This window comes from Micropterus salmoides, unplaced genomic scaffold (genome assembly GCF_014851395.1).
Source record: "Micropterus salmoides isolate LMB-PRFRI ecotype aquatic unplaced genomic scaffold, ASM1485139v1 Ms_hic_scaffold_17, whole genome shotgun sequence".
Lineage (NCBI taxonomy): Eukaryota > Metazoa > Chordata > Actinopteri > Centrarchiformes > Centrarchidae > Micropterus > Micropterus salmoides.
The window spans coordinates 12,654,416-12,884,771 of NW_024040817.1; the positions used below are offsets into that span (position 1 = coordinate 12,654,416).

The 230,356-nt window shown below is 40.4% G+C and overlaps 3 protein-coding genes and 1 long non-coding RNA gene across 7 annotated transcripts; 3 read left to right on the forward strand and 1 right to left on the reverse strand.

Moving 5' to 3' along the window:
• The first annotated feature begins 24,941 nt into the window (after positions 1-24,941).
• On the forward strand, positions 24,942-84,694 carry angpt1 (angiopoietin 1). The gene is made up of 9 exons (XM_038725152.1): positions 24,942-25,779; positions 46,776-46,931; positions 47,590-47,711; positions 48,943-49,175; positions 55,986-56,110; positions 59,067-59,168; positions 62,667-62,833; positions 76,703-76,833; positions 82,699-84,694. Exons 1-9 carry the CDS (start codon positions 25,357-25,359, stop codon positions 82,860-82,862), a joined length of 1,623 nt encoding a protein of 540 aa, XP_038581080.1. The 5' UTR covers positions 24,942-25,356; the 3' UTR covers positions 82,863-84,694.
• Positions 84,695-86,653: 1,959 nt separating this feature from the next.
• Positions 86,654-87,710, reverse strand: LOC119907393. Its single transcript, XR_005445097.1, has 2 exons — positions 87,621-87,710; positions 86,654-86,992 (listed from the first exon to the last, which is right to left on the reverse strand). It is a non-coding gene; the product is annotated as an uncharacterized LOC119907393 (long non-coding RNA).
• Positions 87,711-95,299: 7,589 nt separating this feature from the next.
• On the forward strand, positions 95,300-100,270 carry abrab (actin binding Rho activating protein b). The gene is made up of 2 exons (XM_038725318.1): positions 95,300-96,212; positions 97,624-100,270. The coding sequence occupies exons 1-2, from the start codon at positions 95,428-95,430 to the stop codon at positions 98,105-98,107; spliced, it is 1,269 nt and encodes a 422-aa protein (XP_038581246.1). The 5' UTR covers positions 95,300-95,427; the 3' UTR covers positions 98,108-100,270.
• Positions 100,271-104,777: 4,507 nt separating this feature from the next.
• samd12 (sterile alpha motif domain containing 12) lies at positions 104,778-230,073 on the forward strand. Of its 4 annotated transcripts, none has more exons than XM_038725411.1 (5): positions 104,778-104,929; positions 125,829-126,037; positions 133,380-133,509; positions 150,274-150,414; positions 157,674-157,787. In XM_038725411.1, the coding sequence occupies exons 1-5, from the start codon at positions 104,917-104,919 to the stop codon at positions 157,736-157,738; spliced, it is 558 nt and encodes a 185-aa protein (XP_038581339.1). In that variant the 5' UTR covers positions 104,778-104,916; the 3' UTR covers positions 157,739-157,787. The 4 variants fall into 4 exon arrangements, with proteins under 4 accessions (XP_038581339.1, XP_038581335.1, XP_038581338.1 ...); XM_038725407.1 differs by lacking the exon at positions 104,778-104,929 and adding an exon at positions 105,285-105,720 and having other exon boundaries at positions 157,674-157,793; XM_038725410.1 differs by lacking the exons at positions 104,778-104,929; positions 157,674-157,787 and adding exons at positions 105,288-105,720; positions 226,005-230,073.
• Positions 230,074-230,356: the final 283 nt, after the last annotated feature.

A 230,356-nucleotide genomic window follows, 5' to 3' on the forward strand; every position in this document is an offset into this window, starting at 1 on the left:
ATCAGTTGTCTGGTGCGTTTACTAAACCATCCCATGCACACACGCATGCAGAGACACCCCTCTGACCTCCTCTGCCTCATGCCTGGTAACTGATGAATTTGAGGTCCTGGACACGGCTTGAGTTACCTCTGACGTTCACTCTGGTTTTGGTGTCTGCATCCATTGCTACTAATGCACACCCACCAACCACACCAATGCACACAAATACACACAATGTAGTGGAGATATGGTTTGGCCCTGCAACCACTACGTCATTTGAAAAAGAGAATCCTCTCTCTGTGTTTCTCTGATACTCTAATCAGTCATCTCTGGATATAGGGAACAGTGTCTCTAATCAGACTCAGGTTCGTTCAAGCTATAGATCTGACCTGCTGTAGCTGACTGACAGCAGCGGTTGAAGTATTGTCCTCCTCAAGTCACACAGCTGCAGTGTTTCCCATTGAAAAGCATTAGTTTTGAGTAAATGAGTTTTTTTAAAAGAAAGACTGTGTGAACAAATTGGGCGTGCTAACTTGACTACAGAGACATGAACTGGTGAGCTGTTAAGCTTTTATTATCACTGACAAATTAGGAAGGCATTACGACAAGGTAAGTTTAAAGAGAATATGCTAAGTAATCCCCCGCGACCCTGTATGCAGGATAAGCGGTTGACGATGGATGGATGGATGCTAAGTAATCATAAATCGTTTTCAAACTACACTAAAATAATATTTACGCTTTGGGAAATGTGATCACTTTAATGCAGAGACAAGGTTGGTCATTTCAATGTCACCGTTGGTGGTGGCAATAAAAACACCTCCCAGCTGGATCAAAAATTATTGCTCAGGACATTCAGTAGTTGCTGGATATTGACATTGACATGTCCCTACTGCCCCTACTAAATTCTATGCCGTTGTGCAGAGAGTTAGATGAGAAGATCAATACCACCATCCTATATGTATTCTCAATATAAAGCTAGAGCCAAATGATGTTAGTTTAGCTTAGCATGAAGACCGAGCAGGGGGAAACAGCTAGCATGGCTCCGTCCAAGGGTAAAAACATCTGCATATATTATGCGTTATATCTCATTTGTTTCACCATGGTAGACTTCTGTTGTCTTTTTTTGTTTTACCTTTGCACAGAGCCAGGCTAGCTGTTTCTCCCCTTTTTGTTTACAGTCTTAATACTAAGCTAAGCTACTGATAGCTGGCTGTAGCTCCATATTTAGCTTACACAACATGAGAGTAGTATCAATCTTCTCATTTAACTCTCTGCAAGAAAGCAAATAAGCGTATTTCCCAAAATGTTGAACAATTCCTTTAAATAGTCAATTAAATAATGCTTTATTACTACCAAAGACACATTTCCTTCCCTATTTTTTTTTAGCATACACATTGCATAATAAGCAAACATAGTATTAAGCTAAGTTAAAAGACTGCATTTTCAGTATCTTTACCCTTGAAAACACCTTAAGAATATATATTTTCATTTCTTTATAATGGATCTATCAGCTATGTATGTTTAACATGTACACTCGATCTCCAGAGTTGAAGTTGGTGTGGTTCACTGATATTTTTGGATGCAGTATTTTATAGCCGCTATGTTTCCATCAGTGATGACAGATATGGAGTCAGTGATTGAATGAGCATGAAACCCCTTGTTTCTCTCTCTCTCTCTCTCTCTCTCTCTCTCTCTCAAACACACACAGACACACAACCAAATTGTCAATGTTAAAAGTGTTAAAAATCAGCAGTCCGCCAGTGTTTCTGTTAGTCCACACCCATTAGAGATGATTTAACATGGTTGTTAGTTTCGAACTGCTCTGGAAGTGGACAAACAATCCTCCAATCAGCACTTGAAGAAATAATTGTCACTAAAAATCAACACTTATTAAGAGTAGAAAATTTGCCATGTACAGACCGCCTTACACATACTTGCACTGCACATCACAAATCATTATCAGCTGATTATGAGCTGTTGAAATTATTCAGTAATATATTCCAAGACACTTGTAAATTGTTCAAAGAAGCTTTTATCATAGACAGCAATTCTCTTGGCCCTTTTAAGTTATGCTGTTCAGTAAAAAGGTATTCTTTAGAGGAAAAACAAAATGTTGTTCTGTCCATCCTGTCCTTAGCACAACTCTTGGTGGCATTTTTTACAGGTGCTGCTGTGTACAGTAGATAGAGCTATAGTCCAAAGTGGTGGCAGAGCTCCTGTAAAACAGCCTGTTGATCTATTGATCTGCCTCGGTATTCATGTGTTTGCTACTTCCTTCAGTAGTGAACTGGGTTGTGTGTGTGTGCCCTTGTATTTTCCAAGCTAAATTGCAATCTCAAAGTTTTCAAACTATAACAGTGTCAGTAGCATTTTCAAAAGTCTCCATTTTAGTAGAGTAGTGTGGACGCTAGGCACAAACGTAGCCAACATCATCTGGGAAGCCTTATCTGGACTAGCAACAAATTTACTCCACATTCAAGGTATTAGTTCATCTTCTACCAAGTCAACAAGTAATGAATGGATAGTATAGTGTATAGAAAGAGTGTTATAAGTTTATTAACTGCCAGAGAAAGAGTCCTCATCACTTACATCAACAGAGGTGGATGATCTCATAGTGTAGACTCTCCCAATGGAAGTATAGTTCAATTATTAATAAGAGTTTTGTGTAAATAATTCTGTCAAGACTGAAGCCCTTAGCTGATCTGACCTCATTTCAAGATTTAGCCGCACACTTTATAAGGCCCTTTCAGTACTAACTATATGTGCTTATTCTTCGGAGGCTTGAATGCAAGTTCAGAGGTGAAAATAGGGGCGAAGTTGCTGTTGCTTCAGTTTTGCTGCCAGTACTGAAAGGAAGGATTAGAAATTATTATGCCTTGATGAAAGCTGAAGTTTTCGGTCTAAAACAAAGCTGAATTCCAGCGACAAAGTAATTCAGTGAATTATAATGTTGAATATTATGTTTACTTAAGAAAGAGTGACTCGCTCCACCACCTCTGAATTACAGAAAACATTGCTTACAGTTCTATCATCGCAAGCCATCTGATTTTAAACCAAACCAACCCTAATGAAAATGTAATTTGCTGCGTTCTTCAGTGTTAACAGTGTGAGTCACAATGACAATATTTTAAAACACGATGCCAACGTTTAGAAGTGGCCTTCAAAGGGATGACAAATCACCTACAAGATCTAAGATAGCACACTTTTTCCTCTTTTCCCCACTGAATGTCCTGCAGAAGTCTGGAACTCATTTCTGTCCGTTTTCAGATAAGGACATGAGTTGCACTTTTCGTGACACTCTGCAGAACACAGGTTTGAGCCGGTCACACAAAGAGCTCATTCAACTACCCGGGCAGAAATATCCTTTCAACGCAGATGCCATCTCTCCAGCCATGTGCAGGACACTAAAGAGAGACGTGGCAATAATAAGTTTGGAAACTTTTTGGCAGCTCACAGCCAGACATAGCTCAGGTATGTGTGGTCAAGAGAAGAGGGAATAAAACACAACACTGAAATTAAATGAAGCAGCTCTCTGAACAAACCGCTAAATTGAGGTCAGATTTATTAAGGGCCACTCAAGGGAACACGTTGGTTTTCAGATTAATCACATTTACTCAGGGTTACATGCGCAGACACACACCATGTTGGCAGAGTCAAGGGACTGCTCCGCAATTAGGGTGAAAAACTTTTGCTAGGGACTGCCCCGCAATTAGGGTAAAAATCTTTTGCTAGGGACTGCTCCGCAATTAGGGTGAAAATCTTTTGCTAAACCTCTTTTCATTGATCACACTGAATGAGCTTATCGGCGTGTGTTCGGCTTTTCTTGTCACATTAGAGATGTCAAGTAGACAGTTGTGTGCATCCCGATGCCAAATCAAATACATCTATGCATAGGTGGAGTGTGGCATAGTGCAGTGGGCTCATATCAAGGCTTGTGCAACAAATTGACCATAATACCAAGCAGCTGTGAAAGCGATTGTATAATTACAGATAAACACAGACATCTCTGGATCTCCCAAAGCAACGCACACAGAAGGGTGGTCTGTTAACACAACGAGACTTCCTAGATAAATTAGGATAAATTGGTCATTGAAGTCTATTATTTGGGAAATAAAAAGGAAGCCTGTCTTAATGAAACATGATGGCTGATAGTGTGTTTTATTTACTTTATTTTTATTGTAACCACTGAGAAATTAGTTCCTGTGTCCCCACAGGTGCAATTCAAACTGATGAGGATGTAGTGGAGGAGGCCCACTGGGCTCAGTATTACATGAAGCATAAAAGCAGGTCTATATCAATATTTGAGAATCAATTAATCTGCAAAGTTGGGATCAGAGTGGACAGGGATCTGGCATCCGGTTGTTTCCAACCTGTCGGAATGAGTTCCATGTGCTGCCCAGATTCTCTGCACCATACAGCTGTCAGTGGTTGGTAAAAATAGAGGGTGTAAGAGAATGAAAAGACAGTCATGCTACTCTATCCTGACACCTTTTAGCAGATATGGAACACAATTAATAGAGTGGTTCTTCCATACACTTGGCAGTGTGTGGGTATAATCTCCTGTCACTTCAGTGACACCAGGCCTTGTAGTGTCCAGGAGGGGGGCTTTACAGTGGAATATACCAAACCCCGTACACTTATTTTGACTGTGAGCCCAAATACATGCACAGACACACACAGACCACATGGATATCACAAATGATCAGAATAAAATAGTATAGAATGGAAAATAATAGGATGCAGTGGTGGATAGCAGTGTTGGGCAGTAACTTTCTTTGTAACATGTTACATTTATGTGATTTAGTAACAAGTAGAGTAAGGGATTACAACTTGAAATTCAGTAACTACATTATATTTACTAATCCCAGTAGCACTACATTATTTTGACAATTTGGAGATCCACTTGTCTTACTGGAAGTGTTAAGAAAGCGTTTGGTCTTCCTCTATTCAGTGGACAGACTGGTCCTGTATCTGTTATCTTATAAAAAGCGACTCTTAATTACAAGTTGTGCATTCTTAGCTGGCTAGCTAAAGTAAGCCACTGCTAAGGCAACATTCACAATCACAGATATGGAGTCAGTGATTGTGAATGGCTGCTGGCTGCTTGTTAAACCACAAGGTTTTCTTTTTCTACACGTTGTAACACGTGGGTGTCGATGCTTAGAAGTTGTTTGAAAGGCACCTTCAACAGACCTAGGCTGAGTGACGAAAGCAACATAATGATTAATGTTGCTATTTATTTAAAGTAATGAAATTACTTTTTAACTTATATAAATATAAAATATGTAATGTGTAAGGGATTGACACTGAAAGAATTTAAGTAACCAAGTATTGTGTTTAAGTATGCGTTTGTTAGCTTGTAAACTTGCACTTATATCACTAAAAAACATTTATTTTGCTTTTGAGATAAAGTCTATAATCACACGGTTTGCCCACAGCGCCATTGAGGCTGCACATTATCACCACCGCAAAGACCAAATAGCTTGGCTGCAGTGCATGCGCTGGATCACGGTTCTCAATTTCCAGGCAGAAGCTGGATTGCATCTGGCTGTTTACCCAGCTCCAAGGTGACAGCGAGGCTGTGGTGATATCACAAGAGGGTGCTAGTCACCACACAGCACATCGGTTAAACACTGCTTGCACTTTCAGCTTAGTTACAACTACACACTCAAACATGATAATCATCCTGAATAACTGTAGAATACATGTTAGAGAGGGCTTCTAGTAACCACAGCAAATGCCTCTGTAATGATGTTGTGTTGTACGGTCATTTGTTAAGCACACCACAATAACTGTGACTTTGCTAACGTTAGCTTGATTGTTTTCATGAGTCGCAAAGTTTCATAAGAAATCTCTGTGGTGTAGCTTGCTAGCCAGAAGTTCTCTAAATAATTTCTTGGCTGTTGGCCAAGTTGGCTGTCGATGATCTAATTTCATTCTGTTGTTACCATGTACTGCCATTTTGTTTTGTTCGCTCAGTCCTCTCCCTGAAGCTCATTACCACAAAGTCGGCCGCGGGAGACCTAAAAATTATTACCAGAATAAATGGCTGGTTGCAGCAAAAAGTGCAGATTTCTGCCTCATTCATCACAAAAAACGAGAGAGAGAGTACAAAACTACTACGTTATCACAAACTTTACAAAAGTCATTTTCCTCTTGAAAACATTCGGACATTGTTGGACATATTATTTTTCTACAAAATTCAGTAGCAACACAGAAATGTGTAACCCATTTTATTATTTGACCTTCTGCCTTTGTAAGTGACACTTCAGCACTGACCCCCAGGTTAAACTGTCCTTGACATGATGAATAGTTGTGTACTTGCTATTGTTAATCACTGTTTCTCTAACTATTTTCTGCTGGAACCCAAACCACTGGGTTAGAGTGCAGCAGACTGATTTAACAAAGATAAAGATCTAGTCCAGGTTCTTAATGTCAGCCGACATTAGCTTCCATTAGGCTTTGTCTTTGCCAGCAACCTTGTCACGTTAACATCTGCATTGGCTTGATACCTGTTTAGCCATCAAGCCAAATTATTCTTCTGAATAATTTGAGGACTTTGGTTGTTGCTGAGAATGTGTCACTCTGTCTTACTCACAAACATACTTTGATCAAAACATGATATTAATATGCTGGCATTACACAACATTTGAGTCTGCTGTAGTAAACTAGCTCTGTAATGGCTTTCTGAAGTGTATAGGTGATGTTTTTACATGTGCAGAATGGGAGCACTGGAGCTAACTGAATTTCACCTCTTTATTTTAGACTTCTTTCCTCTCTCTCATAAGACACCATTGGGGGCCTAATCTTGGACTTGGAAATTCCAGCCTCAGAGCCCATCCTCATGTCGCCAGCCTCCTGCTGCTGTGCCAAATATGCATGCGTACGTGTGGGACCGATATATAAAAAAGTAACACACACATTAACATAATCCCCTTCCCACTCCATCTTGCTCATTTTGGGCTCTGGGGCAGAGCTACTGAGACAACTCTTATTCCTCATCCTATTTTATAATCTTGGGGGGCGGGGGGGCTTAGAGAAACAATCACAACTTCATGGAAAGTCTTGTTTGCATTTGCTTAGGCAGTTATAAACCAACAGGCCTTGCAAGCGTAACAGATTTGCCTGGCTGATGCTTTCTGTAGATTTAAATGTTGGTCGTCATTATTAAAGAAACTCCAGGCTACCCTTGTCACACAAATATTCTCAGTGGTTAACAGGGTTAGTGGTGAAACTACATGAGACTAATGGGAATATGATTAGCATTTAGTCACAAACCAAAGTTTTAGACAAATTGAAACTTTGACTTGATGATTGCACCATATAAAAGATTATGGGAGTGCCAAAGGGATTAAAATTTATCCTGAAGGGGACATCAATGTGTTTAATTTCTCCAATAGTTACAGAAACATGTCACCCGAAACCACAAATGTCAATCATATGGTGGCACTAGAGGAAACGTCAGGGGATCACAAGAGTTATTAAGATTTATTCTCTAGTGAACATGAAAATTTCATGGAAATCCATGCAATAATTGTAGAGATATTTCAGTGATGACCAAGGCGTACTGACCGACTGACCAATAGACCAACCAGGGTACCCGCGGGGTCTTAAAAGTTAAATTTCATATTCTAAAAATAAGGCCTTAAAAGTATTAAATTTCATTTACAAAGTATTAAATTTCATTTATCAAGGTCTTAAATTTTTTCTTGTCCTTTTGTAGGATTAAATAAATGCCGTAACATCATAAACGTCACACCTTAAGAGTTCTTAGTGCACAAATATTGTAGTCATTTCATATGTGTCATTTACACAGGAAGCTGCTTTATTCTATGTGCACGGGTTAACCCATGGCTGCAGTCTTATGTTAATGGGTCCAACATGGGTTTGAAAACATGTAAATGAAACCAGCTTCACATATGACAACGGTATTACACTTACCTCACATTACCTCAAGTACAGTTTAACATTCAATGAAGTACCAATTAGAGGAGTAGGAGGAAAACATTATGTACTTCTCAACATTTTTTTGTGTGTAGTATGTATTCATGGCACGAACCAATGCTTTTCCATTTAAGAAAAATAATTTATAATGAGTAAAATGCTATAAAATCTGATAGGGAATAATGTCAAGCCACAAAAAATATGACAGATTTACTTTCTCACAAGAAATGACACTGAACAGAAACAGTAAAATTTGATTAAAGAGGATTTAAGGTTGGACCCAAGTAGCAGTCACAGGGAAAGGTGAGCAGTCATTGTTGGTTATGGCTACAATTATAAAATATAACAACCTATGAGTACCAAGAAGCAGCACTACATTTGCACAAAAAATCCTATATGCAGAATATCCATGGCATATACTGGAAGACAAAAATACTAATTCCAAGTGTGATCTAACAAAGCTTTACACAATATCCTTAGCTTTTCACCTCTTTCTGTGAAGTGAACGTTTAGCCTTTAGACATTTTAGATGTTTTTGTAACTTGCACAATACTAACTAAAGTATGCCAAATTCCCAGAAACTGAGTATTGACAGAAAAGCTGCATTCTGAGCTTGATTAGGTGGTAGGATTTGTCAGGCTTTTGTGTTTTGATTTTCTGCTAGTTTATGGTTTTGCTCTTTTTAAATCACAGTTACGACACAATTCTTAAGAGATCAGGAGCTCCATTGTAACCGTATCTCTGTCCATTCTTTCCTCTGGACTGGTCAAAATCATGCAAAGGGATACACTCACAAATCAATAAATCCTTCATTAAAGTCATGTTTCATGTTCTAATCCCCAGAAGAACATTATATTACTGAAATCAAAAGCATATTCTGAATCAAAGGTAGAAATGACAGGTGATTTATGATTTTAAGAGAAGTTCCTGGTGTGGTTTTGCCAAGGACCTCGGTCATCACCCTCTCAGGCTGGCCCACCCTGCTTCAGCATCTGTACAGTATAATAGCCACCACTAGTAAACTTGGGGATTTACACCTATCTTCCTCCTCCTCTTCTGTTTGAGCATTCAGCAGAGGATGGTGCTTGTCAGTGCTGAAAAGTGGCATTGACAGGCCAACTCTGGACTTTTTAATACAACCTAGAGGCCATCATTCTGGGCCAATCTCCATGCATGGAGAGCTTTTCTGGCAACCAGAGCACGGCATATTGAAGGTGTTTAGCATGAAACGTCTTCTTCTCTATGGCAGGGGAAGCAGTGGGGAGGAAGACAGGGGGAAAAAAAGAGCTAGCATGTTAAAAGTTGCAGGGTTTTGATGTAGTGTTGAAAGTCTGGCAGGTTTCCAGTGTCCTGTGTGGTGTTGTGTGATAGACAAGCTACGGATCATATAAAAGGTTCTGCCTCACACATTCGTTGTTAATTATTTGTTTGGAGGGTAGACCACAGAAATTGTGGAATCTGGCATTATTAAGATGACTTACGACAAATGTTGTGTGGCCAAATAACGTGATTATGCTAAGTTTCAGAATATTTATCTGTTAGACAATGTTTTATCAAAAAACTGTACCACAACAGATTGTGACAGACTCTCCAATTCCCTGTGTAACTGATGTCTATGATAGAAATATGTGAAAAGGTACAGCTTTTTTTGCTATAGACAAGAAAAATGTCATCTCTTTGATTTTTCATCATATAAAACTTTTTGCTGCCAATAGAATTGAGAACAAACTCGTGAGAAAGGACCTTTTGAACATTTTATTATATTTTTGTTTTGGAAAGAAACCTATAAAACCTTTGACCTTGCAGGCAACAGTTCATTCGGACAACAACTTCCAACTTTATGCATCAATGTCAGTCAAGACATATTTTTCCCCCAAAAGGTGATCCCCATCATTACTGACTCCTGCCGTAGGTAAAACTCTACATTATAAAAGAGACAACTGTGGAATTTCCTCAAAGAGAAACACTTTCCCCTCCACATGGGTGTGCTAAGTCAAAGGCTTCAGATAAAAGACATTCAAAACCACATTTTCACTGCTGCATAATAAATCTTCTGTGAGCTCAACCATTATCTTTCTACGGAAACATGCTTTTCTTCAATCTGTTGGCCTCCGACCATCAGCCGTCGCCCAACAGATTTCTGAAAATTTATCCCAGATTAAAATAGAGGTCAGAAGATTATTATGTATCACTGATTCTGATTGGCTGGAAGATGTGGATAAATTTTTTGCAAAAGGACAGTATAATCGGATATCTATGTCTAACTAGTCATCTCAAAACCTATTTATTTACGGCATTTTATTGATTTGTTCTTATTATTTAACAATTTGTGCTTGTTTTTTGTTGTAAATACTGACACTGTTTACGTCTTCTTTTGGAATTGTGAAGAATTTTGTATCCCTGATTTTTAAAAGAGCCATCCAAACAAAGTTTTATTTTACTTATACTATTACTTACTATGACATAGATGTTTAGCTTAGATTGGAGCTAGCTATTAAAATAAAACAGATAAATAGCTTGTCAGTCAGAACCACTTTCAAATGTGTCTGATATTTATTTGTCGCGAGAGTTATCTTAGTTAGTTTTAATAATATCGTGTAGTAGAATGCAGTGCTTTTTCAAGATTTAAAAGCATAAATCACATTTCTTTCTCTACCAATTAAATTCCCGAAAACACTAGCCACAGTGACATTCTGAGGTACAGTAATTATTTTTTATTATAATCAATATAATAATGACACGTTTAAATAATAATTGACACACCCTATGTAGCTTGGAAATAAAGGAATGGTTAGTTGGAATCCAAGTTTTAGAAGACCTTTCAAAAGTGCAGAGCTACGGACTTATAACTAGTATTTCACTCAGCATAGAGCATGGCGTGGCTAGCAGGGAATAAGCCACATCTGTCTGCCAATCTGAGAAAAGTGGGAAGCGCTGTGCACCTCCAGGCCCCAGTTCTGTCAACTGTTAGACCACTAGGAGCAACAAACAGAACCAGAGAAGTTCGTCAAGTTGGTCAAACCCCAGTGTCACAGGGGTCATGTACCATGTGGTGGTGCTTTTGCTCCCTATTTGCTAAATTAGTGTCCATTTATTTTTACTTGGCAATAGCAGCTTTAGTGCGTGACAAGTTCATAGACACAAACTCAAATAAGCGCTAAGGACCCTCACTGGTGTGTCCTGGAGGCGAAGCGAGAGGGCCAGTCATTGATTGTGTTTAGTGTTGGCCTGTTGACCCATACAACAAAGTGACGTGATGTAAACGACTGGTGCACTTCTGGCTTTATTTAATGTGACAGACTTGTGGTAAACATATATATACCATAGCCATGTTTATACCACTTCTCCACCTTGTAACTCATTTCCTGACATGAAATTGATCAGGTCAAATTATCAGCCGTGTGAGCACAAATTACTCTGATCCAAAGGAATCAATTCATCAATCGTGACAGTTTAATGAGACATTTATTTCTGATCAGCAGCTGAGGAATTTACCTCCAAGAAGCAACACAAGTGTTTTGCAGCGTAAAGTGTGTAGGGGGATGTGAAGGTCTGGTTTGTAGCACAGTCAGTGTTTCTGACAGATCACTGAAACTTACCCGCCCAAATCACCAGGTGAATAACTGCCAGTTTGCAATGAGACATGTTAGACACGCTCTCTTGCTATTTGAGTTTTAATAGGCAGCTAATAGCCCTGCTTTCTGTGAGGTGTTTAAGGTCCACGCTACACTCTGTCACTCACTCCCTTGACCTCATTGTGTTTCTAATGATTGAGGCAAGAGTCGCCAGACACTGACGCAATGATGCCTCACAGGCCGTTTCAGAGAACCTGTTGACAAAGCTTCTCTGCCTCCCTAGGTAGAAATTCTCAGTTTACTTTCTTCTGTTTTTTTGTCTCCCCCTGTCTTCATGATTTAAGTCTATAAATGTCTCCAGTTATCAGAAGGTCTTGTCAGGCAAAGTAAGAGGTGCTATCAACATTAGTGATATGTGTTATTTATTTATTCATATCACTTTGACGTTACACACGATCCCATGCACTTGCTAAATCTGAGCAAAGTACTGCATGAGATCAACTCTGTAGCATGAGACAAAAATTAATTGCTTTGGCTCAGTGACATTTAACTTTATGAGTGTGCATAGGGATGTGGTCATATCTGTTGGGTGCCGTTTTCCATATGGTTGTCATAAAAATATGATCTTATAAGCTCAAAACATATCCTTTCAGAATGTTATAAATCAAGTTTTGGCACAGTAGCAAGTTTGGCACCAGTCAGCAGAAAATCACTGCAGGTCTATCGCGGCTCAACTGTGTGGTCACCAGCTGATATTTCTGCAAAAAGAAGATAATCACCCTAAATGGTAAAAGCATGTAATATGCAATATTTCACTATCTTTTGAGTTTAGTGTTTTGGCGTTAAATCTCAATCAAGGGCTACAGAAAATGTCCTTTTTGAGGCAGATCAGCTTGTGGATATCTACATGTCCCATGTTCAGTTGAGACAGAAGATGTGGATCGCTATATATTTTTTTCATTTAGTTTTGCCGCAGTGAACTCGTGTCATAGTCACAACACAGCCTGGAGACAAAAAAAGGGACAGACTTTGAAAAAAATGTGATACACTGAGGGGTCATCAATGTGGTGAAAGGCAATCCGCAAACAAAAGCAAAACAACCTTCAAATTACTGCAGGAATGCATGACTTGATGTGAAAATGAGCAAAAGGTCAAAACAAGCAATAACTCCACTGACAACATACTGTTTTTTAACCCAGTTTATTTTTGCTCCAGTCTCCTTTTGCTTGGTGACATTTCTTCATTATGTAAACCAATACAAACACAGAAACTTGATGAGACTTTCACATATGAGAATATGGAAATACATATTTCATACGCAAATATTTTCATAGAGCATTTGCATTCATCAAAGTGTAACCTAAGGTAAGTCAATGAGTCTGAGGTGGTGACAGTAACATTGTGCAGCAGCTCACCTGGCCAGGTGATGACAAATATGCTTTACTTTTGATGGACTTTCATTTTGTCATCTTAAACACACACCACTGATGGCAGATTTCTAACATGAACTACTACTATGAAATAAAAATTAACAAAAATAGAAAATGCAGGCCAAATTACTATAACATTTAACAAAAGAATAAGTTAACAAAACCTCACTATATATTTGTTGGCAGCAAAGACAAAAATGAATTTGAAGTTTGAAACTTTACTACAACCCATGCATATTTGATCAAGTAAACTGAACCAACTAGATGACAGACTTGGCAACCCAACAGTGTGTGGCATCACTTTCTACCATCAACAAGGAACAAGCAGCGGATTAATGTCAGGGCTGCAGAGAATGAAAATATGATTCGCTTTGTGTTGTGATCAGGTGATTCTAATACAGTAGACATGCGGAGAGTAAAATTAAAAAGAGACCATTTTTGTTGTCTGTAGAAGAAAAAGGGAGAAGGCGGGAGAGAGAGACAAAATAGGATCAATTTCAAAGGATGTTTTTTTTTTCAGACTAACAAAACCAACATTGCAAAGTGATTTACCATACATAAAACTGAAAACCACAATACCGGAATTGAATCAACAAAGTAGAATATCATATCAGTAAAACGGCCACAATATATTTTCTAATATGTACAGTGGAAAACACAATGAAACTGTGCAATTATTGATAGGCAATTTGGGGAAAAAATGTTTCAGGAGGCAATTTACAGCAAGCTTTAGCTTTTCATGTAGGTCATTCCCGAGTCAACCTGTAGAGAAAATATGATTGGTCCCAGAATTGAGCCCTGGGGCACTCCGTGTGTAATAGGGGCTAGCCCATCTCAGTATTACTTGACCAAAAACAGATGAGGGGAGATGGTAAACAGATGCAGATGCTTCTGTTTGTGTAAAAGTTAACTAACTTTAACATGATTGGTCCCATGGGGCATGGTGGCCATGTGCAGTTGATTTCTTTTATTTTCAATGCAAATATTTACGTCTAGAGCACACGAAACATGACAACTGCAAAAGTTTAGGAGTTTATGTATGACTTTTTCCCACAATTCAAATCAACCTATTTATTCCTTATTGCCCTGCCATGCATACTGGCTGTTTAAAACATAACAACAAATGAGGAGGCAAAAAAGACAAGCATTTTTGATGCTGTGTCTTAAATACTAATGTTAAAAAAAAAGTAAAAAAAATCCATAGTAAATGTTCTGATGGCTGAAGGCATGCTTGCACCTTTGTGACTTACTGTAGCATGCTGGCCAACATAAATTATCCACCATGCATGTTTCTTTGTGAACATTCTTTAAACAATTAGTGATTGATTTCACAGACCTTCAACAGCATTCAGTCAGTTAACCCATTTTTCTGGAATGTAATAAATCAAACCGGTGTTCTCCGCTGTGTTTTGTGCAAGTAAGCTGCATTAAGTTTTTATCGCTTTATCACTCCGAGATAACACAGGTTTAAAGATGGATGTTGCATCAAGAACAGTATGGTAACGATCCATCTTCTCTCAAGAGTCTCTATATTATGCATTCTTTGGCTCTCAGCAAACTAGCCTTCTGTCCATTAAAGGATTACCACTGTGACCGAATCAACAAAACCCAGCAACGTCTGGTGTCGGCTGTAACATACATCATAATATTCACAAACATATCTGTGAGAAGGTGTAGGTGGGGTGGACAGTGAAGCACACAGATCAACAGTTCATCACCAGACCTCTTATCAGATTACTTACCCTCCATCCCTCATACAGTACGTTAGGAGTTCACTGAGGGGAGTGGGCTCTGAGGTTAAGCTGAAGGTTTAAGCAACCCCTCCCCCATTCATCCTGGCTTGATAGATGCCATGCATCATCCCAAAAGAAAGATGACAAAGACGCAGAGGACTAAGGAACAGGAAGTGTATGTGCGGCAAATTGTGTGTTACAGCCACTTTCAGGACTGTGTGTGTGTGTGTGAGTCATCAAATGTGATAGGCAACATACAATTGAATAGACCAAAGGCAGGCAGTCTTAGGTGGACATATTTATTACTCTCACATGTGTGAGCTCATACAACACACACCTACACATTGACTCAGTATGTGTTGTTGATTCCACAGGCAGGTTAAGTCAAGAAAAATAACCACACGCTGATGTCATGCTCTTTTCCCATGTCAGGAGGACCTGCTGGCCCCATTACCACAGAGGAAAATACAACATGACAAATGGCAGCAAGGTGACTGCATATTAAGATGAAGAGAGCAAACAATACTTGCCAGTGGTGAAATTAGCAGAGTAAGTAAGAACATATAGCTCAGCTTGCTCCATCATGATGTATGACACTGGAAAATTTAGCCTGTCTGAGGCCAACAAATATGGTCTCCATCAGCGACATCATGATTAATGTCAAACAGTGGTCCAAGTAGCCAGGCTAAATTAGTTATCACTTATTAAAGCTGTGCTGCCGCCTCATACTGGCAGCAGGTCAGGTTCCATTGTTGATATTGTTGTGGAGTGCTGACAAAACATCAAGACGAGAGTGCCATGTGATAGTCACCAATATGGCCAATATCTGATTGTGTAACCCTACACATATAGGGAAGGAAACATAGTGATACCTGCTTGTATCAGGTGTTGGCTGTTGTCTACAATGTTAAACTTCACTTTATCTGATGTGGCAGAAGAAGATGGAGAATGTACATAAAGGATCTTAGCTAAAGGCTGAGGAATGTGCTTACTGACCAAAGCTGGGAACAGAACTTGAGATTATTAAAACATACAAAGACAAGACACCACATACAAAAGAACAGATTTATACAAACATACACAGACAGTCTGAAAAGGAGCACATATTGAACAATGAGTAAATACATAAGACACCATCCAGGGTGACAGGTAGACTATGATTAGAGTTGCCTTGCTAGGCGACGATGAAGGGAAAACTCTAGTGTATTCAACTTGGTGTTTTTCCAATAAATGTGGCAATTGTGACTCCATGAGTAATGCTAACTTTCTACTTGTCAGCTTCATTGTAGAGAGTCAGGGAAATGAGGTCTGGCAGTTTGAAGTATATGTGAATTGTCCTTACAAATCCCATAAGGACACAAAATCTTGTTTGTGTTACATTTTAATGAGATGGTGGAGGTATCAACTGTAAACTTTGCAGAGAGAGCTATAGGCGATGGAGGTGAACTAGTAGTGAATAGTGATGCGCAAATTGATACTAAAGTATTTCTGATTCCAACATTTCCTGCTCTTGGATCAATTCTCATGGATTGATATCTAAATTCAGTAATTTGGACTACTAGTAACTTGCTGTCACTGGCATTGTCTAATTACCCAGTGGATAGGAACTACTTTTCCCTCCGCCTGCAAAGTCATGCTCTGTGATGTCGCTTATTTGAAGTGAGTCACTGCAGCCCTACATTTCCCGGGAAAACTGGCTGACCATAAAAGGAGCCATGTCTGGCTATATTTTAACTGTGAAGATAATAATGACGCTGTGTGTGATGTGTGTGTAAACACTATGAAATACTGTGGCAACACCACAAACCTCGCAAAACATCTGAGATTAGGTGACAAGAGCGAGTATGTAGATGTTATTAAAAATGTGATACTGTTGTTGTGATGAAGTATTGGTAATTGTGTCGGTAACGGCAATACTAAAGAGGTAAGTGGTGACTTCATAAATAAGCATAAGAAAATCTTAATTCAACATCCACTTGTACCAACTTAAAAAGACCTGGTTCATATGCTTTATAATGTGTGTGAATAGAACAGTTGGAAGTTATTGTGTGTATTCTCGTCAGCGTGTCTGTGAGTATTGGTCTGAGATTATACATTGCATGTGTATGACTGTATGTTGTTTCTGCATGTCTCAGTGTTTTTGTGTTCCGTAGACCTACATTGTTCATTGTTTACTCAGCTCTCTAGATTAGTGGCAGGACAAAGTTGCATACCCAGAGTACCATTGCAGATACCCTGAGTCTAGCCAAGCCCGCTCCTGACCTTTGCAACAACCACACATTGCAGCAGCAAAGGTCAATTTTGTTTGTGCATTTGTTTTCACATGGGGTTGCTTTTGATTGCGAATTGAAGCAGGGTTAAAGTGACATCATATAAACTTGATTGTGACAAATTTGATCTCAGTGATTTGCAGAGATAATTCCACTGGACACAATAGAGACAAACTAAACTAAAATACACAACGTGTGGCAGTTCATGTTGAGGCTTTGGAAGCATGAGGGTGAGAAGTTGCAAAAGGGCAAATCAGATGGGATCAGTACAATGCAGTACACAATAATATACAAAACGTCTTAAGAAATATACACATCAACTTGAATTGATTTTGCTATAATGATAAATTGGTGAGACACAGACAGACATGGGATCTAAACCGCAAATGATGTTGGAGGCCTAAACTTAAAATTGGACCCAAAGCACTCATCTTTCATTTTATTTCTTTTAGATTTTGGCTGTTTCTATTGTTTGCTGATGTTTTGGCTTTGTAGTGCAACTATGGTGCCATAACACTAACTAGAGCAGTTACCTTGATTATGGAGGCTCCCCTTTTCTTAACTTCCTGTTCCCTTTCTCTTTTTCTTATTGTTACATTTACATTACATATAATTTATTCATTTAGCTGACGTTTTTATCCAAAGCAACTTACAATTGCTGAATACGTCAGAGGTCGCACGCCTCTGGAGAAACTAGGGGTTAAGTGTCTTGCTCAGGGACACAATGGTGTCTCACACCAAAGGCATGTCTTATCCACTGCTCCATCACCACCCCTTGTTGAATACTTGTTGAACAATTAAGAAGTGGAATCAAAGATTTAATATACTGACAGAGAGAAACCTCCTTACTTTTCATTCACCTCGGCCTGAACTTTGCCTCATGAGTCGAGGATGGGAGGGATTGAGGTGGCTACTTTGACAGGAGATAGAGGCCATGCCTGTGGTGAGCACAGACTTGGGAGCCCGGGGGGATAACAAAGAATGACAGCCAACTTGTGCTAATGGCTTTGCGGTGTCACTCTTCCAGTGGTCTCACCCTGATGACATCATTGCTCCAGGCAGGCACCTGTCACAATGGGTTGTTTAGGAAATCCATCACATCATCTGCTGCTGCAGCAGGAATTATCATACCTTACATCTCTAAGCACTGAGTGTTTCTGTCTGTATTGAGAGTGACCTTCTGAGCTAACAGAGGATAGCAAGACTAGAAGTATATAGCCATGTTAGCTGCATTATATAGATTACCTTGGTACAGCATTGCTTTGAGCTGAATGCCTAAGCATGCTAATATGCACACAAAGAATGCTAACATGCTGATGGTAAGCAGATGCAAGGTTTACAATGTTCACCACGTTAGCATCCTTACATTAGCTAATTAGCACACTAAAAATAAGAAGCTGATAAGAATTAGTTTTGCAAGTATTTTAACATAAACAAAAGTGCTGGACAAATAAAAAAACTACCTCATCATTGCACTAAATAAAAAGTTATGGGATCACCAGATTTCATGGCAATAGTTGATGAGATATTTCAGTCTGGACCCAAGTCTGGACTGGCCGAGAGACTGACATTGCCATTCCAAGACCCACGCCACTAGCACTGAACCAAAGAATGCTATTACAGTGAAATGTTGTGTTTTCTTCACTGGAGAAAGGTCTGTGATAAAAAAAAAAAGGATTTAACATTTAATGCCATTCTTCAGGAGGCATAGCAAAGCGCAATCTTCTGTTTTGCTGGGTCGCTGTTTAACTCCATACTCTGCTGAGTGTCTACTTTTCCTCTTAATCCTTTTATGTTTGTCTCTACAAGGAAAACTGCTGGAGGTTGAACCTCATTTTCCAAAAGGATTTATGTAAGCAGGCTTAAAGACTTGAGCTTATTATTACTCTATAGACTTTTTGTTGTTGTATTACGAAGTGGCTTCAGAGCGTAAGCCACCAGTGTAACTCTTTACTTCCAACACATGTAGTTAAGCATATCCACTTGGACAGTCCTTCATAAAACTGAAATCCACTCAAAGCACACACAAATGTATAATTCTTTAACTTTCACCTTTGAGCCATTGAGTGTGTAAAGTGAAGTCATCATAAGGCTATTGTATATGAGATTACCTTTACCTTGAGGCCCCAGCAGATTAGACTGAGGATCTTTCAGAAGGAACTCTGAATAGAAGAGGTCCACCCTTAACTCAAAACAGGGGAATAATACACAAGAGGGATCCGCATTAGCACTTGCAAATAGCTCGCTTTGCTGATGACTCAATGGTATAGATGCTGGAACTGATTCAGTATTACCATGACACTGTGTTTGAGTGTGTGTGTGTACACTTTAATCACCATCACCATGACAAACGGTTAAGCCTAGGCCTGAAAGAAGAGGTGCCATCTGTGTTTTGGCTGCGTTATGCAACCGTTTAATCAAATTCAAATTTTCCAAGTTAAAAGAAACGGGCAAACACAGAGTACTGAAGCTATTCAAGCAAGTCTGAATTAGTTGCTGAGGTTTGTCTTTGGTGTCAAACGGAACGCTTTTGCCTTGTACATCCAGTCACAACTGCATTTATAACCCACCCTGTGTTTCTTTGTCATGGCCAGGTATAGAAGATTGAAGATACAAATGTATTAATGGGAAGTGTCCCACATTTCTGATATGTCAAATAGTGTATAAAATATTTGAGATGAATTTTTGGTTGTTGTTTTTTGTGTAAAAATAAGTTTCCATTGGTATCACAGTAACTTAATTCAGGGGCATATGTATGGTTTCAGAAGTCTGAGGTTCTTTAACCAAAAACAAAACCCAAATATGTTTGTTTTGTTTCAAAATATGGTGTCTATATAAATATAGGTCTTCTTTTAGATGGCTAAAATGTGTTTTCTGCTGACCCTTTCCACAGCAGTACATTGCTTAGCTTCCATGCTCTCTACCTGTATTACTGCAGGTAAAACACTGACTATGAAGACGTGCCTCATAAAACTTCAGCTATTCTTTTAATAATTGCACACTCACAAAAGAACTATTATTTATGCACTTACCCTACCTAATACATAGTTACAAAAATACTTGCATCATTAGTGAAAAGAGCACTCTCCTTTACTGATTTGCAATACATTTGATTGATGTTAAATCAAAATATAGATTTAATTATTATTTTAAAGAAAAAGCAATAGCTCTGAGTCAAGCTCCACTAGTTAGAGGAATGCAAGTAGCCTTACAGGTGAAACCCAGGGCAACAAAGAGTTCAAAGCACTTGCTGTTACTGTAAAACTCCCTGCTGTGAGTGCATGACAGCGCATGATGGTAAAATGCTGCATATTACTACCTGAGTATATTAACATTTCAATCACCTCAGAGTTTCTCCAATTTAGATTATGGTAACTAGAAAGTAAGAGGACACTGTTTAAACAGATTTTAGTCACTAAGTCAAGCTGAAACTATGAGCAGACAAAAGAATAAAAATTTTTTGTCCCTATTCCCCAGAGTATATTTCGTCCTTGACTTTATAACCTGTAGGCCTAAGCAGCCGCCACGACGAAATTAGAAAAAATACATGAGAGACTGGAAAAAGATGTTAACTGATCTTCTGTGTTCCCACATAATATATTCAATTTTAGATTACATGCGGAAGGCGGTGTCACTCAGATTGATGTTGATTTATACAAAATGTCCTCCCAAACCATTCACAAGAAAAACACAAGCCAGATTCCCATGAAGACCAGCTGCCTCGAGGCCTCTCACAACTGACGTGAGCCGCTCTGTACTTGACTGTCATCAGCAAAATGATTATTGCATTTTACCAAACTGGGTGTACATTGGATATATATGTGGGACGGGACGGACAACATGGGACCTAAAGCAAATGATTGTACTCTTGTTGCTTTGAAAAGTAGTATGTTTTTGTAATAAGTTTACATTCAAGTAAGAATTCAGATCTGACAAAATGTTCACTTGCTGCCTAATATCTCCCACCCACTGACAGGTGCCATGAAAATGAGATAATCAGTGTTTTTTACTTCCTCTGTCAGAGGTCATAAAGTTATGACTGATTGGCTTATGAGAATGTTGATTGATGATGCAAAATAGGGGCAAAAGCGAAATTGTATTTATGTTGTTACATGTATGTAAAACAACATACAATGCAAAACCTTCCTTGTCTCTCTCTCTGCTGCTCGTATCATTCTGCTAAGCCCTGCCCACCAAATTCACAAAAAGGTGCCAGTTTTCCTGCGAAATCATCCTGCATAGGACTCTCTCTCCACGGTAAGAGTCTTGCCAAGACCCTGTCCCCTCTCGATTGTCTTCTCAAAGACGGGACTCCAACGCTTTTTGGCCCAGGGCAGAGTGTGGTTTCAGCGGCAGCTGCGACAACGGCGGAACTTGATTTTTTTTCACAGATTATGTGTCCCATGTACTGAGTGTGACAGTACATGAGACAATTTGACAGTTGTTATAATAATTAGTCTTTAATTTTTTTAAGCAGATTTAATGAATTATAGCAGCCTAGCTAACATTAGCTCCGTGGGTTGGTCGAAAACTTTTGTTTCCAGGTGACTCATTTTTAAACAAGAATCTTGTAATTTTACAATTTCATTACAAATGACAGCTAGTTACAGTCTTAGAGTTAAGTGGGTTAAGTATAATAAGTACTGTTATTCCAGTATATCATAGCCATGTTTGGCTGCTTTACTTACATACATGTTCGTATTTTCCCAGTTTCACTGTAAATGCTGCAAGAGGCTTTGAGAATGAGGTCTTACTGATGAGTTTGAGAAATGTAAGGCTATCTTGGATCATGTTGGCGTGGGTTGCTGGAATTTAAACAAATCCAATACAGAACAAGACAGCTATGCTAGCATTAGCTTATACTCTGCTAGCATCCAAGTCTTCCACACAGTGGGACACGGTGGATGTGACTCGTAATGGGGGCTTTTTAATCCATTTCTCTCTTTTTCTTGTGTTTTTGGTTTTGGAAAGTCTTACCCAAATCAAATAAAGAGCATGTTGACTTCATGAACAAAAATAATTATTTTAGCATTGACTTTCACGTGGAGTGGCTGCACACTGAAAACTCCTGGGTTATTTCTTCAACCCATTTTCTGGGTTAGTTGTGTTGGGTTAAAATTATGGGTTATTTTTTCAGAGAGTAACCATTTTCTGAGTTATAGGGCTAATATTTTGACCCAGTTCCTGGGTTGTTTGGGTTTCTGGGTTCTTTTTCGAAGAGGGTTAGCTTTCTGTCTCTCAAATTCAAATTCAAATTAACTTTATTGGCATGAATGTATAGCAACCACCCCGCAGTTGTTCTGGAATTTTCTCACAACAGTCGTTTGAAATAACCGTTGCTTCGTGCTCTTGGCCTGTGCTTCTTCGGTGCAACTTCGTCATGTATTCAAGGTAAGCGAGTATTTTCAGTGTTGATGTAATGTAAACTTTTCTGTGTCCATGTGCCCGTTGCTAGTTTAGCACCATTTGTAAAAAAAAATAAATCACCATGGCTTAGTTGCTACGTTGAGACTAGAGTTAGCCGTGGAAAACTATTTTAAAGTCCGTGTAAAGTCACACATGACATGACACAACCAATGTTTGAAGACTTTAAGCCTTAAGTTCAATCCAGTTATTGAATGTTGTCGAATGTTTGAGAGAGAATGTTTGAGAGTTATTTATTTTTCTATTTTTAAATAGGGTTTAATTTAATTTAATGCAATAAAAATGTAAAAGTGCTTGACGTGTGTAATATTGTCACAGTCACCCCTAGTGTGTCTTCCTTTGTTCTGTTTTCCAGCCTCTCATCTGTTTCCATGGTTTCTGTCATTTAGTTCATCTGCTTCATCTGTGTTTTAACCCAGGTCGCCAAAAATAACCTAACTTGGGTTACTATGCCAGTATGCCTTATTTCAGAAAATAAAACTTTGTTTTACATTATATCTGTCACGGTGTGGTGCAGGCAGAAGAAGAGGAGGAGAGTTAGCTTTTCAAGCTAACCACAGCAGCACAGAGCAGATAAACACAACATTTAATCCACTCTTTACACATTTACTTGTATTGTTGCTTGTATTTTGGGTTTTGGAAAGCCTGAAAAGTTAAGACGTGAAGAAATCCAAAGCTTTACAGGTTTAAGATGGCTAATTATGATTGCTTACTATGATTAAATAATTGCTGTTCAGGGAAGGGTGCAAATGAGTCAGTTTATTGTTCCCAGAAAACTAGACACAACACCTCACCTTCTAATTTCTACTTTGTATTTGTCTACATCAAGGCTTGTTTTTTTGTGTAGCTGTTCATAGAAGTGATGTGTAGGTTTAATTTTGCACACACAAGATTGCCCAGAGGTGGTGATTATCTCCCACTTAGTTTCCTTTGGACACAGTAACTGGCGCCCAAATTTTAGGACACCAGCAAAGTACGTCAACCAAAGACAAGCACTCCAAGAGATATTTGCACATGCTTTATGTCTTGGTCAGTCTGGGTTATTCAAGGAGTTTGTTATCTTGGGTCTCCTTCATGCATTCGTTCACACTGCCCCTCTGCTCCCACACAGAGGGTCCAACTTTTAGTAGCCCCCTGCTATCACTCGATACATGCCCTGTATCAAACACACACACACACACACACACACATGCAGGAGCATGCACATGGGAATGCGTGTGCATGATGCCGCTCATGCAGATACATCACATAGAAATATAAGCGAGGCAAAGATTTGGATGTTTTGGACTAAAGAGGAATGTTGAAGTGCAGCCAAATTCAGACAGCTGTGTCTCCCCAAATCAGAGATTTTAAAATGGACTGTCCATAACAAGGACTTGACCTTTGACCCAGAGCCTTTCAGCGCTGTATTTCCTCACTCTGTCTCTTCTTCTGGCCTAAGGATGAAGAAACATTCCTTCTTTCCCTGCTCATTGTTGGATGTCACTTTTTTTTTTCTTGACAACAGAAGGTGTGTGTGAAAGAAACATACGGTATTGTACATAAAATGAATGAAGATAGGGACAGCGCATGTAATGGAGATATAGTGGAAGGATCAAAGACGGAAAATAAATCTCACCGGCGGAGATTTTTGCTATCGTTTTAATCTCACATTCAGTTGGGTTCTGCTTTTCCTGAGTAACAATGATGGAACATTACTATTAATGTCAGTCAGTCAGTGGAAGCCTCAGAATGAAAAATAGTTCATCATTACACTAAAGTTATAATCCTCAAACTCCAAAAAGTCTCAAAAATTGTATGAATCCTTTAGATAAGCTGAAATTTGGTGATGTGGAATGACAAAGAAGTGAGTTTGCCAGACTCCCGGGCTTCCAACATCCGTTCAGTATGTGTACGCAATTAATTCTTGCAAATTAAATACCATTTGAATCCAGTGGATGAATGGCAGACTCCGCCACTGACAAAACCCACTACTGCATAGAGAGGTATCTGATAAATGTAAATACATGAAATAACTATAACAGAAAAGCCAGCCATAAATAATAACCAATATTAGGGACGATATAATGAAAATATTAAGGATTAAAACTTTAAGGTTCTTGGAAGACCTCCACCTCCATTGAAAAGAGGATAAAAACAAAAAGATCTTACTTGTCATGATGGTTTTCTGTTGTCGGGGAGAGACAAAAGAAGTTAGACTATAAAAACACCTAGAAATATACCTCCCTGGTGTCTATTTGTAATTTAGCACCTGTCATTATACAGTATAGAAGGGAGTAGATTAGTTTCTCAGGAGTAGATAAATTAAATACACGTTTAAGTATTTTGTATCAACACAGGCAAAAAGGCAGGTCAAACACATGAGCCTCCAGTCAGAGTGCCTGTAAACCGATCCTCATAGTCTAAGCACATCCTCTGTGCTGGGGTCCCTTTTTTGCCAGGCACACACACACACACACACACACACACACACACACACACACACACACACACATGTACACACTCATCCATGCACACATACTTGCATTCCTCTAAAGGCTCTGCAAGGGGCAGGCACAGAGTGTGCTGGAAGCTTGGAACTGTTCCTCAGAGTGAGCGTCTCTCTCACTCTTCCCAGTTGTTAAGTCAGAGAGCAGAGGAGGAAGGGAAGGCAGAGAGACCAGGGGAGGTCTGACGACACCATCCCAGCATGCCCGGCACCTATTTTAAATGCACAGATTGATAAATGCAAGCGCACAGTTTGGCTTTGAATTACTGGAGGAACGTCAAGATTCATAACAAGGCTATCACACTGCAAGACATGCGTGCATCTTTTCCTGCCAGGACAAAAACTTAGAGGAGCTTTGGAAACATTTCAATGCTGGAGGTCCAGTGTAAGGATGGATGATGCATGTTCCAGGCTAACGGTGTTCTTCACCGTATTCTGATCCAGCTAAACCAAAAAGGAGCAGCATAAAGATCCAAGAACTTAATTCACCTGCAACTTTTATCCCAGGCTGATATGATGCTGTGGTACAACTTTGGCCACCACTTGCTCTCTCTGGCAGCACTTCTGGTGATTGTGAGCTGCGGAGGAGGAGAGCAGAGGAGAGGGACGGATAGCAGCAGCACCAGCAGCACAGGTGGTGGCAGCAGCGGCAGCAGCAGTAGCAGTAGCAGCAGTAGTGCAGGAAGTAGTAGTAATAATTACAACAACAGACGTTTTCATAAGATCCAGCATGGCCAGTGCACCTATACGTTCATCCTACCTGAGGAAGAGGGAGCCAGAGGGGGCTCCTGCAGGGAGGGGAAAGCTGGTAGCCCAACTACACACAGTAGCAACTCTCTCCAAAGAGACGCTCCGCCACCTGAGCCAGACATTCCCAGCCAGAAGATCCAGCAGCTCGAGCACATTATGGAGAATTACACTCAGTGGCTACAGAAGGTAAGGAGGGTGGTGTGCAGTTTAAATGCAGCGCTAACAAAGCTGACCAACAGAGTGGAACAAGAGTCCTTTTGCACCGAGCATCGACTGTTGGTTTGCTGTTTGACAGATTGAAAAAAGTATGCAGTTAAATTGTCCTGTTTTAATTAGATCCATGTTGGGTATTGGAGTGCATAACAACCCTGCATAAGACTGGATCTGTTTCTATTGAAGTGGTCATGCTGTAGTATATTTTTGTATCCGTGGGTGTGTGTGGTCTCTTCAGAGTGTCTGTTTGTGGCTTCACAAGATAACTTGTTTTTGTTTGTGGATGAGGCTCTCAGACTAAAACAGTGCCGTGTTTGCTTTTTTGTCATAGTTGATGCATTGTTTGTAAAAAGTGTTTGTCAGTAGGAGAGCTTATGTGCTTTCAGAGTTTCTGAATGATGCTACGTGACCAGTTTGAAACTGAAATGTCACAGAGACGCTCACATGTCAGTGGCAACATGAAAAACGTGCACAAAGAAAGGGGGTTTACTGGAAGCAGTATCTCCTCTATTAGTTGACAGCATTAGTACAGCATACTTGATCTCATGAAAACCTCTAAAATGATTGGATAAACTTGAAAATACATTGTAGCCAATTTGCAAAATGGCTGTATTTCTTCAAACAAAGATTTTATCAGACAACAAAAAAATGTGTATTTAAATTGTAGAAGCCAGAATAAGCAACACAATTTATATTAACCCCAATATGCTGTTTTGTAACTGTATATTATCTGAGTTGAACTTTTTGTTCTGGATGTCACACAGCTGTCTGATTTTAAAGCCACAGACATCTTGGACCATTGAATCTCGCCGCTTTGTATCCGTCCAGCAAACCTTTTTTCCCTGAGTAAACTACCCTTTGAATAATTTCCACAGATGTCCAGTTGAGTTGCGCAGAGCGTCGGTCATAGAGCAGAGGTAGTTATATGTCAGTCACCCATTGTTCTCCAGTGGGCTGTCTCTTTAATGGCAGGAAGTCAGAGAGAGCCCCAGAGACACTCAAAGGAGGAAGAGACAGGGAAAGAGAAGGCTCCCTTTATTTATGCAAGTCAAGGATGTGTGAGTATAACTTCAAATCCAGACTTGTGTAAAACAAAAAACATCTATGAACTTTTTGATCTTTCTATAGAATAAAATAAACACAATCCTCATTTGTATTGAGCTGATATGATATTAAATAACTCCTGTTTAAGTAGTCTTGAACAACTAAATTACCATTTATTTATAGAACCACTGAGGTGTTTACACAATTTAAACAAGGTTCTACTGTAATGTTAATGAGCTGCAAATTCTGAGGCCATCACTGATATGGCTTGGCAGGCACTCTGCTTTTCTAAGCTTTGAGACTTTGTGTCTCCAAAGAGACCGAAACTATCTCTCAGAATTGAATATCTGAGTCATAAAAAACAAACTTCCAAATTAAGCATAAGCGGGCCTCCTGCTCATCGACTTTCCACAATATTGTTATTCTGAAATAAGATTAGCAGGTCCAATCTGTGATTAATTGCTTAAAGCTAATGTTTTAATTTTTGTCCAGAAAACAGTCTGGTGTAGCACAAAGCAAAGGCATGCAAGTACAACACCTGATGGATTTGATGGATTGCAGTTGAACCCAGAGTCTATTCATTAGCAATCAGCGTGTCCTCCCAAAACCGTCTGGGCTACTCTGCTGTGTGCCTGCTTTTCATTTACAGTCAGAAAGTATACTTTTCACTCCTCAGGTTGGAGGAAATAGTCATTCCTCATCAATTTTCCAGGCGTTGGTCACAGTATGTTACAGCGAGATGTTGATTGAGTCTGTAATTAGGGAGGTATAGTGTTGGAGGCTACTCCCCCTCCTTCTCTTTCTAAACCACAGGGCAGATATAAATATGTCAGAATCCAAAAGAAATATTATATGAGAGGGATTTTGAGCTTACGGGTTAGAATCTGTGAAATATCATCTTATCGTTGGACTGTCTATCAGTGATTTTATCTCAATTTAAGAGGAATTTACTGTATATCGTGTATGTCAAGGTTAAAAACATGGTGTACTGCAAATTTTACAAAGCTGCATGTGTAGATTCACCTTAAGATTTTATTTTTTATTTATCTTATGAAGAAAAAATAGCAAGATAATAAAAAAACAAAAAACTTCACAGTTTAGATGGCTGAACACCAATATGCACTCAATTAATTAACATAATATAACCCTGCACCTTTTATTGATGAGTTTCTACAACCATTCTTATTTGGGTCTGAAGACCTGTGTGTGTTTCTGTAGGGCTCCCAAAAGCAATCCATGTGTCAAGAAAGGCCAGGGGTGAAATAACACTGGCTTTATCTTTGCTCAGTGGACCTCATCCGTCTGTGATAGTACAAGTGATACTATAAAAACATAGCGGCAGTGTTGGTAGACTGAAGGTTTGACTAATGAGACGACTAAAGTAACTTTCTCCTCAGATGCAAAAAGGGGAGCATGTGAAAATGTTTGCCATCGCCACTAATACTATCATGCTTTATTTGACATTTGTCATTTCAAATAAAAGTTATTGGCATGGTTATATTATGTAATAATTTGTGGATTATATTTTAAAATGTGTGACCAGCAAAATTAAAATAAATTCCCCGGATGTATGTCATTGTAAAAATAAGTGAAAGATCAGCACGAGAAAGGAACTGCAGTAAGCATTTCAGAAGGGACACTTAAACACACAGTGGTAATTCAGCCTAATTACACTGCATGGGGGGGACATGGGGATGCAGTTAACATTTTTCATTGGACAGAAGATTAAGTGTCCCGGCCAGTCTATCTATCTCAATCACACCGGCGTTTTTTCCTGCTTGTCTAAGCGAAAGCTCACCCTGATGTTGCTCCAGCCAGCCTTGATGAAAGAGACGGACCGAGAGACCATTCCAGATAGCACTCCTGTGCCTGCGTTCTCAGTCCAGTGTGGGGGGGTGGACAAAGAGAGTGATGCAGCAAACAGCTGCTGGGGAAGCATTTTAAGTCTGAGATCTTTCCTTCCTCAACCCAGGGTATATGGACCCTGATAACATTCCTGACCAGTCAAAGGTGGCGTGTGTTTGTCCAAGGTTTACTTCCTTGGCCTGCCTGGAAAGGCAAGGAGTCTCGGACAAGCTTGGCTCTGATCTCAGAGAGAAAACGCAACAGGAAAAGCTACTTAACACAATATTAATTTTTGTTGTGTAGCACCTTTCTTAACAGAACATGGTGCTTTGCAAAATGTCTGAAAACCAAAGAACTTGCAGCAGAAAAATAATCGATTAATGCTGTGCGATTTTGGGCTGTCCCAGACAAAAGTTGTCAATCATCAGAGAAATCAATCAAAAATAGTGGTCTTAGATTGTACTGGGAGACAGCTTTGTCAACCAAAGACAGGCTACATCACAATTCTGACTGAAGGTCAGACATTTAGTACCAAAAGCCAAAAATCCACAATGGTATTGCTGCTACGACCCATGTTTACAAACCCGCCAATCAAAATACCACATGAAATACACTGGTAGGCTAGCAAAATGCTAATGCAATTTTTTTAAATCAAACTCAGTTAGTAAAAATCTGCGTTACATTGTTGATGTATAGAAGAGCCATCCTTATGTTTGTTGAGAGGAAATTGAGAAGATCAGTACCACACGTACTATGGAGCTGGAGCCAAGAGACTGTGAGCTTAGCAGGAGCAATGAGTCCTGAAGAGACCGCAACTTGTTCTTCAACTTCGTTTTTTGTATGGATTGAATAAATTAACTATAAAGTGCTTTGTCCTTTGTGAGCTTTAAATGTGCTGGCAAAATGTTTTACCTTTGTAGCTAGCTTTTTTTCCCTTCTCTGACTTTTTTATGCTAAGCTAAGCTAACTGCCTCCTGGCTGCGGCTTTATATTTATAGACAGATATGAGAGTGGTATCAAACTTCTCATCTAACTCTTGGCAATAAAGCAAATAATGTAATTCCTGTTAAAATAATTTATTAAAATCATCAGATGGATTCTGAAACTCACATTGGTAGTTTTTGTTAGAATTTTTTCAATACTAGTACAGTTTCCACGCCTGAGTTTCACTCTCAATACCACTTTCCATACCTGTTAAATTAATATCTTACTTTAAGAAATTAAAATTTTTTCCCCCACAAAACCCTTTTTTATTAGACAGGAAGTCACACTTCTTATGTTCTGAAGTACAAACCAGAGCAATTTAGAATTTAAAACCAAATTTCGGTATTATACACATTTCAGTCAGAACCAAAAGAGTATTGAGTTTGAAACAAAGCTTTACTCAGAGGTAGCAAAGGGACTAATGAACAGATTGGTGTGTTATAGGTCATCCATTATAGTGCCAGTTAATTTAGTTGGTGGGATTTTGGTGGGCTGAAGGGCAATGAGGATCAGTCTATTGCTGGAAATATGAAAAATAATGGGTTAATCTAAGATAAAGAAAAGGCTGTAAAAAGTAGATGAAGCACACATCTCACAGAACATTTGAGAATATCCTTTGTACTTCTACTCCAGTATTTCAAGGGGCGACGAAAATTTGGCACTGATAGAAGTTTAGCAAGCCAAATTTAGTTTCTCCTCTTGGGAGTGAAAGTAATAGATCTTCTCATTTCCCTCCTGGTGGAGACAGTAGAAAGTGGTTGAAAGCAGTGTTTCTTGAGAAGGATGCACTGTGCCAAACTAAGCTGTTGAATAAACGGAGGGGGGAAATTATTGACTGTGTTTTATCCCTGTGAAATTCCCATCATTCTGCCTCTCGACGAACATCACTGTGCTGCATAAACAGTGGTTTAAAAGGATATACCGACATGTGGGCAGCAGCTTGTATTCCATACTGGGAGTTCATACGAGAAAGGGTGTATATGTTTCTCTACTTAGTGCTATCAGAGGGCCACACAGCATGCCTGGGGATCCAAGCAGAAACCTAGCTATTTTAGGGGTGACTGCCTCTATGAGAGTTTATTTTCATTGATAATATGGGCCAAAATTAACAATCGAATGATGCAGAAAGACTAGGAAATGCTCAGAGGAATAAAAAGCTCTTCCTTCCTGACCCCAACACTTGTAAAAAGGAAACCATAGAAGTTGCTGAAATACACTGCAATAACAGCTTCCAAAAGTTAGATTTGTTGTCTCCACCGCACATACACTATGACTGGAGTAAAAAGGAAACAGAGCTTTCTGCTTTGCATGTCATGGGAATGGGGGAAAAACATTACGGCCATGCCGCAGTATTTCCACATGGACGTGAAAACGGAGCCCAACACTGTAAATGTTCCTGATTTTCAGGAAAGGGGGCATTTAGTAGTTTTGTCACGCTCAATATGGCAAGCCACTTTGTTTTGAGACCCCCTTTTCCCAGAAATCAAATTTCAGTGCAGCTGCCGGTGGCCCCAAACATGCTGGAAGTTTTGAAATTGGGCAGACAGGTATTGTACGTCCATTTAAAGATCAATGAATGAAGCAGTAAATTTCTTGGTCATTTCTCTGTGTCTTAAATCTGTCTAGTTTACGTTACTGTAGGTATGTGGTTCCTTTTATATCACTCATTTGAGTGAATGGCTCTCTTGTGGGTACTTTATATGGGATTTATTTTGTTTTAATTACAAAGTTATACATTTGGCTAAATGCATTCAGGATTTATGATATCCCCTTCATCGTAGCTAGCTTGTAGCTTGGCACCCACTGGTGCATCTGTAGAATAAATTGAGCGCTTCCTCTGATAGTTTGTGTTTCCATGTGCCCTCGAGTATATTCTCCCCGTAATGGCGCCAATCTTTCTTCATTTGGTTTCGTTATTGTGAGTGCTCTGCAGTGTGTCACTCCAGCATGGATCTGTGATCTGTTTAAACCGGCATAAATAGGTTTTTCGGCCACTTGGAGACATCGCTAAATACAAAATTACATACATATTACATTACTATACATTTTATCACCTTATAACAGACATGGAGCAACGTTAGCATTCACTTTTGAGTCTTGTCTCGGGCTCGCTGATGAATGTGTTGAATTTGCTCTCTTTTTAGCTGTAGTCTGGTCTCAACCAACACCAACTTAAAAGTTAACAAGGATAGTTTATCAGAGTGAGGCTGAACCACAGCAGCTGCAAGACACTAAAACGCTTGGTAGAGCTGTTACCTTATAATTATCTGTGGGTTCGTCATTACAAGCTGCCTTCTTCACACACATGAGGTGATTTGATCCATTATTACACTAATATAAAAATATTGATTTTAGCAGCTTTAACGCATTTATGAATGAGAGTGCTACTAAGGAATGGACTTGATATTAGCATATTTTATTTAACAGTGGCATTTAAATATTTTCCTCTAAAATGGCTGAAACAAGAGCAAAAGCTTTTTCAAAAGAATGAGTATAAATAATATTATTTTGGGCAGGCAAGTGGAAGTCATTAGTTCTGAGAGTGTAAGTTATGGTCAGAAGAGTTGCCAAAAGGCACAAGGTTCATGGCTGTATCTCTGCCACAGCTAAGGCTGAGTGATTATGAACCAAATATGAGATAGTAATAGCTTAGATAGAGCGAAGCATTGGGCATTATAGTCAATCTGAGTGCGCAGTTAGCGGGCAAGCAATGTGGCGTTATCACAGCCTGCAGCAAATCACAACTGTGTTTGAACTTATTTCAGTCGTTGAACCGACTGTTATCTTTGTTGTATTTTGGTTTTATAATGACTCTTGATAAACAGAGCAGATGATAATATTACTCACCCGTATCTGCTGCTATTTATTTTCCTCCAGACTTCAGGTTCATTTGGGTTGTGCGCTGTAAATCAAGGCTTGATGAAGGTCAAGGGAACTGAAACGGCATTGAAAAACAAAACTCCGTTGGAGAATTTGAGCTGCTCGCAATGCATACCGCAGGATGTCTACACAGTGTGAATTTACGATAATGTGTCAGTCACTTTTTTTTTAAAGCTGCTTTATTTCCAGGAAAAGATAACCCTGACAAAACATGCATGTCTTGTATTGCTGATTCTGGCAGGGAACAGGAGAATAAAAAATTACAATACACTGCATGTGCTCTCTCTACACGCCTCATTTTATGTTGATCCAATTTTAAAGTTTAGCTGTTTGATCCTCTTGTATGTGACAATTGCTAATCCCAAAGTTAATTCTATAAAGTCTGTGAAGTGAGGAGAAAAATTCCTGAAGCCTCCCCACATGCTGCCTCTGAGGCCGACTCTCCCCGCAGCGTGTCTTTGACTCTCCCCGACAGATGTTGCTTTTTGAGAGGATATCTTTGTCTGTCAGCGCCGGGGAGCCTTCCAGAGGTTCCAGAGGACAGAACTGTTTCACCTTTCTTGGAGTTCAGCCCCGTGTTGCTATGGTTCCAAATTGAGGAAACAAAAGAATCACAATCAGATGGTTGAAAGAGATGCTAGAGTGTAAAAAAGAAAAAGGGCTGTGGAATCAGTCACACTTGTGGAAAACTGATGACAGGAAGCAAGTAAAGGTGAAAAGACAGAAAGAAGGAGATAAGGACAGAGCGTAAGATACTGGGTGAATGATAAACAGTTTCATTCCCTCGCAGTGTGTGCCAAATAGATCTTCAAATGACTAATAGTTGGTTCCATTGTTTTTGTTTTGTCCTTGTGGATTGGAGCCACTTGTTCTTAAAGCCTCCATGTCACATCCAGGAATAATTTATTTATTTAATCTTTTTTTGTTGTCCTTTGGGAGCAGAGCTGGTTGGTGAATATTGTGTGTTTTTTTGTGATTTATTAACTTACAATTTGAGACCCACACATCTCGATAGTACACGGTCTGGAGCTATTCAGAATGGCAGGCTGATTACAACACGTCTCTGTTTTCTGTGGAGGGTTTGGACAATTGAACTGGTCTGGTCTAAATTTTTCTGTGAAGCGCTGTGATTGGTGTAACAACTCGTACAGCCTGCGCATGGACACAAATTCACACTTAAAAACACAATATATATATACGCACATGCAGACACCATATACACCCTCGAATCTGTGTTTGTGTTTTGAAAACACGCTCCTAACCGTGTCCAGAGCTGTGTTTGCCTCGTCTGGGACCAGAGCCAGGCTTCTCACATTCCGCACAATACCAGGGCCGGTTACCAGTTGGCACAGAGACTACAGACATGTAGGGGAGAAACAATAAAGTGGGATACCCCTTGACATTTCGTATTCCCACTGTCCGAAAATAACACCCTCAAAACATAGTAGGCCCTACAGTACAAGTCAAAAGTCCTCATAAAATCAGTTACATTGTTGACCTTTGACCACATTTCTTTAACTTTGTCTTGTTGCCCTAATTAGCTGATGGAAAACACCTGCCGCACACCATATGTGTGGCATGCTTTGATAAAGATTCAGACTAGGGATGCACCAATCCCACTTTCTCCTGGCTGGCACTGATTTCAATACCTACACTCAGGGTATCAGCTGATAGTGGTAATGTATTTACTTTTTCGATTTAAAATCAGTATACCTCATTGTGTGGAAACTGGCGTGAGGTCATTCTTCAGTGAGTAAGATAACACGAGGTGGTAACACGTTACTTATGTAAGCATGCTGTGTGACGGAATTTCACACACCAACAGTCTTTTTAGGCAGATTTTAGAACAAAATTTAAACGCCCTATTTGCAGGTTTGCGACTCAAATCAAAAGATACTACCACCAAGAGAATGCACACCGATACAATTTTCAGTATTCATAAAACATAACGTTTCCAGAATCTATTACTACCTAGTTATCAGGACATTAACAGGAGGGAATTCGCATGGCAGATGATGCACGTAAAACTAGATAAAGCCTATCTGGTAAAGTTATGTAGCCTATGATTTTAACTTAAGTTAAAAAGACTACAGCTGTGTAGCGCACAGAAGCCGTTGCCATGGTTACTCTCCATAGAGCGCCTGCCGTTTACTCGCCGAGAGCGTGTCTCCCTGTCTGATCACCGGAGGGAAGAGCAACCCCGCGGGGCCAAGCGACTGCGTTGTTATTTTAAGAACGTTCCTAAGACCGACATCTTCCCCAGTACTAATCAGCATGCAGTGTGTAGCTATCCACTTTGTTATAGCATTTGTTCACCTGGCTTGCTTTTGTAAATTCTGTTGCAACTTTATAATAAACCTGGCTAGTAACTTCTCTGTTTAAGCCTGAATAAATTGATTTTGGCCACTTGGGGTCAGCAAAACAACATTGACAAATTATCACCTTATAAAGTTGATATGGGAAAGTTCCTTATTTACAAATTCAGCAGGTGCGACATTAGCTTACATTTGTTCAACAGTCACTGTGCTTTCAGTTCTGTTTTGGAGTCAAAAACTCGGTTTTCACTGAAAACACCCTGCTGCTAAATGAAAACAACACTAAATCAAAATAGCAAAGTTGCTGATTGTTAAACCATAACAATAAGCCAAAAGATAATTTTTGATTGAATCATTTAAGTAGTTTTAAAGCAAAACATGTACTTGTTGTACTGGTTCCAGTTCCTCAGATGTGAATGTTTAAATGTCTTTGTCTTCTATGACTGTAACACTGAATATCTTTGGGTTTGTGGCTGTTAGACTGATCAATCGATAATGAAAATCACTGCTTGTGTAATTACAGGACAACAACGCTAATGGTATGAACCTTAGTTTCCTTGATTAAGCTTCAGGTAACACTGCTACATTTACCATTTAGTTACAAGGATAAACATTTTATAGCAATAGTCTCAATATTCATATTGTTGCGTTTGACATTGCATCAAACTGTTTCCTGCAGGGCACACTGACAGAACCAGTTAAACATGATCGGTGCTGATCATTATTAGCTAGAAATTACAGTATGTGATCTTTAGTAAAGGAAGCTGGTTAACCCCAAATGGTGTCATGAAAGGTGCTTTCAGGAGAGGGGATGCAAGCATTCTGCCTGACTTAAAACTAATGTGACAACCGCATAACATTAAAAAGAGTAATATGAGTGTGCACCCTCCAAGGAGTCATGAAAGAAATACTCAACTCAAGCTGTTAAGTTTCTTTGTAAGGTGAGTAAATTACTGTAGGTTCGAAAGGTGGCTGTTAAATTTAATTGTTTTATGGTCTAATCTTTAGTTTGTTCACAATTGATTTTAACAGTGACACGTGTTTTATTTTATGTTATATTTTGAGTGAAGTATTACATTCTTGGAGTTATCTGTTCCCCAAACTACAAGTGTATCACAGTAGCTGACACATTAGTTCTAAAATGTGCTGCTGTACAGTGACCTAACAGGAACTCGCTCAAAAAACTGTCGTTGATTGAACAGATGGACGTGCTTCTCGGTCTAGGTTTACAACCAAAATACAAATGCTTAGAAATGGCTCTTAATGTTTATTTAAATTGACATGTTTGCAGTGGTTCCGAGATAGACTGGTTAATCCTCCAGAGGCCTGTGTGCGTGTATTTCAACGCGTGTGTGTACAGATGATTCTGTGTCACACTGTGTCCATTTCTGCATATGTGAGTGTGTCTCTGTTTGGATGAAATGACCTTCATCTTAACGGATAGCCTGTAAAGGATCAAACGAGATGTTACTACTCTGGACCCAGGCAGTCATAAGGTGAAGCTCAGACAGAAAAGAGGCTCTCACATTTTCTCAGGAACTGTCAAACAATACTCCCATTATGAACGTAAATGTATACATCTTACTGAAGCATGATGTCTAGAACAGCACAACACATATCATTAACACTTATCCCTTTCTGAACAATATCCGGATGAAACAGATTTCCTGTCTTCAGTTATGTATTCATTCAATAGCTAATGTACTTACACATTTTTGCTCACCTACAGTAATTTCCATTATGTATAATAGTATTCAGCTGAAGAATAGTTGACAAAACAATCTCACCCCAAGGCCCATTAAGTGGCTGTTCTGGGGCTTTTGATCATATCACATGATGTAGTTTACTAAGTTCTCGTTTCCATTTTTCACTACGGCTATACACTATAGCCAGGTTTAGATCCAAATGTAGCACACATTTTAACAGATTTTGCAGAAAATCTGCAACCAAAAAATAGTAATGTATTTGTATTCCCATCAACTACTACTAATGCTAATATTAGGAGATGGTTCATCGAGGTAAGCAATGGCACAACGAGATGACACTCAAATGGTGGAAAGAACTTTTCCACCTCACCCAAGCATGGAAATGTTTTGCTAAATTTAAATGTTTTAATTTATCTTTTTGGCTTTTCCGCTAATGGTTCCTTTTTTCTTTTGATATGTATATGGAAACACACTTTTTAAAGGAACTCATTTGAGTTTTACTTTGTTCTTGACCTTAGGAACCTTAGTAACTGAAACCTTTAAGCCAAAATGGCCGAGAAGTCCTCAAATTGCTCTGAAAAATTCTGAACACCTACAATTCCATGACAACAGACCAAACTTGTTCTGCTGATGTAGAGAGATTGTAGAGACTGTGATACAATCAAAAGGGTCCACTAAACTGACTGACTGAGGTACAATTGGAAAGTTAAGGAAAATTACCACAATATCTGTGCACATATTTATAATAATCCCATACTAGCAGTATTTGCACCATGTCTCACCTCCTGAGGTACATGGGACTACCAGATGAGAGTCAGATGAGGAGACTGTTTTTGTTTGGTAGAGATATGACTTTGTTCTGAAGTTTGGTTGATGTTGTGGAGGTCTGTGGAAATTCCTGCCTGATGTGCTAGGATGTTTTGCATTGTTGTCTGAACATAATGATCCCTAGTTTCACTGGTTTTAATTATTGAATCCATCCCCTGCTTTTGTCTGTGTTTATATGCACATCTTTTGCAATTCAACCTAAGAAATGCAAAAACAAACAGAAACCTGGGTACATGAAAGGATGGAGATTGTACCTACAGTGCACTGTGTGTGTGTCCCCCATGCTTCTCTAAATCCTGCTCCTCTTTCCTCTTATTTAGTACATATGCTGTAAATGATCCAAAAATTTATGTCTAAAAAACTGTACAGTCAGGCTGCTAAACTTGTTTCTACTTATTTTAGAGGCTTGACTCACAAGTATATTAATCCTGCAGCTTTTCTAGAAAGAGCTGTAGCACAGCCACCAACAGACACAAAAACATGCACATTATTAACATTTTCATCCATCATTGTATGGGTCAGGCTGCAGCAAATGTTTCCAATGTTGCAGCATGGATGTGATACTAAAGTGGCTGTGAGCTTCACATTATCATTAACACCAACATCTATGTCCCCCCTTTCCACCAGCTGCAGTGAACCACAGGTCAGACTGAAGCAGTTCCATGTGGAGATGTTAGTCGGGCTACCGCACCTCGTCTTCCTGCTCATCTCTTTTGTTTAGATTCAGTGTCGGTGCAGAATCACTTAGGGGAAATTTAGGCCCACATGCATACACACACATACTCCATACTGCCTTAATGTATTACCATCAGTACTTAAAAGTGCCTCATGCAGCCACTGCTATGATATATAGTCCAGAGTGTGTTAGCCACTAGTAAAAGCAACAGTGAGAGAGTAGAAAATACTCGTAAGTAACATAATCTGGACCTGATGCGATAGCGTCACTTCGTCTTTGGTGATAGAAGCAAAGAAAAGCAGAGATTGTAAGAAAAGGAGGGAGAGATAAACACAGGGAGATAGAGAGATATAAAGAGCATCAGAAAGTGAGAAAACTGTAAGGCTGTGTGGTGATTGTAACCCTGGACGACTACAGCGACGGTTTATAAACTCTGGAGTCCTGGCTTAATGGGATGTTAGGATGAAAGATAAACACGAATGTGACGTCAAAGAAAATAGCCCCTGTCATTAAATGCCCATTCATTTTGATTAGAAGAGACATCCAGTTTGATAGATAGTATTGCTGGCACATAAACCGGAGCACTGAAGCAGTTCTTCCATTAAGTTCTGCCCAGCTAGGAGGTTTTACACACAACAGTCTGTGTAGCAATGTTTCTGTCATGGCTTAGCTTGAAACAACACGTCCTTTTGAATCTATTTCTTCAGCTTTTGGCAAATAGATCCCCTGCTGTGATGTTTAGAGGGTACACTGGAACGCTGTCTCAAATATTTGGATGTAAATGCCTCCTCTGTGGGATGGTGGGTTTGTGGGATCCCTGTGTGCTTCAGTAAAAGGGGAAGACTGACATGGCCTGTAGCGTTGACACACAAAAAAAGCCATCATCAGGGACATTCCTGCTCAGATGTGTCCCAAAGGAAAGATTCCCATGTTTGACAACTTGCGTCACAATAACTACAGACTGCCCCTCTGCTGGTGCTCACTGTGTAAGACCTCAGGATGAACAAGCTAGTCCGAGTTTGTTTGGTTGTTTGGTTTTCATTACGCATTCCCATGTCTTGGGTGAATGCAAGTACTTCCTCTCCCATACGGCCAGATACACATAATTAATTGGAGTCATTTTTGGGCCCATTTTGACATTAGACAGCAAGGTTGTAATTGGAGGATTTTTGAAAATATACATTCATGTGTAAGTTGTACTGTATTTATTTTTATTTAACATGGAAAGAAACCACATGATGTGATTGTTGCATCTGCTTGAGGTACGGGTCAAACAAGAAAGAAATATATAAGTTATTACAATGTTTGAGCTGGGATTGTGTTATGTGTGAAATTAGTATTTTTTGAGGGGGTTACGCCGGGGACACATAGAATGGACAGAAAAGCATCAGTTCTCACTTAAGCAGTACAGGCTACTGCTGTACATTTTTACTATCAAAACAATACATGCATTTAACTCCACATAAATCTATATCTATCTGCTCAACTGATTTGCTGAGACATGTTTACAAGATAACAGTGAGGTGCTTCCACATGCAATGAGTGCCTCTAGTTAGTTGTGGAATTTAGCCAAATTGTCACATTTTATCTAGACCAACTCTAAAAATTAATTTCAGGAATGAAAATTGATCATAAAAACCACACCACTGTTGGATGTGCTCACACATGCTCCAGAGTACAGAATAACTTAGGTTCATACACTGTGTCACATAACACAATGTCAAATCTTAATTTGTATACCTCATTTGACTGATTTTAGATGAATTGGCTGAGGTGAAAAAGTAAACTTGCCCTATTCATGTTTTGAAATATGTCATTTATTTTCTCTAAAGAAACTTTTCTCATGGCTTTTATGTTTTTAGATATTAGACCTTAGATCTTGAATTCGACTCAACAGCCGCATATCTGCCAATATGCGTTTCAAAATCATGATGTAGCGCCACATTCTTCACATTTTACTCAAACTTTCTTGAAATCAAGCCTTGTTATTTCATTGTGGTTTTCTATTGTTGTAAGTAGGAGTAGATTGACCTTTTATGAAACTCATTAGTCATTTGAATAATTCAACACATCAAAATTTAACATCACATTTTCCACTCTGTTTTCACAATTTGTGGTTTATTTAAATTCTTAACACTGAGTAATGATTTACAAGGCCATGCAGGTCACACACATTTGACAAAATGAAAATGGAAAAACTATTTGGCATAAAACATTTGCCCTCAGGTTAGAATTTCTGGTTTGTTTTTCCTTAGCAACAACCAGCAAATCAACCAACCTTGAAAACTCGTCTTGGCTCAATATTCTCCCTTTCTTTTATTGTCTGCCCTGTTGACAAACCATTGTGACAGAAAGCCTTTGAAGAGTGGAAAATGGTGTGCCTCTGAATCTGCCAAACCATTTTGGGCACCTCCAAGCCAGCACAATGATTTACTCAGTGATTTATACGGAGGAACGGTTTGTTTGTTTTCAGGTTGTGTACATGGGGCTCATTATGTCTTTGGAAATGCACAACCGAAACGCAACTGACATCAACACAATAGACTCTTGACAGAATGACAAAGGGGAAGAAAAGAAACACAAATGCAAAGGGAGAGGGAAAAAATAGTCTAAGACTGACGGGTGCTGGCAGTAGCTGGTTTGTTTTTCAGATAGCAGCCAGTCTTTCTGGCTCAGGGAAGTTCTGGGATCAACTGTATTCAGACAGAGCAACAGAGGCAGGGGCTGGACCACCCACCTAACTGAAGACCCAAGTTTCTACCTGATTTGATGATCACTAAGATACACCCCCTCCTTTATCTACTGCTGCTACACCTGTTGGCTTTCCAGTCTTGCACAGCACATATGGCATCTACAATGGTGACAATGGAAGATTTATCCCTCAAAATATTAAAAAATAAAATAAAATCAGTCCCTGATTTCAGACAGAGGTAGACAAAAGCGGGACAACCATTGATTTTACCAAATGAAATAAAAAGGATGCTGGCAAACTTTTATTAGCTGTAGCCTTGCTAATTAAGCTAATGTTAGCTCCATAATTTGGTTAAAAACACTGTCTCTCTGTTTCCAGACTTGTTTTGAAGCACAAATCTTGTTATGTGGTTAAATAATATTGTACTAAAAGACTAAAGCTAAAGCTACATGCCTGAGGAAAAAAGTCAACATCCTCATGTTCCACGAAGAAGACATCGAAATAATCTTGTATTGTAGCGTAGTGCTACTTAATCCTTATAATAGGATGTAAATTCAAGCTGTTATTTCATTCCCTGTTTGGCTTAGCTTTCATGTTTGTTTTCTTACAGTATCCTATGTTTCATGTTTGTGTAATCCCACAAATCCAATAAAGCTACGATAACCAAACGTCTTTGATAGATTGCTTCAAGTTGGATATCCCATTTTTCAACATTCACAACCAAATTGTCCCAGTTTTCACCACAATTAAAATAATAATTTTGAAAGTATATTTGTTTTCAGTTTCGGTTTCACGTGTTTACCGAACCCAATTTACCTGACTTGTTATCAAGGTTAGTGCTAATAAATCACCAATCTAGGTCAATATACATGGACGGCAACTAACCACTTAATACTATATTACAAATTAGGCTACATGTGAGCAAAAAATATATATGCAATTTGTGAGTTCATAAAAACATTTACTTTCTCTGTCTAGAACAAATTTTTCAGTTTATTCCGAATAAACACACAGTTTAATCAATTATTTACACTTTTGCTCTAAAGCAGGGGTCGGCAAATAAGTCTGGCATCGTATGGCAGGCCAGAACAAAGTCAAAACGGATATTTTTTTCTCCCTTTTGCACATGCTCACATAAAGCATGTGCTGCAGCGTGTGTGCGTTCCGGCGTTTGATCATCATCACAAGTTTACTGAAGGCTTTTTCAAAGGTGTGTCAAGCAGGCCAGAGACTCTTTTGAATTGTCCTTCAGAACTCTTCAAAGTAAAACCTCTTAATAATCTCGACATGAAGCATTGCTGCAAAAGACGTTGTTGCGCATTTATTTTAGAGGCACAATCACTTAAGAGGAAGTGGTTATGTGAGTAACTGTTGCTGTCATAACTGAGATCTATTTCAGCACCAGCCCTTATCAGTTTTATTTATTTTTTATTGCTTATTTATTTTTATTGCTGCTATCAAATATTATTACTGGCGGGCCGGTTCTGGCCCGTGGGCAGCCTATTGCCGACCACTGCTCTAAAGCTTTTATTTTTGGAAAGGCTAAAATAAAGACACCACCCTTTTAAGGGTGAGAGACAGAAAGGCTCCATGCACACCGCTTCAACATGATGAGAAATCCAATATTTCTCAACATTCAGAGTCAAGTCTAAGCTGCTGTTTTGTCCATTAAGGCATGGGGGACATCTATTTGTTTCTTATATTTCCGTCTGTCTGTTAGCCATTTTCTTTCTCTTTCTACTGACATTCTATGAGAGGAAAAAATGTGGCAACAACTGATTTAACGCCTGGATGTTGGCCACCAGGGTGAAGGTCAAAGAGGTCAGCTGTGAGTTCAGCCTGAGTTGTTACTCACCTAATCTTGGCAGAGTTTAAGACAGAGAGGTTTCAAGGTGGATTTAAAAACAAACAAGCCAGTGACTGAGTAAGACAGCTCTCTAAAATACATACAGAGGTTGCCCATATCTATATTATATAATGCTGGAGAATGACGGGGCAGTGAGTCAGGGTAACACCTCCTAAAGCCCTAGTAGAGTGAATTATAGCCCAGGTTTCAAAAAGGAGTGTCGGCAGTGGGTGATAAGAAGGCTTAAGTGTATTTGCTGGCATTTGTCCCAAGGTGGCTAGTTATACACCAGAAGGTGCTGATGCTGGGGGGTAACAGCCCCCCATGCTCTAGTTCATTAAGGTGGACTGAAATGGATCCAGAGAGACATCCCAGAAAGCCAGAGTGCCCCAGTAAAACCATCACTATCACCTCCCCACACACACACACACACACACACACACACTCAGAGAGATAAGCAGAGATGTGACATAGCTCTAGCAGTAAGTGTTTTATACAGTCCAGGCTCACAGTGTCTCTCAGCATCACCACTGCTGCTGTTTAGAAAAAGATCAAGACCTCCTTTTGGAATGGATGAATGGGAAATGTCAGAAAAGTGGTAAACATTTGTAGTAATCTAAGAACAGGGAGGATCATCTTGAGGGATTATCTTGTTTTTGGCTCTCATGCAATGGCAATTTAGAAGCTCCACCATGATGATGTACAGAATATGTATGTTGGGGATCTCAGCTGATGGATTGTTGCCTTTTTGCCTATAATGCTTTAAATGAATTTGTGCACATGCAGTGACCTAAACACTTGTCCCGCTGTATGATGAACAGTCCCCTTGCTCTTAAAAATTGCATCCTGCATATACAGCTTGTCGTTTATGTTCTAGACAGCTTAAAGCAGCTTATTTACTATATAACAGCCAATTGTACCTCATAACTGTCTAAACGGACCAGTCTGTACATGCAGTGCATTGAGTTATTAATGACAGCAAAGTCACAGGCAGTCCACATGAAGCCAGACTGTGCCAAACACACCTCCTTAAAACCTTTATGCCTTGGTGTAAAGTAGCACTTAGGGAAACATAATGTGACTCTCACTTAGCAAACAGTTATTTTGTGAAACCATAGACTAGATTTAGTAGTTTCTGAAAGCAGATCCTAGTATTTTGGCACTTTCTGGAATGTCTCTAAAAAACAGATTTATTTTTATTTTGATGAAAGTGGAGTTTCATTGAAATTCCCATATCTTTTTAAAGTATGAAATGTTCACACAAAGGTAGGAATCTAGAAATCTTTTCAACTCAAAATTTAAAAGTGAGACTAAGTTTCCAAAGTAGAAATAACACATTATTTCTTTAACAAATGAAATGTTACATTTAGAAGCAATAAAACACACCGTTCCTCTCCTTAGTACACATGACAGTGCATGTGCAGTTAAGGGTGACCCCCATTTTTCTTTAACCCTGAGTTGGTGGGTTCCAGAGTGGAGTAGAAGCTTACCAAGGTTTACTGGTCTGAAACCTGTTTCTCGTCAAATTCCCATTCGTCAGAAGAATTCATGACTCTCAGACAAAATTACCACTTGGTTCTGTCATTTCATCTCTTGATGAAAATGCATAGAAAACAGCACCATGAATTGAATTAACTGGTTACACTTTAACTGAACTAAAAATGGTAAAGTTACAAAGTATTCTGGAGAAAATCAGTCGTTGATAGTTCCTCATGTCTTAGTAGAAAATAAAACACTACAAACTTTGCATTCCTTATGCACTATTTCTTTCACCATCCCAATCCCATCCCTAACTGACACAAATTTGCATTTTACTTCTGGCAATGAAAGCAAGTATTTGCTTTCATTGCTGACAATAGTTACAACTGGTAGTCACTGACTGGAAAAGCACAGCATTTAACTGGAGTCGAGGTTAGAAACCATCAAAATAACACAACACCCACATAGACCTATTTTACGGCTTCCTGAGTGGTGATTTTACATGATTGGGCGTGTTTGTGTAATCTTGTTTCTCCTTGGTACTTTCCATTTATGACCCCCACCAGATCCAGCCATGAGTCAGTCACATTCCCTAAGAGACCAACCATAAAGTGACGCCGGGCTTAAGTTTGCATCAGCCATCTGTCCCTTCAGTATCTTTTCTCTCAAGGTGACTTAGACTGTGCAAAGCCTGTCACCGTCCTCAAACAATGGATACAACCATCTTAGTGGATGAGTAAACAGAAATGCAAAGCTGTTGTACAGCAAATCAATGTACAAAGCATTGAGGTTTTAAGTAACAACCAAAATGGATGTAAAAACATCCACAGATTTTACATTTGTAGATGGACTGAAAACCATTTCCAAACACAGTCATATTCTATGGTTCATAATCAGACAGAGTAATCCATCATTACTTGAGCTTTGTGGATTCCAGACTCGCTGTTTTCTTTCCATTTCCTCAGGCCAGACCATTGGAGGTTATGTGGAAAGTGACACTTATATCAGACTTATGTAGTTTACAGTTAGGGAAAGCTGTATTATGCCTGAAATCCTGCCCGAAATGTTTTTACATTTGACTTTAAATTTGTTGCCAAGAAAGGATATTACATCAAAAAGCTAATTCGAATTGGCAGACCTGTGCAAATAGCTGAGAACTGGCTATGTCGATCGAAGAGCAAAGAGATCCATCTCAGTTCTGACTGTTTCATTATCTGTCAGCCTGGGATTGATTAAAATGTTGCAATTCATCTATTATTTATAAAAGCAGGGATACAGCGATCCTTTTTCTGCTAGAAATATCTATAGTATAAACAGTATCAAAATTTTATTGTGCCAACAGATACTGACAGATTGATTTTTCTGTTTTAGAAACTTTACGTTTCTATATATGTATTTACTGTACTATATAATTTGTCCTTAATTTGTCCTTTCAATTAAGTCACCAATCTAATCATTAGATCAAATGTAAATTGGATGCATTCCATCATACAATTGTCACAAAAACAAAAACTGTTGATCTTACTAGGCCTTTACTGACTAAATTCACCCCATTATGGTAAGGCAAGCTAGTCTTATGGCTAGTGGGGATTATTTTGTGCGATATTTGTCTGTTTGAACCAATGTACAGGCATGTGGCCCTCCACATGTGAGTCAAAAAGTTACAGTTCAAACCTGTTTTCATGAGAATACACATGTTGAGGTCCTTTTGCCTGAACTGCAAAACTCTTTTATTAGTTATGAATCTCCCCACTGGCCGATTATTGAATCATCTCAGTGCGAGCAACCAGATGAACAAGTGGACACTTAAAATCCAATCAAGTCTGATTTATTTATAAAAACAATAGCGTCTCTCCAATCATACACAGACAAGCCCTCCTATATCCAATAAGTCAACAATATTGGGAACAAAATGATGTAAAACCCTGTACAAATAAGACACAAGGACACAAAGTACAAGGACTAAATTAACCTTTTACTGGGAGGAAAAATGTATATAGAATCCAAGCATAAGACACAAGTAGCACATATTGTTAATCCGTGAGAGAAATCTCATCCAGCATACACCTCTATCTCTCTATCTTGTTGTTTGTTTGCGATAAGGATGAAAGAGTTCTTTCCAGTCAAGCCTCAGTGAATATCTGTTCATCTCTGCCTCTTCCATCCCAAGCTAACCACCTACATGTGGCTTCGCCTATATTGACTAAACCCATTCTTCACTTGAGTGCCACGCAAATGAAAATACAGTATGTTTGTGCATTTCTTCAGATGTACATCAGAAACCCTTTCCGGTGTGTGGCCTAAGGAATGTTGATTTGAAAAAGGTATTAAAGAAAATCAGTTTAATCTAGTGGAAGATTAACCAGGCCAGTGGGACTAGTTATATCATATGTTTATGTGCATCTGAGTTACAATGTTTTGACCCTGAATATTAATCAAATTGAGCAATTGTTTCAAAGGATTATGATATTCTGTTTTTGTGTCTACGTTCATACCTGAAACCTTAAAGTGTACTGTAGAACATGTGTTTTCTTTACCTCTGTGATCAAAACATGAGTGCAAACATCCAATATGCTGACAGGGAAATCTACAGGATCTGTCGATTCTGCAGCATTTAGAAATGCCCTTTTCCTTGTGAGTCTGATCTGTTTTCTTCAACCATTCTTTGGTGCAGATCGAGAACTACATAAAAGAGAGCATGAAGACAGAGATGGCTCAATTGCAGCAGAGCGCTGTACACAACCAGACAGCAGCCATGTTGGAAATGGGCACCAACCTTCTTTCTCAGACTGCTGAACAGACACGCAAGCTGACTGACGTTGAGACACAGGTAAGAGCTCAAAAAACACACTCACACTAATGCTCTCAAACACACTTGTCTCCATAAAAAACATCCCATTAAATGACCTTTTTATGTCTTTCTCTTTCATACACACACACAATAACACTGAGAGGATCCATCCTATGCTCCATAAACCCAACTATTCCACCTTTAGCTGCCTCAGAAAGGTTACAGATAACTGGCCAAAGACAATAGTGATGCTATATAAATTCCAATCCCTTCTTTGACTTATTTGGCTCAGGTTCGTTTGAGTGTTTATATGAAGGAGTTTGAGGAGGAGGTGATGGAAACTGGTGATGTTTTAGCGGTGGGTCATTTTTGCTAAAGCACTAGATAACTGTTTGCAAATTTACAAAAAGATAATCATAGCAGAGATGAATATCTCCTAAGTATTACCATGTGTTGGGTGAGCACTTGACAAAATGAAAACAAAGTTGATGGTTTATATGTGACTTGAAAGTGCAGTGTGTTTTTTCCTCCCGAGTCTAGAAGGCCTTAAATACAGCCTTGTGTGTTTCTCTTAAGGGATTGGTGCACATGTGCGTCACATTAACTAGTATTACTGCAGCTAACATAGTGTGTATAGAAGCATAATCTCTTTATTATTTCTGTATTCTGTATATCTGTGTACTTCTTATCATGTCAGGTTCTGAATCAGACATCCAGGCTCGAGATCCAGCTGCTGGAAAATTCTCTTTCTACAAACAAGTTGGAGAAAGAGTTAATGGTCCAAACCAATGAGATCAGCAAGCTGCATGACAAGAACAGGTAAACAGTCGACACTTCAACAAACAAAACCACACGCACTTGATACCATCCATATGGCAGGAAATTGGACAGCGATAGACTGCAGGAAATAAAGAAGATACATCGACAGACGAGGAGCCAGTTCTCTGCTGGGTTGCTTAAAATCAAAAGCTTGCTAACAGCTCTCACTGACTACCAACTAATGTCCTTTTTTCTAAAACAAGATTCAGTAAGCAGCTTGTATTTTATGTGATGTAAATCAGTCTCAAATGCATGAGGCTATGCTTTTCCCTGCTGAACCCTTGCACATTTGTTGCAAAATCAGCCACTTAAAATGTGGCTTTTGGATACATTTTCATGTCTCCAAATCTTTTTCTTTACAGTGATTGGTCCTGTGGGATTGCGTTAGATGATGTAGTGTTTAATAAGGGTTTGGCCCACATCTCTCATTGCAGTATCCATAGAGACTCCGTGCAATCACTTTGATAAAAGAACTTCATTTTAAAGCATAGTCCCTGGTGATTCTGACTTTTAAGTTATTGTTGAGGCTTATGGACATAAATTTCTGAGGGCTTTTTCCCTAAGCTTAAGCAATTTTGACATTATTCCTTCTTGTACGTGTCGTGGTTTCTTTTTCCTTTGCTAAATCTATAATAGAGGGAAACATATGATTAGTTAATGAATTTGATGTCAGCTTATATCATCTTTCAGGCATTAGATTGTACAGTGGTAATGGTTACATATGGAAAGGCTTTATCGTGTACCTCAGATGAGTCTTTTCCATTCATGATGATGCATATGATGTGTGCGGAACACATAGCAACCAAACCTACAGACAGATACATTTTTGTATTTCTGTCTTATGGAAACTTCTTGTATTGCGTTGCCATATTTCTCACTGGGAAATATTTGTGTGAGGGAAGTGAAGGGAGCTTCACCATGTTTTGATTGTAATAACTTGCATTGTCCATCACAAAGTAACAGTAAGTATAAAGGAATTTTATTAATTTAGAGTCAACCAGCTGATCCCTATTCATGATGCCTATATAAAAAATGAAAATGACACACATTACATAACCAGTAAATTATTGTTAAAATCATAACAAAAAATCTAAACATTTGTCAATCTATTATAATCTGTGAAAACAAATCTAATTCCAGCTAATCTGGGTGCTCTGAAGGATAATATAATAATTAACAACTTCTCCATCTTCCATAACAAACTTTTCTTGACCTTTTTCCTTTCCCTCAGCCTCCTGGAGCAGAAAATGTTAGAAATGGAGATGCGGCACCGTGAAGAGCTGGAGACGCTGAAGCAGGAGAAGGGAAGTCTCCAGGCCCTAGTGGGGAGGCAGAGCGGGGTTATCGGGGAGCTAGAAGCCCAACTGAGCCGGGCCACAGGAAACAGCACGGCCCTGCAGAGACAGCAGCAGGAGATGATGGATACTGTCCACAATCTGCTCCACCTCTGTTCCAAAGATGGAGGTAAGCTAACTGGAATTAAAATCTTACATGCTGAGAAGTTTGGAACTGTAAATGTAAATATGGTCTTTCACAATAGCTATCACGTAAGAACACATTCTGGATGTTGTATAGTGCTGAGGATTGAGATGAAGAAAGTCACAACCTATTAGAAGTGTAAGAAAATGTGTGACCATTTTGTGAAATCGGGTCGCCCTGCAAAATCATGGAGAAGTGATTGAGCGCAGCAGCTTAAAGCTGGACCAATCAGCGCAATACCATGAATGATTTAGATGATGGCAACAACAAGGCTGTGTTTTGAAGTTGAACAAAGTGCCAAGAAATCACAGACAATAAGGACAGGACATACAGCATGATTTACCAACTGGAAGACCTTATCTGTAGGTGTAGTTAAGTTGTAATTTCCCATTGCCATAATAGCCACTGTGTTTTTTGACTATGCTAGCGTGGCTCTACATAGGGGAATGTTGGTCAGTCTATTGAGTCTGTTGTTGGTACAAGAACTATTGGAACGATCGCCATAAAATTTTCATTTATTTCATTTATTCATGGTCCCCAGACGATGAAGCCTCCTGACTGTGGTGATCCTCTGAGTTTTCCTCTAGTGCCACCACAAGGTTGACATTTGTGGCTTTGAGTGAAACTATTGGTTGAGCTGCCATGAAGCTTTATGCACTTATTAATGTCCCCCTCAGGATGAATTTGAATAACTTTCGTGATCCCTGACTTTTCATTTATTAGGTAAAATATGCATGCTAACTTGCTAAAATAAGATGGTGAACAAGGTAAACATTTTACCCAGTAAACATTAGCATGTTAGCATCGTCACTGTGAGCATCTTAGCCAGCTGACTTTGTAATTTAGCTCACTGTTGTGTCGAAGTACAGCCTCAAAGAGCTGCTGACTCTCAATCTTGTTTCACTTTCAAACAAGTAAAATAGGGTGACCAGACGTCCCCGTTTTCCAGGGACAGTCCCCGGTTTTGGTGGCCTGTCCCCGTCCGGAGCTGTCCCCGGAAATATCCCCGTTTTTAACTGTGTGTTAATCATTGACTGTATAAGGTTTTGACAGACTTGATATCAGATTTTACATGTCCAGAAAGACTGGACAGCAGAGCATACAGGTGTCGTGCCGAAAAGTGATCGCCCGCCGAAAACTGATTTTTGGCTGGCTGCATCGCCCAGTCTCTTTATGTCTACAGCTGCTTTTATTTGGATCAAACAGACATAACGTGCAAATAAACATCACTTTATTCACAATTGTGGCATAATAGGCTAAGTGTTTGCAGTTTATTGACTGCAAACACTGATTGACATATTGACTGAAAGGTAGGTTCTGCCTCAAAATTATGATTGCTTTCATTCAGAAGAGTTATATTTGACAGATTATAAAACCAAAATTGTCCCCCTTTTTTATTTCATATATAATAATATTATTTTTAAATGACAAACTGACCACCAAACCAAAAATGTCCCCGGTTTTCATTTCAGAAATCTGGTCACCTTAAAGTAAAATCAACATCCGACGTGCACTCACTTGGTCCAACCAGGCAAAGAATGCCTACTGACCCTTGCCACAGGCGGTATGTGCAAAAGAAAGTTTGTGTATTGGCTGCACTCAGCTTGTTTTGGATTACTTACTTCCTCAGGTCAGGCGTTACAGCTACAACATCTTTGATTTTACAATCCTCATGAAATTATAATGACACCAGTTGTATAAACTCCATACTTAGAGACACAAGGATGCTGTTAGCTATTAAATTCTGCATCATTGAGAGCAGCATGAAGAAACAAACACGGTTGTTGTTACAACCTGGTTTGGTGCCTCTCACAAACCAGCATGGCGCTCTTTTTTTGCAACAATCGCTTTTACCGCTTTAACTTTATAAAGTCTGTGCACACAGCTTCACTGATACATCAAACATGACTGGTTATGTTTGACTCCTCTGAGTCTCTGCCTTCTGTTAATACGCGACCAGGGATTTCCCTTTTGGCCCTATATTTGACCTGACAGCAATGCAACCTTTCTTGTTCGGTGTGAACTCATTTACGCCCTTTCCCAGCCATTTAAACACCAATCCCACTTGATCCTTACATTGGCCTTAAATCCCATTGGTCACAGGAGATTTGACATGAATGTCCATGTTGGGGGATTTGTTGCAATCTCATTTACATTTGTGGATTTCCTGCGGAGACGCTTTTAGACCCTGTGGGGCTCCCCTGAGGTTTCCCAGCAGATAGGAAACAACAAGGGTATAAAGGGATGTAAGAGTCATGAGTGGATAAGCATTGCACATGATTAACACATGCTTTGTGTTTATCATGCTGTTCCCTTTTATTATTTTAATGTTCCGTGAACTAAAGGTCATGGGCGGCTTCTGCTAACTCTCCATCTGTTTAGTCTAGATTTGTATATGTTACATTTTATTACCAGGGGCCTATTGAGACCATTTGGGCATGACTGGTCATTATGTATGATCTTTACAGTCTTCATGTTGATTTAAATTTGTCCTGATTCCACACTTTTGGCCCTCTATTTTACTAGCTTTGCAATTCCACAAGTTTTATTAAATTCACTCTAGATTATACTTTTCTAACCTTTATTTTGCCACCATGCCTGGTATTTTCAGTGTCAGTTGGTGTCAATAAAGCAGGGTACCACAGCCTGTCCCGCTGTCTGTGATTAGTGGCTGTGTTAATGAGAGGTGATAGAAATGGAACGTGGTTGCTCTGTGGTTGGTCCTTTCCTCTTCCATGGCAGTACCGAAGGTTAAGGCGGGCATGCAGGTCAGAGGTCTCCCCTTTCTTCACCCTGGCCCAAATAAGTCAAACTGTAATAGCTCCTGGGGGAAGCCCCGTCCAAAGGAGGTGAAGAAGTAGATAGATCTCACTGATCATCTGACACACATGCCCTGTTTTTCCAAATTTAACAGCATTTAATACACAGAAGCAGCAGAGCTCAATTTTTTCCATATTCATGGGAGGGCTTTTGTTTGAGAAACGGATTTGTGTTTTCATTTGAGAAAAGGTTTAGCATTTCTTGCCATGAAGTGGCATCTACTTGCATTAGGCTCTATTTTGAAAACTGAGTCTGAGCATTTCCTTTAAAGAATGGACTCAAATCACTTTTGACTTTGCTTTGGGAAGAAAATAGTTTTAATATTAAATCTCCATGAACATATATGTTTTCATTTGTCCATGTATGGCTATTCCTAAAATTAAGGTTTACAGTGTTTTTTCAGCCATTGTAGTGCAAACTGAGGGACTGAAAGATATTTTTGATGTGGCCAGATGCAGCAGTGGAGCTCTTGTTTAGGTTGTAATCATTACCCAAACCTGATTAGTGTGCAATGAGCCACACACTGTTGTTAACAGTAATTGACCTCAGCTTTGGAACACTAAAATTTCTGGCTGCCAAATATGATTTTGTTTTACAATGTTCTATTATCCCACTAAATGAATGACATTCATCACTTTTACAGCTGCTTACTCACAGTCGAAGAGAGTGGAATTATTTCAGGTTGCATGCAAAGCCTAAAAAAATTTGGTTGGAATTTGCGGGTTATAATGCCCCAACATAACATTACGGTAAACCACTTCATTAGACATCACTTCACGATCCTGAATGAGTTTTTAAGTGCTGCATATGATTATTTTTATGCTTCACTGACCAGCAGAATGAGTTGACACCTATTGTTGCAAAGATCTTACAAAGTGTGCAGTTATTGCGAGTCACCTCAGTGACCTTCCTAAAAGTATGGGTTTCCTCTCACCTTTATTTTCGCAGAGGGAACAAGTCTATTTTAATGTATGTAGCATTTACACACATGTCTGTTTAAATGGAGCAATATGTTTTAGAGCCATTTAATAAGGCAGTACCAATTCCACATCACAGTTGGTAAGTAACCATGAAGGTTGGGACGTATGGTTGGGTGTACAAAGCACATGATTTTGACACCAGAGGCTAGGTATGACTTGTTTTAAGCTACTAAAACACTAAAAGTATAGGGGAAGATTGTGGTTTTGGCTAAATATCGGTTAGGTCTATGCACCCCTTCTCACGGGCTTCAACTCAGTTTTGACTTTTTTAATATTTACCCACGATCTTTTCCTAACCTTAAAGGTACAATGGTAAAGGTACAGATATGGCTATAATTTTAGTTTGAAACATGAACTAATCTTATCAACAGAATGTGAAGAAGTCATAGAGGTCAATGTATTATGTTGCAGAGATTACAAGGGTTTGAAAACAATTAAAATACACTGATAGTGAGAGTTTTATATATATTTGACATATAAATGTTATTGATATATTGATCAAAACTAAAGCAGGCATATGATTCCTACAAAATGTTTTGCAATGTGGTTAATAATAATATTAATAATAATAATAATAATAAAAGCTTTATTTGTTTAGCACTTTTCAGTACAGGTAACAAAGTGCTTTATAGCAATCAATGTAAAATATACAAGTCGAATAACAATCTGTATCACACAGTGGTGTGCAACGAATAAAACATAAAACAAGTCAATGTACAATGAAAGAAAAAATAAAAATAAATTACGCATTACATAGTAGTTTGCATTCAATAAATAAAATATAACCAAGTCAATATACATGTAATGGAGAAATAAATTACGCATTACACATTGAAAGCTATTTTGTATAATTGTAAAATTCTTAGTTAGCAGGGTTGCATCAAAACTGAGAAGGTGTCAGCAATCAGTATTTCTGTTATTGAACAAATGTAACTTGATTCACATGAGTATTGAGACATATTACCCAGAAGTTTTCACACAACCGCAATATTCTTCACTTTAAGCAAGGACTATACATCACTGTAGTGAATTTTACTGTGGGAATGAACTGGTATTATTTTATAGTACTGTGCATCCTTTATAAATTAATACACCACAGAAAATCATTGGATCATATATGGAATCACTTAAACTCTCAGCAGCATTTAAAGACTGATTATAGTTACATGGGAGCTTGGATGTCTATGGCAGTCCATTTAGCTCCATTACTCACTCTCTTTAGTTCTAGTATTTGGGCTCATTTGGCAAGGGTACTGATTTATACAAACACCCAAGCCCTGCTGATCTTTTCACATGAACCCCCTACTGAATACGAGTCCCCACTGAACCACAAAATATTTTTCTGTAAATAAATATTGGGACATAAATAATATTTGTAGAGCTGGGCAGCAAGCTGTTCAAGGGAGCTGCTCCTACACTGGAGCATCAAGTCCCTCGGCAGACAGTCTTCTTCCACCAGGGGAGTTCTCAAAGGCGATTGTGAAATAATTGTCTACACTTTTACAGATCGAACACCAAAAAGTTCCTCTCTGATCTCCTTGACCTCTACAATGTGCCCCACCGTCTGCCGGCTTGGGGTAAATTACCGCCTGACAGGGCTGCTCTTTGTTGTATTAGAGTCTGGAGTGCGAGGGCCCACTCTGTCAACCTGTCACAGCGGGAGATTCTTGTCACTGACACTCAATACTTTGTCAAAATGGTCAGATAGTATACCCAAATAAGCTGACTGCTTCCACCGGGATGTTCTGTGCTCTGGAGAGGGGATCAAAGTAAAGGCTAAAGACCGCTGACACATTTCACTTTTCCCTGACATCTTCTTTAACTCAACAATTCCAACAATAAAAACAATGGTATGAAAACCGAGATGAACCCCTCATATGGGAGGAGAAAGGAAGGAAGAAAGAGGAGAGAGGGGAAATCGGAAGGAATTTCCATCAATATACCAAGGGCTTGGGAGGTAAATATAAACCACTTGTTATAACAGGAACTTGAAATTTATAGCTTGTAGTATTTTGTCCTTAGCCCCTTGCTTGGTTTCAAAATAGTGCCGCCATAATTATCTACAGATGGAAATGGATGCAGCTGGTCTGTCAAAGTCGTAGGCCGTCTCTCGGAGTGGGAGATTATCCAGTCGATGAACTGCTTTTCTCTTGCTAATAAGTTAGTTGCCCTCTGATTTTTTCTGGCCGTTACAAGATACTCACAATGAGACCTCACCGATCAGCTTCTGCCTCGGACTGCTTTTATATTTTCTCCTCTGAGATGTATAGATCTGAAATATGATAAATTGGCCTTTTAAGGGATTTTTTGCCATTTGTGATTTCATAAAACATTGTTGAACTATGATTTCCTTACTTGTAACACAAGAGGTTGCATGAATGGTAACAGGTGGACCTTTTGTACAGTGCTATTCTTGTGTCTGTGTCTGGCATATCAAGTGTCAACTTTTATCACAAAATATTGTAGCAGTAACACTTGAGCTGTAGCACCATGTCAGTCAAAGTCCAAATTTGCTCCTCTTATGTTTCTGACAGACAGCTGGCATTTGTGGCAACTCAATTTAGTGTGGGTTGTACAAAAATGACAACATTAAATCCAAGTTGTTCTCCAAGAAATAATTATGGCCCGTAACTTCTAGATAAACCACAACTTTTTTCAAGTTTCTGTTTGTGTACAGACAACAAACAAGCTACAAAGTGTTAATTAGTGAGCTTTAGAGGTGCTCGTCGCTGAATTTTTAAACTTTGGAGAGCGCCAAGCTAGTAGTTTCACCCCCACTTTCAGTCTTTAAGATAAGCTAATCTCCTCGTGCGTGGCCCCAGCAGTAAACCTAACTCACAGACATGAGTGGTATCAATTTTCTTTTTTACTCTCAGTAAGAGTAAAATAAATGTGTAAGTGTATTTCTGAAAACAGTGATTTTCAATAGTTGCGCTTCAAGTAGGTGCTTGTGCTTGATTTTTTGTTGTAACAGTTTTTTCTATTATGTCAACAGTTGTGCCTAATAGTACAAAGGTGGAGGAAGAGAAGAAGTTCCGTGACTGTGCCGACCTGTACAAGGCTGGCGTCCATAAGAATGGAGTCTACACCATCCAGATCAACCCCCAGGAGACTAGAAAGGTGGGAAGTTACAATATCTTACAATTATTTGAAAAAATCTGCCAATATCTTTTTCACTTCGAGGCTGCTATTTCATAGTGGGTTTACGCTATAGAGTTTCAAAGAGAGACTCTCTTTAAGTGAGCTAAAAAGACCCTCAGCCACTGATGAGTGTGAATGATGGGTGCTAGCTGCTGTAGGAATATTGAAAGCTGAATATATACTAAAGCTCTTTGTGAGTGCTGGAGGTTAGCAGCGGGTAAGGTAGTAGGGTGAAACAGCACACTGACCTAATCAGGATGGTGACAATTGTGCAATTGTGCGTGTGGGTGCAAATGTTCTTAACCTCAACACTATACTCTTATCAATAGAGTGATGATTTCAAAAGTTGGCAGAAGGTGCATATTTTCTATTCTTAAGATAATGGGTCAGCTTTTGAACATATTTGTGAAAACATCATCTAAGCTTCAACCGGCAAGCGGCTGATTTCTGAGTGCTGTTGAATGGAAAATACCCTAGCTAAGAGAGCCTACGTATGTTGATACAAAACAGTATCTTCTAATTTTTCAACAAACCCACACATATTTGGTTAAGTAGGCCTACTATAAGCAATTTAAAAAGTGTCTCCTTTTACAACATTTAGGAGGACCCATTGTGCTGTTCCATACAGAAGGTAGAAGCTAGCTAGCTTAGCTAACTCGCTTTTGCTTTCTGAGTGGCAGCTAATCTAGTTTTATAACTTTAGTACTGATTCACACTAGACATTTATTTTACTTCATGTTATTTCAACACCTGCTGAGTCACTGGCATTCTCACACGCTCAGCTGCAAGAAGGGGCCGAGCTAGCTTTGTTTCTTTCATGGGTCATGGCATGTAGTTAGTGGCAAATGTGATGGCACTGTGAAATCTCTCAGCATCAGGTTACCTCAGCAATGAATGGGTTACCCTGTGATTTGAATCACAACCTGATCACAACACAGAGTAACATAGAGTAATATAGGTAGTGCTCAAATCAGAAATAGGACAAATCAAAAATTCATGCCAGCTGGAAAATACTAGTCCTAGTTGCAGAACAGTTTTGAGCAAAAACGTAGGCTACATGGGTACAAAAACAAGGATAGGGTATAGGGTGTCTGCGGGGTCTTAAAAAGTTTTAAAAGGTAATAATAAATCAATTTAGCGAAAATTAAGACCTTTAAAAATAATTGAAAAGTCTTAATCGCCATTTAATAAGGTATTTAATTTTGTAGATATTTTTGTGAAAATCCTTTTTGCCCAAAGAGTTTGTATGGTAAAAATGTGGGTGAACGTATTTATTTATATTGCATAGCCAAAAACACTTGATAGGCAGGACGTACCTTTAGTGGCTGTGTGATTCTTCTGTGAAACGTTAGGTGCAGGAATCTACCGTGCGAGCCTTTCACTCTCATCCGCCCCTAAAAGTAGATCCGTGCAAACCGGGAAACTGATTTACGAGTACAACCGACCCTAACCTTCCACCAGCCTGGACCCCAATGCTAATCGTTCAAAACATAGTCGGACTGAGCTCTGGGGTCCGCGTTTAAAAACAAGATATGTTGTCAGCAGGTGAAGCGGTAAGACAGAAGACAACAGGGAAAATATAAGCAGCGTTTGGGTTTATCAGTGCCTTTTATCGAAATATGTTCAAGTGTTCATAAAGCTGATGTGCTCGTCAATGTCACTTTTCGTGAACAGATCAATCGCAGCCTGAATGGAGCAGAATATTTAAAAAAGTCATCGTTCTGCATAAATAGATTATTGATGCGTTAGTAGACTACTTAAAATTAAGGTTAGAGACTAACTACTACCATGTAGAGCAGTTTTCTTGCACAAAGTTAATGAATAAAAAACAACTCCAAAATGAAACAGCTTATTATTATAATAGTGGTTAGGTATATACAGTACTATTATATGAAATTATAATGAATATAGTAACATCATATAAATAATATACAAATACAGTCATTTACACTGGCTCCTCCTCCAGGTTGTGGATGGATCCTCTGCAGCAGACAGATGTAGCCAGAGTCAGGATGTCACTGTGCTAATATGTGCTGCTTCTGCAACATGTTAATCTTGTTCTATTTAGATAACATTGTATGTTTTACTAAAGTTATTGTTATAAAAACTTACCAAAAACCCTTTTGAAGTTGTGTTTCTGACTCAACCGTTTACAGCTCAAAGTAGCGCGGCAGTCTTAAAATATGTTGAAAAGGTCTTGAAAAAGGTTTTAAAAAGTATTGAATTTTACTTCAGGATTCCTGTATATACCCTGTATATGGATGGATATATATATATATATATATATATATATATATATATATATATAAGGTTTGTGGGGTTTGTATACGCTCTTGGTGCATTTATGATTATGTTAGTTTTTGGGAAAATGATTCCGTGAAGGGCCTTAATTTTACCCAGGCTGTGTTCATGTGTGTTCAGCTGTGTGGACTGGCTAAGGTGAGAGACCTTCTCCACTCCACCCTGGGGTCTCTTCCTCAAAACAAAGAGTAACACTGCAGATAGAGCGCCAGCCCTGTGTTATCACCTTACACACACTGAGGTCCAAGGTTAAGGGCCACATTACACCCAGGACGGCCACTTTGATCCTGCAGAAACAAGGGCCTGTGATGAGGAACATCTCTGGGGAGTTGGTGAGGGATAAGGAGACACTGATTAACTTTGACGAGGACACAGATCCGTCACATTCCCAAAGATGATTCATCTTGAAAGCCTGGAAAAGGAGTGTCTGAAACCAAATAATTGTCCAAATGACCCTTCATTGTTTGTTAATGCCGCTGAGAGTGTTGAATGTTGGAATCATTGTCTTGCTAGTTCAATCACATCTTAAGAATCCTCCAAAAATGTAAAAAGACCTATGGGTGTTATCAGTGTTCCATTATCTTCAATCATGTGTTTTCCCATCTTCTTTTGCTCTCTCATTTCAATTGTGTAGGTGTATTGCAACATGGAAACAGCCGGTGGCGGATGGACGGTCATCCAGCGCAGAGAAGATGGCAGTGTGGACTTCCAGAGAACGTGGAAGGAGTACAAGATGGTGAGACAAGAAAATACTTGCACACAGATCCTTGCTCATCATGCAGAAATTATCCATATCCATTAAAGCCAAGATGATAATGGTGGTCCACAAGACAATGAGTCAACACACAGACAGAAAGGGAGAGAATTACGAAACAGTGTGATGACCAAAACATCCTCTTCTACAAGGGTTATGACAAATAGAGTGCGTTTTTTGGCCTTGATTGAACATACTGAAAACTAAGGGGTAGGACACACTGATCCAAGACCATTTGGACCACTTCGGCCAGATATTATTACTCCTAAGCGATAGCTCCCCTGTCGTTTTTGTACTAGCAATATTGTCTAGGGTCTCTGAGACTTGCTCCACTCCTCAGTCGAGGTTTAAGTGACATGCTGTTATTCTTCCTCTTATCCAACAGGAAATTATTACCTAAATGTTAAAACAACACATTTGTTTAGTCTCTATAGCACTGTGCCAGCTGTTTCATCTGTTTGTCATCAAGGAGTAATCTATGCATATTTGCATTGGGAGTGTTAACATTTTCAACCTAAGCTGTGTTTAGACAGTAGATTGGATTTATTATAGCTGGCAGTTGCATTGCTGGTGTTTTCTGCGTAAGGCGTAAGTCACCTGTGTAGAGCTTCCACTAGCTGTCAGTTTATTGTCAAACGAACTATGTTCACTCTATCCACTATAATCTGCTTTCTATTTCAAGTTTAATTACTTCCCCTCTCCACTGCTCTTGGTGTACAATGTACCAGTCAATGGAAAAGTATTTCAAAGATTTATAAACCAAATAACCCAAGTTAGATCAAATAAAATACGCTGGGACTCAACACTGGTGAAATGTTTGAATGGTAAAACAGGAACGTAAACCAAATAACCCAAGTTAGATCAAATAAAATGCGCTGGGACTCAACACTGGTGAAATGTTTGAATGGTAAAACAGAAACAGAGCGATGATAAAAGACAGCAAGAAGAACAAAGGAGAAGAAGAATATAAAGATAATGTGAGGCCTAAAAAGTGAGCACCAATCAGACAGCTGTGAAAATCCTCCAGCCTTGAACAGGTGTACAGATAGAGAGCATGGACTGCATTACAGTACACGAGAGCACACTAATGGACCTTGGCCAACATTTACAGTAATGATCAGATGAACAGTTTAATATTTATGTTCTTCTCCTTGAAACAACTGAGGGTGATGGTGTTTTATTGTGTTATTAATTTTTACATTCTTGGTCTCCTGAGACGTGCTCACAGATGTAATGTACTTGGAGGATTTGTAAATATTTCAGTCAAAGATGATGATGATGACAGAGATGCTGTTTCTTTGTGGGAGTATGGAGAAACTTTTGGCAAGACATAGTGCACACATTCAAATGAAAGTAATTACATTACCAGGAGACCAAACATCACAGGAGACCTTGCAAATTATATTCATAACTTTATCTTGTCAGCATGTGAAAATGGTGCTACCCCTGTAGGTACTTATAGTATGCAATTGCCAAGGAGGAAGTGGAAAGCTCAGTTACTTAAATAGTAAGTTTACAATAACCAGTGAGCTGTCCATCAACCTGAGTCAGTTGTAACACATGAAGATCACATTAACAAGTGAGCAGAAACTAGTTAGCATAAGGTAATGGATAAAGAACTAGTTAAATAACGGATAAACAGTTGAAATATAGCAGTAAGTAATATAAAAACAGTTGAAATAGTTAATGTTAGCTAAAGTAATGAATAAACCCTTAAAATAGTTTGCAAAAAGTAATGAAAAAACTGTTGAAATAGTTAACGTTAGTTAAAGTAATTAATAAACAGTTAAAATAAATTGCAAAATGTAATGAAAAACAGTTGAAATAGTTAATGTTAGCTAAAAGTAGTGTATAAGCAGTTAAAATTTAGCTAAAGGTATTAATAAACAGTTGAAATAGTTTGCTAAAAGTAACGGATAAACAGTTGAAATAATTTGGTAACGGATTAAAATAGTTAGCTAGTAGTAGCTTAAGTCGCCTAATGGATACACAGTAACTTCTGCCACTTGGAGCTGGACGTTTCAACTAACTGAATGCAAATTTGACCAAAGCAACTTAAACATTGGCAATTCAACTGTATTAAATAAAAATTGTAAAAAACAAAAACAAAAAAAACAGTCCACTTTTCATCCACTTTTATATAATGCTTATCTGATACAGCTGTGAGGGTACGTCATACAAAAAATATTAAGAACCACTGGTTTATCTTTGTATGTTCAACAGTTTCTGATATTTACACTGTTCAGCATTTACAATTACTTTTTCCCAGACAAAGTGATTTTAGCAAGTGTAACTGAAATGCAAACCAAGCGCTCAGTCCAACAATATGACTAACCATCTCCTCATCTTTTCTGAGCTGAGTGATGTAGATCAGGTTTGCGTGTGAAGGATCGCAAAGCACCGGAACTATACAAAGGAAAACTGTCAACAAAGCTTGACTCCAAGCATTTGCTCTTGCCAGGGTTCTTGAGATATACTGCGATCACAGTAAGAGACATTGGACCAAGCTGAAAGCCAGTCAGAATGGAACATCTCATCAGGAGTGAGATCAATTGTAGAGAAAGAGAGAGAAAAAGAGGAGAGAAAGCGGTAATGGGCCCCAGTCACTTTCTCTTCCACCCACTCGGCAGGACATGCCTAAGGCCCAAAGAATGCCCCATATTTACTTTCCCTCCTTCCCATTTCTCATCACTACACACACTCAGCACAGACACAGACTTCTCCCTGACTTTGCCTCCTTAGCCCACTTCACCCCCCTTTCCCTCAATCTTTAATGGAGCGGTCCAGCGTAGACTATCCTGTCAGAGCTGTAATGTCATCCTGCTTTGTGATATTCCCCTCTTCAATCCACTGCTCTTGCTGCTGTCAGAAGCACTTTGCCTGTGACCGGGAGTCACTCTGATCAAATACAGACTTTTGCAGTTATTTGAAGGTGTGTCCGTGCATGCAGTTTATATTTTGAGAAAAAAAGTACTTAAGTAATAATGAGTTTAACATGTGTGACGTGAGTGGAAGACAGAAATGGAAAAAGGTGTGTCGTTTTCAGCTGGTACCAATTTAGGCACGTTTATAGGTATGTAAGTCTATCCACGTGGAGGATCAGGTCCAAAGCATGCCTAAAAAACCTACATAAAATATTTTAATATACAATGTGAGTAATATGCGTGGCTTTTTCACTGAGGTCTGGAGAAATGAAACCCTGGGATGCTATGAATGAAAAAAATCTTCAGCTTCTGCTGATGCATAAACAACCACATTATTTATTATCAGAAACCATTTGCTCTGATCTTATTTCTGATTGACAAAAAATAAATTAGGAAATTCCATCACATCCATTCCACAATCCTCTAGTGTTGAGATTTTATCATTCTAAGGAAAAGAGAGAAGCTAGCAATGAATAATCTCAAGCCTGTGATTTACAAAAAGGATTTTCAGTGGTATGTCTACACCGATTATTGTGTTTCTCTTCCTTCATTGCAGGGTTTTGGGAGCGTGTCTGCAGAGCATTGGTTGGGAAACGAGTATGTTTACCAGTTTACAAGCCAGAGGCAGTATGCCCTTCGTGTGGAACTGACAGATTGGGACGGACACCAGGCCTTCTCACTGTATGACCGCTTCCAGATTGGCAGTGAGAAACAAAACTACAGGTAATACCGCTCATGTTGCTACTGGTAGACAAATAAGGGGATTATTGTTTTTATCTCAGCACTGGATCTGTTTTCGGTTTGAACAGCAGTTGCATATTTGCACCACATGTTAAAGTGATAAGCCCGGTTGAAACATGACATATTAATGAATCTGCAAATAACTGAAAAAAATATTTTTAGCAGTAGAAGTAGCATGACTCTATCCATGGCAATGTTGGTAAGTCTCTCCAACCACTTTGGTCCAGATTGTAATATTTTAACTACTGCTGGATGAATTTGCCATGACATGTAGTACATGGACGAGAGCTGGGATGAATGAAACATGGGAAGAAAGTAAGACAGCAGTTTTCTCTGAACTATGCCAAACTATGTCAGCACGTACAGTATGCAATTACTGAAGTCCAAAAAATCAGGTGGATATGTCACGTTGTGTTTATTGTTCAATGTGTCATTGTCATGATCAAATTGTTTCTTCTGTCCCATCCCTGTTGCACAGCTTCTATTCTAATTCAAAGTATATCAAAGATGTTCCACATTTTTACAAAAGCATCTGGTATTGATAGAACACACATGTGAGTTGTTGATCACAACAAATCATTTCTGACTGTAACATTATCTTTTAAAACAAAGTTTATCTGAAGGGGTTTCAATTGTCCTGGCTCTTCCCTATAATAACTTTAGTGATAACCTGGCATACTTGTTAGGTCAAAATTTTATGCTAACATTGATATTGTAACCACATTAGCATGACATCATTAGCATTGCTGTGACTTAATATAGCATCACCGACCAGCTAGCGTAACTCTTACACAATGTCTAACAGTGAAAGCAGCAGATGCTTGAGTCCTCTGGCTGTGTCTACATGGGATGCGTCCAGCCACAGTACTGAGTGTAGGTCATGTTTTGGCAGAAAAATAGGCAAAATATGCTGCATTACACAGGTTGACCTATAGGGCACAGCCGTTATATTTGTTCCATCAAGCCTCTAGTCTTCAGAAGACAGAATGAATAAAAAATTATAGGAAATAACACTTCACTGGAAAGACAAAATATTCAACAGTATTAAAATTATATTCATTTTTAGTAACTGAGTTTCCAGACACTTCAGTCATGTTTATCCTGTAAGGTAAGTCTGTGGCAAGATTTTTGTCATTGCAATACCTAATGTATCGCTTGTCATTGTCTCGTCATTACAAACTTTCCTTGATTGACGCTTTGTCCTTGTGTCCTTCGGGGGTGAAGGGGCGAAGCTTTCTGTTTCCTTTTGAGGGGGTTAATGATAACAGGACTCAAACTATGGCAGATGCTTGGCCCTCTCAGATGTGGAAAACTACTGCAAATTCCACAGAGTTCCAAGCAATTGCTGGCTTAAGAGGAGGTCTGACATCTCCAATTCAGCAGTTTTGCCTGGATGGCTGGTTCTCTCTGATAAGACGTCCCTTGCTGCGAAATGCCTTGTGTTTGGCTTTGAATGACGAAATAAGGGAGATTCTGAGGCTTAAAAGCCGTTACCTCATCCTTTCATTGCTTGCCCCCAAGTTCCACAAAACAATACATAAGTGTTTCCCAACAGTGGGGGGCTGTTAGGCTTGTTGCCATATCTAATTTTCAGAATTGTCTAGCGATGACAGGGGTATCACTTCGCAGGCTTTCAGCCTTGAGGAGCTTGTACCTGGACTCTGTGGTTTTCTCTGAGGACAGGAAAAATGGTTTTCAATCAAGCTGTTTTTTGGTTTGGTGTGACCGTAGTCTAACCATCTCCAGTTTTAGCACTTATTTAAATGCACAGGCTATCAACATAGCACCGCTTTTATCCAATTTCCAAATCCATTTTATACAGTTGCGATACATGTCAGAGGTCTGGGACAACAAGTGTCTTGCTCAGGGACACAATGGTGGATGGGTCACAGTGGGGGATTGAACCCAGGTCTTTCACACCAAAGGCAGGCATTTTATCCATTGCGCCATCACAGCCACACAAGTGCAGGCCCACCAAACCTCAATACTTACTTAACTTTATCTAAGAGAAAGCTAACACTTTGCTTTTATATCATCCCACACTCGACCTTTTGTATTTTTTTTTTATTTGAATTACGGAAACAATAATTGATTTTGTCCCACTGAGGCAGGCAAAGGGCATCCCTGGCCCTTCTAGCCTGTTTTGGATGCAGGCTCATACTGTTTCGGAGTCCAATCAACACGCTGATCTCTATAAATAGATTTGTTCTTGAAAAATATTTGTGGTATGATAATCACACATTGCTTCTCTGAAACACTGGCCAAAACAAACCAGATGGCTGGGCCCCAAATAAACCGACATTGCCATGTTCTCTATTTTTTCTGCTTTGGCAGGTCCTTGCTTTTAAATGTCAAACAATCTGGGGGCGAGTTCTCCAAATTGCATTTATTGCTCTGAAACATAAGAGATAGCTGTAAGTGATATGGTGTTTCTTTTAGTTGGCTTTTTTATTATTATGTGTCATCTGTGGTGGTTTACTGGAATACAGTCAGCAACAGTGTGAGTCACAACATTTATAAAGACCTCATATGGTAAAGTCAATCCACTTCACTCTCTCTGTCTCAAACACACACACTGTAAGAGCAAAAGCACATAAAGAAGGCCACAAACGGACCAGCACCACTTGGACACTAGGTAAAGTATTTGAATAGCTAGTGGCCAAAGATGTACTCGACTCACCATTTACCAGCCAGGAAATGTGTGTTTTGCTGCCAGCTTCTTCTTCTTTTTCAACAGAAATTACTCAACTTGCAGAAAGGAAGGGGGGGGGGGTTGGTGTATTTGTAATGCTTAATAAATTAAATCATGTACACGGAATAAATGTCATATTTATTACCAGCAATCTCAAGGTTTGGACCTGCCATTCATCTTTATTTAGTCATATAATTCTTGTTGGCTTTGTCACAATAAAGTTATATCAGTACATTATTAACAATCAGATGATTGATATTAATTGACTAACATTTTAAAAATAAGGCGTTGTTTCAGTACTTAGGTTCCATTTGGTAGAGATATTTTGACAGTTGTGATATAAGTGGGTGAACTTGATGTCCCAGGAAATCCATTTGAGCATCAATAATCAGTTTTTCCCCCAAATTTAATGGTACTGGGAGTTTTTGCTTGTGTTGAAGGCCTTTTTTCAGGAAGCCAATCCTGCCCTCAGAGAGTTTGTTTCTATGATAACTGATGGTGTGACAACCGATTAAAGCTTGTTAATACAGCAGATTTCATGCAGTCAAAAACTGTTAGGTACAAGGGCTTAAAGCTTCAAAGTTTTACCAAAAAAATTGATGATTGAAAACTAAAACAAGAAGCACATGTCTTTATTTCTGTATTTACTGTATGTGAATATAATATTATGTGGAGCCGATTAATCTATTATTCGATAAACAGCATGAACCTGCAACAATTCTGGGTAACACTTGATAATTGATTAATTGTTTAAGCATTTTTTATGGTTTCCTTAGTAATATATCAACTTGGGCTTTGCTGAATTGTGATGGCAAATTTTCACCATTTTATGACCTACAGTATTTATGCAACCTCTGGTTCCAAGACTCAGTGCAGACAACACAAAAAGATACCTTAACCATACCATAACCAACATCTGGATTTGAAAATAAGGGAAATAATAAGGGAAATTTTCAGGCAAACAGCAAGCACCAGGCAACTATATATCATGCGCAAAATCTACCATGCATTGGTAGATGCAGTACCAACCAAATAAAAGAAGAAATCAAATCTGGCACATCTGCACAGCATAAGCTGACATCAACAATGTTGTCTTCGGACAAATCATGTGGACAGCATTTTGCAGGGTTGACCAGAGCTACAAAGTTCCAACTGAACCACAATCTCATAATATTGTGAAATGAGGTCTTTGAGTTTTTTTATTCTTTGTGAATGGGGTCACCATAATTGCAGAGGTTAGTGTCTTTATAAACAGCAGGAAAAAGGTACCCTATGATCATATCTAATTTGGTTGCTGTTATACAGCATGGGGTGCAGAAAGGAAAATATAAAATCAAATATAATTTCATGACCTGCAAATATTGTTGTAACAACAGTCATCAGATGAGTCAGTACACATTCAGTTAATCACCCTCATTTATCAAAGTTTCTTTGCTGCAAAAATGTGCTTTGCGCTACATATCAATATGAATAGAAGGGGCAAGTCAACTTGTATGATACAGAAAGCAAAATAGCAAGGAGGCCGAGTCAAATTTTAGAAAATACAGATGGAGTGAAAAGAGTGAAATGGTGCTGAGTCAGAGGGGAAATTATGGCACAGAATGAAGAAAATTGCATGTTACGCAATGCTAAATTATGCAACTAGAAAAGACAGAGCCACAAACTGAAGTGAAATATACAAAATGCCAGCTTACATAAACAGTTTCAAGTAGATAAACAGTTAAAGTTACAGAGGAGTATATGCCTTTCGATTTATTGGTGGCTTTGTACATTTTTCCATGATGCAATTTTTAGACAAAGGCTTTGTAGATAAATAAATACCAAGGATTATTATGTTTCTAACAGTCCCAGTAAACCTGTCTTATACAGTGCAGCGCTGTATATTGTAATTATTTCCAGTAACAAACATAAAAGGTTCTCTGTAATTGTAATTTCTCTGTGACCAATTGAACAGAATTATAAAAGTATTAAACAGTATTGTCTGCATAAAGTTTTATTTGAAGACAATCACTAATATAAAAGCACAGAAAGCTGAAAATAACCAGGATACTCAAACTAAGTGCATGTAAACATACTGAATGTTGGCAAGCCTCCAGTGGTTTACTTACTGTAACTGGACTAGAGGCCCACTTAAGAGCTATATAATAAACGCGTAATCATGTTTTAATAGACCTGGTCATTGAGCGGTAGAAAAACTAAAGTGGAATTTAGTATAATTGCTCTCCTAAATAATGTTCCTAGTTGTTTCAAGAGTGGAGTTTGCCCTGAAATAAAATAAAAAAATGAATTAGCGTTGTTGCAGTATGGGGGTAATAAAACCCAAAGGTTTTGTATGTCTCATGAGAGAAGAAAAGAAAAAGAGACACAGTAAGTAAAACAGTTGTGAGCATAGACTGTGTAAAAGAGCACATAGCCGCAGTGATGTCACCTTTGGTTTGGGTTATGACCGTTTTGAAGCCTCGAGTTTGGCATTTGGCCGGCGCCATCTTGTTTTTTTTGGAATCAGAAGTAACCATATTTGGAGGGTGGAGCTAGCTTGCTTTGTTAGAAATATAATTCACACTGAACTGTGATATTAAGTGGACGCTAATTTTGACTGGTGAACAACAGGCTTAAAACAAAATGTACTTACCTGAAAAAATGAACAGCTGACTCCTTAGAGTGTCTTTTAGTAGAATTTGAAAGAATGCAGGTTACAGGTACTTGACAATTAGCTTTACTTTTCAAACCCAGAGGTTGAGATTATTTGATAAAGGAAGATATACTGGTTACATAGACTATATATAAGAAATGGACATAGTCATGGTGACGTCACCTGTTGGTTTGTGGACTGCCATTTTGAAGCCTCGAACAACAGTCTTAAAACCAAATGTACTCACCAGAGAAAGTGAACGGCCAACTCCTAATAAGCTTTTTCAATGCTGCTGGTTAAATTTTAGACAGTGCCGTAGGTACGAGTTGGCTCTGGCCTGATTGACAGGTCGCCATGGTAACGACTTGACAATCATAGATAATCCCGCCCTGAAACATACTCTGCTTTGTGGTCTATTTTAAAATAAATAGGACCATAATTTACTAAATGAACATCATGCTGTGTTGAAGAAGACTTGAAACTAGCGACAGAGACCATAAACTCATCAGGAAAGTGTTTACTAGGGTAATTATTCAGCTGAGAGGTAGGGTCATTTTCCCATTATTTCTAATGGAGCCGGACTTCTTTTTGCAATAGAATGCAGGTTTCAGGGACTTCCGCATCGGCTTCATATTGTAGACCGGAACCTTCCCGCTTGACTGGTTAGTACTAAATTCATTAACAATGTGACAGTTAGGGCCACATATAGAAGTCTTTGATCTGGCATGAAAATAAGTACATGGTGATACATTACTTTTTTTTTAGGATCTTAGTGAAATACTTAGAATTTCTTTGTGAACACCTTTTTGTGATGTGGGATGCCACATACAACCCATTTTTATATCATATTTTCCATTAACTTTCTATGAAATGTACATACAGTTTACATACAAAACTTCTCTGCTCAATGCTCAACTATAGAAACCCAAAGCTTGACCATATATGTATAGTTTACTGTTTTCCTAGAACTAAGAATTTAAAGTTTATACTGCTACAGAAATGTGGATCACTGTGGAGTATGTTTAATGCACCTTAAACACTAATGTGCTTGTGAAGATGTAGAGCTTATCAAGATGTCTGAGAACCAGAGAGTACCATAATTTCCAAAGTTGCCTGAGGTAAACATTTAAATTCACAGTAGTTAAAGATATGCACAGACACAAGTTGAGGTTTACATGGAAAAATATTCTTTCAACCCCTCCCTGCTCAAAGAAAAGACTTATGTTTATTTTTGAACGAGCCATTACATCTTTATTCAATATCCTTCCTTGTTTGGACAGCCAAGTTATTAAATCTAGTGATTTCTCCATATGGTAATGGCCCGATTTCCACGTGGAATCAGATAGATCTCATTTAGATGTTTTTCATGTGAGGATTTAGGAAAGAAATTGGCAGAGATTTGAGTTCCAAAACATGGAAACCTCTCTATTTTCCAAGACTCTCACTGCAATTATCTTGGATATCATACGTTGTATCTTAAACCTCATACCTGGAAGCGCCAGGTTCTACACTTTCCAATGATACGGAGATGAAGCATCAAAGCTATAGGCTGCAACACTTGTCTTAGAGAGCAAAAAAGGATCAGCATCAGTACTTGTTAGAAATGAACATTTTTCATACGACGTAAAGTTGATTGTGTCGGCTCTCTATTACTTTGTCGAATTAAACAACAGAAAACCCAAGAAATTAGATTTAAAGAACAGATGGAGAATAAAACAAAAAGAAATTACTGATCACATAAAAAACATTCCTAACTCAAGGTCCACAGATTGGCTTTGTCCAGAGCTCTCAACCAAACAGCATGGTGTTCATAAGTCTGTTGACTAAAAGCAATATGCATGCAACCATATCGGGATGGGTTCAGCGATGCTTTCTTGTCATTAGAACAAAAGGCAAATTTCCATTTTGTCATTGCAATATGAGCTTCAGCTCTTTTTCTGGTAGTAATTACAGTATGTTGTCCTTTTAATGGAAGTGAGACATAAAGAAGATGATCGGCTGTTCACATACATATTTTAGGTAGTAAGTTTACTGCAGAAAATATTAAGAATTAGCAAGCATGTTGTCACTTTTTATGCACTATATCTAACCTATAGCGTTTGCATCAGTGTATGTGTCTCAGTGGAGCTATATGAAACCCAAGAGAGCAGCCAAGCGGGTCTCAGGTTGGAGAACACCTGCAGCTTTGCAGTAGGAAGCAAACTATTGGTCAAGGTGATTAACCTCTACAATGGGCCAATCAGACTGCAGTTCAGGAGGCTAATGACTGCCAGGTGTGTAACAGCACACGCAGAACCCTCAGCTGACTGAGTTGTCGCCTTCATGTATGGAGATGAAAGAAAAGAAAATAAGCACGCTAAGCTTGGCTATGTCAGTCAAAAGATGAAAAGTGACCGATTTTAAACAACCACTTTTGTTAGAGCCTCAAGGATTTTGTGTACATTATAGTGATCATTTAATATTTCAATATTTTATTTCTGTCGTATTCTTCAAAGAATCACTTGACCCTTGCACAGGCTAACATCCATTCCATTGGACACATTTATTTATGTTTTTGGGGCTTTTCCCCAACCTCTCCTGAGAAAATCTTTCATAAAGTTATACATAAGCAATGTCTTCTGTTCAGAGTAACACAGTGCATTGTGAAACGGGAAGTGTCAGATAAAAGTAAGACTGCAAACAGGCAACCTGTTAGGAGATCTGTGACACCACACCAATCCCAGCCTATTCAGCTCTAATCCAGCAAAGGACACATTTTGTGGAGAAGCAGTTCCAAGGAGCCCTCTGTGATTCATTCTCTGCTTTAAATTAAGTGCATTTCTACAAATATGAAGGCTGATTAACATTTGCTGAGGGTTTTAAGGTGCTTTATAGACAGAACAGCTCTGGGGTGCTAAGCATGATGAGGCTAGTCTATCAGAACTCTTTTTAAATGTTTAAAGTCAAATTTTATTTTTGTAATAAACATGGTAAATAAGTTATATTATGGTTATAATTTTTTGAATATAATTCATGAAAATGACTAAAATTGTAAAGCCTTCATTGCCCTTAATGTCAATCATTGTAACCTAGTTTTACTTGGAAGTGCTCTCAGATAAACATATCAAATTCATCTGATTCCTCACCTGACCCTGCTACAACTTATTTCCCACGTACACAGTTTGCAGCTGTAATACTCCAGAGCATAGACTCATTATGACTGAAACTGAATCTGCATCAAAGTTACTTACCCTGAGTGGTATTTTCTCATGCAAATAGTTTTGTTTTATTTTCACAGGTTTTGATTCATCTCTATTGGAGACATTTAGAGCCTTTCCTAATACAATACGGGTGTGTGGAATTTCATTTGTGGTGCTTTTCTCCTTTTTGCAATGACCCATCAATTGCAATGACATTTGCAATGACCCATTATGCTGTTTACAGCAGGAAACTGGAAGCTAGGCTAACTCACTTCCACTCGGAAAGTGGAAGCGAGTTAGCCTAGCTTCCATTTGAACAGATTCCTACTTGATGTTACTCGTCAATCATATTATTCCAACACTTGTTGAGTGCCACAGTTAAACTCCTGCACACTACACACACAAACACACAAAAGTGTTTTGTTCACACCACATTATTCAGACGAGGGAGGTTAGCTAGGGTTAGCTATGTTTCTTTTATGACTACAAATACCACCCAAATTGAATTGGGTGATCTGTGTGATCAGCCCAAGTATCAGCTCAGATTTCTCAAACGATTTGGAAATAAAAGCAAAAACTGTGTCTGCATGACAAGATACCACCAGGGGTAAATGGGAAAATATGTGTTTTCATAATTTATGTGAACTGAACCCTTAATGATGACATGCACCATTGCGACTTTCTAAATATGTTGCAAGATCACAAACAAGCCGGCATCCCTGGTGGATATTAGAAGAATTAGATGGCGGGACATCAATCTCCCTCCCAAGAGGTGTCATTGAGTAAAATCTAATTATTCCTCTCACAGCTCAATATTTTGGTTACTAATGATCCTTGACCAATCACATTACTAAGTTACTTTAATGTGAACAATCAGATTAGCATGCTTTGCCTGTTAAGTTCCAGATCTGGCTGAGCAGATGTCTGTCCCCTGATACATTTCATTAACATCAATTACTAGACGCCATCTCTCTGTCAATCTTCTATGTCTCTCTTTTTTCCCCCACTCTCATTCTTAGAAACAGGCCTCAGGAAACGCATCTCTTCCTCTTGAGTTCATATACTTGGCTCATCTTTAGATTACTGCACTTATCATTTGAGTGTATAATGGATTCTGACAGGAAAAACTGCAGATGTCAGTTGAGTTTGGGGTTTGTTGGTCTGGTAAATATGCAGCACACCCCGTAAACACAGCCGCAGACTATTTAAAGCACCCTGTCAAAGTGCAACGCTGAAAATCCCCCTTGATGATGTGCCTTGGCCTGTCGTCAGCGCAACAGAGATCGTAAGAGCTTTGAAAAATGGAGAATAGATGTGCAGCAAAGTCTGGTCTTTATCAGAGCAGTAGCAGACCTCATCCTTGACACTGCATGTGTTATTACTCAGGAATTAGCTGATAGTAGTAATGCTACCCGTAAGTGAAGTGCATTGGGATATGAGTTAACTTTACTCTAAAGACATCTGTTGCCTTGTACGCAACTGTTAATAACTTGTGTCGCAGATGACGTACTGATTACAGCAACATGCACATTTATACACACATGCAAGGGCTTATAATATACTCACACACTCTTATTCAAAATTGCCATGTCCAGTGGTCATTTGATGCCATTGATTAGACACATGACTAACCCTTACATTGTAGGATTACACATATTGGTTTAGTGGCTAAATTCCCCACTGTGACTTGCACTCACACTGCAGGCATTTACACAGCTGTCCAAATACAGAAGTCCTTCACATCAAATGACTTTCTTTCCTGGGGAATCTACCAGTCTCCTTCTTTGAGGTATTCAACCTGATGCCTCCAAGCTACACATTTCACTAAAGTGGGAGGTACATATGGCGTGTTCAACAGCTCCTGAAAATATGAAACATTGTTTTTGTATTTGTTACTTTCTCATCGGAAAACCTAAACCGGGTGTAAGGTTCAGTACACGCCCATGGTCCCTTGTTGTCCAGAAATGAACTCAGGAAATTGCCTTCAGTGCAAGTGAACCATACTTAATAACAGAGACCTCATTGGCATGGTGCTGCAGTCCTGCTCTTTGAATGTGCAATCTATTGGGAGGAGGTGAAACTGAGAGAGCGTGAGAGTAATAAAAGATCAAGAGAAAAGGACAAGTGTGTGATGCAGCAGATTAAGGGAAGGTGTGTTCTGATGGTAATGCTAGAGGATGAAGGAATTGTCAGATCTGCATGCAGCAATTCTCATTTGCACTGTGAGTGAGTTCACAGTGGGACACACCCTCTGAATCTGCTTCCAAGCTGCATATTAGTTTTCCATTTGTGTGTTGAGCGCTGAGTGTGTGAAGGAATTCAGCTTGGGAGTGGCGGCTTATCAGTCCCATTGACATGCTGCTTGTAATAATCCTTAAAGTGAAAAGATGGCAAGTAAGTTTAATACTAACTATCTCATCACCTCTTACATTGAATGGATAATTGCCAGGTGATGCTTAGCAGCTGTTTAGTTGATTATAGTATCACTATTCAGTATATACAGACCTGCATAGCAGCATCCGTTATACATTAACAAGAGTGTGGGCTTTCTGTAGCACATATTTAATAGATGACATACATTTTCAGGGTAATAGTTTGAGTTTATAGTGAAAATAACATCTTCATGTGCACATTAAATGATGCACTTTACAGTACATGCACAGCAGTGAGGGAGAGGAAGTGGGTAGCATAACCAGCAACAGTATAGTCACCATGGCTGAACAGACAAACTTTATTGACAAAAAGTAAAACAAGAAACTGAGCTAAAACTTCAAAGTTTCTATGGATGAGTTTGCAACAATGATGTACCAATTTACTTCAGGGAGTTTTTTTGATATTCAATATAAAGAAATTATGAATTCCTGGTAATAGCTCAGGATGATGCACTATGGATGCACCACTTTATTTTAGGGGACAGAAAATTGTAACTAAAATGTACACATTAAGGAACAAGTGATTAGTTATTGGTTTTGTGCCATTGCATTGTAGGTATCCCAATGTAGATATCCCAAGTACTCCCAAGTAAACTTTAGTATCAGCCAACCAGTAGCATCATTATCAGTAGATTCACATCTACCCTGCAGTACTTCTGAGTGATTCAGGAACAACCACAGCAATGCTTTCTTTACATGTTTGCAATTTACAATTATTACTGATATACTTAATTACTGTAAACCAGAACAAATCACACTCTTTTGCACCAAGCTCCCTTCCATAATGTTAAAGTGAGTTGTCTCCTGTATGCTGATCCCCTTTCTCAGCTTCAGTCAATTCAGCTTTATTGGCATGAATGTAATAACAACATTGCCAAAGCATCATATATACAACATAAGAACAATCAGCCCCATACATGTGTTTAAAAAAAAAAGAAATATTAAAAATTAAAATAAAATAAATAAATAAAACAGTAAGCGTGTGTGTGTGTGTGTGTGTGTGTGTGTGTGTGTGTGTGTGTGTGTGTTTAAAAAATACAACAGTGAATGAAACAGTAACATGTGTGTGTATATTTTAATAGACAAAAAAAGTTTTTTTAAAGAATTAATTGATTAAAAAATAATAATAAAAAAAGAAAAAAGAAATCAGTATCAAATGTAAAAACAAAACAATTACTAAAATATCAAATGATCAAAATAATAATAATTTGAAAATCTGTACAATTATTTGTTAGTCTGTGGTTCCGAACACTGGTTGTCCTCACTTCATTGCATTTAGGCATTTCTCCCAGTAAATAGGGGAGTTTCTGTGTGTCTGATATGAATTCGAATTCGGGGTATATTTGGGAAATGTTTGCAAAGTGTTTTTGTCTTTGTGTTTTATATTTAGGGCATGAGGTTAGAAAGTGCAGCTCTGTCTCTACCTGTCCCCTGTCACACTGGGAGAAGAGTCTCTCCTCTTGTGGTAGCCAGCTCTGTCTGTGGCGACCCTTTTTCTATGTGTTCACTCAGTCTGTATGTTGTCAACATTTTTCTTAATTTGGGACATTTTATTGTACTCAGGTAATTTGCCACTGTGAATTCTCTTTTTAGGGTCAGATAACATTGTAATTTACTTTGTGTTTTGGTCGTTTCTTTCCAGTATTCAATATATTTTTCTTTCTGCTTGCTGATAATTTGGTTTGGTCTGCTTGAGTTGGTGTTGCTGTCCTGAGGCTGTTTGGGACTTGTTACTGCAGAGGACCAGCTGGCTGAGGGGACTCTTCTCTGGTTTCAGCTCCTGGTATGTTAGGGCTTTGTGATGATATGTCTGGGGGTTAACTGATTTTAAGCGATTGAAAAATTTAAGTGATCTTTTCTGTATTTTTTAGTAGGAGGGGGTATTGGCCGAGCTCTGCTCTGCACAGGTTATTTGGTGTTTTTCTCTGCACCTGCAGGATGCTCTTACAGAACTCAGTATGGAACGATTCTATGATTGTTTTGTCCCATTTGTCAAATACATTATTAAGTTTTGGCCCCCAGATTTCGCTACCATATAGAATTATTGGTTCTAGTACAAATTGGAAAATTTTCAGCCAGATTTCAATTGGATTATATATTGTAATGTTTCTTTTTATTTATTTATTTCTCTTCAGTCTCTGTCAAGCAACATGGATCTTCAGTGGGTGTTGTTATACATTGTTCAATGTAATTTGAGCAGCTCCTCAGAAGACATATTGTAGATTTTGCACTGTATGCACTTAATAGTTATTGCATACCTGCAGTATTCTGACTTGCTTTCCAAAGATAAAATCCTTTAAAATATATGTGGACTGGCAGCAGAAAGTGTGGATGGTTTCATGAAAGGAATGTAATATGAGTAAAAGCAGAAGAACAGTAGGAACTTAAACACAAGAAGACAAGGCGAAATGTTGCATACCTGTCCAGCTGTGGAAGAATTATGATAGTTAAATAGGTTGCTTATTGATGTTTACTGAGTATAGCTGTTACAGGTCAGTATTTAATAATTTAAAACAGTTGTTGTGGTGTAAATTAACTGTGTACTGTGGCCCTGCAGATGGAGATGTGAATACCAGACATTCCTTATACTACATGTTCTCCCTCCCTCCCTCTCCCTGCCTCTCCTTCTCCCTCTCACTTTCCATTTATAATTCCTTCATATGTTCTCACTTTCTTTGCTTCTTTATTTTATATTCTCTCGACCTTGTTAATGTTGTTCCAGGTGTTCTACATGTACTCAATCATAACAAAAAATAAATATCTCTCAGGAGACATTTCTTGCTGCTTGTCATGTCTTCTTGCTGTCTTTATTGCTTACACTGCCCCACTCCCCCATACTCCTCTCCGTCCCCTTCCTCCTCCTGATGTGTTTCCATGTCCTGACTCCCTCCTCTTCCTCCTCCTGATGTCTTTCAGGCTGTTCCTGAAAAGCCACAGTGGGACTGCAGGCAGACAGAGCAGTCTAGTAATCCATGGAGCAGACTTCAGCACCAAGGACATGGACAATGACAACTGCATGTGCAAGTGTGCCCTCATGCTCACTGGTGGTAAGTGCAGCCAAAGTGCATTACAGTGAGGATAATCATACATTCATGGCATGACAAGGAATCTATATCACCATTACCTCCTGGAGTAACAATTGCAACAAATGTGTTGTTTAATTCAACCTGACTATCAGTTTTGTAGTTTCAATTAATTTTTAGTTATGATATCGCTGCACTCATCTAAGTAGTTGTTAAGATCAGGTACCATGGCAAGATCGCTACATTGAGGTTCGACAGGACAAAAATCATGAGTGGTAAGACAATCAGACTAGTTGTGAACAAGCCAGCAGTTTAGCCAGATTGTCTAAACCAGCAAAACCACCATTTAGAGGGGAACCTAAAATATATCTTATAATCCCTCATTGCACAGGAGAACTGTGTGGGCACACTACGGCAGCCACAGTGATCAAAGTTGAATCAGGTTGTTGGAAGCACAACAATGACATATTATCACCTCATAAAGTTGGCAACATGTTAGCAAATAGTTGCATATTTACACATCAACGAAGTCACAGAGAAGCAATAGCATTGTTAGAGTAGTGTCTCTGTAAGTCCAATATTTATTGTACTTTTAGCTCTGTTTTTGGTCTCCACCAACTCCTGACGGAAATACCTTGCTCTTTAGCTGATAAATGTGCAACTATGTTTGCCAGCCAGTCACACACTTTGTCTGTTTGTCAACAATTGATGAGAGAACGGTTAAGTTGCAAGCTGTAAAACCAAAACTATGTGCTAAAAGACACAGGAAAAAGTTCCATAGAGCTGATCAAGTTTTTGTGTTTTGCCTCATTCTTTTCAGCAATGTCTTCCTGCTCTCTGCTTAACTTGGGAAGCACAATGTTATTATTACCAATAAAAAATAATTGGTAAATCTACAAAAAAAAGCCCAACATGTAATAAACCGGAATGATCCTTTAAGCATTTGCCTCGGTATGGCACCAGCAAGACAATACAGAATTGCTTTTATGAGAAAACAATGGCATGATATAACCATTCCAAAAGCTATTTTCTCTGATTGGTTTTATGACCAACCCCACAATGTTCATTACCCAGCCATCAGTTCAGGTTATTATGATCACAACCTGCTCTTGAAAGGCATGCAATGGGCTAACATGGCCACTTATACATCTATCTGCGCCTATTAGGCTATATACTGCATTCCCTCCCAGTTGCACTGTGGTTGGAAAGGAGCACATTATAAAAGTCCCTGGGCGCGGCACCAAATGTCAGAGAGATTTAAAATGACTCTGCTTCTCCTGCTGTGTAAGTGGAGCTCAGTGACCCTTGCTGTCACCTCATGGCAGCTCTATTGCTGCAGAGTCTTGACCTGGTACTAATCAAACATTTCTAAGTGCAGATTTAAAATCAGCATTACCTCTTAGGTCATTGTGAATGCAGTGGGTTCAAGGGAACTGGCATCTGATCACTGATCAACATCCCTACTCTGCTTGATTCATAGCCTGCCTGTGGGCAGCCACAAAGGACAGGCATGACAACAGCCTGAGTCAAGACTGGTCCGAACCCAGCACTGTGCTAGCTATAGTATATACACTATATCAGTTGATTTATTCCTTGCATTTATGGGCTGACATCAAATGATGTAAGTGTCTGGAATATAAGAGAGGAAAATACTTACTCTGTTACATTTATGAGGACAACTGCAGCATGCATGTTATGAATACAGAGGAGCATATAATAGGACACACACATACTGTAATATATATATTTACCCAGCACCATAACATACAATAGCGATAAAACACTGACAGTTGGAGGTAGGGGGATCCCTCTATCATGAGAACAAACTACACTAGCTGAGATTTTTTTGTGTTTTTTCAAAAGAAGACATCCCCACAGTTTTTATAAGTCAGTAAAAATCTCTGGGCAGGAAACAGAAAGTATGCTGATCATAAATCCCAAAGGGTTGCTGCCGTGCACGCTGAATGTTTATGTGTGTGTTGGCGGTTGTGTGGTCTGCAGTTTATCAACAAGTAAGGGATGGCGAGTAGGACATATGTGCTATATTCGGCTTCTTGGTTTAAGAGGAAAAACACTGTCTCAATAAAATAAAACTGCAGGTTGCATAACACACACACTTGTATGAGATGCTATTACCAACCCCCATCCCATCACAGTATCAAATACCAAATAACATCAGCTTTTCTACTGATACTTTCAACTGTATTTTCATTTGAAATTGTGGCTAGTGTTGTAAACCTTAATGTTTTTTGGCCACACAGCATTGACATGTCACCTTTTAAGTTGACATGGCAGACTTATTGCTTATTTACACATCCAGTAGATCCTGGCTGATGTTAATCCAGTATTCACTTTCCCCCTAGCTCTGTTTGGTTTCCACCATCTGCTGAAGGAAATATCTGGCTGCAGAATGCTCTTCTATGTTCACCAACTAGTCACTAATTTGTGCCAGGCAGGTAGAGTACAGGTGGTTTTTTTAGAGCTTACATGCTGAAAACAGCTGCCTGCTGTATCTGGACTGATGAAAGCGCTGGGAGTAAACCAGCACATTTTGTTGGCCTTAAAACCAAAACAATGAGCTACAAGATGCTAAAATGCCCCATGGGTGAGAATTTCCCTGTGGGTTTGTCACTCCAAGTGACCACTTTCATATTATACATAATCATTGAATCCATTGTTTATTGAGAAACATTGGCTATAGCAGCTTTAACCTTTCACAACTTTGGTCCTTGTACAACGATGTCAGGTGCAGTGCTTCTTCTCAATGATCTCCCCAGCTTGAGGACCATTTCTCGTTGAATTGCATGTGCAATTTCATATTCAATTCCCACTGGCAGCAGCATCCTGAAATTATATGCAGTTATGGAAATACAGTATAAGGAGGTCAGTTTCCGGGCTATGTTGTATACAGTGCCTTGCGAAAGGCAGACCCTATTGCCACATTTCAGGCTTCAAACATAAAGATATAAAACTGTAATTTTTTGTGAAGAATCAACAACAATTGGGACACAATTATGAAGTGAAACGAAATTTATTGAATATTTCAAACTTTTTTAACAAATAAAAACTGAAAAATTGTGCGTGCAAAATTATTCAGCCCCCTTAAGTTAATACTTTGTAGCGCCACCTTTTGCTGCGATTACAGCTGTAAGTCGCTTGGGGTACGTCTCTATCAGTTTTGCACATCGAGAGACTGAAATTTTTGCCCATTCCTCCTTGCAAAACAGCTCAAGCTCAGTGAGGTTGGATGGAGAGCGGTTGTGAACAGCAGTTTTCAGTTCTTTCCACAGATTCTCGATTGGATTCAGGTCTGGACTTTGACTTGGCCATTCTAACACCTGGATATGTTTGTGAACCATTCCAGTGTAGCTTTATGTTTTGGATCATTGTCTTGTTGGAAGACAAATCTCCGTCCCAGTCTCAGGTCTTTTGCAGACTCCATCAGGTTTTCTTCCAGAATGGTCCTGTATTTGGCTCCATCCATCTTCCCATCAATTTTAACCATCTTCCCTGTCCCTGCTGAAGAAAAGCAGGCCCAAACCATGATGCTGCCACCACCATGTTTGACAGTGGGGATGGTGAGTTCAGGGTGATGAGCTGTGTTGCTTTTACGCCAAACATAATGTTTTGCATTGTTGCCAAAAAGTTCGATTTTGGTTTCATCTGACCAGAGCACCTTCTTCCACATTTTTGGTGTGTCTCCCAGGTGGCTTGTGGCAAACTTTAAATGAGACTTTTTATGGATATCTTTAAGAAATGGCTTTCTTCTTGCCACTCTTCCATAAAGGCCAGATTTGTGCAGTATACGACTGATTGTTGTCCTATGGAGAGAGTCTCCCACCTCAGCTGTAGATCTCTGCAGTTCATCCAGAGTGATCATGGGCCTCTTGGCTGCATCTCTGATCAGTCTTCTCCTTGTATGAGCTGAAAGTTTAGAGGGACGGCCGGGTCTTCGTAGATTTGCAGTGGTCTGATACTCCTTCCATTTCAATATTATCGCTTGCACAGTGCTCCTTGGGATGTTTAAAGCTTGGGAAATCTTTTTGTATCCAAATCCGGCTTTAAACTTCTCCACAACAGTATCTCGGACCTGCCTGGTGTGTTCCTTGTTCTTCATGATGCTCTCTGCACTTTAAACGGACCTCTGAGACTATCACAGAGCAGGTGCATTTATACGGAGACATGATTTCACACAGGTGGATTCTATTTATCATCATTAGTCATTTAGGTCAACATTGGATCATTCAGAGATCCTCACTGAACTTCTGGAGAGAGTTTGCTGCACTGAAAGTAAAGGGGCTGAATAATTTTGCACGCCCAATTTTTCAGTTTTTTATTTGTTAAAAAGGTTTGAAATATCCAATAAATTTCGTTCCACTTCATAATTGTGTCCCACTTGTTGTTGATTCTTCACAAAAAATTACAGTTTTATATCTTTATGTTTGAAGCCTGAAATGTGGCAAAAGGTCGAAAAGTTCAAGGGGGCCGAATACTTTCGCAAGGCACTGTATGTGTCTTATGATGATGCAGCAATCAATGTGAAATTTATATGTGTGTGATCCATGCCAGCAACAAGGGCAGAACATTGCTCCTGATTACTGACAGGTCTTGTGAAATGTCATACTGCAGGCCCCAGTGGTATTTAGGTCTGAGAGGAGAAACGCTGCCATTTGTCACTGTGTGACTGACACATGCCATGCCACGCATAAGTCCTATATTTGACTGTATCAGTGAGGGTATGTTTACTAGTTCAGATATATAACTTGAATGACAGATTACTAGGAAGGAATAGGTGTTATGTTATACTATATATCTACTACGTGGAAGAGTGTGCACCACGTATCAAGGCAGAGTCCTTACCACGCAGGTTTCGGGTTCAAGTCCGGCACTTTGCTGCATTTCATCCTCTCTCTCTTCACTGCGCTTTATTGTCTCTCTCTATTGTTTTATTGTTTATTGTTTATTCTATTATCCCCCCTAAAATATATATATATATGAAAATGTCAAAGGTTTCAAGGAAAACATTAAAATACAATAAAACCAGCCACAACCTTTCAGATTTAAGAAAAGTAAGGACACAGACTGCTGAGTTTATGGAAGTTACATGGTGGATATTTATAGATAGGTTGTACCATAGTTTCGGTCTATAATAAGAAAGGACTGCCTCTCCATACTTCTGTCTTAACTGCTGGTACATTTAATGCTTTAGTTCTCAATGACCCAAAGCAACAGGTAAGAGTATAGAGGGAGAAACAGTTGAAAAAGTGTGGAGCTAAAACAGAATAAAATCAGAATCTTGTAAACTAGCAGTAACATTTTAAAGCCCATTCTAAAAGAGACAGGGAGCCAAAGTATGGCTTAAATTATCAAACTGTCCTCTAAATACAAGCACATTTACCTTTTGTCTAAATGCCAGATATACTTCGGGGAAATGTGTCATGTTGGTAGGAGAATAAAGGTTTCCCATGCTTTCCCCACACTGGAGCTCATGCACATGAACTCTTTGCTTTAAATAGAGGTACCGAAAGTGTTCAGCAACAGGTACTGGCATGCCAGTGAACCCAGTGACAGTAACACATTGAGCAGATAGCAGTGAAATGGTGTCTGAACCATTGCCATGGCCCTGTGGCAGAGGCCATGGGAAACTTTCAACCTTTACCTTTACCTTTAAGGACAAAACCTATGATTAAGGTGACTTTATCGCAATACCTTTACAAAACAGAAATACTTACTTAAAGCCTTATTTGTTCTGCTCTGCACTGATGCTTTGCACGTTATTTATATTTTTTTGATGATATCCAATAAAAGTGCTCAGCTGTTTGCACAGCTCAGCTTACTCTGTTTTTTATGTACAATATAATATTTTATGTGTCCTTATTTTCTGTTCAGGTTGGTGGTTTGATGCCTGTGGCCCGTCCAACCTTAACGGCATGTACTTCACCCAAGGACAACACATAGGGAAGTTGAATGGTATCAAGTGGCACTACTTCAAGGGTCCCAGCTACTCGCTACGAGCTACAGTCATGATGATCCGCCCCCTGGACTTCTCCTAGTCTTTTAAACTTCCGAACGTTAAACTTCCAAACAGCTATGTAGCACATTAGAGGGAACATGTCCTATTTTATCCTCTTGTCTCATCTCATTTCGCTGCCCATGGGCGTCGTCCAGTGAATCTTTTATTCAACCTGGTTCTTCCCCAGAGCAACTGATATTTCTGTGCTACTGTTGCCTCATAACCTTTCCCCTTAATGAACTGAAAAGCAACCATGGGGAGGAAGACAGAGCAAGACATGACTCACTTGAACTGATTTCTGTTCCACAAACATGACCTTATGTAAGGACAAATGCATTCAGGTGTGTCATGTCACACCTGGAATTTGTGCACATAAGAGCTTGATATAAGGTCAGCTTGTATGAGAATTCAAGCATGATGTCAAACCACAATTTTCCTGGGTACCTGTGTTGTAATGATATGGAGGACATGAACTCTTCTGTATGGAAAGCACCTATCACAGGGCAGCACTGACACTTAAACTGCAGGACAGAACTTATCTGGAACGCTCTAAGAAGAAGAATGAGAGATACAGCTTTTTTATTAAAATGTTGCTCACAGATCGCAGCCCATAAATATTACAAATGTATTATATATATTGTGTTTTTAGCATTATTTTTGTTATCCCAACTGTATACAATAGTCAAAGTGAGATGAAATTGTCTTTTGTACTGTACAGTGTATACTGATTTCTATCTGCATTATGTATCAAACACATGCCCAGTTTTACAGTGACTTTGAAATGCAAGTGATTGGTAATAGTTATGAGGGACGCTTGCAGTATTTTCTGGCAATTACACACTAACTGTCTTGACGGAGTGTGATTATTTTTAGAGTGCAAGATGTAAGGTTATTACTGGATTAGATTTTGAACTAACATCTACTTGCCTTTGTTATTGGCTGAGAAACTACGAATACCTGCCAAGTTTCAAATTGTGAGTGATCACCTTACCTCTACTGAGTATGAAAAACAAGGAAATTAATTCAGATAAAGCATATAATTAGTGATATATAACAATTAGAGCTTAGTATGTGTAGGGGGGAATGCACGTTCGCATTCACAACCAGTAATGCATATTTTCAAAAACACACAGAGGTATCCAACGTATTTCTGAAAGACATAAATGCTTATATTAAGCTGGTGTCCCAAATGTCCAAAACTCTCAAAGAATGAGGTTAAAGTTCAGCTTACTGAATCTTATTTCTATCTGGACATTATAAAACCCCTTTAAGACCAAATACCTTAAGACAAACCGCAGATCATTAAGACAAGTTACATCCAAACTATTTTTCACAGACATCAACATGACACAACTTCAGAATCCAGCCAGTTTCTGTTTCCCATCAATGCAGCTTTGGGGGAAAAAAGGAGCCGGAGTTGGATATGAAGCATGAAATTAATGATTTCACCAAGTGATCCGTGTGAACACATATTTCATAACCTCCAGCCTATAACAACAGAATCTACTTTGGAGTATTTACTAAAGGTACATGTGGCAAGAAGATATAGTGTATCTGGAACTTGTAAGACTACAATTGACATGTTTATTAGCATTCTAAAATTGTATAATTTCAATGTGTGTGTACGTAAAGCAGCTTTCCTGAGGAAAACTTTTTTTTTTCTGGTTTTGCTCCGTACAATGGTGTTTTGAAGTTGAGCATAAAACATAGAAGTTAAGATAATAACCCTGGTGAAATGTGCCTTTGATAACTTTGCTTTTACCTCATTCAATTCCAGATTTGCAGATTTTATTTAAACATCTTTTGTAACATGTGGTCAGTGTTGTGTTGCTAGATTAAATAAAAGAGCATGTGATGCACTGATGTTTTCAATCTGTGTTTAGGCTGCACTTTGTGTGCCAAATTGATGTGATGATAGACACAGGCTTAAAGTCAGTGTTCCAAAATATAGACCTCATGATGTCCTTCTTCAAGCAGATATGCTTTAACTTCAAAACGCTTCCTCATGATAATATCTTCAACATCAGTTTAAATCCTCCAATACAAATGCTATACTATATGTCACGCACAGCAAGTTTATTGCACAGAAAGACATGAGATAAATCCTATAGATCGACAGACCAGATGGTGCAATCATTAAACCTCCCTCTCTGCCCGGGCCGTGGAGTGGCTATTGTCTCGAGTGGTGACTCGCTTGCTTCTTTTCTACTGGCAATGACAGATTGCCAAAGTGTCAAACGATGCTGTCGGGACCTGTAGTGTCTCTTCATAGTTGACATTCCTGGGCCTAATCAGAGGTTAAACAAATTACTGCAGCCTGCAAACCACCGCTTGTCCTTCAGCGCTTGCACTGACCCGACACCCTCGCTGGAATGTGTTCTATAGAGAGTCTGGAGCAGTCGAGTGTGAAGAGAGTCCGCACAAGCTGGCAAACACCTATGTGGCTCTTAAGCTTTGTCCTTTGTTGGTGCGAGGACAGGAGGCAAGTTTTGTCTCCAGTGGACATTCAGGATGTCAAGCAAAGTGCTGTTTCACAATGTCATCTCCACACGTACACACACATACCAGCAACTCCTTACATCCGCAGCCAGGTTGCTCTGCTGAAAATGGATCCTTTCCTTTTAACTAAGGAAGAACTGAGGGCTGGCATGGCGATGGGACTCCCTGAGGGGAGGTAGGGCTCTGTGCTGCATGCAGACGGACAGTGTTGGACCCCAACCAAATCAGATATGACAGAGTACAGTACCTGCAGCATGAACACTCAGGGCCATTTAATCCCCTACAGAGACCACCTGCTCACATGGTAATGAGTAAAAACATTAAGGATAGAGTTAGAGAGGAGGATGGAAATGGAACATCTTTCTATAGCCCTTGCACATTCGCTTTATTTATTCAGATTTAATCATAAAATGCTTTTAGAATGGGCTCTAAATTCTAGTATTATTAATAAAGAGCTTTGCACCAGCACAAACCACTTCATCATATTATAGCTTAGAGTGTTTGACTTAAAGTAAGCAGAGAAGTCACAGAAAAAAGGAGTTCACCACAGGGGATATTTCATTCCAGGATGAAGAGAGAGAACAGAGTCAGACAAAGCAGCAAGCAAGAGTGATGGAGTGAACTTCAACAGCTAATGGTAATCCTCTTTCAGTGTGCAGCTCTGGTGTAGAAATAATGGATTAAAATGTGAAAGTAAGATGAAAGTAGTATAGTAGTATTTAGTTTTAGTGAAGTGAAGAACTCAGAGAGTGAATACTTTACTTTTAAATAATATTAGAAGCAAATGTTTAGCCTTCACTAATATAAAAACACAGAATTTAGTGTCAACCTGTTCTCGTGTTTATTTGCCGTTATTAGCGGTCAGCTAGTGACGGGCTACTATGACTGGTAGGTCACAGCAGCCTTACTTTCCCTACAGTAGGAAAGGTAAAGAAAAATAGATTTTTCTGAAATGCATGCCACTTAATCCTGATGTCTACGGTAAGTTAAACTTTATCTATATCAAATTTGTGAAAAAAATGTTTGCATAGAAACCTGGTCAGTCACGCCCAGAGGCAGTGGCACTTTTTTGTAAACTCATTTAGTCATGTTAGCTGATGAAATTCACTTGAACAGCTGTTGATGTATAAGTAAAAATACATTCTCATCTACACAACAAACTTAAAGGTGCAGTATTTTAACTTCAACATGTGCTGTCACATGGACTCTCGCTTTAAAAGCAAGAGAAAAACAGACATACAAATACATCTGAATGTAATTAAGTCCACAAATCTCAATCCTGTAGGTGGACAGGGAATGCTGTGAATGCTCCATTAATGAAAAACCCTGAAACCCCATCTGCTGCTTTAATTTAAGCAAAGTACAGTAGACTGCTCTCAAATCACAATGTAAATATACAATTTATGATATTCTTAAATATTGGTATTCCCTTGCTGCCTACTGTGTTGTCAAAATTTATGTCAGTCAGTTTGAAAGTGAAAACCTAAACCTGCCATCCGGAGTCGGTTTAGTCAAACCTTCTGTTGCTTGTAGCAATCACTGCTGACCATCACAGTTCTATCTGTTCTGTACCCACGACATCTACTTCATGTCTGTCCATCCTGGGAGAGGGGTCCCTGCTTTGTTGCTTTTCCTGGGGTTGGGGAGTTTTTCCTCATCCAAATCGAGGGTCTAAGGACAGAGACTGGGCTATATAAATAATATTTTTGCTTCGCACATGCATATAAGTTAGATCTTTGATCAATTTGAAGTAAATGAACTTCTCCAGTCCGAATGTTTTTTTTTCTAAGAGAATTTACTTCACCATGTCTCTTCTACATTGAATAGTTTCTCATCCCCACATGACTGTTAGTTAACTTACATTTTTGTAAACCTTAAATACTGACAATTAGCGTGACTTTGTGACATGCAAGGTCATTGTAAAATCTAGAGAAATGTTCAAGGTAGTCAGCAGGGTATATTTGAGACAAAATGTCTCAAATATACCCGCAATAGAATCGTATCCATTTTTTTATAGCTGTTTGCAATTGTTTAATGTTTTTGTTTTGTTGTTTAAACAAAAACATTTTTTTCTTAACTTTGTAATTTAACTAACTATAACTATATATGCTTTTATTTTTAATTGTTACTACTGAAATGATGAACTGAAAATAAATATTTTAGTTTATTACCATACAATTTTTTACAAATAAATTACTTTTAACTGAACAAATATTCAAATAAAAAACTTAATGGAAATAATTGTTGAATTCTCATTTATGCAACATCAGTTTAAATCAAATAAAGTATTATACTTTACAGCATTACGGCTCAACTGTACTCAGGTGTTGTGGTGGCAGCCCGGCTGACGGTGAGTGTCCTGGTTTTTTCTCCCTTTCATCAGTTATTGTGCTTTTTCTTTGGTTTTCTCTGTTCTCTGCCTGCCTCCCTGTGTCTCCTCCCCTGTATGTGCTCTCTCTCTCTCCCTCCGCTCCTGAGCCCAGCCAACGATCTGCACCTGCACCTCATCAGCCTGCCACACCTGCCGGTAATCTCATCCCTGCCTGTATTTCAACCCCAGTTCTTCACACTATCCTTGCTTGATTTTCGTTGTTCTTAACCTGGTGCTGTAAGTCCCTCAAGCTCTTGAAATCACTGATGATCCTCACATTTCTCCAGTTCTTGTTTCTTACCTCTGCTGTCACTAACCCTGTCTGTTTGTCTGCTTTCCTTCCAGGTTCACTCACCCTCGTCCTCCGTGCAGTCGGCTGGGCTCATCCTCCGGTCCTCTCCTCCTCGGACTTCCCCCCACGGTGTCCTCACTGTTCTCCCTCACCTCCTCACTTCCTCGGCCCCAGTGTTCCCCGGCCCTCTGGTCCCAGTCTCCTCGGTTCCCCGTGCCTGTGTTTCCCCGGCATCCACCTCTCCCTCGACTCCAGTCCCTCACCACCTTTTCCCAATAAAACCTGTCAAAACTGAATGTTGCATTTGGGTCCACTCTGTCCCCACACCACACCACCCATAACATCGGGTACTGTTTGAACTGGACTCATGGGTACATTTGGAACAAAAAGGCTTCTTGTGTTTATGAGCTTATTGTGGCAAAATATGAACTACTTATAAATGTTTTTGATTATTAATATTTTAGTAGACAAGTAAAGTAAATGTCATTTAAAAAATTACTTATTTTTAGTCCCTAGTTTTGGTGTTGTAATGGAAAAAGTGTACCAACTGTACCTGGTCTACCCCTATGTATTTTACTCTTTTTATCTTACTCTTGTGGACTCTAGGATGTTTAATAGATTCACTAGATTAGCATCTTTTGCGGGTGATACTTCCTTCATAGCATAATATAAAATGAGTGTACACCGTAACAAATCTGGTTCACTTGTAAAGAACTGCTCAAAATATTTAACGCAACCAAATAAGCTAATTTAAATGGTGTGTCTACAAGGCTAGAAGTCAGGGTAACTATATTGGAATAATACGAGAAGAGAATAACAGGAGGTTTTCTTTTTTTCCTATTCCACTCACAATGTGTGAATTTAGCATGCCTGTTTTTGTGAATCCAGCTTTCTTGTTATTGTGTTTCTTGTTTGTGGTATGTCATGTTTTTCTGATTTGTAATCACTTACCAATGAATTTATTGTGTTTTTGATACTCTTTCCACAATTTGCCTGCAGTGAAGACTTCAAAGCTTAACTGCTGTTTTCGACCATTATTGGAAGCGTGTTCAGCTCGCTGCATAGGTGTGAGTTGCACTGCATTTTGAGGTACGAAGAAAGCCCTGAGGTTTGGCTTTCTATGACAGAAACATTGTTTTGCCTTTGTTTAAATTAACGAATTGGTCTTACAATCATCATAAATCATCTGTTCAGCCGCGTAGCTGGCACAGAATCGACCACCACTAAAGTAAACATTTTAAAAACTGCTACAGTACAGAGGTTGCCAAAAGGGCACAAGGGAATGAACACATAAATTTATCAAATGTAAGTCAACCTAAAATCATTACAGTAAATGCTGACAACAATATGTGCAACTTTAAACCATTATCTCATTCACTGCAGTATTGTCCAGTGTAATCACAAACTAAATTTGTGTACAGTTGTACACTTCACTGTTTTTCTTCAAATGCGCACAGCACTACATCAAACTGAGACAATATCCATTTCCAATACAGATTTCCAAATCTACACCAACAAGTTATGTGATCTCTGATTTCTCAAGACTAATGTGTTATCTTCTTCACTTATAATAAAATCAGTTGCCATTGGTATATATCAGTTATCAAGCATTTGGAGGTGGTAATTATAAAGTGATTTTGGGTTGTGTAATGCTAGTTTCGAGTAGAAACTCCTGTGGTTTAGGAAAATAAATAGAGTAGAATATGAACATAAACCTGATTTGAGGTGAGGGACTCCTTCATCTAGAAAAACTCAAAAGAGCTTGATATGATTGATTGTCTGTGGGAGTGAGACTGACACTTGGTGTACACAGAGGGTGTGAAGCAAAGAAAGGCTGCAGGCCCCGGCAGGAGACATTCAAACTGATAAAGTAAAGACTGAATCAGCCAATATGGATCCCAGAGAGACTTTAAATCATGTTAAGACATCCTGGGAAATTCAAACTAAAGAACATTTACTTGTTTGCATAAATCATACAATTAAGTGTTATTTTATTTGTCTTTTCCTGTGACATGTTGGAAAACTAGCAAAAAACATGGGAAAACAGTATGGAGGTCAGAAAGTAGTAAGTTGGATAAAGCAACAGTGGAAGAAATAATGCGCTGGTCCTATTTCGGGTTTTTTATTTCAGAGCTCAGAGTGTTCCTAACATTATAAAAGTTGATATAACAAGTGAGAAGTGTGTGGCTAATTATTGCTCCAGAGGCTGCAGTGGTCAAAAGTAATGAAGTGTGATTGCTGACGGATGCGATGCAAGCCAAAAGCAACGTGGTTTTTTTTAAGAGCTCTGGTAACAAGAGTATGTCTCAAAACAAATAGCCCATATGTTTGACTAACACATTCAATATTACTGAAATACAGAGGATCCAGCTTGCAAATCATGAAGAATCCTCTCAAAATCCAGCCTAATTTGTCCTAATTTTATAAAAGTAAAAGTCTTCCTATCATAAATTCTGGGAAAACCCTTCTGTTCTCTGTAGTAAAGTGTTTTAGTAAAGGGAGAAGTACCTTGTTTATCGTGGGCTAATACTCTAACAGTGATCTTAATACCTGAAGAAAGCACATTCATATTCATATTAAATGGATGAACAGAGGCAAACTTCTTGACATCAAATAATTCAAACTTAAATATTTGGTAGCCTGTACTAGATTTTCCCCATGCACAAACACACTATAAAAGATCAGCAAGTTATTTTAGCACGACTGCTAGCTAGCTAATTTATCAATTTTTCATGTTATAGACGAATATTGCTGTAAAATGTATACATCCATTAGTAACATGCAGCATTTTAATTCAAGTCACAACACTAGCATGTTCACACAGAGAACATACTGATAATGCTAACAAGGTGGTTATTTCTTATATACAGTCTATGGTTATAACCCATGGTGCCTGTCGCGTGTCTCTGTCGCTAGCGCATCTCTTAAGGCGTCGGGGAGTGAGGTTTACTCACTGCACAGCCTAGCTGGGTACCATTACATGTGCTTAGTGCTAATTAGCAAATGTTAGCATTCTAACACAGTGAACTAACTAGCTAAAGATCAGCCTTTAAAGGTTTTGTTGTTGTGAGTATAGCATGTTAATGTTAGCATTTAGCTCAAATAACCACTGTGCCTAGACCTTCAGCCTTATCAGAGCTGCTAGCATGGCTATTGACTCTTAATGGTATTTAAAGCCATTAGCAGTTATCAGTGACACAGAAAACACATATTTAACATTAAACAGTACCATTTAAAGCCTCTAAAACTGTAAACACTTGCCACTCCAAAAGGCTCCGTTTTATCTTTTATCATATCATCCTCTTCTGCTTCCATCCTCTTCATCATGTAAGACATTGTCATGAAACCTGTCACATAAATCCAAACCAGGGGTCTTTAGTTCTCCCTCGGGCTCTAATGAGTTCATCTGGCCCCAGCAGTGCTCTCTGTCATCCTGTCGGTCCCTCTGCAGGGAATGAGGCTTCTTCGCAGATCTCCTGGCTAGCCCTCACTGACCCCTGTATTGAGCTAGCTTTAATTTACTGTCTTTCCTATCTTTATTTATCAGGGCCAAATGGCACGGCCAAACAATAACATACAGCCTCTTCGGAAGGAAGTATTAGTGGATTACATTTTTGTTTACTTTTCCTGGGCAAGATTTGTGCGCCTGGCTTGTTTGTTGAGGTCAGCATTATTGACTGTAGTTTAGCGCAGTTATTCAGATGATTTGTTAAAAGCCATATGTTTGACTGTTACGGATGTTATTGTTGATTTTGAAGAGACAGTAATCCATCAGACTCTGCAGGCGAAAATCAAAAAAACATCCTCTGAATCCTGGTTACAGCTGTTTCATTTAGTCATCTTAGTGGTCCTGCAAATAAACTCTGACCTCATTTAAGCTGCTTCTTCAAGATGACAGTTGTGAACATCTCTTACATGCCGGGTAGTTGATCTGATCACTGCAACAACAGGATTCCAATTATGTGTGCAAGAACACTCGAGCATAACACAAATCAGCATAACATACACAGGTCAGAGAAACAGCTTGAGAGAACTTCACAGATGCATTCCTACATAATTAATGCACAATAATAAGGATGGCCAAGTAAAACAATCTCAGAACAAGCGGTGAAAAGTAAACAAAGCAGCAGTAGCAGTGCAGATGTTGATAAGCACCAGGAAACGCAGGTGCATGCTCTCCAGATATGGACCTCCTTTGCCTTCAGTGGGGTCGACCACCCAGCCTATTTTGCCCAAATCACAAGAGCAGCCTTTAATTTAGACTTCCCACCTGCAGCATGTCTTTTTAGAGACAGAATAGAAATCATCTGAAGACATTATTCCATTGCTGTCATGATTGCTTTGCAAAGTCTATTTGAAATCAGCGGATGGCTAGCGGCATTTTAATGGACATAATCATCACTTTTTGCACCCATGTGTGATCCAGTGTTATTGTGTGCTGCTATTCAGAAAAGGCATCTGAGAGCCCCATAATCCATTTAATTTCTCTCTGTGAAGTTCAATTTTAAAGGCAGCCAAATATATTAAACAGGGTGAGATCACTTTAATTTCTTTCATATAACGTAATAAATTGTGGTACACAGTGTACATCACTGTGACCTTATTCATTAGTAGAAATGTTTACATGTTCTACTTGGGTTATTAATTAAAAACATTGATTAGTGAGCTGAAGAGACCTTTTTGTGTCTTTGTGGAGCATTACCGTGCTTCAACAATGAAATCATAGCATCCTCTACTGGTGGACTGCTATCCTCACAGTCACCCTAAACAGTTTACAACTAAAATGGACGTTTTGCCTTTTATTGGTTCCATTTGTCAAACAACAATTTAACAATGCACAAGGAAATCAAGTCTTACTATTCTTACTTCTTGATGAAAAAAACTCTCTAGCTGTGACACTATTGTGAGAAGGACGGATGAATGATTCCTTCTTTTGCCATAGTCTGAGGAAGAGACAGAGATTTAGTGCTTCAACTGTTATTAAAATTGTTCCAGGTACCTGCAGATATGGTGTAACATGAAAATACAAGCACCCTCAGAAGTAACATCCAGGTACACTTGGAAAAAGTAAATTAAGGAAAAGCTCCAGGTGGTTGTCTTGGATGTGACAGATGGACTGTGTGTCCTTAATGTGACTTGTGACCATTATTATTATAATATCCAAAACACTGTCTTTTTGTCTTGGTTGCTGCATAAACAAAGACTAAAATAGGTTTGTGGTGTCTCATGTGTCATTTAAAAATGAGGTAATCCTTTGGTGTGGTAGTGTGGAATTTTCTGTTGTTACAACATGTCAGCAGAAGTGTCTTTTATATACATTTCATTTGTAAGTAAAAATAACAAGGGAGACAATTCTATCATCATCTATATTAGAAATATATATTCTATTAGAGTCTTTTGTTTAAAACATTTTGACTTCACTCAATTACACTAGACAGCTGCAAAAAGCAGTTTCATCCATGGATCATATTTTCACCTTTAACCTGAAACCGTAATGAGCTCTTTTGTCCTTTTGGGGGAGCACTAACCTTCCTCTCAGACCGACCAGCATGTGGAAGGGTATATAATTTCAAACTGACTTGCCTTGAGAAGATGGCCTGTGCTCCTGCTCAGTGAGTCACTTCCGCTGTGTATGACAGACTTCCAACAGCTGCACTTCATATCTGTATGTGTGTTCCAAGTTCTATTTATAAATAACCCTCATCTGCAAACGCTAATATAAAAAAACACATAAAACAACATCATGTATTTTCACATAAAACTCAGCTCTTAAAACAGCAGTTAACACTCCTGTCAAAGCTCAGTTTAGAAAAGCATTGATGTTAACAGTGCTAATGCCAGAATGTATGCTGCCCTCTGCTCTCTCAAGGTAAGGTGCATTATGATATCACTGCCAGCTGCATTGCAAGACTAAACCCCTTCATGCGTAAGCAGGGGATCCTCGTCTCCTCCAGATATCACATTCTTCCCTGGTCAGAAGATCCCTGTTTCTTTTCTCACCTCAGATTAAGCATCTTTTGAATCTGTGATACTCTCCATTAAGTCTCAGCTGCATTTCCTTTAGGTTTTATAAAGTTTTGCTTCAGCGTCAAACTGTCAGTCATTTATTTCTTTTAACTCTTTTTGTCATCATTAGATCATTTAGAAATGACAGTGCGACTGCAGACGGCTTACATTCTCTTCAATACAGAACTTGTAATTTGTATTTTTACAATGTGGTATTGCTAATTTTACTTTTTAGCCAAACTGTGTAACTTTTGACAGCCACTTTGGTCACAAGTTACAATAAAAGGCAATGGTAGAAACTAACCAAATACATTTACTACAATACTACAATATTTTGGTATTTGTAATTTTCTTTTTACATTTAAGTATTACTGCTACTTTATATTTCTACTCCACTACATTTTAAAGGGAAATATTGCATTTTTACTCCACATACATTTATCTATTATCTATTAATTAAATTTATCAACTATATTTACTAATTACTTTTCAGATTAGGGTTTTACATATTAAACATAGGATAAATGTATAAAATATGATGCACTGATATTGATATCACTGCTCAATAGCATATAAAGTTGCTAAAATAATCTCGGCCGCAACAGTGGTAATGCATCAGTAATAATATTCTAAACCATGAGCACCAAAGTATAATTCATTCAGATTTAGTGGCTTTGTAAACAAGAGAAATGAAAAGGTTGTAACTCCCTACATTTGAAGCAGCCATAAAGTGAGAATATATTATATATACAGTATGTGTCCTTTTTGGTATGGCAAACAGGCTTGTCACTGACGGGCAGCAAAGAGAGGTGCATGTGGACAAAAGATCAGTCCATTATCTCCCAGTTGTCAACGTCATCTAAATTTGTGGGTATGTTTTTTTTTTTATAATGTCCAGAAAAGGGTAGGTAATTGTCAATAAATTCCCCATTACTAAAAGGTAGAGTGATTTTTTTTTACCATATATATTTGCATTTTGCTTGAAGATTTCTTTTTATCTGTTCAAGCTAGGAAGTTAATTTGGGATATTGTGAGTACATATCAAGTGGTGTGTCTTTGATGGCCTTTGCATCTGTGCACATGCTGATTAAACTTAGCACCCCCTGGTCTAGTGCCCTGTTTACGTCTAGTTACAAGCGCCACAATCTGTGATGAAACATGAGTCTCTAGGGGTGACCAGTGTCAGAGAAAGATGATCAGGACAGTAGCCTGGGATGACTCGAATAGTTTCCACCGTCATGTTAGGGGTTGCTCTCCCCATTTTAGAGCTGTAGCTGCAAGTGTGAGGGTAAGCTGTAACAGAGGGAGAAAAGGTTTCAAAAAACAAAGATTTGAGCAGAGAGGAGATGAATATGTTGAAGCTAATCTGACAGCTGGAAGAGGAAGATCACTTTGGGATTAATTTAGCCTAAATTGACACATTACATATGCATAATTATGTCTGACAAACAGACCAGCCAAGCTTCCCAAAGGAAGCCGTCCAGTAACAAGAACATCAAGAAGCTCCGCACTGTTAGCATGGTGTGCAACCTGACTAGCAGCTGGCAACAGTGGGTGACAGAGAACGAGATAAAGCAGGCTAGTGAACCCAGTGGCTGGTCTCCGTCTTCGCTTGGAGGACCAACAGAACCCAAAAAGACGTGGGTCTCAAAGAAGCCTGCTCCTGCTCAAACCCAACCAACAGAAGCTTCTCAAACTCATGTAATCACTTCTGCAGAGGCTCAGAAGACCTTAACTCCTCACAACGAGACCCTAGATGCATCCAATACTGGGGAGGTTAAGACCTCAGCTGAGCCACTGGTTGCATCTCGCATCAAGGTAAAGCAAGTGGTAAAGACGGTGACGAGCGGGGTTCAGGAGAAAAGTGTTGGCATTGGGCTCCTGACCGAAAAGATCAAGAAAGAGTCTCTGCCATCAGCTGAGGAGATTGACAGGCTTCTGAAGAAGAAAAGCTCACCTACACGTCGCAGAAAATGCTCCAACATGGTCTCATCTCTGACCAAAAGCTGGAAGCAGGTGGAGAAAGAGGTAGAAGGACCGGGAGAGGGACGCACCTTTGGAGGTGGTAAAGACGACAGTGGACACTCTAAGGCAGAGAAGCAGAGACTGGACATAGAGGATGCTCAAACCCACAGAACAAGCTCTTTGACAGAAGCAGAGCAAAAAGACTCGGAAGGAGATTCTGAGTCAGCAATGAAGATTAAAAGACCCTCAGTCCCAACGTGAGAATGATCAGTGTGCTTCATTTTGTATTTTCGGTAAAGGGAGTTAAGGCGAGGCATTTGACAGTCAGGTGTCAAACTTAAGCTAAGCATTAGCTGTGGAGAGAAAGGCATCTTGATTTGACAGGATGGGAAGAAAGCCAGAATCTTTGAAAAATTTGTGCTTCATTCATTGACTGTAATTAAACTCACTTGTGCACCATGAGGTCACAGATTAAGATGAGAAGTCTTCCTGGAAGATCAAGTGTCTATTCCATGACAACTTAAAAACACAGTATTTTAGTTTCAAAACACTTTCATTGCAGCACATGAAGAGGCAGGCGATGGCTGTCTAAAAATAAAGTATAGAATGTAAAATAGATCGTCTGTAAAATAGATGGGTTTTCCAGTTACAAGCAATCAAAGATGGATGTACAGCAGTGGGATAGAAAACACATTGCCACAATGTCCTATTACATATGAACATGTTCAGTATTTAGTAAAATTACTGTTTAGAGATCATTTTCACATGGCACTCATCCTTGCATTCCAATTTATTTATTTTTTTTACTATAAGAAAAGACATAGACACCTGTGGGCTTTAGCTAGCTAACATGATGCTGGATTCCAGTGAGACACAGCAGCTAGTAGTACTGAGAAGGCTGAAATCACTCCCTATTGACTATAAAGTGCACTATATTGACTGACCGCCATTTTTGTGTTTTATCAATGCAAAAATTAACAGTTGTGCAACTCAATAGCTTTCAGCGATAACACAAAATGATTATAAGTGTCTAAAATCTCAATTTAGCACAGAACCTCCCTCATTCTGTATTTTATATGAGAAACAGCAGCATGTATGAAAATCCTCCTGTTTTTTAGTAAACTAGATATGTGCCAGTTATCTTCAGTATATTCAGAATATTAGATTGTACTGTGTACCGGTTAAAAGTTACTCATAACAAACCTATGTCAAAACAGGATTTAATATTATTAGTATTATTTTTCAACCACATTGGATAATAAGAACAAGACTTCTTTCTTCCTCAGCAGTTTCTGTGTAAAACCTTCTACCATCTTATCGCAAGGTCTCCAAGGTAACAGATAATTCTGCTCTTTAAACAAAAAGTGAGGTTTCCTTTTATGAAAAATGAGCATTTACACCGATTACAATAGTTTTGTGATTCGTGCCGTTTAAAGTACAAAACAACTTTTCATGCTGATCCTCTGATAAGGTCCAAGTTATTATGGTTTGTTTTCTACCCCCCTTGTGGACATGCATCTCATGATTATGTCACACAAAAACTCCATCTATTAGGTCTGCATGACTGTTGAATATTTGTAACTCATCTTGCCCCTTGCAGAATCAAAACAGATACAGTGTATTGTATGTGTTTTATTTATTTGTGATATAATCTGACATCCCTCCCAGGTACAAAAAGGAAGCTGAAGATGCCAACAAGATAAACGCCCTCTCCAAGAAATACAGTGCTGTGGGAAACCTCAAGAGCCGCTGGCAGAACTGGGCCACAGAGCACACTGTGACCCAGAAACTAAACCCCTTCAGTGAATATTTTGACTACGATTACTCCATGTCGCTCCGCCTCCAAAAGGGCCAAGAGGGTTACGGACGCCCCAAGGAAGGAACCCAAACAGCAGAGAGAGCCAAACGCGCTGAGCAACACATCCACCGTGAGATAGACGACATGTGTTATGTGATCAGGACTATGGCTGATCCGGACCCAGACGGAAAGACCCGCATTACGTTTGGGCAGCTGTTTGACAGATATGTTCGGATCTCCGATAAGGTGGTGGGGATTCTGATGAGAGCCAGGAAACATGGGAAAGTGGCCTTTGAAGGGGAGATGCTGTGGCAAGGCCAGGATGATGGAGTGATCATTACTCTACTGGTGTGATGTTAACACTTGGGTCAAGTTGTAGCAGAAATCCTCTCACAGCTACTCGGCTGACACAATGGAGCTTGTGATATAGCTTCAGTCATTATCAAGCAGGGCTAAGAGGAGGATTTAAAATGCAATTTGACCTGGATCTTTTCAGTGGGCCCTTGCAGAACAATATCAAAGAATGTGGAGACTGCCAGCTTGGCAGACGAGTCAGTGGGGATTATCCAAGAATATTTTGCCGCTATTTATGCAGATCCTTGAACTGTTTCTGTCGGTATTGTGGATATTTGAGTTGTAGCTGTCATGCACATGTTTTGGAAAATCTTCTAAGATTTAAAAGTTTTGATTCAGGAGCTCAGAAGAGTTCAAGGCGATTCTAACTTTTGGCTGGTTAAGTTTCTTGCAGATTCGCATATGCATCTCTTTTGCACTTTCTTTATGGTTTATATTAATGACGACGAGATACTTGATTATGCTTTAATGTACCAAAAAAACAGCAGCACAGTAATTCAAACACAGATTGAGTTTCATTGCCTGAAGACCTGCAGCTCAGCATTCATTATACTGTACCATGCACAATGCAGAGGAACAGAGCAGACCACAGCACTTTTAAATCTCACGGCCTGTTGGACTAAGCCTGTTATGATTAATGGGTGACTATGACTTGTCTGGGGGGAAAGGAAAACTTTTCTTTTCACATCCAGTTATTGAGTCTCCGTAGAATTTCGGTGGGGTTGTAGAATCATAGAACCAATTTTACCGGTTCTTTTTGGTCTTTCACAAATAAGGCATTCACTAGCAAGGACCACGCCTCAACAATGTGTGATTTAGAGGTACATGCAAATATGGAATGCATGGATTAAGCAGGATGGATTAATGCATATAGAGGGGAAGGGTGATGGTGGAAGAAGGATGTCGTCTGATAGGCTGGTCTGAGAGGGTGTACAGAAGACCGGGCAGAGAGACTCAGTGTGGGGGTTCCGTCTCGGAAGTGTTTTCGCCCGAGAGCCCCTCAAGAGTCACAGCGAGAATATTTTCGAGGACTACTTTTGCGTTCCCTCACAATATGTTTTGCGCTCTTTCGTAATAAATTCTGCGTTCTCTTGCAATACTTTTCATCTTCCATTCCTTTTGAGTCATAGCTGTGTCTATTTCTGTCCAGTTGCTCCCAGCGCAACACTAGTATAGATCAGAGTATTGAATTTAACTTTGAACTGGGTATTACCTATGCGGATACAAGAGGTAATGCAAAAGTATTGTGGCAGAAGGCAAAATTTATAACAAGAGAATGCAAAACATATTGCAAGGGGGAGCAAAATATTGCAAGGTAATGCAAAACATATTGTGAGGTAACGCAAAAGTAGTCCTCAAAAATATTCTCGCCCTGACCCTTTGGGCTCCATATTTGCTGGATAGTGTATTGTTATGTTGCATAGGAAGTGATTTTTTTTTTAAATATTGAAGATAAATTACAAAAAACAATAGTGTTACTAAAGTGCACCAGCCAGTACGAAATGCATATTTGACTTTCTGTCCAAGAAGTCTCTGCTGTGTTCACATACAGCTTCAAAACATCTAATTAATATTTCTCTTTGGTCTTGCCATATTGGTATCCAGCAACGAGGAACCAGAGGTTGTAGTAGGTCTGGAAGCTGGTGCCAGATACTATCAACACAGTGAACAGTTAGTGATAGTGAATAATTAGCAATGAATGCAATTGATGACAGCTGTCTCTACATCCCACCATATTAAATATTCACCTTTGTTTGATATTCACCCTCAGATTTCACCATTGTACAACTCCAACACTTGTAAAGCTGTGATTCTACCTTCACCACTTAGGAAATAATGATCACTTCCTGTCACCACTGGCAGGGAAAACAAGTAGTATTCAGGCTGGTCTAGAGAGAAAAACCTGTCAAAGTCAGCAAAAACATCTCTGTAAGCTTGTTTATTCATGTACACCAGCAGTGGGTGACTGTCTGCTTCTAAACGGTACTTTTTAAAACAGAGTATTATATCTCTGATGGCTTATTCTCTGATTTAAATTAATTCCCATTTGACTGATAAGAAAAAATATGTAAATGTTACATGGGCACACAGTCAAAGTAGAGGCTGTGAACAAAGCATAGGAAATGAGATAAAGCATTCTGTTATGTAAATAGATGTCTGATTTATTGCTTGCTCTTGTGATCAACAGATGCCCGCAGCAAATGAGAGAAAAACGTATTCAATATTTTTAATAATAAGTAGAAAACAAAAAGTCAAAATAAAAAATAAAACCTGTTAAATGAAATGTAACTGTGTACATTTACTCAAGTAGACATTCAAGGTACTTGTACTTTATGCAACTTTATACTTCTGCCCCACTACACTCCAGAGGCAAAGTAGAAAAATTTACTTTTTACTCCATTACATTACATATTAGTTACTTTTTAAATTTAAATTTTCTGATAAACCGAAGAATTAAGCATTTTTGAGTTGACAAAATTCTCCTTAATTCTCTACTTAAGCTAACTCGAACAAACTGCCCCTTCAGTTAGCTGGAAAATGTATCGTCACAAAGCTGAACAGCTACGTTGCTGTAGATAAACCTCCCCAACAGTATATAAAGTCGTTCAAATCAGGACAACCTTAAACTACAGCTGTAACATGGAACATACACATTAATGCAGCATGCAGTAATTATTAATCTAAAATCATTATATGTAATAGTAAAACGCTTCACAGGTACAATTTTTCTGCTTAATTTTTATTTCAAAATTTCATTTTTATACCAGTTTCTAGTGTTAAATTAGTGTATTTATGCATTAACAGGTAACTTTCTATTTAAGACTCGAGTACAGGTCATATTTTATGTTGTATATTATTTTGTGGAATTTTAGAGAAGCTGAGTAAAATCTAGCAGAGGTAGTGTAATCATCAAAAACACCAGATTACACCATTCCTAACAAATACTGACACAGTTTTATTATTCCAGAAGCTTTTCATTAAATTAAGCAGGAATTGTTGTTGATAGCTTATTTGACAAATTGACTGCTGCACTACATTTGCCACTATAACATGTAGTGCTCTTCATTATGTGTCATTCATGTGTGGTTGTTTTACATTTTTCCTCAGTGAGGAAATATAATTTCCTTTTCATTTCTACCTTTTGTTTTGTTGATTTTTATTTTCTTACTCATCTATTTTTTAGTATGCCTGAGCTTATGACTCATATTTCCTGATTTCAAAACCTTATGATAAGCAGGAAGATGAAGCACTGCCACTTATACACGCACTCACACATTCTTAGCGTACGTACTGTTTATCATTTCTCAGAGATATTTGTCAGAGAAACTCCTCAGACAGGCTGAGCAGATCTTAAAACAAAAGAAGAAACCAGGAAGTAGGTAGAGAAAACACACCGACGTATTGACAGTCACACCTGTGTGAGCTGATGCATGTTAGGCACCACACAAGAAATAGCCTATCCTGAAACAACAGACAGACTTCCTCATGCTGTCGCATTAGGGATCTGTTTATCACTCCAGGATATTGAAATGTTTCAAATACCATGAAAGACACGTCACATGCATAGGCAGAAATCACGGGGGGGCAGGGGGGTCAGCTCCCCCCCTATCTGAGGGGTGTCCCCCCCTTAAAAACCATCAAATAATATAATGACATAAACTTGGAATAATTGTGTAAATAGTAAAACAATACAAACGCAAAAAGGGCAATTAAAGTGAACAGCAACAGTGAACACAGCATTCATACCAACGGTGGTCTCTATTGGTAATTAACAACAAGCCTCCTTCACACGCGGCTCATCTACTGCTGTGGAAATGGAATCGCGGGTGAAAAAACCACCAAACGTGAGTTCTTTTAAATAAAACTGCTGACAAATAAGGTCAGAGCTGACAGAGAGAAACAGAGTGTGCTTGTGTGTCTGACAGGAAAAGCAAGGTGAGCAGATTACTGTAGTTCGTGATTAAACACAAAAATAAGCTGGAGAATTAAGAGGAATTAAAATGGTGTGCAATTTATTTTCTAGCTCCTTCCAGTGAATATGCTAAAGTTATTTTATAATCAATGTTTCATTATGACCATAATATTTAGGATAATATGACCGCGTGATGAACCTATGAACTTAAGTCATATTTAAACAACTATTACTTTGTGTTGTTGCCCAGAAAAATAGTAGTAAGACTTCTCTCTGTGTCCACGTATCCTATACAAGTACAATTGTGGCTGTATTATTTGTGTCCCCCTCAAAAATATCTACTACTACTACTACTACAGTTAGATTAGATTTAAGCCCATGGTCACATGTGTAGCAGACAGGCAGGCACTTACTCTGAGAAGAGTGGGCCCTGTGTGACACTTGGTTTTGTTTATCTGTCACTTACTTGCAATACCTGTACTACATGTTCTTCCCATGAAGGTATCGTTAACTCATTTGCAGATGCCACAGCTGCTTCCTCCTTTGCTCACTTCCGCTTTCACTTGAATGCTATGATGCTATGAAAATTCCAATTAACACACTGAGTAAGTAATAACACACTGCATAAGCTACTGTATTTCTCCTTTCTTCAGAGACACATGTGTTGTGAAACTGCTCTGGCAAATTAGCATATCAAAGAGCTTCTACAAGTCTTTACAGTAGCTGTCAGTTTGAAGATCTGATAATTATGGTACGCACATTTAGATACAATCATTCTAAAAATAAGCTACTGTTGTATCAGCCTGGTATCACGAAATGGCGTATGAATAACATGTCAATATCTTAAGTCATGTCACATGTTATTACAACACAGCATAGACTGTACTGACTTATATTGTTCAGAGAGGTTTGTAAGTTAACCTACGTAACATACTTAAGTTACGTCACATACATAATGTAACTTAACTGATAACTTAAGTGATGTTAACTAATGTACTTATTTTAACCCATACCATGATCTTTTCCCAAATGTAAGCAAGTAGTTTTGGTTTAACATTCTCATTAAAGAGTTGGTATTATGCTAATTTTCAGGTTCAAAATCCTATTTAGGGGTTGTACCAGAACAGGTTTACATGGTTTACATAGTTACATGGTCAGCGAGAAGTTGGTAAACAGCTTCGATTCAACTGTAGGCTACATGTTGCAACATGGACTAGAGCAAGTGTTTCAGAGTGGTGAGTTATTAATCTGTAACAAACGTATCTTTCATCCACAAAGTTTTAACCGAGCTCTGTCTCTACATCACAGTTACAACTTCATGTCCATTGACTGCCTGGAGGGTGGCTAGTGTTTGGAAGGGAGAGGTGTGGTGTGTGCTGCAGCTCCACTTTTTCCACTGGTGATTTTGAGGGCATGTCGAAGTAGCCGCTTGGTGAGCGTTATATGACCCGCATTTAGCTTTCATCCCTGTGACGTCACATGGATGAAAGTGAAACGGCTGAACTACAAACAAGCTGTTTTCAGACACCACCTTTTTAAACGTTCTCTACCTGCTTTTGAAGCCTGCCCACTGAACTAGTCTTGGCTGTTTTTTCTCTTCTTTTCTTTTGTTATTGTTGCATTTTTTTGTAAGCTTCCGGTCTGATACGTGACAATACAGCCAACAGGGGGCGACTCTTCTAGTTGCAAAAAGAAGTCTGGTTCCAATAGAAATAATGGTAAAATGACCCTACTTCTCAGCTGATTTATTTCAGTTAACACTTTCCTAATGAGTTTATGGTCTCAATTTATTTATTGAAAAGATTCATTTGCACTTTAAAGATGTAGAAAACATGACATTAATACCTCTCAGTTTGCATAAAAGGCACACAAGATAGAGAGAAAAACTTATATTGTATTAAAAAAATAATAAGTAAATATAGAAAAAGGAAAGAGAAAAAAATAAAGATAGATAATAAAATAAATAAATAAAAGGATGCTAGGGGTCCTCAAACATCTTCAACTCCTTATAGGCATGGAGGAGATATCTTGCATGTTTCCGTTTCATTAGTTTTAAAGCACAAAGATTATTGGTGATAACGTCCTGCTTGAAAACAGAAAAAACAGGCTTTAGGCTAGAGTGACTACTACCCATGGCAGTGTGCAAATTTAACCAGCACCGTTGAAAAAGCATGTTCAGAGTTGGCTGTTCACTCTCTCTGGTGAGTACATTTAATTTTAAGACTGTTGTTCGCTAGACTAAATTGTCAGCCCTGTTAAAAAGCTGATTCAGATCTGGTGAGGGTGTTTTTGGTTCCTTTGGCCCTGTTACCTGGAAGAAACTGTTTGATGACCAAATCTATCACTACTGTGTTCATGTGCAAAAGTAAAATGAAAACTTTATTGATAGTCTCTGGTTATTTGCTGTGTGGGTGCTTTTGTTGCTTTTTTTGAAAAGTATAAATTTGACTTTGTACTGTTACGAGCTGCTGTATGCATTTTAAAGTATTTTCAGTTTAACTGTAATGAAATGTACTGAAAATAAAATGATTATAGGAATATTTAGGCCTATGTGCTTTGTCATGGTGATTTTCCACCAGGGCACGCGCAATTGTACCACACGCACACACACGGGCACACGCGCGCGCACACACACACACGCAAACAAAGACAGAGAGACGTTCACTTCCAAACTGCCTTCTCGGCAAAACTGATAAAACTTGCCCTTCCCTCGTATTCTAGAAAGCGCTGAGCCTACACTTCCCAGGATCCTTTGAGGCGCGGCAGCAGCTGTGCGCTCCGGCTTGCCCGCAGCAAAGTGATGATAACACGCCAAACAAGGTACAATGAGAGAGCGTTGAGTTTTACATTTCGCCTGCTCCCTTGCGAGTGATGCCCAAATCTGTGGAGTAGCACAATGGCTGTCGAAGGTAAGGTGCTTCACGCTGTGTTGTCCACGATGGCATTTCCGTTTTTGTCTCCTTTTTCAGACAATAGTTGTAGTTATCATGTTGATAGGAGCTGTACGGTGTGAATGGCTCAACCCAGACACAGTCGGGTCAACTATGAAAGCCTGTGATTGGGTGATGTTGCAGCCTCTGCTCTCTCCGCATCACGTACACTGTCCTGGTCATCTTCTACTATTACACTGTACAATTTAAGTGATAGACCGCTGTCTATTCACTGTCGCGGTCACACACACACACACACCCCATAAAGACTTGCGCGCAGCCGCTTTCTGTATAAAAATTGTTACCATCTGTGCGTGCGCTCTGTGATTGGAGACAACACTGGTTAACAGGTCTGCGACCGAGGAGCCGCCAGTTCTTTTGCATTATCATCTCCGGTGTGCCGTGCCCTCTGTGTTCTCATTAGGAAACCGGAGCCCCGCAGTGCTGAGATTGATATATCGGGGACTCTTTTCTGTGAGAATAATTTAGCCTCTATTCCCGGGCTGTTCTGTGGCGCAACAGAGCGCCGTGTCCGCGCCTCAGCCTGACCAGTCTGGTTGAGGCTGCTCATCTGGCAGCAGGTGGTGTGACATGTTGACCGGGGAAGTCACCCGCTTCTCCCCGTGATTGTCAAATAACAGTGAGTTAAGGTGCTCGCTCCGGACGTTAGAGGTGACAGAAAAGTGACAGCGACAGTCAGTCACTCGGAATGCTTGGCCAATCTCCTCACCTTATCGGAGGCATCTTGTGGATCCAGAATCCAATGAGAGGTATGTTGGGGAATGGGGTTTGTGGGTGTCACATGCATGCAGTGGTACTAGATGTCTACCTTAAAGGATTTTCCAGTCCAGTCCATTGTGTATTTGCTCATGCAGGTATGCTTAGAATGGGCACTCCTACAGATCAGGTTATTCTTCTCTGACAGTCATTACAGGACATTTTAAAAAACATTGTCCACATGACATGCTGTTGTGAACTGTCTTTCTTATTCCTTTTCTAAGATTTATAAAAGTGGACTTTTTATGGTGGACTGTGTCATGTTATGTTTGCCAGGATGCACTGACATTGATGGCACAGAATAAACAACAGGAAGCACTGAGTGCAGAATAGTTATTATTGTTCTGCAGCATGACTGCTCATATTTTCCCATGTGAAGGACCCGAAAATAGACACATGTGAAACAGCAAACTCCTGTTTTCGAAAATAGAATCAGGATTTTAGTGCAACATTTGTACTGTGGATTGGGACAAATCAGACCCTCTGATCACAGCAGTCATTCTTCTCTCACCAGGCTAACTCACAGTGAACTAAAATAGGAAATATCTTACTTGAGGACCACTTAAAAGCATTGCAAGCTCTCATGGAGATCTCTTAGCACTTTAACAACTGCTCTGTTTGTGCAAAATGTCTTGTACAAGTTGTGCCCTTCTTTCTCAGATGTTGTTGCTCATTTAAGGCTGACCTACAGGTGTAAAGATATTGCCATCTCTTTCAAAGCTTGAAATATGTCTCTAATTATATACAGTCAGCTCAGCAGCAGCTATAACACTTGCCATCCTTCCAGCATATCACCCTGTAAAGTTTCATTTATGCATCTCTTGAGATTCGTCTTTCAAAGCAGTAAAGAGGAAGACGGGTGCTGAAGCTGCCTGCAGATGCACAGAAATGAATCGTTTATCCAATTTAATCTATTTCTTGTCTTTTCTTATACAGGCTAACAGATGAATATTTTAACTATAATGATACCAGTTTTTGTCTAACAATTTCATATTCATATCTTACAGAATTATCTCCTCTCACTATTATTATTACTGTAAGATACCAGAGATAGTTTAATGCCCTTATGCCATTTTAGCAGTTGAATACAAGCTTAAGCTTAAAATGTAGTTTCTTTTGTCACTGATGCAGTAATGCAAACGCAAAGCGGGAAATACATTATCAATACAATTTGTGACTTGAGCAGTTCAAGCAGCTATAGGACAACTCAAAGCATTCAATCATGATCCACTGGCTTGTGTCACTAAGAGATATGAGTTGAGTCAAGTCCCAGTCTCATGAAGCTACTATAACTAATATGTCTGCCGGAATTTGGAAGGTCAGTTCAGATTTCGCAAGAGCAGCCAAAGCATCATATACAGCCGTATACTGTGGCTGAAATATAATAAATTGAAATACTTTCTCCCTGAAGACCATGATGATAGTGCACTTCTCTTTTCAGAGAGTGAAAAGTAGAATTATACTCAAGTAGAATTCAGTGGTAGAAAGTATATTACCTAAATACAATTTGAGGTACTTGTATTTGAGTGTTTCTATTTCCTGCTACTTTATACTCCACTACATTTCAGAGAGAAAACTACTCGTTACTTTTTAGATTTTACAAATAAAACGTACAATGAGCTAATAAAATACACAACATTAGCATGTTTGTGGCATGTGACCCTTCACATGTCAGAAGCTTATGAGTTAGCAGCTTCACAAAATAAACATATCCCCTCTAACTTCTCAAATGGTTTAATTTAAAGGTGGACTAAGTGACAAAAACCATGATATAGAGTGAGCAACAACAAAGCAAGTAGTGTAATTAACGCAAGCTAAGTTGTGTGTTCACAAATAGTCTTTACAATTGCTGCTGCAAAGCTAACATGCAGAAAAGGTGAGACAGTCCCGACTAGCTAACATTACAACAACATCTTGTCTTGCTCAATGTCTGTGTGCGAGAAATTTAAAGCTACCTGACACTAGAATTGGTTACCCCACCTTTAAATAACAACTAACATTTCACAAAAAATCAAAAATTCAGTCCAAAGTCCAGAACTTGTAGCATCGTCGCAGAACTTATTTTTTTCTTCCTTTGTACCCCATTAATCAGGTCATAACGGCTCAGATTTATCATGTGACCCTGAACAAGATCAACTGGGCTACACTTCTTATATAAAATTGTTCAAACTAGTTGCACTTCCACCTCCTGCAGCCACAACAAAACACTACTTATGGATGGATGCATCAGCATTAACAAATGTCATTTAAATAATATTTCAATCACAAGGGGCAATTTTTCATTTAAACAAGTATTTTGCCTTTTGACACTTTACGTTCATTTTTCTGCGAATGGTTCTGTACTTTTACATAACTAGGATTTTGACAGACTTTTAGTTGCAATAGAGTATCTTTAATTTGTTGTATTGCTACTTTTACTTAATTAAAGGTTGTGAATACTTCTTCCCAAACCAACTTTTAACATATAAATGTATAATTTAGCTGTTGTTCTGAAGTCGCGTAGTTAATTGGTAGGAAATTAGTAAGGATTTTCATCATAAAATCATATTATTTGGTTAAAGCTTCTCAAATGGCAGGTTATTATTATAAATTGAATACCCGAGGGGTTTAGCTCAAAAAAAGCTATACTTTTCATTACATTTTATATAGATTAAATGGAGAAACAACAGATTGATTGTAAATTAAATTAACTGCTACTTATGGATTGTTTTACATAGTGGATACTGAACTCCATTTCTAAATTTGCCACTGTTAGCTAAACAAAGTCCTGCATCTAATTAAAACTGGTTTTGTTTATTTCCCTGTGGTAAAAGCAAAGCTTCTACCTGTGGATTCACTTTCAATTTAAGATGTGATGTTTGAGAGTCACAATAACTCTGCAGTGTCACTGTTTACTGTTCCAGTGCTCTACCAACCCCTCTAAGACAGATAATAAAGGTCAAGTATTTAATAATATATAACGCATGAGAAGACAATAAGCTCTTTGAGAAACTAGCAGTTTGGAGAGTGCCTCTCCCCATTTGAGTGTTACTTAAAGGCACTTTCACTGAGCTGTGTTTGGCAAATTCAGTCTGTGCAAGGCAACAATGATCTGTACTGACAATACTTAAATCTAGCAAATGGTTTGATTTGCACTCCAGCGAAAGGTTTAAGCAGGTTCTATGAATGGAGTTAAAATGTATAACAGCTGCTGTGACCTATTCTGTTGTTTAGGTATGAGGACATGTTTGAAAAATGTGTGGCTTTCCCTGACACAAGTATTTCACCTGCAAGGGGTATAAGACAGGAGAATGGAGTTTAATAGTTGTCTCATTAGCATGTTGGAACATAAATCTGATGCCATCTTTAATACAGATTACATCATCACTTAGTAAAGGTATGTTTCTTGGTCAAACTCCTTAATAATACAGTAGTTGTGTACATGTATTTGTGCTCATGCTTGGAAGATGCAACTATTTACAGATTCAAAGTCAACTACATGGAGTATACTTCACAAAGGCTCCTGCTGACGAAGCTTTAAATCATCCTGCCTCAAGTGCTTTGCATAGTCATACGTCATAATCTCAAGTACTGCTGCCTCATAACAGCTGATATGACTTGATGACTGGTGTTATATTTAGCCCTAACCATATTGACTAAAGGCTGGGTTATACTAGAAAAGAACCGGTTTGTATGAAGTCAAAAGTGTTAATAGCTGATCTGAACGGTCACACTCGCCGCCAATCATGGCTGAGTAGGGACACATTTTCCCACAGTCCCTCCTGGAAGGCATTCATAGTGTTGTATACGTAAAAAGTGACAGAGATAGTTGTGTAAACAAAAGAGAAAAAAAAAGGTTGCCTCAAATGAGTATAAAATGTTGTGCAGTGTCTCGATATCTGATAAACCTTCAAACAGGACTTTCATATTGTATAGATCATACTGTATATTTCTTATCAGCACTTGTAGCAACACATCCACACTCACATATGTTTTTAATAACACAGTGCTTTTAGGATCACATGGTCCATGGTGGAATCAAACTAGTAAAGTCGTGTTTGTATGTTATGCATCTTAACCGCCCTGACACCAGCACTCAGTGTTATTTTCAGTCTGAACATTGTTTCATTAATTCTTATGTCATGTTAGACAAGCTATAAAAAGGTTTCTCAAAAGCATGAGACAGAAGCATGTGTATGTGCATGTAGATTCATATGCACACACATAGAACCCAGACCTCATGTCCAGCCACAGCAGTGTTTACCCCCGTGGCAGAGGTTGTTCATTTCACTCCTTCTCTCTTGCCTCTTTGCGTCAAGCCTCCTTGATCTGTCCTGCCCTGCTCTCCCCGCTTGTGCACCCATTCAGAAAACTAATTTCAAATCCATCCCCAGGATCAAGCCCAGGAATAGAATTAGTCCAATAAACATGTGTATATGAGTGGGTGGAATAGGATTACATCTTAGTCAGGTTAATAAGGAGTTACTACCGTGAAGGAGCATCTACCCAGCCTTACTCAGCAGGAATGGGATTAAGATGGCAGAAGATGTAGGGAATGCCATTGGAGAGCAGTGTTGTGTAATCATCCCTTGGGTGGACCTACAGCCATCTTTGATGCACCACAGTAAAGTGCTGCTGTGTGAAATTTTCGAATGAGAGATAAGCAGAAAATAAAAATAGAAAGTAATAGTGTGAACTGAGTTGCCCTTTAGCGATGTCAACAGTCACATATCAGACTTGCTTGTATCTTCTACCTTGTACCTGGTGAGAGTCTGTCTACCACATGTCTGGGGTTTAGTCATTACAATCCTGTTGGTTCTGTCTCTGGCCCGCATCACTGTGTCTGACTGTCAACTTGAGAGAAAAGATGCCAAGGGATGGTAAAGCCAATAGAGTCTTGTGCTCTGTTGGATGAACCTGACAGACTCTTTGTTTTTTTTGTTTTTAGTTTGTTTTCACTTAGTTTAACCAGAATATTTGAGAATGGACTCACTTGCACAAGTTAAAATACCAAGGAAGTTGAAACCAAGGCAACAAATCATAACCATAAAGCAGAAGGCTTAATAAATGTTGAGTGTATAATGTGAGTTTAGCTTTTGTCAGTTCTGTGTTATCTATGTTTGCCATGGTACTATTCAAATAAGTAGACCTGGCAGTACCAATAACAATAACGGTGGCTCTGTTCTATTCAAGTGTCCCAGTCGAAGCAGCTGAATGTCATTTTTAAAGTAAGGTTTTAGCTTTTCATATATGAATATATACTGGTTTCCCATGTCTTCTATGAAAACAAGATGGATCATCATCTCAAGTGGTTTATCCTACTTAATAAATGTCTTAGTGTTTGACTATGGGCATTTTTCACTATTTTTCGACATTTTATAGACCAAACGATGAGTTGCTTGATTGAGACTTTAGCACTTTGAGATCTTTTGATGAAAAGTGCGTTATAAATGAAATGTATTATTATTATTATTATTAAACGATGAGTTGCTTGATTGAGAAAGTAATCGTTATATTAATTATTAGAAGTAAGGTGTTATTAAATAAAGTGTTTTTTAGGTATTAAGAAAATTGGCTTGACTGAGGGTATTGCTAGGCAGTAGATTTAATTTCCCCCAAAGGAATAGAGCTATGCTTATTTACTATCTTTGAGAGTTAGATGACAAGACAATTTCTGTCCATTAAATAAGAAGCTACAGCTAGCAGCCAGTCAGCTTAGCTTAGCACCATACATTTACATTTATTCATTTAGCTGACACTTTTATCCAAAGCGACTTACAACTGCTATATATGTCAGAGGTCGCACGCCTCTGTAGCACCCAGGGGTTAAGTATCTTGCTCATGGACACATTGGTGGATGTGTCACAGGGGGATTGAACCCGGGTCTCTCACACCAAAGGCATGTGTTTTTGGCTGTAAGAAAGCATAGTTCCCAAAATGGTCATTCCAAAAAGATTCCTCATTCTTCAATGGAGAACAATAGTGGTACTTACAGTACATACTGTGTACCATAACTTACACAAGTGCCAGTCCAGTAAGTTTGACATAATTGGTACTGGTTCTGGTTAACCTTTTGTAATTTAGAGCAGAACTACATTCTCAAGCTTTTAAAAAATGTTAACTTAAAAAACCACAGCCCAGAATGAGTAGAGCCCAGCGGAGAAGATGAAGTCAATTTAAAAGCGGCAGTGTTGGGAATTGTTTCCCATTTCCATATTCATGTCACACCTGCAATAAGACTTCTCACTCATCATGTTAAAGTGTCACCTGTAGCCTCGGGATGCTTTGTGCTTTGGCTCAATTAAGTTGAATTGTAAGCCACTTGTCATTTGCACACTTGCTCATACTGAGGCAGAGTCACGGTGATGAGAGAGGAGCAAGGTACAGATTTTCCACATTTAGATCCGATGAATATGCAGATGTGAAGGTTAAATGGTGAGAGGAGTTTAGAGTTGTGTTGTCTTTGCTTCATGTAAATTCTCTGCAGCATCTGACCTCTAGTTGGGACTTTTTTTAATGCACTGCAACATTAACCTGGCTGACAGCCTGGGTCCTTGTCTGTGTCACCAAACAGGACAGAACAAAATCTACTGTACACATTATAGCGTTATCGACCTTCATGAAGATTCAGGCAGATAAACTCAGGGGAAGAGATAAATTTCACTCCAGTCATTCATCCACCATTTCGCCATTGTAAAGCACTTCCAGCCTTTTGTGCACTTCTCATCTCTCTCACAAACGACGACCTTTGTGCTTTTTGTGAATATTCTGCATCATTTGCCACCCTGTTGTGTGTTTCAGTGCAGAAAGTTGGCGCTGTGTCAGCTCCAGTCCCCAATGACCATGAAGTTCTCAGGCCTCTGTTCTGCTGACTGATTGAAGCTGCAGATCTGAGAGAGTTTGTGTGTCACTGAGTGAGCACAGATGGAGGGCGTCAATGTTAGGTGAAAACGATCATTATGTGGTATTGTGTAGCAGCTCCGCTGAGTTTATTCTTTTGACATCTTTTATGGTGGAACACATATAGTGTCTAATTTTAAACCAGAGAAAGGTATGTAGATTGGTCCTATGAGGAAAGGTATGTATATGCTCTATAAGAGGGTGTACAGTTGTGATTCAAGGCCATTCAAGCAGGACATCTACTACCATGTCATATGTCATGTTGGGATGCAGCAGTCTGATATCAAGTGTCAGAATCTGATGCACTTACAGCAGTGCTGCACATGGTATGGAAACAGCTGGATGTCTGTAATTACTGTAAAATGTAGACCAAAAACATTTATTGTAGTTGTTGCAGTGCGTCTGTTTTGAGGGGTTCATTACAGCGCAAATTAATCTGGGGCTTCAAGAAAAACAGTGTGAAGGGGTATGATGAACTCAAAACAGCTTTGATAAAATCTGTACCATATTATGTTTGTTTTAATAATTTGAAGTACAATGTGGGTGCAGTGATCACTATAGTGTCTTCATATTATTCATGCATTGAGTATAAAATCTGTGATACTTAAACACAGAGGAACTAACGCTGGCTCAGTAAAACCAAAATGCATGACTAGGAGGCAAATAGTTATAACTTATAAGCAGAGTTTACTGTGTCGAGGGGTCAAAACCAAAACAGGGCTCCGCAGCAGACTGGCAGTCAGCACAGGGAACGATAACAAAAAGGGCAAGGCAGACAGGCAAAAAGTCCACAAAGACACGCAAAAGGTCATAACAAGCCCAGCTGGCAGGAACAAGATGACTGGACTGCTATCGCTGAGCGTAATAGACGATCTGGCAGGGAAAGGAGCAGCTAAGTTTACTTTGAATATTACCCGTAGAGACCATGTACAATTATTTTTTTATAATAATATACCATATTTATTTTTTTTAAGAAATATGTTGTTTTCATGTTTTATTGTAAAGAGGTTTGATATCACACGTACAGAAAACGCATATAGTATAAGTTCCTTTTCATCCACCTACGATGTGACATTGTTTTATGTGAATGGAGGCCTAATATTAGCAGTGTTTAGCAGCTCTTTACAGCAGTCAATACTGTACCATTAACAACACTTTACTTAAGAATACTTTGAAAGGGGTTACGGGATGAGAAATTTAAATGAATATCCATGGGAACTGTTGAGGTCGGAAGTTCCATCTCAGCAGATTGCATCCCCTCGTGGCCCAGCGACTTGGTAGACTTGACTTTACAGTATGACGATGACGAACACATCATGACAGAAGTCTATAAGGCTTCAGTATGAAAGTCTGGAGGGTGTGGAGTTGGATTCGGCCATACTGTACTGGGAATTAGTAGAGGTATTTTGGGGCAGGCACGTAGGTGGATGTGGAGGTCAAAAGAACTGCCCATCACCGTGACATGGGATATTGTTTTATCCTTCCACAAAAACCATAAATGTGACATCTAGCTAGAAAAGAACATGAAGAATATTTGTGTAACGCAAGTGTGAAAAGAAGTCTGTAGTTGCAGTTAAAGTTGGTAATGCAAACTTTGCAGCATACTGTCTTACTGTGACCCTGAGAAATCCTTAATTTTCCACTTCATCTGCAGTAGCTCCCGTTGTTAGCTCACCAAAAAGAGGACGTTTGTGTCTCTTATCAAACATTTATAGATGTTACTCAGCTAAAAATTAAGACAGATCTATTTTTATCGTCCTTTTACTGTCTTCTTTTGAAGCAGAGCACGTTAACAGCTTTATGCCTGTGCTACATGCTTCACGGCGAGCCGAAGAGAACAGCAGATATATTTAGCTGAGATGTGTTTGTGCTGTAAAGTGGGTCATTTCACTCTGTCGTCTTCTTTCTGGCTGCGTCTCTCTGACTCATTTTGTCTGTCTTTGTCATTCTCACATTCTATCCCTCCCTACAACTTTCCTTCCCATCCTCTCTCACTTCATCTCTCTCTTTTGCCTTTTCTTTTTTTTTTCCCATTATCCTCCTTCGCTCTCCGCAGCTGAGAAATGTTCAAAGCTGAGCACATCTGCGCCTGCCTGACACAGGACCAACCAATCATAGCTGATCTAGCCGCGGGGTTGGAGAGGGCAGTCTGCGGAGTTTGAGCACAGTTAACTTTTGATAGGATGTCAGGGTGAATTAAGAGCCCCACTGAAAGTCTGGCTAGCTGGATAACTTGTTACATGACTTCACTTTGATAGTTAGATATGCAGTCAGTCCTCATTGTCTCAACAGCACCTGCTGTTTTATTGTATTTTTCTAATTGTGCCGTTTTTTCCTAAAACTCTATTCTCAGTCAGTTTATACTAGTAACATTCTTGCGTGGGCTTTGAATGTGTAAATGAATGAACGCCAGTAAGCCTAAAAGGACAAGAATTCCTCCGGACGTCGTGTCTTGTTATTAATGGATCATTACATATATATTACGCTTACACAACAGTCTTGAATTTAACCCTTGTAGGACCAACCTGCTAAGCTTGCAACCAAGATAAAGCTAACATTTACAGAAAATACTGAAAATGAGTGTAAGCTCATTAATTGGCATTTTACTTAGGGCTGTTTGAACTTTTAGTCTACTAATGAAGTGTGAAGTGGCAACAAATTCATTAAAATGTATACTTTAACAGACTTGACCCTCTGAATGCTGTGTTCAATGAACGTTAGCTGTGCCTTCTTGAGTCAGATTGCAGAGCCGGCTCATGAATTTTAATGTTGCAAGAAAAGTCATAAACGATAAGGTCTATTTATGACTCATGGATATGTCAGGGTAACAGATTGATGCCCTACTTATTTCAGTGCAGAAACACCTAAACATGTGCAGCTTGAAGTGGAATACGTTGTTTCCACTTAAATACCCATGTGCTCTCGTTCCTCTGAAAGCAGGAGCATTCTGTCTGAAACTTAAAATCGTCAATAAGTTAACTGTAGATTGTTGTTTAATTCTGCTGTTTGTGTCTGCTGCTTCTCTTAAGCTCAAGGACTTTTCTCCTCTTAAAGACTTTTGTTGAGGTGCCATTGAACAGCACAGTTAACTCCATATTTCTCCAATGAAGTGGCCCAATAGTCAATACAAGACCATTTAAATGGTCACTTTAAACAGTCCCGCCAGGATTTCGTGGGCCTTTGTTGTGATTGTTGCGGCCTAAATTGCCTTAATTTTGCAGCAGCTTTTCTAAAAAATTGCGATGAAAGTTGCAGTGTTTTTTTTTGTTTTTTTTTTGATGAAATTGTGGGAATAAGTGAAAACAAGGTAGATGTAATCATTAAATAGTTCCTCCAGGATTTTGCAGGCCTGACACTAACATTAACTGTGCATATTTAAACTAACTTACCTTGATTTTTTTCAACACTATTTATGTGACCCTTTACTGGTTTAGATAACATAATAAGCAAGTGACCGGAGGGCAGTGTGTTACAGTGGTTTGTCTCGACTGACGTCCTCCATGCATTTCTGCCATTCTCCGTGTATGTTTGGCACTGGCAATGTGTTTGTGAGTAGACCTATTATGTTCAACCACAATAAAGTTTACCCCCACTTTGATAAAGAAGAAGATCTGGATACGGTTTTTCACAGTCCTTTGCTATTATTTTTGTAAGCAAATGTGAGACGTTGGTATCGCACATGTCTGCTGCTAATTGTAAACAAGGAAGACAGCTGGCTGATGTATAACAACTTTTTGCGAGAAACAGCGACGATAGGTCAGATCTGCAGAAAAGTTGCGGTGAGTGGTCAAAATTGCAAGTCACTCTGAATTCTGGATTTGTTGAAGTTGTTTTAATAATTGGGATTGCGACACTGCAAAATCCTGGAGGGACTGTTTAAATAACCGCATCAATGCAGTAATGAAACTGTACCAAAAAGTACCTGGATCTGCTCAAAAAATCATGTATCTCCAATTGGCATTTGTCCTTATTATTGTTTAGAATGAGGCGTGGATTTTTTGAGGAATGAAAGATGTTTTTATACACAATCTTCCTATAAAAAAGTGGAAAGTTTGAAACCTTTTAAATTAGTAATTATCTGCTCTTAATAGTCATCTCAGATAGCCATCAATAGTCATCAAGAGTGCACTTTTTAGTAAATTAATCATTAGATTCAAACTAAGATCCCATGTTCTAAAGAGTTTTAAAAAGAATAAAGAGAAAAAGAGATCATCTATACACATTTCATCTTCCTCCTGAATTGAATGTCACTGAGCAGCAAGCTCTTCCTACAGGCTCCTGTTCAAAACATCCTACGCTGCAGGCGATGTGCTTCTCTCCCAGTTTCTTTCTACCCTTCAAAGCTGTTCTAATTAGGAATTTAGTAAGTGTGTAACAAGGATCGGACTCTTGTCTTCTGTCCCCCACTGATGGAGGTACTCTTTCCAAGGTCCTCAGGGTAGACAACTGAGCAGACACACTGTCCTCACACATTCACACACTCTTTTCACATGTTTCCTAATTTGGAGAGCAGAGGATGTCCTCATTTGACACCCCATGTAGATTTGCTAGGTCTGCTCACTTTCCCAGGGCAGACTGGGTGAGAATCAGCAATGCATGCACTGTTAGGAAGCCATTTTAGCAGTTTGTGTGTGCATCTTTGCTTGTGTACAAATGCATGTAAATGCATGAGTGTGTGAGTTGAGGAGAAAGACAATGACAGATGGAGGAAACTGACTAGCTCTGTTAAAAATATGTACCAGTCCACACATTCATTCCTAAACTGCTAAGTTATTTTCAGTGTTGGACTGATTTCTGATCCAGCTCCAAGCCACTGTTAACATATAAAAAGAATAACAGCTCCACGAATGACTGAAATGTCGTTTTGCTGCGATGCTGCCAGTTTTGGTGCCAGACCACCTCTTCAAATTCCCAAGAGCGTCTGTTGGCACAGTTGGTTTGGTTTGGAAATTAATGCACCCACGTCCTTCCTCTCCTGTGTACATGTCTATTAGCGGATCGTGATTAGCTTCAACGTTTTGTTAAATGTGCGGGAAGCAGGCAAAAGAACAAAGGTCTCATAGCTGCAGTGCAGAGTTGGCACAATCTCCACAGTCATCTGGCCTGGCTTACCCTGGCCTCTGTCTCCAGGTTTTGTTTCTGGGTCATACAGTTGATTCTCTTCGCAAACAATTCATTCTGCTCCACTTTGAGAGTCAGCCAAAGAGAAAGAGATCACTATAAGCCTGAGCGCCCACACAGAGCAAACTTCACTTTTGATTATGGACCCACTACTGGTTTCACTTTGAACCAGCTCGGGCTGTGAAAAACAGGCTCCGAAGTTTGCACAGAAAAACAGCATTTGGCTTCTCCCATCAAAAACATGCATTTTGTTTCAACTGGGTTTCTGCCATAGTCGCAATTTTATGGGGAAATAGGGAGACAAGTCAGCCCAAATGTTCGCATATAAATAATTTCCCTCCCTATATTATCCCATTAAGTGTTCTGTTACAATAATTCACTTGGCCATTCAGTGAGCTGACTCACTGAAACCGTGCAGTATAGCTAACATTTTCAAAGTAACAGAGCAAACGTAAATGTCAGGCTGCAACTGAGTTACACTAATGATATAGTGAGCAGGAAGTCTGCAGCTCCTAATGTAATCATATTAGACCATAAACCATTTAATGACTTAAATGTGAAGCAATGATATCCGACTATCAACATTTTCAAGCATTTGATCTGATGTATGTTCAATCAGTAATAAGTGATTTGCTTGCTGTTATGTGGTCAGTGGTAGAAAGTAACTAATTACATTAAAGTACAATTCTGAGGTACTTTATTTGAGTATTTCCATTTTATGTTATACAGTATATCTACTATTGTAAATATTGTACTTTTTACCTCATTATTTAACATCTACATTTACATTTCACCTTTTCAAAATCTTCAGAAATAATTGTTGCAGATTGCCAAAATTTACCTGAGGAAGCCAAAATACTTCTGGGAGAATTTTCTGTGAACAGATGAGACTAAAATAGAGCTTTTTGGTGAAGCACATCATTCTTCTGTTTTCAGATAATGAAATGAGGCCTTCAAAGATCCCTACAGTCAGACATGGTGGAGGTTCACTGTGTTCCAATGTTTTGGGTCTCTGTCAGAGGTCATGGGTCTCACAGCAGGACAATGACCCATAGCATACTTCAAAAAGCACCCATGGTTTAACACAAATTACTGGACAGTTCTGAAGTGGCGAGCAATGAGTCCAGATCTAAATTCCATAAAGCACCTGTGGAGATATCTTAAAACAACAGCTGGGAGAAGGAACCCATCAAATCTCAAAGACTTTGATCAGTTGGCAAAAGAAGAGTGGCCCAAACTTCCAGTACAGAGGTGTAAGAAACTCAGGGATGGTTACAGGAGGTGATTGATTTCAGTTAATTTTCCAAAGGGTGTGCTTAAAAAATATTAAGTTGAGTGTGCCAATAATTTTGTCCAGTCCATTTTTGGAGTTCTGTGTTGAATGTCTGAGATTTGGCTTTTCTCTATTTTTTGTTTTGTGTTGTTCCAATGCAAACAAAATAAATAAACATGGGAATACAAAAATATTTGTAATTGCAGTAGTAGTGCATTATGTAGCCGACATGCAGGGGTGCCCATATCTTTGGCCATGAGTGTATATTTCACAAAAAAAGCAACGATCCGGGAAAACAGAAAATGTGAAAACAGATATTCAGATTTTAGTTTTCTTCTTCTCTCTCTTGAATACTTTTTCCACCACTCTCTGTGGTTTATTTTACCTCTAGAGTATCTAGAGCTGAAAGGATTAGTAATCAATTAGTAAACTGACAGACATTAATTTGCAACTATTTTAATTAACATTAGAGGAATTTTCTGAGAAATTCTCTGGTTTTGGCTCCTCCAGTGTGAGGATTTGCTATTTTTCCCCGTTTAATATCACTGTAAACTGAAAATCTTTGGGTTTTGGACTGTTGATCATCTGGTCCAGAAGAATCCCAGTGTAATATTACGAGATGAAAAAGATTAAAGAAAAATAATTAAGCAGTATATCCTGATTCTGTGCTCCTCAACACACAGACATACACAGTGTTTTTGTCGGCTCGTATTTTTCAAATGCAGCTCTTTGTTGTGGCTCCATGTACAGCAATAAAGAGAGACAGACTTCTGTAAGACTAATCAAATTCTTTATTAATCTTCCTCTCAATAATAGAAACGCATTTGGCCATGCTGGCTAACCCTATTCTCACATGTCCACGTGTGCTCCATTAATTTTCTCCCCTCAGTTCCCCCTGTTTTACTGAATCTCACTGAGAGAGAAAAATGGAAATGGAGAAAGGAGGCAGACATCCTCCCTCATCTATCTCTCTTCCCTCACGATGCTTGTACAGCGCATGTCAGGAGAGAGGGAAGAATGTAATGGTGCTATTTATAGTAACCGTTGCCTTTTAAAGAGAAAAAAAAGCATTTCTCCATCTCCTAGCCCCCTATACACCCACCCATCCTCCCTTTTAAAGACTAGAGAGAAATGCAACTGTCCTCCCTCTGTGCGCTGTGTGCCTCCACTTTTCTTAACCCCTGTCGTCATCATCTTGTCACCCATCTATGCCTCTATACTTTCAGTCTGCTTGTACCATTGTTTAGATGCTTTTAGCAGTGGATGTATAATTCATTTCTCCTCCAGTCATTGCACACCGGTCGTGAATTGAGTCGAGGCGAGGGGGGAGAGGGGAAAGCTGGGAGAAGAGGAGAAAGGAATAAAGAGGCAGTGAGAGGGAGCAATGCTTCGTGCTACGCATCTCAAGTTGGCTTTGTTTGAAACATGGCCTACTCGTGTATATTCTCTATGTTTACCTCGGGTTCTTATCAGGGATCAAAACAGGTCTACAGCTGTGCAGTAATTATTATTACAGTATATTATTATTGATATTACTTTATAATCATGTTCTGTGATCCATCCATCCACAATTAAAACTGTTAGTCATGTTATCAATGTTATTTTGTTAAATACTCTCTTGACTTTTTGTACACTGGTAGGAGAATTATTCAGATCTTTTACTCAAGTAAGAGTTGTGTATTAAAGTTTTATTTAAGTAGACATTTACTTAATTTATTAAAGTAAAAGTATATTGATTAAAGTATACTATGATATTAGTATATATCACATTATTAGATTGTTAATTCTGATGCATCACTGCATAAGTAACATTTTACTGGGTGGTCGAGGTGAAGCTAGTTTTACAGTAATCACTTAATGTGCAGTTAAGAAGTTTAGTTCAGTTCTCCTCTAATAATGAGTCATAAGATAAAACTGAGGGGTCATGAGATGATCGGTGTTTTAGGAAAGAATAACCAGTTTCTGCTACACTTTATTCATTCCATTACTTGTCTTTTATTTATTGTATTTAGCTGTTCTTGTAAATTATTTGAGCCTCAAACTGAATTTAAGTGAAACAATCTGAGAAGTTCAGTTGGAAATCTTTCTTTGGTGGAACTGCTTCGCACTCACAGACATCTGAGACGTGACCCAATCAGACACTGCTTTTTTTGTAAAGGGTCACCAGAAAGATTGGAAACCACTGGTTTAATCTTTAAAAATCAATTGTGTTTTATAATATAACATTTTATTGTCTTAACACTAACACTACAACCAGTTCCCTCACTGTGGTTGTAGTTCAGTTCAGTGTGCTTTATTGCCAAAGGAGTTTGCAACAAAACCAAAAAATATGCGCAATGAATCATATCAAAACCATTCAATTTAGCAGTTATAAATTACAAAAAAACTAAAATAACAAATACAGATACAATGTAAACTACAAATAAAAGTGAAAAAGATAATCTGTAAAGTAATCTGCCATGCAGCGAGTTACTCGCTGTCCCTCAGGGTGTGACACAGGGACACATACTTGGCAGCAAGCTTCTGCTAGTATTATTCTTAATTTATTGTTATCTTCAAGTTCTTTAATAGCCGGTATTAATAGATGGAATTTCTCATAATATTGCTCTTATATGCTTCTATATTTATCACATTTCAGGAGAAAATCTCCTGGAGGTCTCCACCTCGCCTGTCGTACAGTGCTCACAGACTCTATATTCTCTTGGTAACCAGGACTTTTTATGTCTCCCTTTTTCTATTGCAAGGGTGTGGTCAATGAGTATGTACTTGGTAACAAGCTGCTCTGCTCGATATCTCTGACAGTGAGGAGATATTCAGCCATTTCATAATCTCTGTTTAGGGCCAGATAACATTCTAGTTTGTGTTGGTTTTTTGTCAATCTTCCTCCCAATGTTCCAAATAATTATTTTTGCTTTGAGTGATCATTTGGTTTACTCTAATTGGTGTTTGTAAAGCAGTGCTGGCTTCAGAAAGGAGTGTGTGTGACATGTTGCAGGATTTGTTAGTCTCAGGACTTAAGGGGCTGGCATAAGGGGCTCTTTTCCGGGTTCTGCTCTTGGGTTTTAAGAGCCTTGAATTGGAGGGAGTCTCGGGGACCTGATCTTAGAAAGATTTGGGCTGTTTTTTGGGTATCTATTATCAGTGGAGATTGCCCTAATTCTGCCCTACACATGTTTGTATGAGATTTTCTTTGAATGGATGTTTCTCTCTCTTTCTATCTGTCTCTATATCTGTATATCTGTGTATGTTTGTTTGTTTGTTTATGTTTTCTTTTTTTAGGCATTCTGACAGTGTGCGACTTGCAATAAATTCATTCCCACACCTCCAATTTGAGTCATCCAACAGAAACCTGTACATGGTTCAGTGCTCTCTGACAGTATACTGTAAAAAACAAATTGTGTCCCCAGAATAATCAATGAAAATGTAGAAGAAGTGATTTCTTTTAAATTGAGCCTGAAACAATTTCAATATAATTCTGAGAGGAGGCTGAGATTAAAGGTCAGGGGGGAAGAATGTCTCTCGGGGAGGTTTGCATTGGATAAATGTGGTTTGCAGTGCATTTGTTCACTGAATCACATTGAGTTTCTTCTTTGTTTCTGACAGCATCGCCATCCTCAGAGGAGGATGACAGGAGCATACAATAGCTTTCACACTCCTGCTCCTGTTTTATGAAATGACAGCACAGATGTTGGTGCTGTTGTTATTGTCTTTTCCCAAACATTCTGAACCGTGTCAGAGCTGTTGTAATTGCTTGGCGACAGTGGCCTGACATAAGTCCCTAATTGGCTGTTTTCCTGGGCTTGCTGGGCACTGCCAGCATACAGATTTCTTTTTTTGCTTGGTCGATAAATGGCTGTCATAGTTTTAAATCCTCGCCAACACCAATTTGTCCATTGGTGATACCAGGGACATTTAAACATTAATTGATTTTTTTTAAATTTATATTTGGCTTTTATACGATTCATTGCCTAAAGTGTTTTGTTATAGACTATAAATGTATGTGCTTTACTTCTATTCTGTTTTCAAGTCCGTTCTCGCTCTCTTTAGACCATTAAGCAACGCAGAATGTGCAGCCTTTGAAAAATGTTGCTCTGACCTTTAATCCTCAGCTGCAGCCGAAGCCGAAGCAGCCTTCAGGTGTGATGAAAGGGGTCTTTGGCTCCCATTCCACATAAATGAACCGCCTGTGTTTTTAGAACAAGTGGGCAGATTGCATGATGACAAATGGCCTATTTCAGTGACACCACACAATTCACCGCTAGCTGTCACTTCTGCGCCTGCATCACCGACTGATGAGACTAAAATATTGCCACAGCCTGACACTTCCTACAAAAACAAAAGCTAAAAATAATCACTTCATGGAGGAAATGGCAAAGTGGTACGATACAAGTTTATTAGAAGGGATTGAAGCATTCTGCTGATATGACTTAAAGCTCCAGTATAGTGTACAGCTTTACGTGGATAGGAATTGATTCAGTAAATTTAAGGCCTGTCTTTATTTTTAAGTCATCTGCCTAACATTTATACTTGACTGCAAATTTTTCATAACAAGTAAGCGTTATACTTGGATTTGCAGCTGTAAAAATGTTGATATCTCATCAAGGCCCACTTTATTTTCTGCATTTTCTTATTCTAACAAAACAAAACAGCAATCACTTTCACTGAATGGTTGGTTGCTTCTTTCTGGCTGAAGAAGAAACCTGCTGTTGTAGTGCTCAGTTATCAATCTTGGGTTACAGTGGTTATGCAAGTTAAACATCCACATCCAGTCAAAGTTAACATGCTCTATTTAATTTGTAGTTGTGTTTTCTGGATTTAAAGAGGTGGTATTATGCTCATTTTCAGGTTCAAAATCTTAATTAGGGGTTGTACCAGAACAGGTTTACATGGTTTAATTTTCAAAAAACACCATATTTTTCTCATACTGCACATTGCTGCAGCTCCTCTTTTCACACTTTGTTGTACGCTCCGCTCTTGAGCTACAGAGTGATGCATCTTACTTGTACAAAATCTTTGTTGGGAGTTGCACATGCGCAGTTCCCAGGTAAGGACTGCTAGCCAATCAGAAGCAGAGAAGGGCGGGTCGCAAGAAACAAGGTAGTGTGATCCAAATTAAAGCCGCTTCAGACTGCGACCTTAACCTAGCAGATGGTATAAGTTACTCACAAGTCCACAACATCATTGTTCCACATCTTAATATTAGGACGAAACGTTGAACTGTTGCCGGTGTTCTGACGATCTATGCTGCCTTGCCAAAAAAAGCTACCATAGCGCAAATCGATCGACTCGATTCTACTCGTCCCCTGTTTTCCATTGCAGGTAGTACCCAGAGATAGTGCGTAGCTTGTCGTCATAGCGACGCCACACACAACTGCCACGACGTAATGTTCGATGCGACACTTCCAGCTGTGTTTTCCTCTGCCATTGTTGCTGCAGCGGTCTGTGTGACGGCGGGAGCAGAGGGCTCTGTGAGCGGGCGGCTGGCCGGCCTCACACGCTCCTCCCACGGGTTGGCGCAGGCTTCCCCCACAGCCACTTGTGGAGCTCCTCAACTCCGAAAATATTCAAACACATTTTTGTTCCGCCATCACTTCTAAAACTGTCAATATTCTACAATAAATCTACACAGCTGATTTCTCACTTCAAAACTTCCCAGAAGTGGATTTAGTGATGAAATTCCATACGAAAAGTGTAAAATATAAAACTTTCTGTTGCTGGCCTCTGTCTGGTGCAGCAATGATGATGCAGTGAATAGAGAATATTCTCTCTGACCAATCAGCAGTCTGTCATGTTTTCACGTTACATTTTAGTATCCCTCAGCTGCCTTGGAACCTGGAGGGAGGTGAGATGATACGAAAAAAAGCACCTGGAAGCAGGTACAGGTGCAACATTTCTACAATGGAATCCCAAACAAAGGCGAGTGGAGCCAAAGGGCCTCCGCTCAGACTAGCTTGGTTTGAGGGCGTGCCTGACCCGGCAAGCTGCTTGGCAAGCTTTATGACGCGTTTTCATTGTGACGTCACAAGTAAAGGAAGTGAAGGGCTGGACTACAAACGAGCTGTTTTCAAGCGGTTCAGAGCAGAGCTTTCTGTGGGAGATGGGAACTCCCTTTGGGCTGGACTTTGGGCTTTTTCACTTTGCAAACCTGTTACATGCACATAAAAGATATATAACTCAATAAAGGAGAGGGGGAAAGCATAATACCACCTCTTGAATATATATATGCATGTCTGTTGTGAAGTCAAGATGGGTGTGGAAGTGCAGTACTGCATGCTAATTCTGGGTTTACAAATTTAATGTAATAATAAATGAGTTCTCAGGACACATCTTGTATCTTTATTAATATTTGATGGTTTCATTTGATGGTTAAATACATTGTACTTGCATACTGTCTGCAAAAACAGGATATTTTAAAGACTGTATGTTAGTGTGACCAATAATGTATTATTATCTGCTGCCATCTAGTGGAATCTTTGTGGTATAGCATTCAGTGTGGGAAGACTTGAGTTGATTCAACATGCTCACAGATTAGACCTAGTAACATGAAATTACAAGTAGTTAGAAATCACCTTAGATAAGAGATCATTATAAAAACAATTTGGGATACTATTAAGCAAATCATAAATCTATTTTGGAAGCACTGCAAATAATTTATTTGCAAGCATTTATACAGAAAAGTACAACTTCAATACATTCAAGTAATTGCAACCTAAGTGATTAGAGTTAAAATACATCTAAGTTCTAATTTAGATCTACTTACAGAAAAACATACTTGAATGTACTTTTTTAACCTTACCCATCATTTTTCTTGCCTTCTTGCACATGCAGCTGTTCACTGCAACCTGAGCCAGAATGGCATCGACCACCAGATGTGCCCGGAAGACGTCACGTCACAGCTGGAGGAAGAGGAGGAGTCAGTGGACGTGGGGTCTGTGCTGCTGGACGACGATAGCCCGAGCTACCAGGACATCAGCCCCCCCATGTACCAGCGCCATGCGCCGCCACACCGCTCTGTCTCGGAGTCTGAGCTGTCACGGGTAAGAGTTGGTCCGAAAGCACCATTTGTAGAAAATGAAAGTTTAATCCAGAAAGCATGGGAATCAACTTCACGCCAGTGCAGTCAACTCTCATTACAAGTAGTTTAACATCTTTAGATTCCGTCCTTGACTTTGGAAAAAATAGCTGTCTAAGGTCATGATGTGTAATATTTAAATTTTATTATAGCATCTTTCAAATTGTAGAAAAATGTGATTATCCTAATGAATGTGTCTTGTGACCACTTGGGGGCAGCAAAGACAGAAATGTTCAAATTCCGATACAGAACAAGCAACAAATTGGGTTCTGGCCATCTGACAAATGTAAGTCTAATATTCAGTCAGTTTTTAGCTCTGTTTTGGTCTTCAACAAACTCCTGATGGAAATATCTGGTTCTTTAAATGCCAGCGTATGCTAGGTAGCATTCAAGGAGTTTATCAGTATTTAAGTGAATCAATATATAAGTGGTGAGACTGAACTGAAACAGTGAAGTTGCTTCTTCTTCAGTACAAACAAAGACTTTAACAGAGAATAAACAAGGACAGACAAGCTGTTGTTCCATTCTGAGTTTCAACTCTTCCTGTTTCTGATAATAGATCAAATGATCCTTCATCAGCAATGCAGAATAAATTCCTTACTTCCTTATCCAGAAATAGACTATGGTTGGGACAGTGGGACACACACACAGACACACATACACACTCTCATATTCTCTTTTCTCTGTAAAATCTGTGGTAATCAGCTGTCAATCAAAACAAGTGGAAGAACTTTGAGTCAGACACAGTCCTGTGTAAACCCTGGATGAGCTTTTGAAATGCCAGCCAGCCAGCCAGGCCTGGGTTCAATTAGTGCAAACACACACATACAACACTCACTCACTCACTCACACACTCACACACACAAACACACACACACACACACACACACTGTAATGTCTTGTTTCTGTAAGTTAATATGTCGTGATTCTGATACACAGTATCTGTAACATGCTATCTGTGCAGTGTGGTGGTTTGTGGGCATCATCATGTAATTTTATATCCTGGCATCATTCTGTTTGAAGCATCAGCTAAGTCTGAATTGCATTAGAGACCTGGAGGACGCTCTGTATTAGCTAAAACAATTTAACTGACTAAGCTTTCAGTCTCGGTGTTGTGTCTCTGGATTGCAGTTAAGAATAAATCAAGTGCATAAAGATTATAATTACATAGAATGGCAATCTATTCTTATCATGCAACACAGCCACGGGCCAGATAGTATTTATTAATGTTTATAGGGTAGCTTAATTAAGAGCTAGATGGGAGGTTTGCAGCATTGGATATATTAACCTTACTGTTAACAATTAAAGTCAATAGCGTAAGAGTGTCTACAGCTTCATGGGGGCCTGGTTTAATTTTGACACAGATTTAAATCAGACACACACCAGCTCTTGTGATGCACACTAGCTACCTTATATAAGGCTAGTGCTAACCCTATTACATTTGATTGAATACATTTACAGTATGTAGATCGATGTTCCCCAGAGTTCAAGTTGAACTCTTTGGCAATGATCTAAAAACACTTTTAAGCAGTATAAATAAACTACAGTCTAAAAGTGCCAAAATTTTGGCATGTTTTGTATTAGCAACTGAAAAGGTTGTAGTATAATAAAAAAGTGTTGTATGATGGCGCTGATGAAGGCACAAGCTGAAACACGTTTGTCTTTATACTGAAAGTGTTGCTTTTGAATTCCTCCGACCTTTTCCTGTCTCCTTGCGCGTTCGAAATAGGTGCAGAATCATGAACAATCGGTAACCAAAACATAAGTAACCTAGATATCCAGCCTTCAAAAAGACATTTGATGCCAGCTTTCAGTTCTTGAAAGCTTTTGACACTCATTCATACGGACACATTTTAGTCAAGACCAAAGAAGCATTCAGGTTTGATACCCTGCCCTATTCATAATGCACAGTGTTTGGTTTCGGCTTACTGGTGGGAAACTCAACATCTTGTCAGGACTGTTGACTATGATGTACTCAAAAATATGCTGAGGATTGTTTTGTTATAGGAAAATCAAAGACATTAAAGCTCATCCATCTGGTTTTCATGTAGAGCATAAGTACTTAATGATCCCTAAGTTAGCTCTGGAAAAAAAATGTGAAGACGTAATAAATCCAGACCTTAGAACTGTACGTACCTGTAGAAAAGTGAAGTATAGGTCATTTCAGTTAATCACATCAGCAGAATTCATTTTTAAATATTAGATTAAAGCAGAATCCTGCGCCTGGCTTGATTTGTAATCGAGCCAAGGCTGAGCCGTATATTGAGCATGAGGCACAAAACAGCCATTTAGACTTGGTGGATGGCTGTAAAATCCATAGCAAATCAGCTCATCTCAGTCATAATGAATATCAAGCTCAAGGTGAATATACTGTATCTTGTTTAGTGTTAACAATAACTGCAAAGCTCTATGGACCCTGCCGAATCCTAACTTCTGGGACTGTGAAGCGGTCTTGCGTGCTTTCTTTGATGTTTCTAAGTAAAGTTGGCACTGCCTGTAAACAGGGGCTCCTTCTGAAGGCTTATTAATCTATCCAGCATAGCGTGTTATTCTCTGTCAGCATGTTATTCTCTGTCAGCAGTCCACAGCTCTCTGGACACATACACACATGTGCGCACGCACACACCCACCTACATATCTTGGTTCCATCCCCATTCCTATATGTAACATATTAATTAATACAGGGAATTTTCATCTCCTGCCAGCTCTGGCCAAGAGAAATAGAGCGAAGCAGAGAGAAAGGAAAGCGAGAGAGAGCATGCCAGAGCTGTTAATTAGCAGTGCAGTGGAGATAGGGCAGGCGATGCAGGGCTCCGTGTCTCAAACTGCCATTCACTCTGTCAACATGACACTAATGGCAGTGCCCTCCTCGCAGCGCTTTTCTGTCTCATAAAGTGGTTGCTGTGTTTATTTGTGACACTAGAGGGTAGTATGTAGCAGCGCATCTCACTGTAAGAAAGTTCAATATAGATAGGGAAAGGATCACAGTCTAGTGCAACCTTGCACTTTCTCTATTATTCTTGACAATTGATAAGATAAACGGGAGGAAAAAGTAAACAGAGTCAGAATTGAATTTCTGTGTAGTACTTTAAATGTACCTACTGAAACGTCAGAGCAAAATGTATGAAGCACACAGATATACTGTATGGTAACATTTAATTTTAACCCCTACATTTAGCATTTATAAGCAATATATGAACATTTAATTAAGGATTTATAACACACAATAATGTAATTGTGAGCAGATAGAAGGTATTTTTTCGTTTTTATTGATGTAGTTTAAACAACTTAAACTAACCCTGTGAGGTATCCATAACCAGAGGCTGATATAAAGACAGATAATGAATAACAATTTAACAGTTAAGTAAAATATGTCTTCATAGGAAAAGTATGTATTATAACTGTTGAAAATACTGTACATGAATAAATAACCTTCTCCCCTCCCAGCTTATATTTAAGATAGTCTTTGAAATAAAACTTCCTATAGGTAGAGGTTTTAAGAACTTTGCAATATTGCTTTAGGCAAAAATGTCCATTAGAGATATGATATATAAAACTGCTCAAAAGTTCAGTTTCTCCCTTTTTTAATGAAAATAAAATATGAAATGAATAGACAGTGTAAAGAAAAATGACTGAAATGGCTTTGCAGTGTGACGTGTTATGCTGTCGTGTTTTTCAAAACCCAACTGGACAATGAATTGTGATTGCATTGTTTTGAACACGGCCATGTTTCATCCAACAAACAATATTGCTCCTGATGAAGGCTGCTAGACAACTGTAATGGTTCTGAACAATGTAACAGCTCTTGTGCTGTCAAAGAGCTATTGAATATTTGTTTTGCCCTTGTATGCATTTGCTCAATAAATGAACTCTGCCCACTTCTTTTGTCTGGGGAAATATCCAGGGTTGAGGTTCAATTTGAGTTATTTTTAGGAAGTACACAAAAATCTCTGACTGTGAAATCTTTTTGACACTGTAAGGTCTTTGTGGCCAGTTTAATACTAAATACAGTAAATGAATATCAAAAAAATGTCATTAAATACGCTAATTGCTGCTATAGTTAACATTTTTAATTGAGTGTAAAGCCATATGACCCTGCAATCAGCCTAACAATCTGCAAGCCAAAATGAAAATCACTACACAAAGAGGGGGTACTCCTTAGAAACAACTACTGCTATACACAACATGGCTACCATATTCACTCTTCCAGTCAAATGGTGTTTGTTTCTGGAACGCTTTTCAGCATTTTTCATTCCAAAATCTTTTTGTATTCCAATATTGTCTCCACAAAGGCGCCATATGATTGCCTCTTGATTAATTTAGCTGAGTACATTCATATTGGATCTTTAAATGCTTATCAGTGTTAGGGCGATTACATGCTTCATTATGTAAGTAATAGTTTTCCACTGTGGTCGTTAATGTGCGGATGTTTATTCCACACTCTGGTTCATGTGCAGGTTGTGCGTTTCCCCAAAGGCTTTATTCTTCATCTTTTAATTTTTGAGGTTGTCCTTGCTCTGTTGCTAAGGTAACGTGAAAAATACTGGGAGCTGTACAGGGTTTTCAGTTATCAATTAAAGCCAAGGACAAGCGCCACGGTGAATGCAAGTTGGCACACATGGGAATTGGATGGTTGTGTGTGTTTGTACATAGATGTACTGAATGTGTGTATACATTGTATTCATCAATTGTTTTTTCTTTCAGTGTGGGTGCACACATGGGGGGTGTGTGTGTGTGTGTGTGTGTGTGTGTGTGTGTGCGCGCACCTATTCCCAGACATATTGCAGTTAGGAATAAAGCGGGCTTCTCCTCACCCCTGCGCTGTCAGTCAAATCTCTAATTGGCCTGGAGTCTCTTGAACACAGCTCTTTGAGCATGAATGTACTCCTGTTTTCTTCTCTCTGCTGTTTTCTCTCCGCCCTTTAGCTCTGTTGGCTGGCTGGTAGGCACCGGCTCACCTATTGTACCAGCCCCGGGAACACAGCTATGGGCTAAATCAGTGCAGAATGTAAAACACAGATGGCCACTGACTCACAAATGGGTTCATGGAAAATAAGAGAGTCTCCTGTGTCAAATTCTGCAGAGTCCGCTCTGGAGCACTGGCTCCCCTTTTCTTCTGCCCTCCCACTTTATTCCTCTCCATTCTCGCCTGCTGGTTCTACTCTTCTTTCACACACTCCTCTCCCTCTTCCTTGCACTCTGTCCCTCACTCTTTCTCCATCCGGGCCTCCCTTTCTCTTTTGTAGCCTCGGGCTCCTAGTCAGGGTTAATTAGCATTGAGTTGAGCTGTGTTTAATGGTTAATGGTATCTTCCTGCGATACCGTTCCATCCCCTCCCTGCAGGTTCAGCATCTATCCACACAGGCAGATAAGCAAGTGAGTTGGCCTTGCCCGCCTACTTACCTGCCTGCTTTGGCTGTTTGTCACTTCGCCTACCTGCAGGGGATAGACACATGCCAAAGCCTGCATATACATCTCCCCTCAATTTCTCTTTCTCTCTGGGATGCAAGATATACAGACACAGAGAGAGTGAGGTAGTACCATGTAATATGAAATAGGTGAGAGAGAGGTAGATGGGAAAGATGAGAGCCATAGTATGTGGGGAGAGGAAGTGAGAAAGACAATGTGATAGAGCTGACAGGGACCGAGCGAGATTGAATATGGGGGAGAGATGAGAGCTTGGGGAAAGAGCGAGAGGGCAAAGCAGAGGAAGTGCAGCCAGTACCTGTTATTCTGCTTTCTCTGGGTGGAGAGGAGAAGGGCTTCCATTGCTATGCTACACCACACGGCAGCCAGAGAGCAGGCTGAAGTGGAGGGGAGTGGATGTGAAATTTTAATCACCTCTCTCTGTAATTTTAGTAGCCCCTCAATCAAAATCAAACGCATTGCCAGCACTTTCAAGAGTGATACTTTGGCAGGCTACTGTAATACCCAAGTATGTAGTATTTACCAGAGTACAGTGCAATGCAGATACGTGCATATGTGTATACTATTACATGCATTGTAATATCACCTATATTAAATGTCATACTTTTGTGCAGTTGGATGAAAGCTTCACTGCCGTGAGAGCAATATTTTGATTAGCTCTTTAATGTATTGTTTGTATCTAAAGCTCTGTCAAAACATGCGTGAGGACACACATAATTTATACATGTGTGCATGTGGTTGTGTGGTTGTGTGTGTGTGTGTGTGTGTGTGGGGGGGGGGGGGTTCAAAAGGCAGTGAGGCATAGCAACAGAAATTTGTGCCTTTATGTTTTTTGTTTTTTCCCCTTTTATTCTGCTTGTGTTTAAATCTATTTAATCATTGCAGTCAAAAACTCCAAACATTCTCTGGTTTTACCTTCTTGAATGTGAGGACTTGCTGCTTTTTGTTAACAGCTTCTTCTTGGTTTTCGGACTGTGTTGTTTTTGCACTAGTTAGAAAAAGACATTTGGTGGTGGTAATGTGCTGTTAAAGGTAGCAATCTGTCAATAAATACTATAAGTAATGCAGATTTCAAAGGGACTTTTTTCTGAAAAAGGAAATTTAATTCAACATGCTTGTCAGTGCAATTTGGGGAGAAAAACTAAACGTTAACAAAAACATATCTATAATTAAAGTTTCCCAGGGTACCTCAATGCTGGGATTGTACAAGTAACACTGCTTTTCTCTTCTTGTCCACATTTTGAGATCAGGGGTTCCGTAGTTACATTCAACAAGAGCAACAATGCTGCACCTGGTTGATCAAACTCTAAAGTGTGGCCACCAAAGTCGTTTTGACAGATAAGATGAATAAATAGTGTAGTGTGACTTAACACAACGTAAAATCGTACAGTCTCTGCCCAGCTTTAGATTGTATAAATATTGTGTTATATTATATGTATTGTCTTTATTGACTTTAAGTTATGTGTTTTTGTCTTTTCCTTTTAGTGTGTAAGATTGAACCTTGAGGGGAATTGTCACACAGCAGCCAGTAAATATTATATGACAAGTGGAAGGCCAAGGCATGTAAGGTGTCACATGACTGCATTAATATGGCGTGAAGTAGAAGACGACAACGGTGTGGAGTCCTGAAACCATAGGCTCTCACCAAAATGTGAAAGTGGTAGTCCACAAACGGTGCCCCTAGGCTTTACTAATACATGTACATACTGTACATATAGGGCCTCTAAACCAGAACAACAACCAAGCAACAGTCCATTGAGCTTGTAAAAAATTGGTACACTGCTTTAGGTGTTGTGACGTGTGTTGTTTCTAAAATGAAAATTTAAGCAGGGTAACAGATTGTGAAAGCATGCTGAATTAAAATTTGTGGTTTGTCTTAGCCAGGATATGTGAAGCTGTCCAAGCCAGTGGCCCTGTGGACCCAGCAGGACGTGTGCAAATGGCTGAAGAAACACTGTCCCAATCAGCACCAGATCTACAGCGACTCCTTCAAACAGCACGACATCACAGGTACAATGTTGCACTTGCACTGACCTGCACAGTGGCTGTCATGGAAGATGGACTCCCGACATCCATTTATTCTGCAGTTCAAGTGTTGTTATGTCAAGCAGTAAAAAAAACAACGCGGGATTTGTACTGGAGCTGTTGCTGAGTGATTAGTGGTTGATGTGGTTGGAAGTTACTTGACAATCCACTCCACAACCATTAATGGCTATGCAAAGTGAGTCATAATCACTCTGTTTATTAGGTGCAGTAATTTGCTTTGTCAAGTGTTTGTCTAGTCACATTCATATCCGTGAACCACATTGCATTTCTGTAGACAAAACAATGTTGTCAGATCAAGTTTGCGGTAAAAACTTGGAGCGACACAGCTCATCTCTTTCTTAGAGCTCTGCTGTCTGTGTCATTTCTCATCTTGATGAAGCCAGATCTCATTCATAACATCCCAGGTGCATTCTACACCCACTGTCTACCACCTGCAGCCCTGCCACCCGGCCTACCCGTCTGTCCATCCCTCCCTTACCACTGTCAGCGTTACCACTGACAACAGTTGCCATGTCAATCATTTCCCTAACGAGGCTCCTCAAGGTCACCCTGGCACTAACGACACTCCGGTCCGCATAGTAACAGACGACCGTTAATTGCACGCTACCTCTCGGAGCACGACTGATCACATTAATATGTTTATTTGTTGCTGTTGAGGACCTCCTCGACTCAGTGACTGGCTGGCAGGATAAATCGCTCAGCGGTCATGATGGGTGGCATAATGATTCACGCTCCCGTTTTACCCTTTGAGGCGTTTTGACTGTTTGTATGTTTGCATGGAGGGTTTTGAGATGTAGCATCCTCTGTTTAATGGTCTGAAAATATGAATTCTGCTGCTTTGCAGTTCAAGCTACACATGTGTATCTCATCAGCAGCATAGAGGTCCAGGAGATAACCCACTGTTCATTGCATGCTTGCTGAATTGCTGCTACATCTTTGGATCCATCTTCAAGTGTGGAAGCATTTTCTAAAATTTTGTTTTCTTTTCATTCAAGGTAAAGTACAAGCACTGCGGAAACGACTGATTTTTGGGTCTGTGCAAAATAAATTATTTGCAGGAATAATTCAGATTATGCAAGGTACATACCCAAAATGGATGTACAGGGGCTACCACTGAAGATACTCCTGTGCAGTGTTTTTATTTGTATTATTTAAAAGAGAAATCATGTCAAGTGCAGTCATCCAGTAATTCATTTGTTTGGAATTTCTCATGAGGTCCATTTCTAATTAAAGAAAATGTATCTAACTTTAAGATTAAACACCTCAGTATTCCTGACAAGCCTAATGCATTCACTTATAGCCTGTAAATAAATTATATTTTCTCTTATTAGTCTTTCAGTGATTAAAACATTAGAACGTAGCTTCCTAATGGTGCATTAACTTAATGACCCTTGTTTGTTATTAAGGTGTGGTGCAAGATGCAGGATCATGCAAGTGAAAAAAAGCGTTCACCAAATATGCGTACACACTCATGCACATGGAGTGCACACACACACTTTCCTACTGGCACAATTAGGAGATAATGACATGCGCAAAACCTGCAAGTAATTCAGTTTGTCTTCACATTGAGCATTAATTAACAGAACCCAATTAAAACAGGCCAAGCCACACCAATTGGGCTCATGAGGCAATTTGCATCCCAATCAATCTTTGAAATATTATGCAGATATTTTTTTTGTTCCTACAGCCTATTAGAATAAACAAGAGGGAAACAAATGATGAATGGAATATTGTTGTGGAAAACAATCATGCATAGACAAACAAACAGCGAGTATGAATACATTTATAAATCCATGCAGGCTTGCATCGGAGAATATCTATTTGTTCAGTGTGCTCGTCATACACTATAGATCTGACCCTTAAAAATTGGGAGTGTGTGCATTTGTGTACGTATCTGCATAAATATAGGCCTGATTTTTGGTTTTCAGAACATTGGATTCTCCAGACCATAGCATGTCTTAACTGTATTTTCTGTCCAATCCATCCATAATTAAATACTCAACCCTATTTTCGGCTGCCAGCAGTACTCAATCTCACTTGTCTTGGCGATGTAGTCATCCCTTCATAAAGTAGCAAATCAATAAACAGTCTCTATTCCAGATCATAATTCAAACAGGCATTTGTGCCCTCCCTCCTTTGACATAAAACAGCGGCGAGGGAAATGCATTTTACTGCATATCAGGGCTGGTGCAACATTTTTAACGTGGAATGACTTCAGTATGCAGCAGCTGCCTCCCTGCTAGGCTCCTGTAACCTCAGCCAAAGAAATCAATGTTTCCCATCCTCCCTCCAGCCTCTACTGCCAAGAAACCCTTTCCCTCCCTCAGTCTTCACCTCCCACCCCCAACAGAGACGGCACCGAATTCGGCTTTAACACCCAGCTGCCATTAAAAATGCATTAAAGCATATTAAGGCAAAATTAGATATTAGTCCCTAATCCATTGTAATTACAAGGATGAAGCTCTTTTGGTGAGAGAATAGCTTGGCAAGATAAATTAGTTAAACACACAATTTCCGATACCTTAGATTTAATCGGCACAAAAGGTGTGATGACATAGGTAATCAAAAGCAAGAGGGTGGAAACGGAAAAAAGGGGTGAGACACTATTATATATTTTCTGTCAGAGAAGTCCATGACATCACATTGTGGAAATTCAGAGGCTCTCTAAAGGCATACAAAGAGAGAATCAGATGCAGCTGTAGAGGCTGGCTGCTGGAGTGGGCTAAATGTGTTAAGACGCATTTAAAGCCCTGGTTCTTGGCAATGACAGTTATTAATAGTTATATGTTCATTCAATATTGAGTGTAATAAATGAAAACCAAATTAACAACTTTAAATATTTCTTCTAATGAAATGATATCAATAAATGGCTTCTATTTGTAACTCAAAATAGCCACGGATAGATTCTGAGACAACGGATCCCTGGACACAGACATATAAAAGACTGAAAGAATTTCACAGATTCTGTAGGTTTAATAAAAACAGAGACAGGAGTGCAGTGTGAATTGGGACCTGAGCATGCAGAGACCTACTACTACCATCTCTCAATTAGACTATTTTCCCTCACACAGGAATACTCAGATAAATTAATAACCAGCCTCATCATATCCATTGATGTATGGTGTCATAAGACCTTACTCTGAATAATTAATAGCCTGTAATATTAGTGGTTTAATGAAGGGTGGCCTGTATCCAGTAGCTCGCCCCTTACCACTTCAGTTCTTCCAGAGGTCTGTGTTAAACGCCCTCCGCTTGGCGGATCCATCATCTCTCCACTTTGAAAATAATAGCAGCCCGTGTAGCTCCGGCCATGATCTCCCCGTCCAATGAAACGTCTCACACTGGTAACAAAATACGTATTTGCCTCAGAAAAGGATGAAAGGTGACGAACGCTATCTTAAATCCGCACGAGGACAACAGGCCTAAGCAGCACTTGAATGATGAGACAAGGCATTCTAAAGTCACCACAGATTGCCGTCATAAAAGTGCCGCTGTGTAATAGAGGAACAGGCGTACGGTAGTTAAGGTTACTAATATGGCTGCATATCAGCTCACGAGCCACAAAACCGCTCCACTGGTGGCCATTGTTTTGTGTAATTTCCAAAAGGGAAATTCGAACAGCTCGCTGCTGATGAGCTGTTTGGGGGACAATTTGATCCACAGACAGAAGGAATCGTGGTTAATGATGCCATTGGCAAGATGATTATATAGCAATGTGTAATATAAAATGAATTACTGTTCTCCCAATTGTTTTTTGAAAATGTCGTCCTTGCTTTTCCATATGGAGAGTTTGGACATTAATTTTCAGAGCCTGTTGATGACATGCAGTAGAGCAATTATGTAAAGAAAGTGTAGATCATTATACAGTATTTATGTTATGCCCCTTTTTCTCAACTACTGTTTGACTGTAATCACAATAAAAAGAAAAGCCTTGCAAAAAGGCGAAAAAGAGACTCTTGATATTCAAGTCATTACAGCATGCCTGTTGTAATGATCATAGCAAGAAAATTTGAGATTTACTTAAAGCCTCCCTATATAATTCTGCTGATTGATAGATACAACTGAATAATCTCACAGCCATATTCCTTATTTCACTAGTGAGGCGCATGTGATGTGATGTGTCAGCCGACAGTGAACATAATTCAAGGCTTGCATGACAGGATCAGGGCTCCAATCACAACCCGAGTCATCAGAAAGTCTGTGGTGCACAACAAGCATGCAGATTAATTCTTTGATCTCCTTCACCTATGCGGGATGTTAGCTCTCTGAAATCACAGCCATCAGTCCTTTTGTAATGACCACAGACATTTGGAGTGGTTTATTTAACTCAGGACAGCTAGTTAGCTCCAAAGTAACCCTTACAGTGATTTCAGTCATTTATACTGATTCCACAGCGTTAGGAGTCCCAGTGTACTGTCTACAGGTTGTTAGCTGTGGCTAACCAGCAGAGGTGCAGTATAATGATCAGCAATCTGAAATAGATCAGTAGTGGTGAAATCAGCATGAGGCTACTGCTGCTGTGACAAGTGGAGGATTGAGGCAGCTTATTATCTGTGTGTAGGTGTGCATTTGTGTGTGTCTCTCTCCCGCTCTGCCTGGCTGCAGTAGTTTCATTACTTTGAGGGAACCCTGTTCTCTCCAGGATCATAACTGGCCTCCGTTCCTACAGTCAGGAGTAGCATTAGCATTGGATCACAGGTGCTTAGTGGCTGCAATGGCCTTTTAGCTGCAGGGCTACAAGCAACTCTTTGACTGAGACAATCAGTCACCATTTACTTTAAGGAGTTCAAGCTGCGCCAGATCACAGTGAATACCAGTGAACAATATGTCCAGTGCTACTACAGTCTATGTTTTTTCACCGGCAGCTAGTTGAATCCAAAGCTGTTATACCACTTTTATTCTTAAGGAGGATCCTATTGCACAAGGCAGCAAAAAGTATACTTACTACCCAGCACTCAACACTCACATTACTTGTTATTCTGTGCTTGGCAGAGTGTAGTGCAGGTATTGAGTGTAGTTTGCCAGATGCAGCTCAGTGACATTCATCCCCAGAGGACACACATATGGGCACACAGCTGCGCGGGAGATTTGAGAAATATGTGTGACTGGTGTGGAAGATTTACCTGAGGAGACGTGGTCATAGAATACATTCTTGTGCCTTATCACCCAGCTTTCAACACAGCTGCCAAAACATGTCAGGGCTTAAAAGTGTGACTTTTGAAGTTAGAAGGTATATTACAAAGGAGAAGAGGGTTCATTTGCTGCCTCTGTGCTCCTGTCCTTACCCATGGCTGTTTGTGTATATGTGACCAGTAGGGAAATATTTTACATTGCACATGCTTTTATATCTGATGTGTGTGTGTGTGTGTGTGTGTGTGTGTGTGTGTGTGTGTGCAGACACTAACCTCCCATTCATCAAAGCCGTGGTTGATGTGCCAGGCTCTAGCTGTAGATTAATCTGCTTCAGCACAACACTGCTGCTCGCCCACCACTCATTAATCTAATTCCCAGGGAAAATGTGTTTGTGTGTGTAGTGTACGCACATCAATGTGTTTTTGTAAAGAACGTGTGCATACATTTTTTTTTTTTTTTTTTGCGTAAATACAACTGGTCATTCATTTATTAGTACAGTTTCAAAATAGCTCGTCTAATAAAATATAGATCCTTGGATATGAATGAGAGAGTTGCGCAACTAGCAGAATCAAGGAAATAGTTGAGGGAGATACATTTTAAGGATGAAGTTCATCTTCCTGGGAGTTTGGAACCTTGTTATAGAAAGAGGGGAAGAAATTATTTACCTCATTCTAGGGGGGCAGAAGGCATGGTAGTCAAGAAGCTGTCTGAATAAGTAAGAGACAGTGGAGAAGCAGTGAGATAGGAGATGACGAGGGAAGCTGGGAAGGCTTGAGAAAAGGAAGGAGGGTGGCTAGACACAATCTTTTTGTATGTAAGCATATGGACAGGAATTTAGATTGGTTGGTTGGTAGGGCCGTAGTTTTCCACCCACTTGTCTTAATAAAAAAGAAATGTCAGAAGTTCCAAGGTTTTTATGTTTTCCCGCAATGGAGAAGAACAGACAGATTTTCCTCATGCACTTTCACATTGAGCTACCTGATTCTGCTGCTTCAACTGTAGAAAAGCATGCAGTCACACAGAGTTCCCCTTCGAGGGAACTCGAACTGCGTCGGTTACGACACTATGGGAACGCCTCTAGGCGTAGCAGGTCTGAACGTGAATGAAATCACTCCAATCCTATTGGTTTGTTGCTAGAATGGTAAGGTGTGACGGAATAACCGGAGGAGTATAAAGCACACCTGTACACACTCATCATTAGCTTTTTTCTATTCAGCAGGCGCTCTGTATGTTGTTTGAAGAAAGCTCCAGTCCTACAAGCAGTGTGTCTTGTCTGAAGAAGAAGTCTACCAGCATGTCCGGCAACCAGAAGTACAGAAGGTGTGTTTTTCCTTGCCCTCGGTACATCACGGATGGAGATTCTCATGAGACGCGTGTCTCATGTTTGGGGATGGAGCACGCCCGGGCAGCTCTCGAGGGGGCTACCTGCGGCCATTGCAAAGCCCTTTCCATGCGGGTACTGAGGTCCCGCATGGCTCTCTTTTCCGAGGATGGCCGGATGTGTTCTCTCCGTGGCATGGGCCCTGCGGCCGCTGAGGCAGCCCGGGGCTTCACTCATGGGGTTCACAGCGTGATCTGTCGGAGGATTTCGGGACGGCTGAGGCTTTTTCCCGACCTTCATCCGCTGGCTCCGACGCTTCCTTTCCTCGTTCGGGAGCCCATATCTCGGCTTCTCCTGCTCGTGGTTTGGATCCGGAGACACTGCAGCAATCCGACTCCGAGGAGGTGGACGTGCTCAGCATAGTGGACGATGACTTCCGGGTGTCGGGGCAGCGTCATCAGGTGGCTATGACGAGCTGCTGGAGGTGGTGACTAGAGCCGTGGCTAAGCTCAACATCAGCTGGCCACAGGAGGAGCAGACACCACAGGCTAGTGGTAAGCTTGATGAAAGGTTTCTTAAGCACCACGCGCCACCTCCACGCCGGTCTTTGCCATTCTTTCCTGATTTACATGATAACTGAGTAAATCATGGGGCAGACCCTTCTCTACACGGCTTTCCACACCCCGATCACTGAACTACAGTAATGTGATGGGGGTTAGGGACCGTGGTTATGGGAGGATGCCTCGGGTGGAGGATGCGCTTGCGAGCTATCTCTCCCCTCGATTTGCGTCCTCTCTGGAGAAGCCAGCGTTACCCTCCAAGCCATGTCGCACCACATCTACGCTCGTGGGGAAGGCGTACATGGCAGCGGGCCAGGCACGTGCGAGCTTGCACACCATGGCGGTGCTTCAAGCCTACCAAGCCGACCTGCTACAGGAGATGGTTCAGAGGGGGGGTCCCTCTGAGGAAGATCTGGTGGAGCTTAGCAGAACCACGGACCTGTCTCTCCGGGCCACCAAAGAAACAGCCCGCTCCATTGGCCGTCCATGACGGTTCTGGTGGCCACAGAGCGTCACCTATGGCTCAACCTCGCGGGCATATCTGAGAAGGATAAGAGCTTCCTCCTCGATGCACCGGTGAGCACGGCGGGCCTCTTCGGTGATGCGGTGGACTCGGTGGTGGATCGGTTCCAGCACGTTCAGACGCAGGGCGAAGCGTTCCGCCAGTACCTCCCTCGCCGGTCTGGACCCAAGGCAGCTGAGGCTGCCAGGCGTAGGTCCCTTCCCTCTACGAGGTCCTACCGAGGGGAGAGGAAGCAGAGTGTCGCTTCTTGGCCCCCCCGAGGAGCTGGGGCAGCGAGGCGGCGCTCTCAGCCTTCTGAGAGATGCGATCTGAGGACCGTCATCCAGTCCCGACGGAGCTCAGGGAAGAGGTCCTGAAGACCGGGGTAGGGGAGTCTTTTCTCCCCTCCAGCACCCCTCCCCCCCCGGAGGCCGACCGAGGTGCCCTCCGCCGTGGCAACGGGTGATGTTATCCCGCCGTTTACACGTTCGGGACGCACCTGCCACCATCAAGTCCGCGCCGTACTGCCTGCCCCGATGGTCTGCAGTCAGGCGGCATCCAGACTCACTCACCGTGGATCTTCGGCGGCTCTCCCCTGCCGTTCTGGGGCTTCAGGGGTCCACCAGAAGATCACACGAGACACCGACCACCAGCCCCGTGGGGCTGGTTCCGTTGGCAGACTTTGCAGAGGCTTGGCGGAGCCTGACGAACATTTCTCCGTGGGTCCTGCACACTGCCATAGATGGGTATCGACTACAGTTCAAAACCCGCCCTCCAAAATTCAACGGGTTGGTTTGGACTGTGGTCCTCCCGGAGCAAGGTCCGGTGTTGGGACAGGAAGTTCTTACTCTGCTGAGGAAAGGGGCCGTGGAACGTGTCTCCCCTCCAGACAGAGACGCCGGGTTCTACAGCCGGTACTTCATAGTCCAAGTATATGGATGCAGCACTGAGGCTCCAGGGCATCCGGATTTTCAACCACGTCGACGACTGGCTCATCCTAGCCCAGTCTCGAGAGTTGGCGGTTCGGCATCAAGATGTCGTTCTGGCTCATCTGCTGCATTTAGGGCTGAGGCTCAACGCAAAGAAGAGTGTGCTGGCGCCCACCGAACGGACTACGTTCCTAGGGGTAGTATGGGATTCGACAACGATGCGGGCACAATTGTCTCCGGCACGTGTCAACACCATATTGGCTGCCGTGAAAGGGGTGAAGTTAGGCCACGCCATCACTATAAAACACTTTCAACGAGTGTTGGGTCTCCTGGCGGCTGCGTCCAGCGTAATACCATCTGGACTGCTGCACATGAGACCCCTGCAGTGGTGGCTAAGGACCAAGGGTTTTTTCCCCGAGGGGAAATCCCTTCCGTCTGATTTGGGTTACGCGCAAGTGTCTTCGTTCCCTATCAGTTTGGAAGGAAACTTGGTTCCTGTCCCAGGGGCCCGTGCTGGGAGGGTCTTGTCGTTGTTGCAGGTGCATCAGTCCGAGTGACATATCAACTGTCTCAAGATGTTGGCGGTGTTCCAGGCTCTAAGGAGTTTCCTGCCCGATCTCCAAGGCCACCACGTCCTGGTTCATTCCGACAACACAGCGGTGGTGGCCTATCTGAATCACCAGGGTGGTCTGCGCTCGCGCCCTCTGTACAGACTGGCGCGTCAGATCCTCCTGTGGTCCCAGCAGAGGTTACTATCGCTCAGGGCGATGTATCTCCCGGGGACGCAGAATCAGGGAGCAGACCTGCTGTCGAGGCGGGGGCTGAGGCCCAGAAATGGAGACTTCACCCCGAAGTGGTGGAGCTCTTGTGCGGAGAGTTCAGCCCCATAGACGTGGATCTGTTTGCGTCTCCAGAGACTACGCACTGCCTGCTATACTTTTCTCTCGTTCCTGCATCCCCGTTGGGTCTGGACGCCATGGTACATTCGTGGCCGAGGCTACGTCTGTACGCTTTTCCCCCAGTCACTCTGCTCCCGGGGGTTCTGGAGTGGGTCCGCCAGGACAATGTCGGCCTACTGCTCGTAGCCCCGTTCTGGCCAACCCGGGTGTGGTTCTCGGACATCATGTTGCTCCTGGACGGCCCGCCTCTGAGGAGGGACCTGCTGTCCCAGGCGCAGGGCCGGGTTCTTCACCCTTGCCCCGCCGTATGGCGACTGTGGGTCTGGCCCCTGAGGGGGCACAGTACCTAGAGGCGGGTCTAACAGCCGGAGCAGTCGAGACCCTCCTCAGCTCCAGGGCCCCTTCCACACGGAGGATGTACAGCCTGAAGTGGAGTGTTTTCTCCACTTGGTGTAGGGAGCGGTCGGTGGACCCTGTTACCTGCCCGGTGGTTCAGGTACTTGAGTTCCTCCAGGACCGGTTCTCCGCTGGTCTTTCCCCTTCCACCCTTAAGGTGTACGTGGCTTTCCACGCCCCTCTGAGGGAGGGGTCTTTGGGGAAACTTCCCTTGGTTGTACGTTTCCTCCGTGGTGCCTGGAGGATGAGACCTGCGACTCGGTCCAAGGTTCCCACTTGGGATCTGGCGGTGGTTCTCGGGGTGTTGGCTGAGGCCCCCTTCGAACCCCTGGAGTTAGGGATCTCCAGGTGCTTTCGGTTTCCCCGCAAAGCCTGGAGTTTGCCCCGGGGAATATTAGGGCTGTCCTGCACCCTCGTCCAGGATACATCCCTAAAGTGCCTTCTTGTGCAGCAGGGTCCACAGTGCTGCAGGCATTTCATCCTCCACCTCATCTGACGGCGGAGGACGGGAGACTTCATCTGCTCTGCCCTGTCAGAGCACTGAGTATTTACACTCTGAGGTCCTCCCGTTGGAGGAAGGCTGACCAGCTGCTAGTGTGTTTTGGGTCCCCCAGGGCTGGGCTCCCTGCATCCAAACATACTATTAGCGACTGGATTGTTCAGACTATTTCCCTGGCCTATCAGGTACGCGGTTTGCCTTCACCTGTGGCTGTGAGGGCTCATTCTACCAGAGGCATGGCGGCCTCTCGAGCCCTCATTTCCGGGGCCTCTTTGCAGGATGTTTGTGTAGCGGCTGGCAGGGCCACTCCGCACACATTCATTCGGTTTTACAGTCTTGACCTTCCTTCGGCACCTGGCACTCGTGCGCTCTCCTCTTAGTCGTGCCACTTCATTGCACACTGGGGCAGGCGGGGTTTTCGGCGCGGTTTAGTGGGTATGTCGTTCCCATAGTGTCGTAACCGACGCAGTTTGAGTTCCCTCGAAGGGGAACGTCTCAGGTTACGTATGTAACCCTGGTTCCCAGAGAAGGGGAATGAGACACTGCGTCGGCCCGCCGCACCTCTCTCCCCGCCTGAAGCGCCTGCTTCATAGTTTAAGCTAATGATGAGTGTGTACAGGTGTGCTTTATACTCCTCCGGTTATTCCGTCACACCTTACCGTTCTAGCAACAAACCAATAGGATTGGAGTGATTTCATTCACGTTGAGACCTGCTACGCCTAGAGGCGTTCCCATAGTGTCGTAACCGACGCAGTGTTACCACCACACCACGAGAAAACAAAGTCAAAAGAGAAGGGTTTTCAGGACGTACACCACTGGTCAAATGTTTTAGAACACTCACATTTTTGTAGTTTGTATTGAAATATAAGTAGTTGAAGTCCAGTGAAAAACGTAAATTGTACAAAAGTAAGCAGCAAACTGCCAAAGTTAAAAACAATGTTTACGTCACCCAAACCGAGACATTTTCAGATCTAAAATTAACAATTAAATTAAGGAGTTTTGTTCATTATTTCACTGTAGGATCAATAATAATAACAATAACGCTTCTAAAGGTGTATTAACACATGCTGTTCCAAGGTGTTTTTTCAAATTGGGACAGTAGATTTATTTTTTGCAACTTTCAAGGCTTCATTTACTTCCATTGCTGCAAAATAACCAAAGCAGGTAATGACAGAATTTAGGTCAGCAAAATTAAGAAATAATGTACATTCAGAGATACAATTTCCAGAGATCAAGTAATGAGTTAACAACTTCAAGTTATTCTGCAGTAATGGAAGTAAATGAAGCTTTATAGTGCATATAATTGCAGTATCCCCAATTTGAGTCCAGATGACAGACCTTGGTTCATCTCACCCCCTCTTTATTGCTATAGTGCCTGATTAGAAATGCTGCAGGGTATACGTTGATCGGAGGCTACGAATTAATTAATTTTTAAAAAAGTGGCAATGAAACGCTGTAATGATCAGAGTTACTGGTGCTTAATGATATAAGTACAGTAGAAGAGGGCAAAGCTTCAACAGAGACATGTCAACCTTGAAGCTTCCTTAAAAAAAGCATTGATTTGCCTCTTTATAAATAAAATCAGTGTTATATTTATACTGCAGTCACAAGCTCCCCTTTAATGATGGTAGGAGCAAGAGAATTATGTAATCTTGTTACATATTCATGAACTTGTATATAGGTTGTTGATGATAACAGGTGCTAATTCACATTTTATGTAGCTTTTTATTTGGAACATTTGCTCAAAACGTGCAAAGCATTTCAATGGAAAAAGTGGGAGAGAGGGATTGAAAAGAAGACAAGAGAAAAGGTTCTGTCAGGTGTCAGAGAAGTGAAATTTGAATCCAATCAATACTCATAAGCTGTAGTGACAGGACCACAGATGAAGTGAATGGAAGGAGTAAAAGAAAAAAAGTCTTCCTTGCCTTCAAAAAGGCAAAAGTGATTATACACATTACACATGCTCAGAACTTAACTCCCCCCCTGCTGTTGTTACTATGTTAGTGTGTAAAATATGTTTTGGGTCAAGAGTTAATGATTTTCTGCCTTGTCTTCTTTTTACCGTTGTCTTCTGTTGACCTGCGATGACCTGAGGCCATGATCTGTCATAATGCTGTAATCATGCAAATTTACCCTGTAGCACAACACCAAGCCAACATATTTCGTTTGCACCACCACATAGCCCATCTTTTTTTGTGTGTGTAATTGTGATGCCTTTAACAGCTGATTCACTAATCACTTTCAGAAAATCTACTTTTCTTCAAGCACCCCCCCCACCACCACCACCTCATTTTTCCCTTTTGACCAATTTCCTCTTCTGTCCTCGTCCTTGTACTACTCCTCCTCTTCTCATGGCCATGCTACACTGCTCAGAGTATTAATTGTGGTTTGAAAAATTCCCAGCTGAGGCTTGGTGTGATTTTTGAAGCCAATGGCTCAGAACTGCAGGGCAAGAAAGTGAAAGCCTGGACTCCTTTCAGAAGCTGTTCCACCCTGCTGATACTGCTTCGCCGACCGGAAGGAGCGGCACGTTGGCACCCACCGCAGAGAACTGGCAGTTTGCTCACAGTCGTTGGCGAGCTTCTCATTTTCCAGCCATCCACAGTACTCCACCTGGTCACATTAATACACTTCTTGTTTAAAGCTGTTAGAGGATATCAGGCCTGGTGTATTAAAACCTCAACAGGAAAACGTATTTGGTAATTTAAGCATTCATGCTTAGAGGTGTCAGAATTTTGATTCTAAATTGATTGAAATGAGCTTTCATTTTTAACCTTCAAAATCAAAAGCATGATCTCCCAGCATTTATTTTTTCTCTCCACACCCACCTACTTGCATGTGTCTGGCGCGTTTGAAGAAAAAAAAAAAACACAAAACAGAATAGTTTACCGCGCCACTGACTGAAAAAACTACAAAGTTATGCTACATGCAGGTACCATACACCACCTCAGACAAATACGGCAGAATATCAAAATATTTACATATTCGCACGCCTCTGGAGAAACTAGGGGTTAAGTGTCTTGCTCAGGGACACAATGGTGGCTATTTCACAGTGGGAATTGAACCCGGGTCTCCCACATCGAAGGCAAACATCGTATCTATGCGCCATCACCACCCCAAAATATGGGGGTTTACAATTTATGCCATATAGCCTATCTCTTTAAAGAAGAATTTGAAACTCGGAGCCATGAAAACCTCCTCCACCCGACGGTCCAAAGGTCCTGTGCTAACATTCCCCTGTTGCGCGAGCTCCCAGTGAGGGCAGGGTCAGCCAGGCTAACAGGGCCACTAGCTGCATGGCTAACTGAGCTAGCGGCAGCTAACGTTACAATTAGCAGCAGTTAGCGGTTATTTTAAAGCTGTCCATGTAGAGGCTCCAGTTTCACTAAAATCAGTGAATAAGTAGTTGTCTTTGTAGAGTAATCAATGAGGCCCCACGCAGAATTGCCAGGCCCACAAGTATTTGAGTATTTGAGTAATGAGTATAGAAACACTCATTCTAGCAGTGTCTACCAATTCATCAAATTCATTGTCCCATATCGCTATTTGCCAAGATAAGTTAAAGCTGTCATATGCCATCGACCACACCGGCAAGAGGATGAGGTGTGTATATAGAGATCTTAGGTTACAGCGGCTCACAAGCCCCTAGGCCGGCTTCCAGGAAGTTGGCCAATCATATGAAAGTGGGCTTTTTGGGTAGAGGGGCTTAAAGAGACAGGAGCTCAAACTGCTTGTTTCAGAGAGAGGATGGGCTGAGGGTCTGCAAAATTTTTTTGAACTGTGAATCAAGATAAGCCAAAATGGCAACCGCCTTGTCACTTCACTTGTGTATTTCCCAAAAACTTCTCCTTTAAATACAATGTATTTCCAAACAATCTGTACCTGTGATCAGTGTCGACAGTAACCTTTTCACACACTTTATTTTTTACACAAACAGTTAGGGAGTCAAGCCAATGTCAACAAAACACCACAATTAACGGAAACACTCTCTCCATGTTAACATGTGAATGCCTCAATAAATAATCCCAAAAGCTTTTTTTTTGGCAATACAAAGATAAGCAAAGATGCTGTGTGAACCATCTGCTTATCTCTTGGTCAGAGAGCTGTATTGCATTTACATTTTGTCATTTAGCTGATGCTTTTATCCAAAGCAACTTACAATTGCTTTACATGTCAGAAGTCGCACGCCTCTGGAGCAACTAGGGGTTAAGTGTAGTGATGGCAGTGCGACACTGAAGCTTCGATACACGCTTCAAACCCCTGACTACAATCCAACAATTGAACCACTGCTTCAAAGCTTGCTTTGGTGCGAAAAAAATCACGTGACATGTGACGTCCGAAGCAGCAACTGCTTCACTTACTGAATGAATCACCGACTGGTTCGCGGTCCAGTCACGTGATTCACTGGCACTGCCTCGATCGTCTCGAAAGTGAGTGTTGTGCACCCCATCTAACACAAGCACATCCAACCTGTGCCATATTTCCCAGCACTCTCTCCTCAATAACAAAATACATTCATTCATCAATCTTTATTTGAACATGATGTTCAGTCTTAATGTGTGTGCATCAAAGAATTTTCAAAGTAAATATACTTTAAATCCAAGGGTGATTCAAGCAAAGCTTTATAACTAATGGTATTTTCTACAAAAGTAAAGTAGTTTCTCCAGCACTGCTCATCGAGGGGCGTGCGTGTATGTAATTAAAAGCCTCCTGTCCACCAACTAGCCTGTCTAATTTGCCTGCAGCCTTGAGCTTCGCCAGGAGAGGTCACTGTAACTGAAGCTTCGAGTAATGAACCCATTTTCGAAACAATTGGTTCAGTGCTTCACAAAAGCTTCATTTGCCCATCACTAGTTAAGTGTCTTGCTCAGGGACACAGTGGTGTATGGGTCACAATGGCAGATTGAACCCAGGTCTCTCACACCAAAGGCAGGCATTTTATCCATTGCGCCATCACCACCCTGCATCTCTTGTATTGGCCGTTACTTAAGATTAACATTTCTGAGGCAGAGAAGAAGTGAAAAACCTCTGTTGCCATGCCGATCTATCTTTGGTTACAGGATGAGGTGCTGAGTGATGGTTGGTCAATATTTATAGACTCATAACAGCATGTTTTATATGTACATTGGTTTTCTTCTGTTAATTTGTACATCTCCCTCTTCTCCCCAACTTTCCGCCCATTTCCACGGCTTTGATTCATCAGTCTACTTTGTCTTTCCACCTCACTAATCTTTGTCTTTCCATCTTCCCATTTAATATGCTCCTCTCACTTCTGGGCCTTTATGACTCTACTTAGCTCCTCAGTGTTTATGTGATGGGTACTTTCTGCGCCATTTTGCTATGAAGCATCTTAACTATGTTTGGCATTTTACCCCCATCTGGCCGTAGCGCCGAGCAAAGAGCTTCTTTTGTCGAGGCAGGAGAAAATTGCCCTAGCACAGTCAATGTTATACCACTTACACTTAAAGGTACTTAGATTTCCCAACTACCCCCTTCTGTTTCGTGGTAGCAAATTGGTAGCTGGGGCTGCAGCATGCCCTAAAAATCTACAAGACTAGATTGTCAAAACAAATCAAGAGACATAAAATCATAAAGTTCTTCTCTGTGTTGTTTTTAAAAGGGGGCATTGAATAAGAACAATTATTTAAAAGTGTAAATTCCGTATCAGTCTTGCCTCAGTAATGAATGGAACTTCACATTTTTGAGCTTCAGTTATCTGTGTACAGAAATAGAGGGGACGAAAAGAGGAGAAATAAGACAGGGGAGCAGAATGTGACAGAATTACTTCCATGAGCCTATCAGGACTGATCTTTATCCTGGCTGTCAACCAATCAGTGCCAGTTTCTTGCCAAGGCAGTCAATCGGGCAAAGAAGCAAAGGGGGCTCTCAGGGTCCAACCTAATGCCTAGTAATTACCCTGAATTATCATTCTATCTGCTTACCACCCCACATGTTACAAAGGCACTCATAACAACCGTTAATAATTACATCATACTCTACTCGCATTTTACCAGCAGCCTAAATCCCTCTCATAGAAACTGATTGGATGATTAAATTATGGATTTTATACAAGGATTTGCAATTAAGGAAGGAGCTGTGAGGGATTCGTGCTCAAGGGATGTACAGTGCTGGTATTTATGGAGAATGTGTACTGTGTTTTAGAAGAATATGCTTCACACTGAGTTATGCTGGGCTTAATTTCTGACTGATTTACATTCACATAATCGGCAAAGTCTCTCAAAAACTTTTTTTTTGTCAGTCACAGTGTTGCAACCTTGAAAAGCTCTCTCATAAAATCATACAGTGCATGATTTGTGGGGCTGTAATAATCTGACCATATTTGTTTGAGTTTCCTCACTCTGTTCTTTACTGACATGTTCTATATATGTACCCTTTTAGAGTGCCTCCAGCAGTGCATATTGCATTCCCCCAGGCCTCCTGCTCCTTCTGGCCCTTAACCTTCAGCTTTTTTTTATTTTTTCTGTTTAGGGCGGGCTTTGATGAGATTGACAGACAGAAAACTGGAAAGAATGGGTATCATGCAGGATGCCCAAAGGCAGCACATCCTGCAGCAGGTCCTGCAGCTTCGCGTCCGGGAGGAAGTCAGGACCCTTCAACTTCTCACACAAGGTACACTTTTCAGCACCCATTTTCACCCTTTGAAAACTCAGTCCACCATAAATATATAAAACGCACTGTACACATTTTATCATAATACTGCATATCTCATTTAGCATGTAATTTGCTCATACAAGCTTCAAAACACTCTGCATCTCTCGCGGGTAAGGATTATTCACAAGGACATCTCACGTTCTCATAATTATTCAAATAATTTACTGTGCAGTATTTATGTGCATGCCATCTGTAGTCATGGCAATCACTGCATGTTTTAAAGCTGGCAGGAAATGATGAATCAAAAATTATTATGTAACTGCAAGAGTCATGCATACATTTTCTCCATTGGTATCTTTTGGTGTAAAGTGATCAGAGACACTGGACTCGCCGGGATTTAAGAGGCTGAAATTTTGCAGTGAAATCAATTCATTACAATGGAATCACCGCGATCAGAGGATCCGCTCGAGAAAATTCATGTGCACAAATGTTACTCGTAGAGTAACAGCTTTGATGAACTTGGACACCCGAATTTATGCTGTTAACCAATAGTAAGCCATCTTGACAGTGCTGACCTTTGACAGCCAGATTAGAGGGAGCCTTCATAGTTTAACTGTGTTGCGACTTTTATTTAACCTCTGTTGGAGTAGAAAATGTTCCACAAAAGAGCAGTGGTTTGCAGACAGTTATGAGAGCAGATATAATGATACAAATAGGTCTTTTGAATAAATTGTGTGAAATTATTGTCCAATTAGCTACTGAGCTAAGCTAACAAGCTGATGAGTTTGCTAACTGACTAACCTGTTCTCAATCCCCGAGTCGTCACATATGGACGCATGGTCAAGACCCATCGGCGTCAGTTTGTAACACACTGGGGATACCTATAGCGTCATAGTTCAACGCATTGGGGGAAGCCCTGTAGCGTCAGTTTTTGACGGTAAAGGCAGGTATATGATATTTAACAGAAAAGACTGAGTAAGGAGATGGTTGGGGTGGATGGAGGGCCAGAACCCGTACTTTGAACTAGGAGGCAGGGGTTTGTGTCCCATGTGAAACAAAAAGTCATCATTAATCATTTTTATTTAAGTTACGCGAGTTACATTTAACTTACCTTGTTAACTGACCTACGTAGTTATTTTAAACCAAACCATGATCTTTTTCTAACCTCAACCAAGTAGTTTTGTTGCCTAAACCTAACCAAGTACTTTTTGTGCCTAAACCTAACCAAACTGTAACGTTTCACAACCAGGACGTTAAAAAGAGATGCCAAAGGGCCCTGTCCAAGCGTCAATATGTATAATATATGAGTCGGAAGTGAGAATGTGTTGAACTGACCATTAGAAGAGCTTTATTTTCCCTTTTCTATTATGTTTTATTGAATGAAATGGTGTGCAATTGTGAACAAAATGCCAGGAGGAAGTAAACAGAACAGTCAAGAGGATATAGAGAGAAGCTCCAGGAGCTATTATGACTGACAAGCACTAACTTCAGAAGTTAGTGCCTAGGTTTTGGCACTAACTTCTGTGACGGTTAAGGTTAGGGTAAGTTGCCTCGGGAGACTGTCAACGCCTTAAACACAAACATCTAACATCATAGCGTTTCCAGTCACCTCAGGGCGTCATATACAGATGCGCCTGGATGCATCTTATATACACACGCCTGGGGGCGTCTCCTAAACACGCAAAATTGACGTTCTGCGTGAAATAAATAGGCTTGGCAAGCGTGTGCATATGACGCCTGGCATGAGAATAGGCTGGACAAGCTCTGGCCCGGCTAAGCCGGCAAACTTTAGCCTATTTACCGACAGCAGCTCACCATCTAGCTCTGCGACAAGTCATGTGACCAAGCTTCTGGCCCCATCTATTTTGCTTGTGAATGTCACTTTGTGGTGTGCCTGCTGCTTTAAAGAGGTGGTATTATGCGCATTTTCAGGTTCAAAATCTTAATTAGGGGTTGTACCAGAACAGATTTACATGGTTTAATTTTCAAAAAACACCATATTTTTCTCATACTGCACATTGCTGCAGCTCCTCTTTTCACCCTGTGTTGTACGCTCCGCTCTTGAGCTACAGAGTGATGCATCTTACTTGTTCAAAATCTTCAGTTCCCAGGTAAGGACTGCTAGCCAATCAGAAGCAGAGAAGGACGGGTCGTAAGAAATAAAGTAGTATGATCCAAATCAAAGCCGCTTCAGACCGCGACCGTAACCTAGCAGATGTCCACAACCACACAACATCATTGTTTCACATCTTACCATTAGGACTAAACGTTGAACTGCTGCCGGTGTTCTGACGATCTATGCTGCCTTGCCGAAAAATGCTACCATAACGCAAATCGATAGACTCGACTCTACTCGGCTGTGTTTTCCTCTGCCGTTGTTGCTGCAGCGGTCTGTGTGACGGCGATGCAGAGGGCTCTGTGAGCGGGCGGCTGGCCGGCCTCACACGCTCCTTCCGCGGGTTGGCACAGCCTTCCCCCGCAGCCACTTGCGGAGCTCCTCAACTCCACCTCAGAACTTCCCAGAAGTGGATTTAGTGATGAAATTCCATATGAAAACTGTAAAATATAAAACTTTCTGTTGCTGGCTTCTGTCTGGTGCAGCAATGATGATGCAGTGAATAGTGAATATTCTCACTTACCAATCAGCAATCTGTCCTGTTTTCACGTTACATTTTAGTATCCCTCAGCTGCCTTGGAACCTGGAAGGAGGGGAGGTGATATGAAATAAAGTACCTGGAAGCAGGTACAGGTGCAACATTTCTACAATGGAATCCCAAACAAAGGCGAGTCAAGCCAAAGGGCTTCCGCTCAGACTAGCTTGGTTTGAGGGCGTGCCTGACCCCCGCAAGCTGCTTGGCAAGCTTTATGACGCGTTTTCATTGTGACGTCACAAGTAAAGGAAGTGAAGGGCTGGACTACAACGAGCTGTTCAGAGCAGTGCTTTCTGTGGGAGATGGGAACTCCCTTTGGCTGGACTTTGGGGTTTTTCACTTTGCAAACCTGTTGTTACATGCACAAAAAAGATAATAAATAAATAAAGGAGAGGGAAAGAGCCAAAAAGCATAATACCACCTCTTTAAAGGTAGTGGAGTTTTTTCATAAACAAACAAATGTTTACAATCACTTTTTCTCACCAAACTGCACTGTTTGTTCTTGAGGCTGAATGTAGCCTATAGTCTGACTGCATTTCTGTCCTCTCCTTCAAAATGTGAAACTTACATAATTTACATAGTTTTTTTCATCTGTGTGTATGTGCATCTGCGTGCAAAACAATCTATGAATATACCGCACGGATTGCAAAATTTTTTGTACCCACTAGTCATTTCTGCACAAAATATGTGAAATTGGGGCCCAGGTGTAAAAATACCGAAATTATCCTTTAAGCAGTAAAGCTGTTTGCAAGACACTCAACAATATGTGTAGGTGCTATTTCACTCCACTGCAAGCATGAGGATAATCAGTGCTGGCGGGCTGACAGAAAAACAAATACCTTCACAATGTTGCAAGTCAAGCTTTGAGACAATTAGTACTACACAGTAATATTAATTGTAAGCAGAGATCAAGAGTTTATCAAGTTTGGGGAAAGATCTGTTCTGAAATAGCGTAGAGTTCTCTGAATTCAAAACGCATTCATTAGAAATAACCTTCCAGCAAAAAATGAGCTTAGAAAATATTTTACTGTTGAAACCACATCTCTTACACTAACAATGTTGGTCTGGTAACAGAGGTGATCTCCAAGACAGTCTTCATAATTCACTCAGGTCAGCTTCCTCGATACATAGGTCACACTTGTGACAGTAATCAATAAAAAAAATTCAGAGGGCATTAGATAATGAAGACTTAGCTATTCGTAGCTCACAGATATTTTATTAGAAACCCACTATAAACAACTATAATGTAACAAATAAAATTATAATATAACATTTCTAGAATATGAAGAATCTGTCTAACCCATCATGAAAGTTATACTTAATAATTTGACTATAATTTAGAAATGTATCATTTCCAATTGAATCTAACAATAAATAAATATGTTCATTACAATAAAGTAAACTACAGTTAGCAGTGGGGGAAGAAGTTTTCAGATCCTTTACTTATTGAAAAAGTAGAAATACCACTATGTAGAAATACTCCATTATAATTCAAACATTCAAACTTGAATTTATTAGCAACAAAATGTATTTAATGTATAAAAAATAAAAGCACTAATACTGCAGAATGGTGCCTCTGTGTTATATTATTGTATTTCTGGGTCATTATTATTAATACATGTACACGTAAGCAGTATTTTAATTGAGTTGTACTACTTTTTTTAACTGCTTGTTAATATTGTTGGGTCATATTTAAAAAACTGACCATGTGTTGAGTATGTAAAATCTTAATTTGAAAAGTAACTAGTAACTATACCAGATAGATAGATAGATAGATAGATAGATAGATAAATACATGTAGTGAAATAAAAAGTACAATATTTCCCTCTTATGCTGTATATTTCCACAAGGCACAGTATACTCATAGAAGTGATTTACAACATCGCCTCGATTAAATTTTACCTTTCACCAAAGACATAACAATAGGCTCCAGCAACATTCACCTTTCCACTATTAACTTAGCTGCATATCATTGACAGAATTTGCATTTAATTATAACACATATATTTTCTGTTACAAAAGACACCACCATCATACTGATCATGTTTATGGACACTGTGGCACACTGCAGTTTCTCACTTTAACCTAATTTCCTCGCTTTCTACACAATTCACTTTTCACTTTTGCACAGTGCATCGGTAGTATGTCTTACAACAACAGCCAGTGCTGTTGCTTCCCCATCCTCTCCTCACTTTATCCTTCTAACCCTGTGATTTTTTAACTTCCCTTGTCTGTACTTCAGCAATTTTAGCAGCGGCCCCCCCTCCATCACCGCTACCAGCAGCACTCCACATCACCACCACCACCACTTCCATCAGCACCCGTCTGCCCACAGACTCGCAAACAGGGCTTTGCCGCAGGGGCCGAGAAACAAATTCTAGGCATCTTTGTCACTTCGCGAAATTCTTGGAAAACATTTGGAGTGTAATAAAGCAGCTTCTATCCCCAGCCGCTGTTTTGGTCCCCTAGCAAGTGGAAAATAGCTAAACTCTTCCTTGCACTCCCTGTTTCTCTTTCTGAGTGATGATACTTTGCTAAGGGCTACTCTCTGCCTCTCATCTCTTTCTCGTTCTTCTTCTCCCCTCTCCTCCCATCTTTTCTCCTCTCTTCACCTCTGTATTGATGATGTGGGAAACGATAGCTCACCAGGTTCAGTAGCGACTGTCCGCTGGCCGGCTATCTGGGCCTCGGGAGAAAGAATAGAGGGACAGGAAAGACTGAAATTTGGTGGATGTAAGGAATGTGAAAATGGAAGAGAGAAGATATGGAGGAGAACATAAAGCATTCCTTGTTTTATGGTGTTATTTGAGACAATTGGGTGTTGTTTGCATAACATTAAAAATGTATAAACGCATAAGAATCATCACAAGTAATAACAAATTGAGTCATTTATTTTGATATTGGTTGTTTTTTGCTTTATCATAACCACTGTTTGGAGTTTCCTGTATTTAGCAACTGTATATAATGGAATGGTGAGAAAAGGAATAGAAAGAAATAAAAGTATTTTAGTAGAGCAGTGAGAAAAGGAGGAGAAGGAAACAGAAGTATTTTAAGTCTCCTAAGCTGTCGCTCCTGGAGATGCTTTTGGCATGGAGGGAGAAATTGGAAGGAGAAGAGATGGTGGAGTATTTCTAGGCCCCAGGCGTACTTCCTCGAGCTGTTGCTAGAGGGAAATACAGCTGTAGCCAGTAAGAAGCCAAGCCAGAGAGAGAGAGAAAGAGATGAAGTGAGAAGGTGGCGGGGAGGGGTGATGAGATGATGATGAGAAATAAGGGGGAGGAATGGTGGGAAGAGTGGGGAGAGAGGAGACAATAAGTGACAAGAAGGTAGGATGAGAAAGAAAAGCAAAGAGAAAGGTGATGTGAAGATAGAGAAAAGGGAGAGTCGAGAATGTGAGAAAGAGAAGAGGTGAGAAAAGAAAACCCTCCTTCCTCTGAGACCTCGTGGAAGACAAACACATCTCGGTATCTATGAAATATCTATATATAAAGTATGTATCTATGTGGGAATATCCACATATTGCTGTTAACTATTTGAGTGTATGCAGTAATATATATAATATATTTAATGGCAAATTATTAAAAGTTAAAAGTAAAAATGGAGGGCCACACATATTATTTAGCACAAGAGCCAAGCCGAGCACAAGAGTGTGTCGGCAACCATATCTTCTCCTAAGCTCTTGGAAAGGGAGGGTGAGCGGAGCCGTTGGTTGCTATTCACAACCCTCACCACTAAATGCCACTAAAACTTACAAACTAAATCTTTTAACACAGCACTCCCTGCAGACGTTTCACATTAAAAAGGCTACCAGTCTTTAGTTTGGTTCCAGACCTATGAATTGCCCCTCACATCACCGATTTATGGGGTATACTGTAGGGTTGAGCAAACTGGTTATTTGCAAACATTCAATCAGCGCTATATAGACAGGATTAAGGATGATGTTGTTGACTTGCTTCATAGCTACATCCAAAAAATATAGCCTTGCTTGCATCAGAGCCTTTTTTTCGTTCAACATCCTTGCCCCCCCTTGCAGTTACAATCACCGGGTTAGGGCAAAACGAAACAAAATGGCCCCTCCTGTCCAACAGAAAATCCACGTGGAAGAAGTGGCAGTTCAACAAGTTAGGTAATCTATCAGACAAAACCATCAACAGCAAATTACAGTGGTAGGAGACTTGAAAACCGGGAGATGTCAAAGAGATGATTTTAAAAAAAAAATACACATGTAAAAAACTGTATGATTAAAGGATCTGTGCTTTCTGCAGTCAAGGTAAATCCCCCAGGCACTGTTCAAAATTTACAGCATATAAGTCTATGTTAGAGAGAGAAAAGCAGAGTGAGAGGTGCACCATCTCTAAAGAAAGACGAACATGATAGAGCAAGAGAGACAGAGAGAGACACATCCACTATCTATAAAAAGGGTTGGTGCAGAAGAGAGCACTGGAGCGAGAAAGGTACACAATAGAGAAAAAGGCGAGAGAGCAAGCGAGAGAGCGAGGTGTTGTAATTACTGCAGTGTACCCAGACAGAATTAGCTAGACGGACAGTGATTAACCTTTAAGGCTTGCTGGGCCATGGGAGGGAAATAATTAGATTTCCCCTCCTCTCTCTCTCTCCGTCTCACAGGGAGGCTCATCGCTTATTGCTTACAGTCAACAGAGACGGGCCGAGGCACTCCAAATAGAAATTGATACCCAAACAACAACGGCCTCAGAGTCTTGAGTGGATGGCCACGTAGTGGCACTTTGGAGTTAGTGCAGGGTGCAGAGCAAGGGTACTTCGTTCCACCATTACTATTACACCCCTGCTTGTTTGTGCAAACAAAATGTGACAAAGGTACTTCTTGATAAAGAAGTTCAGATCTTGCTTACATTCTGAACTCTGCACACTTTGCCCAATCGCTGCATAAAACATAACACAACCCCCCACCTCCCCCGCCAATCCAACATTGGAAAGGTGTCGGGGGGAAAACAATACAAAAAGCACTTTGTTTGAAGCATACTGACCTGCTAAGGACAGTAATTGTACATGATATCAACAGTGCTGTAAACGTCAGTTCCACATAGGATCCTGACATGGTAATGGCACATAGGGAATGAGCTTTATAAGTGTGTCAAGCAAACAGTCAAAACTGAAGTAAAGAATCATGACAAGGCTGACTATGACTTTAGTAAAGTTTAACTTACTTTATTTTACTATTACTATTATTTTTTTACAACAACAACTGAAATAATGGCAAAATGTTCTTGATAATGTTATTGACATAAATCACATTTGGCTAGTTTGGTTACAAACTTCTAGTTATTGTATGTTACTATTTCATTAACTGAAACGTGACACATATTCATATTGCAAACACACACACACACACACACACACTCATCCAATTAAGGCTTTTTTATTCACTCTGCTGTGTTCACACATATGTAAATTTCATTGATGTCAGGTGAAATATTTTTTTGTCCTAGATGAAATTACGTAAAATGAAAATTAAATGAAGTCTAAATGTGTTCTCAGTGTTGAAATGTGTTTTTCTCATCCTTAACTTTCCAGTTTCCGAGGAAATTCAGAGGAAGCAGCATGTCCGTCTTCAGCTGTTAAGTTAAATGTGAGAAGTACGGTTTTCATTCTTAAACGGTGCATCACTTCATGTAAAATAAAACCTTGTTTTTGACAGTTAATGGTAAGAATGTTTTATTGAAGAGCTCTTGCCAAGAACAGCTGTGCTTCGAAAGGGAGGAAATGAAAACCCAAGATAAAATCAACAGAAAACAGCTTTTATAAAATATCAACATATAAAAAAACAAGTTAAATATGAAAAGGAAGGACATTTAATAAAATGTCAATACACAGAAGAAAACCAATAAAAGTTTTGCAAAGAGTTTTATAAGGTGATTTATTACATGATACAGTCTAGTCAAGTGTTCTTTTCTTGTAAATGTCTGCTTGTGAGACAGACATGCTCCTTATGCAGTTATATTTAGCCTTAATATGTGTATCCATAGAAACAAATGAAGCTATTTCTGCACCTGAGACAAAATGTAGAGGGCAGGGTGTTAAACAGACGCATCTGTGTCTCTTCTGGTGAATTAAAGTGAGTTATGGCTTCATATTAACCCTTCTGACAGCTTAAAAAGTCAAACTCTGAGACAATGGAAGAGTGGGAATGAGAATGTTATGATTAATTAGGTTGTTTTCTTGATAATGGCATTTGAATGTTCAAATAGTTGTGTGTAAAAACCTCTAGTGACTGCACTGAATCTCTGAATTAACTCTAATACAAAGATTGGAAGCCGTTAAGCCGTCGCATTTCTCCCATTCTCAAAAAAAATAAAATTTTAATCTTCTGTATTCAATTTCATGCTTATAACTATTTCAGATTTTTCAATAAGAGCCATATGCCAGTAAATATGCTATTATTGGCTTGTGAAATCATCACTCTTAAAAGAAACTTGAATTACACAGCTGACAGAGCTCTATGAAAGTGTTTTTTCTGAGTACATAGTGCTAATCTGTGAATGTAGACACAGGCTTGCTGTTTATGCTTCATTTACTGTAACAGAGTCTCATTAAGAAGAGAATACAAAGACAACTTTGAAAGAAATGAGACATAGATGCTTTACAGTTTCACTTTCCTTAACACTGTGCATTTGTGCCTGTTACTGTCCACCAGAATTAGAACATTTGTTGTAAGTTAATGAGAAGTTTGTTTGCTTGAATCCATGATTTACATTTCCTGGTGCTTTGTAAGTGTTAAAGAGGTGCTTTTCATGTAAATGTCTGTAGTGCTGTCGTCAAGCAAGCCCAGACAATATAAAAGCAAGCATTAAAAAATGAAGTAAATGCTTAAAAATTCCTTCTTAGTCTTCTTTCAGTGCCTAGTTTTTTTTGACAAAGAGTAGGTGTTTTTGTGAGTAAAATATGCTTCCATATAACAAGAGCAGCAACCACTTTTCTAAGCCTGAATCTCAGACAAAATAGTCTAGCTTTTTTATTCAGGTCCCAGGGTGAAAAAGTTCAAAACAGCTTTTGTGGCCCCAGGGCACTAAATGAGGAAGCTTTCCTGTTGTGCTTTAGTAGACTGGGTTCCTTTGCTCCAGGCACCTTAATGAATTATCTCTCTCCGCTTCATGGCTTCATAAAGGAAATCTCTTCAGTCAAAGAGCTTCACTGAACAGGATGTCCTCCTTTGTCTTTTTTCTATGGTTTTTAACTAGTTCAACATGTAAAGTTTGCTGACATGAAGATCTTGACTGACTAGAGAATCTTTATTGAGCTAAGCACAAATAAAGGCAAGAGTTACCCCTGGTGGGCTCTACGTTTTCCACAGCTAGTAGATTAACACTTTATTTTACAATCTGGTGACTGTGGGATAACAAGCAACCAAATCAATAACTTTTAACAGGCTTGAAGAGAGAACATTGTTAGCTTGCCTCAGAAATAGCAAGGCACCCTGTGAGCATGGGCAGGTTTTGTCTCACCATGTTTGCTAAAAGATTCTTTGGATCTTGAGCTTTTTTACTCCCAAGCTATACTCAAAATATACTTAATAAATATGTATCGAAAACAGTATTTACTTTGCAGATATCCAACACTATGGTGTCAGGTCTTTTATTTTGGTTGCCTAGCTGCATCGAGAAGTAACTTAAAAACCAGGCTGAAAAGGTTCAAACTTTTGAGTCAGTTACACCTCTGACCACAGTCAAAAAGTGATGTCACGGTGTACTGAAACACCATGAAGTACATTTCTACAGCAAGCAGAAGTCAAATCAGCTGCCTCAATCAGTTTGTTCACGTTGTTGTGTGAATTTGTTATCCAAACTAACCATTTAAAATAACAAAGTCACACAATCGAGGCAGCAGTAAACCAGCAACTTCTGTGTTCTGTGAGGTAAAATTACTGTCTGGTAGCTTTGAAAGAGCATAGTGGGATATACAGCTTCAGTAGCCTGTTGGAAAGGGTTGTGTAATAGCAAAGTAAAGCAGTGTAAATATTCTAAATATAGTGTACACTTAAACTTATATTGATTTTTTTTTTTTTTTTAAGCGGGCCATGTTTTAGGTGGCTATAATATGTTTTTGCCTCATACACAGCAGTACATTGCTTAGCTTCTGTGCCAGTACTCCTGTCTGCTTCTCTGAACTTCAAAAAAATCCAAACTAATACTTAACACTTTGGCTCAACCTGCAAACTGCCATATCAGCGTCTGAAAGTTTCTAGGTTGGGATAAGGGCTTGGAGACCAAGTTTTGGGCTTGACAGTTGGCAGGGGCAGTGGCATTGGCAGATACCTGGTTCCTGTCCAACCTATCCAATTAATTTGAACCTCTGACAGTGATCCCATTTGCCTTTAACTCTTACAGTCCCAGGCCAGAAACTGCTTTTTTTGTGCTTCTTGATGACTGAAGTATTTTGTTAACTTCAAATGTAAATGCATTGCACATTTTCTTTTTCATGATGACCGGGGCTGTGTGAAAATGTAGAAAAATCTGAAATTGTGACAACTTATAAATGTACTTAGACTTCAGGTTCGCCTTGAAAATGTCTTATACAAAATGCAAGTTCTATCTCACACAGGCTCCGCCCTCTACTGGACTCTATGGGGTACTACCCCTCCTCCTATCACACGCACGTACTCGCCCACTGAAATTTTGCATACTGTAAGTAGCCGACCAATTGGACATCGCTATTGTACGTGCGTACCGTATAAATAGCGGTGTCCTCACTGCTCAGCATCCTTTTTTCTTCAGACAGACGGCAAACCGCCCACTGACTTTCACCTCCACGGATGGAGTCGCCACTCCTTGAAGCTCGCCTTTTCCCGTCGTGCCCCGGTCTGATCGCCGGGGTAGACACTCATCGCTTCTGCTTTGAACGCCAACCGCCACCGTGTGTTGACTGCCGAGCCATTCCTCTCATCTGGCGACAGCAGCGCTGGAAGCATTTCTGGCAGTGTGAGCTCTCCCTCATCTGCGAGGAGAGTGAGGAAGATGCCGGCCCGGATCCCCTCCCTGCCGAGGAGGATGCTCCGGCCCCCGATCTACCGCCTCAGTCGGCTTCACGCTCCCTGCCGTCCCTGCCGCCTCCGCTGATCGACGATGATGCTGACAGCCTGTCATCTGCGTCAGCCACCTCTACCGCGGCCATCTCGGCCATGTCTAAAGAGCAAATTAATTCCTCTTCAGTCCGTCACGACTTCCCCCCATCCCGCCTAAGCCAGTGAGTCGGCTCCGAGAGGGGTTCTATGGGCCGACTCGCCGTGCTCAGCCCGCCTTCGTCTCCCCAGCTCTCCCAGATTTTTGGCAGTGCGCCGAGGCATCCTGGGCAGAGCCGCAGCGGACGAGGGCACCCGTTGCGGGTTTGATTGATTTCCTGCGCGTGCAGGGCCACTGGAAGAGGCCCTCGCTGCCCACCTTCTTCCTCATTCTGCTGGCTGGTCAGCGGGAAGGAGGCCCCACCTGCCGCTGGCACAGGATAAGGGGACGTTGGAGTATTTTGAAAAAATATTCCAACTGGGCGCGCAGCTGGCCGCAGCGGCCAACAATCTGGGTGTGCTGGGCGTCGCGGCGGCATCAGAGTCCCCAATCGCCCCCCCCTCCTCATCGGACCAGGTGGATTTCCTGCCCCGAGCCATCGGTCAGATGAACAACCTGGTCCAGGGTGTGGCCACCACTGGTGGGTGCGTCATGTCTCTGGCCACAGTAGATTCTCGCCACGTGTGTTTGGGACTTACCGCTCTCCATGGGAAGGACTGGGAGGAGCTATTGGGTGCCCCCATCTCATCCGACAGCCTCTTTGGCTCCATTTCCTCCGCTACTCAGCGCTTCAGAAGGTTGGAGGAGGAGAAGGCGCAGCTCAGTCGCCACCTGCCACTGGCTCACGGCAAGGGCAGCGAGCCTCGCCGTCGTAATGCCACCCTCAGACGACGTGCTCGCCACCATGCCAGATCGCCGCTGTCTTCATCACCGGCTACTCAGGGCGGATCCACGGATGCACCGCACCCTCCCCGAGACACCGGGCCGCCCAGGGATCCCACACAGGCGAGGGGATCTACATCGCGGCCAGAGGAGCAGCCTAGACCCCCCCACCAGCCTACCTGCGGCTGGGGGAAGAAGCGGCCGCTGAAATGACTGGCTGAGGAAGGAGAGCAGCCGGCCGATGTGGCCGAGCCCCTCCCCTCCGTCTCTTGTCCAAGCCACTATGTTTATAAGTTGTGTGTTGCTTGTGACAAGGGTGTAAATGTACCAAATGTTTTGATTAAAACAACCTAAATTCCTTAAAGAGCTAATTCCTCCCCACCAACCCCTTCCCAGCAAAGTGTGCTGAACACGCCACTTCAACACGGCGCGTTCACCGACGCTAAGCTAACGGCCCCGTGGCCCACACAGCTCTCCCGGCTAAGGCTGAACGAGACGGTGGTGCGGCCCGGGCATCCACAGTGCTTGCTACGCCGCCTGAGCTGCGACACACTCCGCTTCCGCGGCATGACGGCCGAGAAACAAGCCGCTCTTGCCGTAGAAGCGGCACAATGCAGCTATCTGATCCTAGCTTGCATTCCCAGCGCGCCTACGTGAACCCGCTCGGGCGCGCTGCTAGCTCACCGGCAGTGTTTTTGTGCCACACAGACATACACGCTAAGCTGCCGAAAACTGCTCCAACGAGAAGTCGCAGCGCATCACGGAGTATCCGTGGTAGCAGCAGCCTAGCCCGCTATTGCCGGAGAGATGCTGTCACTAGCCACGTCTCTCCCGTTATAGCAAAGCAGGGAAGATTGCTCGTTGCCTCTGCGAGCCGAACAGTGGCCAACAGCTGTGGAGAGGAGAGCTCCCCGGCTCGTCACTGCTCCTCTCGACAGTTCTGCTGATAGTGAACGCGTCACCTTAGACGCTACTACAACACTGTTGCAGGCAATGACGTCAACGGAGTGTCCGGCCGTGGTTTGGCCGGTTTGGCCCTTTCGATTGCGGCCCCCCTTGGGCCAAACTCCCATTTATGGAGGATTTGGCGGCAATTTTGCCGTATCCCACTGTCTTTCCAGGGCATCAAGGAAGCCAACCTGTCCTCTCAGGAGGAGGTGGACTTCCTGGCCACAGAGATTCAACAGCACCTGCAGAAACAGGCTATCTCTGTCGTTCCAACCCACGACACGTACAAGGGTCTTTACTCCACGTATTTCCTGGTCCCCAAGAAGACTGGAGGCTTCAGACCCATCCTGGATCTCCGCTACCTGTACCAGCATATTGCACGGAAACCGTTCCACATGCTGACACTCAGGAAACTGCTAGAGCTAGTGCAGCCCGGCGATTGGTTGACGACCATAGACCTGAAAGACGCCTACTTTCATGTCGAGGTGGCCCGGAAACACAGGAAGTTTCTGCGTTTTGCCTTCCAGGGGGTGGCGTACGAATACACCAGACTCCCCTTCGGCTATTCACTGGCCCCATGCACATTCAGCAAGTGCGTAGACGCCGCACTGCTACCATTGCGCGATCAGGGCATGAGAGTCTTTTTCTACTTAGACGACCTCATTGTCATGGCCAGGTCAAAACAATGGGCAATTTTCCACACAGCTCAGTTGATTTTGCATCTGAACAACCTGGGCTTTGCAATCAACTGAGAGAAGAGCTCCCCCTATCCCCGCCAGGAGGTGGAGTATTTGGGGGTTGTGCTCAACTCAGCCAGCCTGAGAGCTCATCTGTCGGAACTCAGACAGACGACCCTTCTTCAAGTGGTCCGCAAGCTCCAGCTGAGAACTGCTGTGACGGCGCTGTCAGTAATGCAGCTGCTGGGGCTCATGGCAGCAGCCCATCCAGTAGTTACCCTGGGCCTGCTACACATGCGGCGGCTACAATGCTGGTTTACCAGCCTGCATCTAAACCTCAAGAGGCACAAGCGATGCATGGTGACGCCCCCCCAGTCAGTACAGAGGGACCTGCGGTTCTGGGGGTCCTCCTGGGGAGAGCCGACACATCAACCAACTGGAGCTCCAGACGGTGTTTCTGGTCCTCCAGCACCACAAAGCCCTAGTCCAGGGCAGGCACGTGCTGGTGAGGACAGACAACCACACGACAGTCGCCTACATCAACAGACAGGGCGGAGTCCGATCCGCAGCTCTGTTGACGTTAGCAGAGGACCTATGGACATATAATACAGCATATCTGGTCTCGCTTCGGGACGGCACAGGTGGACCTGTTTGCCAGACGGCACAACACCCACTGCCCGCTGTGGTTCTCGATCCTACCACAGGACAGCCCGCCCTTGGGCGTGGACGCGTTTGCACACGCGCCATGGCCAAAAGGGCTGCTGTATGCTTTCCCCCCACTCCATCTCATCCCCCCCCTGCTGGAGAGGGTGAGACAGGAAGGGTTGTCAGTCATCCTGGTAGCCCCCAGCCGCAGATTGGCGGGGTGATACGCAGAGGTGACGCAGCTGGCAGTGACGGAGCCCTGGCCTGTGCCTCAGGTCTGGGGGGCTCTGTCACAGGAGTCAGGCGCCATAGGCACACTGCCCCTACGAGCCCCTGGAACAGTCCTCCTTGAAGATGCTATCTCTCAAGACAGCCTTGTTACTGGCTCTCACCTCTGCCAAGAGGGTGAGTGAGCTGTGCGCCCTGTCGGTTCATCCCAGCTGCATGCTGCTTCGTGGTGACCACAGTGCAGCAGTGTTAAGACCGAACCCCTCCTTTGTTCCTAAGAACATAAGAAGCTCGTTCAGGTCGAGGACCATACATTTTGATGCCTTCCACCCTCCGCCCCACCCTCGGCCTAGGGAGGCGAGGCTGCATCTATTGTGTCCTGTGCGTGCCCTAACACATTATATGAAGCGCACGGCCCCCATTCGACGCACTGATCAACTGCTTGTTTGCTTTGGTGATGGTGCGATCGGTAAAGCTCTAGCGCCTAGCCGGATGGCTTTATGACTGTATCTCACAGGCCTACGTGCAGGCGGGGAAAGACCCACACGAGGTGTGGCTGTGTCAACGGCCCTCTTCAACGGGGTGAGCGTCGAGGAGATTTGCACAACGGCATCGTGGTCTTCACCATGTCCATTTGTGCGTTTTTACCTCTTGGATGTGTAGGGCTCCTTCTCAGGATCTGTGCTCGCAGGTGCGACTCAGGATCTGTGAGGAAGGAGACTGGTGTCTACCATAGACTACCGATTGTCGGGGAAAACATTTTTACACTGACTGTGATGACCCCTGTAAGGGGTCAGGACAGTTCAGGTGTTGGATCTGGCTGGATCAGATCCATCTGGTCATGCCAAACCCCTAGCGGTCTAGTGAACTTTCTGAGGGGTGGCCCACTGCCCCATCACTTAGGATGGAGGCAGCTTAGGGCCTGTGGCTGGTGACCTGTGGCCGATCGTGTCAGTGAGGTGAGCTGTGGCTTGTCGCAGCTGGGCAGACAGTCATCGGGCTCCACCCACTGTACCCATAGAGTCCAGTAGAGGGCGGAGCCTGTGTGAGATAGAACGAAGGTTACGATATGGTAACCCTAGTTCTATTAGCACAGGCGGAGCCCTCTACGATGGAGCCCTGCCGCTCCACCACCGTCTGCTGAAGGGTTGGTTGGATGCTGAGCAGTGAGGACACCGCTATTTATACGGTACGCACGTACAGTAGCGACGTCCAATTGGTCGGCTACTTACAGTATGCAAAATTTCAGTGGGCGAGTACATGCATGTGATAGGAGGAGAGGTAGTACCCCATAGAGTCCATATCGTAACCTTCGTTTTTAGAATCTTGAAAGTGCTGAATATGATGGCTCATTATAGAACACTAATCCAATTAATCGGTGAAATCTGTGATGCCTACAATAGCATCACGAACACTAAAATAACAAAGGTAAAAATTTATTAAGTACAACAACAAACCTTTTCTCATAGTGTTTAACTACAATCAAACTCTGTCACTAACATTCCTGACTTCATAGAGGCTAGGGTCAAAACCTAGAATGTAAAAATCTTACAAAGGCACCATAACTGATAAAAAACAGAGGCAATCAGTGAACTCTTTCCAGCACCATTGGGAAGAATGAAAACTTGGTACGCAGTTATTGCTTGGACTTGGACTTAACATCTGTGGAGGTATCAAGAATGATTGCTCATTTTTCTGGTAAGGACCAGAGCTATTGATATGTAGCAAGACACACCAACAGTTCACGAGCAAGCCTCACTTTAACAGTGGGACCGCTAGGGTTAAACTGTTGAAACTTTTATAATACACACTGCGTCTGATATGTTGCTCAATTGAACAAAACAGTTTGAATTCAGTCACTTTGACTAGGCAGTGTCAACATAGCCGGGGTCTTTAGTGAGGGAAGGTCAACAGCACACATTTTCTGAGCAAACTATTAAAAGTGTGTACTGTTGGTCATCATGAGTGAATAGACTATCTTTATTCCAAAGTCTTTATTGAAACCATTCATTCTGAAGACTTGCGGGTACTCGGGGTGACTGCTGTCCCTCCTTTGGGCTTTGCAGCAAATCAGATGTCTTGCTCCAGTGTGTGTGGAGCTGAGAGCTCTCATTATCTGAGTTCTCTCCTCAGGATCCTGCCCTCTGTGGAGGCACTTCCTCCTTAAACCTCCCTTGACTCCATCTATCCACCCTCCCCTCTATCTCCTCTCTTTCCCGCTCCCCCTCTCTGTTTCTTGCTGCAAGCAAAGGTCAAATTAATTCTTTTTCATAATTTCCTGTCAGCAAGATTCCTCCCTCGGAGACTCCATCCATGGCTCAGTGCCTGAAAGATGTGATTAAGGTGAAGACAAAGTGAATACCTGTGTCTGACAAAGTGAATAATGCTCTTTTTTCTTCTTATCCATATAGATTATATAAAATGTATGGTAATATCACACATAATAAAATCTCCCACAGTTTCATTTTTACTCTTCTTTGAATATGGATGCCATGGGTGACCGTCCACATTAGGAGCTAATACGGGCTCACACTCACAAAGGAAATGTCATTTAGAAGCAAATAGCTTCACTGCTCAGACGCACAGTGTGCCCTAAACTTGCTCATTAACACTGTGTGTCTCTGATGGTCTCAAAGCCTAAACGTAGACATCCACAATATAGCTACACACCTCAGATGGTAATAATGTTATGAAATACAAAGAGTAATTGCATTCCCTGTTGTGAAAGCAAAGGCTCCTTTCATTAAGGCATGAATTGAAACTGGTCTCGGTAATGAAGGTAGAGCAGACACCCCATAGCTGGTATGGCATTCATTCAATCAGTAAATGGAGTCTGGTTGCATTTAGAAATGAGACAGGACAGAAGGAAAAAAAAAGAAAATGAGCGTAACTATTGCGCCATATTGGAAAGAATCCCCCCTCCCCAAAAAATACTTTTTCATAACCTCAAGCTGTAATTCTCCTTGACATGCACTGAAGACTCCCCGCTCAGGGCCCCCAATTACAGACTTTTCTCCTCACTCCAAACGCTTTACAATGGACTGCCGGTCAGCCATTTTCTTTTTTCTGCAGGAAAAAGAGCGAGAGAGGGAGTCGAGCAACGTCAAGGTTAGGCAAAACACATTTCATCTAGTTCTACCCCAGGAGAAGCAAGAGATGCATGAATGCAACAAACCCACTTACCTCCAACTCTGACTCGCAAGGACACACTAGCGCAGGATGCAGCCAGAGTATGAACATGTGCAGATCTCTTAATGAAGGTGAAGGAACAAGGGCACCGGCGGAATTTAAAACCATGTGACGAAACGAAAGAAGGAGAGAAAATGGTTTGGAATAAAGAGAGATAATCAAGAGAGAAAAAGAGAAAGGCAGAGGAACAAGAATGTGCACAGGTGGCATAGCTTGAGGCACAGTACCGGCACTCTAGGGGTGTATGTGTGTGTGTGTGTGTGTGTGTACACAAAACAGATTTGCTTTGACAGGTCTACTGATATCACATGAGATGTTGTGCTCTTTTGAGAGAGTCTCCAGAGAGTACTGTCCAATTGAGTTTGAGGCATTTCTGTAGCTTGTACCCTATGTGACTGCTATAACGGGAGATTTGTAGAGTGCTTAGTTGTCAGTATACAATTTGTATGTGATCTTGCGTCACAAAAGGCAAGTCTCAGCAGAGTCTGGATCTCGTCAGCCATGTAAACTTAATGAAGTTCATGCATCTTCCAGAACTGAACTGGTATGTTGGTGTGAACCTGAACTCTATGTAACAAAAGCAAACACCTCACGCCCCACCCCGCCCCGCCCCCGGTCGATGAAACCCAAATGCTCAATAGTTTGCTCTTTTATGCGTTGAGAAGTGGCGGATAAGGTTTCACTGCGCTGAGCCACATTCATTAGTTTATAGTGAAATGAGAAGCCATTAAGAAGTCATTGTATCGGTCGCCTGGCAGCACAGCTGGTTCCACAAAGTCTGCTGCCGTCTCCAGCCTCCCTGACCACCTCCGGACATCCAGGAGCCCAGACGGCATGGACAGACCAGACTCCTGAGCCCACGCCTTCAGCTTCCCAGCATTCGCTCATGATCTTACCAACCTGGATCAATAGCCATAGGACACTTACTGTACTCTGTGACTAGCTCTTACCCCATAAACATGCCTGAGCACTGGCTCCAGACTTACTCTACGTACATGTAATGGAGAAGAGAAAAATGGCACTTAAGAAGTTGTAATATGGGGGTGCGCTTATCAGTTAATATGAATTATCAGATCAGACACCATAATGTGTTTATGTTACTGTTACATTCCTGATGCTTTACTTGAGATAATAATAAGAGTATACCACACTTTTGAAATTTCCCAGCCTACTTTGTGCACACACTGGTTTTAGTTAATCTGTAGTATAAATGCATACTTTCAACTTCAATGTTCTGTCCTTTCATAAAATCGTCCCTTACTAGTTGTTGTATATTTATTTAAGCATAAAGTTGACATAGCCAGCTAAGCCAGGAGCAAGAGTGACAAACATATAAAGAATATTTATTAACTGAATCAATTTAGAACGCACAATACTATAGATGCATAAAGACAAGCATAAAAGAGAGCAAGAGAAAAGTGTTGAGTAAAAAGAGAGAGGGATATCAAGGACATTTTGAGGGAAATGGGGTGCGACGAGTAGGTACATAAAAGGAAATGATGTATATTATGCTAGTCCTGGATCATGGTTTGTGTATTGAGGATTTATGACAGTTTTACGTGTAACAGTGTAGCACCTCCCCTGATAATCCATTATTATTGTAAAATCTCTCACTTTGGGGCAAACATGATCGATGGGGAGCTGTTAATGACTTTGGCTTGAAATTATTATTACCACAAAAGTGACACAGTATTTAAAAAGGTGGTGTTTGCACAACGCGGGCATTTGTCACCTAATTACTGTAAAAAAAAAAAAAAAAAAAAGGGAACATGGACAATAATATTAGTATTTCACAATTGGAACATGTAAACTAATAAAAACTTGAATTTTGTGTGCAACATGAGCTTTCCCTTTTTACTGCATGTGTCTTCTTCAAAAATGTATTATTGCGTTCACTTTTACATTTGCTTTGAGACTGTACAGCACAATTTTTAGACAAAGCTTTTAACTGCTCAGTGCCTTAATTTGATTCTGTGTGGGCAAATTATAAGCAAAACTGCCCACTGCTGGTGCATCCATAGAGTGCTTCTATTCTAAATAATGTGATTGTACTCTTGTACACACTAATTGCCATCCCCTCTCGCAATCACTGAAAAGGCATACATGGCAGGGACTCACTGTAAAACACAATAATAATGAAAAAAAATCAAAAGCAAGCCTTGCATAAGAAACATAGATCAACCCACCCCACATCAGTTGTAATTGGTGGCATTAGTCTTTTTATGCTTGATTGTCTGCCAAAATGTCACCCTATCTATTTCCCTCTTGCCGCATTTTTCTTTTCTTTTTTCCCCTTCAACTGAAAGTAATTAAAAATTTTTGTCTTCTTGTCTCAGTGCCAAGTGTGAGACTTAGAAACAAAAACTTAAAACTGGTGGGGGGGAAGGTTGTTTTTTTAATCGTTTGTTTTTAAATAGTGTTGAATGTTCTTGGAAGCGGTGCTTGTTATTGTAAAGCACATCCTCGGCGCAGGTACTCATTCCTGCCCATTGCACAGTACTGTGCCTGCTGTGTGTTGGGTCATGATGGAAGCAATTAAACATGACAGAGAAATAACACACTGTCCTGGATGACTCATGCTCAACATTTTATTGACTGGTGGAAAAGTGGCCTCTCAGCAAAGCATACAGAGTGGTCCGAAACAAAATATACAGCAATATAGCCGACAAATTACAATAAACAAGTGAAGTGAGCAGAAATAAGTAAAAATGATATTATCTCTTATAGGTCAGCGGATTTTTGGTATATTTAAGTAGTAAGTTTGATGATTAGGCATAAAGTGTCTTTGCACATTGTCATCTCAAATAGAGAGCATATATTCATGGAGTATGCCATCAAACACCCTTTGGCTGTTCCTGGCAGTTTACAGTACCTAGCATGTATACAGAATGCCTGCTGTTATCGGTTTTAGCCATGCTGTCTGCGTGGCTGCAGGGATGGTAAAGTGAATCCATACATTTAGTAAGGAGAACTGGATACCTCTTTCAAAGATGGCGCCTCATTCATTCCATTAAAATGTGCTCACTTGATGCATAGAACGAAAAACACTTCTCTAGCTTCCTCGCGCTTTTAGACCCATATAGTTTTAGCACTGCAGTCCTTTTCCAGCTGAGGCGGTTAAGAGCATGCGTGTATGAGATTTTGTCCAAGCTGGCCGTCTTCCTGCTTGCTTGAAATGAATGGGAACAAGTAATTTAATCATACAATTCCTCTAGATTTGCCAAATGTGTTTGAGCTGAGTCATTTCAGGATATTTGTGACGTCCCAAAAATGTTATAATTGTATTACAGCCACTAATACTCCAATGATTTTGACAGGATAAATGCTTTTTAGGCCAGTGACGTGATGCTGCCAGAAGTTGCAATACAAAGTGTGGCCACTACACCAAAATTGCCTCACAGTCCAGAACTGTTCCTGGGGTTTGTGTCGGTTGGTTGGTTCAATACTTTGGTCCAGAGTGAACTGACTGATATCTCCACAACTTTTCAAGAGATTGCTTTAGTGATCCCTTAACGTTCATGTTGCACCAGCATTAGTTCAAAAATTTTACTAGCTTATGACCAAATACTTGCTAAACTGACATTCCCACCATGCTCAGCTGTACTTTGTGTTTGGCGCTAGTAAGCAAATGTTAGCATGCTAACACGCTAAATTAAGATGGTAAACATGGTAGCAACATTGGCAGCATCAGCAGTTAGTAAGACATTCAATGGCTTCGTGATAGCTCATTTTAAGGAGAACTTTACTCCCCAGATGAATTTGAGACAGCGTTGGTTTGAGCTTTGGATATTAAACAGAATTAATTGTAACTGAACTGTGCTTTTTATCCACAATAACAACACAGGACCTCAAGCTTCAGAGTCTTTTTAACTTTTATTTTAATTACTTAATAAATATTTAGAGGCAACGGTTGCCAGAGGGACTGAATATAAATGAGGATTTTGCAATTAGCTCATGATATAATTCTCTGCACGTATCACGTTAATGATACTGAGTGAATGAGTGTCTACACATGTATATGTGTATACGTGTAGGTTTGAAGTATGTGCTATTGAAGTATGTGCTATAAATACAGGATAATATCTGAAATCACATGCAAACAATTGGCGTCTTCCCGCTAAGCTTTCTTCAGAACAGGTGTCATTTTCCTTTCATTTTCCCATGCCTCATAACCAGGCCTGTTATGTGCGTGCTACAGGAGAGAAGTTTTGGGCTGAACTTGCCCTCCATTAAAGATTTAGCATGTTCACAGAGGGGAGTTATTAGAGTCAGGGGCCCCTGCTCCTCAAGAAGTTTCACATCAAGACTAGTTTGTTGCATTGTCAGAAGATTAAAGCCAGTTTGTTGAAAGGTCTTTTTGCAATTCCACATGATTGAACCCCCCCTCTTCACCTCCCCCCCAAGCTCAAGTCAGTCTCCTTGTCACTCCTTCACTCTCTTAATATTCTTATTTTCTCTTCACAGCTACGTTATAGCTGTTGTATGTTTTCATCTGTCAGTGTCTCATTTATTTTTTTGTCTCTCCACTTTAGTCGTTCTATTCCTCCCACATTGCTAATTCATTATTGCAAGAGCAGGGCTTTTCTCTAGCAGCAGCTCAAGAATCTGTTTTTATTTTATTTATATTTTTTCAATTTTATGTTTATTCAATTTTTAAAACTTTATATTCCTTCTCTTTCTCATTGTCTCTATCTGTAAGTCTTGTTCTGTGTCTGATACTGGTCAGTGAGTACTGCCAGTCGCTGTGCTCGAGGGACATTCCTGATATAATTACAGCTTTTGATTATCCTCCAGACTGACCCCGGGATGGAATGGCTCTGATGCAGCACCAGTCTGCCAGCCGCTACTACTACTGCAGCTAATGAGGGACGCCTAGTGTTTCTCACTGCTGGCTGACTCCTTGATTTATTGTTTCATTCCGTTCATACCTGCGGCTGCATTCTTGTATATTAGGAAACAGTAAATAATAATAAGTTTACTCCACAACTGACCTATCCTGTAGTCTTTTGCAGACAAGCATGCCGATGCTAAATATCAGGACGTATCTAGCAGTGATGTAGCGGCATTCTGAAAATAAAAATGCAAAATGGTTACAGTGCATCAAAGTTAAGCTTAATGATGAGATGCAAAGATGGTAACATACACTTCGGAGGACTGTGGTAGGTTGGGAGGGACGAAGTACCGAACGCTAACATCCTCCTTACTGTAACCAAGGACTGTCACTAAGAGGGTTTTTTTGTTGATGAAAGATCTTCTGCATCATATTCTGTTAATCAGAATAAAAATGTTGATTCACCCTGTACTTACTTCAGATTTCTATTCTATAACTGTGGAATTATTTTTCTGGCATAGTGCTGTTTAAAGTAATACTGCGTTTGGTAAGTATAAAAAATGTCATTCCTAAAATGGTTTGGTTCAACCAACATTAATTGAAAGTAACTAAGTACATATATTTTGGTTAATTACATTTTCTGTTACTGCACTCTATTTTAAAGGCAAATATTGTACTTTTTACTCAATACAAACTATTATTAAAAAATAAATTATGATGTAGTAGTATAGGTTAAGATAAGATATACTTTATTGATCCATTGAAATGCAACATTGAAGTGATGCTTACATTTCACTTTAATGTCCCATAATATTAATGCATTATTCTGCAATGGGCGATTCTGCATAATGAGTTTTACTTTTGACACTTTATTATCATGAGACTGATATATCTTTCATCGCTGCCAACAAACCATCCAAAACCTAAAGATAGTCAATTTACAGTTATATAAAACAGATAAAAGGAGCAAATCCTCAGATTTACAAATGTTTGGCATCTTTCCTTGACTAAAACAATTATCAATTAATTTCCTTTTGATTGACAGTCAATTAATAAATAATTTTTCAGCTCTAATCTTAATGCTCAGTTCACAAGTTTGGACAAACCCAAAAGCACTGGTCATCCCTCAGTCTGTAGAGCCGACGGCCACCAGAAGCATTGGTCTATTAATGTCAAAACATTTTTCATTGGAATAATTGACTTTAGGTTTCAAACCAGCGGGCCATAGAGTTGTCTGTGCATCCACAAAAAATGTATGCTTCTACGATTGTAGAGTAGTATTGATATACAGTATACTCCTCATTTCCCTCCTGTCTAGAGCTCTTTCCACTTCTGTGGGCTCACCCTGCATACGCTGCAGCTTTGACTTGAATTGTGTGTGTGGTTTCTGTGTGTGTGTGTGTGTGTGTGTTTGCTTTCTTGACTATAGGATTATATGTGTACAGGCAGGCATGGCAAACTCTGTATGTGCGCATATTTTTTAACCTTTATTTAATCAGAAAAGGTTGACTGAACACACGTGTGTTCTTTATTCTTTGCATTCCCTACAGAAAACAGATGCATAAATCTCCAAGGTTATCTATGGCAGCCGTGTTTTATGCTTTTTGCATTGTATTCAGCTTCACAATATCACACATTTTAGCAAATGAGGATTTGCAGAAGTCATTATTTTGAACATCAACGCATATAGAGTCTCAGTGTAGTGTATTACCCTTTTAGAAATATAGGTGAGAGGTCAGGGAAAGATCAGAGGTGAATCTGACTGCTGAAACAAGAAAGAGCCTCATTCAACTTTGATTAAAATCATCACACCCACGAACAAACACTGCAGACATGCGCACACACGGCAATACAGAATCACATCCACATTCACATACATAGTCACTCTTCAATGAGCTACCATCTATGATAAAGCCACCTGACAGTGGCAGTTTTTGTAACTTGAATACGGTCACTGCTTTTAGTTCTGTGGCTCTGTATCTGTGTGTGTGTGGATGAACAAGTATAGAGTGCCTTGTGTAGATGTACCAGCTCCCCTCCTTTGCTCATCTGTCATGTACACAAGTTCTTTATGATTTAAACAGCTTGTTGTGTGTATGCTGATTATGGGGGGAAACATAGTTGGTGTTTATAACCTTGGCAAATCAAAGGAAACCTGTGCGACCTCTGATATTCGGTTGGATACACACACACACACACTCCCAGGACCATAAACACACACACGACTGCTTGGTGTCCTAACCGTAATTATGCAGATGGAGAGAAAATAAGTGGCTAGCGAGCAACACTTTAATTTGAATTCCTCCTTTCACCCTCCATGTTTCCCTAATAGTTCCATTTACAGTAATTTGTTCCGCCTCAGGCAATGACTCATAACAAAGCCATTTGGATGTAAAACAAATGTACAACACATGTGTGCACAGACACACACACTTTTTGTCTTTTCTTTGATTTTTTACATATTTTACCTCCCCTCTTTACACTTTTCTCAGCTCCGCCTGCACCTTTTCTAGACTATCACTGTTACAGCTTTTGGCTGCAGAAAGTGTAGAATTATGGGATGTCAGTGTTTTAAGTGCTGCTGCTATAAAATGGGCACAGAGAAGCCGTAGAAAGACGTAGAATGAGGCAGGCAGGCCATGCTCTGCTGTGCCAGCCATTTACTACCCTGGCACTACAATATCATGATGCAGTGCACACTTGGGGCACATGACACCAAATCTACCCAGCAGATATTTATGAGGGATATATTATTTTTCATTATGCACACATTAAATCACCAGTTGAAATATTAGGCAAGCACTTGCTCTCTTTTCCTCCATCTGTATGATTCCACCCTAGAGCCTGAAAACATTCACAAGAACTCCTGTTTTTGCTTTAGAGTTTTATTTGCCCATTACCACAGTGACTTGGAAGTAGTTCACTTTTGAGTGCCTTTAACTCTAACATTGTCTGTTTTGACTCTGACAGACACAGTACAGATTGCTACATAATCATTTCCCAGTGGAGGATATGATCTTTTATAGGACATTCTGGTTCTTGTGTTTGACCACAGCAGTAATACCTGATAGGGAAGTAGGAACAGGGACACGGTCAGCTTCCTCAAAGTGCTCATAAAGGAAGTCCAGATGGATATCACGACACTTACCACATCACACACGCTTCCTTGTTCACCATAAGAGATACCATAGATATGTTTTATGGGAATTAACAGCACAGGTTGAGTGTTTCTCTGCTCGACTGATTATATAAATATCTCCTGACAACAGTTTGACCTGTGCAAGTTTCATATTGATTGGGATATGAGATGCACTGCTAAATGTTCTACACAAACTTCACCGCTGCCCCTCATCTGTTTCACGCCCACACTATACTTGCTAACCCTCTTGGAGATAGAGGTTGTTCTACAGCAACAATGCCTTGCTTCCCTGTCACACATGAACTGCATAAACGTGTCGGAACGAAGGTAACTGACATGTAGGTGTAAGTGAGTCACTGTTTGCTCTGTTGAGCACACTGTTGATCCGTGCATACTCATTTGGACTGTGGACCCACAGGACTAGGAATTGAGTTTCCCAGAATAAGAATGTTTATCTTGGATCTCTGGCCTGGTCTCCTTCAGCATCTTCTTCATGCAGTGATTTGAAGCCTCTCGAAGGGGGAATATTGATTTACATTTTGTATAAAGTTAGATTTAGTTTAAAAGACCCCTTAACTATTTTTGACTAAGTACATTTCAGCTATATTCTACACCCATTGTGTGTGCTTCTCAACTGGAGCGTATCTATGTTCCCCAGCTCAATATCCTTTTAATATGACTCATTAAGGAGACCTGTCAAAGAGTTTTATGTTTGCAGCAATGCTTTTTCCCTATGTCAGATTTTCAATGTATGTTTCTATGTTTTTTATATGTTGAAATCAACCACCGACACCTACCTATCTATAAGCTTACCGATGTTATACTCCTTGAAACCCATACCCTCAAATTAGCAGGCAAGACAGTTTTCTTGACTTTAGACATTGATATATCCACAGTGGCTGAACAGATTTTTACCATTCAGACTGCATTAGAAACATTCATCTCCCTTTGTTATTTAAGAACTGTGAAGTTAGCCCTTACCACCTTACCTTAATCTTACAATGTTCCATTTTTATCATAGGACCAAGGGATTCCTTCTCCACCATAACTTATCATATAGGCCTGTTTTTAATTGTTTACAAACTATACTCTTACAGAAAACTTTAATAATTCTAATGTTATTTGATGACAGCCCTTCAATTAGAAGACCTGTCAGTCTGTGTGGGAGTGATAGGAGGTCCTAATCCAAACCTTGATATGGCTCGCATGGCTAGAGTGTTGGTAGCAGACATGGAGCAACATTAGCATTAAAAAAGATTGGTGTTTCTACTTTTTGTCTGTGAAACACAAAACTCATTTGGATGTAAAGGTCCAGAGAAATGTTGCATAGGTCTCCTTTTTCATGCATCTCTTGGAGATGTTTCAACATTTAAACCAGTACATTGCCTCTGGTTTGTGATGGTGCTGCTGCTTCTTCTGAGATGTCCTCTTGAATTTTATGTTCCTGACAGTAGGCTATGTATGTGAATACTTACATTTAATGACATTTACATCTGATAAACAAGGGCCCTACAATCCTCCATATCACTGCTGCTCAGTGCTTAATTTGTACATTATTAGGTGCTGGAGCGTGTGAAATGTGCTGCCCGCCAAAAATAATTAATTAATAATTTATGATCAAATAAATAATTAGGCTATTTAAAACGCATGGCATACCTGCACATTGTTTTAAAGGGCGAACAGAAACCATTATTAGCTACCAAATCAAATAGTAAATAAGGAAATCCATTAGACTTACCCTATTAGGCTAGATGAAATCTTGGATTTTATTTGTGTAGAAGGGCAGTGAAGTGACGGAGCGCACTTTAGAGGTGCCGGCACAAACTAAGCACTGCCGCTGCTATTCTTAGACACTTCAAACTCACCGGCTGAGTCCCGTCTAGTCATAGACTTCATTGTGCATCTTTTGTGTGTGTCCTCTGGGAGTTTCAAAGAGACGATGGAAAACTGGTTGGACCGAGGAGCTGGTTATGATTCTCTCATAATTTACCATGTTATTAAAAGATGAGACTTACAAGCCTGTTTGTTGTTATTTAAATGTGCAGCGTCGGTGCAGTTGCTTATCTAATGATGATAGCTGCATGAGATATTATCATCATTGCTCTGCTGTACACACCTTAGCTGGTCTACTAAGATACTGAAGCTGATGAAGGTGCATGAGAAAAGGATATGTGGATATTACAGGAAAACTCTTCTGCCTCTTTTGGCAAAAATGAGCATCACGACAACAAACACTGATCCTGACCAAAAAAATAATTTCACCTGCTTTTTATGAAAACAGATGAAAATAAAAAGTAACTTGGAAAAATTATCCAGGCAAAATATTTTTTCACCTGTTCTTAATAAGTCATAAACACAGGAGAGAAAACAATTTATATCAAACTCATCAGATTTTGTTTCTCACTTGCCTCTCAGGACTTCCATAGACACTTTGTTTCTTATTTAGTTTTTATATTTGTGAGTGAATGGCTGGTTTGTTAACGACACAAAACACAATTCTTGTTTTGATTGTGTCTTTAGATTATTTCTATAGTTGAATGAATATTTTTAATGAAGCTCTCAGTATTTAATTGTATCGCCTCAATTTCAATTTTGATATAGTGTCAGTGGAAGACAGTTTTTTGATGGTTTTCTCATTATTGATGAGTTAGATTGAACTCTTTTCAGTGCCCTTCCCAAGAAAAAAAAATACAATAGTTTGACAGATTACACAACAGAAAGACACATCTTTCGCACAACACCAAGAAAGATGATAGTCATCAGCTGTTATTATGTTCAGCTCTGGATGCTATCCATCCTTGTTTACCATCACATGGGAATGCTGGGCAAATGTCAGACAGATGCTTCAAAGTTCATCACAATGGACCATTTTATGACAGGAGGTCGTCATTTAAATGTGCATATACACACATCCCCCCATGTGCAAAGACCTCAAACTACAACCATCATCCACCACCTTTTATAGATGCCATAAAGATGCATTAGCTAGATTTTCCTTAGCCCTTTGTAAATTAGCCCTTTGTCAGTTGAAACTTGAGGTCCATCAACAAGTGACCTTTTCAAATATCCGGCCTCTGTCAAAATGGAAGTATGCAGCTGCATAGTTTAAATCTGACTAGCAGCCAAGAACGCTGACTTTTTCATCACCTCCATATTTACAGCCCAAACCGTATACAGAGAAGGCACTTAAAGCCAATCTGTCTGACTCTCCCATCTTTGCAAAACATTTTTCACCTTCTGCAAAAGAACATGAGATGACGTGTCAGACTCCTTCCCACACATTCCATCTCTTTTTCATAATCCCTCTTTCTGTGCTTTCTCCCTCTTGCTGTCACTCGCTGTCTTACTCCTCTCCTGTACTTCTGAACTTTTCCCTCCTTAATCCTATTCCCTAAAATGGCCCTGTGTGTCTAGCTAGCTGGCCCAGGCTGCAGTGGGAAAATTAAGGCCCAGCCGTTCGGTTTCCAGCCAAGTGTAAATGAACAGACAGGCAGAGAGAAAGGAGAGAAGTAGGAATGGAGACAGAGAGAAGGGGAAAGAACCACCAGCAAATGGACAAAGAAAATAAGATGGGATGGTGTGAGAAGGGATTGAAGGGACACTGTCTGCTTCATAACCTTCAAACACTGAACATCCCATCCTTTTCTTCTTTTGGCCGTGTTCTTTGTTGATCTCTGCCAATGCTGTCTCTCCTCCTCTAGCTATTTCATGTTGCCATGGGCTCTAATTCATTGGTTCAATCTGACAAGTCATTACAGGCCTGTAATAAGGGTGGCATTTATCTGATGCAGGACTGTCCTCATCAGAGAAAAAGACAGCATGGGTCAAACCTCTTGGCGACGAGGTCAGGTGAATGGTCAGGCTTTCAGTGTTTGACTTTGATAGCAAGGACAGTGGCTCACATGTCATCTCTTACCAGCAGTCAACATTGGTTTCTTTGAACAAAGACCACAGCCTATTCGGAAATATGCTTGTTCGCTTTCTTGTTGCAAGTTAGATGAGAAGAACAATACCACTCTCATCTCTGTGAGGTAACTATGAAACACAGCCGGCAAACGGTTAGCTTAGGTTAGCATAAAGACTGGAAACGGCACAAAGACAAACTTGACTGGACAAGTTTGGGTTTTACAGAGGGTTATGTGCTAGACTATTTAATTATGTTAACTTATCAATCTTCTGATTTAACTCTTGATAAGAATGAACTTTAGTACTGAACTAGTGTTTTTTAATATTTTTTTTAACCCTGGCCAAGGTTTTTCCGTAACCTTAACCAAGTAGTTTTAGTTGCCTAAACTTATAACCATATACTGTACTGTAGGTGGGAGATCAGAAAGTGCTCATGTAAATCATTGTTGTAATGGTCGTAGGTGTCTTTTGGAAGTCACTGGCAAACATCCTTTTTTGAGGACTTGTTGCATAATTACAAATTAGTAATAGTGTACCACATGTGCCCCTTCTATAGTGTGTGCATTTACAAATGTTCTTGTGTTAAAAATATTGCATCTGATTTGTGGGAGAGGGAGATGGTAAGACTGCAAGAGAGAAGCATAAGGAGGGGACAGGCAGTTGTGTGTGTGTGTGTGTGAGAGAGAGAGAGAGAGAGAGAGAGACCTAGAGAGACTACTTACACTGCATCAGGCTCAAGGGAAATCTAACCAGGCAATATCCAAACCAATGCGCTCTGCTCCTGCCACCTTAGCCCCACACAATTACAATACTATCTGACAAAGATATTGAGCGCAGATCCCTTGCTATTTCTGTGGATGTGTGTACCCGGCTGGAGCGTGATTTTATATAAAAGTACCAAAAATGGCATTAACACTGACTTATTGAAAAAGAGAGGCCATGGTGCCAGGCCGAGCGGGCAAACACAGTAAGAATATATTGACCCTCCAGAGTCCAGGAGAGACAACGCAGAACATGACTGGAGAGCTCATCTTCTCATCTGCTCATTGGTGACCTTATACAGGGAGGAGAAAAGCTTGAATAAGAAGAGCTCTTTCATAAAAAATACAATTTTAAAAAGTGTCCAGTGTCTTTCAGTTATTTGTATCTCTACCTGGGCATTTGTCAATGAGGACTGGATGTGGAAAAGACACTGAGAAGTTGTTGTCTTGTCTTTGCAATGACAAATAAAGGTTTTGCTGGAAACATTCAGGTTGACCCTTACGTCCAATTAAGTCCATTTATACATACATTTTTTTCTTTTGGTAGAAATATACACCCATAAACAGAATTACCATGCAAGCCTACTTGCCATACACTTAACACCAAAGTACTCATTGCTTGATTAAAGTTTTTGATTAACACATTTATATATAATTTATAACCAGAAACCAGGAGACCCATAAGAGTAAAATTACTTGGTTACTAACTTTATTCTTACACAGTTAAAGTTTGGAATAACGTGAATTTACATGACAAAACCTGGGATTGTTACCTTTTTTTTCCAAGCAGAGCGTGGTGTGGTACCAAGCAGCGTAAGAGGTTTTTTTGGCTATAGATACAACCCAGGTTTTTGTAGAAAAGAGCCTATTAGTTCCAAAAGAAATAGTCACTTTTTAACATTGTTTTGTTGGATCTTTCAGTGAAACTAACAGACTTACAGTATAGATGCAAAGTTCCTGCACAATGGTCAGTCAAAACTATTCTATGCAGCCACAATCATTTTCACCTGTGGTGTCTCACCTTGGCCCTCCTTTCTGTGATGACTGTGTTAGTCATGTCAGAGAGGAAGAGAGATATAGATTTTTGGACTTGACACATTTTTAAATGCACTACTTTAAGCTTTTTTCATAATATTTTGTTGGTTAGACCTTTTCGATTAACCTTTTTCTGAATATATATCTTCTCTTTAAGCCAACCTGACGCTTAGAAAACAACCTTTTCTGCCTGAGTCACGTCAATTACCTTGTTCGTTTGACATGGCTCTCAGTTTAATGACTATCTACAGTCCATGATATGTTAGTATTACTATTCTCATATTCTCCTGACAGCTCCTTGGAGGATGTGTAGTCTGTTATTGTCCTCACTTTGACTTTCCACGGTCATAGCAATCAAGCGCTAGTGAACATCAGCAGAGGGTAAATCCTGTTTCCTTATTTCAGGTTTACTCTTCTCTCACTATCTCCAAATGGGATTCACTTAAATTACAGAGAACAGTAATGCTCAAAAATAGTTTAAGGGGCACTGGTATAAAGACATTTTTAATCCTTAGTACACACTGCAGACCCCTATATGGCAAAGTGTAAGAAATACTATTAACAGTATTTGTATATATTCAACATCTCTTTGTCCCAGTCTCTCTTTTCTCTCCCTCACTTGCAGTCTCCTTGCGCTTCTCACACCAAAAGCAGTTAATTATAACAGAGGCGCATTTACCACTCGAAATTGCTAGTCATTTTTGGGTCCTTGATTTCAGACAGGGGTAAACAAAAGTAGGCATCTCATTTCTAGCCAGCGACTGTCAATTTTGCCATCTGAATTGACTGAAAATGATTAAACATTTCATTGAAAAATATAGAAATTACTTACATGAGATTTTTAATTGCTGTTATCTTGCCTTACTTTTAACAATTGCAATAAAAATTGAGCGGAGACATTTATTAACATGGAGAATTATATTTTACCACCCTCCTATCCTAACCACCTTAAAGAGCCTACAAGTAAATCGACTACACTGAAAACGGGAATGTTTCACATCTGTAAAATTAATATAAGATTTAGGGCGATGGCATCAGCAACAGCACTGGGACTACATGTTCTTTTAGAGGTAATATTGTCTTTATCGACATAATGGCTGTAGGGCAAGTGTGGGTCAAATCTTTTCCCACTCAATGAATTCTTAATGTAAAACCACTGCATGATCAGTAAATGGAGTGTGCAAATGTAAGACTAATGTATGATTTAGGGAGTTGATGTTATATACACTCAGAATCAATAGTTTAAAGATGTTGATGAACCAGTGCTTTGTTTGAATAAATCTTCGTTTTCTGTTTCTGGGAAAGTTTCCACAGTTTACAGATTACTGTATATATTAGAGAGAATAGTCCATCGTTGTATTAAATTATATAAGTATAAATGCAATGGATATGAATTGTCTACTCCTCTGCACATTTTGTCCACTGAGGTCCACAGTGTGATGCTCCTCTTGCCCAGTACATGATGGGATAAGTTCTACAGTATGTCCCTGCAGCTATGGACAGGGTAGGCCATATAACAAATGGATGGATGGATAGATAACTAATTGATGAATACCTCGCTGTGTGGATGAATAGGAGGGAAAACAACCAAGGAGCACATGTGAGCAGAGGTGTAAAGTAGTCACATCCTTTACTTGAGTAAAAGTAGCAATACCACACTGTAGAAATATTCTGTTATAAGTAAAAGTCCTGCATTCAAATGTTTGGCATTCAAAAGTGTCAAAAGGGCAGATCCCTATTATGGAGATTCCCTGTTTCAGTGTGTTATATTATGATATAATGTAATATTTTCATTATTATAAGCAGCATTTTAATCTTGTAGCCAGTGGAGGTGAAGCTCTTTTGAACTTTATTTATACTGCTGGGTAGTTTATGTGAAAAGTCCTCCAAATTAAATGACAAAATGCTTGATTTGTATTTGCCCATCATTATGACACAAATAAACGTGTTCTGATTTTACAACGCTGGTTAGATTTAGGCACAAAAAACAACTCGGTTATGGAAAGACAGCAGTCGTTGTTAAAAGAAACCCAAGTCCACTGTTGGAAGGAAACAGGAAATGAACAGCAGTCTCCAGTGTAAAAGTCTATCATTCTGCCTACTTTGTAGCTATATAATAGGGCTGAACGATTTTGGAAATAATCAAATTGCGATTTTTGGTAGCACTTTATAATAACTACACACTATAAAGCATTAGTTAAGCATTAGTAAATAAGGAATTCATCAGTTATAAAGCATTATTCATACATTAGTACACATTAGTAAGTCATTTAAAAACATAGTTATACATGTTGTATTCTTTATTAATAAGCTCATCTATAATGTGCTTAATAATTATATTTTCTTCATATATGATCGGTTCAAAGTATTATTTTAATGACAAACCATTTATGTATGAGTTGTTAATGGTTCATAAGATCATTTGGAAAGTTCAAGAAAATTATTACATAACTGCCTGTTTTTTGATACTTTCCCACAAAAGAATATAAACAATCTCAGCATAACTCGTAAATCTACCAGTGGCAAAGCCCAAAGGACGCTACTAAGACTCCCCGAAAGATGCCCCAGCTAACTTTACAGGGTAAAACCTCACCGTTACAGGCCTGATACCGTTTCTCTGAACTCCTCATCAAAACTCCAAGTTCCCCTTCGAGGGAACTCGAACTGCGTCGGTTACGACACTAAGGGAACGCCTCTAGGCGTAGCAGGTCTGAACGTGAATGAAATCACTCCAATCCTATTGGCTTGTTGCTAGAACGGTAAGGTGTGACGGAATAACCGGAGGAGTATAAAGCACATCTGTACACACTCATTATTAGCTTTTTTCTATTCAGCAGGCGCTCTGTATGTTGTTTGAAGAAAGCTCCAGTCCTACAAGCAGTGTGTCTTGCCTGAAGAAGAAGTCTACCAGCATGTCCAGCAACCAGAAGTACAGAAGGTGTGTTTTTCCTTGCCCTCGGTACATCACGGATGGAGATTCTCATGAGATGTGTGTCTCATGTTTGGGGATGGAGCACGCCCGGGCAGCTCTCGAGGGGGCTGCCTGCACCCGTTGCGAAGCCCTTTCCGTGCGGGTACTGAGGTACAGCAAGGCTCTCTTTTCCGAGGATGGCCGGATGTGTTCTCCCCGGGGTGTGGGCCCTGCGGCCGCTGAGGCGGCCCAGCGGCTTCACTCATGGGGCAGCGTGAACTGTCGGAGGATTTCGGGACGGCTGAGGCTTTTTTCCGACCTTCATCCGCTGACTCCGACGCTTCCTTTCCTCGTTCGGGAGCCCGTTCTCGGCTTCTCCCGCTCGCGGTTTGGATCCGGAGACACTGCAGCAATCCGACTCCAAGGAGGCGGACGTGCTCAGCGTAGTGGACGATGACTTCCGGGTGTCGGGGCGGCGTCATCTGCCGGTGCCCGACTATGACGTGCTGCTGGAGGTGGTGACTAGAGCCGTGGCTAAGCTCAACATCAACTGGCCACAGGAGGAGCAGACACCACAGGCTAGTGGTAAGCTTGATGAAAGGTTTCTTAAGCACCACGCGCCACCTCCACGCCGGTCTCTGCCATTCTTTCCTGATTTACATGATGAACTGAGTAATCATGGGGCAGACCCTTCTCTACACGGCTTTCCACACCCCTATCACTGAATTACAGTAATGTGATGGGGGTTAGGGACCGTGGTTATGGGAGGATGCCTCGGGTGGAGGATGCGCTTGCGAGCTATCTCTCCCCTCGACTTGCGTCCTCCCTGGAGAAGCCGGCGTTACCCTCCAAGCCATGTCGCACCACATCTACGCTCATGGGGAAGGCGTACATGGCAGCGGGCCAGGCAGGTGCGAGCTTGCACACCATGGTGGTGCTTCAAGCCTACCAAGCCAACCTGCTACAGGAGATGGTTCGGGGGGGGTCCCTCTGAGGAAGATCTGGCGGAGCTTCGCAGAACCATGGAGCGTTAGACGCAGGGCGAAGCGTTCCGCCAGTACCTCCCTCGCCGGTCTGGACCCAAGGCAGCTGAGGCTGCCAGGCGTAGGTCCCTTCCCTCTACGAGCTCCTACGGAGAGGAGAGGAAGCAGAGTGTCGCTTCTCGGGGGCCCCCCCGAGGAGCTGGGGCAGCGAGACGACGCTCTCACCCTCAGCCTTCTGAGAGACGCGATCTGAGGACCGTCATCCAGTCCCGACGGAGCTCGGTTACTATCGCTCAGGGCGTTGTATCTCCCGGGCACGCAGAATCAGGGAGCAGACCTGCTGTCGAGGCAGGGGCTGAGGCCCGGGGAATGGAGACTTCACCCCGAAGTGGTGGAGCTCTTGTGCGAAGAGTTCGGCCCCATAGACGTGGATCTGTTTGCGTCTCAAGAGACTACGCACTGCCCGCTATGGTTTTCTCTCGTTCCTCCAGCCCCGTTGGGTCTGGACGCCATGGTACATTCGTGGCCGAGGCTACGTCTGTACGCTTTTCCCCCAGTCGCTCTGCTCCCGGGGGTCCTGGAGCGGGTCGCCAGGACAATGTCGGCCTACTGCTCGTAGCCCCGTTCTGGCCAACCCGGGTGTGGTTCTCGGACATCATGATCGCTCCTGGACGGCCCGCCGTGGCGGGTCCCTCTGAGGAGAGACCTGCTGTCCCAGGCGCAGGGCCGGGTTCTTCACCCTTGCCCCGCCATATGGCGACTGTGGGTCTGGCCCCTGAGGGGGCACAGTACCTAGAGGCGGGTCTAACAGCCGGAGCAGTCGAGACCCTCCTCAGCTCCAGGGCCCCGTCCACACGGATCCTCCGTGGTGCCCGGAGGATGAGACCTGCGACTCGGTCCAAGTTTCCCACTTGGGATCTGGCGGTGGTTCTTGGGGCGTTGGCTGAGGCCCCCTTCGAACCCCTGGAGTCAGCTGAGGCTAAGCACGTGACCATCAAGATGGCCTTTCTCCTTGCTATCACCTCTCTGAGGAGGGTGGGGGATCTCCAAGCGCTTTCGGTTTCCCCGCAAGCCTGGAGTTTGCCCCGGAGAATATTAGGGCTATCCTGCACCCTCATCCAGGATACTTCCCTAAAGTGCCTTCTTGTGCGGCAGGGTCCGCAGTGCTGCAGGCATTCATCCTCCACCTCATGTGACGGCGGAGGACGGGAGACTTCATCTGCTCTGCTCTGTCAGAGCACTGAGTATTTACACTCTGAGGTCCTCTCGTTGGAGGAAGGCTGACCAGCTGGTAGTGTGTTTTGGGTCCCCCAGGGCTGGGCTCCCTGCATCCAAACATACTATTAGCGACTGGATTGTTCAGACTATTTCCCTGGCCTATCAGGTACGCGGTTTGCCTTCACCTGTGGCTGTGAGGGCTCATTCTACCAGAGGCATGGCGGCCTCTCGAGCCCTCCTTTCCGGGGCCTCTTTGCAGGATGTTTGTTTAGCGGCTGGCTGGGCCACTCCGCAAACATTCATTCGGTTTTACAGTCTTGACCTTCCTTCGGCACCTGGCACTCGTGCGCTCTCCTCTTAGTCGTGCCACTTTATTGCACACTGGGGCAGGCCGTGTTTCGGCACGGTTTAGTGGGTATCTCGTTCCCATAGTGTCGTAACTGACGCAGTTCGAGTTACCTCGAAGGGGAACGTCTCGGGTTACGTATGTAACCCTGGTTCCCCGAGAAGGGGAACGAGACACTGCGTCGGCCCGCGGCACCTCTCTCCCCGCCTGAAGCGCCTGCTTCATAGTTTAAGCTAATGATGAGTGTGTACAGGTGTGCTTTATACTCCTCCGGTTATTCCGTCACACCTTACCGTTCTAGCAACAAGCCAATAGGATTGGAGTGATTTCATTCACGTTCAGACCTGCTACGCCTAGAGCCCCCCCCCAGTGCTTTGATCAACCGCTAAATTGACATGACATGTAGTGTTTTAGAAATGGTATAATAGTGTGTGTTCATAGATGTTTTATGACACTTAATTATACTGCAATTCATGATTAATTCTGGTAGTTACTAATGGTTAGTAAAGTATTTTGCGTGAGCTCATCTAAAGTGAGGACTGTCTATGTCTCATTAACAATTTACAACTGAAATTTAAAGGCAATAGATATTCTTTAAACATTTGTTAATACAGTATTTCATGATTAATTCAGGTAGTTACAAAGCATTTACTAGTTGTTAATAAGTACTTTGTGTGAGCTCATCTAAAGTGAGCACTATCTATGCATCTAAAGCATTTACAAATGATATTGTAACACACAAGAATCAGTTATCTTCTGAACAGAAAAAGGAAACGGACACAACACAAAGGGATACAGAACATATTATTCATTCACAAAAAACCACAACAACAGAGACTATTGCTGCATAAACTGTACAACTGTTGATATAAAATAAACCATCTACAACCCAACCTATTCTCACTCCCAAGTCATCACATATGGACCGATGGTCAAGACCCCTTGTTGTCACTTTATAACACAGTTGGGAGCCCCTTAGCATCATAGTTCAATGTACTGGGGAAAGCCCTGTAGCACAGTTTTTGAATGCTAAAGACAGGTCTAGAATATTTAACACTAGTGTAGCACTTTAGCTAAGTTACCAACAGGTTCTGAGAAGTAGTGTTGGGGTAAGAAATAGACTGTGTGTGATTAAAGAACAGTGGGCAGGTTTATTACAATTCATTCAGTTCATTTGTGTGTCTTTGTACGTATGTAATGATGTGATGTAATTTTGCTGCCTATCTTGGCCAGGTCTCCCTTGCAAAAGAGATTTTTAATCTCAATGGGTTTTTTCCTGGTTAAATAAAGGATAAATAAATAAATAAAAATAAATTACAGCGCCTTTAACACTCTCATAGTACACCAACCATGTTTGAAACAATCCCCAGAATAAGAAGAGCTCTTTCATAAAAAATACAATTTTAAAAAGTGTCCAGTGTCTTTCAGTTATTTGTATCTCTACTTGGGCAGGATAATGAACCTGTGGTGGATCTTTCTTATCTGTCAGTGTCCGGTAATTTGATGTGTCAGTCCTGTTGAATGGGATCCGAAGCAGCGGACCACGGTCCGATCTCATCATACAGGGTGCATCATCTCTGGGACTCGCTCGCCATCTGCATCCAGCAAAGAGTTGACCTCTAAGCTACAATCCAGGGTCTCAAAAACCATGCTGCAAGTATAGTGCAGAATAAATCAGATAAATCATGTGTCATCCATCCATCCATCCATCCATCGTCAACCACTTATCCTGCGTACAGGGTCGCGGGGTCATCACACTCAATGTTCTTCAAATAAGTTGAAGAACATTGACTGGATGGATAAGCAACACATCACTACTATAAATTAATTAAATTTCTCCATCTCTTAACATTACATTACATTAAATTACAAGCAAAAAATACTGAACAGAGTTTACCCATTTTAGTCAAGGAAATTATCTTTAACAGGTATTATCATAAATACTGTAAATAAAATTACCTCTGAAGGTACTACATGCGCTTACACATCCAAAAGTACCTCCAGAGATTAGTTTGAAACCACGACATAACAAAATACTGTTGAACAGTTCACGACATTGATTCACAACATCCTCCTGCTTTTAACTTACAGTAATATGGTTTTAACCCAACCATTTAAGCTAGCATGACGCTGCACTTTTAGCTCTCTCCCATAGACTGTATATAAAAAGCTCTCTCCTAAAGGTTACAAACTTACTCACCGGCGTTTCCAGGGGGGAAAAAACTCCTTCGGCAAATGACGGCATTCAAAAATCCCGAGTGATGGTGTCTACACTTAAGACCCGCTTCTGGGCCCGAGTGATCTCGTTTTTCCTACTGCGTCTTATCCCGCTTCGCTCTGTTCTTCCTCTGTGCGGTCTGGCACTAAAGTGAGCGCACACGGCAGAGACTACTGGATGCGCCAAGGGTCAAAATAGCGCTGCTTTAAGGCCCATATTTTTTATGTGGGCTACAGTCTGTGGTAAGAAGGAGACATGGTTGAGAAGGGCGGCTTGTTTAATTCGGGGAATGTTAATGAACTCCACTCCTGTCACCCCTTCTCTCCCCGTACTTTTAGTTGGAGGCATTGTCTTTAATAAGGTTAAAATCCCTAACAAAACAGTTAGGAATTTGATTGATAACATCTCATACCCTACAATATCCTTTAGAAACTCAATTTCCCAATTTTTCTCAAAATGTACCATTCACTCGTTACGAACCAAATATTTAAAATTCCCTTTATTCCCCAAAGCCAAAGAAATCCATTTTAAAATTCTTAACGGTGTGTATCCATCCAGCGACTTGATACGACAGCGTTTTGGAATAGAAACCAATAATTGTGTATTTTGTGGCGACAATGAAACTACTGATCATTTATTCTTCCATTGTATGTATTCGGAAGCATTGTGGCTTGATATACATGACTGGCTTTACCCCACTTCCATCTCAAAAACTTTTCTCTGAAGGACATTATCTATGGTTGTGTCATGGACAACAACAAAGACGACTTTCTGATTAACAACAAGTATTTATTGTTGCTACCTTGACCGGAAGTTACATGTTTATTGTTGCTAACTTGAATGCCGAGACGTCCAAAAACGACACTAAAGGGGTGTTAACCCAGGCCGTAATAAAGCTGAGACTTAAGAAGCCTAACTGAGACTTTTTTCAATCTCATTTAATGTTTTGTATGGCCTAGATAGTCCTTACTTTACAGAGAAAATACTTAAATAATTTCCTTAAATGTTCTACATGATCGTATGAACCATAGGCGCATAAATATGTTTTTTTATTGGAATAACACTTTTTATCAAATACAACCATTAAGCACATCATTGATGAGCTGGTAGTGATAGATGATCTGTCTCAGAGAAACGGTACCAGGCCTGTAACGGTGAGGTTTTTACCCAGTAAAGTTAGCTGGAGCATCTTTCTGGTAGTCTCAGTAGCATCCTTTGGGCTTTGCCACTGGTAGATTTAGGCGTTATGCTGAGATTGCTTATATTCATTTGTGGGAAAGTATCAAGAAACAGGCAGTTAACCTACATCATAATTTTTTTTTAACTTTCCAAATGATCTTATGAACCATTAACAACTCATATATAAATGGTTTGTCATTAAAATAATACTTCATTTATAATTAGTGAACCGATCATGTATAAAGTATGAAAATACAATTATTAAGCACATTATAGATGAGCTTATTAATAAAGAATACAACGTTTATAACTGTGTTTATGAATGACTTACTAATGTGTATTAATGTATGAACAGTGCTTTAAAAATGATGAATTCTGTATTTACTAATACTTAACTAATGCTTTATAGTGTGTAGTTATTATAAAGTGCTACCCGATTTTCTTTAACCAATATTGCGACTGCGATTTAATATGCGATTAAATTTTAAGCTCTTTACCTTCTGTATTATTCAAAACGGACAAGCAGTAAATCAGTGTATAGTATGACTAACACAATTTTAGATAGATTAAACATACACTGTTCTTTCTTGTGGGTCAGGCCTGTGTTATGATGAAATTAGATGATGCATGAATTGCATGAATTGTTATTATGAGCAATGGTGGAGAAGAAATATCAAATTATAATAATATGAGAAAGATAATTTGAGAGTCAAGTCATGGCATTAAATATAATGATCTAATATCATCAGGTCAGCCTACCTACAGACCACAAGAAAATCTAAGGTCACCACAGTTGTTATACAGTAAGAGCTCAACACAAAACCCACAGTTCAACCACCAATTAATGAGTCCTTATCTCAGTTCTATCCTCCACAAGAGTCCATGTCTCATCAAAAACCTCCTTTTCTGTATCCCAGTAAGCAAACAAAAAAAAAGTTTCAGTCTGAGATTCAGTCACCACATTACACTTACCTTACCTGTCCGCCAAAGCGGAGGATGGCCACCACCTCGACCACCACCACCACAGAGTAACCCTCGTGTGGCGAGTGCTACTTTCATTCCCTGTGTGACACTAAAGTTTCTGTAGTGTCAGCTTCTGTCAAACTTAAGGCCATTGTACAACAAGTCAAGGTACAGCGTAACGTGCAAAGTTGATGCTTCTTCTGCAGACTGGTGTACTCTGGCATGTCATGTGACCAGAGCGTAATCGCAGCCTTTGCAATTAGAAAATTTTGTTTTATCATATCGCGATAATATTGCAAATGCAATTAATCGTTGAGCCCTACTATATAGCTATGTCACATTACATCCTGATGGACAAGAGTCATTCCTACAGAGGCTAGAGGGTTTCTCACTTGACTGTAAAAATATTTAGTTTTGAGGCATTTGCTGAAACATTCGATGGTGTCGTTTTTCTGGGGAAGACGGTCTCACTTAAGTATAGTACTTGCGTATCATTTCGTGGTACTTGTGGTAATGCAAGTCCACCACTGCAACTGAGTGAGAGAGAGAGAAAGAAGAGAGAGAGAGTGTGTGTGTGTGTGTGTGTGCTCTTGTGTCTTTTACAAAAGTGTCATGCACACAGTAATAATACAGTTATATAGCTCATCATGACCACATGTGCCCTTTCACCACCACTCCAAAGTCACGCACCACTCTCCCCTATCCACCACCTCCCCTGCCCACCCACCCCCACCTTCATAACCCCATCAGAGAGCAAAGGCAGTCTCGGGTGAGCAGGTCGATGGAGAGGTTTGTACCTGGAGGCGCACCTTCCTCTGGCCTCTAAGAAACTCACTGAGAGCAGGGAGCTCAGGGTGTGTTTAAGTGAAAGTCCTGTTAACCCCCATTACCCTCTGCAGCACTGTACTGGAGGATTAGGAGAATACAAATAGCCCCCTGTTGCTCCCCCTGTCCTCTTCGCCACAACTCTTGCACCATCCACTGTAAGAGTTGCTGACGACGAGAAAGAGTGAAATATGATTTGGGGCCAAGCAGGTGTTTACTGCATGCTAAATAGTGTCCTGCTGCTCATTATACAGGCCTTAATGGTGGGAATACATTAGTGAACGATGTGTAATTTTAAGTTGAGAGGGAGGGTGATGAAACACACAAATCGAACCGTTACTGCTGCTTTGTACCATGTGACCTTGACTTGCAGGAGCTCAGATCATGATGTGGAGCAAGGGAAATGCCAGAGGGTTTGGAGGCTAATTAATAATTAATAATTCAGTGCTTCTTTGTATTGCATTTGGTGGTGTGAAATCAAAAGGCATTTCAAATCAAGTGGAGCTGGTATACTATGAGCCAAAAACTGCCCACACTGAAACCTTCTGAAACATTTCTAGATATTGTTTATATCAGCGCATAACAAGGAAGCAGGCTCTGTTTTGTCAAACAAAGAAAACAATTCTGTTTATCAAAAGCTTTCATCAAATCATGGGACATGAACATGATATAGACTACAACTAACAATTATTTCTATTTTTTATGATTCATTTATTAATAATTTAGTCTAGATGTCAGACATTTGTTAAAAATGCTCATCACAATTTTCCAGTGTCCAGTGTGGCCTCGTCTGATTGCTTGTTTCCAGAGGCTAATGTGTTATGTGTGTTATTTTGCTGCATAACTGCGCAACTGCATCCATGTTGAAGATTGTCAAGATATTGTAAGATGATTGGGAAATAGGCTTTTCCGGACCTCCAATTTATGGAGTAAAAGTCCTGCCTAGACAGGAAATCACAGCTGTTGTTTAAGTTTCTTCCTGAGGGTAGGATGTTTTATTTATTCAATTATTAATACTGTGTGTGAAATCACCATGCCATGCTTTCATGGTTAACAGACTTAAACAATGATTAGCTCTTAACCTTCAGCCTTAACCCAGTTTGAACACGAAGGTAGAGTGAAAACCACAAAGAGGGAAACTATTCATTTTCTTCCCACACACCCGCCCTCTGCTCCTTTTCTCTTCATCTCTACCTTCCTCGACGTGCCTCTCCTTGTCTTCTCCCAAATGTTTTTTCTCTCCTCCATTTCTGCTCTCCTCTCCCATTCTCATCACTCACTCTCCTTCCATTGATCCTCCCATTTTCCATTGTCATCGTCTCTCACGCCTTCGCTGCCTTTCTCTCCTTCGCAGTAGCTCAGGCCAATAAAAAGCAGACCAATATGAGATTTCTTGGTTGATGGAGAGCAACAGCCACTCTATCACACTGCCTGTGTGTGTGTGTGTGTGTGTGTGTGTGTATGCGTGTGTGCGTGTGTGTGTGTGTGTGTGTGTGTGTGTGTGTGTGTGTGTGTGCGCGCTAGCACTCTTGTTTCTGCTACTGTGTATGCACTGTTTTTTTTGGGTGTATTTAATTGTTTGCAGCTCTGCAGGCCAGTGGCTGTCAGTCTAATTCCATTTCTATGGGCAGACGGAGATGCTGGAGATAACGGTGTTGTGTGAGCTACTGTACTGCCTGGACTTGTGTTTCAGTGGAGCTTCAATTAAAGTGAACTGGCCCCTGGGAGAGGAGTGGTGGCCATCCGCTATGCTGCAGACTCACACACTATTCCCTGTGACTGATTGAATGGTTCCACGCTATACAACACCGCTTGACAGCACACAGCCTGATGGAAAATAGTGAAGGAGGAAGGCAGGCAACATACACACTCATAGACCTGCCAGTAGAGGCACACACACACTTGTACAGAAGACTGAATTCACTCTGATTGCAGTGTTTTGGAAGGTTTGCATGATTACTGGGACTGTAGGAATATCTATATATAAATATATATACATTTTACAGGAAAATGGCTGGCCATTTCTAAACATTGTCGTTTGCTTCGCAACACCCATATTCTCAACACCTGAAGTCAGACGTGTGCATATATTTTTATGGTTATTAATCATAGTGGCATCTCATTTTTACTGGCTTATTCCTCAGAGTGTACACAATGTCGCTGTCATGCGACATCAGCTCACCACCTCCTGGGGAATAAATGTACTTAGGTTGAGAGCTTGTACGACTCTTACATGGCAGCAACACTGAGTCTGTTTCTCTCTCCTCCAGGTGATAAACTAAATCTAAATGCTTACAACCGTGCAGGAAGACATAAGTGGAATAAGTCTCAGATTGCTGCTGATGTGACCGTGGTTTAGAGGATTTTCTTTAAAGGGAATGTGATCATCAGCTGTTATTAGGGTTTATTAAAGTAATGATGTTAATTTATTTTGAATTATTATTATTAGTTTACAAAAAACAAAACACAGGAACGACATTGCAAGCGAACATATATTTACAGAATATTAAAGTGGCTATAATCTATGTTTTTATAGAAACGATGGATCAAATGTGTAACATGAAAGGGGTTGATCAAATTGATGAACACGTAGAATTATCACTCTGCCGGTGCCCTGAGCTCGAAGGAGCTTTCTTACAGATTATTATTTTGACTTTGGTCACAACTTTACTTTTTTGGTTCATTCTCATTGCTCTGTCTTTTTCTACAGCAAGCAGCTGTTTTCATTGAAATACACTGTTTGCAGTTATACAGGACATACTGAGAGGGATGAAAAGCATTGTTCAAGTGCATTTTAAAGAGGTGGTATTATGTTCATTTTCAGGTTCAAAATCCTATTTATGGGAGAACAGGTTTACATGGTTTCATTTTCAAAATATTTTTCTCATACTGCAAATTGCAGCAGCTCCAGCTCCATATGTGTTGTACACTCCGCTCTTGAGCTACAGAGTGATGCATCCTACTTGTACAAAATCTTTATTGGGAGTTGCACATGCGCAGTTCCCAGGTAAGGACTACTAGCCAATCAGAAGCAGAGAAGGGTGGGTCATAAGAAACAAGGTAGTGTGATCCAAATCTAAGCCGCTTCAGACTAGTGATGGGAAAAGTCACGCTTTTGAAAGACTCGAGTCACCAATTCTTGTTCATTAAAATGAACTAATCTTTTTTTGTGTCATTTCGTTCATTTTAACTAGGCTGGTTATTGCGGCGCTGCAGCCCTCTAGTGGGGGATTTTTAACAAAACAGCGCAGTTCTCAAACACAGAAGGCTGCCTGGCTTGCTCTAATTGACAAAGTATAATGCAATTTTTCAGTCTGGTTTTAAAGCTTTTCATAGTACTGAGACTGCACAAGAGTTTTTAATAATCTTTTACTAACTACAGACCGTGGTGACTCTGCTATTCTTGTGCTTTTAGACCTTACTGCTGCTTTTGATACAATTGATCACGCCATTCTCATCTCTGGCCTTGAGCACTGTGTGGGCATCCGAGATACTGCCCTGCAGTGGTTCAGATGGTATTTATCTGAGCGATGTTTTTCTGTAAAACTTGGTGACTTCACATCATCTACCGCTCCCCTTCTCTGTGGAGTTCCTCAGGGCTCAGTTCTTGGACCACTATTGTTCTCCTTATACCTTCTCCCTCTTGGAAACATTTTTTTAAAATATGGTATTTCCTACCACTTTTATGCGGACAACTCGCAAATCTACTTGCACCTGAGAAGAAATGCAAACAGTTCCCTGACTCCTCTACTTGAATGTCTCAAGAATATTAAGGCCTGGATGTCTTTTAATTTTTTTTATTTTAAACGAAGACAAAACTGAGGTCATTGTATTTGGACCCAGCCGGGTTTGTGACTCCACTCCCATAAACCTTGGTTCCCTGCAGCAATACATAAAGCCAGTATTCACCAATTTAGGCATCAAAATTGACAGTGATTTCTTGACAAGCAGATAAACACTGTGGTTAAATCCAGTTTTTATCATTTGAAGCTTTTATCTAAAATTAAACCTGTTTTATCTTTTGATCTTCTTGAGGATGTGATTCATGCTTTTATCTCGACCCATTTGGACTACTGTAATGCAACCTCCCTCTCACGCCTGCAGTTAGTCCAGAATGCAGCTGCTCATCTTTTAACAGGAACCCGGAAACACGAACACATTACCCCCATTCTGGCCTCGCTCCACTGGCTCCCTGTACATTTTAGAATATATTTTAAGACTTTAATGTTTGTTTTTAAGTCACTTAATGGGTTGGCACCTCAGTACATCTCTGAGCTCCTGCACACTTACACCCCGCCAAGGTCACTGAGGTCTGCTGATCAGCTGCGGCTGAACGTGTCCAGGACCAGGCTGAAGACCAGGGGCGATCACTCTTTCAGCAGTTGCCCCCAAACTGTGGAATGACATACCTCCTCACATTAAAGTGGCGCCCAACCTCCACACCTTTAAATCTCGTTTAAAAACATTTTTATTCCCTGGCTTTTAATTCACGATGAGAGCTACTGTGGTCTTCGTTGCCGCTGTCAGTGTTGGTGTTATTTGTTTTGTTTTGTTTTTATTTATCATGAGCATTTTTATATCATCTCTGTAAAGCACTTTGGTAACCTTGTTGTTTTTTAAATTGTGCTATATATATAAAGTGGATTGGACTGGATTGAAAGCCCCATGGAGCCACAACCAAATTCAAACCATGGAAACACCACAGAAATATGTTGTCAATATTCAATTAAGCCACTACTCCGGCTAAATCTGTCCATTTTCACAATCTTTCCTGAGTATACTACCAGACCAGCCATATAATTACTATCACTATATCTCCAAAGTTCTCATTCATACAGTAGCCTAACCATGAGTAAAATCTATATATTAACATCAGATTTACAGGGAATATATTGAAGTAATAAGCTTGACACACTAGATGAATAAAACACACTGTTATTAAAATTTAACAAATTTAATAATAATCTGAAACACTGCAGGTTGTTCACCATTCAGGAGCTGTGAAACAACAGCACGGCTCTGTTGATAAATAAAAAGTAAAAGTTACGTTGCATTCTCTGTTAGCTATAAACAAACAACAGGGCTAACGCTAACATTGCTATGTGGCTGTGTTTTAATGTTTTAATGACCGGGTCCGTTTGTTTTTGAGAGGAGACGACCTCTGTGGTAATTCAGCTCCCGGTAGAACCCTGTTAAGGCTCTGAAGTGGAGCGGAACCAGAACAACTCTCATCAGCTGTTGGCTGTAAACACTAGCAGGACTAAAGTTACAGTGCGGCTGTGTTAAAAATATAACTTAGTACAACATAACTGCGCTGTAATAACGGTATGCATTATTAAATGTCACAAAATTATCAAAATAGATATTAGATATATGTCAGTCCACTGACTGTTACCTGACAACAGACTTGCCTCTCATTCCCTGGTGCTGGCAGTAAGTCAGCCTGCCGAGTGAAGACAGACTCCGAGGAGGACCCATGTGAACGCTGAACGATTAGTTCATTCTTGCTCCACAGTAGAGATGTCACGTGACAAATGAACGACTCAAACCCAGAGAGAGAGAGAGACTCAGTTGAGAGTCGTGAACTAATGGTGCGTTCCATTTGACATGGGAAGTCGGAATTTCCGAGTTCCCAGTTGGAACTTCCAACTGGAACGCCCCCTGAAGTCGGATTTCCGACTCGGGAAGTCAGGAGAACCGCACTACCTCGACTTCGTGATCCAAGATGGCTGTCGGGGTATCAACAGTTAGTGAAAGCTGTAGTTTATACTATTTATTTGCACTTCTGTGTACTTGTGACTCATATAAATGTTTGCACACAAAGTGCTGTCCAACAGCTCTCTGTGGACGTGTTGCTATAGTGTTTAGTGTGAGTAAATACCGCACAATGCGTTTTTTTAATCAATAGCTAACCTGGGTAGTTGTAAACAAACAGCTGGCCGAGCGAGGTTTTCCGACTTGTTAACTGAAACGCCATCAACTCGGGTGTGACGTCATTCCCAGCTCCGACCTCCGACTTCCGAGGTAAATGGAACGCAGCATAATCAATACTGTTTCCTGTGCTGAAGGAGACCATGCAGCTGCTGTGTAACGAGTGAACGTAAGACTATTCGCGCATGCGTGAAAATGAACAAATTACTCACTGAGACAGCCCCTTCCTCCTGAGTCACATACAAGATTAGGTCAAATGAACGAAATGTTCTTTGAACAACACAACACTACTTCAGACTGCGACCGTAACCTAGCAGATGGTATAAGTTACTCAAGTCCACAACCACACAACATCATTGTTCCACATCTTACCATAAACCACTACAAAAATCATCATATTTCAACTCAATTTTACATAAAAATTGGCCAAACAATATAAAACGTTTGCTCAGTAGCTTTCACATCGGGTGTAACATTGGCAATATAGCTATAACTGTGTTAGCCAACGTTTACAACAACTCCACACTTGAACAGTCTGTGAAGTTACATTGCCGTGTTTATTTTAAATATAATTCACAACCAATAAAGCATACTTACAGGTTGTGATTGTGAATTTCCAGGTCCAAACAGAGTTGGAGTTGCATCGTCTTTTAGGACTAAACGTTGAACTGTTGCCGGTGTTCTGACGATCTATGCTGCCTTGCCGAAAAATGCTACCATAGCGCAAATCGATAGACTCGATTCTACTCGGCCCTGCTCCATTTTCCATTGCAGGCAGTACCCAGAGATAGTACGTAGCTTGTCGTCATAGCGACGCCACACACAACTGCCGCGACGTAATGTTCAATGCGACACACACACACCAGCGATCCACACAGCTTTCTCTTTTAAGTTAACAGATAAGCGGTATGAAAACCTTCCAGCTGTGTTTTCCTCTGCCGTTGTTGCTGCAGCGGTCTGTGTGATGGCGGGAGCAGAGGGCTCTGTGAGCGGGCGGCTGGCCGGCCTCACACGCTCCTCCCATGGGTCGGCACAGCCTTCCCCCGCAGCCACTTGCGGAGCTCCTCAACTCCGAAAATAACATTTTTGTTCCGCCATCACTTCTCGTACTCACTGTCAATATTCAAAATCTACACAGCTGATTTCTCACCTCAAAACTTCTCCATAATTCCATACGAAAACTGTAAAATATAAAACTTTCTGTTGCTGGCCTCTGTCTGGTGCAGCAATGATGATGCAGTGAATAGTGACAATTCTCTCTGGTCAATCAGCAGTCTGTCCTGTTTTCACATTACATTTTAGTATCCCTCAGATGCCTTGGAACCTCCACAGAGGTGAGGTGATACAAAAAAAAGTACCTGGAAGCAGGTACAGATACAACATTTCTACAATGGAAAACCAAACAAAGGTGAGTCGAGTCAAAGGGCCTCCGCTCAGACTAGCTTGGTTTGAGGGCGTGCCTGACCCCCGCTAGCCACTTGGCAAGCTTTATGACGCGTTTTCATTGTGACGTCACAAGTAAAGGAAGTGAAGGGCTGGACTACAAATGAGCTGTTTTCAAGCAGTTCGGAAGAGTGCTTTCTGTGGGAGATGGGAACTCCCTTTGTGCTGGACTTTGGGCTTTTTCACTTTGCAAACCTGTTACATGCACAAAAAAGATATATAACTCTATAAAGGAGAGGGGAAAAGCCAAAAAGCATAATACCACCACTTTAATTGCTTCATACTTTGCAGCTAAGCAGAAAACATTTTACATCCTTGATATCTTTGGCAGTGTTGTCTTTAGGGACTCTCAGGTGATGTACAGCTGAACATACAATAATCTGCTCTCTGGTCTGGTCTAGTTTTCCACACTACTGCACAGACAAGAAGCTTCTTACTTGCTTTTCCCTCTGTTTTTTCTCTTTGCTGAGCTGTGATGTAAAACAAACCAAAGCCCATTGCTTTTTTCTTAGCATACAGCAACTGAGTATTCCTCCACTTCACTTTTTTATGCATGATAACGTGTCGTAAGTAAAACTGAAGAAGGGCTCCATCAGTATCACATGAAAAGACGGGGTTTACTCAAGTCAGCGCTCCTTAATCTTGACATTACACACTAATTTCCTCTCTTCTTTTCTCCTGCGAGTGCAGCAACGTTTTGATGATGTAAACACCTTAGTTTATCGCAGATGCTTCCAAATTGCCTGAAGTGGCTGCTTCTGTAATTGCGGGTTGGAGCACAGTGCACTTTAGTGTGTGTGTGTGTGCGTGTGTGTGTGTATGTACTTGTCTGCACAAAAAATCACACACAAATGTGTGTACACAATCTTACAAGTGTTCACAGTTGATTCTACTGTGGTGCAGAGAGAAGTGTGCCGTAAATGATCCTTAAAGAGTCACCTAGGCTTGTGACTCTATCACATCTACAACTTGATTAAGATCTTTAAGCTGTGACAGTAATTACCTGCCAGCTACTCATCTTAAACACACTGCAGACCCCAGGGAAGGAGGGGGAAAGCTTGAGGAGGAAACAAGAGGCAACGGAGAGAGGGGTGGGAAGGAAATAAGATGATGACATAGCAGTTGGAATGTGGGTAAATACAAGAGCTGGGGGAAATATGAAGGACATTTTCAAAAGGAGGAAGTGCAAACAGTATTTGAGGGAAGTTAAGAGGGGACGGAGGAAGAGGACTGAGAGGGAAGATAGCAACTGATGACATTGAACGGGTAGTTATAAGCCAAACAAGCAGTCTCCTCTGACATGTTCATTTCTCTATTTAGACTTGTATCTCCAGCAGTGACTGGTGTTTCATCTATGGCAGTGAAAAGCCCTAAATGCCTCAAAAGGAACCAGAAAATATACAAAACATCAGTGGCGATGGCTCCTGCAAATACAAACTATTCCTCTTCTATTATGTACATGGACTTCATGAACACTAAAAGGAAGCATTTGAATGCAGATTTTGGCATCGATCGCTGTTGCAACGAATGAAGCTTCAAAGCATCTGAGCATTTCAGACAGCCCTAAATGTAAGCTGTATTCCTTTTAAATATCAGCTGCTCTTGACAGACAGTAAAATGGTAACTTTGTATTGGAAGAATGCCACTGAGTAAGCTGTGCAAAGACCATATTGTGTACTACAGTATTCAACCAGGCATCAGTGTTCTGCTGCACTAACAAATGTCAGCCCATCTCTGCTGAGGATTAACAATGGATCTCCACATCTCCCCTTTCCTCCTCTCTTCTATCTACATCTCCTCTCCCTTTGTTCCTGTCAGGCATTGTAACGCCCGTCTTGTCACCTCCTACAAATCAAGACCTGCGTTCAGCCATCAATCACACGAGGACAGTCTTAAACAGAACAGAGAGATAAAGAGGCGAGGGCTGTAAGGCGTATTTGTCCATCAACTCCCTCTAACTGACTAACAGGCTGAATCACAGTGAGCTTGCCAGCGATGGTCTTGTGCTGTGTGGGACTGGCTTGTTATTGGTTAGATTTCTGAAGCCATTCTGGTTAGTTATTATTGTCAGAGTGAGGTGGTTTGCTAGCTACCTGCTTGCCTTGCGACCACTGATCCATGAAGACAAACTAATTTTCTCCTCCGCCGGTAATGAAGAATAAAATCCTTTTGTTTAACGATGGTGGGTTTAGCACACAATTGTCTTCACTTCTGTCTGCGCCTAGAGCAGGCCAAGAAGATTTAGCTTTTAAGTGCCTTTTGCCCTCTCCCTGAGACAGATGATTCATTTAAAGAGGCATTCAAGCATATGTTGTTAGCTCGCTGCCTTTCATACACCGCCTCATGGATCCCAGTCACACTCATGTTTTCAAGTGCCTATTAACTCAAACATTCAACTCACACACGGATAGTTGCATGAAGTTATATGCACGTAAATGCAAAATGCTTTAACTTTTCTGTTCCTGGGATTTGCCAATGCAAATTACAAGGTGTAATTATATACCACCACAGCATTAAAGCACCTTATAACATTCAAATTAGATTAGCTTGTTTATGCTTTTTGAATTAAATAACAATTCCTCAGCCCACAAATTCTCAAGGTAATTCATTCTGTTTACACACTTTCCCCTTCGCCTTAGTGGAATCTCGAGGCAGCAATTTACATTTGTCATATTTTGTGTTTGAGGTATGTTTGTTAAGATATTTTAAATTCCAAAACACCTTTGCAGCTATGTATTATTACACATTTACATTTCACCATCTTAACATAATTCCAAATAGAAAAAGAATGCGGATGCACTAATCATTATGTCTATATTAGCAATAGCTCAAATAATGGGTTTGTTCATATAATAATAAAACAGTAACCCACATAGAATGATCAGCTAACACTGGTCCCCCAACCTGCCACCCACCCCCACCCTCGCAGCTCTACAGAGCATATCCCACCCTGGGATACAGAACAGAGCAGGCATCAATGACAACAGAAATGACACTTATTAGTCAGACACAGCCTGAAAGGAGGAGCTAGGGTGGTGGAGGGTTGCAAAGGCTTGCAGGGGAAGCAGCGAAGGCAGGCAGGCTGAAGCAGCTTAAGTAAGGTGTGCCAATGGATGCTAAAAGGGGAATCAGGTGAGCCGTCAGCTTTCTTTGAAATCGGCTGCTATCAGCTAAGGTGCTTTGATTGTGAGCTGAGCTTCACTTCGTTGCCTGCCTGAAGCAACGCTATGCTCGATAAGGTGATTAATGTTGTGTTTCCAGCTTCTTCCACTGCCCCAAAGTGGCCAAAAGAAACCAGTGAATATTTTGAAGTGCATATGAATAAATTAGAATGATCAATACTTCTGTAACCTGTTCCATTTCTACTTCTTCGCATACTTATGCTCCAGGCCACTGTGATTTAGTTATCTTCCTCCTCAGGTTAGCAATTACGCTAACCTGAGGAGAAAGCGATTATCATACTGTGGGTGCTTCAGAAAAAATATATTTTCATTTCTGTCAGCACTTCAGTCAGACTAGCCCTTACACTTAGAGAAGCTGAAAAGCCAGGGTTGTTAACAGAAGGATATACAGTATAATAGCCCTTCATTAGAGCACTGGCTCATATCCAGCGTACCTGAATTTCATCCCATCCAATTGATATAGCTCACTCACCTGGGTCAAATAGCGCTTAAATTATTCAGTGTTTATTTTAACCTACATAGAGTACATGATGGGTGGAGTTTTACTGTAACAAGACACAGAAACATGCACTACATAGACACTGGAACACTTTTCTTTGATTCTCTTTACTTCTCTGGTGTTCCGTTTGTTGTTTAATTTTACCCTAACCGTCTGGCCCACATATTAGCTAAACACATTTTCAAATTCTGTCTGTTCTCTTGTTCTGATGCTTTGTATGTCTTCCACTTTGCCTCAGTCCTTTGTTCCAGCCATACTTTCTTTCACATTCCCATGTCTCTAGGTTCTTCCTTCCTTCCTTGCTTTGTATGTTTCTTTGCTATGATATTGGTTTTCTGTCTAAAGTCAATTCAATTCAATTCAAATTAGCTTTATTGGCATGAATGTGTAACAAAAACATTGCCAAAGCATCATACATACAACATAAGAACAATCACCCCCATATATTTCATTAAACAATTAATTAAAGCGTAAAGTAATCAAAGCGTATGTGTGTTTGTGTTAAAAAAAAAGAAGAAATATCAAAAATTAAAATAAAATAAATAAACAAAACATTAAGTGTGTGTGTGTGTTAAAAATAAAATATATTAAAAATAAAATAAATAAATAAAAAACAGTAAGCGTGTGTGTGTGTGTGTGTGTGTTAAGAAAATAAAATAAAATAAAACAGTAAGCGTGTGTGTGTTTGTGTGTGTGTGTGTGTGTTAAAAATATATATATTAAAAATAAAATAAATAAATAAAACAGTAAGTGTGTGTGTGTGTGTGTGTTAAAAAAATAAAAATATATTAAAATTAAAATAAATAAATAAAACAGTAAGCGTGTGTGTGTGTGTTTAAAAAATAAAAATATATAAAAAAAATTTAAATAAAATAATTAAATGAAACTGTAACGTGTGTGTGTATATTAATAGACAATTTTTTTAAATAATTAATTAATGAAAAAAAATAATAATAAAATTTAAAAATAAATAAATAAATAAAATCTGTGTCAAATGTAAAAACAAAACAATTACTAAAATATCAAATGATCAAAATAATACTAATTAGAAAATCTGTACAATTATTTGTCAGTCTGAGGTTCCATTGGTTGTCCTCACTTCATGGCATGAGGAGACATATTTTGCAGCAATTATTTCACATTTAGGCATTTCTCCCAGTAAATAGGGGAGTTTCTGTGTGTCTGATATGAATTCGAATTCGGGTATGTTTGGGAAATGTTTGCAAAGTGTTTTTGTCTTAGTGTTTTATATTTGGGGCATGAGGTTAGAAAGTGCAGCTCTGTCTCTACCTGTCCCCTGTCACACTGGGAGCAGAGTCTCTCCTCTTGTGGTAGCCAGCTCTGTCTGTGGTGACCGTTTTCTATGGCCAGGCTGTGTTCACTCAGTCTGTATGTTGTCAACATTTTTCTTAATTTGGGACATTTTATTGTACTCAGGTAATTTGCCAGTGTGAAATCTCTTTTTAGGGTCAGATAACATTGTAATTTACTTTGTGTTTTGGTCGTTTCTTTCCAGTATTCAATATATTTTTCTTTCTGCTTGCTGATAATTTGGTTTGGTCTGCTTGAGTTGGTGTTGCTGTCCTGAGGCTGTTTGGGACTTGTTACTGCAGAGAGCCTCAGGACCAGCTGGCTGAGGGGACTCTTCTCTGGTTTCAGTTCCTGGTATGTTAGGGCTTTGTGATGATGGGGGGTTAACTGATTTTAAGTGATTGTAAAATTTAAGTGATCTTTTCTGTATTTTTAGTAGGCGGGGGTATTGGCCGAGCTCTGCTCTGCACAGGTTATTTGGTGTTTTTTTCTGCACCTGCAGGATGCTCTTACAGAACTCAGTATGGAACGATTCAATGATTGTTTTGTCCCATTTGTCAAATTCATTATTAAGTTTTGGCCCCCAGATTTCGCTACCATATAGAATTATTGGTTCTAGTACAAGTTGGAAAATTTTAAGCCAGATTTCAATTGGAAGATATATTTTAATGTTTCTTTTTATTACATAGAAAGCTCTCCTTGCTTTGTCCCTCAGATCTTTCATGGTCATGTTGAAGTTCCCTGTGTATGTAATGTTAAGGCCAAGGTTAGTGTAGTTTTTTGTGTGTTGTAATTTAGTGGTGTCTAAATAGAAATTTTGTGTAACCTGATTTCTGTATTGTTTCTACTTGGCAAACAGTCAGTACATTGAATACTGACCCTGGAAGGGCTTATACATGACACATTTTACTACAATAACATCCACAGCCAAGACAAGGAACACTGTTTGGGGTAATGTTCCTTATCCTGCCTCTTAATGGAATAACAAAATAAAGAAGGATGGCTCATTGATGTCTCAGGAATCAGACTGCATGCTTGTTCAATTTGTTTGTACAAAGAGCTGTCTGCAACATCTGATGCTTCCCGTTGTGTTGAAAGGGTGAGTCCTAATCCCTCAGTACTTCCTGTGGCACTCGTCTCTCCCAATTGGCTGGGATGGATGTAGGAGGCAACGCTGCCATCCAGTAACATGGCAGATGTCTCTCACTGTGTGATTACTCAGTGTCAAGTAGGCGGTGAAAACAGGTGACACGTTTATTTGCAGGGCGTACGCGAACAAGGCTTTGACAATTAGTCATCATTTGTGCAAATGTTTCCTCTGTCCACTTTCTCTTCCCAAAGAGACCAGTCTTGGTTTAAAATAAAAACGGTTGCCACACATTATATTCAAGTACTTGAGCAAAAGTGGTGTGTTTTACTCCTACACCTGTAGACTGTGCCACAGAACTTGACTGCAGTTCTCTATTTACACAAAAAGCCGACCTGTTGAATGGAGGACAGATGAATATGATAACTATTTCACTCCTCTTCAATGCAAAAACAGCAAGAATAATGCTTCAGTCCAATCATTGTGTTTTCGTGTAACAGTTTCTACTCCCTACAATCTTGCTTTGGTATGTAGATAACAACTTCTGCAGCCTTCCACTAACCCTTTTAAAAGGGAATGTCTCTAAATATAATACAGAATCTCAAAAGTGAGTACACCCCTCACATTTTTGTAAATATTTGATTATTTGACTTTTCACGTGACAACACTGAAGAAATGACACTTTGCTACAATGTAAAGTAGTAAGCTGTGTACAGCTTGTTTAACAGTGTAAATTTGCTCACTTTTGTTGCCAGCGGTTTAGACATTAATGGCTGTGTGATGTGTTATTTTGAGGGCACAGCAAATTTACACTGTTATATAAGCTGTACACTCACTACTTTACATTGCAGCAAAGTGTCATTTCTTCAGTGCACATGAAAAGATGTAATCAAATATTTATACAAATATGAGGGTTATACTCACTTTTGTGATACTTTAGATCCAATGTGTTTTTTTAAGGCATCAGTCCATGCAAGATATGTAAACACGTGCAGCTTTTTACTGAAGTTACACTACTCATTTTACTAAACTGCTCCTATAGCAATGCATACATATAATTGTATTGTACATAGGGCAGGAAATCCATAGAGGTCATGAAGGCCATGGCCGCCATGCCCTCTTAGAATTAAAATAAAATCATCCTTAACCTTCAAGATTTAATTAATAATTAATAAATTAATAATTTCTGTGGACATAAAATCATTGTTTTGTTTGATGGCCGTGACATTTAGCCTTTGTGCTCTCAAAAAATAGACAACACCAAAGGCCAACTAGACTTGTTCCTAAAATGTGGAAACATTTGCACATCAATACTGTACTTGTACTTCAGTGTGTAGTGACATTCAGTTATGTGCTCCGATAAACATCTGTATACTGAATACTGTATCTTTGACATAAGACCTTACAAAACATTTTTGTTGCAGGATTTAATGCTCTGCCACAGAAAGATGACATCAACAATCTTAATTGTACCTTTAAAGCTCTGATTGATTGGTTGGAGCAACACCGGTCAATGAGTGCACCACCAGGCCTGTGTATGTAGGCAGCAATTTACAGGTTTGGAACCAGGCTAAAAATGAAGTGCCTCATTGATCCAAAACATTTCTCTCTGGCGTACCTTGTTTCTTTATATCAGAGGTTTTCAAATCCGAGGCTGGCTCCAAGCAGTTTCAGGGGAGGCTCAGCGCATGGAAGTCAAAAATATTAATTATAAAAAGGAGCTCGCATTGAATACCCTAAATGTGTGTTATTTGTTTAAAGAAATATTTCAGACATATAGTTTTGAGGAATTTTACAGTTTTTCCCACTTTCCCAGAGTCGGAAACTAATAAATGTGTTAGGCCAGACAGTTGTTATGTATTTGGTGTAGTCTGAAAGTTATGTTGAAGCAATTAGGGCTGGATATTAAGAACCGGTTCCAAGTTGTAATCAGTACAATATTTTCAATAACCATGGATTCGATAAGATACATCCATTTCGATTTTGCTTATCGGTTCCTTACATTTTGCATATTTCAGTTCATAAATTTTACAGTCCTTAAAAGTTCCAATTATCTGCCATGACCTGCTACACCGACCTAACGTCGTTTGTTATGCAGTATGTCAACAAAGAGAGCACTTTGTTGACATTCCTGGACCATGGCGGACCACAGCCAATGCTCAAAAGTTTGGCTTGGCTTCACTGAAAAAGATAACAACACAGCAAAATGCAACACTTGCAGTAAGGATATTTCATGCAAGGGAGGAGGCATCTCCAATATGACGGAGCATTTACCTCAACAGGTCTCTAAAGGAATGTACCCTGTTCCATGTGTTGCTGTCTCACGCTCAGGTAAAAAACACAGGTGAGCTGACATTCACCTTTTATATTGAAGTTATCAAATGATGTGTGCAAATGATTCCAAGAGAGTCCCCAGAGACACCCCTCTAGTAGAGAAACTCCTTTCACTTTAGCCATGAAGGGGAAGATGAGCAAGGAGAAAGTGGGTGAACATCACAGAGCGGTGATAAGATTTGTGGTGAAGTGGTTGGATTCAGAAATGGGATTCGATAAGAACCAGAGTCGATTAGTGGAATCAGAATCACAATCAATAAAAATGTAAACCCTAACAGCAATATTAGGCTATATATTAGTGAAACTAAGCAAATACACTCTGCGGGTGCCTTTTTTCCAAGCTTTGTGTGAGGGGAGGCCCACAGTCTCAGACTTTAAAAACCCCTGCTCTGGATCTCTTTCTCTTCACAGCTTAATGTGTCTGAAACCTAAATTCTGAGGGAAGATACATGATTAAGATTTAGGTCTAACTGCTCTCTGATTTGAAGAAAAAGAAGAGTGCTTGATTATAAGAGGCCCTTAAGAGGTTCTTCAAGTATCAAGCAATCCAAACAGAACATACCTCAAGTGTGTATGATGTCTGATCTCCAAATGGATTCATTTCTGCCGTTCTTTCAGTTATCGTCGTTCACTGACTGTGTGCCTAATGTATCTGGCAAACAATGCTTATGTTTGCCAGCAGTGAGGCAGATACACTATCTGCTTCACATTAACCTCCCTCTGTGTTCCCGATGTCTGTTGACCCAGACGTAGGCCTATTATAAACCTACAGGTGGGCACTGGAGAGTATGTTATCGAGAGACTAGCTTGCCCTGCAAAGACATACACCAAAGAGCATCAGTATCTTATCGCACAGTAAGAATAATATTGTCACACACGGTGTAATGTATGTATAATTTGAACACAAATGCACACACACATAACTTAACTACTGTAGAGTGTGGATATATAGGTAATACTTAACTACACTCTCCAGAGTCTCTACCCAGATCTTCAGCACATATGATGATTAATATTCATCTTATAGTTCCTTCATTGCTGGGAGATGCCCCCTCTGTGTCCACTGGGACCTACACACCCTGACACTAACATTATATCCATATACACACAGCCAGCTTGATGCGATGCATACCCGAATATGTGCTGTGCTAAGGTTAAGGTGTCTAGCTCAAGGGCGATGCAGTGTAGCGGTGGCAGGTATGGTCCCGCTGGGAATCCAGGAGCCTCGTCATGTATTCAGACCCACAGCTGGTAAATACACGTTTAATGCTACAAAGTCAGCAGGGGTGTGCGACACGCACAGAATACACCATTATTTCAGGTGGTTTACTTTGAAGCAGCAATGGTGTGAGGTCCTGGTAGGATGATTTTCAGTGTCAGCACATGAAGACAGTACTCTATCTTAGCTAACTTTAAACTCCAGTGAGGAGTAAAGAGTTGGCATCCAATTTTGCTGTAATAATGCATTACATTTATATAGCGCTTTATCATTGAAACTCAAAGCGCTTCACAGTGAAGTGGGGGGGACTGTGTAGTACCTACCTATGCTGAAGGCTGTGATGGTGCATAGATAAGATGCTTGCCTTTGGTGTGGGAGACCTGGGTTTGATTCCCACTGTGACCCATTCACCATTGCTGAGCAAGCTTTTTACTTGGCCCTTGGTGCTTTTAATTACCATTTTCCTGAAATAATTTTGTAAAACAATAAAAAAAAAACATACACAGGATGATTCTACTGAAAGTAGATAATTAATTCACTTGAATTCTTGCCCTTATTTCACATGAAAGTGAGTGAGAGACATCTGCCCTTAATGGTAAATGTCTGGTTGTTAACCCTGTTTTCATTGATTTCCATTTTTGTCAAGCTGAAAACACAACACTGACATATTATCACATTATAAAGTTGTTATGGCAAATGTGTTAGCAAACAACTGGCTTTTTACATATCCAGTAGACAGGGCAACATCAGTGTTCATTTGGAGTTGTGTTTCTGGCCGCATGGCAAATGTAAATCCAATTCTCACTCTCCCTTTAGCTCTGTATCCACTAACTCCTGAGATAAATAGCTGCTAAATGTTCCACTGTGTTCACCAGATAGTCTCTGTCTGTCTGCTGTTGGGTGCTGGGCAGGTAGTGTGCAGTCTGACACTAACATTGCCGCCTGCTGCTGCAATGACAGTAATGAGAGCAGTGAGAGTGAACCAAACAATATATAAAAAGCCAACTACTACTGCAGCAGCAGGGCAAGAATACGCTTAATTCAACCAAACAGCTGAAACTTGGTCAAAATATCACTGCTATTTTATAATCTTCACATGTGGCATCACCTTGTAGTTTACATTATAGCTTGCTTAGCTCAGTTTTAGAAAGACCTAAATAGCAAGAAAACAGCTACATCAAAACCATCTATCAACACCATTTGCAATCTTTTTCAGTACAGTTTGTGTTGTCAGTTGCACTAAAGATACATTTCGCAAAATACCCAACGTTAGATGTTACTTACCAATCTAACGTCAAACTGCATCTCTTTACTTGCCAAGATCTGTTGCGAGTGGTGGAAAACCATGCTAATATTTACTCTTGTTTTGGTCTTTTCTTTGCCATCTTTGTGTTGTCTCTCAAGGCACAAGTGGTATTACAACACAGGACAGGCCGGGGCTAGCAGGTTAGCAAGCTGATTTCAGTAGATATCTCTGCAACACAATATATAGACATCTTTGACATGACGTCAGAACTGTTGACGACTGGCCATTTTTGTCGACTCAACACAAAATGCTGAGTCAACACTCATACGCGGCAAAATATTTAAGAGACCATAGAGAATGTCTCTTGTGGCACTGCAGCTACAAAACATCATGTCTATTGAGTAAGGGAAATAATGCTCCCTTTTGCCTGGAGATACTCACTTTGTTGCAGTTATATGCTGTTGCTATCATTATCTGTATTGCACTCTCGTCCCTCACAAATTGAACATGTTTGCTCCTGTTCTCTTGGGGTTGTTCATTGTGGGAAATCTATGGATAAGCCAAAGCAGCAGTACTATAGATAAGGCGGTTTGGTGAGAGTGGCAACGCCAAAATGTACTTTCCACAAAATAACCCACTGAAAGTATTGAACTTCACAGACAGTAAGTTTATCCAAATATTTGAGATTTCAAATCCAATGAGTTTTATCTACTTGAAATGATACCTTTGTCTCAAGAAAAAAACAGAATTTTCTACCTGCAACCTTCACATATTCATGAATATTTAACTTACAGAGCAACTCAAGACTGCTTGATGACACTGCAGATTCAGATCCTATCCTTCCTTGCTTTGTGAGGTGTGTGTTGCTTGTAAATCATGTTGCTTGTAAATCATGTTTAAGCAGCAGAAGTGAGAGTAATACCTCAACTGAGAGGTATCATCAAAATCTAAATTTAACTTATGTAAATATACACACGTTTCTGCATTATTCCTACTTAAATATAAGAAATGTCTCATAATTGTGTGTTGTATTGGCACTAAGAATGGATCAGAATGTGTGAAGATGTGCCTGCATTATCTGCTTTTCCTATTCCCAGAAAATAAAAACAACTTCTCATGCAATCTCAAAGAAGGCGATCCCTCTCACAGCACCCACGCAAAAAACACAATCAGAAATGTGCCTGAACACATGCACATATTGTATGCACACACAGGAGCACTTCCACAGTGAAAATCACACTCACAAACACTCGAAGAAGTACTACTAGCTTGCATTCACCGGCGGAACTAATTGTTTGTATAATTGACTTCTTATTTAATTACCAGACGAGCAAATTAGTTTAAACTTGAAATCCCAGATCCACTCAAGGGGAATTAACGTGTTTCCAAAAGTTTTCAGTAGAGAGGAAAATTTAATTTTCTTTTCATGGTTTGCTTATTTCTGTGAGAGTAAGGCTTTGGACTTCCACCAAGGTGTATCTTCTACACACAGTTTTACCAAAGACAAGTGTGAGGGCTTCATCACTTCTTTAATGCGTCTCTTACTTTAGACTAAGAAGAGATCATATATATTTTCAACACTGCATCTTTGGCAACTGCATCCAAATGCTGAAAGCTGCTTCTTGAAGTTGTCACTGTGTGAACGAGGATAATGATGCCATCAGTGGTGCCTTTGTGGACAGAATGGATGCATGAGTCATATTAAATGGAAATTGAGGAAAACACAAAGACAATGTCTTGGGTTTTCTTCTTGAGCAGTTTGCGTATAATAAGTCATTTTATTGTTTTATAAAATTGGCACAGTGCTTGCAACTGTAAAGGTTTGCAATCACATTAAATAAAATAATGTTTAAACCACCAAATTAATTTTAGTTGCAGTATTCTTTTTTCCCCTTCTTCTCAAAATCCAGATAAGTCTGTTCTCTGACTGAATGTTAGTACCTACCTGTATAGTGATTTAAAAAAAAAAAAAGAAGCTTCATTACATATCATTTACTAACTACATTTGTTTGTGGGGTTACAGGTTACTTAAAAATCATCTAACTCCATATAGCACATCCCGTCTGTAGTATTTCCCAATTGTGTGGCAGCTGGTCCTGAATGCTGTAAGAGTTAAGGGTAAAGTTAGCAGCTTCTGCAACCACAGTCTGATCTGCTGGCTTCTGACCAGCTTCACCAGAGCAGTTGGGGTTAAGGGCCTTGCTCAGGGGCACCTCAATGGTGGTAATGAGGGAGGGACAAGTGCTGCCTTTTCACTTTCCCCACCCAGATTTATCCTGCTGGTCTGGGGATTGAGCCCACTGTTCTGCCCTTTATTGAATTTGATGAAGTGTGTTTGTATATATATTAGTGCTGGGCAACAATTAAAATTTTTAATCGCGATTAATCTCATGATTTTCATGCGATTAATGGCGATTAATCGCATTGTTATGCGCAAAATTGAATAATGAATTCTAAAGTAGTGTACAATTTAAATGTACTGCTATGTACACAAAGGTGCAGTAACAGGTGGTTTGCAAACACTTTAAACAAAACGTCTCTTTCTGTGTGTTTCTCTGCAGATGTAGTGAGTGTTGCGTCTTCTTCTACTCTCGTGAATAACTTCCACACACCTAAGACATTTTGTTTACACACAGTTTTAGCCTGTGTGTGGCCGTGACATGAGGTTACTGTCTGTGCACACAAGTGAAACACGGTGCAGCGCAGCTTGTTTGTAATGTTCAATGTGACCGGCAGAAATTTGGATATTTGACACTGCTCGGCCCCGGTCACCAGTCAGAGCCGAGTAAGCAAAAATAAACAGCCTATTTCAGCCCCCAGCTAATCAATCTGCGCATCTCCAGTCCCAGTTCTAGTCCAATAAGCTGTTAAACAAGCTACCAAATAAGCTAGGTAATATTTTCATAACAGAGTGGGCTCAGAAAAATAATCGGTTATCATAATTTTTATCATGATTAATTTACTAATGACTCAGCATCATCTGTATTAAAGACAAAAGAATCAGTTCATCCAATGTTTAAAGTGCATAAAACAGCCCTGCCAGCCTGCTTAACATTACTGGAGCTCCACAACTACTGAAGGATTCAACTGGTTTTCTGCCACCGGACTCCTGTGAGAGGGAAATCAGGCAGTGGAGCAATCCACTGTGAGGCATGGCAGGGGGACGCACAATGTTACTAAACTTAAAAATCACTTTAATTGCCCTGTTTGCGTTTGCTATTAGATGGTCTTTAAGGGGGGGACACCCCTCAGATAGGGGGGGACATGTTCCCCCTGTCCTCCCTGCCCCCAATGATGATTGGATGATTTCCGCCTATGACTGTATGTGTATTCAGAGCCAGTGAGCAACGGGCTTTCAAAATAATAATAATTTTTTAAAAACTGCGTTAACGTGCGATAAAATAATTGTCTGCGTTAATTAATTAATGCGTTAACACGATAATAACGTGTTAACGTGCCCAGCCCTAATATATATTAGCAATAATAGAGCAGTGCTTTAGCATTATGCCTTCTATGTGGATTATAAACACGTTGGAATCTGCCTTTTTACTTTACTTTCTCTCTTAAAATAGTATCATGTATGTAGTTACAGTTACAGTCACAGAGAGCATTTTCAGTCAACTCATGGAGCTAGCTAGCTTCAGCTGATAAAATCATCCAGCGACAGACAGTTGTCATTTCAGCCAACAAAATCAATCTGCCTAGTCTACCTCTTCCTGAAATCAAGGACCCATTGTTTAAAAAATGACAAAGACTTTCAAGTGGTTAATCCACTCATCACTGTAAACTGCATGTGTGCCGTGCAAGAATGGAAAGCTCGACAGGTTTAGCAACAGTAACTAAGGGGAAGGCAGGGCTTTAACAGCCAATGTTAGATCTACATGAGTGTCCGTCCATCCATCCATCGTGAATCGCTTATCCTGCGTACAGGGTCACAGGGTCTACATGAGTGTACATTATTTAAAACATGTTAAAATAAAACAGAATTTTTTTGGCCTAACATATCATGTAATACCTCCTGAAAGCAGCTCTGTTTTTCTGCCTCTAACTTTGTCATGAATGATTTCAGAGTTTGGAAAGAAGGCAACATGCAGTGCTGCCATCTCACCACAGAACTGCTTACAGTTGGCAGAAGAGCAGAAACCTGATAGAGAGAAATAAGATCCCCTCACAAAGGGAAATAAGAGTTGTCAGTGTTTGTGAGCCATGGCGCCATGTGAGGTCATCATTATACGCCAACAGTTTTCAGGGTTGCTGTTGAAAGTGAGACAGAGAGACAGAAAAGAGAAAGCGCTGAATGGAATACATTGCGATTCCTTCCTTATTGTGAGCCCCACTTCCCGGTTCCCACCATCTACATCACTGCTGTCGAGTCATCACATTTCTGCGGAAAATGAGATTCGCTGTGCCACAAAGAGTGATGATCTCCTTTAACCTCAGCTACTGAAGCGCTCACTTCCAAAATAGCAACCAAGCCTTTTTGTCCCTGCTCTTTGAAGGCCTCTCATATCTTATGTGTAAGTGCTGTTGACTTTGAACATGCCCTGTTCCAGTCTTGATAGGCCACCATATCGGAGCATGAGCGACTTGAGGGGGATCGTTTCCTTCAAGTATGCTCAAAGTACACTCAACAAGCATATCCCAAGGGCAAATTGGATTGCACTGTGGTTATAGACTTGCTTTCTTCACTTGAGCCGTATATCATTGGCTTAGGAGCTTGTCCTAGAATCAAGAGTGTGTAGTAACGCTAATTTCACTCATGTCTGGTGGTTTTTGTTACACTGTGTGAAGAATTCATAAGTAACTAAACATCTAAATGTGATAAAATGGTTGGAGTACGCAGACCAAACATACAATGTGATATTTAAAAATCAGCGGTCAAATGTATGAATGCTGAGTTTGCACAAAAACGCATGCATTACTCATTACTCGCATATAAACAGTTATTTATAACGGAAGTATGTACACACCTCAGGCATAAAGTGTTTTTACAGTGAGCTGAGTGTGGTATAACTTAGTGGAGAGGAAAAGATGGAATCTAATAACAAAACATTACTTTTTTAGGTTATCATCTTATGTACCGATTGGGCTACATTTTACACAGCAATCACACATTACATTTGTTTTCTCAACATGTTTAATTTTATTTTTTACTTTGAAACACAAAATCTCTTGTGCTGTGTACTATTCTGACAATTGATGATGATGATGACTGAGATGTGGTTTACAGGTACATGTGATAAATTCATAATACAGGGGCTAAAATGGCCACAGCCACACATAATGACAGCTGCTCTGGTGTTGTTTGAGGACAATAGACAAACTTGTGCTTCTAGGAGTCTAAAGACTGGAAGGGCAGAGAGAGTTATTGATAAACGAACAGATGATTATCACCATGCTCATGTTCACAGCTAACTGTATGAGCGAGTCAAGAAAAGTGATCTCGGCATACCTGTATTCATTCTGATTTAAAAATCATCTCCTACACACCATTGAGTCTTAGTAAACGTATTGAATAGAAGTGACCTTCATCATGCATTTCATTTATATTAACAGTATATATGAAAATACCTGATGATGGTTACTTGTCTAAGATATAGTTGACTGTGGGAGTTGAAATCAGGCTCATGTGCTCAGTTTCATATTTTTATTTATAACCTTGCATACAAAAAGGTTTATAGATATAAGTGGGTGCATATTTCTGTCTTTGTGCATTTAGTTTTAGTTGTGAACGTACACAGAGCTTTATGCATCTGGAGAACTGGTTTATTCTAATAAACAGATTCCTTTTTTTTTGTTATTTGCCGTCTGTGCAAACTTAAACTCCCAAATCCTTATGGGTCCAAGAACATATCAGCAAAATTGCAACAGAATACTACGGAATAAGTATTGTGTTACTGGACTTGAGTCAAAGGGAACCAGAGGCTCATGTAACCAATTTAGAAGCACAAATATGATTATGAAAGAAATATAATCAGTGGCCAGGTTTGTGCAGGTAAACATACCCTCTTGTTAATTTGTGTTTTATTTTTTATAGAGCGAAGGCAAGTTTCTTAGGGAGTGGGAGATTAAGAGGAAGGAATACGAAGAGGGAGATAATATCATTGCTAAAATATAGGGAGGGAAAAGAGAGGAATAGAGGAAGAGACTCAGACGGGGGGGGGGACTATTCTTTGGGAACACAATGCTGGATGGCGTGCTCCAGCTAAATAAATTATCACGGGGGCTATTTTTAAGCTGAAGTGTAAATGCAGTAATCCTTGGAGCAGGAGCTGCAAAGAGCCAACACACAGCAGCCACATCAGGGAATACAGCTCTGCCTTTATCTTCCCCTCCCGCCCGCCCTAGTCTCTCTCCCCTCTCTCTCTCTTTCTCTTTTACACACACATACATATTCTCCACCCCGTCCCAGCACCTCTATCTTTTCTCACTTTATGCATTTCCCATTCCCCTCTTCGTTTTTCTCTCTTTCTTGTCTCCCCTGCCTTTCATATGGTAAAAGCCTCCTTTCTGTGTCAGAGTATTTTGCTTATCACTGAGCCCTCTATGGGGACTCCTCTGAGTTCTATTGTAATAAACAATAACAGACCTTTGAACAAGACAGGGAGGGGAAACATGTAAGTGGCACGCAAAGAAGCAGCAGTCAGAGGACATTAGGCTACATTGGGTCATTCTGCAATTTGCAAACAAATCTTTCTTAGCAGATGTAAAATGCTGGGACCTGGATTTTTAATACTCTGGTCCCCGTGGGAGCATGTTGCCCAGGGAAGGTAGTTCCTTGGCAATAATGTGCTGTTTTGGTATGAGAGAGGAGACCCTCCTCTGCTGCCGTTTAATAGAACATAATGGGATGTCGTTAATCACCAGTGCAGGCTGAGGTTTCACAAGGTTAATGACGGCGTAGCCAAGCTCTCAACTGTGTTGCATTCTTCAGGTATTCATCAATGTCAGCAGGAACCGGAGAGTTCATAGTTCAGTCACTCACCATGTCCACTTGTCTTTAGCTCTTCTTCTCTTTCTCATCACTCTACCTCTGTTTTGCTCCACCCCTCTCCCTTTCTCACTCTTTTCCTCAATGGGTGTCTAATGTGTAATTCACTCGAGAAAACAAAAATAAACCAGATCTTCAGAGTGTTCGAAGCTATCAGTTAATCTTTTGATTATATTTATGTTTAATCAGTTGTCCGTTTGGTCTATAAAATATCAGAAAGTTGTGAAACATGTCTGTCATTACACAAAGCCCAAGACTTCAAATGCCCGACCAACAGTTTAAAACACAAAGATACATTTCTGTATCCTTATATTAACTTTCTAGAATTTTTATTTATTCTTTATTAATTAGAACATTGGGCTCTTATGAGGGTGCCACGTCGGATTCGCTCCTAACTTCAGATAACTGTGTAAATGACCCACGTAAACATGACGAATGCCTTCTGTGCGTAATTGAACATGCGTTCACAAGAATTGTAAATTATTATAATTAACGGCCAAATAATGGCACATAAGACTACGCCTCCTGTGCCATATGTTAGGAAGTGTCCATTCATAAAATGACATTGAGCATCAGCATTAGGGAATTAAGGGAATAGGGCTGATTATGTGTTTGTCCCAAATCTTTTTTAGTACGAGTAGTTCTGGCATGAGGCCCCTTGAGTTTTCAATGAATTAGCTGCAAATCCTCACATTGGAGAAGCTGCAACAAAAGAATGGTTAAAGTTTTTATTAAAAGTGATTTAATCAATTAATGCCTTGTCATATGTGTGTGATGTAGTAAATTAACTGGACAACATACTCAGTTGAGTGACAGAAAGAAAAAAAAAAGTTGTCTCTGAAGTTTCTCAGTCATCCAGGTCATAGTTATCCAAGGTGGGTTAAAAATCAAGGGCAACTGGACTTGATTAAAGTTACTTGAAGACATTCTGCCTTTCATCAAAGAGGCTTATTCAGTTCTTGGTTCTTCCAGATTTGTAAAAAAGATATTTCTGGACACTTTTCCAGAGCTTCCAGCCCCATCACATAGCCATTAACGGCGAATGCAGTTTGCTCAGATGTTATGGAAGTGCTTCAGTTTTAGTCAGGTGATTTAAGTGAGGAGTTGAACATTGAACTGAACAAACTCCATCTGCATGATGTGGATGAAAGGAGTATTTTGTGAAACTACAATAATATTTCCAAGGTCAATAATGAATGATGGAAACATGTGTTTTTGGATACCTGACAAATTAATCCCACGAAGGTTGAGGTCAAGGGAAGACAAATTAACATAAAATCTTTGGGAAATGCATCTATTCGCTTTCTTGCTGAGCATTAGATAAGACGATTGATACCACTCTCATATCTGTGCAGTAAATATGAAGCTACTGTGAGCAACATGTTATCTTAGCTTAGCACAATGATTAGAAAATTGAGGAAAGCTCAGTCCAAAGATCCACCTACCAGCACCTCTAAAACTCACTGTTAACATGTTATATGTCGTTTGTTTAATCCCTACAAAAACCTGACTTCAGACCATTTTATGGCTATTTTCCTGGACTATGATTGACTCTCTGCAAGAAAGCAAATAAGCATATTTACCTAAACATTGTCATTTTCACATCTCAGTAGGTATTTCTACCACAGGCTGTTCAGTGTTGCTCTGTTCAATCAACAGAAACCATTTAAGAGCTAGAATTAAACATGCAGCATCACAGCTATTTCTTCCCTTCATTTATCGTGATGAAATACTCTGACTGCCACCATCTTTTAAAAAAAACCTGTAGCCACCGAAGTTGTTGCTAAAGCCTTGGGCTAATGGCACCCGTAATGTTATCATATTAAAAGTAGAGTATTGTGCTTTCCTGTTTAACACCATGAATCATCTAAAGGCATGTCTACAGAAATTTCCACACATACGACCGTGCTCTCGCCCACGATAACGCATGAAATGTCAGCATCCATGCACTGAAATGAGGGGCTTGTTTTTACTGTTCCACTTTTTGCTCCTTTGCATTGCCATCTTTAAGCCCTGAAGGCCATGACAGCTCTGTGTCAGGAGAGATATCCTGCATGATAGAGCAGCACAGTAAAGAAATGGTACTGAGCTTATTTGACAGTCCTCTTGCTGAGCAACTAAAGGAGGCTGAAGCATGGAGGTAAGGTGTGTGTGTGTGTGTGTGTGTGTGTGTGTGTGTGTGTGTGTTAGAATACCAAAAATACAAGCATACCATTCCCCTGTCTCTTGCTCTGCATAAAATAGACTTATTTACTTAACCTCACTGGGTTACACTGATGAGGAGTGCTGCTTTAAAGAGATAGATGTAGAGAGAAGGGGAAACTTCCTGTCAGTTGTTTATGTTGTTGAAATCGGGGCAGGAAAAGAAGCAGGCATGCTTGCTCAGAGTCGCAGAATAAGATGACCTATTTTGAACACACTCTGGGAGACAAGGCTCTCTAAACCTTATCTGAGCACCACAGAGGCTCAAAACACTACATAAATAAATATATATTGGCTTGTATGAATCCGTGTGTGCTTATATGTATCAGTGCCTTCCTAAGTTGTGGCAGCTGTGATTTGGCTGCTACAACAACCGTACCTTCTGCTGGATGCCTTTGAGTCACAAGGACAGTAGACTTATCATAAATCAATATATAAATGAATTACAAGCATTCTCCTACTAGTGCAAAGAGTTTGCCTCATGGCCTTCTCCGTCATGGTCCACACCACAGTCATGTTTACGTTACTTTTGTAAGAGTGTGAGTCATACAGAAAATAAATTATTGAGAGCATTTGATGGTTGGCCAGACTTTTTTACACTCAGCAACCATCGTGATCATTAACCAATGATTAACCTTGCAGGTTATTGGTCATGTTATAAGTTTTGGGTTGTATTTATGCAGTGATTTCCTTTTTATGTTGAGGCTCATGCTAAATACTACTTGTCCTTGGCTGTCTGTGCATCTTTACATCCAGTCCAGCATCCCTATGTTCATTATGGATGATTACCTACACCCAATCCCAAAATTTAGTGCTGGAAATAGTGGACGTTTGTGTGCTGATACAGACCATGTCTCAAGAATATATAGATATTAAATATCTGAAATGAAATAAACCATTATATATATATTTTCCACTTGTGAAATCATTTACCTCTTCAGGCCCTTGAAACTCTTTAAAATAAAACAATCTGCAAAGGAAAAATCAATCTTTCTTTGAACTGCTCACAACTCATGTCCACGCTAAGGCCATAACCTGTGATAAACGGTCACATGCTTCATTTTAAAGGGTCACAAGCCAAAAAGTTTTGGAACCACTGCTCTAAGAAAGGTGTGTATAATCATATTTTAGTCCATTTCCCAATACTTTCCAACCTCAGTACCTTGTCTGTAGTACTTACTCAAGCCATTTTTCTATCATGAAGATGTACATTATTAGGTAAAAAAGTGTGTAGTGGCAGCCAACCTGCTAGAGATACCCCACCAGGTGTACCCTGGATCCAGCCTGTAAAATGGATTCTTAAAAGCTGGAAGGACAGAATCAGTGCAAATGCGTCTTCGTCCACATTTTTACTTCGAGGCATGGCGCACAGCGGAGAGGTGGCAGATGCGGATGCACGCTGAGGTGTGCTCAGATTAAACAAGCAAGAGAGGTCTGATTACGAATGCATGGGTGAGAGCCATGGGAAGAGAGAGAAAGAGATATGAAGACAGGAGTGTGAAGAAGGAAGAGAGAGAGATTTTGATGATCCACACATTTCACTACCTGTCTCTGAAAAGCTGCTCATCTGTTAATGCTAGCAAATCTCGTTCATCATACGTACCGGTGGCACAGAAGACTGAGCTACTGTAGGTCACAGGAGCATTATTTGTGCGTGTGGGTGTGTGTGTGCATGTGGGAATGAGACTGAATCGGTGTGTGAATTACACTGCGGAACAGTACATTAATAAGAGATCAACTCTCCCTTTTGTTTGATACGTAAACGTGATGAGTGGGCCTTGTAATTGGTTAGTTTAATAACTGGAGACAAACTGAGTGTTCTCTCGGCCTCTCATTCACACACGTGCAATTACACACCACAGAAACATGCCGAAATTGTAATTCTCCGTCTGACGCTGGAGCGCACACACTTCACATTTCAGGGTGGCATTCACACGCTGGTCTGTTTAATTTAGGTTTGGCAGATTATAGTAATTATGTTAAAGAAAAGATTTTCCAGAGTAATTTGCCCTTTTCTGTCCTTGAAGACTGAAACAGCGCTGGCTGAAGGATGATCATACTCATTTTTGTTTTACACTGCTACTTGACTATTCAACCAGACTGGAAAATATGTTCGCATAAAGGTTGTGCAAGTGTCAAAGGTGTTATTGTTTTGCATGGTTTTATGGCAACAATAATCTCTTTGATCACCTGAAAATGTTTTCCTATCGGTGTAACCACAGCCATAATAACAAACTATCCTTAATATTAAGATGCAGAGCATGTGTATTGTGTGTGTTTGTTTGTGTGTGTGGCAGCCAAGAGAAGCGTAGTGATGCAGACATAAATTGGAAATCCAGAGTGTGTCATTGAACTGCACCTCTGGGCCCGCTCTCCATTCAGCACTACCTCAGAATAATATGTGCGTGTGTGTATGTAGTGTGTGTGTGTGTGTGTGTGGGTGAGAGCCAATTTAAAACTACCCATGAAATTAAGATACAGAACAGAGTTGTTGAATGTAGGTGTTTCTGCGTGTGACAATGCAAACTATCCTTAAGATGAAGATGTAGACCAGGAGATGTTTCCGCATGTGTGCATGTGTATACGTGCGTGTGTGTGTGTGTGTGTGTGTGTGTGTGTGTGTGTGTGTGTGAGTGAGGAAACAGATCTGTAGTCTGAGTCTGAGTATTGTCACCATTCTCTTAAGAAGGAGAGGGGAGGGGGATTTGAAGAATCTTTCGAACATGCTGACAGCTTGTCAAGGCCCTCCTACGACTGTAATGAATTTCAGCCTTTTGTGGTGTGTGGTCCCGCTGCACTGATAATCCCTGGCACTAATACAGTTAACAAGGAGTGTGTGTGTGTGTGTGTGTGCGTGCATGCGTGTGTGTGTGTGTGTGTGTGTACACATATGTGTGCGGGCGTGCATGTGTGGGCTGACATGTTTACATGCCTTTGAGTAGAAATAGCTTGATGCATTGCAGTGTTTGCCAATAATGATGATGAATATTAGGTGGTTGAATTTGCATGGATGTGTGTGTGTGTGTGTGTGTGTGTGTGTGTGTGTGTGTGTGTGTAATAATAGCCAAGCCAAGGTGGAATATGAGTAAGCATGTTTATTAGGCACTGTACTTGTATTACCATTTTATGCTACTCTATACTTCTTCTCCAATATCTTTCAGAGGGAATATGTGACTTCACTCCACTACATTCATTTGACAGCTATAACTACTAGATTGCACATTAAAAAAAACAAGACCATCCTCCCAAGAAGCACGACAGTATCAGTCGTTCCAGTGACCCAAAACAACATGTTTACATCCAAGTGACGAAGACCTCTAGCGACTGTATTAATTATGACTGAGACAAAAGAGGGAGGGAGGTTGGGGCATTATAGAGAGGCAATATCTGTGTAGGGAGGAGGTCAGGTTGGATACATGGGTCAACAAAACATTGGACATGGAGAGAGCACTGTTCATTTCCAACCAATTTTTTTAAGCATGACCATGACCACTAAGTTCCCCTAACCTTAGCAAAATAGTCATTTTGACCGAAAAACAGATTGTGGAAGGTTAAGTTGCCCTTTTGATAGTGACGTCACATCAGAAAATGTGTTGTTATAGAGGGTATGGACAATCACTGTATTTTGTTGTTTCATTTGGAGGAACAAAAACACATGATTGAAGCTTATAAAATAAAAGCATATCATATAATACAAAAAGCACTGTCTAGTAGTGATGGGAATTATGGCTCTTTGAAAGGTGCCACATCTTATTATTTCTATATTACCTTTGTTCTTTTTTCTTGTAGGGGGCTTGGGTCACTAGCTTTATCTGCCAAATAATCACTAGGATAATGATAGAGGAATAAATGGATCAGATTCAAAATTAGACATCCCAGTATACTTTCATTTTACATGTGTGTACTAGGTTAAGCAGCACTAAAATACACGAGGTGAAGCCATATCTCTCTTCTTAGTGAATTTATTACTTTGAATTTACCCTCTGTATTAAATATGTTACGTAAATAAAGTTGCCTTACCTTGAATACAATTCATGCACCACTTACTATTAAAAAACATTTTAACTCCGCTCAGCTGATGCAACACCAGTGTACACCAGCATAGTAAACAAGTGGACCCACACTGATAATGCTGCAGACAGTTTGTGAGTACAGTGGTAACGTTACTGGTACACTGTTCTAGTAAAGGAGAGTGGGTTTAGGGCAGGCAGTGAAATTTGGCCACAACAATAAAACGTAACATCCACAGTGTCTAGTCGGGGACATTTCAAATAAGTTGTTAGCAGTTACACCACTTTAAACCTCTCGTATGGTTTCATATTTAATAACCACTTGAGGCAGAAAGAGGTAAAACTCCAATATTTCACAAAAAACAAAGTAGTTGGTAGTAGTAGTTGGCAGGTTGGGAAGCCACTACATTACAGTATGTAAAGTAGCTAGAACAGTAAAATGCTACTCACACTATAATATAACCGTATTATCAGTCTAATAATGTAATATGTAGTAATATATCTGTTATAGGGGCCATTTTTTGGAACGAGTGGAAGAGTAAGTACTTTTACTTTTGATACTACTTCTGTTATTTTGCTTAAGTAGGATTTTAATTGCAGGACTTTTTCTTGTGATGGAGTATTTTTACATTGTCATATTGGTATTTAAGTAAAGGGTCTGAATACTTCTTCCACCAGTTGAAAAGTAAATCGGCAGCCTTCTCCTCACTACACTTTGAGCCCCAAGTTTCAAAATGTTTAAATCAATTCTCAGTACTGTGTTGGCCCACTGTCCTCAGTTGAAAAGAATAAAGTAGAAAATCACAAATCTGTTTCCTTGCACCAAGCTTTGCATCCACACGCACACACAGACAAACACACACACACACACAAGCTGTTGTCAGAGTCAGGGCTGGCATGTATCTTTGTGCCTTGTCATCACATGCTCCGACTGAGCTCTAAATGTCACTCTCCACTTCATCTGCCTGACTCATCCTCCTTGTCTTTACTCTGCATTTGAAATGCTTCTGTGTGTGTGTGTGTGTGTGTGTGTGTGTGACACTGACATGTTGTGGTGTGTATACGTTTGATGGACACACTGCTGCCTTTGTATGGCGCCTGCAAGCACAATGATGCTCACTGCATTGATTTTCTCGTGCCATTTTATAATTACATCTCCTCTCTTTTTATTCATCCACCCCCTCTCTCTCCCTCTTTCTCTCTTTTATCCTGTCTCTCTTATCTCCCCCCTCTCTCTTCTATTTTTCTAATTCCATCCCCTTGATCCATTTTTATGCCTCGCTGTGCCCATGCTTGTTATCTCGACCCTTTCTCTTTTTTTCCCTGTTTGATCTCAACTTCTTAATTTCCTCTCTCATCTACGTCACTCTGCTCGGTTTCGCTTTGCACCCCACTACCCGCTCTTCCTGTGATGGTCGTCATTGTTTCTCTTTTTGCCCTCTTATTTTTCTTCCGTGCTCTTTCTGATTTTTGTCAACCTCTTTCTCTTTCCATCGGGAGCGCTTTCACACCCACCAACCCTCTTTTTCTCTCATTTACTTTTTTTAAAATCTTTTTTTGTCTTCTGTTTTTGTTTACTGCAGCCTCTCTGGAGTGCACTCCATCTTCACCATAGCCTGACGGAGAAGGACTACCCAGTCACGAAAAGGCGCAGACGCCCACCGCCTTGCCAACATCCACCCAACATGATCCTCAGACTTCTTCGTGGAACAATGACAGCTCTCTGCCTCACGCCTTTGCTCTCCGCCCTGGTCTTCTCCAAAGACGAATCTGGAAAGAACTCGGGCCTTCTTCCCAGCAACTCCTGAGAAGCTCCCACGAGTTCTGACTTGCTGTTTCCTCACAGTCCAAACAATTCATCACAGCTTCCTGGAATCTGACCAATACTTTCCATTACAGACGTCCCATCTCCAGACATTTATGACCTTTGCAGCCAAGCCTCCACCAGATCTCTCACGCTATATAACTCCTACACTCCTCTCAGACATCGCTTCACTCCCTCTCCCTCAAGAACCACATCAACAGCCAAGCCCTCCTAACGATCATCTACCCAGAATTCAGCAGTTGACTTGGCTGGGTTTACCTAAAAGCATTTAAACACAACGATAATCTCCACACCGTTGCATGTGTATTTTCTCCCATGAGTACTCTTGTGGTGCACTGCTGAGCCTGTCTCTGCCCTACTAAGGACTTTCAGTAGTGGCAGCAACATAATGACTGTCTACAGGACCACTACTACACACCTCTCCTACCTTTATCCCTCCTCCTTTTCCCCTAACAGACTACAACCGCAAAGTGTTGAGATATTTTACACCACCATGTGTGTGTTTTGTGCTCTTTCTCTCTCTCATTCTGTGCATAGATCCTGTAAACGATGTTTGACAACGCCTGGCGAAGCATCAGTATCTCTCCTCACTTTTTGCCCTCTCCATATTGTGGATCATTCTCTTAGGGTAGATAGTAAGCCTGAGAGAACTTCACTGTGAAAACAACCAACAGTTAGTAAGGGAATAAACACTGAACCTGGCATCACATTAGGTACGGTTAAGTTGGCTCCCTGAAATGAACAACATCTTTGTAAAAAAGCAATCTGAAGGAGATGAAGCAGAACCTGAGAAAAAAAGGGATGAACTACGAGAAGGAAATTCCCTCGGTGTCCCTAAAAGCACCATGCTAGTAGGTAAACGGAAACAAAGGGAAAGGGAGTGGCTGAAAGGAGCAAGAAAAGTAAAAAGGGCTTCGTGAACTGAGAGATATTTGACTTGAAATTCTTTACTGCTTTAATGAGGAGAGAAAAAGAAGAAAAGACATCACAGATAACAAAAGAAGAGCCTTTTCATTTCCTCCCCTCTGTATCACCGACTCTTTATTGCTTTGTCTGCTTTCCATCTCACTGCTTGAAACTATTTTTAGATGAGATATATTGAAAATAGTGTAGAAAGGAGACGTGCTGTGCACAGAAGCTCATCATGAAAATGTTGTCTGTCAGTCTATTAGGAAGATACACTGTTCTATTTATCTCTGATGAGAAACTCAAATCTCTGTCGATGTGAATAATGGCCACTCACTGTTGATATTGTAGGTATTTTAACTGCACTTAAAAGGACATGTGTCTGTCATGAAACGTAACTACTGTTACTCGGACCATCGTCATCTTCTTCACTATGTCTATGAGTGTAAATACATTATAAAATCTTGTAGCCAGTATAATGACCTCTTAATATCAGCAGCTAATTTCAGTGTACTGGAGTGATATTTATCAAAAGCTCATATTCACGCCAGTGAAGCATGACCCGTTGTCATGGTAACAAAATATTTCCTTCCCTGCATGGGAGCTGTCAATCAGAGGAGCATAAAATAGGTGCTGCGGTAGGAGTTGGAAGAAAAAACGGGGTCAGAGTTGGACCCTTAGAGCCATTGCGTTTAAATGGGATTCCATTTGTACACTGGTCCCTCTGTCTACATCCATTCACTGTTTGGATAGCAGCTGTAACCTAATGCAGCAAAGACCCGTGAGCAGATTGAATAGTATTGATCAGTTCTTCTGGACATACAGTCGGTCCTGCAGGATTACAAAAGCCTCAAGGGGTGTGTGTGTGTGTGTGTGTGTGTGTGTGCTGACAGTCACATAGGAATAGAGTTGTTCGGGCTAAAACACAAGTGGCTATTTCATGGTCGGCTGGAGATGCCTTGTCCATGTCTGTCAAGGCCACCAGGAGGAAGGGGAGGGCTGAAGCTTCTGTTAAGTTTGAAACTCCTCGAGTTTGAGATCTGGATTCATTTATGCAAACGACACTTCCTGTCTCTATAATATCACTATTTTCAAGGATATAACAAATTGATATTGATGAAGATATTTTAAAAATAATTTTAACCCTTATAGTATTAAAGGAGCAGTTTGTCATTTTGACTTATTTGCTGAGATGAGAGGATTAATTCTACTCTTATAGATGTAGCCTATGCTATTAAGCAATTAGCTTAGCTTAGCAGTTACAGTTTTTTTGTATGACCTTGGCATTGTCAGGCTCTTATGTAGAAATAAAAATATGTTTCTTTGCTCTCTTGCGAAGAGTGAGATGATAAGTTCAATATAACTCTTATTTGCCCGGTAAATATAAAGCTTACCTTAGCCTAGCATACAGACTGGATCAAAAAAGTTTAACGGTAACAAAATCCGCCTACTAGCACCTATGAAGCTGTTTAATCTGTACAAGAACCAACATGCGAAAATGACAAACAAATTAGATCTAACATGTTTATTTGTAAGTTTTAGAGTTGCTAGAAACTAGATTTTGTTACCTTTAGACATAGTCAAGAAAGCTATTTCCCTGTTTCCAGTGTTTATGCTAGGCTAAGCTAACCGGCTGCTGACTTTAGCTTAAAATTTTTCTGACAGACATGAGTCATATCAATACTCTCATCTAACTCTTGCGATGGGCAAATATAAGCATATTTCCCAAAATGTCAAACTATTTCTTAAAGTTAAATTCCAGGTTTTGCTCAGATATGGTCAGAAGCATTCACATTTGCACATAAGAGCCTGACAAAACCAAGGTCCACGCATTTCCAAAATCTAGAGGGGAAAGAACACAAGGCTGACTTCTTGTGATCTTACAGTATATGAAGCACTTGCATGTAATTTCATCATATTTTTGATTGTGGCCCTGTAAAGAAAGTACTGTGTCTGTGTTCTAACTCAGTTGTAATTCTGCTCTTCAGCGTGGCTGTAAAGGACTATTGAAAGCTTTTGTAACAAAATGGATTCCTTTACTCTCAAAGCATCTTTTGAAATTATTATTTTTCAAAATTCATGCAGTCTAACTTTGGGTCAAGACCTACATTTGCTTGCAGGCTCTCCACTACATAACAAATGTAGCAGTGTGTTTTAGTGATCCATATCCCAGGCTACAGCACCGTAATAACCCTGGGTCTAGGCAGTAAAATATTGATTCCCAGAGTATGCTCGCTTTCTACTTGCAGCGAGGGAATAGATTTTCCTCTAGAGGCACGAGGGAAACTTTCCACTGTATTTCTGGTTGTGATATCCAGGTATAACCAGCTTGAGATCTGGCTACTGTGCCAAGATGTCCGAGAACTTGCCTGAACTGGCTCAGCCCATAGTCTCCCAGTACCTGTAAGAGGTTTGGCACGCACTCATAGATGCTGATACACAGTGCACTGTTACACAAGAGAACGCTAGACTAAACCTCACACAACGTTATTGCACAAGAACTTTCACATATGCTGGCATGCACGTAAGCGACACACAGACCCAGACTTTGTATTTAAAATACACATACACAAGCGCACGCACACACACACACACACACACACTTTTCTAAACAAATTAGCAGTTAACACAGTCACAGGCGCTTGCAGGTTTCACATTAGTTATACATAAACAAGTGTAGAAGCAAACATGTAAGCGACACCTCAAACACAATCTAAACACAGGACCACAAATGTAAAGGGTTTTTTTTCTGCCATGTTGACAGCATGTTTCTATTCTGTTCTGAGTGTTTTGTAATCAACAGGCATGCGGACCAAGTCTCCCAATCTATCTCCATACAGTATAAGGTGCCTAATGATGGATATTAATATGATATTGATATCATGATGAGTATATACAATAAACCGATTAATCTTCATGTATAATGTGTTCTCTGTTTATTCTGCATGTGATTGGCTTGACTTTTTCTAAATGTGGACTGTGAGTGTGTGGGTGTATACATCTACTCACACACAGCAGATGTAGACTGATGTAGACTGAGTTCCCAACAAAAACCCATTACCTGGAGAGGTGTGACATTGCAGTTTGGGCATACACACAACATGTGGATCCACAGTAACATAACAAATGCATAGTGAGCACAGACAAGTTGTAATACTGCTGTTCATTTTCTACTTTCCCACAGGCAGCAGTGTTAGCAAAAGC

Coding starts and splice junctions, on each gene's coding strand:
- angpt1 (XM_038725152.1), top strand. CDS start 25,357: ATGATGCTGTGGTACAACTTTGGCCACCACTTGCTCTCTCTGGCAGCA. Junction 47,712..48,942: donor AAGCTGCATGACAAGAACAG/GTAAACAGTCGA, acceptor CCTTTCCCTCAG/CCTCCTGGAGCAGAAAATGT. Junction 59,169..62,666: donor CGTGGAAGGAGTACAAGATG/GTGAGACAAGAA, acceptor CCTTCATTGCAG/GGTTTTGGGAGCGTGTCTGC.
- abrab (XM_038725318.1), top strand. CDS start 95,428: ATGTCTGACAAACAGACCAGCCAAGCTTCCCAAAGGAAGCCGTCCAGT. Junction 96,213..97,623: donor AAAAGACCCTCAGTCCCAAC/GTGAGAATGATC, acceptor CATCCCTCCCAG/GTACAAAAAGGAAGCTGAAG.
- samd12 (XM_038725407.1), top strand. CDS start 105,660: ATGCTTGGCCAATCTCCTCACCTTATCGGAGGCATCTTGTGGATCCAG. Junction 105,721..125,828: donor GATCCAGAATCCAATGAGAG/GTATGTTGGGGA, acceptor TTGCACATGCAG/CTGTTCACTGCAACCTGAGC. Junction 133,510..150,273: donor CAAACAGCACGACATCACAG/GTACAATGTTGC, acceptor TTTTCTGTTTAG/GGCGGGCTTTGATGAGATTG.